This window comes from Sylvia atricapilla, chromosome W (genome assembly GCF_009819655.1).
Source record: "Sylvia atricapilla isolate bSylAtr1 chromosome W, bSylAtr1.pri, whole genome shotgun sequence".
Lineage (NCBI taxonomy): Eukaryota > Metazoa > Chordata > Aves > Passeriformes > Sylviidae > Sylvia > Sylvia atricapilla.
In genome coordinates this window covers 3341215-3629572 of record NC_089173.1, presented here as the reverse complement: position 1 = coordinate 3629572, position 288358 = coordinate 3341215, and the positions used below count along the sequence as shown (strand labels likewise).

Genomic DNA, 288358 nt, shown 5'->3' with positions numbered 1-288358 from the left:
CAGTTTTCTCATGGTCACATTTAAATTTGGAATTCATGAGGTTATCCCATTAAATATATCTTCCTTGATTCTTTTGCATTTCATTAAAGATTCTAGTGTTCCTTTAATTTCTTTTAGATCAGTCTGTATTTTCAGAGTCTTATCTATGCATACACAGCAATTGCTGTTGATAACTGTGGAAATCAAAAGCAAATCCAAAGCTGTTTGATTTTGTTCAATTACCTTTGAAAGGTTGGTAAATTCATCTTCAAGGCAATGATTGTATCATCAGACTTTGTTGATTTATGGAGATTTGGGCCTTCTCTTCTTCCAGAAGGGGTATCACTCCAGCTGGAGGAAGATTTTTAGATAATATGTTTGGTGTGGAATTCTCACCATTTGAATATATTCATGAAATTAATGGAGGACTGAGAACAGGCGAGTAATTGTTGCAATTTGTTATCAGTGTCACAACTTGTATTAGCTTTAGGGGGTGTTTCCATTCCAAGGGTCAAGCAATATTTGCTGTATGTGTGTTTAGAAAAAACAACATTTTTAGTTTTTGTTGGATGGCTGATTAGCCATGCTGCATTGTTGCAAACATTGTCTTGTAAGCATAAAAATGTAACAATACCATAATTACATTTCTAGTTAGAGTAGGTTTATTAGTTACTGTGCAGTCCAGTATGGCTTCTCTGTGTTTGGAGCTGGCTTTATTTGCTTATAGGAGTCCAGGAATCTCACTAGCTTTAGCAGCTGTGCAGGTATTGAAGTCCTTCTCACTGCTGTTTGAGTGGCTTCTTGTCTCACTTCCAGATACACACCTAGCTTTTATTTTGTGAGGATGCAGGTAAACATTCAAGGTTATTAGAGAAACCAAAACAACAGAACTTAAGCAATAATAGATATGTTTCTCAACAAAGAGTTATGGCATTGGTTCCATATCTGGCCTCTAGTTGCAAAAACAGTGCTATGCTCGCTGCTGCCAGATGGGGGCTTCATTGAGAAACCTGGTTTGTTCAGAGCTAACCAGGCTTGTACAGAAACAAGAACTGCTCAGAATGTGGGGAATACCCATCGGGAGCTGATCCTGTGTTGGTGGCCATTAGAATTAATAGTGGCCCAGGCCACTGGTCCTCGAGTGTTTGTCAGAGCCATCGGCACAACCCCTGCAGGTGGATCTCTGCATCCCCATGGGCTGCAGGGGTCAACCTGCTTCCCCATGGTCTTTGCCATGGACTGCAGAGGAATCTCGGCTCCAGAGCCTGGACCACCTCCTCCTCCTCCTTCATTGACTTTGGTGTCGCCATGTTGTTTTCCTTCACATGTTTCTCACCTCCTCCTCTTCTCTGACTAAAAGCAAAACTGTGTGACTTTGTTTGATTTCCTTCTTAAATATGTCATCACAGAGGTGTTACCAACCTCTCTAATTGGCCCATTTTTGGCCAGCAGCATGTCCATCTTCAAAGCCATCAGAGATTTGCTCTAATGGACATGGTGGAAGCTTTCAGCAGCTTTGCACAAGAGCCATCTTTGTGGCCCCATGTCAGAGTCTGTCCAAGGATGTGATATGCCTCACGACTGTCTACAATGATTGAGGACTGAGACCCCAGACTCTGAAAGGAGCCCCTGGCCTGGCTGAGGTGGAATGTTTGCCAAGTCTCGGAGGACTGGTATGCATCTCCATGAGAACAGAGTGCAAGAACAATGGAACTGGTCACAGTGGACTGAGCCAAGGCTACTTGCCCAAAATGGTCTGTCCATACCAAAGTACGGACATGTACGGTGTGCAGCTTGTTCCTGAGCACCCAACCTCAACACGGGTGGCTCCTGCTTTGGCTCTGTGCCCCTCGCTTTGGTTCCCACCTTGACCAACCTATAAAAACTCTGGAGACCCCAGATCACTTTTGCATACACCCCACTGGAGAAGATAGCATCAATAGGCATCTCAGCCTCGAGGACTTGTCCCTCTACATTGGTAGCTATAATCCCCTTCCCCTCTTTCTCTATCTTTCTTACTGTTGGAGTCCAGGACATCCCCTTGGATGATCTGGGACCCAAGGAAGGGAATTTGAGCCCTGGACAGGGGGGTGTGGAGCCGTTTAAGGGGGCTCGGAGACCTTAGCACAGAGCTCAGGAAAACACCGGGTTTGATTTTAGTCCATGGGAGAGGCTTCCAACACAGAGAAAGGAATTGCAAACCACCGAGATGTGAAAACAGTAGTTTAGCACAGTAGACAATACAAAATACAGTAGTTTTAGGGTTCATAGAATAGAGGTAAATGGGGACAAGATGGTGGAATTTGAGTGGTACCTCATGTACTTCTCCTTCTTTGTCCTCCATCTTTTGGGGTGGTGATGGCACAAAGTAGTTAGAGTGGATTGGGTCAAAGTAGAAATGATACTTTTAGTGTGAGCACTAGGCATTGGTACGAAATAGTAAATAACCAACATGTAGTTATCTGTATAAATGTAAGGGAATGTCCCATCAGTGGGCAGTCGCCTCGTGTCCCAGCTGCTGTCCGGACCTTGGCTGGGAGCAGAGAAAATTCTGAGATATCAAATAATAAACAACATGAGAAACCTGAAAATAAACCTTGAAGACTCTGCTTTTTATACCAATGTGACTCGGGGCTTTTAGAGGGCCAAGGACTTTAAACAATCTAAATCTCGGGTGAGGAAACCCTCCCTGAGACTTGCTATCCTTTATTTCTCTCCCCACTATCACATTTGTTGGCACTAAATAAAGGTGCATTTTTTGTTGAGCAAACTGAGTTGTCCCCCGCTGTTTCTTTTTCGCTCTGAGATCCCTAAAACGAACCATTCAGGTCTCCCGCATATGTTTGCAGACCCTGACATTAAATTGGCATCACGGACAGGATCTTGATAGACAGAGGACTTGCGGGCTTTATATAGTTTGTAACAGGGGAAGGACCCTCGTCTCAGCAGCACCTAGCATGCCACTTCAGTGAGCACTGTTAGAAAGTAAGGGGGGTGAGGGAAAATTCCGCAAACTGTATACATCCAGGTGAAGAGCATTCCCTGTCATCAGGATTTCCTAAAAGATCTCATTGTGCAAAAGATGGGACTGTAGTTAGTTGTTGTGTGTTTTGGGCTGCTTGGTGTAGTTGAAGAGACAACCATTTTGTAACTAAGAAGTACCTCCCAAGCAGTTTTGGTCTCCTCACCCATTCCAGGGAAGTGAAGGGAGTCACAGTTTGAGCTGTGCAGTGTGTAACTTTAAGAATACCTCCCTGAGAGTGGTTGTTGTCCTTCACCAAAATGACTGAAAAACATAAGGATGCATTTTATGCTTTGCTTGCAAACATGGTGCTAGACCTTCTCCAGCTGGAGAAGGGTGGGCACAGAATAATAACTGGTATAATTTTGAAAACACTGTAGATAAAATATATTCTTTGCAACATGATGCTAGATTTAAACTGGGCAGAAATAAAACCATTCTTTGCTCAGTTTTGGGGGCCTGTCTTTCGGCAGCCATAGAAACCCGTTTTAAACAGGTAAGTGAAGAAAAAGCAATAATAGAACTCCCTGCAAAATTTGGTAGAAGCATTGCAAAAACAACTGGAACAGAAAGAAAATCAGATTTATTTGCTGCAGATTTGCCTTGCAGAAGAGCAAAGTAAAAACTTAAAACCTGTAGATTCACCTAAAGAGATAGAAGGAAAGGAGATACACAATATTAAACAGATATACCCTCAGAAGGAATTAGTACACATGCAAAATTGTGGGGAACACTGTTGCTCCAACTTGAGACCTCTCGTTAAAACAGAATATAATTACATAAATGAAGAGGATCATGATCCTCACATAACCACCAAAGAAATTCCATACACAGCCACTGAATTAGCTAAAATAAAAAAGGAATACTCCCGCCTCCCTAGTAAATCAGAGACAGAGTATGTTTTTAGAGTTTCACTCACTGGAGGTGACCAAATTAAATTAAGTGAACAAGAAGCAAGTGGCTATTGGGGACATGGAGTTTTCTTAACAACAGGAAATACACGTGCTCCATGGTCCCTGACACAGCGTGCAGCTTACTGGGCAGGGGGACTAAACCCCCTTGAAAGGGGCGACCCTCTGGCAATTGTCAGCACCTCAGACCAACTCCTGGAAAACATACACAAAGCTGCATGTTTGCAAATGATACATGAAAGAAAATTATTCTCTGGCTATGAGTCACCAATGCAACAGCCTGTCAAACCTGCGATTATGACCTCCCTAATTCGAGGTTTGCCAGAATCACTTAAACCAACAGCAATTCTTTTTCAAAAAACAATAGCAACTATCACCTCAGTAGATAGGCTTGAAAGATTTCTTGGACATACAAGTGATCAAACTGATTCCACTGACTCCTCATCTTTTGCTACTCCTATCACACAATCTAACAGCAGTCGTAAAGTTTGGACATGGAGTGAAGTAGCAGAAGAGTTGATAAGTTACAGTAGAAAATATGGACCAGTGAAGCACTCAGAGGACAAACCCGAAAAACCCAGAGGAGTCAGGCACATTGCTTCTCCTAATGAAAAACCAGAAAAGGGAAAACAAATCTCTAACCAGCAGCAGTTGTGGTTGCTAGGGCTGAAGAGGAGAGTGCCACGAGAAGTAATGGACAAACTGCCACATGATAAATTGGCTAAAATAATTTTTAATTGGCCCTGTCCCAAACCTATTGCATTGAACCCATCTAATCCACAACTTAGCGCACCTCCTCTTCCACCAGCCTTGGGCAACCAGCCACAACATTCCCTTACACAAGTTTTAAACAATTAGATTATTGACACATGGTCCCTGACACAGTGTGCAGCTTTCTGGGCCGGAGGAGGTAATCCTTTGTAAAGGGGAGACCCTTTAGCTATAGTTGGTACCCCCGACCAACTTTTGGAAGGTGTCCACAAAGCCGCCTGCCTATGGGAATGGACTGCTTTTCAGGAGGAAGCAATGCAATTATTGATTTTTGAAGCAACTGCTCACCAAGCCCTTGGCCCTATTTATCCTACATATTCTTTTCAGGTGAAATGGGGATTTGCCTCCTCAGGATTGCTAATATACATATGGCAGCGGGGTCCTGAGGGTCGGACGAGGCCTGTTGTTTTTTATTTACATGGTTTCAAAGATGCTGAAAAGAGGTATACTACCTGGGAAAAAGGCTTGTTTGTGGTTAGCCTAGGTCTCATAGAAGTGGAGACGTTTGCACAACAGCAACCGATTGTCTTGAGAGGTCCTTTCAAAGTTATTAAGTCAGTCACTACTGGGACCCCCCCACCCGACGGGGTGGCCCAGAGGGCCTCAATAAGGAAGTGGTATGCTCAGATTGAACATTATTGTAACATCTTCTCAATAACTGAAGGAGCTGTGAAAAATCTAGCAAAACAAAAGTAGAAAACTTGGATAGCATCCAAGACAAACCTGCCTCAGTCATTACCCCTCCCTTTTCCCCCAAACAGACAGCAGATTCTTGGTTTACTGATGCTTCTGCTTTTTGCCCGACAGCTCCAAGCAGAGTTCCCTCACTATAGGGACCAAGTGATTCCAACAATCCAGCACGTTACCCTGGACAACCTGTCTTGGTGGACCTCCCTACTGTAGGGGAAGTACCACTAGTGCTAAAATCCCCTCTGAATAAATACACATGGGTACTCCTTGATGCTCTAGGGAAAGAGTATCGAATAAATACGCTTTGGATAATTTCCATCTTTCTAGTTTTCTGCCTCCTGGTGGCAGATTCTGTTGTGCTTACTTTTCACAGGAGAACTCCGAGGGACATGAAGGCCATGTAAACCGTGATAAATATTTTAAACAGGAATTTTAAACAGTATTGATTAATGAATAAATTGGTTGCCACAATTAGAGATTTTACCAAATTACAACTACTGTAGTTGTCCTTATTGGCCTTGGGAACCCAATCAGTGGCTGTTATCAAACATATTACCAAATTGGGAAAAGATACACAAAGCAATGTTTTTTTTGGCCCTTAGCTGCATCCAGGCACAGTTTTGGATGCAGACAGTTGTTGCCTCAATCATAAGGGAAGGTGAGGAAGGCATCTTTCCTACTGAAATTCAGAAAATAATTTGGGACAATGTAAATGATTTTGAAAGGGAATTCCAATCCTGGTGGAAGTTGTTGAACTTGACCTATAATCCCAATACCAACACAGTCACAGTTTTTGTGTTAACAATATGCAAAGCCTCAGTGCATTTGATATTGCATTCGGTATGAATCATGATGGAGCTATTCTCTATCCTTCTGAGCATAGAGAATGGGCCGGTTAAATCGGGGGGAAATGGCAAACTGTCAATTTAAAACATCCTAACGAAGCTCCTAAAACAGTGCTTGTGTATATAGGCAATGGATGTGCTTGTGTAAGGACTGCTTGTGATGTAGTGTTTGTAGAAAATGTAGTAGTGAATCTTAGGAATCATTCAAATTTTTGTGTTTGCAATTTTACCACAATTACAGGATGTGACTTTTTCTACACAGTTCCAGTCACGTCCTATCACTTTTTGCAATCCAATTTTACACTGATTCATCAGATAATGCCTGCCCCCATTGGAATGAATCTAACTTTGATTAAGCAATTGTTGCTTCACCAGGACTTAATGGGAATTTTGGAAAAGATCAAGAAAAATGGACAGAAAACGTTAGTAACAGTTCATCATGATGTGAAGGAAATACATTGTGCTTTATAAAGAGTAAAAAAGGATGCTGAACACAGGTGGTGGGATATCCTTTTTGTGTGGTTACCTACTGCTACAGGTATCCTAAACAAAGTGTGTCATCCAATTGTTGTTCTTTTGATTTTGGTTTTGATTGGTTTTGTTTTATCAGTTGTTTTATACATCCTAAATTGGAAAATGATGAAGCAGGTGACACACTTGACATCCATAATGAATGCACATAGTTTAGTCAATACTCCTTTTGCAAAAGACACTCCTAAAGTTACTGACATGAGACACACTACCAAAACAGTGGAAATCAGGCCTGCAAGAGCAAATTAATTTGAAATAGTTTTAATTAGTGTTTTTTTAGTTAAAATTAAGCTTTTGTTTGGAAAACTTTAAGGAATTTTGTGATTTGTTTTGATTAATTTGAAGAAAAAAGTTTTAATTAATTATTATTAATTGTTTGTTGTTTACTGTTTTTTTGATTTTGTGATTTGTTTGATTATTTTGAAAAATTGTTTTAATCAATATTGATTGATTTTGTTTTCCTTTTATTTCCTTTTTTTAATTTTTCCTTTTCCTCTCTCTCTCTCTATCTCTCACCTTCTATACTGTCTCTGTTTTCTGGGATATATGCTACCAACACTGACGAGTCCTGAAGACAACGCTGCAGACCCTTGCTGGAAGAGAACCCTTGTCATCAGTCGTGAGTCACGGAGTGGTGTCAGAGTCTGTCCGAGGATGTGATATGCCTCACGACTGTCTCCAATGATTGAGGACTGAGACCCCAAACTCTGAAAGGAGCCCCTGGCCTGGCTGAGGTGGAATGTTTGCCAAGTCTCAGAGGACTGGTATGCATCTCCATGAGAATGGAGTGCAAGAACAATGGAACTGGTCACAGTGGACTGAGCCAAGGCTACTTGCCCAAACTGGTCTGTCCATACCAGAGTACGGACATGTACGGTGTGCAGCTTGTTCCTGAGCACCCAACCTCAACACGGGTGGTTCCTGCTCTGTCTCTGTGCCCCTCACTTTGCCTCATCACAGGTGGCTCCTGCTTTGGCTCTGTGCCCCTCGCTTTGGTTCCTGCCTTGACCAACCTATAAAAACTCTGGAGACCCCTGCTCACTTTTGTGTACACCCCACTGGAGAAGATAGCATCTATAGGCATCTCGGCCTTGAGGACTCATCCCTCCACGTTAGTATCTATAACCCCCTTCCCCTTTCTCTATCTTTCTTATTATCCTTTATTTCTCTCCCCACTATCGCATTTGTTGGCACTAAATAAAGGTGCATTTTTTATTGAGTAAACTGAGTTGTCCTCCGCTGTGTCTTTGATGCTCTGCGATCCCTAAAACGAATCATCAGGTCTCCCACATATGTTTGCGGACCCTGACATCCCCCTGCTACCGAAAATCAGGCTGTGCAAAACCAATACAAAAGGGGTTTACTGCATTGTGTGGCGCAGATGCCCTGGCACATCAGACCCACAAGGAGTACAAATCTTTAGTAGGTACCAGTGCACAGTGTACCTTAATGCCGTCAAGCTATAGAAGGGGCAGAAGTAATTTGTGTTTCTGGAGTGACAAGGAGATCCCAACAGCAGACTGAATTGGAGGCTGAAATCAACCTGTCTGTCAATGAATGGCAAAGGCACTCCACTGTCACTGGTCCAGAGGCTCCATGCATCCTCGGCACAGAATCATAGAATCATTAAGATTATAAAAATAACCAAGATCATTGAGTGTAGTAAAGCATGCCGCACACCCAGCAAGTGTTTTCCATATAGGAAAAAGTTAAAGGCTCACCCCTTAAGATAAAGAACCCAGAAATTTCCATACCCTGCTGACAGAGATTGGCTCAGCACCAGCACAAGAGCATGGATTGGGCTCTGAGAGTGTAAGTCAAAGCCTCTTGGTGATCTTATTGGCTGCAAGCCAGATTATCCCTCCTAGAACATTCAGTATTTAGGAAGGAGCACTAAGGAAGTAGGAGCTTTTTGGGGTGTCTTAGCAAGGTGTCAGAGGTTTTCTCAGACACCTGTGCATGGCTTATTATTTGTTTTCTGTAACGTTCATTATTTTGATATTTTTCCTTATTAAATCTGATTTACAAAACACCTCAGAGGACCAGTCTTGCTAATTAATTATAGCCAATTCTCTGCAGAAGGCTGGTCCCTCAGAGATTGATATATTAGCACATGACTTATTACACTCTGGCCACATGCTACTCAGTATCAATTGAGACAAAATATTATCCCAGTAATGCCAAGTCTACTACTAAACCACATCTCTAAGCACTATATCTACACTTTTTTGAACACTTCCAGGGACAATGATTCCACCTGGGAATTCCCTGGGCATCCTGCTGACAGTCAAAGAACAGGGGCCAATTGCTATCACATTGGTGCACCAGTGGCATTATTGCACCAACCAAAACTCCCTTATTCTCATCCATAAACTGATTCATCAACTGGACAGACAAGGAGTGATTCACAGGACCTGCTCACACTTAAATAGCCCCATATGACCAGTGAGAAAGTCTAATGAAAAATGGAGGCTGACAGTGGACCATCGTGGCCTGAATAAAGTCATGCCACCACTAAGTGCTGCCCTACTGGACATGTTGAAACTTCAATATGAACTGAAGCCAAAGGCAGCAAAGTGGTAATGATACCTTGAGAAGGCTGACCTGAAAGAGAGACTGGACAGAGCTAGAGAATAAAGTAGGTATTTATTGAAAAGCCTTTAGGGTATACCTTGGGCAGGACAAGAGCCTGACCAGGGCTACACCCAAAGTGGACTAAGATGGTAAAAAAAATGTCTGACCAGTCACAAGGTCTTACACTTTTATAAGTTTTGGTCCATTTGCATATTGGGGTTTAATTGTCCAATTACAGCTCCAGGTTGTGAGGTTTCATCCTTCTTGTTTCTCTCCTCAGTCAACTGTTGTTTATGCTTTAGGGCCTGAAAATTGTACTCGTTGTCCTTGGTCTTCAGAAGGAAAAGGATTTTTTTTGTCTACCTGCTCTGTGAAGAGAGCTTCCTAGCACTTAATATGAGGCTTAGAACTCCACCCCTAGGCAGCACAGAATCTGAAAAGCATGAAAGCTAAAACTTAAGGCATCAGTGACACCACTGATATTGCTAATGCATTTTTCTCAATCCCTTTAGCAGCAGAGTGCATCCCACAGTTTTCAGTTGGAGGGGTGTCCCGTACACCTGGAATCAACTGCCCTTGGGTGGTCCTATTGTTGATGGGGTCATAAGTAAAATTGACTAAATACAGCCAAGATTGGAATTATTTTTCAAATTTTAGTTGCATTATCCCAAATTGCCTGTTGAATTTCAGTGGTTAAGGTGGCATCTTCACTTCACTTTCTCTTATAATTGTTGTTGCCATAGATTGCATCTGCAATTGAGGTTGGATACAACTAAGAGCTAGAGAAACATTATTTTGGGCTGCACCAAGTGCATCCAGAATCAGTTGTTTGTCCCTTTCATTAATTCTTTCTCACTGAGAGAGTATATCAGATAAGAACCATTAATTACTTATTTCTCAGTATTAATAGAGAAGTCTGTAATGGGTGTTCTAATTTGTTCAAATCACTTGTTGTGCTCAGATTATTTACAAGTACTTCAGCATGTATACTATTTAAGAGTCCTATCCCTAGTATATAGGCAACATCTCTCCTTGTTTGCTTTGGAGAAGTGAGTGATTGCCCATGTAATATGTTGACAATGGCTAAGAACCAGGCACTCACGAAAAAGCTAGTCACTTATTCTCCTCTGCTACAGTTGATCAGAGGAGGGGGAAAGAAAAACCAAAGGGCTCATGAGCTGAGATAAGGATTAAGAGAAAACATTAAAGGCAAAACAGACTCAAATTTAAACAGTATAAAGAAAAAATTATTAATACTTAAATGAGGATAATGAGAACTAAAAGAAGTCTTTAGAAGATCTTTTTTCTCCCTCCAGCCCCTCCTTCCTTCCTACTTACAGCACAGGGAGACAAAACATGGGGTCTTTAGTCAGTTTGCCACTTCTAAAAATTTTTTTTCAGTTAGCTTAGGAAAAGGAGTTTCTTTTCTGGCGTGGTTTTAATTTTCACAAGTAGAAGTCCCACCCAACCTGCTGCAACATGAGTCCTTCCCACAACTGTTTTTCGTGGGTCATTAATTCATGGGATGTAGTCTTTTAAGGATGAGCTGTTCTAGTTTTGAAGCAAGGGTCCTCTTTCTCTATCTTCTCTCTCTGTTCAAGTCTCCAGTCTGGATTACAGCTTTTTAGCATCCACTCACTCCAGTGTGAGCATCTTTTCTCACCGGCTGCAAGTGGATGTCTGCATCCCCCCATGCACTTCATGAATTACAGGGAGACTGTTGTATTATAGTCCTCACCATGGCTTGCAGAAGAATTTCAGCTCTGATGTTTGGAGCACCTCCTGTCCCTCCTTTCCCTCACTGACCTTAGTGCCACCATGTTGTTCTCCTCAAGTGTCTTAACTTTTTCCTTTTCTCTGACTCGGGAAAAAATTGTTGTAAGCAGGTTCATTTGTTCTCAAGTTCTAACAATTGAAAAGTTCTTATAGGGTTTTGCAGCATTGAAAGGTTGATCTCACCTGGGCTCCATATTGGGGAATTGCTTGCCATGTCCCTTGCTGCTGGCCGCATGGTCCCCACCAGCACCAGGCCAGTTCCCGGCGCAGTGGCACCATTCAACACCTCTCTTCATGGCAAGGCACTGAAAAGGAGAAGCTGCTGCCACTGCTTCTGCCCTTCTGCTCACAGCATGGCTGGTTACAAGTGTCTAAGCAGGCAAAGTACATTATGAGCTGTGCCAAGATGGCGGTGACTGCATGGCCCCAGGCACATAGTCTTCCCTGCAGCACCTCCTCACCCCTCGAAAGAAGCTGGACTGTGTGCATTTTTTCCTCCTTAAATATGTCATCACAGAGGCTTTACCAAGTCTTCTAATTGGGCTAGCAATATATCCATCATCAGAGCCTTCAGGGATTGGCTCTGCTGGACATAGAAGCTTCAAGCAGCTTCTATCTCAGAAGTTGCCTCTGTGGCTTTCACCACCCACCAAAAAAAAATCCCAACTGCTTTAAACTAACACATCATGCTTAGGAATAGTGAACAGGTTGGTTTGATTGTAGAGATATTAATTTGTATCAGTAGTTTTACTTGCTTAAATCCATAATGGATTGAATAGTATTCATTGCTGTTGGGAAAGATGGGACAGGAAGGGCTTGTGGATATGATTGTCTGGTAAGAAATACTGGAGATATAAAATCTGTGAGTGAAATAGAAATGAAGGCCAGCTTTGAGATGTAGGCATGGCAGGCAGGAAGATGGTGATTAACTGGAGATAGGTTGAAGGACAGAAAACAAAAGGACCCAAGAATGCAGTCCGTCTCCTCTCTGCCAAGGCATCAAGGAAAAAGTAGATAAGAAAAGTAGTCTTCAGAGTTTAGAATGTAGGATGATATGGTAATTTAGTAGTTCTCATAGGTTGCATGCAAAGTTTGTAGGTTTTGTATCTTGCGCTGGTTGGTCACTGTGAATTAGAATATTCAACATAAAAGGAGATATAATGTGTTGCAACAAGGTCCTCACTCTCTTATGCTCTTACCTCTTTCCTCTTAGCTCTTACCTTCTCCTCTTACCTCTTGCTCCTTCCCCTCTCGACGCTCTCTTTTTCCCTACTCTTTTCCCTGCACTCTATTACCTCTCTTGCCTCTTCACCCCTTCTCTTGCCCGCTCTCTCCCTCTGCTTCTTCTACCTCCCTCTTTCCTATCGCCCTGACCCCGGCACTCTTCTTACCTCCCTTACCTCATATCCCCTCTCTATCTCCCTCTCTCTTTAAGGGCTTCACTTCAGCTGAGGCTGGTGGCTGAAAGCACGCCCTCTTTACTCACGACCCTTGCAATAAAACCACGTGTTTCTAGAATATCTCAGGTCTACAGAGTTCCTTTGTCCCTGCTGTCCACAGATGCCCTTACACACTGCTGGCCTGTATTTTTGATTACAAATGATCTGATTTCAGAAATTTGTAGGGATAGGGTTTTCTTATCCTTTACAATTGGAGTGGATAGTGTACTAGGCTCAGTAATGTCTATTTTAAATTTAAATGATAGGTCCATGCTATGATGAGTCCAGAGGCAGACTACAAAAACTGTTTGTACTAAGGTAAAAATTTACCAACAGTCCAATCTTTCAGAGGTGCAAAGTTTCCTATCTTTTGCTTTTGGGCTTGATGTAATCTTGTACACAGATATCTGAGATGCTTTCTCGTGGGTAGACCTGTTGATCATCTGGCACCCTACTTTTCTTTCCCTGGCATTTCCCAAAGTCAAGGAAATTTATCATCAACTTCATCTTTATCCCAGTTCCATTAGTTTTCTAAGAATATTTCAGTTTTGTGCATGACTATGGTGAGAAACTTTCCACCTCCCTTACTAGAATGTATTCCCATAGTCCCAGTATACTTAACATGAGCTTGAGACCATGGCTACTCTAGGGTTCTTTGGCCACAGGTTAGGAGAAGTAACATTACTAGAGTTTGGAAAAGTAGCATGAACACAGCATTTCCATTTAACATCCTTCAGGGTGCTGTAAGAGAAAATAGAGACTTGTTTCAATGGGGTGAGTTCAAACAGGTTATCCCACCAAAAAGTAGGAAAAAACCATCATGCATTAATTCTGTGTTTTCCACCACTGTTATCAGTAGCTTCCCACACAAGTGGACCACAAGGTTTAGTTAGGTCTTAGGCACAGCACCAATGGATAGTTGATTGACTATCACAGACTGTCCTGGCTGTAATATCCTTGCATATTATTTTTTCACAGTAGTTGGAGCACTAAGCTCAGTTTTTACAAAGAATTTTTGGCTTACAGGGCTTTGAGTAGGTCCATATCAATTATTTAACTGATGGAGTATTTGAGGAAGTCTCATATCTCATTGTGGTTTGAGATCCTTTTCAATAAGCCATTAGCTCTTTCAATCACCCTATTTGATTGAGGGTAGTATGGGGTGTGGAATACCCAATAAATTCCCTCTTGTTTTGCCCAGTCTTTCACTTCCTTACACAAGAAATATGAACCATTATCACTTTAGATAACATCAGGAGTAGGTAGATTTGAGAATCAAAATGATAGCCCTCCCACCGTATTTTACTCCTTGTCTTTCCAACACTTAGTCATCATAAGCAAGCTGAAGACTACTTCCACTCCTGTGAGGATGTATTGATATCCTGCAGAATGGTCTGATATAATCAATTTGCCATGTAGACCATAAAGTTTTCCCTTCAGTGATATGTAGAGCTGGTGCTTTAACAGGATGATCTCATTGTAATTTCAGTCTACACAGGGAACATTTCGCAATAACAATTTGACAAGTTTTTCTGTTTATAGGTGTGCTAGTTTAGCACAGATGGTGAGGTGCAATTGGTGATTTCTTTTGAACTGACAACTAAAATAGCCAATTGCATGCAAGGATACACTTCTGGGTCATACAACTTTAAAAGTTAGAAGGAAGCTTGAGATCTTTTTCTCTTTCTTCACAGGAGGTAAGGCAGTCCTAGCTCTCTCCTTTGGAGGGGGCCGGGAGGGCCTGGCCTGCCGGGGCCCACGCCTTCAAGGGAGGCCCACCTGGCCCAGTGACTCCCAGGCCGGGAGAGGGGATGATGTGCCCCTGTCCCAGCCTGGATCAGTTTTTAGCAGCTGTAAAACACCCTGCCGCTTTCCCTATGGGACATTCAGTATTTGGCCAAGGTTCTCTTGCAGCTGGTCTAATATGACCTATTTGAGTCCAAGTGATCTCATTTGGCTGAAAAGACTGCAGCACAGAATCAGATGGCTCGTCAAGATGACCGTAAGTATGGGGTCGGGCCAGAAGTGCTGCTGGGTATAGGTGAGTTTGCTGATGTTAATAGGCAGATCACCTGTGAGCCCTTGGTACTGGAGCAGTGCCAGAAAGTTGGCATGGCAGCATTGGTACAGACAATGGAGATGTCTGCACCGAAACAGTCTTTTGCCACAATTCTTCAGGGGACTGACGAACCCTTCCTGCAGTTCACAGAGAGGCTGACAGCTTCAGTTGAGCGACAGGTAGATGATTTTAATACCAGAATAATGTTGCTCAAGCATCTGGCAAGGAGCAATTGCAATGCAGAGTGCAGGAGGATCATTGAGGCCCTTACAGGTGATCCCTCACTCTTGCAAATGGCCAAGGCCTGTCCAAAGCTGGGCACCACAGGTGCTAAGGTGGCTGCCATGGCTACCACCCTGCAGACAACCTGGAAGGGTCAGCAGGGTGGGAAGCTGAAACAGGCAAGTGCTCAGGCTGGCAAGAAGAAAGGGAAATGATTTCAAAAGGGGACCACTCCTTTGTTTCTCTGTGGACGATGTGGAAGGCCAGGTCACATGGCCTATGCTTGTAATGCCACAGTTCATGTGAATGGCCAGCCTCTATTGGGCTCAGGAAATGGGCAGTGGAGCATGAAAAGGAAGCGCTCTCGGACACGAGTGTCTTCCCAATCCCCAGAGCCGATGGCAGTCTGCTGGGTGAGCATAGTTTCCACACCCACCCACCCCTGTCACTGTCCCTGAAGGGACCTGAATTGCTCAACTTGTGTTTTTGAGTCTTCTGTTCGCAGGACAAAGAGCCAGTGGAGAGAAGGAGGCTGCTCTGAAGCTACCGGGCTGCCTCATGTTCACTGGACTGTTGCTCTGGCCAGAGACTGTCCTGAAATGACTTTTACTCTGTCTGTCTTTGGAGCAGACATTGCGAGTCTCTCCCTTGCTACTTGGCGTCTGGAATGGACCCTTCTTCAGGACGACTTTGTCGCCCTTCGTGACTTGGTTCGGGAGCTGTTGGGCCAGGATCATCTGGAACTTTCTACCAGTCCCTGGAACATCCCTGTTTCCTGCCTCGAGAAGAAGTCTGGGACATGGAGGTTGTTACGAGACCTCTGAAAAGTTACTGCCGTGGTGGAAAGCATGGGGATGGTGCGGGCTGATGTGCCGTTGCCCACCATGCTTCCTGCGGATTGATCGATCCTTATTGTGAATCTGAAAGGTTGTTTTCTTGTGATTTATTTGCATCCTACAGGTATCAGTGGTCGATGGAATGTTGAATGGTCTGATCCCTTGCACGTTTTGGACTGGGTCTTTCTGCCCCATCAGCCGCAAAAGACAGAAATTGTGTTGTTTGAGCTCATTGCTTGATTGATAATTAAATGCAGGCAACAGTTCTTGCAAATTTGCATAAATGCTTGTGTTGTTTGCATAATTGAGATCGTATATGCAGCTGCTGGCTGCTTTGTTAACATAAGTTGCGATATTTCTGTATCGGCCACTTTCTGAATACAGACAGGTTCCGCACTGCTCCCCTCTCCAGTTTCCGATAATCTGTGAGGTCCCCGGTCTGTAGGTAATACTTCCGCAAGGCTGGAGAGGTCTTTGAACACCCTGGACTGCCTGGGCTGTCCCCACCTCTGTCTGGGTAGTTATCAGCGATTTTTCAAGTGGCAGTGAACCTGTGGACACTGATGGAACCACTCCCCCTTCCTACGCACCCACCTCTTTTTTCTGTGCCAAGTTAGTGTCACTGGAGGTGTATTGTGTATAATTTATGTTGATTATGGACTCATAAACTGCTCTACATACCGGCAGAAGTTTTGCAGCTGTGGTGTTTTTGAGTGTGGCTTCATCATATAGTTTTAAACTGATGGAGTCCCATAAGGATGGACTTAAAAGCAGTTCTATATCTGCAGTTGGAAACTTTTCTTGGACCCAAGTTAACATATCTCGCAATTCATCTCTTGAGACGGGTATAGGATGCTTTTTAACCACGAATTCTAATTTTTCTCTTGCTTCTTTTTGTGTCTTGGATGTTACATTTTCCCATTTTTATATTGATTTTGGCTGTGAAGGAAGATATAAAAAAGATTCCTACCTCACTCAAAGGTCAGCTGATAACCATGGTCTCACAGTCTCGCCTCTGGCCAGCAGACATGAGCTTCAGATCTGAGCTGGTCTTGTTCCCGGGGATTCAGTTTTTCCAGCTTTTCGCTGCCACACACCGGCTTAATGCTGCTTTTTCCGCATATACTGCTGATTTCTTCCTTCAGGGACCCTGGCCTAGGAGCTTAGGCTTTTTCTTCACATGATGGGCACCATATTTTGGAATTCCTGGCTCTTTCCTGCTCCAAGGTCAGGGTGAATAAAACTCAGGAGATGGTGTTTTTGAAGTCTCACTCTGAAATTTATCCTTATCTATTACAAACTCATGTGATGTGAGCTCTCTCTAACAAGTCAAGAAAGTGAGCCAAAATGGTGTCTATTCAAGGCTATTTAAGTCCAAATTATCCAATAAACAGCTGACATCTATATTATTTATGCTTCTAATCCGATTATGATCACCCGAAACCTGCAATGTGTACTTCTTTTACCCAATTACAGAAAGCCACCCAGATTCGTGAAGAAGAAGAAAGAAGAAGGTGAAGAAGAAGGACAAAGACAATACCCAAAACCTTCCATCTTGACTCATATGTATTACTATACACTAAAACCCCAAACTCTAAATTTCTAGTACTTCAACAGTTGACTGCAGCACAGACAGAGGGAGAGAGCTCTCCTTTGCTTTTAGTTAGTTTTTTTATCTAGCGGAGGCAGAGAAGTTCCCCGAACTGTGGCTTTTTCTTTTCCTGGAACTGTTCAGCCTGCTCTGGACTAAAAAACCCAGAAAAAAACCAAGAGTTCATGCCTGTGGCCCACTGGGGCCTGGGATACGGCATTTTTCCAGCACAGGAGGGACTGATAAGAGACTGAGGAAGCCAAGCTTCACCCCATGAAAAGGACTTAGTGAATTTGCCATCTCTTCAGAACAGCGAAAGGTTTTACTGATTAATATTATTAAATTTTTATGCTTATGAATACTTTGCTTGTTAAATAGTCTTTTTCCACTTTTCTCCAAGGAAATCTTTTCCTGTACCAGTTGGGGAAGGGACTACTTAAATCTGCTTTCTAGAGGGATCCCTTTGGAAGTTTCCTCCCAAATTTGCCCTAAACCAGGACAAAGAGATTTTTTTTTGCCAGGCAGAAACACCAATTAAGTGTAATGCTTTTGGTTTGCTAGTCTGAGTTTCCTGGTCAATGCACCAATTAATGTAGTGGGTCTAGTGCTAGCCAAACACCAGTGCACTGACTAGAATTTACTAATTTTCTGCTGCAAGATAAGGATTAGGAGGAGACCAAAGCAGGCTCAAAACTTTAAAGGGTATAAAGAAAAACTTTATTAACAGAATTAAAAGAAAAATAATAAGGAATCAGAACAAACCTTTAGAACACTTCTCCTCTCCCCAGTTTTACTTTCTTTTTCCACTGCCAATGTAGAGACAAATTTGGTGTTTTCAGTCAGTTTACCACTTCTAAAATAATCTTTCTTCAATTCACTTAGGGAGAGAAGTCTCTCCTGCCATGCCATAGAGACTTTTTCACAAGAAACAGTCCTCTCGTGGTGTGAATTTTCATGAATAGCAGCCACCCGAAAATCTGCAATCATGAAGTCCTTCCCACGTTTTGGTAGTTTTCCCCACAACTACCACCACAGGTCATTTCATCTTATTGTGGCACAATTTTAAGGATGAGCTGTTCTAGTACAGAAACAAAAAGTTCTCTTCTCTTATCTCTGGGAACAGAGGTTTTCTTCTTCCATCCCTGGGGCCAGGTTTCTCATCTCTCTCTGTTCAAACTTCTCATTGGATCACAGCTACTTCAACATCTGCTTGCTTCAACACTGGTGCTTCTGCTCACAGCTGTGGCTAGAACACTAGATCCCCTCAATGCATTCCATGAGTGTCTTGGTTTGAAAGACAGGTATCTGCTAAGGAGGGGCAGGACCTCCCTTCGAATTATTATAATTTAGAAAATTAAAGGAGATTTCAGGCAAAGGTATGGAATAGGAATAACAGTTCTTTACTAGTATGTATAACCAGGCAAACAAACAAGAACTACAGAAATAATAATAACAGAACCAGGAACTTCAAGGGGCTTTGTTTCACAAAGCCCGGGGCAGTCCAATCTCTTGGGACTCCGAGAGCACCAGGCTGGAATGGTGGAAAATCCTGGGCTGGTGGATGATCAGAAGCTCTGCCAGTGGTAGCTGGAATGTCAGGGATGTCCCGGCAGGGCAGGGAGTGCAGGGCTACAGAGTAGCAAAAAGCCTCACAGCAGTGCTGAAGAAACGGTGGTGGTGGGACAGGGCCAGCCCAACAGGGCAGGAGGAGGCGAGCTCAATGTTCCGGGGCCCACGAGCAGATGGTGGTAGAGTTCTCGGGACCAGACCCGGTTGGGATAGCGAACTCCTACTGCAGCAAGCAGCAGCCTGCCCGTGTCTTCTCCGATGTGATGTCAAGAGCCAGAGAGAGGCTGCCCCCAGCCCTGTCCTTATCTCCCCCTCCTGACTTTTGGCCACCTCTTTGTTTTGGGTCAAGCACCCTTAAGCACCCAATACTTAGTCTCCTAGCAACTTATGGGGAAAAATTCTTTAGAGTAAAAAAGCAACAAACCTAATAGCCAACAATGAGATACAGGGAAAAAATAAGTCTGACGTACCAATTATCTCTTCACCGTAACCTTACAAGAGAATTTCAGCCCAAGACTAAGGTATCTCCTCACTCTCCTCCCATCTGGGATTTGACTCCTTCTTTATGACCTTGATGTCTCCATGTTGTTTTCTCTACGTGTATTCACTCTTTACTTTTTTCTCACTTGAGAGAGGATTGATGTCAGCAAGTTTCATCTGTGCACTAAAAGCATTAATATTTCATCCAGGCCTGTGGATGGTCATGTGATCTCTGCCAGGAGGGGGCCAGAGCTGTTTACAGTGGAGGATTTTTTGGCGGCCACGCCGGGGGGCCATCTCAGTAGCCAGGCTAGAATTAAGCGGTAGCATGCCATGGGCCAATGGCTTCCCCTCCTCCTGCCCAGTGGTTGCTGGCAAAACTCAGCAGCGGCAGAATTTCAGCCCAGCCCTGCCAGGCCCCCTGAGCTGCGTGGCAGAGTGGGGTCTGGCCCGGCCAGTGTCCAACTTCCTGTTCAAAGGCCGGAGGCAAGAGAGCTTTTCCCGGGCTTTGTTTGTTTTTAAATGTGATTTCACAGAGGCGTGCTCAGCTCTTTTAAGTGGTTTAACAGGTTGCCAATATTCAAACTAGCCAGCTGATTGGTTTTGTCACGTCCAAAGGAAGCTGCCAAGCTCCTTACAAGGAATCACCTCTGTACCTCATAGATTTTTTTCTTAACTATAAACTAAACTATGTTAAACCACAACACCTTGTATCTATTAAGAATTCAACTTCTTTATCATTCCTTAGCTGTATCTTAACTAGCTGGTCTGCTAGGGAAAGATCTGCCAGTCCCCATCACTCACTGTTATCTACTGCTGCAACAATAGTCTATCTACAAAGTTGGTAGGAGACTCCTGTTGTCTCTGATTAACATTAAACATCAATGCCCAATTTACTGCTTTTGTAATGACATTCTCTAATCCAAAATTGACTAACTGCCACTATATGGTTAGTGAGGCATAGTTACCTGGATCGTTCGGATGCCACAGAGGATTTTTGGTAGGGAATAACATGTCCACATTACCCTGTAGGGCTTCACTAGCAATTTGTCCCTGTACATGTGCTTTAGTTGTTTTAATCACTAATTCTTTTTCAATTTCTGTTAATTCTGTCAGCATTAAATTGACATCACCCCAATCTGGGTCGCGGTTCTTGACTATCAACTCAAATAGGTTTGCCACTTAACTGGGGTCTTCCCTGAAATTTTTAACCTCTTCTCTCCAACTATTCAAATCACTAGTGGAAAAAAGGTACTTTTACTCTCATGGCATTTTCCTTGGGACCTACTATTTGCCTCAAAGGAGCAATGACTGGTAAAATATTTTTAGTCTTGCTTCTAGTGTGAGATGTTACTGGAATCCCTGAGCTCATTCCCTCATCCAGGTTGACTGATTCATCTCTCTTCTCACTTTCTTATCTACTACCACGAGGTGATAATTGAGGGGCCTCAGGGATTCTCCTGAGGAGATAAGATTGTAATTCTAAAATATCAACCTCCCTATTTTCTTCTTCTCTCTTTCTCAGCTTATGACATCTCTGACTTATACTACATGCAGAACAACACCTCATTTTTCTTTTACCTCCATCCTTCTCTAGGGCCAAAACTAAGGGATCTTGTGGGGGTAAATTAATACCACACCTTCTCTGCAATTCAGGCTTGTTTCTCAGAGTGAAAAAAAATATCCAGGTAAATAACTTCATTCCATTTGTTTTCTCTTCTTAAAAACAGCATTAATTGCAATAGAGTATTGTAAGGTCCCATTTACAGGCCACTTTTCTTCATTTTCTAATTTATATAGTGGCCACCATTGATTACAATATTTAATTAAATCACTTTTCTTTAAATTGCCTCCATGGACCCCTCCCAAATCCTTCCAATGAGCCAAAACTCACCCCAACAGACTCTTTTTGACAATCTCCTTACTGTTGGTGCTACCCATTCCAGGTGCTATCCAAATGCCCGCACTTTACAGTGAAAATTATCACCTGTGTTCCATTCTTAACTCTTATTCTGCAGATACTGCACTTACCACAAATTGGGAATCTTAGTTTTGACCTGCACCAGTATTTGTGTTTACAATGTTGACAAGCCATTAACACGAAAGGCTCACACGGTCCACTCCCGCACAATCTGCACCATCCTGATCTGCGCAACAGACAAGGTAACAGAGTACGGTGTGGCACAAGCCAAAAACCTTTTAACAGACACACAGCTGTTATAGATGAGCAATGCGATGGTTGGCTCTCACAATTAAGGGATGAATAATACATGTATGTTAAGAGAAATTTTATAGATGTATAGTTATGTTATTTTTGTATGTTCTCCCCATAGTCCTCTTTCCCTTCCCCCTTGTATTGTTGTCACTGATTGGGGCATCTAGGGGAGGCCAGGCTTGTTACTAGGAGGAGCAGCATGGCAACACCTGACCTCCAAACAAGTTGTAAGAAAGATATCTCCACCAACAGATGGCAGAGAAGAAGTTGACTGACAAGACTTTGGGAGAAGCGAAGGGTACAAAAAGCAGAACATCCATTTTGTAGATGAGCATGTGGCTGCTGGTCACGGAGACTCCCAGAGCTGCTCTTTCTCCTTATTCAGTCTTTTGTTGTATTTTGTTAAGGTTTAATAAACCTTTTAAATTTTAAAAGTGAGCATAGTTTCTCACAAATGGGGCCTCGTTTTGGGATATACACCTCGTCTCCATGGCCCTAGGAGTTTTTGAAAGAGAAGTGTGCCCCATCGTGAGTTTGGAGGCTCAATTGATTACTCCTGGGACCATCAGTGATTGCAGGTCAAAACCCTGGGCACAGCGGAAGACTGAATAATGAGAAAGAAGAGGGGGAAGGTGAGTACCATCCTCATAATTGTTTTGGCCAGATTGTTAGTCCATAATCCGGGTATACAAACGTCAGCTCCAGACAAGTAGTACACAGGACCCATTCCTGGTCTGTTGGAGCTTCAGGATATTGCACAATTGGACACATAGGACAGGACACGGAGTAAGAGGAAAGTGGGGACCCGTGGCCAGTGGGACGCCAGACTGAGCTTTACCAGTTTTAGGGGGAACTCAAGAGCACCTGAGAATGTCAGGTTGAGAGTTACTGGGTTTAAGGGTGGGATACAGAGTAAGAGGAAAGAGGGAGAACCACAAAATGGCAGCATGCGAGTGAAAGAGGGGCAGAGAAACTGCGGGCAGGACATGGAGAAAAAAGTGAGGCAGGAGACCCATGGCTGGAGGGACACATATGGAGAAGGGGTAAGAAAAAGCCTCAGGTGGAGTCGCCTGCACCAGGAACCACAAGCAGAGGCAGATTTGTGTGAACAGCGTTCAGTAGCGCTAAGCGCAGTAAAGCTCCAGCGCTGCAGGCTTGCCTGCCCGCGGTGACTCAAAGATGCTGAGCAGTAGAGCCCAGCAGGGCTGACTCAATAGCAAGGTACCTGTTTCCATGGAGCCAGCAGCGGGAAAACCACCACTTGGGGTGAGCTGCATGTATTGGGGGTTTTCCTGGTTGCCCGGGGTAGGCACCAGTGATGGGAGGGCCATTGCTCAGAGGGAGCCACATGTATGGGGTTTTCCTGGTTGCGTGGGGTCAGCACCAGTAGTGGGAAAGCCACTTGGAGAGAACTGTGTGGGCAGGGCTTTCTGAGTGGAGACTGTAGGCAAGGAGGTGAGTGGAGTTTTCTGAGGGGAGACCACAAACAGGGAAGTGAGCAGGGTTTTCCGAGCAGGGACCATGGACAAAGGTCTTGTAAGGGTTTTCCAAGCAGGAACTGGTCTGTGTGAGTGACGGCTAGCAGGGACCCAGCATAGTAACTTCCAGCACTCGCTGGCCCAGCAGAAGCAGCAGCAGCGCTAAGAGCAGTTTGCAAGCGGCGCTGCCGAAGGTCGGAGGTGGGCCTGGTCAGAAAGAAACCAAAACTGAAACACAATCCAAGATCAACCCCAGGAGCTACTTGGCACTGCCATGGTTTTCCCATTGATGCCATCTGAACATCTTTAAGGTCCCTTCCAACCCAAACCATTCTATGAGTCTATGATTCTATGATTTCAAGAACTAACACCCCATAAGGGGGTGCACATATTCTTTACCAGGTAATTTGTAAAATGCTAAGGCTGATTTCATCACTTTGGTCTATGCTTCCTTGGTGACTTTGCTGAGTCTCAAAGAGTGGTATTCATCTCAGCTGATTGCAGTCATACAGGATTATGGATGTAATCCTATAAAACATCAATGACCTAGCTATATAAGTAGTAGTGATGCAAAAATGATTTTTGCTTTTATATTTTCTTCATATATATTTGTAAGCTCTGTAGACTATTGTTGTATAGTTATATAGTTCCTAACTAACTCTGGTACTTTTCCTACCCTGATAGGCAGAAAGGCAAAACACATTCCAAAGACTTCTATCCTATCTTGCCTCCTCTGGGAACCAAGGCTAAAACCAGCTTCTTGAGACACTTTCTCGTAAACAAAATACAGTTAGCACAGCTAGAGGCAAGAAAGGGGGGCTCCAGAAGAGGTGGAACCAAGGGGGAGAATTTTCTCATTACATGTGCTTCTAATTGGGAATTCTTGTCAATTATGCTAATTTGCTAAACCTATAAAGCTGTATTTGCCCCCGGGGGGGGGGGGGGGGGGGCATTTTTCCATATCTGCACTTGGAGGCCTCCAAATAAAGACCAGCTTTTATATTTCGTCCTATACTAATATTGTCTCAAAGTAGTGTTGCTTTATTTCTAGATCTTTAAAGCATCAGTAGGGAGGAACAGGTTTATTGAAAAGGTAACTCACCTGGTCTGTCTTATCTAAGGTCTGTGACACAGTTCCCCATTTTCCACCGGTAAAATGGGGATGGCAGCACTTTCCCACCATCCTGGGGGTGCAATGAGAGAGGGTTAAAATACTTGGATAATACAGTTCTCATGTTACAGAAGCATCTTCAACAGTCTGAAGTCATTGGGGAAAGAGGATATTTAGATATTTAGTACATCCAGAGAGAGAAATTTTTGTCCTAGTTAATTATGATATTACAAAATTTCTGAGCACAGAAAAAAAAAGACAGTGTAAAAATTCCACCCCGCCCCCCCCAGGGGAGGTGCTTGGGCATTCCCACGTATACCTGAACCCACCAAACTCTATGTTTCATGGGACCCTCACCACCGAGAAGACCAGAAGACAATGAACAGGACATAATCTGGATCCATGGGTGGTGATATCTTTCTACTTAACCTCTCTCATTCTCATTCTCTCCTCCTTTTTTTCTACTTTTCTATCTCTCTACATCACATGTACTGTTAAATAAAATCTGTACTATTGACTTCATCATATGGTTTCATTTGCACCTTAATTTGGGCAGAAGCATCTCTCTAATAATTGCAATAATTGTATCAACACACTGCAATAAAACAAATTTTGGGTTTGTTGCCCATAGGAGAAATTACTCAACACCTGATCTACTGATGCCTGACAGGATGCACCTGTTTCATAGAGTGCATTGGGTTTGCATGGCCTGGTTTTTGGCAGTGGGGCGGCCACAGAGATGGCTTCTGTGAGAAATTGCTGAAGTTTCCACAACATCCAGCAGAACCAATCCCTGGTGGTTCCAAAGATGGACATGCTGCTGGCCAAGACTGGACCAATTAGAAATGGTGGTAACACCTTTGTGATAATAGATTTAAGAAGAAATCAAAACAAGGGTTATTGCACAGTTTTAATTTCAGACAGAGAAGAGCAGAGTCAGAATATGTGAGGCGACAACTCTGCATACACCAAAGTCATTGAAGAAGAAGGGGGAGGAGGTGCTCCAGGCACCAGAGCTGAGATTCCCCTGCATCCTGTGGCGAAGACCATGGAGAAGCAGCTGTCTTGCTGCAGCCCATGGAGGTCCATGGGGTTGCAGAGATCCACCCACAGCTCATGAAGGACCCTGCACCAGAACAGGTAGATGCTTGGGAGGAGGCTGTGATCCTGTGGGAGACCCATGGAGAGAGGGGCCCTGTTCCCATGCTGGAACAGCCTATCCTTGAAGGACTGCACCCTGTGGAAGAGTTACCCATGCTGCAGAAGTTTTGGGAGGACTGTTTGCCTGTGGGATGGACTCAGATTGGAGCAGCTGGCAGAGAGCTGTTGCTCATGAGATGGACTCATGTTGGAGAAGTTCAGAGAACTGTCTCCCGTGGGAGGGACCCTACAGTGCAGCAGGCGAACTACTCCTCTCCCTGAGCAGTGGGAGAAGCCACGGACAAGGAACTGACCATAACCCTCATTCTATTTCCTTGCACGATAGGAGTAGGAGGTAGAGCTGGGAAGGAGGGGGAGGTGGGGGGGAAGGTGTTTTTAAGAGTTTAATTTACTTCTCCTTATCCTGCTCTGATTTTTTAAGCAATGAACCCACTCCATATCTTTAAGTTAAACCTGTTTTTCCCGTGATGGTATTTGATGAGCAATCTCTTCTGTTCCTTAACTCATGAAACCTTTGTTAAATTTTCTCTCCTCTGTCCAGTTTGCAGAGAGAAGTAAGTGGCATTTTGGTGGGTGCTGGCATTGAGCCAGTGTCAACCCATGATAGTCTTTTTGGTGGAGAATGTGGGAAGTCATGAGGATTTTGAGATAAGGATACTGATTGGGACAACTAATGGGAAAAACAAGTACTGAATAGTGTTAAATGTTATAGAGTAGAATGATTGTGGGGAATTTTTGTTTTAATTGTGGTGAAGGGTAGAGGGGTGGTTTTTGTGTAAATGGTCCATATTTCTTGTTCTGTGTTGTGATGATGTTGTTTTGGTCTGAGGAATTGTTTCTTCTGTTTAGTTTAGTTATTTTTGTTGTTCTAAGTAAAGATCATGTGTTGAAGGTGGATTTTAATGATAATTCTTAAATATGTGATTCACAGAGGTGAGGAGTGGAAAGCCTGAATGGGAAAAACCAATTTCTCAGGAATCCTAGAAGAGATTATGGATTGGCCAGAAGCCAGAGATTATGGAACATTGCCTGAGGAGGTGATTTGTGCCCAAGAAGCACCACCATATAACAACTTACCAGAAAACAAAAGAGGCTATGCTCTATTTACTGATGGATCCTGCCATGTGATAGGAAACCATCAGAGGTAGAAAACTGCTGTGTGGACTCCCACACAACATGTCATTGAGGCTGGTGAAGGGGAAGGCGAGTCAAGCCAATTTGCAGAAGTCAGAGCCGTCCAACTAGCCCTAGAGATTGCTGAGCAAGAAAAGTGGCACGTACTCTATACTGACTCCTAGATAGTGGCTAATGCCCTATGAGGGTGGTTGGAGTAATGGAAGAAGACCAAATGGCAATTCAGGTGTAAACCCATCTGGGCTGCTGCATTGTGGCAGGACATTGCTGCACAGATAGAAAACATGACTCTGAAAGTACATCATGTAGATGTGCACATGCCCAAAAGTCGTGCCACTGAAGAACATCACAACAATGAATGGGTAGATAAGGCCATTGTTTTGGTTTGGGAAGACAGGTATCTGCCAGAGAAAGCTGGAGCTTCCCTTGGAATGGAGAATGTAAACCACCACCACCCCCCTTTTTCCAATTATAATTTTTCAGTTAAAAGCTTTTAGGCAAAAGCTTTTGGAAATAAAAATAGCAGTTCTTTACTAGTATGTATAACAAAGCAAGCAAACAAAAAAACAACTACAAACAAAAACAGTACCAAGAACTTCGAGGACTTTGCTTCACAAAAAACCCAGGGCAGTTTGATCTCGGTGCCTTTGTAGGATCCTCAGAGCACCAAGCTGGAAACAGTGGAAAAGTCCTGGGCTGGTAGCTGGAGTGGCAGGATGTCCCGGCAGGGCAGGGGGTGCAAGGTCACGCCATAGCAAAGATGAGCAATGCCAACAAAAAACGTGATGGTGGGGCAGGGCTGGCCCAGCTCTCGCAGGGCGGCAGAGAAGCTCAGAATTCCAGGGCAAGCAGATGATGGTAGATTTCCCAGGACTGGACTCCTCCTGAGACAGTGAACTCTTCTAGCAGGAGCACCAACCCAGCCGTGCTTTCTCCCCGAACACCGAAAACCCGAGTGCCAAGCTGGGAAGATTGAAAGGTGTAACGGACTGCTGAAAACTGTGTTAAGAGCATTAGGTAATGGGGCATTCATTATTCTACAGTGTTTGCCTTCTGGAGCAACCACTACGTGTGCTGAAGCCCTGCTTCCTGGGAAGTATCTGAATAACACTCTCTGATGGGAAGTAGAGAAAACTTTTCCCTTTGCTTATGTGTGCACAAACTTTTGCGTGTTTTTATTCTTTGCTTTAGTAAACTGCCTTATCTCAACCTACTAGTTGTTTTCCATCTTATTCTCACCCCTGTCCCACTGGAAAGGGGAGTGATAGAGCAGTTTAGTGAGTACCTGGCACCCAGACAAGGTCAAACCACTACAGAGGGGAAAAAAGAGTTCTAGCACAGGAGTTAGCAGGGCTCATTGAAAGAGCTTAAGACTAGATTGGAAAGGGGAAAGGGACAAAACCAGGCTCACCAGTGATGAGACATGGGATGGTGTGCCAAAACTTGAGGAAATGAGCACTAAAGGGATCCCTCAATCTGCTTCATGAGTTGTTGGATACAATGTACAACACCTGAAATATTTCTACACTAATGCACACAGCATGAGGAACAAAAAAGAGGAGCTCAAGGCTTTGGCCCAGTCCCAGAGATTTGACATCATTGGCATAAGTGAAACCTGGTGGGATGGTCCTGTGACTGGAGTGCTCTGTTGGACAGTTCCAGACTATTCAGGAGGGATAGGGAGGGCAGAAGAGGTGGCTAGGTGGCACTGTATGTAATAGAAGGGTTAGGATGTATGGAGCTCACAGTTGGCAATTGTGGGAAGCCTGCCTGAGATATGGCTGCGTGAGAAAGGACATAGCAGCCATATTCAGCTAGTCTCTGTGTGAGAAACTAGGCGTACGTGACTGAAGCAGGGCCAACAGTGCCCTTGAAACACAGGTGCAGAGATAACAGCTGGGTTGTTGAGAATAGTTGGTATGCAGTAAAGAAAATTAACGAGATGGGAACTTGGAATCGCAAGGCTAGTAATAGAAAACAAAGCATTAGTGTTAGACCCAATCCTGAGCTTAGATTTTGCAATATGCATGAGCTAATTATTGTGTGTATAAGAAACGGCTGGTTGAACAATAAAGGCGAGACTTTGTTGACCATGACAGCATGAGACATGTCTCCCATCTTTTCCAATATCTGGTGACCCCTGGACGTGATGCGCTGCGTCCCTCCCTGCAGGAGTTGAGAAAAGATGATGGGTTCGGATTCTGCGGCAACCAGAATGGTGTAAGGGCGATAAGCGAGGAAGCCCCGACCCTGAGTGATCGTAACGACGAGCTCAGCCGATACGTGCCGCCGACAGCCTTTTGGAGAGTTGCAACAGCGCTGACGTGAGTATGGATAGGCAAGCGGCATATGAGTTATTTACCGCCTGCTTAAGGCAGAGGCGGATACAGGGTATCGACCTGGATAAAGAATTACCTTTACTTTTGAGACACGGGGAGTCTTATGGGTTTTTTACTAATCCCCACACAGTGCATGAGTTGTCGGAATGGAGAAAGTTCGGAGATAGGTTGTGGGAGTTGACCTTGGAGGATGATAAACCGGCTAAAAAGATTGGAAAGCTCTGGCGGGTGGTGCACAATGAGCTGTTATTAATGCAGGCAGAAAAAAGAGCTGCAAAAGAAGTCAAAGCCGCTCAGGAACGTAATTATGCCTATGACTCCTCGCGGCAACATCCTAATACCCCCAACCCTCCTGCCTTCACCACAGTTACTTTGCCTGCTCCACCGGCCCCTGCTGGAGCCGCGCCATCGGCACCTCCCCTAGACGAGAGCTACGAGCACTCCCCTGAGCGCACCCCTGTCCCTGCCGGTGCTTCAAGCCATCTGCCTACCCCCCGCAGTCAGGAGCCTATCCCTGGGGCGGAATCCGACCTAGCGGAGGCCCTGGCAAGGCAGCGGCGTGAGTTATGGGTATCGCTGGCCCGCCAAGGTGCGGAAAGTGGGGACAAAGGGTTGCTGGAGGTTGCCTCTCAATGCCTGGCGTGTCCGGTGGTGTTTACCCCAAACGCAGCTGGAGGTCTGACGGCAAATCTGAGCGCGCTTGACTGGAAGCTGTTAGCACAATTGCGTACTACAGTGGCACAATACGGTGTGAACAGTGAGCCGGCAAAGCAGATGCTTGAATATCTTTTTAATGCGTATTTGCTTCTGCCTGGGGATATTAGGGGTATAGCTAGATTGATCTATTCACAGCATCAGGTTATGTTGTTTGGTGCGCATTGGCAGGCAGAGGCTCAGGCATCTGTGGCGGTACAAAGAGGACCGGGTGATCCTTTGCACGGAATAACAATAGATGAGCTATTAGGTCTCGGTGCATTCCTTAGACTAGAAGCTCAGGTGTTAATGGGCCCCGATAAAGTCCGTGAGGCAATGGAGGTAGCGCGTAGGGCTATGAATAAGGTAAAAGATCCTGGGGGAACGCCTATATACATGGGCATTAAACAAAGTAGGGAAGAGTCGCTGGGTTCGTTTGTAGATAAGGTGGCCGAGGCTATAGATAAAGCGGGGGTGCAAGAGTTTATGAAAGGGGCATTACTGAAGCAGTGTATATTACAGAATGGGAACGCACAGACTCGCTCATTAATAAATACTATGAATGGAGACTGGACCGTTCCCTTGTTGCTTGAAAAGGCTGCCAGCATGCCATGTGGCTCTCAGGCATTTTTAGTGGAGGCAATTAAGCAATTAGGTTTAGGGCTCCAGGAACAGGCAAAAACATCACAGAATCAGGTCATGGCTGCCCTTGCACCTCTCCAAACTGCAGCGGCCGGTATGGCTTGTAACCGCACCGGTCAGGTCGGCTCTCGCATGAAGTGCTTCCGCTGTGGAAAGTCCGGTCACATCAGGAAGGAGTGCCAGGTTAAGGGTGTCTGGTGTATTAACTGTCAATCTAACACCCACAATACTGCTACATGCCGCCGTAAGCAGGGAAACGCGAGACACAGCGCGAGCAGCAGCCGCGCCGGGATACAAGTAGCAGCTGCAATGCCATCCAACAGCTCCGACCAGCCACAGCCGGGAGCCTCGGTCTGGACCTGGCAGCCGCAGTAGAGGTTTCGCTGATGACACCTCACCCACAGACTGTTCCTACGGGAATCTTTGGACCTATAATCATAGAAGGCAATCAAGTCGGCGGACTGATATTAGGCAGATCATCAGCTTCGATATCCGGACTATTTATCCTGCCTGGGTTGCTGGATGCTGATTACAGCGGAGAAATCATGGTCATGGTACATACCCCTTTTCCACCTTTAAAAATCGCCAAGGGTCAGAGATTGGCTCAAGTGGTGCCCCTACCACAACTCGCGAAAGCCCTCCCCCCGATTCAACCAACACCGCGGGGGAAAAGGGTTTCGGGAGCACCGGAGGACTTGTCTTGTTAACCGTGGATCTTTTGTCCCGGCCTAAAAGACAGCTGCAGCTACGATTTAAGGATAAGACTGTGGAGTTAACTGGACTGTTGGATACGGGCGCGGACTCAAGTATAATTTCTCCGGACTACTGGCCACAGAACTGGCCCTTACTAGCCTCCTCAACGACAGTCACAGGTATAGGCGGCATGACGTTAGCCAGTAAAACACCTACGCTTGTGGTAACTATGGATGGAAAAACTCTGCAAGCTATTTTTTCTGTGACAATGCTGCCACCTACCGTCCAGTGCCTAGTAGGACGGGACATCCTTTCCCAAATGGGTCTCGTCCTCACAAATGAGCACCCTTTGGGCTAATGGCCACTGCTTGGACTTTCCCAATACCACTTGTCTGGAAAACAGCTGATCCGGTGATGGTTAAGCAATGGCCGTTAAAAAGGGAAAGTCTCATACAAGCACACCAGCTGGTGCGGGAACAGTTACAGCAGGGACACCTTAAGCTGTCTACTAGTCCTTGGAATAGCCCCATTTTTGTTATCAAAAAGAAATCAGGAAAGTATCACTTGCTACATGACCTGCGTGCCATTAATGACCAAATGGAACCCATGGGGGCCTTGCAACCTGGCTTACCCAACCCTGCCCTAATACCAGAAGACTGGCCCCTTTTAATTATTGACTTAAAGGACTGTTTCTTTACTATTGCTCTACATCCAAATGATACGAAGCGTTTTGCTTTCACGCTGCCAGCCATAAACAGAGGGGAACCAGACAAAAGATTCGAGTGGACGGTCCTACCACAAGGTATGCGAAATTCACCAACCTTATGCCAGCTTTATGTAAATGCAGCATTGCAGCCTCTGCACCAGCAAATGCCAGGGACAATCATCTACCATTATATGGATGATATCTTGTTTGCGCAGCAACACGAATTTTTACCTAATCAAGTGGAGCACATCAAAGCCACGTTAGCAGAACATTTGTTAATTGTTGCCCCAGAAAAAATGCAGAAGTCTGCTCCCTGGAAGTACCTTGGGTGGATTATAACAGAAAGTAGAATTAGGCCGCAAAAACTGTTAGAGGCCATCACCCCGGCTACATTACATGAAGCACAGAAACTTTTAGGAGATCTACAGTGGCTCAAATATTGGAAAAGATGGGAGACATGTCTCATCTTGTCATGGTCAACAAAGTCTCGCTTTATTGTATAACCAGCCGTTTCTTATACACACAATAATTAGCTCATGCATATTGCAAAATCTAAGCTCAGGATTGGGTCTAACACTAATGCTTTGTTTTCTATTGCTAGCCTTGCGATTCCAAGTTCCCATCTCGTTAATTTTCTTTACTGCATACCAACTATTCTCAACAACCCAGCTGGTATCTCTGCACCTGTGTTTCAAGGGCACTGTTGGCCCTGCTTCAGTCACGTACACCTAGTTTCTCACACAGAGATTAGCTGAATCTGGCTGCTATGTCCTTTCTCACGCAGCCACATCTCAGGCAGGCTTCCCACATTTCCCCCGTTTTCTTTTTGTGCTAACAAAAGCTGTTTCCCACCACCATCAATCATGTTCATAAGCATGCGTTGCAAGCATTTTATAAAACATGGCAAAAGCAATAAGGTAGCTACAATAACAATTAGCAAGATTATTCCATGTTGCAGCAATGAAGTTATCCAAGGGCCAAAACCGAGTCCTTTCAACCAATCATCAAGTCCAAAGCCTGTGGATTTCTGTAGATGTGTGGTTAGTTCTTGCAACTTAGAAAGCTGAGCATGGATAGAGACTGAGTGATCAGACAAGTTCATGCAGCACATCCCTTCAAACTCTTCGCATCCATGTCCTTGAGCCAGCAGCAGGAAGTCGATAGCTGCTCTGTTTTGGAGGGACGCATGCCGTACTGAATCCACATCGATCAGCAGGTTCATCCGGTGATCGTATCTGCAGCTGGGCTGGGTTGAAGCAGGTCTGCAGGAAGGGGAGATGTGGTCTGAGTAGAAGACTTAGCCTCAGTTGAGGATTCTTGATGTAAGTCGGCTCCAGTTTGAGGCCGCTGCACCGGTCTCGCGCTCCGAGCCGGTATCTACTTTGGTCCTGTAGGGGTAGGATCGTCCACTCGAATTTTTTGTCTGGTTCCTTTCTGTTTATGGCTGGCAGCGTGAAAGCAAAACGCTTCGTATCATTTGGATGTAGAGCAATAGTAAAGAAACAGTCCTTTAAGTCAATAATTAAAAGGGGCCAGTCTTCTGGTATTAGGGCAGGGTTGGGTAAGCCAGGTTGCAAGGCCCCCATGGGTTCCATTTGGTCATTAATGGCACGCAGGTCATGTAGCAAGCGATACTTTCCTGATTTCTTTTTGATAACAAAAATGGGGCTATTCCAAGGACTAGTAGACAGCTTAAGGTGTCCCTGCTGTAACTGTTCCCGCACCAGCTGGTGTGCTTGTATGAGACTTTCCCTTTTTAACGGCCATTGCTTAACCATCACCGGATCAGCTGTTTTCCAGACAAGTGGTATTGGGAAAGTCCAAGCAGTGGCCATTAGCCCAAAGGGTGCTCATTTGTGAGGACGAGACCCATTTGGGAAAGGATGTCCCGTCCTACTAGGCACTGGACGGTAGGTGGCAGCATTGTCACAGAAAAAATAGCTTGCAGAGTTTTTCCATCCATAGTTACCACAAGCGTAGGTGTTTTACTGGCTAACGTCATGCCTCCTATACCTGTGACTGTCGTTGAGGAGGCTAGTAAGGGCCAGTTCTGTGGCCAGTAGTCCGGAGAAATTATACTTGAGTCCGCGCCCGTATCTAACAGTCCAGTTAACTCCACAGTCTTATCCTTAAATCGTAGCTGCAGCTGTCTTTTAGGCCGGGACAAAAGATCCACGGTTAACAAGACAAGTCTTCCGGTGCTCTCGAAACCCTTTTCCCCCCGCGGTGTTGGTTGAATCGGGGGGAGGGCTTTCGCGAGTTGTGGTAGGGGCACCACTTGAGCCAATCTCTGACCCTTGGCGATTTTTAAAGGTGGAAAAGGGGTATGTACCATGACCATGATTTCTCCGCTGTAATCAGCATCTAGCAACCCAGGCAGGATAAATAGTTCGGATATCGAAGCTGATGATCTGCCTAATATCAGTCCACGGACTTGATTGCTTTCTATGATTATAGGTCCAAAGATTCTCGTAGGAACAGTCTGTGGGTGAGGTGTCATCAGCGTAACCTCTACTGCGGTTGTCAGGTCCAGACCGAGGCTCCCGGCTGTGGCTGGTCGGAGCTGTTGGATGGCATTGCAGCTGCTACTTGTATCCCGGCGCGGCTGCTGCTCGCGCTGTGTCTCGCGTTTCCCTGCTTACGGCGGCATGTAGCAGTATTGTGGGTGTTAGATTGACAGTTAATACACCAGACACTCTTAACCTGGCACTCCTTCCTGATGTGACCGGACTTTCCACAGCGGAAGCACTTCATGCGAGAGCCGACCTGACCGGTGCGGTTACAAGCCATACCGGCCGCTGCAGTTTGGAGAGGTGCAAGGGCAGCCATGACCTGATTCTGTGATGTTTTTGCCTGTTCCTGGAGCCCTAAACCTAATTGCTTAATTGCCTCCACTAAAAATGCCTGAGAGCCAGATGGCATGCTGGCAGCCTTTTCAAGCAACAAGGGAACGGTCCAGTCTCCATTCATAGTATTTATTAATGAGCGAGTCTGTGCGTTCCCATTCTGTAATATACACTGCTTCAGTAATGCTCCTTTCATAAACTCTTGCAGCCCCGCTTTATCTATAGCTTCGGCCACCTTATCTACAAACGAACCCAGCGACTCTTCCCTACTTTGTTTAATGCCCATGTATATAGGCGTTCCCCCAGGATCTTTTACCTTATTCATAGCCCTACGCGCTACCTCCATTGCCTCACGGACTTTATCGGGGCCCATTAACACCTGAGCTTCTAGTCTAAGGAATGCGCCGAGACCTAATAGCTCATCTATTGTTATTCCGTGCAAAGGATCACCCGGTCCTCTTTGTACCGCCACAGATGCCTGAGCCTCTGCCTGCCAATGCGCACCAAACAACATAACCTGATGCTGTGAATAGATCAATCTAGCTATACCCCTAATATCCCCAGGCAGAAGCAAATACGCATTAAAAAGATATTCAAGCATCTGCTTTGCCGGCTCACTGTTCACACCGTATTGTGCCACTGTAGTACGCAATTGTGCTAACAGCTTCCAGTCAAGCGCGCTCAGATTTGCCGTCAGACCTCCAGCTGCGTTTGGGGTAAACACCACCGGACACGCCAGGCATTGAGAGGCAACCTCCAGCAACCCTTTGTCCCCACTTTCCGCACCTTGGCGGGCCAGCGATACCCATAACTCACGCCGCTGCCTTGCCAGGGCCTCCGCTAGGTCGGATTCCGCCCCAGGGATAGGCTCCTGACTGCAGGGGGTAGGCAGATGGCTTGAAGCACCGGCAGGGACAGGGGTGCGCTCAGGGGAGTGCTCGTAGCTCTCGTCTAGGGGAGGTGCCGATGGCGCGGCTCCAGCAGGGGCCGGTGGAGCAGGCAAGGTAACCGTGGTGAAGGCAGGAGGGTTGGGGGTATTAGGATGTTGCCGCGAGGAGTCATAGGCATAATTACGTTCCTGAGCGGCTTTGACTTCTTTTGCAGCTCTTTTTTCTGCCTGCATTAATAACAGCTCATTGTGCACCACCCGCCAGAGCTTTCCAATCTTTTTAGCCGGTTTATCATCCTCCAAGGTCAACTCCCACAACCTATCTCCGAACTTTCTCCATTCCGACAACTCATGCACTGTGTGGGGATTAGTAAAAAAACCCATAAGACTCCCCGTGTCTCAAAAGTGAAGGTAATTCTTTATCCAGGTCGATACCCTGTATCCGCCTCTGCCTTAAGCAGGCGGTAAATAACTCATATGCCGCTTGCCTATCCATACTCACGTCAGCGCTGTTGCAACTCTCCAAAAGGCTGTCGGCGGCACGTATCGGCTGAGCTCGTCGTTACGATCACTCAGGGTCGGGGCTTCCTCGCTTATCGCCCTTACACCATTCTGGTTGCTGCAGAATCCGAACCCATCATCTTTTCTCAACTCCTGCAGGGAGGGACGCAGCGCATCACGTCCAGGGGTCACCAGATATTGGAAAAGATGGGAGACATGTCTCATCTTGTCATGGTCAACAAAGTCTCGCTTTATTGTATAACCAGCCGTTTCTTATACACACAATAATTAGCTCATGCATATTGCAAAATCTAAGCTCAGGATTGGGTCTAACACTAATGCTTTGTTTTCTATTGCTAGCCTTGCGATTCCAAGTTCCCATCTCGTTAATTTTCTTTACTGCATACCAACTATTCTCAACAACCCAGCTGGTATCTCTGCACCTGTGTTTCAAGGGCACTGTTGGCCCTGCTTCAGTCACGTACACCTAGTTTCTCACACAGAGATTAGCTGAATCTGGCTGCTATGTCCTTTCTCACGCAGCCACATCTCAGGCAGGCTTCCCACACTCAAACCTGTTGTGGGTATCCCTAATACATTGCTCCAAACTCTCCAGCCTCTTTTAAAAGGGACGAATCCCTGCACCCCGGTATCCTTGACCTCCCGGCAGAAAGACGCTTTGCATCAGATATTACGCTGTGTGGCTGAGAGGTTTGTTTCTCGTTTGGATCCTGCCTCCCCAGTAACTCTTACGGTGTGGCACAATCGATCGGGTCACCTGCTTGGAGCCCTTACGCAACACAAAAAGAAAAAGGGGGAGGCCCGGGTAATAGAATGGATGTCTCCACCACTGCAAACAAAGAAAACAATAACAACAAAAATTGAAAATTTGGCACGACTGATACAACGAGGCAGACTGCGAATCCTGGAAGTTATGGGTTGTGAACCGGCCATTATTCACCTCCCCCTGGAAAAAGCCACCCTGGACTGGTATTTGTTGAATTCTGCTGAGCTTGCGGAGGCACTGCTGGGATCGGGGGCTCACATAGAGACAGGCCCACTCCGCCCAAAAGCGTTGCAGTGGCTGGGTGAATGGGATTGGATTACCCGACCCCTACGTGAGGACAGGCCAATTGCTGGTGCTCTTACTGCTTTCACAGACGCCGGTCGTAAATCCCGCAGTGCAGCCGTTGTTTGGCAAGAGCAGGGGGAATGGAAACAACACCTCCTAAAAGCAGAACCTGAGGACTCTTTACAGACGCTTGAACTATTGGCCGTGGTTTGGGCTGTATCACACCTAAGCGGACCCCTTAATGTCGTGTCGGACTCTCTTTATGTTGTGGGGGTGGCATCCCGGATTGAAGACTCCACGATTAAGGAAGTTGCCAACAAACGACTGTTTAGTTTATTCTTGCAGCTGAAACGAGCTCTGGGAAATAGAACAGAGCCCTATGCAATTATACACATCAGGAGCCACAAATGGGACATTGGGTTAGGGGAAGGCAACAAGAAAGCAGATGAATTGGTTTCTGCCGCTGTGATGCCAGCCTTGCCACCCTTCACGATGGCTAGGGAGGCCCATTCATTATATCATCAGAATGCGAGGGGGTTGCAAAGGCAGTTTGAGATTACCAAAGCAGAAGCCACGGATATAGTGCGTAGCTGCCCTGTTTGTAGCAATCATAATCAGGGTCTTGGTCTGGGTCAGGGGGTAAATCCTAGAGGTACAGTTAGTAATCAGATCTGGCAGACTGATGTCACGCATATAAATGCTTTTGGGAAGTTAAAATATATCCATGTCACAGTAGATACCTTTAGTCATTATGTTTGGGCCACGGCGCAAGCAGGAGAAAAGGCGCTGCATGTTATTCGGCACTTACTATCATGTTTTGCCGTAATGGGGGTGTGTCAACAACTGAAAACAGACAATGGGCCGGCGTACGTTAGTAAAAAGGTCGAGGCATTTCTGACACAATGGGGAATTAAACATGTTACAGGAATACCCCATAATCCACAAGGTCAAGCCATTGTGGAGCGAACACATGGCACCCTAAAAACATACTTGGATAAGTTTAAGGATGTGAGGGATGTTCAGCAGCGACTAGCAAAGGCCTTGTTCGTAATGAACCATTTGTGCATCTTTGGGTCAGCAACCACACCTGCTGCTATCACCCATACTCTGGAAGAAAGGGAGGACAGTGGCGTACTAAGGAACACAGGTATTTGGGTGAAATACAAGTGCCCCAGGCTAGGAGAATGGAAAGGCCCTGTTCAAGTACTATATTGGGGAAGAGGGTATCTCTGTGTTTCTACCCCTACAGGACCAGAGTGGATACCGGCTCGGAGCGCGAGACCGGCGCAGCGGCCTCAAACTGGAGCCGACTTATATCAGGAATCCTCAACTGAGACTGGGTCTGCTACTCAGAGTTATGGTGGCCATCACTTCTAAGGCCATTTCAGACCTGCTGATCGATGTGGATTCAGTGCGGCATGCGTCCCTCCAAAACAGAGCAGCTATCGACTTCCTGCTGCTGGCTCAAGGACATGGATGCGAAGAGTTTGAAGGGATGTGCTGCATGAACTTGTCTGATCACTCAGTCTCTATCCATGCTCAGCTTTCTAAGTTGCAAGAACTAACCACACATCTACAGAAATCCACAGGCTTTGGACTTGATGATTGGTTGAAAGGACTCGGTTTTGGCCCTTGGGTAACTTCATTGCTGCAACATGGAATAATCTTGCTAATTGTTATTGTAGCTACCTTATTGCTTTTGCCATGTCTTATAAAATGCTTGCAACGCATGCTTATGAACATGATTGATGGTGGTGGGAAACAGCTTTTGTTAGCACAAAAAGAAAACGGGGGAAATGTGGGAAGCCTGCCTGAGATATGGCTGCGTGAGAAAGGACATAGCAGCCATATTCAGCTAGTCTCTGTGTGAGAAACTAGGCGTACGTGACTGAAGCAGGGCCAACAGTGCCCTTGAAACACAGGTGCAGAGATAACAGCTGGGTTGTTGAGAATAGTTGGTATGCAGTAAAGAAAATTAACGAGATGGGAACTTGGAATCGCAAGGCTAGTAATAGAAAACAAAGCATTAGTGTTAGACCCAATCCTGAGCTTAGATTTTGCAATATGCATGAGCTAATTATTGTGTGTATAAAAAACGGCTGGTTGAACAATAAAGGCGAGACTTTGTTGACCATGACAGCATGAGACATGTCTCCCATCTTTTCCAATAGGCAATGGCACAGATGAGAGCCTCTGGGTAAGAATCAAGGGGCAAACAAATAATGTGGATATCATTGTGGGAGTCTACTATAGGCCTCCAAGCCAGGATGATGACGCCAATGAATTATTCTTTTAGGAACTATGAGACACATCTAAATCAACTGTCCTTGTCATTATGGAAGACTTCAATTTGCCAGAAATTAACTGGGAGCATCACATAGTTGGAACAACCCTGGCCAGAAGATTCCTAAAACACCTACATATCAACTTTATGGAACTGGGAAAGATGCCCCTCTTGATCTACTACTTGAGTCCTGGGATGACTGTATGGTCTGGTATCCCCACCGTCTGGTTTTTTTTGCCCAGAAATGGGTCCTGTAGCTCTAAGTTAGGCCCAGAGAGACAGAGAGGGTGAAGGGGGGGAGAAGCAGCACGCAGTTTGTCTGCAGAAGCTTCACTTTACTCCCCCAGAATTCTTCTCTCATGGACTGTGCTGCCTAGCAGGGACAGCAGGAGAGAGGTCTCCTTTGCTTTTAGTTAGTTTTTTCTACTTAACAGAGGCAGAGAAGTTTCCTGGACTGTGGCTTCTTTTTCTTGGAACTGTTCAGATCTGCTCCAGGCTGAAAACCCAGAAAAACACTGGGAGCTCATGGCTGTGGCCCACTGGGCCCGGGTTGCTGCATTCCAGTGCTGGAGGGACTGAGAGAGACTGAGTGAGACCAAGACATCCACAGAAAGACTCTCTCTGAACCACAGAATAACTCTGAATTTGCCATCTCTTCAGAACAACGAGAGATTCCATTGTTTAATATTATTAATTGTTTCATGTTTGTGAGTACTTTGTTTGTTATATAAACAGTTTTTTCCACTTTTCTCCAAGGAGATTATCTCCCAAACCAGTTGGAGGAGAGGCTGCTTGATTTTGCTTTCTAGAGGAGACCCCTTTGGAAATTTCCTCCATAAATTTGCCCTAAACTAAGACAGGCTGTAACAGTGTTACCTTCTCCCGGCTATGGTGTGCTGTTAAGTGAAAACCTTTGTGTGTATTTGGGGAATGCTTGGTTCCAGCATTGAAATAAAGTGTGACCCTCCCCTGAAGGTTGTCTGCCAAGAATTAGTAAGCCATAGCAATGGATATCATTGTTCAGCAAGGAAAGCAGGGCAAGGATCTGTCTGCCCCCCACTTGAATTTCTAGAAACTTTCAAAGCTAAACCCTCTGTGCCTGGTTTGGAGTGGGCAACAGAACACTGGCACAGCGTGCAAAGTCTGATAGATTGTATCACAGCTTTGCAATTAAAAGCAAAATTTAAGCCAAAGAAAGGTAAGGCCGTGGTTTGTGCAGTATTAGGGGCAGCGCTTGCTTTAGCTGTGTGAGAAAGAGTATCCCACAGCCATTGGGAGATGGCTGTAATTAGATCTCTGCAGGCATTGGTTCAGTCTCTGCAAGCCCAAGTAGCAGATTTAGAAGGACAGTTAGAAAAGAAATCAGAACAGTAGTTTGATACAAGTGATGCAAAAATGAGCTAGTCCAGGAGCCCAGAGCACTGGCTACTGCTGGGGCACAGCCGAGTGATGTCACAGGCAGAGCAGTCACTCTCACAGAACCCAGAAGGGAGCTGAGAGGCTCACAGAACCAGGCTGACAGCACGGTCTTGTCTCCACCTGCTAATGAAAACTGAGTTTTTATATGAAAACAACCAAGATCAGGACCCTGTGATTACAGCCAAAGAGGTGCCTTTTACTGCTACTGAATTAGCCAAATTAAAAAAATATTTCAGCTGTCATCCTTGAGAATCTGAAACAGAGTTTGTTTGGAGAGTTTCTTTAACTGGGGGGGACCAAATCCTTCTTAGTGAAAAGGAAGCTGAGGGTTACTAGAGTCCTGGAGTTTTCCTTACTACTGGGGAGCACCGAGCCCAGTGGTCCCTAATCAAGAGAGCAGCCTTCTGGGCTGGAAGTTTAAACCCTTTAGCAAGAGGTGACCCTCTAGCTATAGAAAGCACCACAGACAAGTTAGTAGAAAGTGTCCAGAAGGTGGCATGCATTCAGATGATGTATGAACATAAGCTAACCCCTTTAAAAGAGTCACTCATGACGTTAAAAGTAGATGCTGACCGAATGACCCTGTGTCTTGGTTTAGATAGACAGGTATCTGCCAGGGAAGATTGGAATTTCCCTTGGAATGTAAGCCCCCCTCCTCCCTTTTTTCAAATTATTATAAATTTGCAGTTAAAAGGCTGTCAGGCAAAGATTTGGGAATAGGTATAGCAGTTTTTTACTAGGGATATTAAAAATACAAATGTTGTAGTACAGAAGAATAAGCAAGCAAACAAGAAATCCTAGAAAACTCTGAAAGAGTCAGAAATACAACCTGACTCCCTGTTGGTCAGGGTGTTGGAAACAGTCCAAAAAGTAAGCCCTCCTGGAGTGGCAGATGTGGTCCTGTTGGAAGCAGAGACGGTCCTGTGGAGCCAAGGGTTCAGAGATGGGTCCCGTCTTCCTTTGGGAGTCCTGTGGGAACACTGGAATGACTGATGACACTTTTTCCCTCCTTTTATCTAGAAGAAGATGGTTTGGCTCCTCCTTCCTGGGTAGAGCATCTTACAATAGTATGATGTAATGTGTCATGTCATTGGTGAGCTTTAAGGGTCCATTAACAGAAGATATTCCCATGGGGGTAGTGGAAGAATGAATAGAGATAAGCAACATTACACCATCTGATAAGCAACACTGCTCCACCCGGTTTTTAACAGCTGGCTTCTTATCAAAGAAGGCAGTTACCCCCTCCCTAACAGATAAAGAAAAAATCTCCCCAACTGGGTTTCAGCCACCTCTTTGTTTAAGTATCTAACACTTGGTGTCCTTGGTAACTTATGGGGAAAAAATTCTTTAGAGTGAAAAAGGGACAAACCTAACCCCCAACACCCTGTTAAAAGGATGCCCTGATTCTCTAAAACCAATGGCAATACAATTACAAGGGAAAATACAGGCCTTGCCCCCACTTCAGAGAGTTGCTCGTCTCCCACAGGAGATACCACTGTCCAGGGAGGCAAGGTATGGACCTGGGGGGAGGTAGCTCAGGAATTGATTAATTTTGGATGGAAGTATGGTCCAGTAAAGCCAGTAGCAAGCAAGTCAGAGACTCATGGGGTGAGACATGCACGTCTTAGTCCAAAAACATCACTCAGGATTCCCCTGCACCCCAATCAGAATGGGCTACACTGTCTACTCACAAGACAGGCACTTTGGTCACAGGGTTGGCAGAAGGGAATCCCAAAGAGCCTAATGGGTGGTTTCCCCATGGATAAACTAGAACAGGTAGTGCTAGAATGGCCAGACAAAACATCTGAGAACAGGGGCATGGGGAAATACAGTATAAGCAGGAACACATCGCCGTTAATTGATCTAGGTGGGGGAGGTGTGCTAAACAAACCTGAGCAAGGAAACTAAAAGCTCCACTTTCCCCGAGCGAGTGGAAAAGCGGAGGCTGAATTTATGTTAAACAGCTTACTGATAACATACATGGAGATATTTTACTGATGGCAGCGGCTGGACCTAAAAAACAATTACTGACATTTTAGTGGACAGGGGCTCAGATATCAGCCCTGATTAAAAAAGATGCCACCACTTGCGGAGTTGTCCCAACTGTTATGGTTTGAAAACAAACCAGGTGAGAGGCGCAAAGTCAGAAATAAAATTTAATGAGAAGAAAAGGAATAAAATAAAATAAAAATAAAATAAATGCAACAATACAAAAAGAAAAAAAAAAAAAACAAACACTGACAGAGTCAGAATACAACCTGATCAGGGTGATGGAAGCAGTCCAGACGAGGTGATCTTCCTGAAGCAGTGATCTTGTAGAAAGGTCTGGTAGCTCCAGACCTCTGAGAATCCAGTAAGTGACAGCTGCTTCTACTGTCCCAAATCCCAGCTTATATGCAGGTGAGAATGCTTGGCTCCTCCCCATGGGCGGAGCATCTCACAATGGGATGATGAGTCATACAGGAGGTCCTTGATGGCCCATTAGAGAGAGATAACTCCCGGAGGGAGTTATCTATGAGTCATGCACTAGGCATTGATGGGCCATTAACTGAAGATGGTGATAGAATACATCCTAAACTACAACCCAGGACACCAACCAAACAACCCTTGCTTGCAATAAATGCATTAGGCATGTCACAACCAGTAGCTACTGCTGCAATTAGTCTTATATTTCCAGATGAGTAAAGCAACATAAATATGAACATGGCAATAGAGGACTTCCCTTTGGGCTTTCTGGGATTGGATGTTTTGAAGGGGAGATCTTGGCATGACAATCTCAACTGACAGTGGTCCTTTGGAACCATCAACCACCAAATAAGACTGTTGCAGACAGCCCCAAACCTTCCCCCTTCAAAACCAACAAATGTCAAACCCTACCCACTGCCCTTGAGGGCCTGGGAGGGAATTGCCCTAGTCCTAGAGTGTGAGTGACCGTGACACGGACTCAGACTGGCAGGTAATCTGAATTGTTTATTAAAAGAAATGAGCTGGTTTTATACACTTTTTCAAGGCACAGTATTTCCTTACATGGCAATTCTCACTATGTGATCTGTCCCATGTTGCCATGTCAGCAACATGTGTTGTAAATGTCCTTCTATGCTGTTAACTTGACTGTCAGCTTCTGGTAGGCTCCTCTCCTGTAAGGGTCTCCTGCATGACACCTCCTCCCTCCAGGATATGGCAGAGACAAATGTCTCTGTGCTACCATGTGCTTCTTTGTGCTACCATGTGCTTCTTTGTGCTACCATGTGCTTTTTTGTGCTGCCATGTGCTTCTGCAGGTGCGTAGCACAGCCCACAGTTCAACTTCATGCTATCTCTTCCTACAATTCTCTCTTTTTTGTTTTATACAAACAAGAATCATGAAACAAAACACTTCTAACATTAGAAGGTTTGGCTTACTGCTCGAACCAGACAAGCTCTATTCCTCACAAAAGTAGTATCTTTCTTATGAACAGGGGGATAAATGAAAACACCAGTAACTGGTAACCACACATCTTTCCCATGAATGGAGACAGTGATTAAACAGATAAAACCTTGAGAAACATCTTAAATTGTCTAAAATCTTTACCATTACCCAGAGTCTGCAATTGCTGGGGAGTCCCATTTCACAGTGAAGACTTGGAGAGCCTTTCCCAGGAAAGACTTCCAAGTTTACTTCTGTCCTGATTTAGGGCAAATTTGGGAGGAAACTTCCAAAGGGATTCTTTTAGAAAGCAGATTTAAGCGACCTCTCTCCTAACTGGTTTGGGAAAAGATTTTTTTGGAGAAAAGTGGAAAAAACCTGTTTATTTAACAAGCAAAGTATTCACAAGTGTTGGGGTGGGCGGAGCCCCAGCTGCTTTGCCCTGGAGGGAGCCGAGCTGAGGAGTTAAGAAAGAATTTCGCAACTTCACCCAGAGCCCCTAAGACAAAAGACAAACTTTCTAGCCACGGCGACCTGTCCGGAGACCCACAAGCCCCCTCGGGATCTTATGTAGATCTGTTACAACTGATTGGTTTTGTACTCTTTTCCTCCCATCCTGGTGTTCCATAAAAACCCCTGGGTTTCCTCCGGTTGGCAGAGGTACCTCATCCCTGGACCACTTTTGCTGGTACCTTTGCAATAGTTACCACCTGCGGAAATTCCATACGAGACCTCTCTCTCTCTCATCACGGCCGGCTAAAAGAGGGGCAAACTCACAAGGGCAGGAGCTGAAATCACTGAGCTGAAATCACTGAGCTGAAATCACTGCTCTGCCCTCCTGCTGAGAAGCCCCTCTGCCAGCTAAGGAGTGCCCTGACCCCCCAAGAAGCTGTTTCTAGCGAGACATCTTTTGGGGGTGGTTGTGGCTCTCTGGGTCCCAAGCGGCAGATCCCTCTACCAGCTGGAATATCTGGCGCCCGAATAGGGACATTTGCAATCTCTGCTGGCATGGCCAGCGCATCTGCTCTCCTGTTCCCTTCTGCAATGGGACCAGGAAGGTCAGTGTGCGATCTTACGTGCATGATATGGTAAGGCTGTTTTCTGTGGGAGATTAAATGAATGAGTTTAGAAATTAATTGGTATAATTTTGGATTAGGGACTTCTTTGAGGAGAGCATGTTCAGCTCTCATAGCTATGCCGGCAACATAAGCTGAATCTGTGACTAAATTAAAACGTTCCCTTTTGAATTTCTCAAAGGTTCTGACGACAGCTGCTAGTTCTGTGATTTGTGGAGATCCGTCCACTATTTGAATGTCTGACTCCCATTCTCGAGTCTTTGGGTTCTGCCAAATCATTACTGATTTGTGGGATGATCCGGAGCCATCTGTGAAGACAGTTATGGCTTCCAAGGGTGTCCGGCTCTGTACTAATTTTGGGGTCAGATGGAAGGCTACATCGCGATTGAAAAGTCTGTGTTTTGGCATGTGAATGGAAATTCTTCCTGTGTAGCTATCTAGGGCGAACTGGAGGCTCTCATTGGTCTGAAGCAAATCTTCTAGATTTCCAGCAGTTAATGGCAAGTATATGCATGTGAACTCACACCCTGCAAGTGAACGGATGCGAGTCCTGGCCTTTTTTATTAAATATGCTATATAAATATGCATATTTTATTAAATATGCTAAATATGCAATATGAGTTTAATAATTAATATATATAGTTATATGATGAAATGGTATAAAAACATGTCCATCTTGAATCCATGTCGGAGTCAGATTTGGGTCTGTACCCCGTACCCCTGATTCCCAGAGCTCTTCAATAAAAACACCTGCATATAATCATTCTGTGATTATGTGTTTCAACGCTAAGACTGGTGCTGGGATGGATGTTTAAAGGAAAGGTTCCCTCTACTCACCATGCCACTGATGCCACATGGAGCAAATGGACTGCCCTCATCACACAGCGCGCGTGTATTGGAAACCCCAATTGCCCTGGGATTTTGGAGATAATTACAAACAGGCCGGAAGGTGAAAACTTTGGTCTCACAGAATTTACTCTTTGAAATCCTCTTTTATAGACAGTTCTGAAAGAATAAAGCTTCATTGGTCAGCAAACCAACACATCACCATCATTGGACAGATAGGAACAACACCCCTCAATCATTTCTTGCAAGTAAACAACAGGGAGACAAACAAAACCTGCAAGGGTTGTTTTGCTTTCTCCAAGGACTGTTTGAATTCCTCGCCCTAGCCCCCGCCTTTCCGGGGCAGCTGGCTGCCGCTTGCCACCCGCTCGCCTTTTGCTGCACGCCCCATCCCTGCAGGAGCTGCAAAGTAAAGCCGACTCTCTTCTGAAAGAGACACATGGCCAAAGCTCTACCTCTACACTGATTTGTGGATGGTAGCCAGTGTTCTGTGGGGTTGGCTGGAAAGGTGAGACCCTAGGGCTAGGGCGAGCAGCGGGCAGCTCTCTAAGAGGTGGCTTGGCCCGTGGTGTGGGGAGGCGAGCCCTCTAACCCTTCTGCACCTCCAATCCCACACGACTTCCCAGTCCTGTGGGTACAGGAAAAATCAATCTATCTGTTCACCCTCTGGGATGTCCCACCTTCCCGGAAGTGAAATGCTTTGTATGGTAATTTACTCCACGCCCTTCTGGGCATGCTCAGTTCGTTGTGGTGGTCTCTGGTGGTCTTCCGAGGATGAAAAAACAAGTCTTCCTCCATGTGTCCCTTCACCTTTATCTCTTTCGTGTGTGCTTTGGCCCCTTTGGCACTTTTTCAAGGGAACACACCATCTGAGAGCCTGTGTTCTTTTCTTTATCTTCATTCTTAGTCCTGTTATTCCACTTTTAGGCTAGTTCTTCTTATGTCACCAAAGGCTCCCGATGCTTGTAGTGCTTAAAAATATGCAAAAGGGTAACAGGCACAGCATTCGGTATTCACAGAATTGTTGTATTTCTCTGGGGAATGGTTTTTTCCCCAGGGCCCCTGGAGCTTGCAACCCTGTAGTTTGACCCTTCCTTCCTTTCTGGACCTAATTGGCTGAGTTCCAGCCATCCCCCTTGGCAGGAGCCTTGATAAGGTCCTGCTCTTCCTCTTCTCGCTCTCTTACCTCCTGGGTCCCCTCTTACCTCCTGCGGCCCTCTCTTACCTCCTGAGGCCTTCTCTTACCTCCTGGGGCCTTCTCTTGCCTCCTACCCTCTGGGCCCTTGCCTCTTGGCCCTCCTGCCTGCGCCTCCCCGTATGGAATAAACGTCTTGGATCAACCCTGGGGGTAAGAGCCTCTTTTGGAATCTTTTGCCCTGGTCCCCTCGAAGCATTTCCCCCAAAGCCTCCCAAGAAACAGAGCTAGCCCCGGGGGGCTGCGGGGGAGTGCTTCAGTTGGCGCCCAACGTCGGTTTTTATTATATTAAAAGCCCACACAGTAGCTAGAGCCCCTTCCAGGGGTCTTAAAAGCTTTTGAGAGTCAACTACCCTACCATCTATGAGTTGCTTTTTTGTGACCCTAAGTGGTTGGGATTGAACCGGTAGCTTGCCCTACGCCTGAGGCAAGTCGGCTCAGGACTAGGGACTTCTGATGCAGCTGCACGCACAAGCCTCGGTCCACAAGACAGGTAAAATTCCCCCGTGTTGCGGCTAACCCGGGAATAGCTCCTAGCTGGGGGGAGGTTTACCATTGGATCGTGGACACTGCACGGCTGCAGGGTGCGCTAGGACCCAGCAGAGGCAGTTCGAAGTAAACGTGAGGGGTTTTCCCTGGCCGGAGCACCGCAGCGAGCGGCGCCGCCCCGGCCGGCACAGCCCACGTTTCGGGGGTTTTCACGGCACGGGTCGGGTCACAAAAGCCAGGCTACGGCGGCTGGACCCCCCCCAGTGCCCCCAGAGCCGGAGAGAAGCGGCAGCAGTGACGCTCTCTCGGCCCCGTGGCTCCCCCGTCTCGCTTGCTCGGCTCATACCGAGTGTCGGGAAAATTTCGTGTTGTGTTTTCGCGTCAGAAGGTAGATTTTGAACAGGTAGTTTTTAAAACATCAGAAACATGGGCGTACGGCTATCTGTTCACCAAAAGAGTTTATTACAACAGCTTAAAAGTATTTTAATTGATGTTAAAATCCCTAAAAAGTTGCTAATACATTTTGTCGGTTGGCTATCAGCTGAAATTCCAGAATCTGCCTTGCAAGACTTAAATTCTGTTTCATTTTGGGATAAAATTGGACATTCATTAACTTCAAAAATTGAGAATGGTGATAAAAAAGCTCCTCTATTCATTCCAATATTTTTACAAGCCCGCAAGCAGCTGTTAGAAGCGGAAAAAAGCAGACAGCCACAGACAAATTCCCCAAATGCCTTTTCCCTTTTCCCTGATTCCTCCATTCCCGAACTGGAAAAGCTCAATGAGCTTCCCCAGCAGAAACAGGACCACGTGTTGGGGGACAATGGCGGACACCATGTGCTTGCTCTTTCTCCCAACGACCCCCTCTCTCCCCAGTTCCCTGCCCCTGCTCCATATCTCTTCCCCAATTCATTCGTGCCTTGGGCTGTCCTGCCCCATCCTTCCTCCCAGTGCCTCCCCCTCCCTCCGAGCGGCGGGGACGGGGGCGGGCCCCTTGCAGCCTGCGGCCCCGGGTGGGGTGGGGGTGGGCAGCTCCCAGCCTACAGCCCCAGCGGGGGAGGAGATTTCCTTGCCGCAAGGGGAAATGGGCAGCCTCCTCCGGGACCCCGGGAGAGGGTGGGGGAGCTGCCTCGTGCCAGACCCCAGGGGGTGGGGGAGGGAATACCTCCTGCCTCCCTGGGCAATGGAAGAGCAGCAGAAATTTTAGTAACTCAGAAAGATGTTGGTGAAAGCATACCCTCTGTAGCACCTGTAGTTTATCTTGGTAAGAGAAACGGCAGCAGAACTTATCAGCCGTTATCCTATCAAGATAAAAAGGAACTTTGCAAAATACAGAGAGAATTTGGAAGATCCAGTGAAATTTTTAAAGGTATGATGAGAGCAACTTTTAATTCGAATGAAATGGTACCTACTGACATCAAAGACCTATTCAGATGCTTGTTAAGCCCCTCAGAATATGACTTATGGGAAACCAGATGGAAAAGGGCTTTGATAACAGTATTACAGGAAATTCACCAAACTCCTGGTGAAGCAAAAGACAATGATGATAATGATATCACATATGATCATTTGTGTGGTGAAGGGAATTGGCACTGTCCAGAAATGCAAACTCAAGTGTTATCCAAGCCAGTCTTAGATAAGATCTGTAATGCTGCAGAAAAAATGTTTTACCAGCTACCAACAATAGAAGTTAAAGGCAGTTATGTTAACATTAAACAGTTTCCTTCAGAGAATTTCTTGCAGTTTGTGGACCGTCTGAGAACGCAAGTGGAAAGACAAGTGCAAGATCCGGTGGTGCAGGCAGAATTGATCAAGGAGATGGCTCAGAGGAATGCTAATGAGACCTGTCGTAGAATTATTCTTAGCCTTCCCCTCGACCCATCGCCTGGTCTTGCACATATGATTGAAGCCTGTACCAGGAAAGCAGAATTGTTCAGTGCACCTGAAAGGAATCCAGGACTGGCACACCCACAGCATGCGGCAGCTGCGGTACCAGGACCAAGGAGGCAACCAATGTCACCAGACCAGCTGCAGCACATCACCTGCCTCCGTTGCAAAAAGCCAGGACACTTCACCAGAGCCTGCCCACAAAACCAGAAACAGAAGAAGTTCAACAAACAAAAAAACTGAGCTTACAGCGCGTACCCGCTGTGGATAAAAATACGCGCAAAGATATAAATATAGCGGGACCCACACTGGCAAATGCCTCTCTCTTAACAAAAAAGGGGGAGGACGGGACACAGGGTGTGGGGGTGCAGAAAATAAAAATGTCAAATGTTCAATTAACAAGGTTTGGCAGCCGCGAGGCCGATTCAGGCTCGTGACTGCCAAAGGTTTTCATTTCAGGTCTACTGATTGGACAGTCATTACAGTGGACCTGTCAAACATCCCACAGGATCTGATGGTTTACCACATGGGACTGGACAGTGAGTATTTTGTTATTGGGGACACAGCACACACACCTTTGGAGATTGAGGTAGCTCCCATGACCATTAAGGGAGAGATAACAAGCCTTATGCTGTTGGCACGCTGCATGCACCCACCATTTTACCTAGTAGAGGGGCAAATTCTTGCTCAGGCTATTCCTGTTCCAGCAAAGATCACAGCAGATGGAAAATCACCAGAAGTCTACTGGGCTGAGGTGGTGGGAGAGAATAAACCCTGTATGGCATGCAACCTAGCCTGTGGGCCAGACCGCCTCCATGTGGAAGGGGTCCTGGACACGGGCGTGGACATCACGATTATACCTAAAACCATGTGGCCATCACATTGGGAATTGCAACCCGTAGCGGGTAAACTTCAGGGCATAGGTGGAATCACATTGGCAAAAATTTCAAAAAACATCGTGCAAATTGAGGGACCTGATGGAAAATTGGCCAGCGTCCGCCCATTTGTTGCAGAATATAAGGCCCCCCTGTGGAGGAGAGACACCATGTCCCAGTGGGGAGTCCAATTGGTCATTCCTAAGACTCCTCAGGATTTTTGCAAATAGCCACTGTGGAGCGCCCTACCCAAAAGTTAACGTGGCTGGATAATACCCCAAAATGGGTAGCACAGTGGCCATTGAGTAAAGAGAAGCTCAAGGCGCTTGAGGAGCTCGTGGAAGAACAATTGGCTCAAGGACACCTAGAAGAGACAACTAGTCCTTGGAATTCCCCAGTCTTTTTAGTAAAGAAACCGGGGAAGGACAAGTGGAGGTTGCTCCATGATCTCTGGGAAATAAACAAAATTGTAGAGGACATGGGACCACTCCAACCAGGGATGCCCACTCCATCAATGCTCCCTCGAGATTGGCAATTGGCTGTCCTAGATATCAAGGACTGTTTCTTCCAAATTCCACTGCACCCAGAAGATGCCCCACAGTTTGCATTCTCGGTTCCCACCATCAATCGAGAAGCCCCAATGAAGCACTATCACTGGAGAGTTTTGCCCCAAGGCCTTAAAGTGAGTCCTTTCATATGCCAACAGTACGTAGCCTCATTGCTATCTTCAGTACTTGCCAAGAGAAAGGATGCCATCATCCTTCATTACATGGACGACATATTATTGTGCTGCCCTAATAACATAATACTCCAACACACACTTGACCTAGTGGTTAAGGTTTTAACCTCTGCTGGATTTCAATTGCAGGAAGACAAAGTTCAAAGGATGCCACCTTGGAAGTACCTGGGTCTGGAAATCAGTGCGAGGACCATTGTTCCACAGAAATTGGAAATTGAGTGCAATCCCAAAACCCTAGCAGATCTCCACTCCTTGTGTGGGTCTTTGAATTGGGTAAGACCCTGGCTAGGCCTCACGAATGAGGATTTAGCCCCTCTCTTCAATTTATTGAAGGGGGAGAGGGAGCTGGTTTCTCCCAGGGAACTGACCCCAGAGGCAAAGACGGCAATCGAAAAGGTACAGAAGGCCTTGTCAGAGAGGCAGGCTCATCGGTGTGAGCCAAATGTGCCTTTCCATTTCATTGTTCTAGGAAAGCTGCCACATTTGCATGGTTTGATTTTCCAATGGATCGAGGGGCAGAGAGATTCTCTCTTGATCATAGAGTGGGTCTTCCTCTCTCACCAAAGATCCAAGACCATCACTAAGCCACAAGAATTGATAGCTCAGCTGATTCGGAAGGCCAGGGTGAGATTGTGTGAACTGGCTGGTTGTGACTTTACATGTATTCACCTTCCAGTCAGACTTTCTAAGGAGGGAAGGAACTCTCCTGAGAGATTGACCAAAGAGATGTTTGAGCATTTGCTCCAGAGCAATGCCAGTCTCCAATTATCTCTGGACAGCTACAGAGGACAAATATCAGTCCATGCCCCATCTCACAAGTTGTTCAACGAGGAATTCCACCTCATTCCTTGTGAGATAAGGAGTCGGAGACCACTCAAGGCTCTCACAGTGTTCACAGATGCTTCTGGGGCTTCCCACAAGTCGGTGATGACTTGGAGAAATCCACAGACTCAGCATTGGGAAGCTGATGTTGAGTTTGTGGAGGGATCCCCCCAAGTGGCTGAACTGGCCGCAGTGGTAAGAGCTTTTGAGAAGTTCTCAGAACCAATTAACTTGGTAACGGACTCTGCATACGTAGTGGGGATAGTGTCCAGAGCGGAGCAGGCTGTGCTCAAAGAAATAGAGAATGAACATCTCTTCAGATTGCTTTCGAGGCTAATTCATTTAGTCTCTCATCGAGAGCATCCATTCTATGTGATGCATGTGAGGTCACACACTGATTTGCCAGGTGAAATTGCAGAAGGGAATTGTCAGGCAGACTCCCTTGCTGCACCAGTTGAAAAAGCACGTCTCCCTGATGTCTTCCAACAGGCAAAGCTGAGTCACCAACAATACCATCAAAATGTGCCAGGTCTGATCCATCAGTTCCAGCTAACACGGAGTCAGGCTCGAGCCATTGTGGCCACCTGTCCCAACTGCCAGCTCCAAGCCATGCCGTCGATGGGCATGGGGGTTAACCCCCGGGGCCTTGGCAGTTGTGAAGTGTGGCAGACAGACATCACACACATTCCTAGTTTTGGTCGCCTCAAATATGTTCATGTAAGCATTGACACATATTCAGGCGCAGTTTATGCCTCTGCCCATGCAGGAGAAAAGTCTGTGCATGCCAAGCAGCACCTAGTGCAAGCTTTTTCAGTGTTGGGAATCCCAAAAGAAATCAAAACTGATAACGGCCCAGCGTATGTGTCCAAGGAGTTCCTGGAGTTTGTCCAGCAGTGGGGAGTGCAATGTAAGACTGGCATCCCTCACTCCCCCACAGGTCAAGCTGTGGTTGAGCGTGCACACCAGACGCTCAAGCAGGTCTTGGCTAGACAGAGCAGTTCAACTGCGTGGATGTCTCCGCAGCAGAAGCTCTGCAAAGCCATGTTTACTATCAATTTTCTGAACTGTTCATTTGAAAATATGAGTCCACCCGTGGTACGTCATTTTAACAGTGGCAATCAATTCAAATTGTCTCAGCGTCCACCAGTCTTGATTAGGGATCCTGAAACTTGGGAAACCAAACGTCCCTATGAGCTCGTGACCTGGAGTCGTGGCTATGCATGTGTGGCTACTCCCTCAGGCCCTCGGTGGATTCCTCAGAAGTGGGTGAAACCTTTTGTCCCCAAAAATCCAGCTCTAGCAGAAGGGGATGACAGGCAAGTAGCCGTTGCCTCAAAGAGAAGACGCCGCCGGATGGAGGAAAAAGAATCTTCCTAGGTGTGGACTCCTTCCGGCAGAAACAGAAACTTCTACCGTGTTTTAAAATGTCTATTTTTCCCTTTTAGAGAAAACCTACCTCCCACTCAACCCTGTGATGAACCCCATCCAAGCTGTCATCTTGTTAGTGACAAGTGAAACAAGAATCTGAAGATTGGGTCAAGGAACTGTTCAAGGGTTGGGGATTCACAGGGTGGTGGATTTCTATAGTTAAAACCATTTTGTTGTTTCTTGTTATTCTTTTCCTTGTAACCATAGCGTTCGGGATCCTACGTTGTTTGATTTTCAAAGCTATCAATAGTCTCATACCTTCTACCTCAGAAGTCAACCGCATAGAGTTGACAAACCTAAAGCAGTCTGACTTTCCCACCAATTGTGAGTGGTGGGGAAATCAGCATTCCAAGTCAAAATGAACCTAATGCTTTTCTTGTAACTTTGTTAAACAAAAAAGGGGGAATTGTTGTATTTCTCTGGGGAATGGTTTTTTCCCCAGGGCCCCTGGAGCTTGCAACCCTGTAGTTTGACCCTTCCTTCCTTTCTGGACCTAATTGGCTGAGTTCCAGCCATCCCCCTTGGCAGGAGCCTTGATAAGGTCCTGCTCTTCCTCTTCTCGCTCTCTTACTTCCAGGGGTCCCCTCTTACCTCCTGGGGCCTTCTCTTACCTCCTGGGGCCTTCTCTTGCCTCCTGGGGCCCCTGCCTCCTACCCTCTGGGCCCTTGCCTCTTGGCCCTCCTGCCTGCGCCTCCCCGTATGGAATAAACGTCTTGGATCAACCCTGGGGGTAAGAGCCTCTTTTGGAATCTTTTGCCCTGGTCCCCTCGAAGCATTTCCCCCAAAGCCTCCCAAGAAACAGAGCTAGCCCCGGGGGGCTGCGGGGGAGTGCTTCACAGAATGTCTTCTAAAATGCGATCTCATATATTCTAAAGCACTATTCTAATATACCGTGCATGCTCTTAAATTTACTATAAAGGATCAGCTGGAATTTTCAAATACCTTTGCTCAAAAATCCACAAATCATCTCCCCAATTCATATTGTCCACAATTTAAAGGATTATTCTAGCATATTCATATTACAGTCTGTTACCACAACTCATAGATTTTTCAGTCTAAGACCAAGGCAACTTGTCATCTCTCCCACCGAAGAAGTCACTCTTCCTTTACTGAATTAGATGTCTCCATATTGTCTCTTTACATATCTTCAATTTGGCCTTTTTTCTCTCTCTGAGAAGGGTTAGAGTTTTAATAAGCCTCAATCTGTGTCAGGAAAGAGTTAAAATATTCTTGCCCAGGCCTGCAGATGGTTACGTGATCTCTTCTGGGCAGCAGTGTCAAGGATTTTCAAAAGCCACGAGGATCTTGGAGCAGCCTGGCTGGTGGATGCCTTTGTTTCCACCCCTTGATCTCATGGTGTGGGCCTGCTTCAAGCTTCTTCCTGGGGCCCGGGGGTGGGCAAGATCTCATTCTCCCCTGGGCCAGCAGCACCAGGAGGCAGGACCAAGGCACAGCCCAGCCACAGCCTGATGCCCTCCGCGGGGGTCCTTGGCACGCAGCCAGCACTGCTGAGCTTCAGTCAGGGGAAAAAGGGGCTCAGCCAGCCCCAGGCTTCTCCTTTGATGGCAGCGGCTCCCAGAGGCACGGCCAGGCCTGCCAGCCCAGGGGCAGCGGGGCCTGGACTGGGCCCCCTCCTGTCCACAGTGTTACCTAGTAGTCCACCAGGAAGGAAGAGGGAGGCTCGAACACAGCCTCAGCTTTGTATGGATATTGCCAAAAGTCACATTCAGTTTTCTCAGTGGTCAAACCACATGCAAATAGCTAAGAACTGGCCCCTTATAGGTCCCTACCCTTTCTAAAACAAAGTGCAAGGTCCTGGCAGGGCAATATTCTATATTCGTCTAACCAAAAAACCAAACTGTGTTAACCTATGACAAGAAGATAAATCTGGCCATAACAAATCAAATTCAGCTGACCTGGCTGCGGTGGTTTCACGTTCACCGAATTTTGTTTGCCAACTGGGAGATAGGATTTTGGGAGAAAAAGGCAAAAACAGGCCCAACTTAAAAGTAAAGCAGATAGATTTTATTAACACACACTAAGAGAAGCAAAGGGAAAGGAAAAAAAAAAAAAAACCCAAATTAATTTCTAAACCAACCCTTTCTCCCACCACAAACTGTTCATTTTCTACAAACAATGTAAAGAGGCAAAACTCAGAACTCCAGGTCAGTACCAGATATAAAACAGTCATTCATTCAGTCTTTGAGAGAGCAAAGTCTCTCCTGTTGTTTGGTAACTTTCCACAATAGAAACAGTCTGCTTGTGGCTTCCCACTCACACAAAAGCAGCCTGCCCAGGAAACTTCTGCAGTTGTGGAACCTCCCATATCATGTAGCCTTTCCCATGACTACATATAGGCCGTAGACTCACTCACATATATATTGGGGTGGCATGTTTAAAGATAATCGACTTCAAGGGCAAAAGATTCTTCAACTCAAGAAACAGACATGTCTTCTTACTTCTTTTGCTGGCACAGGGGGCTTCTTCTCATCTCCCTCTATTCCAACCTCTCATGAGATCACAAGATCACAGCTACTAATTCAATATTCACTCAGTCCATCATAGATAGCTTTGCTCAAATCTCTTGGGAAGGGTTTCCTCACCCGAGATTTAGATTGTTTAAAGTCCTTGGCCCTCTAAAAGCCCTGAGTAGCGTTGGTATAAAAAACAGTCTTCAAGGTTTGTTTTCAGGTTTCTTGTGTTGTTTATTATTTGATATCTCAAAATTTTCTCCACTCCCAGCCAAGGTCTGGGCAGCAGCTGGGACATGAGGCGACTGCTCACAATGGGATGTTCCCTTACATTTATACAGATAACTACGTGTCGGTTATTTACTATTTTGTACCAATACCTAGTGCCCACACTAAAAGTGTCATTTCTACTTTGATCCAATCCACTCTAACTACTTTGTGCCATCACCACCCCAAAAGATGGAGGACGAGGAAGAAGAAGTACATGAGGTACCACCCAAATTCCACCATCTTGTCTCCATTTACCTCTGTTCTATGAACCCTAAAACTACTGAATTTTGTATCTTCTACTGTGCTAAACTACTGTTTTCACATCCCAGTGGTTTGCAATTTCCTCTCTCTGTGTCGGAAGCCTCTCCCATGGACTAAAATCAAACCTGGTGTTTTCCTGGGCTCTGTGCCAAGGTCTCTGAGCCCCCTTAAACGGCTCCACACCCCCCTGTCCAGGGCTCAAATTCCCTTCCTCACGTCCCAGGTCATCCAAGGGGATGTCCTGGACTCCAACACAAATCCACAAATCATCTCCCCATTTCATATTTTCTACAATTTAAAGGATTATTCTAGCATATTCATATTACAGTCTGTCACCAAAACTCACAGGAGATTTCAGCCTAGAACTCAGGCAACTTGTCATCTCTCCCACTTAAGAAGTCACTCTTCATTTACTTAGATATCTTCATATTGTCTCTTTACATATCTCTAATTTGGCTATCTCTCTCACTGAGAAAAAGGTTAGGGCTTTGGAAATTTTACCTGCACCAAGAAAGAGTTAAATTTGCCGCAGTCTTCTTTTTTTCGGGCAGTGGTTGACTTCAAGGCCACGCTGGCTGGGACAATGGGGGAAGGAGGGGGGGGAAACTCACACCGATCGGAGGAGCTGAGGCAGTCAGGGATCTCAGCTGCAGCCTTCACCCCCAACCCCGGCAGCCAATGGGGGCCCGGAGACATGGCCAGACCCAGGGCTGGCTCCCCTCCCCCCCCCCCCCCCAGGGGGGAGCTGTGGGGCCTGGCCAGCCTGGGCCTCTCCTCAGAGTTCTGTTACCTTTTCCACCCAGAAATGAAAAAGGGCCAAGCTACTTGGGATTTCTGATTTAAGCCAGGGTTCTCCAGAGGCGTGGACAACACTCTTATTGGTCATCCAGAGTCCATCCTCAGCCCCATATCTGTGCTAAACTACTGCACTGGTTCATTCTAGAAAAGTGGTAGAAGTCGTCCCTGGATGAATAATGAACTCAGAGACCTCAGTCAACCCTGTTCTAGCTTAGATGCAGGCACACCACTGGCCAGAGATCTGGGCAGAGAGAGATTCCAACCAATCAGCTATCTAAACCCAGGAGATTCAAACCCCCTATACAAAGGGCAGCCATATAAAACTCATTGCTGTTTGTCTTATGATCAAGACAACTTGAGTTGTGAATCTGTCTCTGACCAACGACCCCATGTAACAGGGAGAAACCACATGGGGCAAATAGCTGGGACATGGAGGGATGGATTCCAATGCACACCACTGACAGGGAGTTCACCCACTTCACACATGACACTGCTGACAGTGGTGCACGTAAATCACCCACTTTCACTTGGCTGTTTCATTTGTATATTTATCTAAAACCCAGCTGTACAAATTTTTATAAAGGGATTATGCTCAGCAGCCTTTTGAGGATATCAGAGTAAGCCAACAGGAGCTACAACTGTCAGGTCTGTTGAGGCTATGCTCTCACACCATTAGCAAGTCAACAATCACATCACAAGCATTTCAATGAGCCTGCCCACTATGAGCTAGCCAACACATCCCACCCCTGAGGAACAAAAGGGCAGCATCCACCTTACTGGAAACAGCTTAGATTATAAGGATGTTAAATGATTTGCCCAAGACAAGACAGTGCAAGAGCTGTGTGTAACTCAAGCTGCTGTCTTGCCCTCTTCTCCACTGAAGGTGCTCTGACTTGGTATGTTTATCTGATTAGGGGGATGCTCTATTTATGATCTTACTATGAACATGGTGAGACTTTGTTAATGTGAGCAAAGAGCTCTGAGGTTCCTAGATGAAAGTCACTAAGTCCAAAGTATACTTTATTTTTCATGGACCACAGAGCTGTTATAACCATAAATTATTTTATTTATGCAGTATTGTACTTCCCTGGATGGCCATAAAAGCCCTGTAAAAGTCACTCCTTTTATTTCCATCTCAATCTATCTTAGCCTCTGAGCTCCAGCCACTGCTGGTGAATCACCATGCACAATGGGCCATGAAAGAGCAGTATGGGCAAAGGGAAGGGCTGGATGGAGATGCATCTCATTGAGCAGCAGCTTTGTCAGATTGGCATGACAAAATAACTCACTGACTTAAAAAAAAGAGTATCTCTTTCTTTGCATGAAAAACCTTTAAAGATGACAGTTAATTTTAGCAACAGTTACTGAGATAATAATATTTTGAGTTTCTCTGGTGGAAGATGCAATGGAGAAGAAAAGTTCCTGGGGTGGTAATGAATTTAGCCTTGCAGACTAGAGAAGGCATCCCCAAGTCTAAGACCAGCAAGGTTTATCATGACCATCCTTTCTGACCATCTGCAAAGAACCTGAAGAAACTTCTGCTGCAGAAGCCCTACAGCTCCCACAGTGGCTGGAGCCTTCCACTTTGGAGACCTTCACTCTTCAAGACTTCAAGCCATGAAGAACTCACTGAGCTCTTTGGTAAGTCCTGCTGCTGGCTTGCATGTCTCCATTTGAACCTTGCTTTGGCTGCAGTGTGTTTCCTGAAATGGTAGTTTCCCTTTTAATTTTCTTCTTCACTTTTAACTCTTTCAGAGAAAATCAGATGCACCATGATCATAGTTTAGCACAGGCATTAGAAAGCATGTTAAAGAGTAGTACCCACTCTCAGTGACCAATTTATCCTTCTCTCTCACTAAAGGACCCTTAACACACAGAGGTGCCACACCAGTCGCAGCATCCTACATGATCCCTCATAGCAATGGAACAGGGGTCATCATTACATGAAGTTGTCTGAGCTTTCCTGCAGATCTATTCGTCCAACAAGGATCTGCTCAGAGATGCATGTTTTTCTGTGGTCATCTACTCACATCCCTGTAACCAGCACCAGAAAGAGCTCTCCTTATGCTCCCTAGATCTCAACTCACCACTGAAAGATAGCCCATCTTTGACTAGTAAGAGGCAGTTTAGGAGTAGGGAAAGATGGAAACTTGCTCTCACAGGGCTGGGATTGGGTTATTCCCTAGATAACCAGGTCTGACTTAGGCTTTTCCTGCAGCCAAACACTTCATGGCTAATTCTGTGTGGTATCATTGATGCTTAATAGCTTAGAATCATACTGAACCTTCTTCATTGCTGTGGGCTGTGGTTTGAGTTTTCCTCATCACTTATTTTCCTGGAATGAATAGGAGCTTAATATCTCCAAGATACAGAGCACAGAGTGCTCTGTAATAGGTGTACAAGAAGACCTACACAAGAGGGATAGTTGTTGCTCCTGTGATGCCTTGAGTGGCTACCTAGAACAGAGGCTAGACAGTGTTAAAGGAATAAAGTAGATATTTCTTTAAAAAGACATCAAAGAATACACCTTGGGCAGTACAAGAGCCTGGCTGAGGCTACACCCAAGATGGACGATGGGTCACATGTTTTCACACTTTTATAAGTTTTGGTCCATTTACATATTGGGGTTAGTTGTCCAATTACAGTTTCAGGTTATGAAGTCCCATCCTTCCAGTTTGCTCTCCTCAATTTGCTGTTGCTTATACTTTTTGGGCCTGAGGCTGCAATGGTGTCCTTGGTTCTCAGGCTGCAAAAGGATTGTTTTGTCTAACTAAACCGTGAGGAGAACTTCTCTTTATGTCAAGTTCAGCGTTATATACTAATGCAGTACAAAGTCTAGAAAATACGAAAGCTAAAATTAAGGCATCACATGCTTGGGCCGGAAGACACCATCAGGGCCAGGTGTTCATGGTTTTCATAGGCAGGTTTGCAATTGCTCAGTGGGAAACAAAATCATATTTGGTCTCTTTCCCACATAGGTTTTATTTTGATATTTATTCACAGGTGGCTGGAGGAGAACATAACAAACCCACATTTCAGTGCTGCCAGTTCTGGAAGTGAGGAGTGTGGAAAAAGCAAAGAACAAGGAGACCATGGTCTCATGAAGGATTTCTAATACGAGTAATTTTCAGTTTTGGAGCTAAACATTCTGCGGTTTACATGGTGGGAAAACTTGTAGCAGAACCTGAGGAGCCCATGGGAATTCTAATGCTTATAACACTCAAGTTTAAATTATTAACATGTGCACTCTGACAAAAAAAGGCCAATAGCTCTGGAAAAGAAGGAGTGTTTGGCACTGGTCTGCTCTCTGGGCCAGACCCCTGGAGGTCATCTATGTTGTGATGTGCATATTCAGCTCTTGGAGAAGGGAAGGTGATGTGACTGTGAAGCTTAAGTGACTGTCATATGGCCAGCTAGCATATGCCAAGGGAAATCTGTCATCTACTGGAATTGCTGCAAGAAGACAGTAAAGGGAAGCAGGTTTGAAGCCCATGTGCACACTTTTTGAGCTTTACTTTCCTAATGAAGGCATTAATCCAGCCCTCAACCCGGTCCACTTGACTGAAGGAATGCAGAAACTTGGCAACTGCCTCTCTGTTGCCCCAGACCCATTTATATCAAAGTCTAATGAAAGAACAAATAAAAGCTTTCAAGATCTCATTGGCAATCTGCAGCAACCAAGAGCCTCCACCTCTTCCCACACCAATACCTGCCTTTCCCCAGCAACATCCCTCTCCTGAGCCTTCCCACCAAAGCTGTGGGGTACTGGCCTGGGATGAACACAAGGAAGAGGGGCAGGACCATAGGAGGGAAATGTTTGGTTTTAAAGATTCCCTGCTACAAGAAGGAGCTTTATTATTTTTCTCATTCCTCCTCTGCATCAGCATCAGCTGAAGAAGTTAAAGGAAGGAACCAGCTTTGCCTCTTTTACTGGTGATGGTAAATGATAGAATGATAGAATCGTAGAATGGTTTGGATTGGAAGGAACCTCAAAGGTGATCTAGTTCCAACACCTCTGCCATGGGCAGGGACACCTTACACTAGATCAGGTTGCTCAAAGCTCTATCCTGTAGCAGCGTACAGCTGGTCTGTAGCTGGACAAAATAAATCTGATCATAACAAATCCAATTCTGCTAACTTGCCTTGTTCTAGAAGTCCCTAGGTGAACAAAGACCTCAGCCAACCCCATTCAAGCCTTGGATGCAGACACATCACTGACCAGAGATCTGGGCAGTGTAGAGATTCCCAACCAATTGGCTATTCGATTCAAATTCGCTATAAAAGAAAGCTTTGGACAATAAAAGTTGCTGTTTGCTGATGACTCTCAGAGTGTACTGTGTCATGCATCTGTCTCCAACTCATGACCATCACGTATCACCATCCAACCTGACCTTGAACACTGACAGGGAGGGGGCAGCCACAGCTTCTCTGGGCAACCTGTTCCTGTGTCTCACCATCCTCACAGTCAAGAATTTCTTCTTAATATGTAATCTAAACCTGCCCTCTGTCAGTTTGAAGCCATTCCCCCTTGCCCTAACATTCCATGCCCTTGTCAGAAGTCTCTCTCCAGCTCTCTTGTAGCCCCTTTAGGTACTGGAAGGTACCGAAAGAGCCAGGAAAGGGTTTGCTGATAGCAATTCTGGGGGGCAAGTTGTGTGAATCCTTTTATTGCTGCTATTGTGGTTGTGTGTGTGCTGAGTCCAGATGTTTTGGTTGTGGGAGTGACTGAGACGTACCCTCGGTACGAAGTGAGTGCAAAGCTCTACCTGCATTTCTGTCCTCGGGTGACTGAGGTAGCCAGGGAAAAGCGAAGCGAGTGAAAAGACTGAAACACTGTGTGAAGTGTGAATGCGAGTGTGTTGTGTTTGAGCATGTTGATTGCTGTGTGTTTTAACTGTGGCTAGATGAGTGGAAAGAGCTCCTCTTCCTCAGTGGTTTGGACTTGATCCTTGGGAGGTTGTGAATCCAGCATATTACTGGATAGAAAGAGGAAATTAACGGGTTTATTTAAACGGTTTATATAAGACCTCTGCAGGAAAGCTGGTGGCCTTGGATTAGGAGCAACCTGCAGTAGAGAATCTGAATATTTCAAGAGAGAGGAATGGGATAGCTTATTTTTGTGGTAATTTTAGGGCTTTTGGCTTGCCGAGAGGATGGCATCTCACATGGGTGTTAATACAGTGTAAGGTTTGTGCAGGGCGTTGGTATTACTCTTCTGCTAGACAACAGTGTGTGCACGCAGTGTGAGCAGGAACAACGTCTTAGCCAAGGGGATTTTGAAACCAAGATTTTAAAGCTTGTGCGTGGAAAGTCACATTTAGTACTTGAAACTTGGGATGTGAAAGAAGACTGGGAGAGGACGGTAAATAGCCTGTGAAAGAAGGTTTGGGTGGAAGTAAGATAGGACCAGGAGAAGATAATAATGGAAACTGGACAAAGCAAAGAGATCTCTAAAGCTAGCCCGTTGGGCTGCATCCTAGCCCACTGGAAGGATATTGTGGTGTCCGGGGGTATAGAGAGCAAACGGTACTGCTATCACTGGTGGCTTCTGTATCGATTGGAAGGTGGAGCGAGGTGGCCACCTACTGGAACCTTAGAATACAACACCTTCTTTACAGTTAATGTTTTTAAGGCGTGAAGGACAGTGGGACGAATCGTTGTATGCAGATATCTTTTTTTCCCTTCTTAACCATCCTGAATGGCAAAGAGATTGTGGAATGGGAGCCCCTTCTGATCCCCTGGTGCCAGCCCTTGAAAAGGACCACAAAGCTAATAAAGAGAAGCTTAAGCGGTGCTGCTCAGCTTGTAGCATTGGTCAAAGGTGTACAAAACCAGATAAGGTATACCAGACAGTAACACAGGAAAAAGACCTAGCTGACTTGCTTAGGCCTCCCCCTAGGAGACAGGAAGAGGATGCAGACTCGGAAGAGACATCACTTCCAGCCCACTCCCCTTCTAGTGTCCCGATTTCTTCTCGGACTAGAAGGCAGGTATTGCTAGCACCCCTACAGGAAGCAGTGGGGCCAGAGAAAGACTGTTAGTTAAAGTACCTTTCTCTACAATTGACCTAGAAGCATGGGAAAAGGTTGCTAAAAATTACGGGAGCGACCCAATAAGCATTGGCAAATGTTTAAGATATATAATAAAACAACATAATCAAGATTGGAGTGATATGCAATTATTATTAGATGCGCTGACCAAAACGGAAAAATGATTGGTTTTAAAAACAGCAAGGGATTTGGCAGAAGACTATTATAAAACACAAAAATTAGATGTAAAAGATTATTTCCCACTTCAAAAACCAAAGTGGAACCCACATAGAACAGCAGAAAGGGAAAAGCTGGAAAGCTATCAAGAATGTATAGCAAAAGGGGTGGAAAGAGCCATTCCCAAAACTGTAAACTGGTCAGCCTTGTATACAATCAAACAGGGTCCCTCCAAGTCTCCATCCAAATTCCTGGATCATTTAAGAGACGCGATACATTGTCACACATCACTGGATCCTGGGTCTGAGGTAGGAATACAACAATTAGTCTTTTTTTTTTTTTAGGGCAATCCATAGAAGACATTAGATGTAAACTTCAGAAGTTTCGAGGGACGGATGGGACAAACCTAGAAGCCCTATTAGATGAGGCATGGAGAGTTTTTAGCAATTGAGAAGAGGAGTACAAGCAAGGAATGAGAAAACTGGTGGCAGTTGTAGGCAAAGAAGGGAGAAGTAGACAGACAAGGGCCACCCAGAAAAGGCCCACCCCGGTTGGGCAGAGATCAGTGTGCAATTTGCAAGAAATTTTGTCACTGGAAAAATCAGTGCCCAGAACAAAGGCGAAATGACCGACAGGACAGAGGGAACCAGGGAAGAGAAGAGGTGATCACACAGGTGAAAGAAGACTGAGGAGCCAATCCACTGGTTTTAAAAATGAAGCTGGGGAATAAAGGGAAAAAGGTGTATTCAGTTTTAAACAAAGATTTGTGCCTGTGGGAAAAGATTATGTTGTAGTCCAAGGGGCAAATGGCCAGTCCAAAAAGGCATATTTTTCCAAACCATTGCAGTGCAAACTTGGGAAGCAGTGGGACATTCATAAGTTTCTATATATGCTCAAATTTCGGCAGCCACTTTTGGGGAAAGATTTATTAGAACAATTACAAGCAACCATTACTTTTGAAAATAGGGAAATTACTCTGGAGGTAAATGATCAGCAGTATGTGGAAGTGTTGAGTTTAATTTTAACAACTATTGAAACTAAAGAAGAAATTGGTGAAGAACTAATTAACCAAGTTTTTCCTGGAGTGTGGGCTCCAGGAAAAATGCACCCCCTATACTAACTAAACTTAAGGAAGGGAAACAAGTTAGAATTAAACAGTACCCCTTGAAAAAGGAAGACAGGGAGGGAATTAGCCAAATACTTGAAAACATTTTGCAATTAGGATTGCTGAAAGAATGTCAATCTGGCTTTAACACTCCCATTTTGCCTGTTCAAAAACCTGATGGGTCATATCAAGTAGTACAAGATCTACGAGCTGTCAACAAGATAACTGAGGATGTCTATCTTGTAGTAGCAAATCCATATACTTTGTTAACATGCCTAACAACAGAGCTAACTTGATTTACCGTTTTAGATTTGAAAGATGCCTTCTTTTGCCTTCTTCTCCATGAATCCAGCCAGAAAACTTTTGCTTTTGAATGGTAAAACCCTAAAAGTGGGTGCAAAACTAAGCTCACATGGACAGTTCTGCCTCAGAGGTTCAAGAACTCATCCACTTTGTTTGGAGAACAACTTGCAAAGGACTTAGAATCCTGGGAAGCTCCACCAGAAGAAGGAAGGCTGTTGCAGTATGTAGACGACCTCCTCATAGATACCCGGACAAAAGAAATGTGTGTGGCATGGACGGTAAGCCTTTTAAACTTTCTGTGACTCCAAGAAAAAGGTTCAGGTAGTAAAGCAGAATGTGATCTACCTGGGTTATGAGGTCAGTGCTGGACAACTCACTCTGGGGCAAAATCGTAAAGAAGCGATATGTCAAACCCTGAAACCTCAGACCATAAAAGAACTGTGAACCTTTTTGGGAATGACTGTGTTAGCATAGGAAACACATAATCACAGAATGATTATATGAGGTGCTTTATTGAAGAGCTCTGGGAGTAGGGTAGAGACCCAAATCCAACTCTGATGAGGGCTCAAAAGTATACAGTCTTATACCCTTTCGTTATACAACTCTATGTTAATCATTAAGCCCCCCATTGTTCTATTGTATACAACCAAGCATGAATTTTGGTAAATATCTTTCCTTGTGATTCTTATGATTCTGGTTTAAGATATTAATCATATTCAGCTACCACCAATCGTTACAATTATATCATCTATCATATGATGATTAGTTACAGTTTCACCTGACCTAGTAGAGAACGGCTTTATTTCTAAGGGTTATGTTTCTAAGTACAAATCGTTCTAAAACTCTCTCCCTCCTGATTACCCAGGCAAAGTTATACATGATTTGGTTAAAACAATAGCATGAAAGCAACATCCTGGTTGCAGTGAAGCTGAGGTTCTATTCCCCAGCTTTGCAGCTGCAGAAACAATTTTTAATTTTAAGCCTATACACTATCAACTGGATGGTGTAGGTTATGTATATACAACTATGGGTTGCTTGTAAAACCTCTGTATGCACTTATTACAAATGGAGACAGAGACCTCCAGCGGACAAAGGAGGCCACATGATCCTTTCACTAGTCAAAGAAAGCTCTCATGTCAGCTCTGGCTCTAGGACTTCCAGATGTGAGTAAACCATTTTTTCTGTTTTCCCATGAGAAACAGGGGATAGCCCTGGGAATAGTAGCACAAGATCTGGGCCCATATTGAAGGGCGGTTGCTTGCTTTTCCAAGCAACTAGATGCAGCAACCAAGGGATGGCTGGGGTGCCTCAGAGCTGTCGCAGCTGCTGTGCTAAATATCCAAGAGGCATGCAAATTCACCCTGGGCCAGAAAATGACTGTGCTAGTGCCTCACACAGTGTCCGCAGTGCTGGAAGTGAAAGGAAGACACTGGCTTTTCTCACAAAGGTTCCTGAAATACCAAGCCATCATGGTAGAATGAGATGATGTAGAAATAGTTGTAACTAACATTGTCAATCCAGCTTTTCTCAGCGGAAATCAAGGGGAGCCAGTATACCATGACTGCCTAGAGACTATCGAAGCAATGTACTCCAGCTGTCTAGACCTGAAGAACACCCCTTATGATGATGTAGAAACCTGGTTCACTGACGGAAGCAGCTACTTCATCAGTAGAAAACGACATGCTGGGTATGCAGTTACCACCTCTAGAAGAGTAATTGAATCTGGACCTTTGCCAGCAGATACCTCTGCACAAAAGACCAAGGTAATTGCTTTAACCTGTGCTTTAGAAAGAGCAAAAGGAAAGAGAATAAACATCTACACAGACTCAAGATATGCTTTTGTGGTTGTACATGCACACGGAGCCATTTGGACGGAAAGAGGATTGTTGAATGCACAGGGGAAAAACATTAAACACGCACAAGAGATAATGTGACTATTGGAAGCAATCCAGATGCCTGAGAAGGTAGCAATTATGCACATCAAGGCACACCAGAAGGTGAGCTCAGAACTGGAAGAAGGAAATGCCCTGGCAGACAGAGAGGCAAAAGAAGCAGCAAAAGATGAGATAACAGTAGAGGGAGCCTTGATTCCAGACGGTCACATCTCACTTAAGGTAAGCCAGTTCATAATAAACAAGACAGAAAACTAATTGAAGACCAAGGGGGAAAATATAACCAAGAGAGATGGACTGTTACCAAAGAAGGGAAGCTGGTAATCCCCTCCCATCAACTGTGATTGCTAGTAAGGGAGGAACATCAAAAAACACACTGGGGAAATGATGCCTTGCATAACTATTTAACTGAAAAGATTACTGCCAGGAGCCTATATGCTACCATCACTCAAGTGACTCGGCAGTGTGACTTTTGCCTCCAGATGAAACCAAAAAATACCTCTAAACCAAAACTTGGTCGAATTGGGAAGGGCCATGGGCGCTACAGCAGCACCGCTCGTGTCTATTCCAGCCCTGGAAGACATTCTGCTGCACTTGGACTTTTCCCGTATCTGCAGCAGCAAGAACAGAGGCCCTGCTGCCTTGTTCCTTCTTTTCCACATCAGAGCTGTCAGCAACCTCAAGCTCTCTTTTGCAGGGAAAATACTGCACGCTTTTGGCTTCGGTGGGGGTTTCCATGGGTTTGCTTGAGGCAGAAGGCCTGTGTGTCTTCTGTGCTCTCAGCAAGCAGACAAGCTTCTGCAGCACCCCACGTGCCTTTTCCAGCCCTGGAAGACATCCTGCTGCAGCTGGAGTTTTCCCGTGTCTGCAGCAGCAAGAACCATGACTCTGCTGCCTATCTGCTTCAATTCCATGTCAGAGCTGTCAGCAACTCCCAGCTCTCTTTTGCAGAGAGAATGCTGCACGCAGAGCTTGTGGCCTCTGAGGGGGTTTCTCTCAGTTTGCTTGGGGCAGAAGCCCTGTGTGTTTTCTGTGCCCCTAGAAAGCAGAGAAGCTACTGCAGCACCAGACGTGCCCTTTCCAGCCCTGGAAAACATTCTGCTGCAGTTGGAGTTTTCCCATGCCTGAAGCAGCAAGAACCAAGGCCCTGCTGCCTAGTTGCTTCTTTTCTGTGTCAGAGCTGTCAGCAGTAACTCCAGGCTCTCTTATGCAGAGAGAACGCTGCATGCAGAGCTTGTGGCCTCTGTGGAGGTTTCTGTGGGTTTGCTTGGGGCAGAAGCCCTGTGTGTTTTCTGTGCTCCCAGGAAGCAGAAAAGTGATGGCAGCACCGCTCGTGCCTTTTCCAGCCCTGGAAGACATTCTGCTGCAGCTGGAGTTTTCCCATGTCTGCAGCAGCAAGAAGCAAGGCCCTGCTGCCTAGTTGCTTCTTTTTTTATGTCAGAGCTGTCAGCAACTCCCAGCTCTCTTTTGCAGAGAGAACGCTGTATGCAGAGTGAAACAAACCCCCGCCACCCCCTGGGGCTAGCTCAGTTACTTGGCAGGCTTTGGGTGAATATTTCAGGGACAAGACAGAAGATCCAAAAGAGGCTCTTACCCCCAGGGTTGATCCAAGACATTTATTCCAGGAGGGAAGTGAGGGCAAGAGGAAGAAAGAGGAAGAACAGACCCTTATCTAGACTCCTGCCCAGGGGGGATGGCTGGACCTCAGCCAATTGGGTCAAGAAAGGAAGGAAGGGTCAAACTACATGGTTACAGGCTCCAGGGGTCCTGGGGAAAAACCATTCCCCAGAGAAATACAACAGCAGAGCTTGTGGCCTCTGTGAGGGTTTCTCTCAGTTTGCTTGGGGCAGAAGGCCTGTGTGACGGCAGCACCACTCGTGCCTTTTCCAGCCCTGGAAGACATTCTGCTGCAGTTGGAGTTTTCCTGTGTCTGCAGCAGCAAGACCCAAGGCTCTGCTTTCTAGTGTTTTTTTTTTCATGTCAGAGCTGTCAGCAACTCAAAGTTCGCTTTTACAGAGAGAACGCTGCACGCAGAGCTTGTGGCCTCTGTGGGGGTTTCTCTTGGTTTCCTTGGAGCAGAAGCCATGTGTGTTTTCTGTGCTTCCAGCAAGCAGACAAGCTTCTGCAGCACAGCGCATGCCTTTTTTAGCTCTGGAAGACATTCTGCTGCACTTGGACTTTTCCCGTGTCTGCAGCAGCAAGAACCAAGGCCCTGCTGCCTTGTTCCTTCTTTTCCACATCAGAGCTGTCAGCAACTCCAAGCTCTCTTTTGCAGAGAGAACGCTGCACGCAGAGCTTGTGGCCTCTGTGGGGGTTTCTGTTGGTTTTCTTGGGGCAGGAGTCATGTGTGTTTCCAGTTCTTCCAGTGAGCAGAAAAGCTACTGCAGCACCAGCCTGTCGCTGCTCAGGACACAAAAGAACCACACTTACTCGACAGGTTGAAGTGAGGAAAAGAAGGGCAGTTTAGTATTGTTTGGAGTTTAAATACGATTTGGAGTTTGTTTAAGGATTGGAGGACAGGAGGGACCGCTCTCTGGCCCCAGTGGTCAGTTCAGAAGTCCATCACAGAAAGGAATGAAAACAATCTACTTTGTTTATGGCACATGCATGAGAATCTCCACTATAAATATGTAAACAATCATCAGAAGGCTGAAAATCAGGGCGACATCTCACCCTTTTTGTGTTAGGAAAAAACAAAAGGAAGAAAGAAAAATGAACAGTGTTCATTGTCTGCTTATGGAGGGACCATCGGAGTTAACACTCGCATCGTCTGCATCTGAGTCATCACTCGATGGTTCATCCGCTTGCTGCGTTTCATTTTGGTCGACCAGATTCTGCCTTTGCAGTCTCAGGTCAGGACGAACACACTTCGCAGGTACCCAGCGTTCCCCAGTATCTGTGGAGACACATGCATACCTGCGCCCCGAAGCGATAAGGTCATAGGGACCTTCCCACTGCTTGGTGAATAAATTTCGCAGCCGAAATTTCACTCGAGTCTGATGCATCTTGTCCGAAGCCTGCAACGAATGGTGATGGTTCAACATGACAGGGTTACTAGAATTCTGCGGCACCGTAAGGTGATTGATGGTATACAAAGCTTTTGCCAACTGACTGTGTGGGGTTTCACCCTGCCTTCCCTGTTTTTGTTTTTGAAGAACCCGCTTCAGAGTATCATGAGCGCATTCTACAATAGCTTGACCAGTCGGAGAATGAGGGATACCACACTTGTGTGACACACCCCACAACTGCAGAAACAGCTGCATCTTCTGCAAGGCTTAGGCAGGACCATTGTCGGTCTTCACAGCAGAAGGTGGCCTAGGATGGCAAAGGCCTGCCTCCAGTGGGCAATGACATCGCGAGTCTTTTCTCCCATATGAGCAGAAGCCCATATAGCAGAGGAGAAAGTGTCAGCAGTGACATGCACATACTTGAACCGGCCAAACTCGGCAACTTGGGTGACATCAGTCTGCCAAAGCTCCAAGGCCCTAAGTCCTCTGGGGTTTACCCCTGCCAGCAAAGGCACAGCCAGTGTGTGACAGTCATCACATGATTTGACAATGTCACGGGCCTCTGCTGGCATCAACTGAAACTGCTTTTGCAAGGTATGTGTGTTCTGATGGAAAAACCCATGCAATGCCTTGGCCCGTGTGAGTGTATCAGGCTGAGGTGCTACCTACGCTGGGTTAGCCAACTTGTCAGCCCTCGTGTTACCTTCCGCAACAAACCCTGGCAAATTGGTATGGCTTCTAACATGCAGAATGTAAAATGGATGAACCCGGGCCTGAATGGCACACCACAGGGCCTTCAGCAAATTAAACAAAGCAGCATTGCTGACTTCCTTCAAAACTAATGACCCAACCGCTGTGCTATGTCGGCCACATAAGTGGAATCTGTGACCAAACTGAAAGGTTCCTGGGAAAACTTTTCAAATGCCATGACGGCAGCCCTCAATTCAACCAATTGGGCTGACCCTTCCTCATGACCTTGCAAAACCTGCCACTCAGATCCATCCTTCCAAGTAACAATGGCCCTTCCTGTCCTTCCCAAACCGTCAGTAAAGACGGTGGGTCCTTGCACTGGATCCTGACTAGTTTTGGGCCACAAAGAAATTTCAGTGAATTTTGCCACTTGCAATAGCTTATGGCTGGGCAGATGATAAGTGACCTGCCCTGAAAAATTTTCCAGAGCACTTTGCAGAGAAATACTGTTTGCAAAGCTCCAGTCAAATTCTTCCTGTGATACTGGGAGTACAATCTTTGCGGGATCTGCACTCATCAATTGCAAGCACCGTTGCCTGCATTTAATTATCAACTGAGCAATCAGCTCAAACAATGTAGTCACCGTCTTCTGCAGCTGATGGGGCAGGAAGACCCATTCCAAGACGTGCAAGAAATTGGACCATTCATCATTCCATTGGCCAATGATACCTGCAGGATGCAAATCTGTAATGGTGATGAACACTGACATTAATGGAGGGATCAATGCGATAAACTTGGTGAGCAGAAACAGCTCGCTGAACCTCCTCCAGCACCTGACGTGTCTCAGGGGTCAATGTATGAGGCAACTTCAAATCAGAGTCTCCCTTTAACAAATCAAATAAAGGAGACAATTGTGCTGTGGTGAGTCCCAAATACAGATGCAACCAGGTGATTACACCCACCAGTTTCTGGACATCATTCAATGTTTTTCACCAAATGCACAAATTGCACCTCTTGGTGTTGAACCGTTCGTTCCAAAATCTTGACCCCCAAATATTTCCAGGGAGGTTGCTGCTGAACCTTCTCTGGAGCCACCTGCAATCCATGAGAATGCAAAGCAGCGAGTAACTGAGGCTGTATCCTCAGCAATTCATCCTGGGTGGACGCAGCCACCAATATGTCATCCATGTAATGATAAACATGGGCATCAGGAAACTGGTTGTGAACCCCAGACAAGGCTCTGGACACATACCTTTGGCATATGGCTGGGAAGTTGTGACACCCCTGGGGAAGCACCCTCCATTGATATCTCTGTGCGGACTCAGCACTCTTGATCGCTGGCACCAAGAAGGCAAATTTCAGCCTGTCATTGGGATGCAAAGGAATCTTAAAAAAACAATCCTTCAGATCCACAATGAGGACCGGCCAATCGGCAGGAAGCATGGTGGGCGATGGCATACTGACCTGCAATGCCCCCATGCCTTCTACCACGGCATTGACTTTTTGGAGGTCTTGTAACAACCTCCATTTCCCAGACTTCTTCTTGATGTAGAAAACAGGAGTTTTCCAGGGACTAGTAGAAGGCTCCAGATGACCCTGGTCCAACTGCTCCTGAAGCAAGTCACAAAGGGTGACTAATTTGTCTTGAGGGAGGGGCCACTGGTTCTCCCAGATGGGTTTGTCCACCAGCCACTGCATAGGAGGCGTAGGACACCCTGTACCCTTCATCACAGTGGCCCCCATCAAAAATCCATCCCAAGACACACCCCGCAAGCAGCCAGAACATCCCCCCCCCAGAGACTGGTAGAAACCTCATTTGTGACATGAGGCCAAAACGTGGCCATCTGTCCCTCTGCGTTCGTGATCATCACGGGCCTCTGGCTCACATAACATTGCATCATTCCTGCCAACCCCGTGACAGACATCTGCACCTGATCCAAAGGCCACTCCGGGGCCCAGGCAGCAAGGGAAACGATCGTGATGTTCGCACCAGTGTTGAGGAGCCTGCGAAGGCAGATCTCAGATGATGTTGCACCAGGGATGGACAGGGTACAGATCCTCTCAGGACGGTCTTTTGTCAGGACAGCAGTCCAGTGAACCTGAGGCAGTCCCGTAGATCCAACACCGCCCTCTCCCTGCTACCGGTTCTCTGCTTTGCGAAAAGAAGACTTAAAAGGCACAAGTTGAGCAATTCTGGTTCCTTTGGGGATAGTGACAGGAGGGGTGGGTGTAGAAACCATGGCATGAATTTGTCCAGTGAAATCTGCATCAATGAGTCCCCTATGCACAATGATACCCTGAGAGATGGTGCCAGATCTCCCCATAAGGAAAGCACTCATGCCATCACCCAAGGGACCAAAGGCATCCAAGGGAACCTTGTGCACTCCACAAGAGTCTAAGACAACTGTTGCTGCTGTACAGACATCAAGCCCTGCTGAGCCACTGGTACTGGCTGCAAGCTGGCCAGACCTCCATCGGCTCCGGAGCCTGGAGAGAGAATTGTTTCTGAGTGCGTCTCCCCCTCGTGCTCTGCTTCCCATTTCCTGAGCCTGACAAAGGCTGACCATTAACATGAACCATCACCTTACAGACATGTGCAGTATGATTCGGCCTTCCACACTGACCACACAAAAACAAGGGGAATCTCCTGCACTTTCTTTCCCTGTTTCTTGCTGGCCTGAGCATTTCCCTGCTTTTGCTGCCCACCCCACAGCCAGTTCCAGGCTGGCTGCAGGGCAGCAGCCCGGAACTGTCCACCCTGCGGCCAATTCCAGGCTGGCTGCAGGGCAGCCGCCACGGCAGCCACCTTACAACCTGTGGTGCCTACCTTTGCACAGGTCTCTGCCATCCGCGATACAGAAGGATTACCTGGCAAGGCCTCAGTAATTGTTTTGCACTTTGCATTACAGTTAGTTCTCGCAAGTTGTTTGAGCAGAAGCATCCTAGCAGTCAGATCATCCACCTGCCTCTCCACCGAGGCAGTCAGCCTCTCTGCAAATCGCAGAAAGGTTTCCTCAGGCCCCTGGACAACAGTCACAAAAGAGTCCTGTGGGGCAGCCATTTCTATGGTCTGAACCACTGCCGCCATACCCGTTTTTGTGCACTGCTCAAGCACCAGGGGGTCAAGAGCCACCTGCTTCCTAGGATCAGCAAAACTACCTGTGCCCAGCAGCTCATCCATCCCAATTACACGTCTGGGATCTTGCTGACCCAGCGCAGCATTCTGCAGCACAACCCTGTGTGCCAATTGAGCCCATTTGGACTCAAAAATGTCGTATTCAACAGGCGGAAAAAGTACAAGCCATAAGGTGGTGTCATAAGGTGGTAGCGTATCAGAGCTAAAAACTCAAAGCACCTGTATGACGTCAGCAGACCCCAACCCACGTGTACTGACCGTATTACAGAGATCCATCAGGGCTTGCCATGATAAAGGCTGATGGGTGTTACTAAGCGGACCTCGAATCACAAGGAACGCCTGGTAACCTCCCGGGAAGGTGTCCGCATCTGCCATGTTCCATCCCGTGGACCCCACAGGAACAGGAGCAGATGCCTGGCTGGAAGGCACGTCGACCCCACCTGATACCACAGTCCCTGCAGCACCAGCAGTGCTAGTAAATTCACCTCCGCCCTCCAGGGGGCGCCGTGTCGAGTGACAGTCGTTCATCTCCTAGACTTTGGCTTTCACGTCCCCCCAAAACCATGCATGGTCTCTCGGACGCACAGTCACCTGGAACGGGGGTAACGTCCACAAACTCGCCGAGGAAGATCCATCACGAGACCTTTTACCCCGGGGAGGCACCGGCCTCCTGGTGGTCGTATCCCCGCCTGCACCAAAAGTGAACATCGCAGGGCCGGCACCCGCCGCAGCCCCGCTATTCGTGGAAAGCGACAGCGGCGGGGCCGGACCATCCGCGAGATCCGGCAGGACACGCGAGCCCGGTGCGGAAGGGAGGGGGGGCGACCCGTGCCCCTCCCTCCCCAGCGCAGGGGGGGAATGGGGCGCCGGGATGGGCGCGGCTTGCGGAGCCGCGGCAGCACCCCGCCCCGCCGCCCGAGACTATACGGACAGCGGGGTGACCGGCGCAGGCGGCGCGAGCGGGGCAGAACCCGCGGAGGGGGCGGGGCGCGGCGCAGGGCTGCTCGGGCCCGGGCCAGCCCCCGCGGCACGAGCAACGTCACTCGCTGCGCCCAGCGGGACCGACACAGGGAGGGGAGGGGCCGGCACCGCCCCTTGCATGGTCCCGCCTGTGGCGCGGAAGCCCAGAGGGGGCGCCGCCCGCTCCGCGCGGGGCGGAACGGACTGCCCGCCCACAAGGATTGGGGTCGACAGCAAGTCAATCAAATCTTCCCCCTCCGGGACCCCCGCCGCTTACGCAGGCACGCTGCTCGGCGCAGCGCCAGGCGAGGTCGCCCTTGTCTCTGCCGACGTTCCAAGGGGGTATTTCGTGGCTATTCCACAGTGCGAACACGGCGTCGTCACCGCGTCCTGCTCTAACAAAGGCGCATGCGGAGCCCACGACTCCTCACCCCACCCCAGCGCCGGAAAGGCGCAGAGAGATGGAGAGCCGCCCCTGTTCCTCCGCCTCCTGGGTGCTGGAATAGGCGGGGTGGCCAGGGCCGGCGCGGTCGGCTCCTCAAAAGCCCGCGGGCCCCTGCCCAGCAGGCGGTCTGCCAAGACCAGCTGGCCGGGAGGCCCGTCTGCCCCCCCCCGTCACCCGGGGGACCGAGCTCGCCGCCAGGGACGGAAACATCCTCAAGCACGGCGTTCTGGGGGGAAAAGGAAAACTCCACCCTCCATTCGGACCCTGAACCCGCGTCGGCTTCCAAGAGGAGTTCCTCCTCCTCAGCCTCAGCGTTCGAGCCGGAGAACTCTTCAAGAGAGCCGCAGGCACTCACCGGGGCCTCCGAGCTCTCGTAACTCCTTAAAACAGTATCACACTGTCTCCAGAGCACCGTCAGCTCCGCTACGTCTGCATCGTAATTCGCAGACAAGGCCCAAATCAAATAATCACGAAAGCGGCTCCAGACATCTCCCGAGACAGCCGCCTCGGAACCAGGAAAGAAGCCTTTTGCCTTCCCATAACAATATAAACGCCGAAAATCTTCCCTAGAAACAGAAACTTGTTTCCGCTCCAGCATACCTTGCCAGAGGTCCAAGACGAAAGCCTCAATCCCGGAGATAGGGAATACCATTTCCGCAAAGGCTACCTATACACAGCCCGTTACCTTAAAACAGTCTCACTGACTCCACACAATGCAATTCTCACGAGCGGTCACCAGATGTCGCTGTTCGCAACACGAAAGAGCCACACTCACCCGACAGGTTGAAGTGAGGAAAAGAAGGGCAGTTTATTAGGGTTTCAGGTTTAAACGCGATTTGGAGTTTGATCGAGGATTGGAGAAAAGGAGAGACACCTCTCTGACCCCAGTGGTCAGTTCAGAAGTCCATCACAGAAAAGAACGAAAACAAACTACTTTGTTTATGGTACATGCATGAGAATCTCCACTATAAATATGTAAACAATCATCAGAAGGCTGAAAATAAGGGTGACACCGGTTGTGCCTTTTATAGCCCTGGAAGACATTGTGCTGCACTTGGAATTTTCCCAGAAACTTTCTTACTTGTGAACTAGATGAGCCGAATTGGGTTTCTTATTCATGGCCAAAATTATCAGTCCAGCTACAGACTGGCTGTTCTGTGGCAGAAAACAACTGCAACTGGGTCACATAGTCCCCTCCACTAGCACATGGAATACACCTATTGTGGTTATTCCTAAAAAATCAGAAAAGTGGAAGCTTTTACAGGATCTCAGGGCAGTCAATGCAGTCATGTAATCTATGAGGTCCATATAAACAGGAATACATAACCCCACAATGAGTCCCGAACATTGGGAATTGGCAATAATTTATTTAAAAGACTGATTTTTCATAATTCCTTTACATCCTGACCATGCACCAAATTTTGCCTTTACCGTCTGTCAATCATGAAACCCCCATGGAATGATACTGCTGGATTGTCTTTCCACAGGGTATGGAAAACAGTCCAACTATTTGTCAATTTGTCATTAATTCAGCAATATAACCAATATGGCAAAAATATTCTACTGTCTTGCTGTATCATTATATGGAGGATATTTTAATTGTCTCTGAAAGCACAAAACTATTGTGTGATTGCCTTGCAGCTTTAAAAATAACATTCACCAGCAGAGGTCTGTGCATAGCCACAGACAAAATTCAAACAAAACCTCCTTTGAAATACTTGGGCTTTAGATTGCTCGAAACAACAGTCACTCTACAGCCAGTAACTTTGAACACTAACATATGCACGTTGAATGACTTGCAAAAGTTACTGGGCACAACTAATTGGATTAGCCCTTTGTTGGGAATTACACCAGAAGAATTATCTCCTTTATTTCATTTATTAAAAAGGGACCCAGACCTCTCTTCCCCCTAGGCAATTGACAAAAGCTGCCCAAAAGGCTTTAGACACTAAGTGATAAAATCAATAAGTCCTTTGCCACACATTGAAAGCCAGATTTGCCTTTGTGGCTGTTCCTGATTTTGCAATCTTTCCAACTCTATGCTCTTATTGGCCAATGTGATGTGCAATAACATTGTCTCTGGTTATTAGAATAGATTTTCTTCCCACACCTTTTCAAAAACTATAACCACTCAACTCAAAATGCTTATTTGACAGCTGTCAATGGGACAACTCTGATGTCAGAGCCTGACAGGATATGATCCAGCAATGATACATCTCCGTATTACTGCAGCAGAATTAGAGAATCTATTCAGGGATTCACTGTCATTTCAAATTGCTCTTGAGGATTATAATGGACTGTTTATTCACTCGATGCTTTGATATACATTGTTGCAGTCCTTCAAAGAACTTCCTTTCCAACCAAGATGTTTACAGTCAAAGACACCTATTCCTGATGCAAAAACTGTTTTCACTGATGGATCAGGGAAAACACACAAAGCTGTGACCCTGTAGAAAAATGATACAGGACAATGGGAACACTTGATAACTTTCCAACCTGGATCTACCCAGCTAGTAGAACTGGCAGCCGTGGTAGAAGCATTTAGTCTCTTTTCACAGGAAACTATTAACATTGTTTGTGATCCTCTTTGTTACAGGAATCATCAAGAGAACTGAGCACTCATTCCTGAAGGAAGTCTCTAACAAAGATATTTTTGTGTTATTAACCACTTTGTATAACCTTTTACTTCACAGGTCTCATGAATATTACATCCTGCACCTTAGGTCACACACCACTCTGCCTGGACCCATAGTGGAAGGAAATGCGAGAGCAGATGGTCTCGCCATGACAGTCCCTATACCACAGAAGTTAGGGCAGGCAAAACTTTCTCATGATTTCTATCATCCAAATACCTGAGCACTGGCAAAACAGCTTGGCTTAACCTTGCCACAAGATCAAGATATAGTGAATATTTTTTCACAATGCCAGCAAACCTTTACCTTACTACAAACATTAGGTACAAACCCTCGAGGGTTAAAACCTAATGATATTTGGCAAACAGATGTTACCCACATATTGAGTTTTGGGATTTTTAAATTTGTGCATGTTTCCATTGATATCTTTTCAGGTTGCATAGTAGCAACAGCTCACAAACGTGAGAAATCAAGAAATGCCACCCAACATTGGCTGTGTGCCTTTGCTACTATGGGCATTCCACAACAGATAAAAACAGATAAGAAACCGGTATGTACATCTTGAAAAATACAAGAATTTTTTCACACTTAGGGGATCAGATGTATAGGTATATCCTATTCTCCAACAGGCCAAGCCATAGTGGAGAGGGCACATTACACCTTGAAAAACATGCTACAGAAACAAAAAAGGGGGAATCACATGGGCATGCTCCCTCAGGAGCAGCTTGACAAAGTAACCTATGTTTTAAATTTTTTGAATCTTTCCACTAGGGATGACCTCATGGCACATCAAAGCATCTGGGTCAGACAACTGATGGAGAAGGAGTTCACCCAGAAGTTACATACAAGGATGTACACAGTGGTCAGTGGAAAGGTCCAGTTCAACTGTTAGCTTGGGGGAGAGGGGTTTGGATGTGTTTCTTTGCCCACAGGACCATATTGGCTTCTAGCAAGATACATCAAACCCAGCCAAAGACAACGAGTCTTGTCTTTCTTCTGCTATACTGCCATCAAATGGTGGACGGAAGAAGCTTCTGGGCACATATTCTCCACCCACCGCTGTTTCAGCCTCTGACCTGGTGGGATCCAGAGTCTCCCCTCAGCAACAATGGAATGGAATGGATAGGAGGAACTTGTCTTCCTCGCCTAGATCAGGATGTTGTAAATACATATGTTACCAATGCTTCTTTTGTTACTGATTTACTGCCTATTTGCTTAATGTGGAATCAAATGAGTACCTTTTCACCTTTACCTTGTGCCAATTTTTCTATGCAATTGCAATTGATATATGAATCCTCAGGAACTGTAGAGAATTTGACTGCTATTACATTGCTGACCATTCTGTCCATCTGCAACAATCCTGTGGATGCCACTCCGCCTCATTATCCTAAATGTCATTTAATGTCCATTTCCAATTTACAACGTTTGGAATGGACATCATGTTTAGGACATCAACCATGACAACAATTCTTACAGTATGGGAGAAAAATTGACTGGGGACCACATGGTATCCTTAGAGAAAAAGGGACAAATAAAACCATCCTTCCATTCCAAAAGGCAAACCGCAGCATTGTTTGGCATGATAGTGGAATGGCCAGATCATTGATTCAGTATTATCTAGGTAGTAATCAATCACGTGTTCATAAGCATCTGTGGAAAATGCTGTTACCTGCCTTTGGTAATACGGTATACCAGGTGAGCAAGAATGCTACCCTCGTAAATTGGATAGTGCTAAAGAAACAATCATTAATGACTTGTACTTTACACCCATATGTTTTTGCTTTAGCTGATGATTTTTCAACTGATTATAGGAATGGCTTGTATTTTTTGTCTGCTAATTCTTTTGTTTTCAAATCATGTGTAACCAATGAAGATATAACTTTTCTGTTCTTCTTCCATTTAAGAGAAGATTGGAAATTTGGGTACCTGTAAATCTGGCTCAGACTTGGGAAGGACAAGTTGATCTCTCACAATTGGCTTGACTATTCCAGGAGGAAATCCAAAAGAGTAAGAAATGAGTTCTCAGTTTTCTGGGTTGGTCAATCTTTGCCATCATTTCTGCTGTAATAGTTTTAACCACATCCTCTGCAATTGTTGCAGCTTTTACTAATTCCATTCAAACTGCCCACACTGTGGGACAAGCTCTAACCAATATTATCAAAGAGTTACGAACACAAGAGCAAGTTGACAAGGAAATAATGACCAGATTAGATGCCTTGCAAAGTGCTCTTTTGTGGATTGGCGAAAGAGTTGAGGCTCAAAACCCCTGCATATCCTTACATTGCGATTGGAAACACATATAACTCTCTATGTGTCACTCCTCTTCCGTGGAATGAAATGGAACAAAATTGGGAAACAATCAAAAACCACCTCCAAGGAGCTTTTGATAAAACCCTAAGACAGAATATCCAGTCACTTCACACTCAATTAAAAGATCAACTCAGAGATTTTCAAACTCTGGAGGAACAAAAGGTGCTGACAGACTAAAAAAATGATCTTACTTGGCTAAATCAAAAAAAATTGTTTTCAGGAATGAATTTATAAGTTTGAGTTTTTATTGGCTGATTGGCAGTGATATTTTTTAAATTTTCTGTCTTGTCCTTTTCAACATAATCAGAGCCATTAAAGGCACACAAAAACAAACTGTGGTTGCACTGGCTTTGTCCATGACCCCAAAAAATAGAGACGGGGGAAATATTTGGGTAGCAGGTGGTGGTGTAAAGAAAGAGTTAAAAAAGACCAGCATTGGCAGCAGCAACAGTGCCTCTCTGGACAGTGTATACCTGAGACAGAGCTGGACAAATGAGTTTCTACTTCAACATAGAACAGTACACTCTTCACGCTATATTGGCCATGGCTTTGGACAGAACAATAGAAGATGTCAGGAGGACAGATTTATTATAGAACTGTGATTAAGCCTGTAAGCTGTAACCAAAATAAAAGCTCTTATCTTAGGAGTAGAGATATATATACTGAGTGCTTCCGAGTAAATCTCATTCACCTGCATTTCTGTTGGTGTCTCTCATTCCTTCATGTATCACATTGAGGTGCATCAGCATCCATCCCTGCTGTATTCCCTGTCACCACAGAATTCAATCAGATGCAGCCACTGACTTTCTACAGCTCATGGTAGGTCAAGTCCCTTACAAACAGGGAGACACTAGAAGCAGCCTTGCTGTATTGCAGCTTGTTATGGCAATGACAGTGTTGTCTCATGCTTTACCACAGGGTCTGATGTGTTTCCATTTTTAACATACATCTGTCTAGTCTTAAAGCTATAAAACTCATGTCACAAACTCACTGTAAAAAGAAAGGAGGGGATTTGTTATCACAATGTTTGTCTTTTGGAGCAATCAATATGCTTACTGAAGCCCTACTTCCTGGGAAGTGGCTGGACATTGCCTGCTGATAGGAAGTAGAGAATAAATCTTTTATTTTCCATTGCTTCCCTGCACAGCCTTTGCTTTTCTTTATTAAACTGCCTTTATCTCAACCCAGGCTCTATCTGAGGAAAACACAAACAGGGAAACAGAGGATGATGTCCTGCAGGCTTCATGCTAGCCTAGACTGGTCATGTCTGAGGGAGGTGGAGGTAGGGGCCACAGCAGTAAGTGATGGTCAAAATCTGTTCACTGATTGAGGGGCACAGGTAATGCTCATAGAGCAGAAGCACTGCATGCCCAGAGATACCCTCTAGAAAGCCAAGGTTTGCTGTTGTTGTAGTTTGACCCTGGCTGGATGCCAGGTGCCCACCAAAGCCACTTTATCACTCCCCTACTCAGCTGGACAGGGAGAAAAAATATAATAAAAGGCTACTGCAGGGGCACAACCTGCTTCACCACAGTCTTTACCACAGGTTGCAGGGGGATCTCTGCTCCTGCACCTGGAACACCTCCTCCCCTTCCATCTTCACTGATGCTGGTGTCTGCATAGTTGTTTCTCTCCTGTATTCTCACTCTTCTCTGCCTGCAATTACTTCTGCCCAATAACTGTTTCCCCTTCTTAAGTATGTTATCACAGAGGTGTTACTACCATCCCTGATTGGCCCAGCCTTGGCCAGCAGCACACCTGTCTTGGAGTCAGCTGGCATTGGCTCTGTCGGACATGGGAGAAGCTTCTAGCAGCTTCTCGCAGAAGCCACCCCTGTAGCCTGCTGATGCCTATTGATTTTTGCCTTTTTTCTTTTATATATTCTCTGTAGTCTTTACACATATATTTGGAGCTCTGTAGCTTATTATTGCATTTGTAGCTAGTTTTCCCAGTAGTTTTCCATGCCCTTTCCCTAGGCAGAAAGACAAAACATATTCCAAAGCCCCTATCCTATCTTGTTTGTCCCTGGCTACCAAGGTTGAAAAGAGCTTTTCGAGACACATTTTCTTAAACAAAGTACAGCTAGTACCAAAGGAGGGGGAGGGGGGGGTGTCCAGAAAAGGGTTGAATCAGAAGGGGCAGAAGGGGGAATTACCTCATCACCTCTGCTTCTAATTGAGAATTCTTGTCAAATATGCTAATTTGCTAAACTTAAAAAACTGTATTCACCCTGTGAGGGTGGGCTTTTGTGGACATTTTTCCATAACTGCTCCTGGAGGCCTCCAATAGAGAACCACCTTTCTATTACCTCGTATACTAATATTATCTTGAAAGTGTGCATTGCTTAATTTCTAATTTGAAAAAGGTATCACTTCTTGTTACCAAAACCTTGCCATGCAAGCCCAATACAGTTGTAACTCTATGATCGAGCTGGATCTATGGGGTATCACTATGGCTATTATTCAAGAGATCTGTGGGCACCTCTTTTAATCCCATCCTAGGAACCAGGAAAAGATCCAATTTCCTCCCAAGCATAAAATACTAGAAATCAGTATTAATCAGCCTCTAGGTGTGGGGTGCCACAAATTCAATCCCCCATTTTAGGTAGACTCAAGAGGGTAATATTCCCATGCAATCGGAAATACTACACAAGCAAATCGAATTTATTAATTAACAACACTAGTGGAAATAAATTTTTTCCTATTCAGCAGCTGTGTTGAAGAAAGAAACTTTCATTTGGCCTCTGGAAGCAGCAAGACAAATCACAGAATCATAGAATTATTATGGTTTAAAAGAAAGACCTCTAAAATCAAGTCTCACCATTAACCGAGCACTGCCAAGTCCACCACTAAACCATGTCTTTAAGCACCACATCTACATGTTTTTGTACATTTCCAGGGACAGTGGCTTCACCATTTCCCTGGGCAGCTTATTCCAATGCTTTAAAACTCTTTCTGTGAAGAAACCTTTCCTAATATCCAATCTAAACCTCCCCTGGTGCAACTTGAGGCCATTTCCTCTTGTCCTAAAACTCACTACAGCCTCCTTTCACATAGTTGTAAAGAGCAAGAAGGTCTCCCCTTAGCCTCCTTTTCTCCATGAAAATCAACCTGCCTTTCCTAAACCCATGCTGACTGGGCCTAATCCCCTGGTTGTCCTGTATGTGCTGTGTGATGGCACTCAAGATGATCTGTTTCATGACATTCTCTGGCATCAAGGTCACACTGACAGGCCTGTAGTTCCCTGAATCTTCCTTCTGGCACTTGTCACATTTCCTCATCTCCAGTCAACTGTGGCCTCCCTGGTTATCCAGGTCTGCTGATAAATGAAAGTGGCTTGATGAGTGCTTCTGCCAGTGCCTTCAGTACCACTGAGTGAACCCCATCTGGTTCCATAGACTTGTGTGCATCCAAGTGGTACAGCAGATTGCTTACCATTTCCCCTTTGGTTATGTGGGTTTCATTCTGCTCCGTCTCTGTCTTCCAGCTCAGGGGGCTAGGTACCCCGAGAACAACTGACATTATTAAAGACTGAGGTAACAAACACATTAAGTACCTCAGCCTTTTCCTCATTGTTGAAAAAATTTTTGACACTAAGCTCTCATCTCCATTAGATAGGTTTATTGGCACAGATCAGTCCTGAAATCTGGTAGCTCAAGCTAAGTGCCTCAAAAGAGGGACTCAGAACAAAGAAACCTCTGAGCATTTATACCCTTACAGTCTATGCACCTGTTCTTTACACATTCTTTATGCACCTAGCTAACGCCTCTAAGTCCAATGGTGATTTTTAGTTGGGAGTCTTCTAACACCTTATTGAATTCTTTCTCTGTTTCCTCTCCGTCCATGCAAGCAGGCCATTAACAGCTCTTGTCTTGTCACATTACAGCTTCTGGTGATGACCTTAACCTCTGTCTTCTGGTTTGTACTTCTTGTGTATTAGCTCAGTTGGCAGAGCATGGGAAACTAAAGTCTTTGATTTTGAGTAAGCACTATTTAGAAACAATTAAAACATCAGTGTGTTATCAACATTATTCTCATACTAAATACAAACCACAGCACTGTACAGCTACTAGGAAAATTACTTAGAAAATTAACTCTACTCCAGCTGAAAGCCTATCTAAGTGAAAGTTCACAGCTTGGGGCCCAAAGCTTCAGCAAATCCAACTACTCATGCTAATCAAGTAAAGGTAAGCAAACAGCATACTAAATCACACACTATTATAACTTAATGTGACTTATTTAAAATTTACCTATTAAGTCAAACAACTAATATGTCTCAACATTCATCCTTTGTCACTATGTTTCCTCACACATACAATAAATCATGGAGATTCTCCTTAGCCCTCCATTTGTTGTGAATGTATTTATATAAACTTTTTTTATTGTCTTTTACAGCAGTAGATAATTAAGTTCTAGCTGGGCTTTGACCTTTCTAATTTTTTCCTTGCATAACCTGACATCCTTGTAAGTCCTCCTGAGTTGACTTTCCCTTCTTCCAAAGGTCATAACCTCTCTTTTTCTTGTGTTCCAACCAAAGCTTTCTGTCCAGCCAGGCTGGTCTTCTTCACCATCAGCTTGTATTTCAGCACTTGGAGACTCCTGCACCTTTAAGATTTCCTTCTTGAGAACTGTCCAGCATCCCTGGACTCCTTTGCCCTTCAGGACAGCCTCCCAAGGGACTCTGTCAACCAGGCCCCCAAACAAGCCAAAGTCTGCCCTTTGGAAGTCCAAAGTAGCAGTTCCACTAACCATCCTCTAATTCTTTGAGAATTTAATACTTTATCATTTTACAATTGCTGTGCCCAAGACAGCCTCCGACAACCATATCATCCACAAGTCCTTCTCTGTTTACAAACAGCAGGTCCAGGGATGCACCTTTCCTAGTTGGCTCATTCCCTAGCTGTGTCAGGAATCTCCTAGGCTGTTTTATTTCTGTTGCATTGTATTTCCAGAAGTCACCTGGTAAGTTGAAGTCTCCCAGGAGAACAAGGGCCAGTGATGATGAGACTACCCCCAGCTGTTTACAGAATATTTCATCTGCTTCTTCATCCTGCTTGGGTGGATGTAGTGATCGAAAGAAACAGACCATGCAGTGCAAGCAAAGCAAAGTCAGTTTTATTACACTGATTACCAGTATTTATAGTTCTCTAACTTCTGCACAAAATTTTCCACTTCAGACTCCTTTGCCCCTGTTCCCTTAATTATACAATCTTTTCAGTTATCAAGTCCCTGTTACATCTTGTGTCAGCAATGTCCTTGTTAACATCCTCTCTCATCAGAGTGGTCAGACATGTTGTCTTCACTTCTTGTTCTTGCCTTGAGCTTATCTCTCCCACAGCTTCCACTGTACTCGGGCTAGGAGGTCTGCAGTGCTACCCAACTCAGCTTCTGTAGCTGTCTGATCTTCCACATCTCCCCCTTTCTGCTTTTTTAGCCTTTCCCCTGGTTCTTACCCATAAACACTTGACATCACCATCAGTAAGCTCTAGACAATCAAAACACTCCTTAACATACAGGGCTACCTCACAGACTCTCCTTCCTTCCTTGTCCCCTCTGAAGAGTTTATAGCCATCCATTGCTGTACTCCAGTTATGCGAGTCATCCCAACATATCTCCATGATTGTAACTTTATCATAGTTTTCCAGCAGCACAACAGCTTCCAGCTTTTCCTGTTTGTTGTCAATTGCTGCATGCATTGGTGCATTGCTATGTGGATCTCCATCCCCTACTTCCACTGAACTGGCAGACAGAAGGACCTCACTAGAACACTGTCCCTCAAACATTGGTCTGCTGCCCCCAGTCTTGTCTTTAGAAAGTCTGGTTTTATTCCTTTCCCTTTTCAAATCTAGTTTAAAGCTCTTTCAATGACCCCTGCTAACTCCTGTGCAAAGATACTTTTCTCCTTTTGAGACAGGTGTACCCAGCAGACTCAGTGTTGTGCAGACTGATCATGATGAAAAAAACCAAAGTTATAGCAGTGACACCAGGCTCAGAGCCAGCTATTGATCTGCTGGCCCTTCCTGTTTCTTCCCTCATCATTTCTTGCAACTGGAAGGATAGAGAACACTTCTTGTGCTCCTGATCCCTTAACCAGTAGTCCCAAGGCCTTGATGCCTTAAGTTTTAGCTTTCATATTTTTCAGATTCTGTGCTGTAGCTCTGAGCTTCATATTAAGTGTCAGTAAGCTCTCTTCACAGGTAGTTAGACACAACAATCCTTCTTCCAGCTTAAGACCAAGGACAACTGTTACAAGCCCCAGGCCCAAAAGTATAAACAATGAAGAACTGAGAGGAGCAAACAAGAAGGATGAGACTTAATAATCTAAAGCTATAACTGGAAAATTAACCCCAATATGCAAATAGACCAAAACTTATAAAAGTGTGAGACCTCGTGACCGGTCATGCATTTTGTGACCATTTTGGGTCCATCTTGGGTGTAGCCCTGGCCAGGCTCTTGTTCTGTCCAAGGCATATCCTTTTAAGGCCTTATAATAAATACCTTCTTTATTCTTTTAGCTCTGTCTAGTCTCTGTTCCAGCCTGAGGTCTCTCTTGGTTGCCCTTAGACTTCTTGTTGCAACTTCATTGCTGCTGTAGTGGTTTGAAAGCAAAACAAGTGAGAGACTCCAAGTCAGAAATACAATTTAATAGGAAGAAAAGAAAAAAAGTAAAATAAAATAAATGCAATAATACAAAAGACCACTGACAGAATACAACCTGAGCAGGGTGATGGAAGCAGTCCGGATGAGGTGGTCTTCCTGAAGCAGTGATCCTGTAGAACGATCTGGTAGCTCTGGTCCTCTGGGAATCCAGTGGGTAAGGGCTCCTTGTACTGTCCCAAATCCCAGATTATATCCAGGTGAGAATGCTTGGCTCCTTCCCCTGGGTGGAGCATCTCACATGGGGATGATGAGTCATGGAAGAGGGCCTTGATGGCCCATTAAAGAGAGATAGCTCCCAGAGGGAGTTACCTATGAGTCATGCAGCAAGGCATTTGATGGGCCATTAACAGAAGATAGCCCAGAGGGAGGGGGCCTGGGAAAACACTGCCCCACCTGGATTCAACAGTTCATGAAGATGGTGGTAGAATACTTTGTGCACATCCTACACTACAACCCAGGACTGCTGCCTACCTGAAAAGCCAATAATGGAAAATAATATAAAGGCTGGACTGTAGCAGCATGGCAGGATGATGAAATGCCGCTACCTTTTTGAAGCATCTCCTTCAGAAGCCACTTGGGTAGGCCACAGGAACAATCATTTGAAGTCCATGCACACACACATGCCACAGGTAGCTCAGCGAAGGAAAGACAGGAAGGGCTTTCTGTATGAAGAATTCCAGCGAAGGTTTATTATGCCCACCATGCCGAAGGCATCAGGGACAAAAGACCCAGATTAAAGGAGTGCTCAGGGTTAAGTATGGGGTTAGGAACAAATGGTTTGAGGGCAAGGGGCAGTAAAAGGGCAGGGCAAAGGGCAATGACCTATAGGGGACATGGGGGCCGACCACCAGGGATACCACAACCAATGGGGAAACAGGGAAAGGAGAAACCATGAGAACTAGGGACTTATATGAACAGTAGAGGTGGGCAAAGTCCATGGACCAACGGGGAAAGCGAAACTGAGGTAGATTAACATAGTGTTGCAGAACACCATGGGGGAAGTCTGTTTGCTCACCCTAAGCTCTGAGGCTTTCTCGAAGCCTATGACAGATTCTTCCAAGGCATTGGCCTAGAAGTTTCCCTGACAGGGTCAGGGGCGTCCACACTGCACCAGGGTAGGAAGCTTTCTCTTCACATAGAATCATAGGATGGTTTGGGTTGGAAGGGACCTTAAAGATCCCCTAGCGCAAATCCCCCAGGATTGGGACACCTTCCACTAGACCAGGTTTCTCAAAGCCCCATCCAGCCTACCCTTGAACACTTCCAGGGATGTGCTGATGTTTAGAGAGGACATAGCCTTCTTCTGGCTGGATACCATTGCTCCCAGATCAATCCAGCAGAACTAGAGCATCCTTGCTGACAGACATGCTCCCTAGGGGCTTCTTTCATACAGGGGGCAGGGTGGGAGATTTGGGCTATGCTTGTTCCTGTCTGTGCCCAGATCCTGTCAGCTGCTATCTCAGCCTCCTTGTGGCTCTCTCAGCTTCCCCAGGTTTCCCTGATTGAGGAAATTCCCCTGTGCACTGCATTAGAGCACTCTGCTGTGAATCATGCTGGCACAGGAGCTGCTTGCCTCAGAGATGTTACATTTGGGTCTCACTTTTGGAGACAGGCACAACACTGAACACACCGAAGATCATGGGACAACAGCTAAGTTTTCTTGATGGTTGCCCTCTTTTATAGGGGGTTCAAAAGTCCCGTGCTTGAACACCTGATTGGTTGGGGTTTCAGCACTGCCCAGCTCACTGGCCAATGATATATCTGCATTCAGAATTAAATGGGATTGGCTGGGGTCCCATGTTTGAGTTCAAATCCAACCTATCATTATCATACCTAAGGACTTGTTTACTTCTATGCTTTAACAAGCTAAGCTAGTCGAGTTAAAATTAGTTATAGCCAAATTTATCTGTGCAGTTTCAGACCAGCTGCAGCTGTCACACAACAATGTGGTTTTATATGGTGTCATCTCTGACACAGCCCCTTGAATGTGCACTGTGTGAATCGACATACAGTTAACCAAGGCAACCACCAAACCACACCTGAAATGCAAAAAGTAGATTTATTTCATTACCTTGCTAACAATTCCTGACGGCAGACACATGGGGACACAGGCTCAGTTCATCCTGGTGAAGGGCAGGCAGGGGGAGGGTGGCCTGTTGCCTGCCCCGGTATATCAAAGGGCTTTGCCCATGCAGAGATTGTTGCAAGGCTGTGCTTTTATGATCTCTCTGTCTCTCCCAGCAGGAGGCTCAAAGCATGTCTGTGAGAGTGTGTTGTCTCTCCACATGAATTCTACTTCTCAAAACAGGCAAAGGCATAATAAATTGAGTTTTCCCTTACTGACATTCTTGGCATTCCCAGCTGCAAGGTCAATTTGAGGGAAAATATCCCCTTCTCTTCCAGTTTTAACCCTTTCCCCCCAACATGTACTTACTGAAAATTAGGTGTTTTCTCATGCTGCTGAAGGAATATAGAAATGAGAACAAAAAGAAGCCACATCATAATAAACCATGGTAATGTTTTTCATCACAAGAGATAAAACTAATTTTTAGAATTTATTTTTCAGTTTCTAAATAAAGATTAGTTCTTATCTAGCATTTAAATAGTCATTGAACTTTTGAGAAAAAGCCCATATGGTAGGTAATCATGACTGAAGGAAAGGGAAAACTTACAAGTACTTACATATACAAAGACAAGAAATGTCAATACTGCTTTACTTCTTTAGTATTTTATTGTGGAACTGAGTTTTGTGTTTTTTTGTTTTTTTGGTTTTTTACATCAAATATGCTCAATGGAAGATGGGACATTGCACACAAATATCATAAAAGCATTGCATATTACTTTCACTGGAAACTAGTTTTCTACATTAGATATGACTGGATAGAAGTGATGCAGAATTATAAGACATAGTACTATACACAGTTGCAGACTGACACAAACACTATTCAGAACAAAAGAGGAGGTGTGTGAGGTGCTTCTCAGCCAGCAACAAGACTGTTTCTTTCCATGGTTTGGAAGATGATGGCTGCATGCAAATGCATGAAAGCATATTTCAGATTTCCTCTTTAACAGCTGTGATTTCAGCCCAGTCCTGAAGAGGTAGCTCTGCCATCTGGACCTGCAGAGAAGCTGGTTTTTTTCTTTTTTAAATTTTTTTTTGTAAAGTCACAACAGACTTTTTTCTTTTTTTTTTTTTTTTTTTTTTTTTATTTGAAACAAAATTACTATTTCTCTCAAAACATAGCAAGAATTGCTTGCAACAGATGAACAAAGAGAAGCATAGGACAGAAATATCCTATATGCACAGTAAGTGTTCTTTGGAGATGACTTTTTTTGTGGTAGGATGGATTGAAAATTCAAATAACAAATTGATTAAATCTTAGTAAATGAGTACCAGAACTCTCCTAAAATGCACAAACTATTGTAGACAATTAAAAAAACCCATTCATATACACAGTTAGCTCCATTCACTACAGTATGCAAGATAATAAAATAAAATAAAAAAATTAATTTCATGAAAGATGGCATGAAAAGTAGAGGTCGATGAAGTCAAGCCCACCACAGGACTTTGAAAAGACATGAAAGACAGGCCCTAAGTTCAGGAGTGGGGTGTGACCTCTAAAATAATTCTTCATTGAATTATATTAAGCAGTATAGTAATAGCATGAAGATCAGGATAGGGAATGCTGTTATGGGTAATACCATCATTTAAATGGTGTTACCTACTGAATCTTTATAATTAATCAATAAGAAACTGTGGTCCTAGAAATCTATGCTGATCAACAGTACTCATCATTAATGTACAAGCAACATTTTTCTGACTGTTTCTTAACTGATTGTGTAGTGATTAGTACAGTTAAATTAGTTCCACAGGCAGGAAAGACAAAGGCAAGAGGAGCTAATGGAGGAGTTCATTCCTGTATTACAACCAGGCATGATTAACATTTAAAAGGAAATGGATGGAATAGGCATTACAATACCTCAGAATAGTCAGACTTGGTTTTAAATATTCTTGTAAAACAAAAGATAAATAAATATTTTAAGAACAGCTGTAACTGCTGAATTATTCTTTTTAAAGTAAAATAAATGCTTGAGCCATCACAAACTTACTTGGAGAGATTTAAGGCTTGATTTTTATTTCATTTACAGTAGGACCTAATGACTGTAACTTCCCTGATTTTAGTGAAATTGCTCGATTCACAAGAATAAGTGGCATAAGTGAGATTAGACTCAGGACCATTGCTGTACTTATATTTTCTACCAAAGCAGAGGTATAAACCATATCAGATATTATCAGAAAATCAGTTCCCACTCACTTAAAAAGTTTGAAATCTGACCTATATAAGAATGTAGACAAAGCAGAATTGTAGAAATTGTACAATTATTCTTCCAAACATTTTGCCTATAACTTTGAAGTCTATGTATTACAAAAGCCATTGTAAGTGAATGGTTAGGAGCCCAGCAAACATGCTTGTTTTCGCAATACATTTCCATCTGCCTTTTCTGCCATAGTCATTCTGAGTGAAGATCCTAACAACTTAAAAGGATAGCAATAAATAAAATAGCATTGCTAGAGATACCTAAAATGAAGATGCCATTAAAAATAAGTCAAAAATCTCGACAATGGACAAACAGTAATTCACAGCATTAAATAGGCCTCAGGAGCCCACATATAAAGGGCCCTAAAACAATACTAAAAAACCCCTCATAAAAATTAGGAGTGCAAACATATACCTATTTAACAAAAATATCTTAACAATGTAAAATTGAAACAAATTATAAGTAAAGAAAATAAAATGAGGTCATAGTTCACTACATTGCAAAGCTTAATACCAGCCATAATGGTGAATCATACAGACCAGCACATATTTTTCATTTTGGAGGTCTTTACACCTTCTATAAATTCAGATTTGCAAACTTTCTATCATGTAACAAGACTTTTTAATTGGGATAAAACTTCTGAGACTAAAAAGTCCAAACTGTCTTAAATGACTTAACTGTTCTACATGCTGTTCTGCTGCAAGCAGTCTAAAGAAGGAAGGGGAGGGGGGAAAGGAAGAGACAGAAGGAGGAAAGGGACTTATTTTAGCTTATCATTTATTCTATCTTTTTTCAAGATCTTGGGGGGATGGAGCATGTAGATTACGCTCTTGTAAATATTAGGCAATTGACATTTCAAATCCCATTTTCTGTCATCATCAATAGGTTAATTTGTTCACCGGGGACCCCCTTCTCCCCTGCTTCCAAAAAGGCAGTTGACTATTTTCAACAAATCTTACTTCAATATCCATTCTCACTAGAACTTTAAATAGCATTAATTTATCTTATAAGACTACTAAAAAAAATTGCCTTGGCCTGAAAAATTTTCTTTGAATTTTCTTTGAAATGAAAACTTTTGCTAAAAATCTAGTAAAAGTTCATGCAGCACAAAAAAAAAAAAAAAAAAAAAAAAAGTTTTCTGTCCATTTGTACCCATATATGCTCTTAAATTAAAACAATAAGATAAGGTAAGACAGAGGAAGGTTGATTACTGTACAGACTCGTAGATAACCTTCTTCATGAACCTAAATATTTTATCAAGTTTTGCAACTTTGATAGTGGAGACCACTTCAATCTTGCTTCCAAAGTATAAAAGAACCTTTCAAAACAAGTGCTCATCTTGCCTTCTTGAGCTGTCCCGGTGCATCAATGAATTTTTCACAGAACTAACATACGTACTCATAGCACAAAGCTGTTTGACCAGTCAGATAGGTTTCTAGTATACACTTCATGCACACTCACACTTCTTTACTGGTGCAACTATGATCCTACACAGATGTTTTATAAATTTGCTGTCTCAACATTAAAAAATAAGTGCATCAAGTTTCTTTGTACATTCAAGTCACTTTCTAAGGCAAATTGTCTACTGTATGTACTCCCAACTACTTTGGTATTTTGTTTTAGTTAATTGACAGTGGCCATGGGTGTTTAAGCCTGTGTACTGGTCAGTTCTGACTGGATTGAGTGAATTTTTACTGGGAGCATGCCTTAGATCAACGGTTTTGCATGTTGAAGTAAAGGTTTTAGAATTCACGAGGTTCAGACTACATGCATATTTGGCCTATGATTGTTATGGGATGTCAGTATGCAGGGTTCAAATTAAAGTGGAAAACTGCTAAGGAGCATTTAGGTTATACGACACTTCCTGCTTCTTATTTTGCAGCTAACTTAATTCTGTAAAGTAAGGACCTCCTTTGAAATAGCTCAAATTGATACAAATTTCAAACCTCCTTTTCATGTGAGTGCATAAACTGCAGTAAGCAATACAGCTACCCTTTTCTCTCTTTTTCTCTCCTTGTAATTCTTTAGAGGGCAAATGACTCTACCTGACATAAGTCACTTGGAGTTGCTAGTACATGGTTTTCAAGCATTCAGTGAAGATGAAACTGGATCTGTATTTTCACAGTAATTTTGACCCTATTATGGGAATGCTGTTATTTTCCTTAGCAATCAGCAAAGACTAAAATATTTTTGTGACTTACATCACTGTGATAGGGTATAGCATTTTGCAGGTATACAGTTCAGCAGTTGAAATAGATGGGTTGAATTTTTAGAAAAGATATTTTCAAACTGAAGAATTTCTGAACAAAAAGTAAATCTTGCAGTGCATGGTCTGGTTCTTACAGTTCAATCTTACAGGCGGGAAAAGATTCATCTTGCATAACAACAGTGCTGCTGCTTGCCAAAACCATGATGTTGAGGTCCTGCTGTTTCTCATGGGTGTCTTGGTACCATTCTCTCACCACTTCCGAGTCATGGGTTGGGATTAAGGTCACCTGCAACACAAAAGAGGGGAACTCCTGAGGAATGGACAACAGAAGCAACTGATAAGAAAAATGTCTTTTTAAGAAGTCCTACCCAACAATTATGATTCCTTTTGGAAAGAGTGGATGGGATAAAAGAAAATAAATAAATATGTAGATAACATAAAATGACTGAGAAAAGGCAGTTTATCAAAATAAAACCTTGGTTCCCTAAGGTACTGAGGTACAACTTTCCAGAGAAGCAACAATTTGTAGTCTGCACCGATAGCTTTTCAGATTATGGCCAAATATTTTGTTTACTTATCATGTTGGAAAGGCACATGAAGTTTCCCTGTGTACACATTGATGGTATAAAACATTGAACATTCACTTTTCTTTCCTACTTAAAACCTGCAAGGTTTCCAAACTTGGATCACATATGGTATAGCAACAAGATCAAGTAGGCAAATGACCCAGTAAACCAGTTCCCAACTGTTTTATTCCCCAGAGACAGGTCAGAAGAGTCAGAAAGGGAGAAGTATTTGAGCATGGTGCATCTCTGTCCCTCGCTTGGGTGTCCTCTCACATCACTGGTGAAACAAGGTGTCCAAGCTGGGAACTCCTGTCTCCAGCAGCTGCTGCCCACTCCAGAAGCACTCTGGCTTCCTGTAGTTGCTTTCCAGAGAAGATTATATTTCCAGGTAGAAATACTAGTGAAGACCCTACCTGCATATTACTGTCCCACTGGGCCTTGCCCTCCAGCAGGGAGTCCAGAACAGCCCTGCTTGGCTCCTCAGCTGCAGAATCATTCCCGCTCACCACATAGTAGGATGACCGCACCCTCTTGAAAAACTCAACATCAACATTCTTTTTATTGCTGTGGTTGGGAATGTACACCAGATCCAAATACATCACAGGTCCTGGAGGCACCACTGTAGATTCTGATGAATTACTATTCCCAGCTCCTTTGGAAATTAAACAACAAAAGAACATATCACAGGCTAGTTAAAACATGCATTTGTTAATTACCACTGTAACTGCTGAGATTATATTCTTAAAATTGCTTGTCTTAGTAAAACATTACATAGCTACTGTTATAAATTCCTATTATAAATTTGTCTTTTTGCAAGATGTGTACTATATGATTAATAACTTTTTGGTAAGGATAAAGTTTTTATTTCTGCTGTTAGTAAAGAAAATTAGGCATAGTGGTAGTAGTGATATAGTATGCTTAAACTGTCTGTTTGGCTGGGATAACATCCAGTGAACATGTAAAGACCTTGCTATTGATACACCAACTATCAGCATCTACCATCTGAAGAAAGCATGGACCAAGGCCCAATCTGGAGGTGATAATGAAGACACAGCCAAGAAACACGCATGCTCTAAAAAGGCGGACCCAAGGAGGGGCCATGCAAAACAGTCCCTGGAATATGGAAACTAGTTTATGGAAAAATATGAATATTCAACAGATTAATACAATAGAAAGAGTATTTAAAGAAAGTCTCTGAAATAGCAGGGTGTGGACTTGGCTAAATGCCAAGTCACCCGGCCAGATGTACTTTGCTTTTTTATCTCCTAATTGTCTTATTTTCTATTAAATCTATTTCTTAAAAAATACATAAAAAGTGAACCTCATTTTCTACAGCTACAATTTGTGGTGAAGAGGGAAAAAGCCACAGAAGTGATTCTCTGTGAGGAGCTGCTAGCTGCTTCCTCTGTGCCTGGCAAAACCAATCACTGGCTAGCTCTGACAATTAGTACACTGCTAAGTCAATTAGAAAAAAACCTGATAACACCTCTATGATAACATATTTAAGAATGAAAAAGCTCTCTTTCTCCCTGCTCTCAAAAGAGGGGTGGGGGTGGCAGGCTGGGGCCCCTTCCCAGAGGGGGCCGGTAAACATTGTCCCAGCACGGCCTCTGGGCCATGCTACTGGGGCCCATGCTGGCACTGAAAGCAACCACACAGCCGAAGCAGCCACAGTTGTCTCAGCATGGCTCGCAATGGACTTTATTTACTTAGCCACTTTTAACCAGCCATGCTGCGGACAGAAAGACAAAAGCAGCAGCAGCAGCTTTTCTTTTTTTCTATGCCCTGCATGAAGAAAAGGTGCAGAGTGGAGCCAGCAGCCAGTGTGGCTTGTGCAGTGACAGCAGAGACCACGTGACCAATAGAGAGAGAAGTATGGCAAGCGATTCCTCAATTGCAAAGCCTAGACAAGATTAACCTTTCAGCACTGCAAAGCTCTGTAAAAACTGTTTCAATTGATAGAACTTGGGAACAAATGAACCTATGAACACCGATTGTCTCCCAAGTCAGAGAAAAAGTGAAGACACGTGGGAAGAACAATATGGCGACACTAAGGTCGGTGCAAAAGAGAGAGGGGGAGGAGGAAGGTCTCCAAGCATCGGAGCTGAGATTCTTCTGCAGGCCGTGGTGAGGATTATAATACAACAGTTTCTCTGTAATTCATTGTGATAAATATAATGTATAAATTAGTGTATAAAATATTGTATCAAAAGTTTGGACTATTAAAAGACTACTCGAGGGCGCCTCCAAGATTCCAAAGCCTATTGTGCAGCTGTGAAACCACAAAATCTTCAACTGAAACAACAGGGCCAAACTGGAGATGGCCCATTCATCAAGGATAGGCTTCCACTTCATGACTGCTCAAGACCTAATATCAGTCTTGGTGGTAGAGGATCCGGAGGATGATTAAATCAGCACTCCAAAGAAAAAATCCGGGAAGACTCCTGAATCGTCTTTTCATACCTATGGGAAGCCCTTTCAAAACCTTACTTGGAAATAAAGAAATACAAGAATATTTCGACTTTCAATAGACTTAGCCTCGGGACAAATAGACTGTATAAAAACCGTATGCCAAGACCCAGCATCTGAGGTTGAGTTTGGATGGTACCTTTGCTGCTGTCACTCTGCCCACCCAGCATTCAATCAGTGTTGTCTGATTTTATTGTGACCTTTCAATTTGATTTTAGAAAAATTGCTAAATAAATTCTTTTATTTTGAATTGGCTTCTAATAATTTATAACATTCATGAAGTGCAAGGGGGGGATGCAGCATTCACCTGAAGCCCAAGAGAAAAAGGCAATCATGCATGAGCATGTGGATACTGAAAAGCTGTGATCGGGTGAGAGGCTTGAACAGAGAGAAAGGAAACCCTTGCTTTCAGAAATAGAAGAAGAAGATTCTTGCTTTTATACTAGAACAACTCATCCTTTAAGACTGCACCCCATAATCTAAATGGCCCACAAAAAGCAGTCATGGGAAAGACTAGAAGCCATGGGAGGGACTTCACGTTGCAAGCAGGTTCTGGGCTGACTGTTAGCCGTGAAAATTAAAGCCACATTGGAAAACGTCACAGAGAACTGTTTCCCATAGGAAAGACCCCATGGCATAACAAAAGAGACTCCTATCCTTAAGTAAACTGATGAAAAATTTTTAGAAGTGACAAACTAACTAAAAATCCCATGATTTGTCTCCCTGTGCTGTCAGTGAGAAAGAAGAGCTGGGGGGAGGAAAAACGTGTTCTAACAGTTTATTTTTAGTTCTCATTATCGTCTTTTAATTCTGTTAAAAATTTTATTTATATCTTTTAAAGTTTTGAGCCTGTTTTGCCTTTAAAGTGTTTTTCTCCTAATCCTTATCTTACCCCATGCATTTTCTTTCCCCCTCCTCTGCTTTACTGTAGCAGAAGAAAATGAATAAATAATTTTCGTGGGTGCACTGGTGTTTAGCCAGTGTTAACCCATCACATTCGGTAAACTAAATTATCTGAACAATACACTCTATTTAGGATTATGTATTGAAAATACAGGCAAGTCCAATACAGTTGTCTAGAGGGACTTGCCATTCATCACAGGGCAATATGTCAAATAAACTATTGGGTACATTAAAAAAACTTTCATCATATTTTATCATAAAAAAATCTGTGATACATCTTTCTGGATTGTATATGCTAACATTGTATAATTTATTAGACATTACACTTAAATGTCATTATCAAATATACCCTTGTCTTCAGTACTAGAATATACCTTAGAAATATGCCTCAAGGAAGAAAAATCTAATATAAAACTGAAGTGCTGGAGAAATGTACAGCATGAGGAACTGCACTGCTGCTTTGAAAAAACATCTAATAGCAGCAAATAATTGTGTAAGAAAGGAATAGTGGACCACTTAAAATTATGAAGCTACAGAGAGCTGAATGCTGGTTTGCTTGTATTGAATTCTGCACTTGCTCCATGTAAAAAGTTTTCAGTAAAACATCAGTCCTGAAAACAGCAAAATCCAAGTATCCCCAAAATATTCTCTAACAAGATGTGTCAGAAACAGAATATTAGCACAATGTCTTCTTTGGTAATCTAATTCATATTTTATTACTACTTGGAATACACAACAGTCATTCAAAATGACATTAGTTTTCTGGATGTTTAGTCATCACTGATGGCATAAAACTTTAACTGTGTACTGGTTCTGGCTGAGTTGGAGTATATTTTCCCACAGCAGCCCTCACAGTGCTGTGCTTTGCATTTGTAGCTGGAAAGCTGTTGAGAACACACCAGTGTTTTGGCTACTGCTGAGCAGTGCTGGCACAATGTCATCGCTGTCTAACATTCCGTCCCCCCCATCAAGGGGCTGGAAGTGGGCAAGATCCTGGGAGGGGACACAACTAAGACAGCTGACCCAAATGACCAAAGGGATATTACATACCATCTGACAACAGCTCAGATAAAAAAGCTAAGGGAGAGAGGATGAAGGGAGGGGCATTGGTTATTCTACATTTGCCTTCCAGAGCAACTGCTGCATGAGCTGAAGCCCTGCTTCCCAGAAAGTGACTGAACATTGCTTGCTGATGGGAAGTAGAAAATAAACTCTTTTTTTCTTTGCTTTTGCGTGTGCAAACTTTCACTTTCACTTTAGTAAACTGCCGTATCTCAACCTACTAGTTATTTTCCATCTGATTTTCTTTCCCCTGTCCAGCTGGGAAGGGGAGTGGTAGAACTACTTGATGGGTACCTGGTGTCCAGCCAAGGTCAACCAACCACAACTGGATTATGTGATGTACATGCTCAGCTCACTGAAAGTGCTCTTACTACTGTATAATTTTTTTTTAAAATACTATTTTAAAAATTAATCAAGCAAAGTAATAAAACCATCCAACGTCTGATTGTACCTATGCCTCTCAAAATATTGAATTGCATTACTTTATGTTAAGAGCATTACGCCCATATGATTCTTACTAAAAATAATTTACTTCACTACTGATTTAACTTCACCTACAGAAGCGGTACTTTTAATTCTAATAGTTGGCTAACAATTCAGACAGTATTAAGTTCTTTATATTTGATGTACCCTCTCTAATTCTTTGCATTTGAGCAAACTGACACATCAAATTTATCAGATGGCAAAACTTAATTCAGTGAATTTCATTCATTTGAATGTAGCTATAAACCACCAGATTTATATTTAAAACATGAACTTTCTTTAGGGGTTTGCTACAAACCACATTGTCAGCTGATGTAAAGGCAACCTAACTTCACTGCAACAACAAAGAAAATCTTAATATTAGGGAACCCCTGTCTTTACCTGTGGTTGCAGTCTTTGCTGACTTGTATGTTGTTGTATTTGCTGCATTCTTGGTGTCCTTATCTTTCTCTTCCACTTGAGACTTTACTTCTGGATTAGAGATATTTTTGGTTGCTTTCTCCACAGATTCCTTTTTTTGAGAAACTGTTTTGTAATTTTTGTCCAAAGAGTCCTTTACAGCTGGTTTCAGTGAAGCCACTTGTTTTGATTTACCATCACTTTTTTTTAAAGGAGAAGACAACTTGGTCTTAGTACCTAGGTTTTTTGTCTTTGTCTTTTCTTTGAGGTCCTTCTTCAAAGGTTTACCCAAATTCTGATCAGTGGGCAAAATCTCTGGATCAACCATGGAGACATCAGGGTGCCTAGGGGAAGGGCTGTGATCCTGCATTGGAGCAGGTGGTGGGTCAATTTGTTTGTATGTAATTGTCTTGTCTGTCGGAATGGTTTCTGACTCATCTTCTGAATCAATGTTAGCGTCTGCAGTGATGGAAGGGCATTCCTCAGTCTCAGGGGGAACATCTGAATCAGTCTGAGATGGGACAGACTCACTCATGGATGTGGGAGGGGTTTCATCACACTGTGGCCCTTGCTGCTTTCCTCCAGAAGCTGGCTGAGCTCTCATAGATTGAGTTAATGGTTTCTTTTGATATTGAGACTGTTCTTCACTTGCAAACCACTCAAGGGGATTTGGGTTGATAAATGACGGTGAAAGTTCAGTTTTAGGATGTTTATATTCATAGGAGGACACAAGGCATAAGTCAACATATTGACAGGATTCTGCTAAAGATTTTTCTGGAGTAAAAGGTGCACTTGCTTCATAGGAATAGGTAGTAGCTTTAGATGACCTGGTGGTTTTCCCAGTTGTCTCAAATGAGAAATCTGTGGCTTCAGGTAAGTTGGTGGCTTTCCCTGTTGTCTCATAGGAGTAATCCATTGCATCAGGTGATCTGGTAGCTTTCCCAATTAACTTATAGGAATAATCTGTGACTCCTGGTGACCCCATGGTTTTCTCTGTCATCTCATGGGAATAATATGTGGACTGAGGTGATCTAGATGTTGAAACTGCCTCATAGGAGTAGCTAATATCCTCTGGTGACCTAACAATTTTCTCTGGGGCCTTGTAAGAATAACTAGGTTCTTCTGGTGACATGCTGCTTTTCTCTAAATCTTCTTTTTCTGGGCTGATTAAAGGTTCTGGACTGTGCTTTGATAGGGATTTTTGGTAACCAAATGCTTTGACAGAGGACACTTGCAAAGATAATGAAGATGTCTGAGTAGCTGACACGGCTTCTGTGATTGCAGGAGGTGAATCTGGAAAACTAGGAGAGTACAGAGAAGATTCCCTTGGAGTTAATGGAGAAAGGTCAGACTTTGGTGAAAGCTTTTCTCCTAGGCTCTGCATATTTTCTGAAGTAAAAGAATGTAGTGACATATGTCTGGGTGGAACAGCACCTGAAAAGGTTTCTTCTGGCAGTGATGAAGTTAACTGGGAATGTGTATGAGCTGATGAAGTCAAGGATGAAGCTTCAGTTTGAGAAACTGAAATAATTTCTGAAATATCCTTCTCCTGAGAGCAAGATGACTGCTCCACAGGGGAAGTCTTCCATGCAAAAATAGGCTCCTGTATATCTGAAGGGCTATAATCTACTTCTTTCAGTCCATTTTCAGATATATGGTATATACTAGTGCCTACAGTAGGATAGTCTGGAGATTGCCTACTGTCCACTGTTAAAGACTGCTCGGGGGACTCATGACCAAATTCTACTGACATAGTTGACTGCTCAGGAGATCTGTGATTGTGCACTGGGGTTCTTGATTTTGTAGTTTTAGGTGAGAAATCTGATGGAGAAATTGACATGGGTCTTGGGCATTCTTCTTTAGATGGAGACATGTCTGTTTCCTGAAACATTGTTGGTGTTTGTACAACTGACACTGAAAGGGAATCATCAACTTCAGTAGAGTGAGGGGATCCAACCTCAGCATGCAAAGGAGATACATCATCAGTAGTTGGTTCTGGAAATGAACTAGTAGCAACAGATGCTGTAGAGACAGAAGCTACTCCTTCTATATGGGAATAGGTATCTTCTGCTACAACTTCATCAACTGGAGTTGCAGATGTGTCAGAAACAGTGCCTTCTGAAATTGACATTTTGGTGTCTTCTTTTAAGGAACCAAATTGTCCAATATCTATTTGAGTTGGTGAGAGATCACCTACTAACTTCCGCTCATCCAAGACCAGTGCAGACTGAGAGCTGCTGGGTTCTGTATCCTCCATTTTCCTTTCTAGGCTGAAATCTTCTTTAATTACCATAAACTCTATATGTTTTTCACCTTGTTTTTCTTCAAAAAGGCTCACAGAGCTGGCTTCAGAAGCTGGGTTCATCTGAAGAGGTGATTTTTTTTCCCTAAGTTTCCCCTCTGAAGGATTTCCATAATCTCTGGTGGAAGACTTTACATCAGCACTCAAAAATGTATAAGTGGTCTCTGAACCTATCAGTGGTGGACTCTGTAGAGGCAAGAGAACCTTTTCAATAGGAGATTCTGAATCCGGCACAGGTTCATCCATAGGGCTAATTCTGGGTTTGGCAGACTCATCTTTGTCTTCACTGAGTTCAAAGATAACAGGAATCTCTGTTGACTTTTCACTGGTTTCAGAGGGAAGCTGACTGGATTTTTCATCAGTGGGGGATTGATAATAAGGAGTGTAGCCAGCACTACCAGCAGCAGACTGTGAGGGAGATGCTACTTCTAATGTTTTATTTTCAGGGCTTGCATGGTGCTCTTTGGCAATTTCTTGATGTACATCAGACAATGTAGCAATGGGGATAGGCTCAACCAAGACTTTGATCTCACTGGGCGTAAGTGAAAAGTTTACACTGCGTTCAGTCAGTGGTGCTTTGGCAACAGGTGATAGAGGGGACAAACTCTTAGCTGGGCTCTTGGCTGGACTATGTTTTCCACCATCTTCTGGATAGGGTCCTTTGATTTCTAATTTGTCAATGTCTTGGATTTCGCTTCCTTTTTGACAATATACATCTTGGAATGCAGATTTACAGAATTTGTCTTCCTCTAATGAAGGGGGTGGTGAGATGGTAGAGGCTGAGGCATTATAGTCTTTACCTTCTGTGGCCTCTGTTTTGGATCCCTCTGATAATCCATTAAAAGCATCTGGAAGTGGAGAAAGTTTAAGTCTAGCAAATTCTTGAGAGTACAATGATGTCTCATACTTGGTAATGTACATATACTCTTGAGAAGGTGACCCACTTTCCTCATTGTTTGTTTCATCACTCATGACATCATGGGATGCAGACATTTCATCCATTGGAGTTGGTTCACTGGATATTTTGATGGTAGACTGTGTATAACCTGAAGTAGCAGTGAATTCCTCAGGTGGATTTTCTCTGTCTTCTTCATCAGAAACAGTGGCTTCACCTTCTGAGCCACCAGGTAATGTTTCATCATGGATAGAAGAAGCCAGTTCAACTGCTGGAGACTGAGGCTCTGAGTGTTTTGTTGGTGTAAGTATAAATAGGCCATATTTATCTTCAACTTCACCAGCTTCTGCAGCTTTGTCTACTACAGCCATCACATAATCTTCTTCAGTTTCTATATTTTCAGTCTTCTCTTCATCTCTAATCTCTTTTGCTTTGTCTTCCTTGTCTTCTTCAGCCTCTTCAGTTTCTGTCTTTTCTACTGCTTCTTCCCTGTCTTCCTCAGCCTGTTCATCTGATGCCTCATCATCTGCCTTTTCAATATATTTTTTGGCTTTAATATCAGCCATTATTTCTTCTGAACCCTCTTGCACTTTTCTTGATTTTTTCATATATGGTTTTGTAGTGACCAGTTGTGTCTTTACCTCCTCATCTTCACCTTGCTCTTCAGCTTCCTCTGTCTCTGCCTTTTCCTCATAATTTCCTTCTTCATATGATTCTTCCAAGACAGTTCCTTCATCTTCAAACTTTTCATGGTCATCAACCCTGTGCTTTTCTGTAGGTTCCAAATCTTCAGGTGTCTGTTCACACTCACCCTCCACCTCTGTGGTAGTTATGCCTTCATCAGAGGACTCAGCAGGTCCTTCATGATCTAATTTTTCTTTCTGGACTTCAAAGGTCTCTTTTTGTTCTGTGCCAGTAAGTCTCAGTTCATCTTCTATGAGTGCAAGTTGAAGTTTCGTTTCTTTTATTGTTTCATTTTCTTCAGCTTTTAATTCCTCAAAATCCTTTGTTAAATCTTCTGGGGAAGACATAAGGGATCTCTCAACTTGAAGTTCTTTTCCACTAGCTGCAATTTCTGCAGCTGCTACAGTTGTGGTAGTGGCTTGAACTGCTGCAAGCGCAGCTTGAGTTCCACTGACTTTAATCTCCTTCTTGACAGTCTTAATTTTTACTTTTTCCTTTGGCTTTTCAGCAGATATAGCTTCTTTTTTAGTAGGTTGCTCCTTCTTTTGTGGTTTAGGCTTTGCTGCTGGCTTTTTTACTTCAGTTGAAGCACCAGATGTCTTTGTTTCTTTAGGAACCTTCCTGATGTCTTTTTTTATCCCCTTTTCTTCCTTCTTAATTTCCTTCTCTTCTTTTTTATCTTTTTTTTTAACTTCTTGCTTAATATCTTCTTTTTTGTGTTTTTCTTCTTTTTTGATGGATGTTTTCTCCTCTTTTTTAGAAACCTCTTTCTTTGGTTTTTCTTTTTCCTCTTTCTTTTTTTCAGGTTTTGCTTTGACTTCTTTTTTCACTATCTTGTCCTTTGCCACTTTTGCTTTTACATCTGTAGCTTGTTTTTCAGGAGTTTCAGATTTTTGCTCTTCTTTACTTTGAACATCTTTTTCTGCCACTATAGGTTTGGTCTCCCCTTTTGCTGGTTTCTCTTTTTTAACTGGAACTTTTTCTTTGCTTTCCAATTTCTGAAGATTTTCCAGTGCTGGACTAAGTTTTGCAGGCTCCAGTGTTTCTTCTTTAGATTCCTTTCTGACAGGCTTGCTTAGTGTCTTTGCAGTAGGCTTCAGACTCTCCTTGCTGTCTGTTTGCTGTTTCAACTTTGCTTGTTTCACAGCTGGACTAGCAATGTTTCCAGTTAGGTCTTTTTGTGTAACCACTGGTTGTTTAAGAAAGTCTAAGTGTTTGAGTTTTTCTAGTCCTTCTAGAATATTATATTGTGTGCTTTTTCCAGGAAACAGAACTCTGATTATTTTTTCTACAGGATTAGCTGGATGCCACACAATGAGGGATGAGACAGAGGTGAGACAGGGTAATGGAATGTCTAGTTCTTGTCCATTTGGTAGCAGGAATTCAGCTTTATCTTTGCTAGTACCACTCCACTGCTGCATAAAATATTGCATCTCTTTGCTATTTTTGACAGGATTAAGTACATACATCTCAAGTTTGCCAACTCCCATTTTCTGAAATAAAATGATAGGGTCAGTGGTATTTCCTATGTTTCTGAAAAGAGGTTCTGGTTTCATGGACAATTTATTTAAATATTGGAGAGTAAACCAAGCTTCTTCTACACTCCTATTTACTCTAAAGTTAGGATCCAGGTTCTTCAGGTTCTCAGGTATATTAAGAAATACAACACCTAAATCAGGTGAGATCAGATTTTTCATCCAATCACTGTTGGTAGTAGACCCTTGGGACTGTTCCTCTTCTAATTCAGCTATCTTTCGCTGAAGCATGCTATTGATTCCTGGTAGGTTATCATCTCCAATGTGAGTGAGTAGAATGGAATCTACCCTGTCCAAGTGCCGGACAAGTTTCCAAAAGCAAGATTTTCTTTCAGATCCTCCATTGATAAGCATGTTGAATCCATTCACTGCAAACAATGCAGAGTCTCCTCTTCCACCTGGGAAAATATAACAGCAGGGTTTGGAGAGTTTCAAGAAGCCTCCTGAAGTTGGAGGTTCCAAAAAATCAAAGGGTGATGGCACTTCTACTGATTCTGATAGATACTCAGTGAATTCAGAGAGTCCTTCCATTTTGGGCAATATGGAAGCTGAGTTGAGCTTAATGTTAATAAAGTCTTGAAGATTGTGCCTGTCAAGGTTGGAATTTTTCCATTCTCCTTCCTCAGGGCAGAAAAGAGTTAAGCTGGCTTTGTTGGCAGGGTGTGTGGTGCTCAATAATTCACCAATCTAAGGTTGTAAAACAAAACCACAAGATGCATGTAAATTCATTTTTTAATTGCAATTAATATCAGAACATAATAGTTCCTGATCAGATAAAACCTTTTTAATTCTCTTCTGTGCTGTTGAGTACCCATCCCAGAAGCTAAAGGAGCCAGTTATCACAATTAGTTTTCTACTGTATTTTTTAAAATACAGAGGATCAGCTTATGAGGAAAGGTCCCTTCCTTGCTATCTAAAGGGGAAAAGTACCCTAAGGTTCTCTCCTCCCTCCTCTACCCTTTTTAGGAGGACAGAACAAGTTTTAATTTAGAGGGGATGAGGACTATGAAGGTAATGTTGCCAGAGCTGCCACTATCTCTGCCACTGGCCCACGAGTCTCTCTGCTGCCCCTGTCAATTCAGAAAAGCCAGACAAATATCCAAGGGAAAGAGCACATTTTCTTAACAGGCAGAAAGAATAACTGCAGCCCAGAGGAGGCTAGCATCCCCCTGGAGCAGCTGCCTTCTTCGCCCCATCCTTACACAGCATACATTTCACACTACCACAGTTCTTTCTGCAGACTGGCTCCTGACTCCCAGACTGCAGGACAGTTTTCCATAAAACTAAGAAATTATTTATTCCATCAAAATTGCAAAAAGTTGCAAGTTTTGTATTTGTGAGACTGTGAGGCAAATATATTTATATATGTTCTATTGTTCTGGTTTTGGCTGGGTGTGGTGGTTTAGCATGAATGTGAAAGGGTTTTTTCCTAAGGAAGTTCTAGCATGGATTGACAGCTTGGCTGATGAATAAGAGTATGTCTACGGCCTCTGGAAATCAGTCTTAAATCAAAAGACGCAGGTGACTCGGCCCTTTCCTTTTCTGGCTGTCAAGGAGCTAACATCACCTCCTAAGTCAGAAGTTTGGGCTGGGACCCCCGAGGCCAGGCCCGGCCAGGGCTCGGGGGAGGGCACTGCCTGTGGAAGAGTGGCCAGGTTGGCAGTGTCCTCTCTGTCCCCCAGCTCCTGCGATGAGGAGAGGAGGAGGATTGCAGATCAGCAGTGCTGGCCCTGCGCCAGGGGCCACGGCTGCTGTGCCCTTGGCTTTGCTGCCGGAACCTCTGGTCCGAGGGAGGAAAAACTTTTGAGAACTTTTCTCCGGAGGTACAGGGAGCTGATCCAAGTTTGAATTGCTTTAAATCTGACCAGGGGTAGAGGAGGGTTCGTCCATCAGGGTTCCTGAGCATGCTCCTTCTCCCCCTTCCTCCCCCCACCATCACCTTCAGCCTTGAAGTTCCGTGAGTCTGCTGGAGAGGAGAAAAAGAGATTCTGGGCAAAGACATTAACCCTTTTCCCTCCTCCATGGAAGACAGAGGGATTTGAAATGTAGAGAGACAGCATTGAGACAAAGTCAGAGAAAGAACTGAGACAGACTATTGGAAGATGGGATGGAGGAAGTGGACATTTCTGACCGGACTTCTCTGGATGTGAATTATGGGGAAATGGACTGTTTATGTAATATCTTAATGCTGCTTGGGGGAATGCAAGTTCTAGCCAAAGGGTTGTGTGTATTGATATACATGAGATTTAATTGAGAATTTTGAATAGAATATGTCCCTGTCTCCTGGGAAAGAATAAGGAGGTCCCTATTTCTTTTGGGATGGAGGCGATTTTAGCAATAGAAGAAGAGAATCCTTGTTTTTGTACTAGAAAAGCATTCTTAAAACGATACCCCAAACACACGGAGGCCCATAAGCAGCTTGGGAAACTGTTCTATGGGTGGGACTGCACAGAATCTGCAAAATTCCAGGCAGTTGCAGATTTGTGACATCGAGAGCCACCAGACCTTTTTTTGTGGCGTGTTGTCCATAACTCTAGAGAGGCTTCTCTCCCAAGGTGATGTAGGATCGTGTTTAAATGGTGGCAACTGACTGAAAATCATAGTTTTCTCTCTGTGTTGAGTGGGAAAGTGAACAGATTGGGGGGAGGAAGTGTTTGAATGTCTCATTTTTTTCTCTCTCTTTTTCTTTAGTGTATGCTAATAAAATCGATCTTTTTTTTTTTACTTTTAAGTTGTGCCTGTTTCGCCTTTTATCCCAAAATCCTATCTCCCAGTTGGTAAACGGAATTTGGTGAACGTGAAACCACAATATAAATGGTGCATTGGCTGGGAAACTCAAATTGAAACCACAACACTGGGATTGATTTAATTTTCTTCATGGTAGCTATTATAGGGCTGTGTTTTGGGTTTGGGCTAAAAAATGTTGATAACACAGGGATGTTTTAGCTGTTGCTGAGCATGGCTTATATAGAAACTAGGCCTTTTCTGCTTCTCACATCACACCATCAATGAGTAGTCTGTGGGTGCACAACAAGTTGGGAGGAGACAGCTGAGGCAGCTGACTCCACCTGACCAAAGGGACATTCCATACCATATGTCATGCTCAGCATATAAAGCTAGGGGAGGAAAGAGGAATGGGAGGATGTCTGGAGTGATGGTGTTTCTCTTTCCAAATAACCATTACTCATGATAGATTCCTGCTTTCTTGGAAATGGCTGAACATCTGCCTGCCCACGGGAAGCAGTGAACTAATTCTTTATTTTGCTTTGCTTGCATGTGTGGCTTTTGTTTTCCTATTAAACTGTCTTTATCTCAACCCAAGAGTTCTCTCATTTTCCCCCCTGTGATTGTCTTGCCAGTCCTTGAGCAAGCCACTATGTGGGGATTAGTTGCCAGCTGGGGTTAAGCTATTGCATATATATATATATATATAAATACATATATCATATTATGCAACATATATTTATAATGCTTTATATATATAGTCTTATAAATGAAAAAATATAAATTCAGTGCCAAAGAAAGAGCCAGAAAAAATTGTTAAGGTTAAAAACAATCTTTTCATTATTTTTATTTTCAATTCATGGATCACGGAAGTGAAAATCTAGAATAACTCCATTATTTTGACAGTGAAAACATGTGTCCTAGTTTTGGCCAGGACAGGGCTAATTTTTTTACAGAAGTCAGGAGGAAGGCATGGCCAGACCCTAATGTTATTCAATACCACCTCTTGTCATTGCTAGGGATGGGGGAAAGGACTCTCTCTGGCTTCAGAGGAGGAGGGTAACCTTAATCCGGTCAGGAGAAAAATGTGGTCAGGAAAAGCCAGTCAGTATTTGTTGAAGTTTTCCATGTTAATAGTTTCTTTGTCTTACGGCTTTTATTATTAATATTCTTGCTCTTAGTTTTCTTCTCTCATTGCTGTTTCCAGTAAATTGTTCTTTTCTCAGCCCATGATCTTTGCCTTTTGTGCTTTCAATGGGGGTAGAGGGGGAGCGAGCAGTATCTGGTTTGGGAGAGTCTTGGTGGGGGCACTAAATTGGGGAGTACCATTCCTAATCCACAACTTGCTAGTACTAACACAATTTACTGAAATAAAGGCACAGAAAACAAAACAGTTCTATGCCATAGTATGAAGAACTATTGCTCTATTCCAGTCTGAACTAAAATCCAATATTTGGTGTTTCCACAGTAGCACACAAACAGGAAAATAGGTCAAATATAGGCCATTTCTGTTCTATTTGCACTTAACAGAGACCACCAAATTATATAAACTTTATAGAATTAATTCAGACAAAATTCAATGCAAAATATACCCACTTGGTATCATGCAAAATATTGCAACCTTCTTTGCAGACACTCAATTGCTAGTTCAAGCTATAGGAGTAGTTTTCATAAAGATAATATAGATTAGATTGCAGCTGAATAATTTGAAAGTCTTGGACTACAAACTGAATCAGCAGAAGAAATGGATTTATAAAAAAAAAATGCTTGATTGCAGCAGACCTCTGTGGTCCTCTGTGTGTCTTGCTTCCTTTCTTTGTGTTACATAATTTATTTTTAACACTTACCAGTAATAAAATGCTACAAAACAATGGCTGTAAATGAAAGAAAAATTATCTTACTAATAACCAAATAAAGCAGAAAATGCGTATTTTCTATCTTTGTTGTATTGAAATCATTTGATATGAGTATAAATAAATCTCACTCCTATGTCAGACATGGCTTTGTCTGTAAAAAAGCAAAGCAAAAAACCCAAAGCAAAATTTGTCTCAACCAGCACTCCCAGATCCCTTTCTGCAGGTCTGCTTTCCAGCCACTCATCTCACAGTCTATACTCATGTCTGGCATTACTCCATCCCAGGTGCAGAATCCAGCATTTGGATTTGTTAAATTTTATTGCCCAATGCTCTGATCTATGTAGATCCCTCTGCAAGGCCTTTTGTCCCTCAAGAGTCAACAGCACCTCCCAGTTTGGTATCATCAGCATATTTGCTGATGGTGCATTTAACTCCTGCCTCAAGATCACTGATAAATATATTGAACAGATCTGGCCCTAGAATTGAGCCCTAAGGAACACCATTAGTGACTGGTTACCAGCCAGATATAGCCCCATCCACTACAACATTCTTCATCCAGCCCACCATAAGCCCACTCATCCCATAGCTAGGCAACTTTTCCAGAAGGATGCTGTGAGGGACAGTATCAAAAGCCTTACTAAAATCCAGAAAAACTACATCCATCGCCTTCTCTTCATCCACTAGGTAGGTAACCTGATTGTAGAAGGTCTACAACCTCTCTGGTCAACCTGTTTCAGTGTTTCACCACCCTCACTGTAAAAAAAAAATATTTCTTATATCTAGTCTAAATCAATCCTCTTTTAGTTTAAAAATATTACACCTTGTCCTATTTAAACAGGCCCTGCTAAAAAATCTGTCCCTATGGATACAAGGTCACACTGGAGTGTCGAGCTGTTAATGGGTATAGGGTCTTAAAATGCCAAGAGCATTTTCTGGTTATTACAAAGGTGTTTATTATATAAATGCATCAATCTCAAAAGCAAGAGTTCTAAGCATGCGGTCTTACTAAAAGTGACAATACTTAAAGTCCCAGTGGGGCGTAGAAGCAGGTTAACAGAGTTCCAGCCTCGGAGACAAAACCAAATTAACAGGGAATTCAAGCCATGGGGGGAAGGCAGATTGACAAGGAGTTCCAGCCACAAGGAAAAGGCAGATTCCTAGCCCAGAGTCCCGTTTCAAGCAGAGTTCTCTGCAGCAGTGGCTGCAGCAGCAAAGGCTTCTGCCATAACAGTGGCAGCAGCAGCACCCCTCAAGTGACAGCAGCAGCACCCCCCAAGTGGCGATACTTTACAAAGTCTTGGCAATGGCTTCGTGGCCACAGCTCCCTGGCAGAGCCCCATTCTCTTGTTGTAAGTGGCAGGATGATGGATCGATCATCGAAGAATCGTTGAATTGATACCATTGCCCCCAAAACAGGGGATTTTTATCCATAAACTATAAATGCATATTCATATTCCTATCTATAGGTTAGCCAATCAACTAAGAACACAATTCTAAAACATTCTCTCCACACCAATCTAAACCTAATTTTGAAAGTACGTAAAACTGTGAAAGACTATGAAAAACTACAAAGATTGGTATCAGACCTTACACAAAAACTTACGCATGTAGCATATCTATTAACATAAAAAGCTCTATCATATAGTATGCCTATTAACGTAAAAGCTTCTATCTTATTCACATAAAAATTGTGCCTACTCTATCTAGTACTGTGACTGATGTTCTAAACGGTTTTTGTTATGTCTAAAGCTATGCTATCAGGCCTTAGGGCTCTGGGCTCTTGTGCTTGCTGACTGATTCTTAAGGCACTTAGAGTCTGCTTAATACTTAAGTCTAAACTTCTCCTTCATACTTACATGGCTTGTTATATTTAGTTTCTCTAAAGGCTTCAATTCAATCCCTGTATCCTTCTCTCCCCTTGGGGAACCCAGAGGGCCTTGCACTCCAACACTGGAGCTCATGCAAACTTTTATTTTTCAGTGCTGAACTTTCAAAATTCAATCCACTAAAATGCTTGTATTTAATTTTGGGAACTAAATACCTAGGGACAGGGACACAGCCATATAGATTATTTAAATATGTACTTTACAGAGCAGCCAAATTAAGTGTGACAGCTTGTTTACTACGAGTTCCTGCCTGTCCTAGGGTGACTTTATGATGCTTGTGTCCCCAATTGTCTTTTCTGTTTATGTTGGATATTGTGTTCTGTACCTTTAGGACTGGTTCTGAGAGTGAAGGGGGGAAAGAAGAAGCACCAAGTGTGTTTTCAGAAACTGCACTCCCCCCTACACATTCCGGCTGCTGGACGGTGTTTGTCTGAAGCATGGACAGACAGTGGGACAGAGATCTGTGCTTTTAGTTTTAGCTAGCTGAGGGAGAGAAGCTCCCTGGACTGTTTGTTTTTTTTTTTTTGGGAGGAGGGGGGGGGACGGACTGTTTAAACCTGCCCTGGACTGAAAAACCCAGAAGAGCATTGGGAACTCACACCTGCAGCTAACTGGGGCCCAGGATGGCATTTTCCAGCCCCAGAGGAATTGATAAGAGACTGAGCAAGCCGAGCTGTACCTGTAAGGATTTTCTGAATTTGCCATTTCACCTCAGAGCAACAAGAGATTTTATTGTCTCATATTATTCATTTTTTGTGCTTGTGGGCACTTTGTTTTTTAAATAAATAGTTTTCCCCACTTTTATCTGAGATTTTTTCCCTGACCAGTTGGGGCAGGGGCCATTTGGGTTTGCTTCCTAGAGGGACCCTATTCTGAGGTTTCCTCCCAAATTTGCCCTAAACCAGGACACTGCCCTACAGGGACTTTCAGACACAGTACATTAAGCAAGACAGCAAAATGACAAGCCATGAAAGAAATAGCATTGAATATTGGTATGTTTCATTCTTATATTTTTGTTCTGTAAATCCCAAAAGATTTACAGATTTCACTATCAAAATGTTAAACACTACAGTAAAGAAGCCAAAGAGGTAGGTGATGCAAAAAACTACAGCCATTCCAACAGATAGTCTGTCTTATTTCATGTTACTTATTACTTAACTGCCATCAGGCAAGAACCTGCTGTCAAATTGAACTGCTTTGTATGTGCACCTTAGATAAACAAGCTGTATATTTTAAACGCAGCACTGTCTCCTTCCATTGTCAAAATGTTCCTTGGTTTTATCTTTCTTCAAACTACAATTTAATTCCCCAATTGAAAATGCACTTCCTTTGTAAAACAATTTACATCAAAACTGAAGTAAATTAAACGTCTTTAAAGAAAGCCTATAATAAAGAGTAAAAAGCATCAGCATTAGTTAGCTAATGCTAATTCTAACAAGAGGGCCATTTTTAGTCTCTTAAAAACCTGTGCTATCACATGACAATATATGGAAAACACTTTTCTGAACACACCTCTTGATCTGTGAAGATCTCAATGAAATTATTGAAGGAAAAGGTCCCTGATTGAAGAATGAGTTCTCCTGTGTTTTCAAAGCACTGTCCAGTTAGTACAAGGAGCTTGCATCTTGCAGCATCTGTGATCATTAAGCGCACCTAAAGAGAAGGAGAGAAACACATCAATAATGGGAGTTATCATGTATTTTTACACTCCTCTGAGAACATAAGTTTTCCCTCATCTAATTTAAAGCATATTTTGCACCAAAGCCTCCATAGAACTGTCAAAACATTTTCAACTTATGGAGTGTTTTTATTTTCTGGAGCTTGATGATGGCACAAATAGAGTTGTGTGTTTATGAGTAAGAATCAGGAGAAAGGCAAACAAGGCAGATATCCTGGTGGGAGTCTGTTACAGACCACCCAACTGGGATGAAGACCCAGATTAAATATTCTATAAGCACCTGGGAGAAGTCGCACAACTGCTAGCCCTTGTTCTCCTGGGGGACTTCAATTTACCAGATATCTGCTAGAAATACAATATAGCAGAGAGAAAACAGTCTAAGAGATTCCTGGAGTGTGCAAAAAAAACTTGCTGATACAACTAGTGAGGGAGCTGAGCTAGCTAGGGAAGGCACTTCCCTGGACTTGCTGTTTGTGAACAAAGAAAGACTGGTGGGTGATGTGATGGCTGGAGGCTGTCTTGGGCATAGTGATCATGAAATTATTGAGTTTTCAATTCTCAGAGAAGTAAGGAGAGGTGTCAGTGGAACTGCCACCTGGGACTTCTAGAGGGAAGACTTTGGCCTGTTAAGGAGACTGGTTGAGAGAGTTCCTTGGGAGGCAGTCCTGAAGAGCAAAGGAGTCCAAGAAGACTGGAAGTCTCTCTCACAATTTTGCAACCATTATTATTATTATATTATATTTTATTTGTTTCAATTATTAAACTCTTTTTATCTGAATCCATGATTATTTTTCTTTTCCTGATTCTCCTCCCCAATCCACCAGGATGGGAGGGGAGCATGCGAGCAGCTGCATGGTACTTAGTGGTCAGTTGAGGTAAAACCATGCCAAGTGAAAAAGAGAAAGGAAATAAAAGTAATGACACAAGGGAAAATAGAGTAAGAAGCAGAAGAAAACAAAATTTGAATGAAAAAGTATATATAACTCTTGTTGAATTTTAATAGCACTATATCAGGACACCCTTGGGCAACCGTATCCCACATGCTAATGTCAGAATGTTTTTGGAAGGCAAATTTTCTTTTCTCAGTGTACAGCATTACTTGTCATTCTGTTACAAAAATGTCACTAAAAAGTAACAGCCTTAAATCACACATAAAAGTTGCCTATTTAGACTGTCATTCTTATCATTTGCCTACAAAATTAAAGGATGTTTCTGTTTCACCATAATTATAATCAAGCACTCAGATACAGTCACATGTACTGTTTACATCTCATAATACCACTAACTATGGACACTATAACCTTTTTAAGTGTACCAGCCCAAGACCTTTTTCAAAACAGTAAGAAATTATGTAGATGCCTGATGGCTCAAAGGAACTTGCAATGGAGAAATAAACAACTGCATTTTGAAATAACTGTTAAATATTTCAAACTAGAGCTTTGTTATTTTATTTTACCCTCACTATAGCTAGTAATAATTACTATTTCCCTCCAGAGGGAGATTTACTTGCATGCTAAGAAAAATCCATATATTCAGTATACTTCTGTATACTTCTGTACTGTTCAGTAAACTTTTTTCAGATGTGATGGGTTGACCTTTGGTGGCTACCATGACCTCACCAAGCCTCTTTATCACATATTGTATGTAGTGTCCTATGATTTCATGCTGTTGTAAAAAGGCAGTCTCCAGCTTTCCTGTAGGTTCCCTTTAGATACCAAAAGGCTGCTATAAGGAGCCTTCTCTTCATGCTGAACAGTCCCAATTATCTCAGTCCATCTTCATTGGTGAGGTGCTCCAGCGCTCTCATCTTCATGGTCCTCTTCTGGACTCTCTCCAACAGGCTGATGCCCTTACTGTGCTGAGGACCCCAGAGTTATGCTAGTACTCTAGGTTAGGTGGGGTCTCTCAAGAGCAGAGCAGAGGGGGAGAATCACCTCCCTGAATCTCCTGGTAATGCTTCTTTTGATGCAGCCCAGGATATAGTTGGCTTTCTCAGCTGCAAGCACACATTCTCAGGTCACATGAAGCTTCTTGTCAATCAACAACCCCAAGTCCACATCAGCCCAGCCTATATTGTGCTTGGGATTGCCCTGACCCAGATCCAGGACCTTGTTCTTGGCCTTGTTGAAATTCATAAGGTTTGCACATACCCACCTCTCAGGCCTGTCAGGGTCCCTCTGGGTGGCATCCCATCCTACTGGCATTTCTGGATGGCCCTTCTCTGGACTCACTACAGCAGGTCTACATCCTTTTTATGTCAGGAGCTCCAGATTTAGATGCGGTACTCCAGGTGGGGTCTCACGAGAGTGGAGCAGAGGGACAGAATCACCTCCTTTGACCTTCTGGTCATGCTTCTTTTCATGTAGCCCAGAACGTGGTTGGCTTTCTGGGCTGCAAGTGCACATTGCCAGCTCATGTCCAGCCTCTCATCCACTAGCACCCCTAAATCCTTCTTGTCAGGGCTGGTCTCAATCCATTCATCCCTTAGCTTGTATTGATACCAGGGGTTGCCCCTACCCAGGTACAGCACCTTGCACTTGGTCTTATTAAATCTCATGAGATACCCATGGTCCCACTTCTCAAGTCTGCCCAGGTCCCTCTGGGTGGCATCCTGTCCTTCAGGTTTGGCAACTGCGCCACTCAGCTTGGAGTCATCTGCAAACTTGCTGAGAGGGCACTTAATACCACTGTCTATGTCACTGATGAAGATGTTAAATAGCACTGATCCCAACACAGATCCCTGAGGAACACCACTTGTCACCAATGTCCATCGGGACATTAGCTGTTGACCACTACCCTCTGGATGTGACCATTCAACCAACTCCTCATCCACTGAACAGTCCACCCATCAAATCCATATATCCAATTCAGAGAGAAGAATGTTGTGAGTGACTGCATGAAAAGCCTTACAGAAGTCCAGATGGATGGCAGCCGTAGCCCTTCTGTTGTCCACTGATGCAGTCACTCCATTATAGAAGGTCACAATATTGGTTGGGCAGGACTTGCTCTTGGTGAAGCTGTGCTAGTTGTCTCAAATCCCCTTCCTGTCCTCCATGTGTCTTAGCATAGCTTCTAGGAGGATCCATTCTATAATCTTTCCAGGCACAAAGAAGAAGTTTGTAGTTCCTGGGGTCCTCCATTCTACTCTTTTTAAGATGGGAGCAATTTTTCCTTTTTTCATGTTCACCTGATTGCCATGACTTTTCAAATATCATGGAGCATGGCCTGGTAGTGAATGCAGTGAAATGTCTCAAAACACTGTCAAAGAAGGAAGTTCCCATAAGATAGGCCACCAAAACAGGCACAGCTGGCAAACAGGAAGGTGTTAATTTCAGGCCTAAATAGAGGAGAAGGTTTGGAATTAGGACACTAGACAAAATTGTGCTGTAGAAACTTGTGATAAGCATAGATGTCAAGAAAAGGAAGATGCCAGGCCTGGTGAGTCAGATATGGGTAACCTATTAGGACAAAAATTCCTACCATGGCAAACTGTGAGAAAGGAAGTCCTTGTACACATGCCAGCCCAAGTTGTGGGAAGACCATCTGTGCTCTGTAGATACCTGGGACTTGGACTGTATAAGTGGTACCTCCAGAAGAAAATCAGTGGACCCCTACCACTGAGAAGATCAGAAGAGGAAAGGCCAGCAGGATGCTGCAGGGACCCACATAGTGATGGCTATCTCTCTACTTAATCTGTCTCTTTTTCTTTTTCTGTCCCCACCTCCCTCATTTACTGTTAAATAAAATCCATATTATTGACTTTGGCATATGGTCGCATTTGCACTTTAATTTGCCTGGAGACATCTTTTAATAATTGGATCCTAATAACATGGTACTTAGTTGCTGCTGGGGTCAAACCATTAAAGTTTCTTCCTGTTTGTGTTTGATATCACTTCATGTTGGTAAATACATAGAATTTTTGACAAAGTGCTGCAAGCAGAGTGTGTTGGTCTTGTACGGCCTGGTTCTTGGTATTGGGGGGGCGGCCACAGAGGTGGCTTCTGTAAGAAGCTACTAGAAGCTTCCACCATGTTTGGCAGACACAATCCCTGATGGCTCTGAGGATAGACTTGCTGCTGGCCAAGGCTGGGCCTATAGAGATGGTGGTAATGCCTCTGTGATAACATATTTAAGAAGAAAGAAAAAAAAAAAAAAAAAAGTTGCGCAGTTTTAATTCCAGCCAGAGAACAGCAGAGTGAGAACATGTGAGAAGAACAACTATGTAGACACCGATGTCAGTGAAGATGGAAGGAGAGGAGGTGCTCCAGGCACCAGAGCTGGGATTCCTCTGCAGGCTGTGGTGAAGACCATGGTGAAGCAGAATGTCCTCCTGTAGCCCATGGAGGTCCATGGGGGATGCAGAGATCCACTCGCAACCCATGGAGGTGCCCATACTGGAGTAAGTGGATGCCTGGAGGAGGCTGTAATCCTGTGGGAGACCCATGGAGAGAGGGGTCCTGCTCTCAGGCTGGAATAGCCTATCCTTGAAGGACTGCACCCTGTGGAAGTGACCCACGCTACAGCAGTATTGGGACAACTGTTGCTCGTTAGATGGAGCCACGTTGGAGAAGTTCTGGAGAAGTTCATAGAGAACCATCTCCCGTGGTAGGGACCCCAAGGTGCAGAAGTGGAACAACTCATCTCCCTAAGCAGCAGGAGAAACTACATGTGATAAATGACCAAAACCTCCACTCCCTGTCTCCCTGCACTGTTGGTGGGAAGGAGGGAGAGGTTGGGGGGGGGGGGGGGAGAAAGGTGTTTTTAAGGGTTTATTTTACTTATCATCATCCTGCTCGGATTTCGTTAGTAATAAATTCACTTTGTATCTCTCAGTTGAGCCTGTTTTGCCCTTCGAGTGTTTTCTCCCGGTTCCTTATCTCAACTCATGAAGCCTTCTTTAAATTTTGTCTCCTCTGCCAGCTGTATAAGAGGAGGGTGAGTGAGTGGATTCTGTGGCTGCCTGTCATCTGGCAACTGTCAAACCACCACACAGAGTCATTTCATTTCCCAAAAGAAATTGTACTATGTCAGTGCTTCTCAGCACTAGCTAGCAATGTAATTATCACTAATTTTTACAACCTTCAATATCGCTAGCTAAATTTGTCAATTTTTTCTTTGAACAATATCCTCAGTTCTTTGGCTCTACTCTAGCAAGTTCATGAGGAATTGACAGAAATCTTCTGGGCAACTCTTCAGAGTCCATTGATCATGTCATACAGTTTTTGAAGGACAGATCACATAGATCAACCTAGCATCACCATCTGTGGTGATTTAGCATGAATGTGAAAGGGTTTTTTTTCCTAAGGAAGTTCTAGCATGGATTGACAGCTTGGTTGAGGAATAAGTGTTATGTACACCTCTGGAGATGCAGTCTTAAATCAAAAATCCCAGGTGATCCAGTCTTTTCCTTTTTCCTTTTTCGGCTGACAAGGAGCTAACAGCACCTCCTAAGTCAGAAGTTTGGGCTAGGCCTCCCGGGGCTAGGCGTCCCGGGGCCAGGCCCAGCCAGGCCTCGGGGGAAGGTGCGCCTGTGGGAGAGTGGCCAGGGCTGGCAGTGTCCTCTCTGTCTCCCAGCTCCTCCGATGGGGAGAGGAGGAGGACTGCAAATCAACAGTGCTGGCCCTGTGCCAGGGGCCATGGCTGCTGGGCTCTTGGCTTGGCTGCTGGAGCCGCTGGTCTGAGGGAGGAGACACGTCTCAGAACTTTTCTCCGGAGCTACAGGGAGCTGATCCAAGTTTGAGTTGCTTTAAATCTGACCAGGGGTAGAGGAGGGTTCGTCCATCAGGGTTCCTGAGCATGCTCCTTCTCCCCCTTCCTCCCCCCACCATCACCTTCAGCCTTGAAGTTCCGTGAGTCTGCTGGAGAGGAGAAAAAGAGATTCTGGGCAAAGACATTAACCCTTTTCCCTCCTCCATGGAAGACAGAGGGATTTGAAATGTAGAGAGACAGCACTGAGACAAAGTCAGTGAAAGAACTGAGAAAGACTATTGGAAGATGGGATGGAGGAAGTGGACATTTCTGACCGGACTTCTCTGGATGTGAATTATGGGGAAATGGACTGTTTATGTAATATCTTAATGCTGCTTGGGGGAATGCAAGTTCTAGCCAAAGGGTTGTGTGTATTGATATACATGAGATTTAATTGAGAATTTTGAATAGAATATGCCCCTGTCTCCTGGGAAAGAATAAGGAGGTCCCTATTTCTTTTGGGATGGAGGCGATTTTAGCAATAGAATAAGAGAATCCTTGTTTTTGTACTAGAAAAGCATTCTTAAAATGATACCCCAAACACACGGAGGCCCATAAGCAGCTTGGGAAACTGTTCTATGGGTGGGACTGCACAGAATCTGCAAAATTCCAGGCAGTTGCAGATTTGTGACATCGAGAGTCACCAGACCTTTTCTTGTGGCGTGTTCTCCATAACCCTAGAGAGGCTTCTCTCCCAAGGTGATGTAGGATCGTGTTTAAATGGTGGCAACTGATTGAAAATCATAGTTTTCTCTCTGTGTTAAGTGGGAAAGTGAACAGTTTGAGGTAGGGAGTAGGAGGAGGAAGGTGTTTGAATGTCTCCTTTTTTCCCTCTGTTTTTCTTTAGCGTATTTTAATAAAATCTATCTGTTTTTACTTTTAAGTTGTGCCTGATTCGCCTATCCTATCTCCCAGTTGGTAAACCAAATTTGGCGAATGTGAAACCACAACACTATCACATAGGTGGTCATTCTTCTCAAGAACCTAAATTTATCTCAAAGAACCAGATTTCTTTTCAGGCATTTTTCTTATGCACAAAAGGCAGCCAGAGCTACCAAACAATGGAAGAACAGAAGAAAACCAGCTGTAGTTTCACACAGCTGTCTTCACTTCATCAAGAAAAGAATTTGGTGTGTTATGAGGAAATGAGTGCTGGCTAAGTGGTGTGTTTCTGTCCCGTCTTTGAAGCTTTATCAGAAGTCCAGGAAAACAAGAAAAACTCAAGGGGCTTTTTTTATGGTTTTGATGGCATTTTCTTCTAACATGTCCTTTTGTCTGCAGTTAGGAACTTCTCTCAACCTGTCCACTTAATGGAGCTTTTTATGACACGTCTGTAGCTGATGGTGGAGACAGGAATGCAACATACACATGCTGAAGTTTATGCAGCAACAGCCAATGTTTACTGATGGGCAGCCCCTTATATAGGGACTTCAAATTTCCCGCTCATACACATGTGATTGGTTGAGGTCTTAGTACCGCCCAGCTCACTTGACCAATTATATATGTGCATCCATGATTCATAGGGATTGGCTGGGGTCCCTTTGAGCTTGAATTAAACCAATCACTTTCATACCTGGGTGTTGCCTCAAGTTTGCCTGCTTTTCACTGTTTGCATTTTGTTCTCACGCAGCTTCAAGTAAACTATGTATGTTTTTAGAAAATTATCTTTGTTTACATTCTTCTCCTTTGGGAGGAGAAAGATGATTGATGGTGATGTTCACCAACGAGGTCAAAGAGGTGGCTACCTGTGTAGCCAATCTTGGCCTATCTATAAATTTGTATATATATGAAGTCAGAAAAATAAAGTAGAAGCTTTCCTGCTTGACCTCCTGCTGGCCTGCCTCATCCTTTCATACTCCTAACAGCAGTCGCACGTGTGACCCTCCGTCCCACCTGACTTGTTTACCTCTAACTTCTAACCAACTAGGCTGGTCAAGTTGGTATCTGTTAAGGCAAATTATCTGTGCAGCTATAAACCAGCTATAGTTGTCACACACATCCAGTGAAATATTTCTGACTGACTTACCTCAGTACTAACTGCTTCATCTGAGGGATTGATTAGGACTACAGTTTCTAAGACATCACTTCTGTGGTGAAGAATCTTCTGACCTGCAAGCACAGAGAAGAAAAAGAAGACATTAAATTCAACCACTGTGGTTTAAACCAGTGCTTTCCCAGAAGCTACTTATATGTTCCACGGTGGGACAGCCCTCAGGTTACCCAGGACAGTGCACACTGGCCACAGCAACTACTGTGCTGGCTTATGTCTTCAGGAATACCCAAGGCATGTGGTCTTACGGGCCAGAAACACCACTCTAGAAAACTCATAGAATCATAGAATGGTTTAGGTTGGAAGGGACCTTAAAGATTATCTCATTCCAACCCCCTGACAATGACAGGGGCACCTTCCACTAGACCAGTTGGCACAGGGCCCCATCCAACCTGGCCTTGAACAATTCCAAGAATGAGGCATCCAAAACTTCTCTGGGCAACCTGTTCCAGTGCCTCACCACCCTCACAATGAAAGTCTTCCTAATATCTAATCTAATCCTACTCTCTTTCCATTTGAAACCATTCCCACTTTGTCCTATCACTACTGATACCATGATGATTTTTTGACTTTTCTTTTTATATACTTTTTATGTATTCTCAGTATTCTTGGCATACATACTTTGTCAGATATGCTAATTTCCAAGGTCTATAAAATTGTATATGTAGTATACCAGGTGTGTGCATTTCGGTGTATTCCATCTTGACAAATTGTTGCACCATAAGGATCCTTATTAAATACCAGGGTAAAACCCCTTTTATCCCTAAACCATGTCTGGCTCATAATTCTAGGACCAGAGAAAAAGGCATCACTACATGCCCTTGCTAAAAGTCCTTCTCCAGCCCTCTTGTAGGCTCCCTTCAGGTACTGAAAGGCCACATGAAGGTTTCCCCAGAGCCTTCTCCAGACTTAACAGTCCCAATTCTATCAGCCTTTCCTCAAAGGAGACGTGGTCTGTCCTAATCATCTTTGTGGCCCTCCACTGGACTTGCTCCAATAGGTCAGTGTCCTTACTGTGCTGAGGACCTCAGAGCTGGATGCAGTACTCCAGATGGGGTGTCTCAAGCAGAGTAGAGGGGCAAAATCACCTCCCTTAACCTGCTGATCACACTTCTTTTGATGCAGCCCAGAACATAGTTGGCTTTCTGGGCTGCAAGTGCACACTGATGGGTCATGTCAAGCTCTCACCCGCCAACATCCCCAGAAGTCCATCTCCTCAGAGCTGCTCTCAATCCATTCTCCACCCAGGCTGTATTTGTGCTTGGAATTGCCCTGACCAAGGTGCAGGACGTTGCTCTTGGCCTTATTGAATTTCATGAGGTTTGCAGAGGCCCACATCTCAAGCCTGTCAAGGTCCCTCTGGAAGGCACCCCTTCCCTCAAGTGTGTTCACTGCACCACAGAGATTGGTGTCATCAGCAAACTTGCTGAAGATGCATTCCCTTCCACTGTCCATGTTACTGACAAAGATGTTAAAAAGCATCAGTTCCCATACCACCCCCTGAGGAATGCCACTCATCACTGGTCTGCACTTGGACATCAAACTGTTGACCACAACTCCTTGAGAGCGACCATCCTATCAATTCTTTATCCACTGCAAGAGTGGCTCATCTGTCAAATCCATGTCTCTCCAGTTTTGGCCCATCTGTCAAATCTATGTCTCTCCATATTAGAGACAAGGATGTCATGAATGACAGTGCCAAATGCTTTGCACAATTTCAGAGGTGAATGTAGTGGTCTTGACCATGTAAATGTACCTACTTAGAGCTTCATGTGTGACTGTCTCCCTTTTCCACTCCTTGGCATCAAACACTGATTATATTACAGGGTGGGGTGCTGGTAGTTTATTTCTATAAAAGGAACTCAGGCTTACTACTCAGGCTGATACTCAGATGCTCAGCTGGAATGAAGGAAAGTCTCCCTCAGAAAGACTTTTATCAAGCAGAAATGAAGTATCAGTGTGGGAGTAGAAAGCAGCAACAGCCTTTTACAAACTGGCAAGAGAGCGAGACTTATTAAACTACAGATGAAGTGGGAGAATCTGAGACATGCACAGAAGATCTGGGGTTGCTTTAAAGTAACTCTATCGAGTTTTTGCAGATTATCTCTACATACTGGTCAAAATATTTTTGTGACACGTCAAAAGAAGAAAGGAAGACGTTTCCAGGTTGCACAGAAGCGGTTGACTAGCTAGATTGTATACATCTCTAGTTTCTGTAAAGTAGGTTAAAATCCTATCTAAAGACTTCTGGAAAAAATATTTATCTGTTTGTAAGTATTTCCTCATCTGTGATTTTATTAAGTAAAGCTTCAAATTAAAACCAGATATAAATAGACTCAGCTGCTGCTTGATTCAGAATCAGTCCAATACAAAGAAGAAGTAAATATCACATGACATTTGCTTAAAAGGTGATTTCCATGTGCATCATCCTAGTTCCCACAGCTATGAAGTCCCATTGCTCACCTACGCAGCCAAATATTGATGACATTTATTGTAGAATCATTGAGATCAGGATGGTGTCTGTAACATTTTCTAGAGAAGTGACTGAAAAGGTTCCTAACTTACACATTCTATCTTTTCAGACTGATTAAGCATCATAATCATGGGGCCCACTTTTTATGGTGATTGTGTTGCAGCCAATTTTGTGCAAAACCAAAATGTAAATGAATAGCAAGGGAAAGAAAGCAAGTCCTACTTCAAGTCTTGTTTAACCAAGGATCACTACTGACACTTCTTACTGGCTATGCTGGTGCAACAGCAGCCCATGGGGATGTATGCTGTAGGCAACAAGCTACTCAAGAGAGGGCTTCCCATCAGTCCTTCCTGCCATCCCAGATGGACACCAGTGCTAACTTGCTCCCAATTAATGCCATTCCCACACAAATTAAATTCAGAATAATCTATTTGCAGAGGAAGCAGATGATGTGGTATGATGTGATGATTCTGGCAGAAAGGCCAAAGGGACAATATCTTCTCTCTGAAGACTGAAGACTGAAGGGGAAATTAAAGCAACCTGCATGGTTTTCTAATGGAAGACTAGCATTTGCTCTAATAACACAGCTGAGCTCTGGGGATGAATTTTCCACATAAACACGCAGTTTACACATTTCAGAAATCCTATCTGCTTCTGAGATCTCAATCCTTATTTGCCAATGGTCCAGTCTAGGTGACTTGTCTAGGTCTCTCTCTACCAGACTGCTCTTCTTCCTCTAGGCTGTATCTCAAGATGTGAGAGGAAAGAATACATGTCCCTTTAAGGCAGATTCAATCATAATTGTCTAATGTGAGGTGCTTTTTTGGTGGTGTTTGTTTTAGATCAGACTATTGTCTGAGGTAACCTGCTGAGGCAAATGAGAGCTCACATAAACAGCAGAGGGCTTCGTACATTTTTGAGTTCAATTCTTGTGTTTCAACATGATGCCATATTGAAGCCATAAAAATAAATCACAGAATCACAGATGCCTACAAATCACTGGTTGTTACAATCCCACTCAGGCCACAAAAGGATAGCATGCGTGACTTCAGTTCAGTTTTTATTACGTTGTAAACTTTTGACTGTTCTGATATGTGTTGTCATTGATGTGTCAATACTGGGCTCTGACAGCGTGTCTTACCTGACTGAGATCAACAATGCTCTGTTAAAGCTGGAAAAAAAGAAGTAAAATAACAATAGTTGATACAGACAGTAGAACAAACAGTATTTTACTCACTTGATAAGGATAGTAGAATAAAACAACATTTTACTCTTGTCAAGGACAGTAGAACAGAACAGCCTTGGAGAAATAAAGGATGTAACTTAGGCAAACAGAAGTCATGCAAAACGCAAGCAGGATGCCAGCTCAGCTCTGCAAGGCTGACAAAGTAGAAGTTATGCAAAACAATGATATCGCAGTTACTCAAAAGCAGGGGCAAGGAACAGCTACCTAAAAAGGACACTGGACTTGAAGACAGACATCAAAGAACAATATAAGGACTTCCAATAAGGGGTGCAACTATGTAAAATAAAGTCAAGTAAGCAGGGATAGCTAATGAATATGTTATCAGTGTGTATTATAAAAACTGTTCACCTGACACTCAGGGCACTCAATTAGAGGAAGGATCCTCCTGTAGCAGAGGCTCTAAATAATAGGAGGCCAGACAGAGAGCAAACGACACGTTGAACCAATGTGGCTATCATGGCGTTCTCCATTTATTCTCTCTGAGACAGCGGGTTATATAGATTCTTAGTATAGTTTACAATGACAGGCCATACAAAGAATGCAAACAAGCACTATTTATCTTATTCTTAAGGTAGCTGAACTGTTCATGCCACAACATTATATCTAGAAACCCACTATTCCCTGGGTATGCCTTAACATGATTTCTTGCTGCAACACAGCACAGGCCTGCAGGCCTGCACTGAGGCCCAGGCTGGATAGCTCACCCTCGATCCAAATACAAATCATGTCCTCACTCTCCAAGAAACTCTGCAACATCCTCCCAGTGACCAGCATGCTGTTATAAAGAATGCCTGCTTTCTAATACTCAAAACTGTGTTAGAAAGTTTCTATCTGGCTGATTTTGATATCACAGTATTATGGGACTTCATTTAATCAACCACAGTCAATAGCTGTGCCATATGGAAACAAAACACAAGGGTTGTGTTAGCATGTAGTAGTGGTCCAAGGCAAGATGAGTGGGTATGGGAACATATTGCCTAAGTGTCCTGTGATATATGAGCCATACACTGTGATGTTCCCTTTGTTGTTAGAGAAGCCTTTGTCCTGATGTACTTCTGGCTACTCAGCATTTCACTATTTTAGACTCAGAGAAATCATCAAAAGGCTTTGTTGAGTGTTAGGGATGTCCCATTGGTACTGTTTTAAAATCTTTTATAGGAGGATCAGTATGGTATGTCTTAGGACTAAACTTCTTTAACATTATCAATGGTAGTGATTAGCTTGTCCTGTTAGGTGAGAATTTGGTATTAAGTAACTGTGAGGGGTTTTTTCTCCACTTAAAAAACCCCCACCATTTTGTCCTGTAATAGCTAGAGGAGGTAACAATAATGGTGTTTTCACAGCCCTTTGTAATTTTTTAACAAAGAAAAAGAAGACCAATTAAGTCATACTGACCCAAAGCATGCTTCAAATTTCATTTACAGATCTTTAGGTATAGGATGCCCATTCATAAATGGAACGATGAAATCCCTTAGGATAATGTCACCATATCCTTTGAACAACATCTGAAAACAATGCTGTTCCCTAGTTATGTGTCAAAGTTCTGTCAAGTAAAATGAAATATTACAGTGCAGCTAACATCTGAACCAAATGAGCACATCTAGAAGATGCCTGTGCATGGAGAGTTACAGAGCCATTTTAATGTAGACATTTGAATCTGCAGGATGTAACCCAGCATGAATTTAAGAACTCATTTTCCTCTGAATATTTAAAGTCAAAGTATATATTTTCTGGAACCACCAAAGTATTCTAAAAGTTATGGTCTTTTTTTTAATAAGATAGCACTGACATAAAATAATTTTCACAGGTGTGGTGGTTTAGAATGGATTGTGATTGACAGGTTGGCTGACAAATGGGAGTGTTTCTACGCCTCTGGAAACATAGCCTTAAATCCGAACTTTTCAGGTGACTCAGCCTCTTTCCTTTTCCGGTCATCGAGAAGGTAACATCACCTTGTGGATGGGGTCGGGCTGGTCCCCCCGGGCCCTGCCTGTGGGACAGTGGTTGAGGCTGGCTGTGTCCCCTCAGTCCCCTCCCAGCTCCTCCGATGGGGAGAGGAGGAGGAGGACTGCAGATCAGCAGTAAGGCCCTGCACCAGGACCACAGTGGCCGTGCTCTGGGCCTTGGTTGCCAGAGCCGCTGGTCCGAAGGAGGAGAGACTTTTAAGAACTTTTCTCCAGAGCCCCAAGAAGCTGATCCGAGTTTGAGTCGCTTGGAGTCTGACCGGGGTGGAGGAGATTTCGCCAATCAATGTTCCTGAGCCTGCGCTTTCCCTTCCTCTCGCCTGACCATTATCTGTGGCCTTGAGTCTGCTGAAGAAGAAAAACTCTAAACAAAGACTTTAACCCTTTTCCCCCCTCCGTGGAAGACATTTGAAATGTAGAAATGTAGAGCATTAAGAAAAAGTCAGTGAAAGAACTGAGAAAGACTATTTTGAAGATGGGATAGAGGAAGTGGACATTTCTGACCAGACTTCTCTAGATGTGAATTATGGAGAAATAGACTGTTTTTGTAATATCCTAATGTTGCTTGGGGGAATGCAAGTTCTAGCCAAAGGGTTATGTGTATTGATATACATGAGATTTAATTGAGAATTTTGAATAGAATATGTCCCTGTCTCCTGGGAAAGAATAAGGAGGTCCCTATTTCTTTTGGGATGGAGGCAATTTTAGCAATAGAAGAAGAGAATCCTTGTTTTTGTACTAGAAAAGCATTCTTAAAACGATACCCCAAACACACGGAGGCCCATAAGCAGCTTGGGAAACTGTTCTATGGGTGGTATGGAGGACGGTGGTCTAAGTACAAGTATGGGGAGGCCTGGCAGATTGATTACATCACACTGCCTCAAACTCGCCAAGGCAAGCGTCATGTGCTGACCATGGTAGAAGCCACCACAGGATGGTTGGAAACCTATCCTGTGTCTCATGCTACAGCCCGCAACACCATCCTGGGCCTTGAAAAGCAGGTCCTTTGGAGGCACGGCACTCCCGAGAGAATTGAGTCAGACAATGGGACTCATTTCAAGAATAATCTTATTAAAACCTGGGCTAGGGAACATGGCATTGAATGGGCATATCATATCCCCTACCATGCACCAGCCGCGGGTAAAGTGGAGAGGTATAATGGGCTTTTAAAAACCACCCTGAAAGCATTGGGTGGGGGGTCCTTAAAAAACTGGGAGCAGCATTTAGCAAAAGCCACCTGGTTAGTTAACACTCAAGGTTCCACCAACCGAGCGGGTCCTGCTCAGTCCCAGCACCTTAATGTAGTAGATGGAGATAAAGCCCCAGTGGCCCATGTTAGAGGTTTGTTGGGAAAGACAGTATGGATCAACCCTGACTCGAGTACGGGCAAACCCATCCGTGGAGTTGTCTCTGCTCGAGGACCGGGTTGTACATGGTGGATAATGCAGAAAGATGGAACAATGCGATGTGTACCTCAGGGAGATCTGAATATGGGGTAAGATTGATATGTGCTGAATGTTACTACCATTGGCTGCACGTTAGATCAGTTAGACATGAAACAGAAGGAAATGTATAAGTGTCGAAGGTCTGAGCAAGTAAGACGGACAGAAATGTGTAAGTGTTAAAGGTCTGAGTAAGTGAGATGAAAGTTTTAATTGGATGGATATATGGGATAAGGGGTGGAATGTTCTGGGTTGAGCTGCCTCCTATCCCATATATCCATCCCATATCTTGGATATGTTGTTATGTCTCGCAGCTGAATCCCGCCCTCTTGGGCGGGAGCCTGCAGTTCCTTCCTTCTTTTTTTCCTTCTTGGCTGTTTCGGCTCTTGCTTTAGCTAGCTCGGCTGCTTTTGCCTTCTTCGCTTTGCTTTGCTTTGCTTTGCTGCCCCTGCCGCCGTTTTTCTTTCCCCCCGCTGCTTCTGTTTGGTTTTTTTCCCTCCTTCCTTCCCCCCCTCCCCCCAAGGTTTGAACCGGCTCCAGACCTGACCTGACCTGAGAAGTTGGAGAAGTCCCGGGCCAGAGGGAGACGCGTCAGCAGCCTCCTCATCATCACAGTAACCCGTCTTTTCCCACTATTCGGTGTTGGGGAGTGTATTTTTGTCAACAAACCGGTTTTTCCACTTTCCTACGAGGTATTTTCCTTCCTGAAACCAGGGCTTGGAGGGGGGGGAAGGAGTGGTGGAGGTTTGGTTTAGGGGACTCCTTCTGGAGGTTCTTCCCTAATTTACTCCAAAACAGGACAATATACATGGGTTTTAATTAAGAATTTGGATTAGAATATGTCCCCGGCTCCTGGGAAAGAATAAGGATGTTTCTATTTCTTTTGAGAGAGAAGTGAATTTAGAAATAGAAGAGAATCCCTGTTTTGTACTAGAAAAGCATTTTTAAAATAATACCCCAAACATGTGGAAGCCCATGAACAGCGTGGAAAACTGTTATATGGGTGAGACTGCACAGAATCTGCAAAAATTCCGGGCGATGGCAGATCTCTGAAAGCCACTTGATTTTTTTTTTTCTTGTGGCGTGTTCCCCATAACCCTAGAGAGGCTCCTCTCCCAAGGTGATGTAGAATCGTGTTTAAATAGTGGCAACTGACTGAAAATCATAGTTTTCTCTCTGTAGTGTGTGAAAAAGTAAACAATTGGGACGGGTGGGGGGGAAAGTGTTTGAATATCTCAGCAGGTCTCATTTTTTTTTCTTTCCTCTTTTTTTTTTTTTTTTCTTTAGTGTGTATTAATAAAATCTATCTGTTCATACTTTTAAGTTGTGCCTGTTTTGCCTTTTTCTCTCAAAAATCCTATCTCCCAGCTGATAAATGAAATTTGACAAGTGTCAAACCACGACAACAGGTTCTATGACTTCCATTAACCTGTGGCACCATTTAGAAGGAAACTTTCAGATATTATTTATCTTCCTGGGATCTACAAATCTTTGCAACTACTTAAAATTGAACCAGTATTTATAGCTCTCTTTTTGAATACAGACAAATAGCTCATTCTAATATATAGAAAGAAAAGCAATAATTCACATATTAAATATACTTGCAGATGCTTTTGATCCTGACATAATGCTCCCTGAAACAACTGAAGTGTCATGTGAACCAGTTATTTATGATTCTATAGACCTGAGAAGTTATAAAGTGTTGAGATGAAATTATTTCCTAACACCAGCTCTGTGTTTTGGTAAACAAAATGTGACAAACTCAAGTATACTTTAGCACTGTGGCATTATAGGCATAGGATTTCAGTGCCAAAAATTTCCAGTAGTGGCTGTTTAATAGACAGACAAAAATTTCCCGACCTCATCTAGAGAAACCTCTCCCAAAACCATATTTTTGATACGATGTAATACCCAGCATATTCTAAAACCATTCAAGTGAATGACCTACTGTTGGAGTCCAGGGCATCCCTCTGGGTGCCCTGGAAGGTCACAGACCTCGCCAGAGAGGTCTGGGACCTGAGCAAGAGGGTTTGAGATCTGTACAGGAGGGGTGTAGACCCTGGCACAGAGCCCAGGAAGACACAGTCTTTGACTTCAGCCCATGGAAACAACTTCCAGCATTGAGAGAGAAATTACAAGTCACAAAGGTGTGACAGACAGTAGTGTAGTTTATCACTGGGTGGAAAATTTTGTAGTTTTGGGGTTCTTAGAATGGAGGTGAATGGGTGTTGCCTCAAGTTTGCCTGCTTTTCACTGTTTGCATTTTGTTCTCACACAGCTTCAAGTAAACTATGTATGTTTTTAGAAATTATCAGTTTTTAGAAATTATCAATTTGTTTACATTCTTCTCCTCTGGGAGGAGAAAGATGATTGATGGTGATGTTCACCAACGAGGTTGAAGAGGTGGCTACCTGTGTAGCCAATCTTGGCCTGTTTGTAAAACTGTATATATATGGAGTCAGAAAAATAGAGAGCTTTCCTGCTTGACCTCCTGCTGCCTGCTTTGTTCTTTCGTGTACCTAACAGCAGTCGCAAATGGGGAACAAGATGGAGGATTTAGCGTGGTGCCCTGGCTTCTTCTTCTTCTTCCTTGGCCTCCATCTCCTGCTGTGACGGTGGCACAAAGTAGTTCAAGGAGATTAGGTCAGAGTAGAGGTGACCCTATTAGTATAGGTGATAAGTATTGGCACCTAACTGTAAATAATAGACATGTAATTATCTGTATAAGAGGGCAGGGACCTCCCATCAAGGGGAAAGTTGTCCTGTATCAGAGCAGCTGAACAGACCTTGGCTGGGCACAGAGAGAACTGTAAGATAAGAAATAATAAATAACACAAGAAATCTTGAAAAGCAAGACCTTGAAGACTCCATCTCATTCTTGCGTCTGGCTCAGGCCTCTCAGAGGCCAAAAGACTCTCAACCATCTGAATCTCGGGTGAGCAGAAAAAACCTGAGAACCTACCACTTAATTCTTTGGGTCACCACAGTCTAAAAAATCAAACACTTGAGAACTGTTCTTTAATATTTAGCCTGCATTTCCTTTAGTTAAATGTTCCTATTTCTACCTCTTTGTCCTTTACAATAGCATAGCTCCACATGCTTTGCTAATTACACTGCTTCAGTACTTGTATACTGGCAATGTAAAGTACCTTTGCCATAGATAATTAAGGACAATAGATTAAATAAAAATTAAAAATTCTGAAACAAGAAAAAATTGCATTGATAAGAAAAGGATGATGCTATAATTTTTGAATTGATTTACCATGGCCTCCTAATTTCTTCAGACAATTAGACAGTCAAAATGGATAAAAGTTCCCAGGCTAGAACTGATGCCAAGATGATTTTTTGCCTTTTCTTTTGTATACCTTTTATGTAACTTTTATGTATCTTCAGTATTCTTAGCATGCATACTTGTAATTCCTTAAGTCTGATAACTTAGCATAGCCCTAGTATTTTGTTAGGCCAGGAGACCAAACTTCCTATAGGCCTTGTAGTAAGAGGCTGGAAAACCCTACACTGTCTTGGCAAACCAAGGCCATCTTTAGAACATATCCTGTAAACTAGGGATTTGGCCCATCCATGGGGGAATTCCTAAAATGGGGGAATATCATGCCATTCATCCAGGCCTCCCATTAGGGCATCCTTGTTAGATATACTATTTTGTAAGGTCTATAAATTGTATACATGATCTATCTTGTGGGTGCATTGCAGCACATTCCACCTTGGCGAAGTGGTGCACCAATAAGGATCCTTATTAAAATACTGAGGTAAAAACCCCTTATCCCTTAACCATGTCTGGCTCTCAATTTTTTAAGACCAGGAAAAGGCATCAGAACTCAAGTAACAGAATAAATCAGCATGTAAGCTTTCCTCCAAATTAGGTAACAATAAAATCAGGCAGCTATCTAAACAATACAAAATTAATATTAATAAGCAAAAACCTGGCCTGCATGTGAAAAGATACAGAATTTTCTACTTCACAGGAAGCAGGACAGTGCATAGTGTGAGGTTAAATGGAACACAACCACCTCAATTTGTACTGCAACATTTGAATTTGTTTGCAGTTGGAGAATCACAAGATAGTTGAGGTTGGCAGGGTGGGTTAGACCAGATGACTCAGGACCATATCCAGTTGTATTTTAAATATCTTTGAGGATGGATACTCCACAACCTCTCTGGGAACCCTTTTTTAGTGCTTGGCCACCCTCACAGTAAAAAAATGTTTCTTTAGGTCCAAGTTGCATATCCCATACTTCAGTTTGTTCCTTCTCATCCTGTCAGTGAGCCCATTGAGAAGAGTCTGCCTCTGACTTCTTTACTCTCACCAATCAGGTATTTATGCACTGTAATAGGGGAATACTCCAGTATAGGAATCATGGTTACGTATGGTAGCCTTCCATGGTATCTCATATCAGATGGAGTTGCCTGAACAATGGTGTGAATAGTGTTCTAGTTCAATTTTCAGTTTTTTTCCTCTTCCTTCCATAGCATCCAGATTTTGTATATCTCTTATCAAGGGTATTGAATCAAGTAACACACACTCTCTCTCTCTCTATTACAGTTCTGTCTGCTTTACCTTGGCCGAAGTCAGGATGAAAGACACGGGAGACATAAAGTTGCATTCAGTCTTGGTTATTTATTATACCTTATCTATTTACAGTCTCATGAAGCGTGAGCTCCAACTTACAAGTTAGAGAAATGAAACGAAATGGAGCTAATGGAACGGTATGGGACCAGGTGAATGCAAAAAGCGGCTATAACGCAAATCTTGCAACTTTAACTGCATACTACCACAGTTACGCAAACAGCGCAAATATTGCTGCAAATAGCGCAAAGTTCCCAAGCCCCACAGCCTGTGGTGAACAGATTGTCTCTGCAGTGCAGGGCGGTAGGACCCATGCTGCTCGAACAAAGCAAAGTCTCCTCACCCTGCTGCTCCTCCGTCTCCCCATTGTATCTTAACTTTAATGAAAAGGTATTGCCCTGAGCCTCCAATAAACTCTGATAAGCATGAATTGCATGTTTTACAAGGATGTAAGCTTAACTCTCAGTTGTATGGACGACACATAAATGCCACTGTCAACTTCTTCACTGTGGTTGTTGATTATGTTTTGTTGGGGATGGGGGGGGCGGGGGGGGGCGGTCATGTTTTGACAATCATGTTCCAAACATACCTATCCCAGAATCTCAAAGCCCTCCAACTCCAAGCCTTCAGGTTCAGTAAAGATGCTGTTGTTTTTCTGACTGGTGCCAAAGCTGTTAGAACTTGTATGAGTTCTCAGTAGCTAGCAGGAGAGCATAAGCACCAGAGCTCAGTAGCCAGGTAAATAAGTCTGTTCCACTGACCTTACTGTTCTTTTTTTGTGTCTCAGCCCTTTGCCACTTTGAAGACTGTGGCCATTTCAGGGAAGCTGACATGGGTTTTCCATTCTGCCACACCCAGAGAAGCAAAGATATCCAGCAAAGGCCCCCCAATGCAAGCAACTGCACATGTACCTGTCACTGCATACTTCCAGAGCATTACCAGTGGGATGGAGGACAGCAGGCAGAAGACTGGCTTTACCTGTGGTTGCCCTCCACAGATTACTCAATCCAGTCTCGACTTCCACCTAAACTTCTGGGAAAATGCCTAGTCTCCTAAAAGGTGCTTTCAGGCAGGGCTTGCTTAGCTCCAAGTCTGGGCATGAAGAGACTTTTGTTGTGGGCATATCTGCAGCAACAGCATATATAGGCAAGCAGCCTCAGACCTGTCCCATCCCCATCTTGGCAAGCATACAAAACTCTTCCCCTTGTCAGGGGCACTGGTGCAGAGCTCACCCTGATCTGCTCTGAACACAACATGCATGCTGAATATGCATTTCTTAAACTGAGACAATCCTTTAAGTTGCTAGGAAACAATGCAGACATGGTAAGAACATGAGTGGTTAGGTTTTAGTGGAGTGTTGAAATAAAAGAAAAATGGATTTTTGTCTCTGTTTTGTAATGTGTGATGTCCCAGAGCTGCTGTCAGGTTCCCACTGCCAAACTATACCGAGTTCTGGAATTCACCCAGTGTTGGAAATGATGAAAGTTTACAGGAAAGTTTTACAGATATGAATGCTTAGCAGAAGGCTCTCTGAATGTAAAACCTTTAAGTGAAATAGAAATGAAAGCAAGTTTTGATACAGAAGAATAAAGGATGTCTGAAGCTAGCGTTGCTGAGCAAGTTGTTACTGGACAACTAGGAAGGCAGAGGTTATGTTGAGTTGGAAAGAGGTTTTATGGCTAGAGCAAAGGATATGCTGACCACAAACAAAGAAGATGTTTTTAGCAAGCAGAAAGAAGTCTCAAGAAAAGCAAAAGATACTATAGGCAAACAAAGACATATTTTTACCAAGTAGAAAAAAGGTCTAAGAATTTTCCACTGCAAGAAAACAGACAAACAACTTTAAGCTTAAAATGTAACATACTAACTCGATGTGATTGGATAGTACTAACCATAATATGGTAATGATAGTAGTTGTGATAGGCTATAGGTAAATGTAAAGGTATTGTGTATAATGCTGATTGGTTTTTAAGATGCTCAGTAAAGAAAACTATATAATGCATTGTAATCAGAACTAAAGTGGCTTCAGGTTTCGCCTATAAGCTGATGCTGACAGCTTTAGGTGTGGCTCTGTTACCCATGACCCATGACTGCTGTGACTTCAATTTATGAAATAAACAGCACCTTTAAAGAGCCACCTGGAGCCCCATATCTCTCATGCAAGCTCTTACAACCCAGTCCCCTTTTGCCTTCTGAAACACTGTGCAGGCACCTAGGATCCATTAAGAAGAACTGTGAGTTGCATGAGCAGTAAAGGTATGAAGAAAAGGATAGAAATGCTTTTTAAATACTGAAAAGTCAATAATGAAATGCATTAAAGAAGCTTCAAAATGTCCATTCCTGACAGGCCTTTGTTTTTATTTTGGGGAGGGCTCGAAATGTTCTTGGCCTTCCTAAGGAAAGTTGGAGTCCTGCAGAAAAAATTTCTAATCTCAGGCAGTTTATGGTTTTCCATCATTGTTTTCCTGATACTGCTGCAGTAGATTGCAAAGCATTTCACAGATGCCAAGTCCCTGTAATTTAACCATTTTGCCTGACAGTCTGCAAGCAAATGGGTTAATTTTCAATAAAGGTCATAAGTTAAGACAAGCAAAAGAGCTATAAAATAAAAACATATGCTATCTGAAACACTGTGAAAGAAACAATATAGAGCAAATATTGGTAATGCAATGCAAACATTGGATTCAAGTCCAGTAACAAAGCTAAAAAAGCAGCATTTCAGTTAGCACAGGTCTGGAAATGGGCTTTCAGGCCACTCTGTGCAGAGCCAACCTGCTTTTCTTATTCAGCTTTCCCAGGAGTAGCCCACAGATGACAGCTGAAAGACCCTGGTGGACATCATGGTTAACAGCCCAAATTTTGATTGGGGATGCTCACTTGCAAAGTTATTTAATGTTTGTCCTAGAAATTCTTTGCTGCTTATTAGGAGTTGGGCACTATGATGTGAGTATTTGGACTCAGTTGCAAAAGTTCAGTGTAGAATTATTAACTGTCCTTGGTTTGTAGAAAAATATAGGTACATTTTAAGTTTTATCTCTCAAAATGAATGGTATTCATGTCTGCTGTGTTTCACTTGGGATTAGTGACACTTTGTGCTTTCTGAAATCACTTCAGTCCCTGGGTGCTTAAGCAAATGCCCAGTTTCAGTACTATCACTTTTTGTTCATATTTTGGATGAAAACAGAGCCTCCCCCTTGGAAAGGAAATTCAAATTGGAACTTCTTGGCAGTGGTAGTTTGTGACCAAGAAATGATCTGGCAGGAATGGAAGGCAACTGAGTTATTGCTGTCTTTAAAAATCAAAAAGTTGCAAAAACAATTACAGGAAGAAAAGTAAAAAGCACAAAAGTTGTGAGAACAGGTCAAAATTATGCTTTTACAGGTTACTCATTCCCCTAAGATCCTATAGATTAGGAAACTAGTGGTGTCCCCTGAAGATGGGGATGCAGATATCTGGGGTTATTCTGATGACAGGAAACCAGAACTGGCACTCAACCTGGCATTCTATGCATGCTGAACTGAACTTTGCTTGAAATAGAGTGGCGGGAACCTCCCCAAAAGACTACCAGAGACCCCCAAAGAGGCCTGTGGTACACTGAGGTACAGTGACATGTAATACATAAGGTTGCGCAAGCTAAACAATTATGCACTAGTAGGTGGTGACTATTTATTAGATAGGCAGGTTTATGTAGATTTCAATGCATTAATTTTCTCCATGCTTGTTTGAATTCTGGAAAACTTCCACATTACACCCTGTGCAGAATAAACATGTCTCCTTTCTAAACTTAACTCTTGTCCATGTTAAGAGTTCCAAAAATTCAGTAACAATGGGAAACCTTGAATTGGAAGTGAAGAGATCCTCAGTTTGGAGAAGCAAAGACTGGCAATCATTGCTATATAAAGCCAGGAAAACACCTTTCAGGATGGGATGGGCTAAAGTTCATGCAAAGGATAATCAACCAGCTACATAGTGAAATCAAAAGGCAGATGAGCTAACTAAAATTAGGAAAATCATCTTAAGTCCTGAGTGGTATTGATTGGGAGAATGGTTACATCAAAATCTAGGCCACACACATAAAGAAGCACTTTAATTTTCTCCACAGAGTAAAGAAATAGAAACAAAATATAGAAATATAAAAAGAAATATAAACAGAAAGAACAGGTGAAACTATTCTTACTGAATGTCTCCAGCGTAGATTGAAATTAAGTGCAGATATCCCTGCTAAAGCACCATCTCTACGTACCAACAAAGGGGAAAAATCATGGTCTACATGGCAAATTGATTATTAAATCCTCTGTGGGATATCAATACATCCTCCAATGAGTGGAAGTAGTGGCTTGTTCATGGTGACTAAGTGTCAGAAAGAAAAACAGTGAAACATAATGCAAGGGCTATAATTTTTGTTCACAAATTAATTACTCCTGATGTTATCTGTAGAGGAATGGCTAGCTGAGAGAGGTCACGTAGACACGCTGCAGCTGGATAGCAGCAAGATGCTAGTCAGCCCTTGGTATCTATATAGGCAAGGGCACCGTGTCCTTGAGTGCAGCTGCTAAACAATATCAAGATGTGCAACAGGATGGGTAAGCAGAAGTTTGGAGGATAACTAACCACAGGAATGCAGAGGTAAGGAGAGTTAACACTTTATCATGTAACCAATGGTGAGCTCACTTTAGCACTATGCATGAGCTTCATTAAGGACGCTATAAATTGTATAAACTCATCTAAATAAACTGAGTCTTGCTGATCAGTCATATCGATTGCTGCATTTCTCCCGCCGATCACGACAAATGGTGACCTCGACGAGATAAAAATGAATGGACCACCGCCGGTCGGCGGATGGGGACGGGTCCTTTAGCAGCAAGGATGGAGAAAAGCATCAAGGTGCCGTGCCCCGGACGACCTCAGCGGAGGGTCGGGCCGTTACGTGCTGCCGAAAACCTTGCAAGGCTGCAACAGCGCTGACGAAAAGGATGGAAACGCAAGCAGCACATAATTTATTCTCTTGCTTTTTAGAAAAGCGTCAGATTAAGGACATAGATCTCTGTAAGGAGCTCCCAGGGCTGCTAACCTACAGAGATACACAGGGGTTCTTTCTTAATCCCCATACAATCCAGGAGCTAACTGAGTGGTGCAGGTTCGGTGATAAGTTACGGGAAGCCCAGCGCATCCAGCCACCGCGCGCCGACACAAGGACAGCAGGGAGTTTGGAGGCTGGAGGCAGGACCGCCTGGTTTGAAAAGGGGAGCCACAGCGGTTTGCATTGAGTGGAGAGGACGGCTGCGGTAAGCTGAACTTGTGAAACAAAGAAACAGAAGGGAAAAGATATGGAGAGAAAGTTTCAGGCAGCTACATGGCTCCTCTCAAATATTCTCTCTAAGAGAGGTGAAACAAATAAGGACAATGACTAGCCCTATGGGCTAACAAAACAAAAGAGGAAAAGTAGCCAAACCATTGCTCATGTTTAGTGAGACAGAGTGGAGAAAATAGAAGAAATACTGTGGGACTATATAATTTGGAGGTGGAAAAAACAGAAAAACGGCTCGAGAGTTCGGTGTGACACGTGGAAAGACTCTAAAACTCAGAGACAAAGTGAGTTTTAGAGTAGGTATGTAATTTATTCAGCGCTGGGGCGATGCGGGATAGCTCCCAAAGGCATCCGCGCCCCTCACTCACTTCCATTCTTTTTTAACCTCTAGAATGTTACATATGCATCAAATTTCGCAATACACCTATGCATATTCATTCCTTGGCTCCTCCTCTCTCCGCTTCGTATGTTAATTGTCTTATCAGTTCTTTGCGCTTGCACAGGTGTCTCTGGTGGTCGTCCTGGGGGTCTCAGAGATGAAGAAGGATAGTCTTCCTCGGAGATGAACTTCTGACCTTGCTGTCTTGCGCATGCCCACTGATCCTCTGGTCATAGTTCAAGCTCTGAAGCCAGGCTTATCTGGTCTTGGGGGCTCAAGGCGCCTCCCTGTCTCAGTGTCCTTGGTAATCCTGCATTCTTGTCTTTTGTTCTGCCCCTTATCAGGCACCCCTGCATTCCTCCCCTGCTGTTCCTGTACGCAGCCCTTTCTCGTAGAGCAGCAATACACACCATCTGAATGCCTATCCTTTAATTAGTATTCTTCTAATTTTTTATGATTAATATCCTCTAGTTTCTAACCCCATATTTCAGGTGTGGTGTGGGAAAAAAGTTTAATTACCTTGCGGACTTTCCCGGCCGAAAACAAAGGCTGCCAAGACTGCCTGACTACTGAGATCGCCATTCAGGCTTTTAACGAGATGAGGAATGACGCAGAGAAATGCAAAAGTCCTCCAAAACTGCAAACTTTTTCAGTGTTTGTAACCTTTGTCCCGAGAAAGGCACAATAGCCCCTGCCTGCTGCTCTGCTGTATTGAATAGACCGTGTGGCTTCAGGAGCGAAAGTTCTCTCGCCAGCTCCAGAAAGAGACTGAGCATGATCAGGAAGTGGCACAGCCGCCAGACCCTAAAGGCGTGGTGAAAGACGAGAGGTCAGGCAGAGCTGAGAGTGACAAGGGGGGCTGGCAGCGGGGACGACACAGGAGGCGGAGTGCGAGGTGGAGACCAGAGCGAGGGGACGGCAAAAGAGGCAGCGCGGCCCCCTCCCCTCTCCTGACAACAGGGAAGTGGCAAAGCACGGGAGGGGGGAGGCGGCGGTGAGAGAGGCGGCGGCGCGACCACCTCGATCACAGCACAGCACGGCGGCAGCGGACGGTGTCCCTCCCCCACCACGATCAGCGGAGAATGGAAGAATTCCAGCTTTCCAGTTTCAGTCTCCAGAGCAAACAGCAGTCCCAGAGAGAAAGACAAAAACACATGTGCCCCACAAGAGTTCTAAGCCCCCAGTCCTCATGCAGGAGAGGGAGAAATGTGAAAATCACTGAATGCCTGCAAAGCAGGTGCCATGATCACAAGCAAAGTACACAAAAGAAAATGCAATAATAATTTATTTTTATTGAAATAAAAGTGAATTTTTAATTGTAATAATTTGATGTACTTGGTTCCAAGTTAGATTGTGTTTTAGTATTTTATTGGTATTAAAAAATGATTTTTATGTGGTTTTTTTGAAGTTTAAAGCTTGTTAAGTATAAGTTACATTTAAAACTTATGAATTTTAAGTAATAATATTTACTTTAAGTTTAGGCTTTGATAAGTATAAATTAAACTTAAAATTAAAGTTTTTAAAGTTTAAGTAATAAATTTATAGTTATTTGTAAAGTTTTTGTGTTTAAAGATAAGAAGTAAGTTAAAATAAGTACGTTAAGTTTAAGATAATTATTTAAAAGACATAACTTGTTAATTAATTGAGTATTTTGTTGTTGCTATTGTTAAAAGCTTTGTTTTAAAAATGTTTTAAGAGATATCACTCTAAAATAAAGCCAAGGTCCTGGCCACACTTTAACTAAAGAAGATGTTTTCATCAGCAAATCCAGATGTTTTCTGCACAACAAAAACTAAATACAAGTCACTTTGACTTGACAATTTGACCTTATATATATAACAGCTGAACAGACTTTTGAGGTAAACCTGGAGAGCCTTACTCGAGGAGGCTACCTAAGCCCTCCCTGAAAAGGAGTTTTTCAGCTGTTGCAGAATCTGGGACAATGAAATAATATTTTGGTAATTGACAGTCACCCAACTTTATATGTGTTATTATAACAATTCCTTTAATAGATAACCCAATCGGAATCCATTCACCGGAAGCTGCAGGACCTACAACAACATGTACAGCTTTTAAAATAAAATGATGGGGTTTTTTTAATAAAATTTGGTCAATGGGAAATAACCAGTTGGCTGAAGAGAATATTACAGATGGGGTTGGTCATTTAGCTTATAATCTGCCTTATATTGCTTGTGCTGCCTTGCTTGATGTCATGTTTGCAAAATATGTTTATGAAAATTGCCAGCCAATCATTTTACCATGCCATGCTTGCCCAACAGAAAAACAGGGGACATGTAGAGGAATGGCTAGCTGAGAGAGGTCACGTAGACACGCTGCAGCTGGATAGCAGCAAGATGCTAGTCAGCCCTTGGTATCTATATAGGCAAGGGCACCGTGTCCTTGAGTGCAGCTGCTAAACAATATCAAGATGTGTAACAGGATGGGTAAGCAGAAGTTTGGAGGATAATTAACCACAGGAATGCAGAGGTAAGGAGAGTTAACACTTTATCATGTAACCAAGGGTGAGCTCACTTTAGCACTATGCATGAGCTTCATTAAGGACACTATAAATTGTATAAACTCATCTAAATAAACTGAGTCTTGCTGATCAGTCATATCGATTGCTGCATTTCTCCCGCCGACCGCGACAGTTATCCAAAGTGATAATGGCTCACATTCTTTGTGTAAGGATGTGAAAGACTGGGCAAAACAAAAGGAAAATAAATGGGAATGCCATACCCCATACTACCCTCAATCAAATGGGATGGTAGAAAGCTCTAAACCAGGACACGGCTTATTGAAAAGGAATCTCAAACCACACAAAGGTCAATGAGATATGAGACTTCTCAGAGTGCTCCATCAACTAAATAATCAATACAAGCCTATTGGAAGCCCTGTAAGCAGAGTATTTTTTGTAAACAATGAGCGTAGTCCTCCACTTACTGGGAAAAGATAATATACAATGACATTACAGATAGGACAGCCTGAGATGTTCAATCTATTATGCATCAGTACTGTGCCTATGACTTTAACTAAACCTTGTGGCCCGGTTGCCAGGGAAGCTACAGATCACACTGATGAAAAACACAAAATTAGTGCATGATGGATTTTTCCTTTTTTTAATGGGTTAATTTGTTTGGACTCATGAGACCCCACCTGGAGTACTGCATCCAGCTCTGGGGTCCTCAGTGAAACATGGAGTTAGAAACTAGAGGATATTAATCACAGAAATTAGAAGGTATTGAATAAGAATAGGCATTTAGATTATGTGTATTGCTTAATATTTGCTGTGTCTTTTACGGTATTAGTTGCTTGAGAAGGAAAAGGACAGGACTATGTGCAAGAACAGCAAGAAGGAATGCAAGGATGCCTGATAAGGGGAAGGATGCTTACCAAGAATAGGACACAAGTATGCAAAACTGCCAAGAATGCTGAATAAACAAGGGTCCTGGGGCCCCTGGAACCAGATGAAACTGGCCTCGTGGCTTGGACCATGGCCAAAGGATCAGTAAGCATGTGCAAGGGAGTGGAGTGAGAAGGTCAGCTCTGAGGAAGACCACTTTACTTCACCCTTTGGGACCCCTGAGACCCCCGAGATGACCACCAGAGACAACTGCACAGGAGCAGAACTGATAAAGACTGATAAAACAATTAGCATTTGAAGCAGGGAGGGGTGGAGTCAGGGAATGAATATGTATAGGTGTATTGCAAAACTTGATGCATATGTAACATTCTAGAGGATAAAACAAGATGTGAGTGGGCAAGTGGGTGCGCATGCCTTTGGAGGAAATATCCCCCATGCACCCGGCTGATGAATAAACTACATACTTACTTTAAAATTCATTTTGTCTTTGAGTTCTAAAGTCTTCCGCATATCATCAGCAAAGGAAAGTTGTTCCTTGAGTTGGAGTTGTTATCAAACAAGTTATATTTCTTTAAGAAGGCTATGCAGCAGTGGAGGAAGATATTGGAAAATTCTTTTAACTTTAGACAAGTGTGTGTTCCCTATATTCATGGTTAATGCTTAGTTTTGTACCATCCAGTGCTTAGTACAAATGCCAGAGACTATTGCAGCCTTGTGTTAACTCCCTATCTCTACAATTAAAAAGTCTTGTGCCTGTTAATGCTTCCTTGTTTACTTCTATTAGTGATTAATATGTAGTAGCTGATATCTTACTTGTGAGAATGGGATTGCGTGTCAGAGAAAAGAATGATAATAGAAGTACATTATGATCTGACCACATATTTGAGATAGTCTCAAGGAGAAAAGATTCATCAGATCTGAAATCATATCCAAATAAGTCCACACAAATAATTAGCATATATGCATGTATTCAGGAAATGTGATGAATATGTATTAGTTTCAGGAATATAACCTGGTCTGTTAGGTTACTCGGCATATATGCTTTGAGGACCAATCCCTACGCCTCCAGCACTGCTAATTAATGATGCCTTTCTAACCTAGCCAGTTGGTTGGAGAGTTTATTTCATGGTTTTCAGTAAGAGTAAGTTCAGAGGAGGGCCATGAATATGATTAGAGGGATGGAACACTTCTCCTATTAGGAAAGGCTGAAAGAATTTGGTTTGTTCAGCCTCCAGAACAGAAGACTCAGAGGAGATCTTATTGCAGCCTTTCAGTATCTGAAGGGGGTTGTTGGGGGTCAGGATTTTTCCTTTTCTTTCTTTCCCTCGTGGAATTTTGTCCCATATGTTACTAGGAAACGATAACTACCAATACTTAAGAAAACAAAGATGTAGCTGAGTGTCACAACATTCTGTTGAAATGGCCCTGGCTGAGGGTGGGTTGCAAGTGATAACACAGGAGAAAAGGTGGGAGGGGCTACCCTGGAAGTTTTGGAGCTGGGTTTTTGGTCAGTCTGGTTTCCAGGTTCTGAGGACAAAGGAGCTGTTTGCCTTCTTCCCTGTCGCCTGGCTGCTCGGAGCTCAGAACCAGTGCATGTGGTTGTTGGAGGTTAGGTTTGTTCCTTTTTACTCTAAAGAATTTTTTCCCCATAAGTTACCAAGGAAACTAAGTGTCAGATACTTAAGACTATTTAAAAAAAAAAAACAAAGGAGTGGTCAAAGCTCGGGAGGAGAGATTACGCAAGTTTTGGGGGCAAATAAAGAACAGAGCTTGAGGCAGCTTGTCATTCTGTTTTTTCGGCATTCGGAGAGAGAAAACGTCTGGGTTGCTGCTCGCTGCTAAAAGAGTTCACTCTCTCTCTGGAGGGGTCCAGTCCTGGGAAATCTACCATCATCTTCTTGCCCTGGAATTCTGAGCTTCTCTGATGCTTTGCGGGAGCTGGGCCAGCCCTGCCCTGCTGTCGCAGTTTCGTAGGCACTGCTCCTCTTGCTACAGTGTGACTCCACACCCCCCTGCCCTGCCAGGACACCCTGCCCCTGCCTGCCGGGACACCCCGCCACTCCAGCTACCAGCCCGGGACTTTTCCACTGTTTCCCACTTGGTGCTCTGAGGATCCTACAAAGGCACCAAGACCAAACTGCCCTGGGTTTTTGTGAAGCAAAGCCCTCGAGGTTCTTGATACTGTTTTTGTTATTAATGCTGTAGTTGTTGTTTTTGTTTACTTTGTTATACATACTAGTAAAGAACTACTATTTCTATTTCCAAAATCTTATGCCTAAAGAATTTTAACTGCAAATTTATAATTGGAAAAAAAAGGGGGAGGATGGTGGTTTACATTCTCTATCCCAAGAGAAACTCCAGCTTTCCCTGGCAGATACCTGTCTTCCCAAACCAAGACAGTGGTGCCGAAATATTGGGATCAGTTCCCTCCGCCCGCAGCGTGTTGCCATGGCCACTTCTGTGTGTTGGACTGAGAGATCCTAGTCTGCTGTGGTTTTCCTGCACTGCAAATCTGCTTAATTTTTTTTTTGTTTCCCAGCTGTTTGGGGCAGGGTCCAGAGCAGATGTGTGGGGTGCCCACATACGGGCCACCTCTGCATGGTAGCTCAGCAACCGTGACCAGCTGACAGCCATGTCTTCCCGTCTCAGCCAAGCTGCCATTAACCATGTGGTCCCTGAGCTCAAACTGTAGCACTCCCTGCAGCTGCAAGGGAATCATCGCACCTGCCCTTCCCACTGGGAGCCTGCCAGCACCCGTGCCAGCTGTGACCCTAACTATACCAAAGGGGAAATTATATAAAGAGCAAGAAAGAGACTCTTTATTGGGTTTTCTGTTTGTTTGTCATTGCTGCCATATTTGTAATTTGTTTACCTTGTTATACACATACATACTAATAAAGACCTGTTATTCCTTTTCCCATATCTTTGCCTGAAAATCCGTCTTAGGTTGCAATGTAAGATGCAACCAAAAGTATGTATTCTATTACCAGCTGTTAATACCAGGTGGGGCAGTGTTCTTTATCTCTTCCATGACCCATCCTCCCTCCGGGGGATATCTTCTGTTAATTGGCCATTGAGTCTCACTGCATGACTGGTAAAATTACATCATCCCACTGTGAGATGTTCCACCGAGGGGGAGGAACCAAGCATTCCTACCTAGATATAACCTAAGATTTGAAACACCATAGTCAGCCTTTTCCCCCTGGATTCCCAGAGGAAGACCAGACCCTTCTGCACCACCACTGGACCTTCAGAGGAAAACTACTCCCTTCTACAGGATCACTGCTTCAACAGAATCACATTTATCACTCCAAGAAGACTGCAGCCACCATTTAATTGGACTGCTACCAACACCCTGACTGACAGGGTGTCAGGTTGTATTCTGACTCTGACAGTGTTTTGTACTATCGCATTTATTTTAATTTTCCTATTAAATTGTATTTCTGACTTGGGATCTCCCACTGGTTTGCTTTCAAACTAGTACAACCCCTAATTTCAAAGTTGCAATAATTCAGAGGGAAGGGGGGCATATTCTCAATTCCAAGACACCTTCCTTGTCAGATACCTGTCTTTGAAACTAAGATCTTAGCAACCAACATGGGACTCGAGGGCATCAAGAAGAAAGGGTGAAAAAGGAATAACAGTTCCTAGGTAAATTAATTTTATGTGTGCTGAATATAGAAACCTTGTTGGGCAGCACCATGTGGTCTAGCTTACCCTGGTTCAAGTGGCACATGGTTGTGGCTATATTTTTCCCATTTGCAACTCATTATCTAAACATAGGTCCTATGACTAAGGCTACTGTGACTGTTATCCAGTTTTCACTAGGGGTCAATAAGGTGATGAATTCATGGATTTTTAACTTCCTCTGGAAAGTGGGCACATGGATACATGACTATCACACACTACGTGTATGTTTATGGGGTTACGTTAATATTGGTATTTATTGTGAGAAAGTAACACTGGGGGAAGGTTTTTCCCAACCCTTCACCCATTTCTTTGGGCCTACCCCACCAGCTTTTGAAGGGTTCAGATCTTCTCTAAATGCTAACAATATTGTACAGTGGCTGGCACTACTGATAGGTTGTGGGAATACACAAGTCTGAGAGTAAGACAGACTTAATTAGCATAACTAGTCTGGTGACTAGGATGCCGTGGCAAGGACAAACAGAAATGTGAGCTTATGAGAAGATGGGATTAAAACCTGCTTAAGGGAAAAGATTCAATCAACCCCCTACGATAAAGATGTTGTAAAATGCATGAGTTGCTTGTATGATCTTCTAACCTAATTATTGTAGTAGAAATTATTAACCTCACTGAAATGGTATATAAGACTTGGAAAACCTGAGTAAAATCGAATTCTGATCATGAATCAGTCTTCCCGTCTCTCCATCAATTGCCGATAATAGGTCTATTCTATTTAGCATACAGAGGTAAAGTGAGATTGCTGTGGGTAATGACTCTAACATCTACCCCAAAGACTAGGGATGCTGCCCCTGACCCGGACACTGCCCAACAGCCTTACCCTGCCCCACAGCCTGACCCTGCCCAAGTCTGACCCTGCCTAAAAGCCCACCTTGGAAATGAACCACCCAGTAATGGATGTAATGGAGGAGAAGATATGTGAGGTGCTGAAGGAACGCACTTCCCCAGCTGGTGAGAAACGCTTTCCCTGCCTCAAAAAGGGAGAGTCTGATGGTGCAGAAGTGGAACCCACAGATGTTACAACCTTCCAGGTCCCAGCTGAACCACAAGAGCAGTCACAGCCAGTAGCAGTTGCCCTTGTGCAATGGAGGTAGTATAAAACCAAATCAGTGCACCCAGTTAATGATGATGGGGAATCAGGGCCCTCATGACCAGCAGGGGAGCCAGAGCCTGAAATCATCACTGAGTCCCTGTCGTACAACAGTCTCTGTAATATGTGAAAAGACATTGTACGATGGGGGCACAAGGCTTACTTGACCTAGTTACTTTGGATTTGGGCCCTTACGGGTACAGGTGTTCAACTGGATAGTGGCGAGGCAAGGTATTTGGGATCCTTAACCCAGGACATGGATGTGGATCAGGTATTTGTGAGGGAGCCAGGGCCCCTTTCTCTCTGAGACCAGCTTTTAATGAGTGTAAGAGAAAGTCTTGTTCACAGAGACAGAATGCAGGAGTACCATCACAGAATGCACTGGAAGACCCTTGAGGAATGGATCCAACAGCTGAGAGAAGTGGCAGTATTAGAGGTGTTCTTTGGAAGGGATGGACAGCATGATAATGGCGCTGACAAGGTTAGATGCACAGGGCAAATGTTGTGGAACCTGACAAATCTAGGGCTATCCAAATACACCACCATCATTGCAATGATTCATACAGGGACAACTGAGGAACACTGGGTTCTGGTGCCAACAGGTTCAGGTATTATGAGAGTATGGTCAACGGTCCAATGCAAGCCCATGTCTCTGCTGTGGTTAAGGACCTCAAAGAGGAGTTTAAAGAGGAGATTAGGGAAGTGAGGGAGGAAGTGAGGAAGAACAGTGTGGCAGCAGCACGAGTCACAAGCCCCAAAGTCAGAGCATGACATCTCCCAGCTAGGGAGAGGGGGAACAACCCACTAACTCACCTATGGTTCTTCCTGTGCGACCATGGGGAAGACATGAGAAGGTGGGATGGGAAACTCACTTCTGTCCTGGCAGCATGGGTGTGTCAACTCAAGGAGGAAAACACTAACTGAGGGAGTTCTACTAAAGTGGAGGTAGCCTCAGCCTCCCATGACCAAGCTGCCAGGTATAACAGAAGAGAAGATGATATGTCTGATCCTCTTGAAGGAACCTCTAAAATGTATGCCCAGGGAGGGAGGATCCTGCCTCTAGCCAGGTAGAGGCACGGGAAAATCAGATCTTTTGGACTGTGTGGATCCTATGGCCTGGTACATCAAAGCCACAGAAATAAGAAGCGTTGATTGATACTGGTGGCAGTGTACCCCAATGCCATAGGGACATGTGGAGGCAGAATCCATTGCTGTTGCTGGGGTGACAGAGGAAGACAGCAGTTGACCCTGTTGGAAGCCAGGGTGATCCTGACTGGGAAGGAGTGGGGCAGAAAAATTCCACTGTGACTGGCCCAGAGGCCCCGTGTATTCTGGGCATAGACTTCCTCCAGAACGGCTATTACAAAGACCTAAAAGGACTCTGGTGGGCTTTTGGAATAGCTGCTGTGGAGGCAGAGGGAATTAGGGAATTGAACATCTTGCCTGCACTATCAGAAAATCCTTCCAGTTAGCCTCCTGAAGGTGGAAGAGCAATATGTCCCAACTGCCAGCTTGATGGTGCACTCCCGGCAGTATCAGATGAATCAAGATGCTGTGATCCACATCCACAAGACGATATGTGAACTTGAGAGCCCAGGGGTGATCAGCAAGGCCCCTTCCACTTCAGCAGTCCCATTTGGCTTATATGCAAGTCTGACAGATAATGGAAAGTGACTGTGAGCTACTGTGGCTTGAATAAAGTGACTCCATCGCTGAGCACTGCTGTGCCAGACATGCTGGAGCTCCAGTACGAGCTGGAGTCCAAGGCAGAGAAGTGGTACACCAATATTGACATTGTTAATACAATTTTTTCCATCCCTCTGGCAGCAGAGTGCAGGCTTTAGATTGCGTTCACCTGGAGGGGTGTGCAGTACACTTGAAACCAACTGCCCCAGAGGTGGAAGCACAGTCCCACTGTCTGCCATGGACTGATCCAGATTGCACTGGAAAAAGGTGAGGCTCCAGAACATCTGCAGTACAATGATGACATAATTATGTGGGAAAACACGGCAATGGAAGTATTTGAGAAAGGAGAGAAAATCATCCAGATTCTCCTGGAAGCTGGCTTTGCCATCAAAAAGAGCAAAGTCATGGGACCTGTTCAAGAGATCCAATTCCTGGGAGTGAAGTGGCAAGATGGATGGCATCAGAGTCCCATCAATATAATCAATAAGATCACCTCAGTGTCTTCACTGACCAACAAAAATGAAACACAAGCTTTCCTAGGCACCATAGGTTTTTGGAAAATGCACATCACCAAGTACAGCCAGATTGTGAGCCCTCTCTACCTGGTTACTCTTAAAAAGAATAATTTCCACTGAGGCCCTGAACAACAACAAGCCTTTTCCCACATCAAGCAGGAAATCGCTCATGAGGTAGCCCTTGATCCAGTCAAGATGGGACCTGAGGTGAAGAACATGCTCAACTCTGCAACCGGGAGCAATGGTCTGTCCTGGAGCCTTCAGCAGAAGGTGCCTGGGGAGACTCAAGGCCAGCCACTAGGATTCTGGAGACAAAGTTACAGAGGGTCTGAAGCCAACTATACCTAAACAGAGAAGGAAATCTTGGCCACCTATGAAGGAGTTCAAGCTGCCTCAGAGATGATCGGCATGGAAACACGACTCCTTCTGGCTGTGGTGGTGCATTCCCTCTTAACTCCTTTCCAGGCTGCAGTGTGATCTAAGAAAATGCTTGTTAGGCCTCATCCTTGAAAATGCCACCTGGGCTCAGCTCTTTCTGAGCTTATCAAAAAACACTGTCCACTCTAAGGAACTCCTAACGAGCTTCAGTTTTTCTCATGACCAGCCTTGGAAAACATTTCTCTGGCCTGAATTGTTGTGGTGCATTTTGGGTTTTGCCAAACTTCTGCATGCTTTTGTTCTTTGCTTTAAAATGGTTTGTCCTATGTACCCGATGTTAAACTCCTTTTGGTCCTTCCCAAGTTATGAGTCCTGTCCATCACTCTGCAACCCTGCCCTGAAGCCTGGAAGATTCTAGTGGGAATGCTGTGTGATTTAGCAGGGTCTTATTTCTTCCATCCCCTTTTTATGTATAGAATTGTTTTGCTAATTGTCTTTTGTCCTGGGTCACTCCCCCCTCCTTTGGGATTGTTTCCAGACCTGTACCCTTCCCCTGTCCCCATCCTGGTACTTAAGGGGAGAGCAGAGTAGGAAACTTGCTTTTGGTGGGTTCCCGCTCTGGTGAATAAACCTGAGTTGAACCCCACAAGAGTCTGGTCTTCATTCCTTGCCATCGCCACGCTTCTGCCCAAGGCAAAGACCCACTGGATCAGAAAAGGTATCTCAATATACTGAACTGTACCTTTTAATGGGAGCTCAGTGCGAGAGCTAGCTGGAAAACGGGACGTGAGTTCCCTGAAGGCAGCACCGAACCCCTGCACTGAATGGCATAACATTCGTATTCTCACACTTTAAAAAAAAGTGCCAACCCAAACTGCAGCCAGGATGAAACATGGCTATGACTAAAGTGCACTCTCTTGTGACCCTATAAATAGCAGTCCAAAATGGGGCCCGTTGAGCTCTCCTGGACTGCAGTGGGCCTGTGACCAGCAATCTCCCTCTGAGTGGGATGCCTCTCAGAGCCAGCAAACCCTCAGGTTTGCTATACCTGGAGGATCGCCAAACCATGATGTGTCCTGGGCTGATACTCTCACTTCTCAAGGCCCAATCCTTCACCCGTCAGGAGATGCAAAAGCATCTGAAGTGAGTATTTTCACTGACCTCTGAGGGAGATTTTTTCCACAGGTACCTTATCTGGCACTATGTCTGCGTGCATACCCTTTGCACATATGCTATAGGAAATCTGGAAGTTGGTTTAAGTTATAGTTATAATTCAGGATAAATGCTGTTTGTTGGAACCCTGGAGACTGAAAATTTCAGGCTTTCTGGGCTGGGGGGTGCTGACCCTCGGGCAGGCACCACATTTGACTTGAGGCCTTGGAACAGGCTTCCAAGATTGTGTAATAGCACAGGGGTTGTGAGTGTGTAGTTAGAGTGGTGTTGTGTGATCTCACATAGTAAAAACTTAGGTTTGGTGTGGTGGTGTGTGTAGTCAGGGACCCTAAAATAGTGGGAAGCCTGGAATCAGAGCAACGTAGGTCAGGCCAGTATGGTTAGCATAACGTTCTTCGTTTATTCTATCTCAAATGGTGGGTTATATACACTCCAGTCCTGTTTACAATTACAGGTCATAAAAAGAATGCAAACAAACATTGTTTAGCTTATTCTTAAGGTGGCTAAAATGTTCACACTACAAAACTATACTTATCAACACCTAGAAACCCACTATCCCATGTGCACACCTTAACATAATTTCTAGCTGCGCCACAGGCCTCAACTTAGGGGCCCAGGCTGTGGTTGCTCAACCCTCAATCCAAATATAAATCATGTCCTTGCTCTCTAAGAAATTCTGCAACAGGTGTGTTTTTAGGTTTACCAGTTTTCTGTATGCAGGTGTTCTTTGTTTTATACTGTTTTTATATAAGTTATAATGGTTTGTCCCATGTACACCCTGTAAGAGACAGTCTGAAGATCCCTTATCCGCCTGATGACCATCGTCAAGGACTGAGACTGAAAGCCCTAAAAGGACTCTAAAACCCCATGACAGGAGTGCTGGCCTGGCTGAGGTGGGACAGTTGCCAACTGTTGCCTGCAGGTGTGTTTGATGGAAAAACCTAGCACGCATTTCCATCGGAACATTAGAACCTGAGCCGAAACAATGGGCAAGTCACGGTGAATTGACTGCACTTGATGACGGCTGTACTGTTCTGAGTTAACACTGTACCTGCTGATGGCTGTACCTGTTCCGAGTTCCTGAAACGAACACACCGTAATGGTTTCCCCACCTTTTGGCCAACTGCCTGTTGCTTTGGAAAGGACTATAAGGACCCCTAAGTTAACCAAAGACTTTGTGATCACCCCATGGAAGAAGATGGATCTATTGGCTGGACCATGAAGATTTCGTCTCTCTGTTGGTAGCTATACCCACCCTCTCTTTCTCTTTTCTCGCTATCCTTTATTTCCCTTCAAATCCTTCTATCGCATTTGATGTTGGCACTAATAAAAGTGCATTTGTTTTGATAAATACTGAAATCCCCTCTGTGTTGTTTTTTGCACTCTGAGATCAGTTAACTAACCATCACAATTCCCGCTTGCATTAGCGGATAGTGACGCGTCCATGCTGACCCCTTCTTGATTTACCCCAAGTGATTGTCAGGTGTCAATCACAATTATGGGTCCTGTCCATCATTTCACAGCCTTGCCCTGATGTCTAGAAGGTTCTAGTGAGAAGGTTGAGTGATTGGCAGGGTCCCCGGTTCTCCCCTCCCTTGATTTATTGATTTGTTCTATTGACTGTCATTTATGATCAGGGTTACTCCCTTCACCTTTAGGATTGGTTCCATGCTGTCTCTTTCCCATTTCTCCACTCCCATACTTAAGCTGCTGTACAGAAAGGAAACTCGGCTTTGGCGGGCTGACTTTCTGGGTGGGAAGAGGTCTTGTGTGGACTTAATAAAACCCAGCTAAAGTTCCCCACAAGAGTCCCTCCTTTATTTCTCTCCACTGTTCACGCTTCTGCAAAGGCAAAAACCCACAAGATTGGGGACGTATTCTAGAATATGGAACCATACCTTCATGGCAGCATGCCAGAGCTAGCCAGGGAGTGTGGGCAAAAGTCCCAAGAAATACATCGGACCGCAGCAGTTTGGGGTTTTGGTATATAGTAATGTGTGTGGCCCAAGATGGAGGATTCAGGGTGTTGTCTGAGTTCTTCTTCACCTTCTTCCGCCTTCTTCACAGGTTTGGATGGCTTTCTCTAACTGAGTGAAGCATGTCTGCATTGCGAACTTTGAATGGTCACTATGGGTCAGAAGCATAAATAATATGTCACTTTGGTGTTGGGTAATTATCTCTTAAATAGCCTTGGTAAAAGTTAGAAGCTCTCCATTTTGCCTCGTTTCTCTAGCTGGCATGTTGGAGCTTATGCTGTAAATACTGTAAATAGATAAGATATAATAAACAACCAAGACCGAACTTGACTCTACGTTTCCTTTGTCTTTCATCCTGACCTCAGCTGAGATAAAGCAGGCAGAACTGTAACAGCTGTTAAGTGTTATTTCTCTCTTAGATTGCTAAGGTTAAGATATAAATTAAGGTATAAGATAAAGTATTAAGTGTTGTTAAGCTTTAAGCCACATTCCTTTTCATCCTTGTTTACACTGTCTTTACACAGAGGCACACATACACCTAGGTAGTTTCAATTCATTTCTGCTTTAATTACCTGAATTTTGTTTGGTTTTGTTGTTGCTGTCTTTCCCTGTTGTGTCTTAGTTGCCCTTCGTAAGTAGAGTGAATCTTGCCGATGAATCTGTTGTGCTTTGTAGTTTAATATTAAATCAGAATTTTGCTCATAGCATTGCTGGTGATTTTTTGAGTGATCTCAAGCACACCCGTTCTGGATATTGGCACCCTGACTACCAGTGCTGCTGTGGATGTTTAAAGGAAAGGTTCCCTCTACTCATCACACCACCAGTGCCACATGGAGTAAATGGATTGCCCTCATCACACAGCGCACCCATACTGGAAAATTGAATTGCCCTGGGATCTTGGAAGCAATTACAAATTGGCCTGAAGGTGAGAACTTTGGTGTGACAGATGAAGAGGAGCAGGAACAGGTTACACATGCTGAGGAAGCCCACTCTAAAACACACTGCCAGTAAAAACATGCTACACTCTTCTCACTGACCTTTTCTGTTGCATTGTGTCCTGGTTTGGAATAAATTAGGGGAGAACCTCTAAAAGGAGTCCCCTAAAAACGAACCTCCACCACCCCTTCCCCCCCCAGCCCCGGGTTTGGGAAGGAAAATGCCTTGGAGGAAAAGTGGAAAAAACCGGTTTATTGACAAATGAAAAAAACACTCCCCAACACCGAGGAAAAGGGCATGTTACTGTGAGGGGGAGGGTGTAGAGCTTCTTTCGCGGGCCCCGGAGATTCTCCGACTTCTCAGGTCAGGTCAGGTCCGGAGCCGGTCCAAAATCTTCGGGGGGGGGGGGGAGGGGGGAAGGGAAAAGAAAGGGAAGGAGAGGAAAAAAACAAACAGAAGGAGCGAAAACCAGCAGGCAGGAGCAGGCAACAGACAGGCAGAGAGAGAGAAGCAGTGGCCAAGCAGCAGCAGCAAGCAAGCAGCCGAGCCCGAGAGTGAGCAGTAAAGTGGCAGGCCCCGCCAAAGAGGGAGGGGGTGTTCTGGGTTGACTATGATGCCTCTGTATCACCAATCGTCTGTTCTGTGTGTTCTGTACCTTTAAGAGTGGTTCTGAGGGTGAGCAGGGAAGAAGATGTGCGCAGTTTCTTTTTGAAAAGTGTTCACTCCTCCACATTCCTTTTTTTTTTTTTTTTTTTCTTCCTCAGGACAGTGTGTTTGTCAGATACTTCAGAGAAGTTTTTTTTTCTTTTTTAGTTAGTTTAGCTAGCTGAGGCAAAGAAGCTTCCTGGACTGTTTTTCTCTCTTTTTCTTGAGACTGTTCAAGTCTGCTCTAAACTGAAAACTCAGAAAAGTCTCTGGGATCCGGCATCCGTGGCCCACCGGGGCCTGGACCTTGGCATTTTCCAACACCAAAAAGATTAAAACTAACTTCTGGTGAAAACCTCCTCAGTTTGCCATCCCTCTTCAAAACAGCGAGAGGTTTTGTTGTTTAATTTTCCCATCCCTCATACCCGTATACCCGTGGGCACTTTGTTTGTTAAATAAATAGTTTTTTCCACTTTTCCCTGAAGAATTTTTTTTTTTTTTCCTGGACCTGCTGGGGGTGGGTCCGTTTAGGTTTGCTCCCCAGAGGAACCCCATTCAGAATTTTCCACCCAAATTTGACCTGAACTTGGACGGGGGGGAGCTGTTAGACATAACAATGTAGTCGAAGATATGGGATAGGAGACAGCATCAACCCAGAACAATCCACCCCTTATCCCATATCGTGGACACACAATAAAAAACTTCCATCTCACTTAGACCTTTGACACTCAGACATTTCCTTCTGTTTCATGTCGGACTGATCTAACACACAGACAATGGAAGTAACATTCAGCACATATCAATCTTACCCCATATTCAGATCTCCCTGAGGTACACATTGTATTGTTCCATCTTTCTGCATTATCCACCATGTACAACCCGGTCCTTGAGCAGACACAATTCCATGGATCCGTTTGCCTGTACTCGAGGCAGGGTTGATCTATACTGTCTTTCCCAACAAACCTCTAACATGGGCCACTGGGGCTTTATCTCCATCTACTATATTAAGGAGATGGGACTGAGCAGGACCCGCTCGGTTGGTGGAACCTTGAGTGTTAACTAACCAGGTGGCCTCTGCTAAATGCTGCTCCCAGATTTTTAAGGACCCTCCACCCAATGCCTTCAGGGTGGATTTTAACAGCCCATTGTACCTCTCCACTTTACCTGCAGCTTGTGCATGGTAGGGGATATGATATACCCATTCAACACCATGCTCCCTAGCCCAGGTTTTAATAAGATTATTTTTAAAATGAGTCCCATTGTCTGACTCAATTCTCTCGGGAGTGCCGTGCCTCCAAAGGACCTGCTTTTCAAGGCCCAGGATGGTGTTGCGGGCTGTAGCATGAGACACAGGATAGGTTTCCAACCATCCTGTGGTGGCGTCTACCATGGTCAGCACATGACGCTTGCCTTGGCGGGTTTAAGGCAGTGTGATGTAATCAGTCTGCCAGGGCTCCCCATACTTGTACTTAGACCACCGCCCTCCATACCAGAGAGGCTTCATCTGCTTGGCTTGCTTAATGGCAACGCATGTCTCACAGTCACTGATAACTTGAGAAATGCTCTCCATGGTTAAATCCACCCCTCGGTCTCGTGCCCACATATAGGTGGCATCTCTACCTTGGTGACCTGAGGCATCATGGGCCCATCGTGCTAGAAATAACTCTCCCTTGTGCTCCCAGTCAAGATCTATCTTCAACTCTCCAATCTTTGCAGCCTGATCTACCTGCTGATTGTTTTGCTGCTCCTCATTAGCTCTACTCTTGGGGACATGGGCATCTACATGGCGAATCTTCACAGGTAGGGTTTCTAACCGGGCAGCGATATCTTTCCACTCTTCAGCAGCCCAAATTGGTTTACCTCTACGCTGTGTGGTTAGATAGGGACAGGCGGCGCGGAAGATTTCGGGCTGTAACGGTGAGGGAAAGAGCAAAGTCCCATCCCCCTCTCGAGATGAGCTACCCCTGAAAGGAATGTAGACCCCCTACTAACATGTGCCAGTACTTTTCCACTCCAACTACTAACCCGGAAAGTAGGGCTATATCCTGTTTGACGTAGTAGTAGATCCGAGGGTATATAACCTGAAAACTTTACTTAATAAACGTCTTTTGTAACCGTCTGCCATATTGGTACAATGCGTCTGTTACAAGACCCGACCCACTCATGAAAGCAAAGTGGAAGTCGTGCTGTATGTCTGGATACCAGAGCCTCCACTGTGGCAGAAACAGCGGACTGCTACAAGTGGTGCCGAAACCCGGGAACGATTACCTCGGAGGACGGGAGCCACGCTTTGGAAAAGGCACAGCGGGTAGGAGTCGGCCGGTCCGAACTTCTGCGGAGGAGAAGGAAAAGGGGGACGCCCCAGGACCCCGCGGACAACATGGAATCCGTGACGTTGGTCATGAGTAGAATAGCAACCCACTCGGGAATTGCGTGGGACAAAAAAGATTTATTTCTTGCTATTGCAAGATTATCGGATTTAGGTGTTATAAAACGCCCAATAGACATATTAAATTCAGAGGGGTGGGAGAAATATACAGTTGCCCTGGCGGAAGATACAAAAGCCACCGGCAGCGGAAAAGTTTTAAAAGCATGGGGAAAAGTTGAAAAAGTGTTGCGAAAAGCAATGGAAGAACAGGAGGCTTGGAACGCTGCAAAAACGTGTTTATTCACGGCTAAGCAGCCGGGGAGAGGGGACCGAGGGGGCGCAGGACCCTCCGGAGAAGCCCTAGAAGAGACGGGGGGGGGGGGGGGGGGCGCAGTGCGGCAGAAACCCCAGGGGAAAAGCGGGAATCAGACGCGTTATCCCCCTCCACAAATGCATGCATAAAAGCCGCGGAGCACGCGGAAAAACCCCGGGTCCCCCCGCGAGAGCCCCCAGATCCGAACACCCCCGAAAAAACCGCGGCTTCCCCGACCGCTTTGCCTTGCCGCGTCCAGGGTCCGAGCGGCGACATTGCGCTAGGACTGGCGGCGGCGCCGTCCGCGCGGAGCGGCGGCGGTCCGGCGCGGTCCGAAACGGCAGTCTCTCCTGGCGCTGAGATGCGGCGCGGGCGGGCGGAGGAGCGTACGCGGTTCGTCTGGGAAGAACTCGCGCGGCAAGCGCGAGACGCCGAGAGATTGGCTACCGCGGAGGGAATACACCCCCCGCCATATGGCCAATATGGTGCCGACGGTCCGGCGCGGGGGCGGGGCGACCAATCGCTGCTACCCCCCCCCGCCATGTGGCCAAGATGGCGCCGGCCACGTGGAGCGCGCGCGGGGGAGGGCGCCACGTGGCGATGCGAACCCGGAAGTGCAAAACCCCGCGACCGAGCATGCGTGGGGGGTCGGAGGAAATCCGGAACCACCGACCTACATGGCGCATGCGCGGGAGAGCGGGGGGGGGGGCGAACACGCGGACAAGGACCTTTACCAATGTCATCTACCAAGCGCGGGGGCGAGCAAAACGGGGGAACGTGGGACTACCCCCGCGAAAGGCGCCGGCGTCACCCCCGGTCGGAAGGGGGGGGCCGGGCGCGGGAGGCGGAATGGAGTCAAAGTAGAGGGGACATCCGAGCCCACCCGCGAAAGGCGGAACGGGGGCGGAGTCCGGGGAAAAAGCGTGGCAAACCGGAAGCTTACCACCAGTTCACTTCCGATACGGAAGGGAGTTACAGCTCCACGGCGAGCTCTACAGAGAGCTCCGAGTCCGATTCGGAAACGGAGATAACAGATTTTATAAAGTTTTCAGCGAAACCGAGCAAAGCTTTTAACAATGTAAAGGAACAAACTCAGTGCAAACTAACCGATTTAAGTTTGTTACCAGAGGAACGAGACACACCACCAAGCCGTCAGAAAGCACCAGAGAAACCCGCGCGGGCGAGATCCAAGCACCAACGATATGCCTGTGTGATTTTGTTGCTGGGGTTTGTCGCCAGAGGACAAGCCAGCCCAGATTTCTACCCACACCAGCCATTCAGGTGGGTCATGAGACATCTTACCAGTGGTAAGGTGCTCAGAGACATCACCACACCAAACAGTCCATCCTTCGTGCTTCGTATTATCGATTTGTTTCCAGGACAACCAAAGGTAGACCCTCATTCTCCATTTTCATCACACACATACCTATCCTATTGGTGCCCAGCTTCAAACGCAGGAAAAAGCTATTGTAATAACCCCGGCTGGGGATATTGCGGACATTGGGGATGTGAGACCATTGTAACAGACGCCAGGCCGTCAGGGCCTGGGTGGGACCCACAAGAACCTGACAAATTCCTGCAGTTCACCTGGGCACCTGCAGGTTGTAAAACACCTCTCTCTGTACACGGGAATTCCTATCGATATAGCTATAAAATCCCAAAAATCCAAAAATGCATATACTATAACATGACAGTTTTGCAACCCACTCATCCTAGCTGGACGGTGGGCAAAACCTGGACAGTGGTCCTTCAAGGGTCAAAAAAGTGGGTGAACGTGCAAATTACCAAGTCTCAACCCTCAGAACCCAGAGCTGTGGGGCCCAACAAGATAATTAAAAGCACACAGACAAAGAGAAATATGACCTACCCTAGGGCTGCACCTACAGGTGTCAGCAGAACCCCAACTAGTGATGCAAAAGCCTTTCAGATGGACAAATTAGCTAGGTCAGATCCCGATCCAATCTTTCGTATGTTAGAAGCTACCTTCCTATCCCTGAATGAATCTAACCCTAACCTAACTAATTCCTGTTGGCTTTGTTATGATGTCCAACCACCTTTTTATGAAGGAGTTGCTTTAAACACCCCATTCAGTTACTCCGCCGCTGATGCACCCCAGCAGTGCCGATGGGACACACCTCGCAGAGGCATCACCCTAAGCCAGGTCTCAGGCCGAGGCAAATGCTTTGGTAATGCAACCCTGGCTGAGCGAAAAGGGAATGTCTGCACTAGAGTTGTAAAGCCTAACAGAAAGAATAACAAGTGGGTGATCCCTGCTACGTCGGCAATGTGGGTTTGTCAGAGGTCTGGAGTAAGTCCGTGTGTATTTCTTCCCAAGTTTGATGATTCTAACGATTTCTGTGTCCAAGTTCTGATTGTTCCTAGAGTCCTGTACCACTCAGAGGAAGAAATGTACAGCCTTCTCGAAGAATCCAACAGGCTCCACAAAAGAGAGATATTGACAGGTGTTACCATCGCAATGCTACTCGCCTTAGGAGCAGCCGGCACAGCGACAGGTGTCTCAGCCCTGGCAACACAACACCAGGGTCTGTCTCAGCTACAAATAACTATAGATGAGGACCTGCAGAGGATCGAGAAGTCCATTTCCTACTTGGAGAAGTCAGTCTCTTTGCTTTCAGAAGTGGTTCTACAGAACCGGCGTGGACTGGATCTCCTGTTCATGCAGCAGGGAGGTCTGTGTGCAGCCTTGAAAGAGGAATGCTGCTTCTATGCAGACCACACCGGAGTCGTCAGGGACTCCATGGCCGAACTCCGAAACAGACTGGCTCAGAGACAGAAAGATAGGGAAGCTCAGCAAGGCTGGTTCGAATCCTGGTTTAACCAATCCCCATGGTTAACCACTTTAATTTCCACCTTGGTAGGCCCATTGGCAATGCTACTTCTAGCTGTTACCTTCGGACCATGCCTGCTGAACAAGATAGTTTCATTTGTCAAAGCTCGCCTAGATCAGACTAACATTCTGTTCATAGGCCAACATGAGATGCTGTGAATTTAAAATTGCCAGTCACAAGATTCCAAACTTGCCTGGCAGAAATTTACTCAGGTTTCCAAACTCCTTTTTCCCTTATTAAGTCCTAACCTTCTACCTCATTTAGTGCCTATATCTATATATATATATATACGTATAACTACCTCGTTCTTTTGTGAGAGGGGGGGGGGGGAGATGTGGTTAGATAGGGACAGGCGGCGCGGAAGATTTCGGGCTGTAACGGTGAGGGAAAGAGCAAAGTCCCATCCCCCTCTCGAGATGAGCTACCCCTGAAAGGAATGTAGACCCCCTACTAACATGTGCCAGTACTTTTCCACTCCAACTACTAACCCGGAAAGTAGGGCTATATCCTGTTTGACGTAGTAGTAGATCCGAGGGTATATAACCTGAAAACTTTACTTAATAAACGTCTTTTGTAACCGTCTGCCATATTGGTACAATGCGTCTGTTACAAGACCCGACCCACTCATGAAAGCAAAGTGGAAGTCGTGCTGTATGTCTGGATACCAGAGCCTCCACTGTGGCAGAAACAGCGGACTGCTACAACGCTGCCAGTTTGCCTCTTTCCATTTCTTCAGCCATCCCCACAGAGCATTGGCTACCATCCAAGAATCAGTGTATAGATAGAGCCTTGGCCACTTCTCTCTCTTTGCAATATCTACGGCCAGTTGAATGGCTTTGAGTTCAGCAAATTGACTGGATCCACCCTCTCCTTCAGTGACCCCTACGACCTGTCGTGTGGGGCTCCATACAGCTGCTTTCCACCTCTGACTCATCCCTATGACACAGCAGGAACCGTCGATTAACAAAGTGTAACATATTTCCTCTGCTGGCAGCTGGTCGTATGGCGGAGCTTCCTCAACCTGGGTCACTGGTTCTTGTTCTTCATCTGCAACACTGAAACTTTCACCTTCGGGCCAGTTTGTAATCACTTCCAAAATTCCAGGGTGATTCAGTTTCCCAACTTGAGCGCATTGTACAATGAGGGCAATCCACTTGCTCCAGGTAGCACTGGTGGCGTGGTGGGTGGAGGGAACCTTTCCTCTAAACATCCACCCTAGCACTGGTAGTCGGGGTACCAGGAGGAGTTGTGCTTCCATACCTATAACCTCTGAGGCGGCCCGAACCCCTTCATAGGCTGCTAGAATTTCCTTTTCTGTTGGAGTATAGCTGGCTTCCGACCCTCGGTAACTTCGACTCCAAAATCCCAGTGGTCGGCCTCGAGTCACCGCAGGCACCTTCTACCAAAGGCTCCAGGACAGACCATGGGTCCCGGCTGCAGAGTAGAGCACATTCTTCACGTCTGGTCCCGTCCTGACTGGGCCAAGGGCTACCGTGTGAGCAATCTCCTGTTTAATCTGAGTAAAAGCATGTTGCTGCTCAGGGCCCCACTGGAAAGTGTTTTTCTTGCGAGTTACCAGGTGGAGAGGGCTTACAATCTGACTATATTCTGGAATATGCATTCTCCAAAAGCCTATGGCGCTTAGGAAAGCTTGTGTCCCTTTCTCGTTGGTTGGTGGAGACATTGTTGTGATCTTGTTGATGACATCAGTGGGAATCTGACGCCATCCATCTTCCCACTTAATTCCCAGGAACTGGATTTCTCTAGCAGGTCCATTAACTTTGCTCTTCTTGATAGCAAAACCAGCTTTCAGGAGAATCTGGATGATCTTCTCTCCTTTTTCAAACACTTCAACTGCAGTGTTCCCCCACACAATGATGTCATTGATGTACTGCAGATGTTCTGGAGCCTCACTCTTTTTCAATACGGTTTGAATCAGTCCATGGCAAATGGTAGGACTGTGCTTCTACCCCTGTGGCATTCGGTTTTAGGTGTATTACACACCCCTCTAGGTGAAAGCAAACTGAGGCTTGCATTCTGCAACCAGAGGAATGGAGAAAAATGCATTAGCAACGTCAATAGTGGCATACCACCTTGTTGCTTTGGACTCCAGCTCGTACTGGAGTTCCAGCATGTCCGGCACAGCAGCCCTCAGGGGTGGAGTCACTTCATTCAAGTCACAGCAGTCCACAGTCCATCTCCATTCTCTGTCTGACTTGCGCACAGGCCAGATGGGGCTGTTGAAGGGTGAGTGAGTTTTGCAGACCACCCCTTGGCTCTCCAGCTCATGGATCATCTTGTGGATGGGGATCACTGCATTTCGAGTTGTTCTGTACTGTTGGCGATGCACTGTGGGAGTTGCAATTGGCACTTGTTGGTCTTTCACCTTCAGAAGTCCTACAGCATATGGGTTATCTGATAGTCCAGACAAGGTGTTCAATTGCTTAACATTCTCTGTCTCTACAGCCGCTATTCCAAATGCCCATATCAATCCCTTTGGGTCTTTGAAATACTCATTTCGGAGGAAGTCTGCCCAAAATACGTGGTGCCTCTGGGCCAGTCACAATAGGGTTCCTCTTCCACTCATTTCCAGTCAGACTAACATCAGCTTCCACCAAAGTAAAATCCTGTGATCCCCCTGTCACACCAGCAATAGAAACAGATTCTTCTCCCACGTGTCGTGATGGGAACAGTGTGCACTGTGAGCCAGTGTCTATCAAGGCCTCATATTGTTGTGGTTCTAATGTGCCAGGCCAACGAATCTACATAATCCAAAAAACATGATTTTCCCTAAGCTCTACCAGGAAAGAGGCAGGGCCCCTCTAAGCAAGATTATCCTTCTTTCCTTGGGTATGTGTCTTTGAGGTTCCTTCAAGGGGATCGGACATGTCATCATCATCAGTATACTTAATGTCCTGGCTGCAAACAACTGGAGCTGCTCTCTTTTTAGTGAGACTTCCTCTTTGAATCCTACCTTCCTTCAAATTACGTACCCGTTGCACCAGAGCAGCAGTGGGTTTTCCATCCCATCTTCTCACGTCTTCTCCAGATTCACGCAGGAAGAACCACAACTCAGCTCGCGGGGTGTGCCTTCTCTCCCCAACAGAGGTACGCCCGCGTTGAAGACCAGGGCCTTTAATTTGAATGGCCGAAATTTGGAGGAAGTCTTCCTTAATCTCTTCCCTGAGTTTCTTATGATTCTCGTCTAATTTGTCTTCTAATTTCTGCAGTCGTGTTTCCATGGCTGCAATTCTGGCATGAGTAGGACCATGTACAGCATCGGCATACGCTCGAAGCTTTTTCGCCATATCAAGCACAGTCTCATGTGTCTCCTCCCGCTTCATTATTGCTAGAGCAGAAGCGTATTCAGATGGCCCAAGTCGTACAAGTTTTCGCCACATCACGGGTGTACATGGTACCAAGTCTGGGTTCTTAGTGTTTAGGTCATCTGAGAAGATAATCTCTGCCACTGCCATTTTTCTCAAGCGATGAATCCCTTGTTCTATGGTCTTCCACTGGGTCTGCTGCATGTAGAGATCGTCTGCACACAGGTATCTTTGTGCCACACTTCACAGGACTCGTTCCCAGAGACTGCTAGGGGTAACCTCCCTCATCATTCGTTGGTGTTCTGGGTTGAGCTGCCTCCTATCCCATATATCCATCCCATATCTTGGATATGTTGTTATGTCTTGCAGCTGAACCCCGCCCTCTTGGGCGGGAGCCTGCAGTTCTCTCTCTCTTTTTTGCTTGCTTGGCTGTTTCAGCTCTTGCTTCAGCTAGCTCGGCTGCTTTTGTGTTCTTTGCTTCCCTTGGCTTCGCTCTGCTCTCCGGCTGCCCCTGCCGCCGTTTTTCTTCCCCCCCCCACCCCGCTGCTTCTGTTTGGTTTTTTTCCCTCCTTCCTTCCCCCCTCCCCCCCCCCCCCCCCCCCCCCCCCCCCCAAGGTTTGAACCGGCTCCGGACCTGACCTGACCTGAGAAGTTGGAGAAGTCCCGGGGCTTGCAAGAGATGCGTCAGAACCCTCCTCATCACAGTAACCCGTCTTTTCCCACTATTCAGTGTTGGGGAGTGTATTTTTGTCAATAAACCGGTTTTTCCACTTTCCTCCGAGGTATTTTCCTTCCTGAACCCAGGGCTGGGGGGGAAGGGGTGGTGGAGGTTTGTTTTTAGGGGACTCCGTTTAGAGGTACTCCCCTAATTTATTCATAACCAGGATATTTCTTGGTGCATTGGCTGGGAAAGGGCCAGAAAAAGTGGAAAAACCTTAACAATAATAATGGTGGTTCTAATTGTTTTGTGGGTGTATTGGGATGGTTTTTTCTGGACTCATAATGTCATTCGGGGTGAAAGCCTGCCAATATTTCTGGTCCCCAGGGTTTTTCGAGGTCTTAATACCTCTGTGGTACCTAGGGTTATTTCCTTATCCAGAAATAGCTCTGATATTGCTCCTAATATGTAGTTCTTGTAGCCATGGGGCACTAACCAGAATATTCATTGGGCTGGGCTTGTTTGTGATGTTTTATAGAAGGGCTGTTAAGATGCTTGAATCTATTCCAGGAGTGTATGGTTCGTTGTTGTGGTTGTGCATTCAGTTTGTTAGGGGAGAAGCAGGGGAAGAGTTTTTTCAGCCTCTGTTTTCCCTCTTCTCCTTTGAATTTTTTACATCTCTATTAGAGAATGTTCAGTTTCCCCTGAGTGTTAAAGAGACCATCTTTCTGACATTTAATTTAGTAAGTCTTTTCTATACTGTCTGCAGTTTATATAAAATGAAAGCTGAGATTTCCAAAGGGGCTAATGAGACTTCTGATTTAGGGGCAAAGCCAACTAAGAGAAATCTTGACTTGAGTGGGAAATGGGAAGATATGGGCCAAATTTTAAAGGAATTTTCTGATCCTATAGTCTGGGACTTCCCATCTGAACAAATTCAGAACCCAGCTGAGGTGGCAAAGTATTTGAAAGAGAAGTGCTGTGGTAATACTAAGGAGAAAAGGATTGGTGCAGTGAGCTGGGCCCTGGCATATGTTTACCGTACTCTGCTAGATACTGAAGGACAGCAGATAAAAGAAAGGGAACAGGGAGATAAGCTAGTTACCACCCCAGTCACTCAGGCTGCAGCTAATATCCTGGGCTCCGAGCCAACAGCTAAACCAGACAGGGAGTCTAAGACACTGCCAGTCGCAGGGGCAAAGAGAGCACGAAAGACTGATCGACCAGTAGAGGATGATGATGATGAAGGTGAAGGGCCCTCAAGGCCTCCCGAGGACACCCAATCAGAAGCTGGACAAACTGACGTAAAATCAGAAGCCGAACTAACTGACACCCAATTGGGAGCCAGATCAACTGGCCTAAGATCAAATGTCCAACCAGCTGGCACAAGATCAGGACCCACTATTGATGCTTTTTCCCTGAAGGACCTCCGAGGTTTGAGAAAGGATTACACCCGACGACCAGATGAGTCTATAATTAGTTGGTTAGTCCGTCTCTGGGATGCTGCAGGCGAAGCTACAATTCTGGATGGCACTGAAGCAAGGCATTTGGGCTCCCTGTCACATGATCCAGTTATTGACCAAGGAATGATGAGGGTAGCTACCCCTTGCAGTCTCTGGGAACGAGTCCTGGGAAGTGTGGCACAAAGATACCTGTGCGCAGACGATCTCTACATGCAGCAGACCCAGTGGAAGACCATAGAACAAGGGATTCAACGCTTGAGAGAAATGGCAGTGGCAGAGATTATCTTCTCAGATGACCTAAACACTAAGAACCCAGATTTGGTACCATGTACACCCGTGATGTGGCGAAAACTTGTACGACTCGGACCATCTGAATACGCTTCTGCTCTAGCAATAATGAAGCGGGAGGAGACACACGAAATCGTGCTCGATATGGCAAGGAAGCTTCGAGCATATGCTGATGCAGTACATGGCCCAACTCACGCCAGGATTGCAGGTGTGGAAACACGACTGCAGAAATTGGAAGATAAATTAGAGGAAAATCACAAAAAACTCAGGGAAGAGATTAGGGAGGACTTCCTCCAAATTTCGGCCATTCAAATTAGAGACCCTGGTGTTCAACGCGGGCGTACCTCTGTTGGGGAGAGAAGGCGCACTCCGAGAACCGAGTTGTGGGTCTTCTTGTGTGAAGCTGGGGAGGACATGAGGAGGTGGGACGGAAAACCCACTGCTGCTCTGGCGCAACGGGTGCGTAAATTGAAAGAAGGTAGGATTCAAAGAGGAAGTCCTACTAAACAGAGAGCAGCACCAGTTGTCTGCAGCCGGGACAATGATGATATGTCTGATCCCCTGGAGGGAACCTCTAGGACATATGTCCAAAGAAAGAAAGATAATCAGGCTTAGAGGGGCCCTGCCTCTAGCCAGGTAGAGGTTGGGGAGAATCGTGTGTTTTGGACTGTGTGGATTCGATGGCCTGGCACATCGGCGCCACAGAGACATGAGGCTTTGGTGGACACTGGATCGCAATGTACTTTGGTGCCATCGGAACATGTGGGGGCAGAACCAATTTCCATTGCCAGGGTGACAGGGGGAGTACAAGAGTTGACTTTGTTGGAGGCTGAGGTGAGCCTGACTGGAAAGGACTGGCAGAGACACCTGATTGTGACCGTCCAGAGGCCCCGTGTATTCTGGGCATACACTTCCTTCGGAATGGGTATTTCAAAGACCCAAAGGGATTCAGATGGGCATTTGGAATAGCATCTGTAGAAACAGAGGGTGTTAAGCAACTAAACACCCTGTCTGGACTATCGGATGACCCATCTGCTGTGGGATTGTTGAAGGTGGAAGATCAGCAGGTGCCAGTCGCCACTTCTATAGTGCATCGGCGGCAGTATAGAACAGTTTGAGATGCAGTGATTCCCATCCACAAAATGATTCGTGAGTTGGAGAGCCAAGGGGTGGTCTGTAAAACCCACTCACCCTTTAACAGCCCCATCTGGCCTGTGCGCAAGTCGGATGGAGAATGGAGGTTGACTGTGGACTACAGGGCATTGAATGAAGTGACTCCACCGCTGAGTGCTGCCGTGCCGGACATGCTGGAACTCCAGTATGAGCTGGAGTCCAAGGCAGCAAGGTGGTATGCCACTATTGACATCGCCAATGCCTTTTTCTCCATTCCTCTGGTTGCAGAATGCAGGCCTCAGTTTGCTTTCACCTGGAGGGGTGTGCAGTATACTTGGAATCGGCTGCCACTGGGGTGGAAGCACAGTCCTACCATTTGTCATGGATTGATCCAAACTGTATTGGAAGAGGGTGAGGCTCCAGAATATCTGCAGTACATCGATGACATCATTGTGTGGGGGAACACTGCAGCTGAAGTGTTTGAAAAAGGAGAGAAGATTTTCCAGATTCTCCTGGAAGCTGGTTTTGCCATCAAGAAGAGCAAAGTTAAAGGACCTGCTAGAGAAATTCAGTTCCTGGGAATTAAGTGGGAAGATGGACGGCGTCAGATTCCCACTGATGTCATCAATAAGATCACAGCGATGTCTCCACCAACTAACAAGAAGGAGACACAAGCTTTCCTAGGTGTCATAGGTTTTTGGAGGATGCATATTCCAGAATATAGTCAGATTGTAAGCCCTCTCCACCTGGTAACTCGCAAGAAAAACACTTTCCAGTGGGGCCCTGAGCAGCAACATGCTTTTACTCAGATTAAACAGGAGATTGCTCACGCGGTAGCCCTTGGCCCAGTCAGGACGGGACCGGACGTGAAGAACGTGCTCTATTCTGCAGCTGGGAGCCACGGTCTGTCCTGGAGCCTTTGGCAGAAGGTGCCTGGGGAGACTCGAGGCCGACCACTGGGATTTTGGAGTCGAAGTTACCGAGGGTCGGAAGCCAGCTATACTCCAACAGAAAAGGAAATTCTAGCAGCCTATGAAGGGGTTCGGGCCGCCTCAGAGGTTATAGGTATGGAAGCACAACTCCTCCTGGTACCCCGACTACCAGTGCTAGGGTGGATGTTTAGAGGAAAGGTTCCCTCCACCCACCACGCCACCAGTGCTACCTGGAGCAAGTGGATTGCCCTCATTGTACAACGCGCTCAAGTTGGGAAATTAAATCGCCCCGGAATTTTGGAAGTAATTAAAAACTGGCCCTAGATATTGCAAAGAGAGAGAAGTGGCCAAGGCTCTATCTATACACTGATTCTTGGATGGTAGCCAATGCTCTGTGGGGATGGCTGAAGAAATGGAAAGAGGCGAACTGGCAGCGTAGAGGTAAACCAATTTGGTCTGCTGAAGAGTGGAAGGATATCGCTGCCCGGTTAGAAACCCTACCTGTGAAGATTCGCCATGTAGATGCCCATGTCCCCAAGAGTAGAGCTAATGAGGAGCAGCAAAATAATCAGCGGGTAGATCAAGCTACAAAGATAGGGGAGTTGAAGGTAGATCTTGACTGGGAGCAGCATTTAGCAAAAGCCACCTGGTTAGTTAACACTCGAGGTTCCACCAACCGAGCGGGTCCTGCTCAGTCCCAGCACCTTAATGTAGTAGATGGAGATAAAGTCCCAGTGGCCCATGTTAGAGGTTTGTTGGGAAAGACAGTATGGATCAACCCTGACTCGAGTACGGGCAAACCCATCCGTGGAGTTGTCTCTGCTCGAGGACCGGGTTGTACATGGTGGATAATGCAGAAAGATGGAACAATGCGATGTGTACCTCAGGGAGATCTGAATATGGGGTAAGATTGATATGTGCTGAATGTTACTACCATTGTCTGCGTGTTAGATCAGTTAGACATGAAACAGAAGGAAATGTGTAAGTGTCGAAGGTCTGAGCAAGTAAGACGGACGGAAATGTGTAAGTGCTAAAGGTCTGAGTAAGTGAGATGAAAGTTTTAATTGGATGGATATATGGGATAAGGGGTGGAATGTTCTGGGTTGAGCTGCCTCCTATCCCATATATCCATCCCATATCTTGGATATGTTGTTATGTCTCGCAGCTGAACTCCGCCCTCTTGGGCGGGAGCCTGCAGTTCTCTCTCTCTTTTTTGCTTGCTTGGCTGTTTCAGCTCTTGCTTCAGCTAGCTCGGCTGCTTTTGTGTTCTTTGCTTCACTTTGCTTCGCTCTGCTCTCCGGCTGCCCCTGCCGCCGTTTCCCCCCCCTGCTGCTTCTGTTTGTTTTTTTTTTCCCTCCTTCCTTCTTTCCTCCCTCCCCCTCCGCCGAAGGTTTGAACCGGCTCCGGACCTGACCTGACCTGAGAAGTTGGAGAAGTCCTGGGGCTTGCAACAGACGCGTCAGAACCCTCCTCATCACAGTAACCCGTCTTTTCCCACTATTCGGTGTTGGGGAGTGTATTTTTGTCAATAAACCGATTTTTCCACTTTTCCGCCGAGGTATTTTCCTTCCCAAACCCAGGGCTGGGGGGAGGAAGGGGTGGTGGAGGTTTGGCTTAGGGGACTCCTTCTGGAGGTTCTTCCCTAATTTACTCCAAACCAGGACACTTGGTCAATAACTGGATCATGTGACAGGGAGCCCAAATGCCTTGCTTCAGTGCCATCCAGAACTGTGGCCTCACCTGCAGCATCCCAAAGACGGACTAACCAACTAATTAAAGACTCATCTGGTCGTTGAGTGTAATCCTTTCTTAGGCTTTGGAGGTCCTTCAGGGAAAAGGACTCAATAGTGGCTCCTGATCTTGTGCCAGCTGGTTGGGCATTTGATCTTGGTGCCAGTTGGTCCTGCTTCCAATTACGTGTCAGTTGGTTCGACTTCTGATTTTGTGTCAGTTTGTCCGGTTTCTGATTGGGTGTCCTCGGGAGGCCTCGAGGGTCCTTCACTTGCATCATCCTCCACAGGTCAATCAGTCTTTTGTGCTCTCTTTGCCCCTGCGACTGCCAATGTCTTAGACTCCCTGTCTGGTTTAGCTGTTGGCCTGGAGCCCGGGATATTAGCTGCAGCCTGAGTGACTGGGATGGTAACTAGTTTATCTCTCTGTTCCCTTTCTTCTATCTACTGCCCTTCAGTATCTAGCAGAGTACGATAAACATATGCCAGGGCCCAGCTCACTGCACCAATCCTTTTCTCCTTAGTATTACCACAGCACTTCTCTTTCAAATACTTTGCCACCTCAGCTGGGTTCTGAATTTGTTCAGATGGGAAGTCCCAGACTATAGGATCAGAAAATTCCTTTAAAATTTGGCCCATATCTTCCCATTTCCCACTCAAGTCAAGATTTCTCTTAGTTGGCTTTGCCCCTAAATCAGAAGTCTCATTAGCCCCTTTGGAAATCTCAGCTTTCATTTTATATAAACAGCAGACAGTAAAGAGAAAACTTACTAAATTAAATGTCAGAAAGATGGTCTCTTTAACACTCAGGGGAAACTGAACATTCTCTAATAGAGATGTAAAAAATTCAAAGGAGAAGAGGGAAAACAGAGGCTGAAAAAACTCTTCCCCTGCTTCTCCCCTAACAAACTGAATGCACAACCACAACAACGAACCATACACTCCTGGAATAGATTCAAGCATCTTAACAGCCCTTCTATAAAACATCACAAACAAGCCCAGCCCAATGAATATTCTGGTTAGTGCCCCATGGCTACAAGAACTACATATTAGGAGCAATATCAGAGCTATTTCTGGATAAGGAAATAACCCTAGGTACCACAGAGGTATTAAGACCTCGAAAAACCCTGGGGACCAGAAATATTGGCAGGCTTTCACCCCGAATGACATTATGAGTCCAGAAAAAACCATCCCAATACACCCACAAAACAATTAGAACCACCATTATTATTGTTAAGGTTTTTCCACTTTTTCTGGCCCTTTCCCAGCCAATGCACCAAGAAATATCCTGGTTATGAATAAATTAGGGGAGTACCTCTAAACGGAGTCCCCTAAAAACAAACCTCCACCACCCCTTCCCCCCCAGCCCTGGGTTCAGGAAGGAAAATGCCTTGGAGGAAAAGTGGAAAAACCGGTTTATTGACAAATGAAAAAACCCACTCTCCAACATAAAGGAAAAGGGAAAAACAATTAGTGTGAGGGGGAGGGTGCCGAGCTTCTTTCGCGGGCCCCAGAGATTCTCAGATTTCTCAGGTCAGGTCAGGTCCGGAGCCGGTCCAAAATCTTCGGGGTGGGGGGGGGGGGGGGGGGGGGAAGGGAAAAGAATGGGAAGGAAAGAAAGAAAACAAACAGAAGCGGCGAAAACCAGCAGGCAGGTGCAGGCAACAGGCAGGCAGAGAGAGAAGCAGTGGTCAAGCAGCAGCAGCAGCAAGCAAGCAGATGAGCCCGAGAGCAAGCAGCAAAGCGGCGAGCAGCAAAGCGGCAGGCCCTGCCAAAGAGGGAGGGGGGCAGTTTTTAGACATAACAGTGTAGTCCAAGATATGGGATAGGAGACAGCGTCAACCCAGAACACATTGTAAGGATGAACAGAAAATGGAAGGCAGCTGTATGGACCCCCACACGACAAGTTGCAGAAGCTACTGAAGGAGAAGCAAGATCAAGCCAACTTGCTGAACTGAAAGTTATCCAGTTGGCGTTGGACATTGCTGAGAGAAGTGGCCAAAGCTCTGCCTTTACAATGATTCGTGGATGGTAGCCAATGGTCTGAAGGGTGGCTGGAAAAGTGGAAAAAGGCCAATCGGTAGCATAGGGGAAAGCCAATCTGGACTGCTGAAAAATGGCAAGATATTGTCACTCAGGTACAGAAGCTACCTGTGAAAGTCCATCATGTGGATGCCCATGTCCCCAAGAGTCGAGCTAATGAGGAGCACCGCAACAACGAACAGGTAGATTAGGCTGCAAAAACAGAGGTGTCAGATAGATTTGGATTGGCAATACAAGGGAGAGTTGTTCCGAGCTCAATGAGTCCATGATGCCTCAGGCTATCAGGGCAGAGATGCCACCTGTAAGTGGGCACACGACCGAGGGGTGGATTTAACCATGGACAGTATTTCCAAGGTTATCCATTATTGTGAGATGTGCACTGCAATCAGGCAGGTCAAGCAGGTGATGCCCCTGTGCTATGCTGGGCAGTGGTCCAAATATAAGTACTGGGAGACCTGGCAGATTGATTACATCACACTGCCTCAAACCTGCCAAGGTAAGTGCTATGTGCTCACATGATAGTGATGCTGAAGCAACCACTGGATGGCTGGACATGTACCCTATGACTCATGCTACTGTCCATTTGTCATTTCAAGAACAGCCTTATAAACACTTGGGCCTGAGAACATGGTATTGAGTGGGTGCATCACTTTCCTTACCACCACCTACCAAGAAAGTTGAGCCAGCAGTGGACTCTTAACACAACACTGAAGGCAATGGGAGGGTAGGGCCTTCCAAGCAGTGGGATCTGCATTTAGGAAAGGCTACATAGTTAGTTAACACCAGAGGTTCCATCAACCAAGCTGGCCCTGCCCAATCCAAACCCCTGTGTACAACCAACGGAGATATGGTTCTGGTGGTGCATATGAGAGGCATGTTAGGAAAGACTAGATTTTTTCTGCCTTGAGCAAAGACAAATGCATCCATGGGCTGTTTCTGAACTCTGCCATTTCTTTCAATGATCTGAGTCATTCACAATCCACATGTGGTGGATAAAGCTCAAATCCCATAAGCCTTGTCTAGCACTATTTGGCAGCACTATAAATTCATTGAGAGCATGGCTAGCAAAGGATGTAAATCTGGACTGGCACAGATGAAATTACACTTTTCAAAGAGGTAAGTGAGGCTTTATAACCCTACTCCAAAAAGTGATCTCCTGTAATTATAAGAAGAAAAAAAAAAAAAAAGTTTTTAGGAAGCAGAGTGTCTTGGGTTACAATGGAAGATGTAACCCAAAGTATGTATTCTCTTATGATCTACATAAGCTATTAATATAGATAGGCAGTGTTCTTTATCTTCTCCTTGACTCAGCCTTGATAACACCCTCTGGGGAAACAGCTGCCACCCTGAGGGGGCCATCTCTGCTAATGGGCCATCAAGGTTTCCCAGCATGACTCAGAATAGCATCATCCCATTTTGAAATTCCCTGCCCAAGGGGGAGGAACTGAACATTCCTACCTGTATATAATCTGAGGCTTGGAACACTGGGAGGGCACTACCACTGGATTCCCAGAGGACAGGAGCTAAATAACTACCACTGGACCTCCAGAGAAAGACTAGATCTTTCTACAGGATCACTGCTTCGACAAAACCACATCTATTACTCCAAAAGGCCTGTAGTCACCATTAAATAGGACTGCTACCACCATCCTGACCAACAGGGTCTCAGGTCGTATTCTGACTCTGTCCATCTAAACCAGTGTCTCTGTACTATTGCCTTTATTTTAATTTTCCTATTAAATTGCAGTTCTGACTTGGAATATCCCACTGGTTTGCTTTCAAAGTAGTACAGAGGGCAATTTCATGTGTGGACAGAGAGGGAAGAATGATGGCTGTGTACCAAAGGGCCATGCAATGTCTGTAGTCATGAGAACTGTCTTGTTCAATAGCATAGCTGTAGTCAGAATAGCTTTGGGAAGCCAACATCCATCACAAGTGTCTGACATGGGCTTTCACTAACAATTCATTTACCTCAAGGCACCACCATCCTCAGGAATCACCCTTCCAACCTTGAAATGAAAGGTTTCACAGAAAGCTAGAAGGCTGCAGCACCCACCAACTAGGAAATCTCCATATCCATCTTTATGTCTTTTTTCCCAATTGTTTTGCTCTTAAAGCCTTTTTATATAAATTGCAGTCTTTTCCTTTATTTTCAAGACAATAGGTAGCACTTTTTAATGCATCATATAAACAAAATTTAGGATCTTCTTCCAAAATATTCACAGTTTAGATTGGTTTCCTGAAATGCATATTTTAATCTTGTTCAATATTTGCACATATTGGTTTTGTAGATTAGAATTCTATAGACACTGATCTCTGAACAACTACTTTCACAACAAATATTATCTTTAGAACACATCTGATAGGCATGAAAGAACTTAAATCCCATAAAATAGAAATAATTTAACAATTTTTAGGGTTGTGCAGAAACAAAGCCCTGAATCTTTAGAAGCCAGAGTGCTTTAGCTACACAGCCCTTTTGGTTCTGCTAGGCACACCACTATGTTGTGTGTTAGAAAATAGTGAATGCTTGAAAAACTATGCATAATGGATTCTTTTTTTATGGAAGGACTCCCTAAGTCACCTTTACTTTCCATGTGTCCTGGTTTAAAAGACAGGTGTTTGCCAAGGAAGGTGGGAACCTTCCTGGAATGGAAGAGATTACCCCCTCCCTCCAAATTATTATAGATTTGAAATTACAGGGCTTTCTGGCAAAGATATGGAAAAAAGAATAACAGTTCTTTACTAGAATATATATACACATAGCCAAACAACAACAGAAACAACAAAAAAACCCAGAAAACCCGATAACAGGCTTTTCCCTGCACATCAAGCAGTTTTTCCCTTTGGCATAGTTACAACCTCAACTGTCAAGGGATGCTGATGGCTCGTGTTGTGGCAGAAAGGCTGCAGTGACTCACTCATGGTTCCAGAGAGCGCTGTTGGCTCAATCAGCTTCAGAGGGCTGACGAAGAAAGATCTGAGCCTCCTCAAGGGGTAATGGTGGCCCCTGGGAGAGAGAGAAGGTGAAGGGAGATGGTATTTTGGTTTTCCTCAGGCTCTCACATGTCCCGTGCCATGTCCTAGCAATGGCAGCAGAAGCCAAGGCTCCAGTAAGCAGCTAGGAGGTGCTCCCTCCAGAGAGAGGGAGGAGATGGGGGCCCAGTTTTCCCCTGAGGCACTCATGCAGATGGTGAGGGTCTCTCCCAGTGAGGGTCGGGTGCTGAAAAGTCCCAGTCCAATGGCTGCTCTTGTGAGCAGTCACTTACTAATGGTAAGAAGAAGTAGTAAGGAATGTTGTCCTAGGGTGACTTTATGATGCTTGTATCCCCAATTGTCTGTTCTTTTTGTGCTATATATTGAGTTCTGTTCCTTTAAGACTCGTTCTGAGACTGAAGCAGGGAAAGAAGCAGCGCCCAGTTTGTTTTGAGAAAACAGCGTTCACTCCTTTGCATTCCTTCTCCGGTGCATTTGGCTGAGGCACGGACAGCAGTGGGACAGAAATCTTTCTTGCTTTTAGTTAGTCTAGCTAGCTGAGACAGAAAAGCTTTCTGAACTGGATTTTTTTTCCTTTTTCTTGGGACTGTTTAAACCTGCTCTGGACTGAAAGACCCATAAGAGTACCGAGAGCTTGCACCTGGGCCCACAGGGGCCTGGACCTCCAGAGGGACTGATAAGAGACTGAGAAAGCCGAGCTATACTCACGGCAAGGACTTTCTCAATTTGCCATCTCACACCAGAAGGAGACGTTTTATTGTTTCATATTATTCATTCTTTATGCTTGTGGGCACTTTGTTGAATAAATAGTTTTTTCTACTTTTATCTGAGGAGTTTTTTTCCCGGACCAGTTGGGCAGAGGGGACATTTGGGTTTGCTTCCCAGAGGCACCCTATACGGGGGGTTTTCTCCCAAATTTACCCTAAACCAGGACAAGGCCAGAGTGGGATTTAGCTTGTTTGAATCACTATTTTTAGGTAGACAACACTGAAATGCTTTGTCAGACTATATGCTACTGTATTCCTATATTCCCAACAGACAGTCATACCACAGACTGAGGCAGGAGAAAAGCTGATATATACTAAACTTGACAAGTGAGTCAGAGTCTACTTTCTTAGGTGTCAGGTCTTTTACTTCATGCTGTGCTTTAAATTCATCAAGGGAGAGTGTTCTGGGTTGATGGTGTCTCCTATCCCATATCTTGGACTACATTGTTATGTTTAACAGCTGCGACCCCCCCACCCCCCCTTTTTGGTGGGGACTACCGCTTTGCTGCTCTCTCTCTCGGCTGCTTCGAGCACTGCTGGCTGCTGCTGCTTGGCTGCTGTTTCTCTCTCTCTCTCTCTCTGCATTTCTGCTGCCGCTTCTGCCTGCTGAGTTTCACCGCTTCTGTTTGGTTTTTTTTCTCTTTTTTTAACTCCCTTTTCTTTTCCGTTGACCCCCTCCCCCCTTTCCGAAGATTTTGGACCGGCTCCGGACCTGACCTGACCTGAGAAATCTGAGAATCTCTGGGGCCTGGGAGATTAAGGAAGACTTCCTCCAAATTTCGGCCATTCAAATTAAAGGCCCTGGTCTTCAACGCGGGCGTACCTCTGTTGGGGAGAGAAGGCACACCCCGCGAGCTGAGTTGTGGTTCTTCCTGCGTGAATCTGGAGAAGACGTGAGGAGATGGGATGGAAAACCCACTGCTGCTCTGGTGCAACGGGTACGTAATTTGAAGGAAGGTAGGATTCAAAGAGGAAGTCTCACTAAACAGAGAGCAGCTCCAGTTGTTTGCAGCCAGGACATTAAGTATACTGATGATGATGACATGTCCAATCCCCTTGAAGGAACCTCAAAGACATATACCCAAGGAAAGAAGGATAATCATGCTTAGAGGGGCCCTGCCTCTAGCCAGGTAGAGGTTAGGGAAAATCATGTTTTTTGGACTGTGTGGGTTCATTGGCCTGGCACATTGAAGCCACAAGACTATAAGGTTTTGGTTGACACTGGCTCACAGTGTACATTGATCCCATCAAGATATGTAGGGGCAGAATCGGTTTCTATTGCTGGTGTGACTGGGGGATCACAGGACTATACGTTGGTGGAGACAGATGTGAGCCTGACTAGGAATGAGCGGAAGAAGTACCCTATTCTGACTGGCCCAGAGGCCCCATGCATCTCGGGCATAGATTACCTCCAGAGTGGGTATTTTAAAGACCTGAAAGGGTCAGGTGGGCCTTCGGAATAGCAACTGTCATGGCAGAAAGCATTCGGCAATTGAACACCTTGCCTGCACTGTCCAAGTAGGACTTTTGAAGGGAGAAGAACAAATGGTACCAGTTGCTACTTCAGTAGTGCCTCATCGACAATATAGAACAACTCGAGATGCCGTGATCCCCATCCACAAGATGATTCAAGAGCTGGAGAGCAAAGGGGTGGTCAGCAAAACCCACTCACCCTTCAACAGCCCCATCTGGCCTGTGCGAAAATCTGACGGAGAATGGAGGCTGACTGTGGATTATCGTGCCTTGAATGAAGTGACGCCACCTCTGAGCACGGCCATACCAGACATGCTGGAACTGCAGTACGAGCTGGAGTCCAAGGCAGCAAAGTGGTACGCCACTATTGACATCACCAACGCATTTTTCTCTATTCCTCTGGCAGTAGAATGCCGGCCTCAGTTTGCCTTTACATGGAGGGGAGTGCAGTACACCTGGAACAGACTGGCCCAGGGGTGGAAGCACAGTCCTACCATATGTCATGGACTCATTCAAGCCACACTAGAAAAGGATAAGGCTCCAGAACATTTACAATATATTGATGATATTGTGTGGGGAAACACAGAAGTGGAAGTGTTCGAGAAAGGAGAGAAAATCATCCAAATTCTCCTGGAAGCCGGCTTTGCGGTTAAGAAAAGTAAAGTTAAGGGACCTGCTCGGGAGATCCAGTTCCTGGGAATTAAGTGGGAAGATGGATGGCGTCAGATTCCTAAGGCTGTCATCAATAAAATCACAGCTATGTCCCCCCCAACTGATAAAAGGGAAACACAAGCTTTCTTAAGTGCCATAGGTTTCTGGAGGATGCACATTCCTGAGTACAGTGAGATTGTGAGCCCCCTTTATCTGGTTACCCGCAAGAAAAATGATTTATTGGGGCCCTGAGCAGCAACAAGCTTTCACCCAGATCAAACAGAGATTGCTCATGCTGTAGCCCGCGGCCCAGTCAGGAGGGGACCAGATGTGAAGAATGTGCTCTACTCTGCAGCCGGGAGCCATGGTCTGTCCTGGAGCCTTTGGCAGAAGGTGCCTGGTGAGACCTGAGGCTGACCACTGGGATTCTGGAGTCAGAGCTACAGGGGGTCTGAAGATAATTACACCCCAACGGAGAAGGAAATCTTGGCTGCCTACGAGGGAATCCAAGCTGCTTCAGAGGTGATTTGTACAGAAGCACAACTCCTCCTGGCACCCCGACTACCGGTGCTAGGTTGGATGTTTAGAAGAAAGGTTTCCTCCACCCACCATGCCACCAGTGCTACCTGGAGCAAGTGGATTGCCCTCATTACACAACGCGCTCAAGTTGGGAAACTGAATCACCCTGGAATTTTGGAAGTGATTACAAACTGGCCCGAAGGTGAAAGTTTCAGTGTTACAGATGAAGAACAAGAACCAGTGACCCGGGTTGAGGAAGCTCCGCCATACGACCAGCTGCCAGCAGAGGAAGCATTTTACGCTTTATTAATCGACGGTTCCTCCTGCGTCATAGGGATGAGTCGGAGATGGAAAGCAGCTGTATGGAGCCCCACACGACAGGTCGTAGGGGTCACTGAAGGAGAGGGTGGATCCAGTCAATTTGCTGAACTCAAAGCCAATCAACTGGCCCTAGATATTGCAAAGAGAGAGAAGTGGCCAAGGCTCTATCTGTATACTGATTCTTGGATGGTAGCCAATGCTCTGTGGGGATGGCTGAAGAAATGGAAAGAGGCGAACTGGCAGCGTAGAGGAGAACAAATTTGGGCTGCTGAAGAGTGGAAAGATATTGCTGCCCGATTGGAAAAACCTACCTGTGAAGATTCGCCATGTAGATGCCCATGTCCCCAAGAGTAGAGCTAATGAAGAGCAGCAAAACAATCAGCAGGTAGATCAAGCTGCAAAGATCGGGGAGTTGAAGATAGATCTTGACTGGGAGCACAAGGGAGAGTTATTTCTAGCACAATGGGCCCATGATGCCTCAGGTCACCAAGGTAGAGATGCCACCTATAATTTGGCACGAGACCAAGGGGTGGATTTAACCATGGACAGCATTTCTCAAGTTATCAGTGACTGTGAGACATGCGTTGCCATTAAGCAAGCCAAGCGGATGAAGCCTCTCTGGTATGGAGGGCGGTGGTCTAAGTACAAGTATGGGGAGCCCTGGCAGACTGATTACATCACACTGCCTCAAACCCGCCAAGGCAAGCGTCATGTGCTGACCATGGTAGAAGCCACCACAGGATGGTTGGAAACCTACCCTGTGTCTCATGCTACAGCCCACAACACCATCCTGGGCCGTGAAAAGCAGGTCCTTTGGAGGCACGGCACTCCCGAGAGAATTGAGTCAGACAATGGGACTCATTTTAAAAATAATCTTATTAAAACCTGGGCTAGGGAACATAGTATTGAATGGGTATATCATATCCCCTACCATGCACCAGCTGCAGGTAAAGTGGAGAGGTACAATGGGTTGTTAAAATCCACCCTGAAAGCATTGGGTGGGGGGCCCTTAAAAAACTGGGAGCAGCATTTAGCAAAGGCCACCTGGTTAGTTAACACCCGGGGTTCCACTAACCGAGCAGGTCTTGCTCAGTCCCATCTCCTTATTATAGTAGATGGAGATAAAGCCCCAGTGGCCCATGTTAGAGGTTTGTTGGGAAAGGCAGTATGGATCAACCCTGCCTCGAGTACAGGCAAACCCATCCGTGGAATTGTGTCTGCTCAAGGACCGGGTTGTACATGTTGGATAATGCAGAAAGATGGAACAATACAATGTGTACCTCAGGGAGATCTGAATATGGGGTAAGATTGATATGTGCTGAATGTTACTACCATTGGCTGTGCGTTAGATAAGTCAGACATGAAACAGAAGGAAATGTATAAGTGTCAAAGGTCTGAGCAAGTAAGACGGACGGAAATGCATAAGTGTCGAAGGTCTGAGTAAGTGAGATGAAAGTTTTTATTGTGTGTCCACGATATGGGATAAGGGGTGGAATGTTCTGGGTTGACAGTGCCTCCTATCCCATATCTTGGACTACATTGTTATGTTTAACAGCTGCCCCCCTCCCTCTTGCGGGGGGGCTATCGCTTTGCTGGTCTCTCTCGGCTGCTACGCTCGCTGCTGGCTGCTGCTGCTTGGCCGCTGTTTCTCTCTCTCTCTCTCTGCATTTCTGCTGCCGCTCCTGCCTGCTGGCTTTTGCCGCTTCTGTTTGGTTTTTTTTCTTTTTTTTCTCCTCCCTTTTCTTTTCCCTTTATCCCCTCCCACCTTCCCGAAGATTTTGGACCGGCTCTGGACCTGACCTGACCTGAGAAGTCGGAGAATCTCTGGGGCCCACAAAAGAAGCTCTGCACCCTCCTCATCACAGTAACCTGAGCATTGTGGTTTTTTTTTTTTTTTTTTTACCTTTTTCCTCGGTGTTGGGGAGGTTTTTTTTCATTTGTCAATAAACTGGTTTTTTCCACTTTTCCTCCAAGGCATTTTCCTTCCCAAACCCAGGGCTGGGGGAAGGGGGTGGTGGAGGTTTGTTTTTAGGGGACTCCTTTTAGGGGTTCTCCCCTAATTTATTCCTAACCAGGACAGAGAGAAGGCACTACTATATGTCTTGGTGTGGATATATTGCAACATCAAAACAGGGAAAGCTCATGTCTGTTAGAGGCATTCTGACAACACAGAACACATGATCTGTAAGGCTGATTTAACAAGTATTTCGTCAGATGGATATGCAGCATGCATTCATTTATGCACAAATATAGCCATATATATAATGCTCTTGCTTTTTTCCCCCACTGCATAATTATTATAGAATCATAGAACGGCTTGGGTTGGAAGGGACCTCATCCAGCCAAACTCCACTACAATGAGCAGACACCTTCCAGTAGAAGAGGTGTTCCAGCCCTCTGATCCTCGTTGTGGCCCTCCTCTAGACTCACTCCAACAGATGCACATCCTTCTTAGGTTGGAGGTCCCAGAGCTGGATCCCAGGTGGGATCTCACGAGAGAGGAGTAGAGGGGAAGAATCACCTCCCTCGACCTGCTGGTCATGCTTCTTTTGATGCAACCCTGTGTTTTGGTTTGGAATAAATTAGGTAAGAACTTTCAAAAGGAGTTTTTTAAACTAAAACCTCCACCACCCCTTCCCCTCCAGCCCTGGGTTCAGGAAGGAAAATATCTTGGAGGAAAAGTGGAAAAACCGGATTATTGACAAAAAAACATTCCCCAACACCGAATAGTGGGAAAACGGGTTAGTGTGATGAGGAGGGTGCGACGCGTCTGTTGTAAGCCCCGGGACTTCTTTAACTTCTCAGGTAAGGTCAGGTCCGGAGCCGGTTTAAACCTTGAGGGGGGGGGGGGGGGAAGGGGAAAGAAGGAAGGAGGGAAAAAAACTAAACAGAAGCAGTGGGGGGGGGAAAAATGGCGGCAGGGGCAGCCGGAGAGCAAAGCAAAGCGAAGCGAAGCCAAGGCAAAGGCAGCTAAGCTAGCAGAAGCAAGAGCCGAAACAGGAAAGAAAGAAAGAAAGAAAGAAAAAAAAACCCTGCAGGCACCGCCCAAGAGGGAGGGGGCAGCTGCGAGACATAACAATGTATCCAAGATATGGGATGGATATATGGGATAGGAGGCAGGTTAACCCAGAACATTCCACCACTTATCCCATATATCCATCCAATTAAAACTTTCATCTCACTTACTCAGACCTTTAACACTTACACATTTTCGTCTGTCTTACTTGCTCAGACCTTAAACACTTATAAGTTTTTTTTCTGTTTTATGTTTAACTGATCTAACGTGCAGATCATGGTAGTAACATTCAGCACATATCAATTTTACCCCATATTCACATCTTTTTTGAGGTACACATCGTATTGTTTTATCTTTTTGCATTATCTACTATGTACAACTCGGTCCTTGAGCAGAGACAACTCCACGGATGGGTTTGCTTGTACTCGAGTTAGGGTTGATCTATACTGCCTTTCCCAACAAACCTCTAACATGGGCCACTGGGGCTTTATCTACTATATTAAGGTGCTGGGACCGAGCAGGACCCGCTTGGTTGGTGGAACTTCGAGTGTTAACTAACCAGGTGTCTTTTGCTAAATGCTGCTCCCAGTTTTTTAAGGACCCTCCACCCAATGCTTTCAGGGTGGTTTTTAAAAGCCCATTGTACCTTTCTACTTTATTCGTGGCTGGTGCATGGTAGGGGATATGATATACCCATTCAATACTATGTTCCCTAGCCTAGGTTTTAATAAGATAATTTTTGAAATGAGTCTTATTGTCTGACTCAATTCTCTAGGGACTGCCGTGCTTTTAAAGGACCTGCTTTTTAAGGCTCAAGATGGTGTTGTGGGCTGTAGCATGAGACACAGGGTAGGTTTCCAACCATCCTGTGGTGGCTTCTACCATGGTCAGCACATGACGCTTGCCTTGGCGGGTTTGAGGCAGTGTGATGTAATCAGTCTGCCAGGGCTCCCCATACTTGTACTTAGACTACCACCCTTTATACCAGAGAGGCTTCATCCGCTTGGCTTGCTTAATGGCAGCGCATGTCTCACAGTCACTGATAACTTGAGAAATGCTGTCCATGGTTAAATTCACCTCTCGGTCTCGTGCCCACTTATAGGTGGCATCTCTACTTTGGTGACCGGAGGCATCATGGGCCCATTGTGCTAGAAATAACTCTCCCTTGTGCTCCCAGTCAAGATCTATCTTCAACTCCCTTATATTTGTAGTTTGATTTACTCGCTGATTATTTTGCTGCTCTTCATTAGCTCTACTCTTGGGGACATGGGCATCTACATGGCGAATCTTCACAGGTAGGTTTTCTAACCGGGCAGCAATATCTTTTTACTCTTCAGCAGCCCAAATTGGTTTTCTCTATGCTGCCAGTTCGCCTTTTTCCATTTTTTTAGCTATCTTCACAGAGCATTGGCTACCATCCAAGAATCAGTATACAGATAGAGCCTTGGCCACTTCTCTCTCTTTGCAATATCTAGGGCCAGTTGAATGGTTTTAAGTTCAGCAAATTGACTGGATCCACTTTCTTCTTCAACGACCCCTACGACATGTCGTGTGGGGTTCCATACAGCTGCCTTCCACCTCCAACCTATCGACGGCAGGAACCGTCGGTGAACAAAGCGTAACATATTTCCTCTGCTGGCAGCTGGTCCTATGGCGGAGCTTCCTCAACCCGGGTCACTGGTTCTTGTTCTTCATCTGTAACACTGAAACTTTCACCTTCGAGCCAGTTTGTAATTACTTCCAAGATTCTAGGGCGATTCAATTTTCCAACTCGAGCGTGTTGTACAATGATGGCAATCAAATTGCTCCAGGTAGCACTGGTGGCATGGTGGGTGGAGGGAACCTTTCATCTAAACATTCACCCTAGCACTGGTAGTCGGGGTGCTAGGAGGAGTTGTGCTTCTATACATATAACCTGTGAGGCAGCCCGAACCCCTTCATAGGCTGCTAGAATTTCCTTTTCTGTTGGAGTATAGCTGGCTTCTGACCCTCGGTAACTTCGACTCCAAAATCCCAGTGGTCGGCCTCGAGTCTCCCCAGGCACCTTCTGCCAAAGGCTCCAGGACAGACCGTGGGTCCCGGCTGCAGAATAGAGCACGTTCTTCACGTCCGGTCTCATCCTGACTGGGCCAAGGGCCACTGCATGAGCAATCTCCTGTTTGATTTGAGTAAAAGCATGTTGCTGCTCAGGGCCCCACTGCAAAGTGTTTTTCTTGCGAGTTACCGGGTGGACAGGGCTTACAATCTGGCTATACTCTGGAATATGCATCCTCCAAAAATGTATGACACTTAGGAAAGCTTGTGTCTCTTTCTCGTTGGTTGGTGGAGACATCGCTGTGATCTTATTGATGACATCAGTGGAAATCTGACGCCGTCTATTTTCTCACTTAATTCCCAGGAACTGAATTTCTCTAGCAGGTCCCTTGACTTTGCTCTTCTTGATGGCAAAACCAGCTTTCAGGAGAATCTGGATAATCTTTTTTTCTTTTTCAAACACTTCAGCTGCAGTGCTTCCTTACACAATGATGTCATCGATGTACTGCAGATGTTCTGGAGCCTCACCTTCTTCCAATACAGTTTGAATCAATCCATGACAAATGGTAGGACTGTGCTTCCACCCCTGGGGCAGTCGATTCCAAGTGTATTGCACACACCTCCAGGTGAAAGCAAACTGAGGCTTGCATTCTGCAACCAGAGGAATGGAGAAAAAGGCATTGGCTATGTCAATACTGGCATACCACCTTGCTGCCTTGGACTCTAGTTCATACTGGAGTTCTAGCATGTCCGGCACAGCAGCACTCAGCGGTGGAGTCACTTCATTCAATGCCCTGTAGTCCACAGTCAACCTCCATTCTTTATCTGACTTGCTCACAGGCCAGATGGGGCTGATAAAGGGTGAGTGGGTTTTACAGACCACCCCTTGGCTCTCCAACTCATGAATCATTTTGTGGATGGGAATCACTGCATCTCAAACTGTTTTATGCTGCTGCCGATGCACTATAGAAGTGGTGACTGGTACCTGCTGATCTTCCACTTTCAACAATCTCACAACAGATGGGTCATCTGATAGTCTAGACAGGGTGTTCAGTTGCTTAACACTCTCTGTTTCTACAGATGCTATTCCAAATGCCCATCTGAATCCCTATGGGTTTTTGAAATACCTATTCCGAAGAAAATCTATGCCCAGAATACACGGGCCCTCTGGGCTGGTCACAATCTGGTGTCTCTGCCAGTTCTTTCTAGTCAGGCTCACCTCAGCCTCCAACAAAGTCAACTCTTGTACTCCCCCTGTCACCCCGGCAATGGAAATTGGTTCTGCTTTCACATGTTCTGATGGCACCAAAGTACATTGTTATCCAGTGTCAACCAAAGCCTCATGTCTCTGTGGCGCCGATGTGCCAGGCCATCTAATTTACACAGTTCAAAACACACAATTCTCCCCAACTTCTACCTGGCTAGAGGCAGGGCCCTTTAAGCCTGATTATCTTTCTTTCCTTGGGCGTATGTCCTAGAGGTTCCCTCCAGGGGATCAGACATATCATTATCGTCTCGGCTGCAGACAACTGGTGCTGCTTTCTGTTTAGTAGGACTTCCTTTTTTAATCCTACCTTGTTTCAATTTACACACCCATTGTGCCGGAGCAGCAGTGGGTTTTCTGTCTCACCTCCTCATGTCCTCCCCAGCTTCACGCAAGAAGACCCACAACTCGGTTCGCGGAGTGCGCCTTCTCTCCCCAACAGAGGTATGCCCGCGTTGAACACCAGGGCCTTTAATTTGAATGTCCAAAATTTGGAGGAAATCCTCCCTAATCTCTTCTTTGAGTTTTTTGTGATTTTCTTCTAATTTATCTTCCAATTTCTGCAGTCGTGTTTTCACAGCTGCAATCCTGGCGTGAGTTGGGCCATGTACTGCATTAGCATATGCTCGAAGCTTCCTTGCCATATCGAGCACGATTTCATAGGTCTCCTCCCGCTTCATTATTGCTAGAGCAGAAGCATATTCAGATGGTCCAAGTCGTACAAGTTTTCGCCACATCACGGGTGTACATGGTATCACGTCTGGGTTCTTAGTGTTTAGGTCATCTGAGAAGATGATTTCTGCCACTGCCATTTTCTCAGGCATTGAATCCCTTGTTCTATGGTCTTCCACTGGGTCTGCTGCATGTAGAGATCGTCTGCACACAGGTAACTTTGTGCCACACTTCCCAGGACTCGTTCCCAGAGACTACAAGGGGTAACCTCCCTCATCATTCCTTGGTCAATAACTGGATCATGTGACAGGGAGCCCAAATGCCTTGCTTCAGTGCCATCCAGAATTGTAGCTTCGCCTGCAGCATCCCAAAGACGGACTAACCAACTAATTAAAGACTCATCTGGTCGTTGAGTGTAATCCTTTCTCAAACCTCGGAGGTCCTTCAGGGAAAAATAATCAATAGTGGGTCCTGATCTTGTGCCAGCTGGTTGGGCATTTGATCTTAGGCCAGTTGGTCCGGCTCCAATCGGGTGTCAGTTGGTTCAGCTTCTGACTTTGTCAGTTTGTCCAGCTTCTGATTGGGTGTCCTCGGGAGGCCTTGAGGGCCCTTCACTTTCATCAGCATTATCTTCTACTGGCCGATCAGTCTTTCGTGCTCTCTTTGCCCCTGCGACTGCCAATGTCTTAGACTCCCTGTCTGGTTTAGCTGTTGGCCTGGAGCCCGGGATATTAGCTGCAGCCTGTGTAACTGGGATGGTAACTAGTTTATCTCCCTGTTCCCTTTCTTTTATCTGCTGTCCTTCAGTGTCTAGCAGAGTACGATAAACATATGCCAGGGCCCAGCTCACTGCAAGAATCCTTTTCTCCTTAGTATTACCACAGCACTTCTCTTTCAAATACTTTGCCACCTCAGCTGGGTTCTGAATTTGTTCAGATGGGAAGTCCCAGACTATAGGATCAGAAAATTCCTTTAAAATTTGGCCTATATCTTCTCATTTCTCACTCTACTCAAGATTTCTCTTTGTGGGCTTTACCCCTAAATCAGGAGTCTTATTAGCTCTTTTAGAAATTTTAGTTTTCATTTTATATAAACTGCAGACAGTATAGAGAAAACTTACTAGATTAAATGCCAGAAAGATGGTTTCTTTAACATTCAGGGGAAACTGAACATTTTCTAATAGAGACATAAACAATTCAAAGGAAAAGAGGGAAGACAGAGGCTGAAAAAACTCTTCCCCTGCTTCTCCCCTAACAAACTGAATGCACCACCATAACAACGAACTATACACTCCTGGAACAGATTTAAGCATCTTAACAGCCCTCTTATAAAGCATCACAAGCAAGCCCAGCCCAATGAATATTCTGGTTAGTGCCTCACGGCCCCAAAAACTATGTATTAGTAGCAATACCAGAGCTTTTTCTAAGTAAGGAAATAACCCTAGGTACCACAGAGGTATTAAAACTTAAAAAACCCCTGGAGACTAGAAATATTGGCAGGCTTTCACCCCGAATGACATTATGAATCCAGAAAAAAACATCCCAATACACCCACAAAACAATTAGAACCACCAATATTATTATTAAGGTTTTTTCCACTTTCTCTGGCCTGTTTCCCGGCCAATGCACCAAGAAATGTCCTGGTTTGGAATAAATTAGGCAAGAACCTTCAAAAGGAGTCCCTTAAACCAAAACCTCCACCACCCCTTCCCCCCCAGCCCTGGGTTCGGGGAGGAAAATACCTTGGAGGAAAAGTGGAAAAACCGGTTTATTGACAAAAAAAATTCCCCAACACCGAATAATGGGAAAATGGATTACTGTGATGAGGAGGGTGTGACGCGTCTGTTGCAAGCCCCGGGACTACTCTAACTTCTCAGGTCAGGTCAGGTCCAGAGCCGGTTCAAACCTTGAGGGGGGGGGGGCAGGGGGAAAGAAGGAAGGAGGGAAAAAAACTAAACAGAAGCAGCGGGGGGGGGGGGGGGGGGGGGGGTGGGGGGCGGGGAACGGCGGCAGGGGCAGCCGGAGAGCAAAGCAAAGCGAAGCGAAGCCAAGGCAAAGGCAGCCAAGCTAGCAGAAGCAAGAGCTGAAAACAGGAAAGAAAGAAAGAAAAAAAATAAACTGCAGGCACCGCCCAAGAGGGAGGGGGCAGCTGCGAGACATAACAATGTATCCAAGATATGGGATGGATATATGGGATAGGAGGCAGGTCAACCCAGAACACCCTGGATACATTTGGCCTTTAGGCCTGCAAGCACACAAACAGTATGGCCAGCAGGGCTAGGGAACTGACTGTACCTCTTTACTTGGCACAGAGTAGTGTCCAGTTCCAAGCCCCTAACTTCAGCAAAGACGTTGAGGTGCTGGAGTGTGTGCAGAGAAGGGCAACTAAGCTGGTGGGTCTAGAGGGTAAGACCTATGAGAAGTGGCTGAGGGAACTGGGGTTGTTTAGCCTGGAGAAGAGAAGGCTCAGGGGAGACCTTATTGGTCTCTATAACTACCTGAAAGGAGGTTGTGGCAAGGTGGAGATCAGCCTCTTCTCACAGGCAACTAGTGATAGAAGAAGAGGATAGCCTCAAGCTGTGCCAGGGGACGTTCAGATTTGACATCAGAAAGATGTTTTCACTGAAAGGGTAGTTAAGCATTGGACCAGGCTGCCCAGGGAGGTGGTGAAGTCACCATCCCTGGAAGTGTTCAAGAAATGACTGGACATGGCACTTAGTGCTATGATATAGTTGGCATGGTAGTGTTCAGTCAAAGGTTGGACTCGATCTTGGAGGTCTTTCCCAGCCTTAATGATTCTATGATTTATGGGTCATGTCAAGCTTCTCATCCACTGGTACCCCCCCCAAGTCTTTCTCCTCAGGGCTGCTCTCAATCCATTCTCTCTCCAGATTAAATTTGTGCTTGGGATTGCCCTGACCCAGGTGCAAGACCTTGCACTTCTTGTTGAACCTCATGAGGTTCCCATGGACCCAATCCTCAAGCTTTTCCAGATCCCTCTGGATGGCATCCCATCCTTCACGCATGTCAATTGCACCACAATAGCTTGGTGTCATCAACATAATGTTAAGTATTTTCATAAATGATCACTATCTGTGGTCTTCAAACTGAGAGCTCTCGCTCTGGCTGAGCTACATTTTGCTTCTATGATAGATCTTAAGTTTGCTGAGCTCATTTCACATTGAGGGATTTTCACTTTAAAGTTAACAGATCTGAGTTGTCTGAAATTTAAACTCCAAGCAAGATCAGAGCAAAACAGAAACATATGTATCACATTAAGTACCATGACCTAAAAACAGTACAGAAGTATTCATACTGATTTTAATATGTACTCATTTACTGCACAGGAATGAATATAGGCATTGACAATGCCATCTACTGGCAAAAGAAGCACAAATTAGCCTAATTCCATGGCAGGCTATTTCCATAAAAAGGGAAAGGGTAAGAAAATTGTGGGTTGATGTGGATTGTTAGTTTGTTGGATTTTGTTGTTTGCTTTTTTTCTAAGTTACTCATCTCACTCTTTCTTTTTAAAATAAGCAGTTCTAACTCCATTATATGATGTTGAATTTTATGTGGAAACTTTGCTGGGAATGAGTTCTGAAAATTATAATTTTTTTTGCAAATTAATTTTGTACCAGAAAAGGTTAATGGTTGAAAATAGTAGCAATTTAAAAGACAGCAGAGATAATGAGAAAATATTAATAGACCTGCAAGACTGAGATTCCTTTTACTTTCCTATGATGTCTCTTATTTCACAGAACCTTGAAAAATAACTCTTTAAACTTCTTTAAATATTTGGCGAGGATATTCAGTATCTAAGCCTTTCACACTGTCCTGGTTACAGGAGTAGGATGCCAGTTTAGCACTATGTGAATGTAACCAAACTGTATTCTTACACCTGTCTACATAATTTCTGATAAACTGTTAATGATGAATCATTTGCAGTAGCTGCCCAGTGCACACCCAACACCTCAGGCTACAAACTGAGTGTTAAATGAGATAAGGAAAAAGAGGCAAACCCTTGGAGGCAGGGTAGTGTTTCTATTTCTTCACACAAATGACTCAGCTGTGATAACTCCCCTCCAGGGAAGCACCAGCACAGTCACACCCAGCCTGAGGGGTCATGTCTGCTAATGGGCCATAATGGACTTAATGGCACAAGCAGAATAGGCAGCTGCAACGACTTAGACCATCAAAAGTCCCAAAATAACCCATTACTTACAGTACTACATCATTCCATTGTGAAATTGTGCCATCAGCTATAGCAACCCTGATTCCAAACTTTACACAGCCAATTCATGATTTTGTCACAAATAGTCACCTTGGTGGAGAATATATGTCCTATTAACTCTGTTTGCAAAGTAATAACTCTTGTCTTAGCACTATGGCAAGGAAGAAAGGCAGACATTTTATATATTTTTTTGCAATTACTAATGAGATTTTTTACTGTGTCTAGTCTGTGCTTAGTCAACAAACAGGTTACTTAGACTATCTAATGAAAACAAATTGGTCATATATTGAGCCAATATTCTCTGAGAGCATCCTATCTTTGCAAGTAAAATATATGAAGTAATATTTGTTGGAGAGTACATTACTAATATTTGGTGGGAGAATATTACAGGGAGTAATATTTGGTGAGTTTCAGAAAGAACTTTGGTCTAAATCTAAAGCAATCACTAAAAGAGAGACAGCAATTTATTCAAAGAGAGGACAAAAAATTAAAAAAAGATGGAAGTATCAGAAGTAGCCTCCAATGTATTTAATAGCCGAGGGAAGCCAGGAGTAGTAGTAGACTACAAAGCATGACTTGTCAGCAAAGATATCCCTGATCACAGCTTTTTCTAAACTCATTAAAGTTAAAATTCCTTGTTTGATAGTTGCAGCATGGTTTCATGAAGGGAAGAAAGCCTGGAAGTGCCAGTACTGACAAGGTTATCATTCACATTATACTACTAAATCATGTTGGCTTACTGGGATATATAGGAAGACTGCAGGAGGAACAGCAACAGGGAAAGGAAGAAGTGTCATCTAGGATGAACACAAGCTTCTCTAAGTCTTGAAAACAGCTGCTAATATCAGAATTCAGCATTTCCCACACTTTAGGAAAGTAGAAGGAAAGAGAATACAACTTCTAAAATAAGCTGAAGAAATAACAAATCAGGAAAATGGGAAAAATAGTTTCAGATGTTGTATTTGTTTTGGTTTAGGACAAATTTGGGAGAAAATCTCTGAATGGGATCCTTCTGGAAAGCAAACACAAATGGCTCTTTTCCTAACTGGTCCGGGAAAGAATTTCTATGGAGAAAAGTGAAAACATCTATTCATTTAATAAAGAAAGTGCTTACAAGCACAAAAAATGAACAATATGAAACAACAGAACTTTTTGCTGTTTTGAAGAGAGATGGTAAAACTGGGAAAGTCTTTGCTGTGGATGTAGTTTAGTTCTCTTGGGTTTTTTTTAGTCCCTCCAGTGCTGGAAAATGCTGAGGTCCAGACTCCAGTGGGCCGCAGGTGTGAGATCTGGGTGTCTCTCCGGGCTTTTTAGTTTAGGACAGGTTTAAAAAGTTTTAAGAAAAAGGGAAAAAAAAATCTAGGGAACTTTTCTGCTTTAGCTAGTTATAAACTAACTAAAAGCAAAGGAGATCTCTATCTTGTCTGTTTGTGCTGCAGATGACATGGTCCAGGAGCAGAATGTGGAGGAGTGAGTGCAGTTTCTGAAACAAACTTGATGCTTCTCTTTTTTTCTTCTTCGTTTTCAGAAGCAGTCACCAGTACAGAACACAATATTTAACATAAACAGAACAGACGACTGGGGATATAAGGATTATCAAGTTACCCTAGGACATTCTACCTTTTATTCCCATATTGTCAACTTACTACTAAAACAAATATATTTTCTAACTTTACACACACATACATTATATATACATATATATACATTATACAGCTATATATAGACAATGGTAGTGACATTTAGTAAATAATGATATTTACACATAATTTTTACCTAATAATTAGATTTTTCTGAGGTACACATGTTGTTTTCTCTTTCTGTAGTATCTACTATGTGTAACTTGGTTCTTGAGCAAAGACAACCCCACGGACAGGTTTGTCTGTATTCAAGGGAGAATTGTTTTAAACTTTTTCTTAATACACTTTTCATAGGCATTACCGGGACTTTATTTCTGTTTACTGTATGTAGGGGGTCAGACTGGGCAGGGCTTGCTTGGCTGGTGGAACCTCGAGTGTTAACTAACTAGGTGGCTTTTGTTAAATGCTGCTCTTAATTTTTGAAAGATCTCTCACAGTGTTTTTAAGGTGGTTTTTCAGAGTCTGTTGTACTTTTTTACTTTGCCTGCAGCTGGTGCATGATAGGGGATATGGTACACTTACTTAATGCCATGTTCCCTAGCCTAGGTGTTAATAAGGTTGTTCTTGAAATGAGTTCTATTGTCTGACTTAATTTTTTTAGAAGTACTATGCTTCTAAAGAACTTGCTTTTTAAGGCTTAGAATGGTGTTATGGGCCATAGCATGATGTACAGGGTAGGTCTCTAGTTATCTTGTGGTGGTTTCTACCACTGTGAGCACGTAGCACTTACTTTGGCGTGTCTGGGGCAGTGTAATATAATCAATCTGCCAGGTCTCCCCATACTTATATCTGGACTACTGCTTATTATACTATAGGGGTTTTACTTGCTTGGTCTGCTTGATTGCAGCATACATCTTACAGTTATGGATAACTTGAGAAATACTGTCTATGGTTAGATCTACTTTTCGTTCTCATGCCCACTTATAGGTGGCATCTTTACTTTGATGACCTGAGGTATTATGAGCTTATTGAGTTAGGAACAACTCTTTTTTGTGTTTCTAATTTAAGTTTACCTTTGACACCTTTATCTTTGCAGCCTGATCTACTTGCTTGTTGTTTTGGTGCTCTTTATTAGTTCTATTCTTGGGGATATGGGTAGTTACATGGTGGACTTTTCCAGGTAGTTTCTCTACCCTGGTAGTGATGTCTTTTTACTTTTTAGTAGCCTAAATTGGTTTTTTTTATGCTGCTAATTATCCTGTTTTTACTTCTTTAGTTATCTCTACAGAGCATTGGTTACTACTTATGAATTAGTATAGAGATAGAGCTTTGGCTACTTTTTTCTTTTAGCACTGCCTAAGGCCAATTGAATTGCTTTGAGTTTAGTGAGTTGGCTTGACCCACTTTTTCTTTTAGTAGCTTGAACAATCTGTCATGTGGGGCTCCACAAGGCTGCTTTTTACTTTTATTTTATTCTTACAATGCAATAAGAACTATCTGTAAAAAGAGTGTAATGTGGGTTTTTTTGCTGGTAGTTGGATAGTGAAACTGGCTTTTAGGAGAATCTGGATGACTTTTTTTCTTTTTTCCAAACACTGCTGTTGCAGTGTTCTTTTACACAGTGATGTCATTGATGCACTGTGTAGATGTTCTGGAGCCTCATCCTTTTTTAGTGCAGTCTAAATTAGTCCATGGGAGATGGTAGGACTGTGCTTCCACCCCTGGGGCAATCAGTTCTAGGTGTACTTCACATCCATCTACGTGAAGGCAAACTGAGGTCTGCATTTTGCTGCCAAAGGAGTGGAGAAAAATGCATTGGTAATTGATACAGTTTAACACGTGGCCAGAGTGTTATGAGCCCCAGGTAAATGTATCAAACTTCTGGGGGTTCAGCCCTTGCAGATTGGCTTAAAATAATTAGTGAGACTGCATGATTGAGTGTGTCTTGAAAAAGCAAAAAGGTTTTAATAATGAAAGAAAATAATACAAAAACAAAGAGAAAAGCCGAGCACAGTATAGGGACAGGTCCCATACACCTGCTACAACACCCCGAAAATGCATGGAGCACTTTTGATCTCTCCTTTATCTACTTAATGATCGAGGATGGTTCTATTGGCAAACTGTCAATAGAAATAGGTACAAACTTTGATGGACAGTGACGAGGTCCAACAGGTGCTACTCTCTTGGCACTGAGCCAAATACTGTCAGGACAGCAACGACATTTCTGGATACTTTATAAGAAATGCAAGGAATGAGTCTTAAACCTTTCTCTATATGGAAACACCTGCTGGGGGTGTGGGGTACATGCCAACAGGTAATGTTAATAGTGGTGTATTACTTTGCTGCTTTGGACCCCAGCTCATACTGGAGCTTTAATATGTCTGGCACAGCAGCGCTCAATGGTGGAGTCACTTTATTCAAGGCATGATAGTTAACAATTAATCTTTATTCTTCTTTAGATTTGCATATAGGTCAAATGCGGCTGTTGAAGGGTGAGTGTGCTTTGCTGACTACCCCTTGGCTCTCTAGTTCATGGATTATCTTGTGGATGGGAATCATAGCATATCAAGTTGTTCTGTACTGTCAGTGGTGCACTGTTGAAATGGCAACTGGTACTCGTCACTCTTCCACTTTCAGGAGTCCTACTGCAAATGGGTTTTCTGATCGTCTAGGCAAGGTGTTCAATTGTTAAACACCCTTTGTCTCTGTTGTGGTTTGAAAACAAACCAAGTAAGAGGCTCTAAGTCAGAAATAAAATTTAATGAGAAGAAAAGGAAAATAAAATAGAATAAAATAAAATAAATACAAAAAGAAAAACCACTGACAGAGTCAGAATACAACCTGATCAGGGTGATGGAAACAGTCCAGACGAGGTGGTCTTCCTGAAACAGAAATCTTGTAGAAAGGTCTGGTAGCTCCGGTCCTCTGGGAATCCAGTGGGTGAGGGCTGCTTCTACTGTCCCAAATCCCAGCTTATATCCAGGTGAGAATGCTTGGCTCTTCCCCATGGGCGGAGCATCTCACAATGGGATGATGAGTCATGGAAGAGGGCCTTGATGGCCCATTAACGAGTCATGCAAAAGGCATTGATGGGCCATTAACTGAAGATGGTGATAGAATACATCCTAAACTACAACCCAGGACAATCCACCCCTTATTCTATTACCATCTACAACATGCCTAAATCAATACATTCTTACAGATGAATGCATATATACATACAGAATGAAACCTTACACATTGCTCTCACTTAAAATTAAGTCTCCCTGTGGTACACAACGGGTTTCTCCATCTTTCTGCATTACCCACCAAGTGTAGCCAGGTCCTTGAGCAAAGACAATCCCATGGACGGGTCTGCCTTTGCCTGAAGTGGGATTAATCCAAACACTCTTTCCTAAAATGCCCTTCATGTGTACCACAGGTACTTTGTCTCCATCCACTGTGTGTAAGGGTTCAGACTGGGCAGGACCACCTCGATTGATAGATTCTCGGGTGTTAACCATTTATGTGGCTTTGGCTAAGTTTAGTTCCCAATTCTTGAAGGTTCCCCCACCAAGTGTCTTCAGGGCAGTCTTTAATAGTCCGTTGCACCGTTCAACTTTCCCGGCAGCTGGTGCATGATAAGGAATGTGGTATATCCATTCAATACCATGTTCTCTAGCCCAGGTGTTTATAAGGTTGTTCTTGAAATGGGTCCCATTGTCCGACTCAATTCTTTCAGGGGTGCCGTGTCTCCACAGGATTTGTTTTTCAAGGCCCAGGATGGTGTTCCGGGCAGTGGCATGAGGCACAGGGTGGGTTTCCAGCCATCCAGTGGTGACTTCCACCATGGTCAGCACGTACCGCTTTCCTTGGCGTGTTTGGGGAAGGGTGATATAGTCAATTTGCCAGGCTTCCCCGTACCTGTACTTCAGCCATCGTCCACCATACCACAGAGGCTTCATTCGCTTGGCCTGTTTGATTGCAGCGCAGGTCTCACAGTTGTGGATGACCTGTGAGATGCTGTCCATAGTGAGGTCCACCCCTCGGTCACGGGCCCATCGATATGTTGCATCTCTTCCCTGATGACCAGAGGCATCATGGGCCCAACGAGCTAGGAATAATTCTCCCTTGTGCTGCCAATCTAGATCCACTTGTGATACTTTCACCTTGGCAGCTTTGTCTACCTGCTCATTGTTGCGATGCTCCTCATTAGCCCGGCTTTTGGGTATATGCGCATCCACATGTCGAACCTTCACGGTCAGCCTCTCTACTCGGGCGGCGACGTCTTGCCAAATGTCAGCGGCCCAGATGGGGTTTTTTCTGGTTGCCAGTTGGACTTTTTTTAGCGATTCAGCTATCTTCACAGAGCATTAGCTACCATCCATGAGTCAGTGTAGAGATAGAGCCTCAGCCACTTTTCTCGTTCAGCAATTTCTAAAGCCAGCTGGACAGCTTTAAGCTCTGCAACTTGATTCGATCCACCTTGTCCCTCGGTAGCTTGTGCAACTTTTTGTGTGGGGCTCCATGCTGCAGCTTTCCATTTCCGGTTAGCTCCTACAATTCGGCAGGAGCCGTCAGTGAACAGAGCATATCGTCTTTCAGTCTCCGGTAGCTCATTATATGGTGGGGCTTCCTCAGCACGTGTTACTTGCTTTTCTCCTTCTTCTTCTTCAGATGATAATCCAGAAGTTTCACCTTCCGGCCAGTTCGTTATAACTTCCAGAATCCCAGGGCGATTTGGGTTTCCAATGCGGGCGCGCTGTGTAATGAGGGCAATCCATTTGCTCCATGTGGTATCAGTGGCATGATGTGTGGAAGGAACCTTTCCCTTAAACATCCACCCCAGCACTGGTAGTCGAGGTGCCAAAAGCAGCTGTGTTTCAGTGCCAATCACTTCTGAGGCGGCTTGAACTCCTTCATAGGCAGCCAAGATCTCCTTCTCTGTGGGAGTGTAGTTGGCCTCGGAGCCTCTGTAACTTCGGCTCCAGAATCCCAATGGTCAGCCTCGAGTCTCCCCAGGCACCTTCTGCCAAAGGCTCCAAGACAAACCATTGTTTCCAGCTGCGGAGTAAAGCACATTCCTCACATCTGGTCCCGTCCTGACTGGGCCCAGGGCTACTGCATGAGCAATCTCTTGCTTGATCTGAACAAAAGCTTGTTGCTGTTCAGGCCCCCAGTGGAAATCGTTCTTCTTGCGGGTCACCAAGTAGAGAGGGCTCACGATCTGACTGTACTCAGGAATGTGCATCCTCCAAAAGCCTATGGCACCTAGGAAAGCTTGTGTTTCCTTTTTGTTGGTAGGTGCAGACATGGCTGTGATCTTGTTGATTATCTCTGTGGGGATTTGGCGACGACCATCTTGCCATTTGATCCCCAAGAACTGGATTTCTTGAGCTGGTCCCTTAACCTTGCTTCTTTTAATGGCAAAACCAGCTTTCAGCAGAATTTGGATAATTTCCTCTCCTTTCTTGAAGACCTCCTCTGGTGTATTCCCCCATATGATGATGTCATCAATGTACTGCAGATGCTCTGGAGCCTCACTCTTTTCAAGTGCAGCCTGAATCAGTCCATGGCAGATGGTGGGGCTGTGTTTCCACCCCTGGGGCAGTCGGTTCCAGGTGTACTGCATGTCCCTCCAGGTGAAGGAAAACTGAGGTCTGCACTCCGCTGCCAAAGGAATGGAGAAGAAGGCGTTGGCGATATCAATGGTTGCATACCACTTTGCTGCTTTGGACTCCAGCTCGTACTGAAGCTCTAACATGTCTGGCACAGCAGCGCTCAGTGGTGGCGTGACTTCATTCAGACCACGGTAATCCACCGTCAGTCTCCATTCTCCACTGGACTTACGCACCAGCCAAATCGGGCTGTTGAAAGGTGAACGGGCCTTACTGACCACCCCTTGGCTTTCCAGTTTACGGATCATCTCATGTATGGGAATCACAGAGTCTCTGTCTGTGCGGTATTGCCGACGGTGTACTGTTGCTGTGGCAATTGGTACTTGTTGTTCTTCAACTTTCAGCAGTCCCACAGCAGAGGGGTCATCTGAGAGACCAGGCAAAGTATTCAACTGTCTGATGTCTTCTTTCAGTACTGCGGCTATCCCAAAAGCCCAACGATATCCTTTTGGATCTTTGAAATATGCATTCCTGAGATAGTCTATGCCGAGGATGCATGGGGCCTCTGGGCCAGTTGCGATAGAGTGTTTCTGCCACTCGTTCCCAGTTAAACTCACTTCGGCCTCTAATACAGTCCGTTCCTGGGACCCTCCTGTTACTCCTGTAATAGAAATGGATTCTGTTCCTACATACCTTGATGGCATCATGGTACATTGGGCCCCAGTATCAACCAATGCCGTATATTTTTGTGGGTCAGATGTGCCAGGCCATCGGATCCACACAGTCCAGTAGATCCGATTGTCCATTTCCTCTTCCTGGCTAGAGGCAGGGCCCCCCTATTCCTGGTCATCGCATACGTTGTTCTCTTCCTGTAAATGAGTTGCTGAGGTCCCTTCAAGAGGATCAGTCATATCATCATTCCTGTACCGGCTGGAGTTCTGTGCACGAGAGACCAGAGCAACACTGATTCTAGATGAGCTTTTTGTGGTAGGTATTTCTCTTTTCAGTTCACGTACCCGGGCTGCTAAGGAGGAGGTGGGTTTTCCATCCCACTTCTTCATATCTTCTCCATGCTCCTGAAGAAAAGACCAAAGGTTACCTCGGGGTGTGTATCCTCTCTCCCTGGCTGGGGGACGCCTGCTCCTAATCGCAGAGACTCCCGTCGGCTCTGGTGAGATATCGTAAATTTCTTCCTTAAGTTCTTTTTTCAGTTTCTGATGGCTTTATTCAATTAAGCTCCTGACTTGCTCAGCCAGTCTTGTTTCCACAGATGAGACATGGGCACGAACTGGGGCGGTGACAGTGTCCTCGTAAATCCTTAGTTTATTAGCCAGGACACCCACCTTGTCCTCACCTTCTCTCCATTGCAGTGTTGCCAGGTAATGTGAGTACATCTCTGGTCCAAGCCGTGCAAATCTCAACCACATCCGTGATGTGCACTGGACATCATCTGGGCTCTTAGGAAATCTCTCATCTTCTGCAAAAATGATCTCCAGCACAGCCAATTCCCTTAGGCATCAGATACCTTGATCTATTGTGTTCCATTTTCCTTGGTGCACTAGGAGGTCTTCTTTACAAAGGTATCTGTCTTTCACACTTGTTAGCAGTCGCTGCCAGAGACTGAGAGTTTCTTGGGTTTTTCCAATTCCCTGGTCAATGACTACATCCCGGGACAGTGATACCAGTTGCCTGGCCTCAGTTCCATCCAGAATGGTGTCATTGGCTGCAGCATCCCAGATGCGGAGCAGCCAGGTGAGGATGGACTCGTTGGTCTGACGGGTGAATTCCCTTCGCAGGTCCCGCAGCTCACCCAGAGATAGAGAGCGGGTGATGATCTCTGTCTCTGTCTCTTCAGCTGAGTGCGAAGGTCCTGCTCCATCCTCGTCAGTCGCTATGCGGACTGATTTGCTCCTTGATTTCTTCTTCTGAGTGGTGGCAACTGCTACTGATTCAGGCTGTTCCAGTTCAGTGCCGGTTTGTGTGGAGATGCTGACAGTACTTTTGGTTCCTTTTTCCTCTGTGACAGTCTGTGTAGTTGTCGATGCTATTGCTTTGCTTCTTTTTACCTCTTCTACTTCTTTAAGAACATGCTCCAACACACCATGTAGTGTTTTGATTCTAAGCATGGTGCTTAGAAAACAAAGAAAACAGGGAATACAAAGCAGGACTAACAAGAACATCAAGCTGTCCTTGGCATCCAGAGGGTACTCAATATTTTCAAAAACTGCTGCATCATTCCTGAAAAGCTGGAAAAAATCATTCTTTACTCCTCCCCACAGGGGCTGGGTGAGATTGTTGAGGCTCCAGACGTAGCATCCTAGACTAGAACAAGAATACAAAACTGGGTATATATTCTGAATAATGTTCATTGCCTCAGATTTTATCAAGTAATGGACATAATAGAGCAGTAAAGCAATTTTAGTACCATATCCTGGTCTACGCAGGAGTATTAAGGCCGGCAGATAGTGCCCCACGTTCGGAAAAATATAGAGAGATAGGTATAAGACACATGTAAACATGTTGGGCATCATAACAGACAGGTGTCTTCTTCAATAAAATTGTAATTTCTGACTTTTCTTATTGCCTCTGCCGCACGTTGAGCGCCAAAAATATGTTGTGGTTTGAAAACAAACCAAGTAAGAGGCTCTAAGTCAGAAATAAAATTTAATGAGAAGAAAAGGAAAATAAAATAGAATAAAATAAAATAAAATAAATACAAAAAGAAAAACCACTGACAGAGTCAGAATACAACCTGATCAGGGTGATGGAAACAGTCCAGACGAGGTGGTCTTCCTGAAACAGAAATCTTGTAGAAAGGTCTGGTAGCTCCGGTCCTCTGGGAATCCAGTGGGTGAGGGCTGCTTCTACTGTCCCAAATCCCAGCTTATATCCAGGTGAGAATGCTTGGCTCTTCCCCATGGGCGGAGCATCTCACAATGGGATGATGAGTCATGGAAGAGGGCCTTGATGGCCCATTAACGAGTCATGCAAAAGGCATTGATGGGCCATTAACTGAAGATGGTGATAGAATACATCCTAAACTACAACCCAGGACAGTCTCTACAGCCGCTATCCCGAATGCCTACCCAAGTATTTTTGGGTTTTTGAAATACCCATTCCAGAGGAAGTCTGTGCCTAAAATGCATGGGGACTCTGGGACAGTCACAATAGGGTGTTTTTCCTATATGTTTTTAGTCAGGTTCATATTAGCTTCTACTAAAGTAAAATCTTGTGATCCCCGTCATGCCAGCAATAGAAACAGATTCTGCCCCTACATGTCTTGATGGGATTAATGTGCACTGTGCACTAGTGTTGACTAAGGTCTTGTATTTTTGTGGTTCTGATGTGCCAGGCCAATGAATCCACACATTCCAAAAAACATGGTTTTCCCTAGCCTCTACCTGACTAGAGGCAGGGCCCCTCTAAGCCTGGTTATCCTTATTTTTCTGGATAATTGGAGCTGCTTCTTTTTTTGTGGAACTTCCTCTCTGGGTTTTGCTTTCTAAAAATTCACATACTTGTGCTAGAGTAGTAGTAGATTTTCTATCTTATTTCATGTTTCCCCCAGAATTACATAGGAGGGACTACAGCTCAGCTTGTGGGATGCCCCTTCTTTCCCTATTTGGGGGACGTCTACATTTGGTGCTAGAACCTCTGATTTGTACTGCAGAGACTTGGAGAAACCTTTCTTTAATCTCCTCTCTGAGTTTCTTGTGATTTTACTCTATCTTATCTTTTAATTTCTCCATACATATTTCCAGAGCTGTGATTCTTGTATGTGTTGGACTATGCACGGCATATGCATATGCTCGGAGCTTCTTCGTTATATCAAGCACAGTCTCCTCCTTGTCATCCTGCTTCATTATTGCTAAAGCAAAAGTGTATTCTGGTGGCTCAAGTCGTACAAGTTTTTGCTACATCGCAGATGTACATGGTACCAAGTTTGGGTTCCTAGTGTTTAGGTTATCTGAGAAGACAATCTCTGCCACTGCCATTTTTCTCAAGTGTTGAATCCCCTTGTTCTATGGTCTTCCACTGGGTTTGCTGCATATAGAAATTACCTGCACACAGATATCTTTGTGCTGCATTTCCCAGGATCCATTCCCAGAGACTGTGAGGGTTAGCCCCCCTCATCATTCTTTGGTTGATAACTGGATCATGTGATAGGGATCTCAAATGCTTTGCTTAAGTGCTGTCCAGCATTGTAGCCTCGCTCGCAGCATTCCAAAGACAGACTAACCAATTAATTATAGATTCATTAGGTTGTCGAGTGTAATCCTTTCTTAGGCCATAAGGGCCCTCAGGGAAAAGGACTTAATAGTGACTTCTGATTTTGTGTCCCTTGCTTTGACTTCTGATTTTGTGTCGAGAAGCGTTGAGGGTTTTCTCTTGGATTATCATCTACTGGTCGATCGGTTTTGTGTGTGCGCTTCTTTCCTGCAGCGACTGCCATCATCTTAGGCTATTTGTTTTAGCTGCTGGCTTAAGTTCACTATTAGGCTTAGCTACTGGCTTAGGCTTATTATCTGGTTTAGCTACTAGCTTAGGCTCACTGTCTGGTTTAGCTACTGGCTTAGCTACCACCTGAGTAGCTGGGGTGTTGGCTGCAGCCTGAGTGACTGGGGTAGCTGCTGATTTATCTTCTTGCCCCCTTGCCTCTATCTGCTGCCTTACAGTATTTAGCAGCATGCAATAAGCATATGCCAAGGCCCAGCTTATTGTAATGAGCTTTTTCTCTTTAGAGTCATCATGGTAGTTCTTTTTCAAGTATTTCCCCACCTCAGCTGGATTCTGAATTTGTTCACGTGGGAAGTCCCGGGCTATGGGGTCAGAATTTTTTTTCTGAGTTTGGCCTATATCCTCTTATTCTTTATACCACTCAGGATTCTCCATGCCTTGTTGCGGTGTGAAATTTAGGTTATCAGATTTGTGTAATATGGTTTAGTCTACCCTATTCCCTGTTCAAGCCCCTTGGTCTTTCCCTGGTGGTGGATTTTGTCAATCACCCTGTAATCCTGCCCAGAAGCCTGGAAAATTCTGGTGGGGTTGCACTGTGATTTGACAAGGTCTCCATTACCCCTCCCTGTTTTATGTATAAGATGTCCTGCTAATTGTCTTATTGTTCTGGTCACTCCCATCCTACCTGGCATTGGTTCTAGATTGCCCCCTGCCCTTTTCCACATCCCCTGTACTTAAGCTGAAACCCAAAGCCCAGGAGCCACTTTTCACATGGCTCTCTGGGAGCAATAAATCTTAGCTCCAACCCACATGAGAGTCCTCCTTTCTTCCACGTGGTTGCCACACTTCTGCTTGAGGTTCGGACCCACTGAACCTAAAAGGAACAAAAGCTGTACCCCTTTATGCAACCCGGTGAGTGAGCAAGCCAGTTGCAGCTCCAGACACCTGCATAATGCCTGGGTCTATTTCTGGGTCGGGGGTCTCATCAGCTCCTCTGGAAATCTCAGCCCTCATTCTAGAAAAGTTGCAGACTATACAGAGGAAGCTTACCAGATGAAATACCAGGAAGGTGGTCTCTTTAACATTCTGGGAAAACTGAACATTCTTCAAAAATGATGTAACAGATTCAAAAGAGAAGAAGGAAAGGAAAGGCTGAAAAGCTTCATCCCCTACTCCTCCTCTAACAAACTGGGTGCAATTACTAATAAATCCCCAAAACATGCTACTAGAACTAGGATGCAGGGTAGGATGAAGAAACTATAAATTAAACATAACTGGTACACACAGCTGGTACCTGTATAAATTTCCTCTAAATCATAATCACTGAGCCCAGTACAATAGCTATTCTAATCCGTGCCCTTCTACTGCAAAAGCTACATGTTAGGGATAATACTGGAGCTATTTCTAGATAAAAAAAATAAACTTAGGGACTAGAAAGGTATTAAAACCTCGAAAAAGCCTAGGGAATAGAAACATAGGAAGGCCTCCACCCCAAGAGACATTATGAATTCAAGCAGCAACATGGCTACTGACTGCTTTATCCCAACACAAAGTACAACCAAAATGCAATCAGTACAAGTTTTTTCCACTTTATCAAGCCATGCGCTGGGCACTAGTAAATGTATTTGTCCTGGTTTAGGGCAAATTTGGGAGAAAACCTCAGAATGGGGTCCTTCTGGAAAGCAAACCCAAACGGCCCCTCCCCCAACTGGTCCAGGAAAGAATTTTCTTGGAGAAAAGTGGAAGAAACTATTTATTTAACAAACAAAGTGCCCACAAGCACAAAAAAATTGAACAATATGAAACAACAAAACCTCTCACCGCTCTGAAAAAAGATGGAAAAATTGAGGAAGTCCTTGCCGTGGGTTTAGCTCAGGTCTCCTAGTCCCTCTGGCACTGGAAAATGCCGAGGTCCAGACCCCGGTGGACTGCAGGCGTGAGATCCGGGTGTCTCTCTGAGTTTTTCAGTCCAGGACAGGTTTAAACAGTCCCGTCCCGTCCCCCCCCCCCCCCCCCCCCGCCCCCCAAAAAAAAAAAGGGAATAAAACCAATCCAGGGAACTTCTCTGCCTCAGCTACCTAAAAACTAACTAAAAGCAAAGGAGATCTCTGTCCCGTTGTCTGTCTGTGCTTCAGACAACACAGTGCAGTTTCTGAAAACAAACTTGGCGCTTTGCTTTTTTCCCCCTTTGCTCTCAGAACCAGTCTTAAAGGTACAGAACACAATATCCAACACAAAGACAACAGACAATTGGGGATACAAGCATCATAAAGTCACCCTAGGACAGATGTTAGTGTCACAGAATACTCTATGTTGTATGCTTTGTTCTTGCAAAAACTGCCCCTGAAAGAGACACCAAAGCTGTCTCTGAAACATGGCAGTAGAGCCCTGCCAACACAGTGCTGTGGCAAAGTTAAATACTGATGTGATGAGGAATGTAAGATAATCCCTCCTGATGGTCTTCTGAGACACCCCATCACTCATGTGGTCATTCTGCTCCCAAGGACTGAAGTCTGAAGCTGCACTGTCCTGGGCAAATGTACCAGCCTATCTGGTGTTTGTAGGATAGATCTATATAGGGGTGCCTTGCACCATTTCTTTCTTTCTTTTCTTTCTTTTCTTTCTTTTCTTTCTGATAACAGAAAAAAAGCTTTTAGAGTGACCCCTTCTTTTAAAGTAATCCGTGCTTTTGTTTTGTGACTACAAGTCAAGACAAGAAGGGAGAAAGTGTTACCATACCAGGCCTAAACATTGCCCTGGGCTGAACACACCACACAAACTACCATGTCTCTCGAAAACAGCAGATACTGTGCTAAAATTTCACTTGACACTCAGAGTACTCAGGAAGGCCTGAAAAGTACAGGAGGGATCAGGTAATTTCATAGATACCCAGCTGTGTCCAACATCATCAGGGAAAAAGAATCAAGTTCAGAATGGTATGAAAGTCAGAACAACTCTGCAAATCTATAGCATGCTGTGCAAAACTGAAAAAAGCGGAGACCTGTAAAACAAAGTAAATCTCTATGTTTCTTCCATATTCTCTGAAAGAAAATGACCCTTGGTCTAGAATTTTCTTTTAATTTTAATTAATTTAGTTAAAGATGGATCACATAGGCCATGAAACAATCCGGAGTTCAAATCTACATTCTTTTTTGGTAAGTACAGCTCTAATGCATGATTGTATTATACTGTTCAATGCAATGGAGAGTAAGTCTATACCATTTAGGGAAACTGAAATGCTTTGCATGTCCTTTTTCCCTGTGATTGTTGTCCTTGTGCCTGGCCTTGGAGGCTGCTTAGAGCAGGCTCTGACCTTGTGTTTTGCTCTCTTCTCTATGCTGATGGGCTGGTTTTAGCTGGGGTAAGGTGAATTTTCTTCCCAGTGGCTGGTATGGGGCTCTGTTTTGGATTTGTGCTAAACACAGGGTTGATAATATAGAGTTGTTTTTATTGTTGCTCAGCAGGGCCTGCACAGAACCAAGGCTTTATCTGCTTTTCATACTGCAATGCTGGCAAGGAGGCTGGGAGTGCAGGGGAAGTTGGGAGATGTGCTGATTTGGCATGGCCTGGATTTTTGGTAGTGGTGGGGGGAGAGGCGGCACAGGGGTAGCTTCTGTGAGAAGCTGCTGGAAGCTCCCACTGTCTGCCAGAGCCAATCTCTGATGACTCTGAAGATGGACAAGCTACTGGCCCAATTAGAGTGATGACATATTTAAGAAAAAAATCAAAACAGTGCATGCACAGTTTTTTCCAGGGGTGGTGAAGTGCCATGGCCACCACTATCTCGGCACAGCCCACAGCAAGCCTTGCTTGCCTGGCTGCCCCTAGACAGCCATGCTGCAGGTAGAAGGGGAGAGACAGCTTCTCCTCCTGGTGCCTTGCATTAAGAAAGGTGTTAATAGCGTCAGTGTTGCAGCAGCAAAAGCATGGTGAGCAATTCCCTGATGTGGAACCTAGATGAAATTGACCTCTCAGTGCTGTAGAATCCTATAGGAATCTTTGAATTGGTGGAACTTGTTGGCAATGGTACCTGCAAGCAACAATTTTTCTTCTAGTCAGAGAAGAAGAGAAAGCGAAGACATGTGAGGGATAACAACATGGTGGCACCAAGGTCAGTGGAAAAAAAGAGAGGGGGAGGAAGTGCTCCAAGTGTTGGAGCCAAGATTCCTCTGCAAGCCATAGTGAAGACTATGATGAAACAAACTGTCCCCCTGTAATGCATGAAGTCCATGGGGGATGCAGAAATCCACTCACAGCCTGTAGGAAAAGTGCTCACACTGGAGCAAGTGGATGACAGAGAAAGCTATGATCCAGTGGGAGACCCAAACAAAGAGAGAGGGTCCCTGGTTCCAGAGATAGAGAGCCCTTGCTTCCAAACTAGAGCAGCCTATCCTTAAAAGACTGCACCCCATGGACGAGTGACCCATGCCACAGCAGTTTTGAGAAGACTGCTTGCCTGTGGGAGGGACCTCATGGCATAGCAAAGACTCCTCTCCCTGAGTGAACAGAAAAAGATCTCAAGTGATGAACTGACCAAAACCCCCACACCCTGTCTCTCTGTACTGTCAGTGGGGAGAAGGGAGGGGCTGGGGAGAAAAAGGTGTTTTAATAGCTTATTTTAATTCTCATTATCCTCCTCTGACTCTGTTAATAATAATTTTACTTTATACCTTTTAATTTGAACCCATTTTGCCCTTAGAGTATTTTCTCCCTATAGTGGTTTTATGTTTGCTGAATTTAGTGTTTGCTTTTTTTTTTACTTTTGGGAGATAGGATTTTGGAGAAAAGGGCAAAACAGGCTTCAACTTAAAAGTAAACAGATAGATTTTATTAATACACAGTAAGAAGAAGAAAATAAGAAAAGACAAAAAACAAATGAAAATTTTAAACCAACCCTTTCTCTTACTACAAATTGTTTATTTTAAACAATGTAAAGAGACAAAACTCAGAACTCCAGGTCAGTACCACTTATAAGAAAGTTTTTTATTCAGTCTTTGAGAGAGAGAAGTTTTTTCTGTTGTTTGGTAACTTCACCGATTGGCGGAAGGGGGGGGGGGGGGGGGGGGGGAAAATCTCAGCTGCAGTTTCCACCCCCATCCCCAGCAGCCAATGGGGGGCCTGGAGGCACAGCCAGACCAAGGCCGGCTCCTTCACACAGGGGGGAAGCAGTGGGGCCTGGCCAGCCTGGGCCACCCCTCAGAGCCTGGGTTACCTTCTCTGGCTGGAAGTAAAAAAGGGCTTGGCTTGGGCACGCTCAGTTTTATGAGTATTACCAAAAGTCGCCTTCAATTCTCTTAGTGGTCAAACCACCTATCAATAAAAAGAACTGCCCCTTGATAAGTCCTTGTCTTTTCAAAAATAAAGTACTAGGTCCTGGCAGGGCAATATTCCATTAACCAAAAAAACAAACTGTATTAACCTATGACACTCCCAATCCTTATCTCAACTTATGAGCCCTTCATTAATTATTTTTCCTTCTCCTCTGCCCAACTGTAGCGGGAGAGGGTAAGCGAATGACTTTTGTGGGTGCCTGGCATTTGCCAGTGTCAAACCACGACAGGAGATGCAGCTGGGACATCTGACCCCAACTGACCAAAAGGATGTTCCAGACCATATGACATCATGATCAGTATATAAAGTGGGGAGAAGAAGGGAGGACAGATGCTTTGAGTGATGGCAGTTGTCTTCCCAAGTCACCATTATGTGTGATGAGGCCCTGCTCTCCTGGAGCTGACTGAACACCTGCCTGCCCATGGGAAGCAGTGAATGAATTCCTTGTTTTGTTTTGCTTGCATACGCAGCTTTTGCTTTGCCTATTAAACTGTCTTTATCTCAACCCATGAGTTTTCAAGCTTCTATTCTTCCAGTTCTCTCCTGGATTTCAGTGGTGGGGGAGCAAGCAAGTTCCTGTGTGGCACTTGGTGGCTGGCTGGGGTTAAACCATGATAGAGACTTAGAAAACCTTATTTGTGACTCAAGACATGGGAGCTGAAGGCGGGATCGGTCTTTTCACCAGAAGAGCTACAGAACTGACATAAAATTGGAAGAGCATTCCACAGTTCTGATAGACAGAATCTCACACACAGCTATGAAGGAGATGGGAACATAGGGACACAGAAGAGTCACTCATCTCATTGTTATAGAAAAGCCCTCAAGTACCAAAGTACATAAAGTTGCAACATCAAAGTAATATTGAAATTTAAACATTCATTTCTGAATACATTGTTTAGTTATTATTTTTATATGATTTTAACTTGATTTTGTTATATAGCAGTAACTGGTTTTGAATCATAAACAGACTAATTCTGACCAGTAGAACATCCAAGAACCAGAAAAATAATGCTCTTACATTTATGGGTCTATGCTGCACACATGGATCCCACATAGACAGCATGCAAATCCAAGTCAACAGGAGCACTGGCTTTTCTTAACTCTAGGAACAGATTGCAACCAGTAACTACACGTCAAAAGTACCTATCATATCTTTTTGGTGGGACCATCTAGGGGTTTGATGCAAAAGCATGGGTCTGTTACAGAACCATCCAGCTTTCTATTTGTGACTATTACTGACTAAAGTGCATATTACTGACTAAAGTACACATTGTCCTGTTTTTAGCTAGGGTAGAGTTAATTTCTTCTCAGTAGCCATTATAGTGCTGTGTTTTGGATTCGGAATGAGAATGGCGTTGATAGCACATTGATGTTTTGGTTTCTGCTAAGTCATGTTGTCCTAGTTTAAAAGACAGGTGTCTGCCAAGGAAGGAAGGAACCTCCCTTGGAATGGAAAATATGAGTCCCTCCCTTCCCTTCAAATTATTATAACTTTGAAATTAAGGGACTTTCAGGCAAAGATATGGGAAAAGGAATAACATTTGTTTACTAGTAAATATGTGTATAACATGGCAAAAAAACAACAACGATGGCAGTAACAGCAAACAAAAACAGAGACCCAACAACAACCTTCTCTAAGCTGTCAAGCACTTTCCCCTTTGGTGTAGTTAGTGACAGCCGGCAGGAGTGCTTTTGGCTCTTGGCCAGGCAGGGCCGGTGCAATGATTTCCCCGCGACTGCAGGGGGTGCTGTGGCTCAAGCTCAGCTATCTCTCTCCACGCAGTAATGGCAGGTGCACCGGCAGGAGAGAGAGAGAAGGGGTTTTCCTTAGCAAACTCACAGGAAGCAATCGGTCTCATTGCCAGTTGGGAAACTGAATGGACTGCAGCAGGAAACCTCGGAAGCAGCAAGCTGGACAGCAGAGGTGGGCACACCCGGGGGTGACAAAATGTAGCAGAAAGTCTGGAGCCCTGCCTGAAGCTGGGGGTTTCCGGGTGTTGGGTTACACTATAGCAAGAAGCCCTGAAGCAGTGGTAAGAACAGCGGGGCTGGGTGGGAAATCACTTTCATGGATAGCTCACCGGTGATGGCTGGTCCCAGGGTCCAGCTGTGCAGACGGTGCAGCCCTGGCGGGGGGGGGGGGGGGGGGGGGGGGGGGGGGGGGGGGGCGGCGGGCTCCCAGCACAGCACACACTGGCTCTGGGCTCCCGAGCAAGCAAAGGAGCAGAGAAGCAAGCCAGAGTAAGCTCCAGTAACAATGCCAAAGGAAAAGAAAAAAGCGGACAAAACCCACAAGACAACAATATCTCTAGTCAGAGACACCATGCCACATGGCCATAGAGACAATCGCTCTGCCAGAAGGAAGCAGCTGCCCCTCACCCCCAACTCGCAGGAAATCCCAGGCTGGATCTCACCTATCATGATACTCCCAGAGCCGGGGGAGCAGGGAGGGGAGGCAGTGACCACCCCAGACACAAAACAAAAATGGATATGAGATTAAAAAAACCATCCCCAAGATACATGCTTATCCTAAGTCAAGGACTTTTTTTTTCCCTTGTCTCATGCTCTTCCAGTCAGGAGGTTTGCAGAAGAAACTGGGAGGGAGCATAGCTGGGACAAGTGATCCGAACTGACCAAAGAGGTATTCCACACCATAGGACGTCATGCCCAGTATATAAACTGGGGGGAGTTACCCAGAAGGGTGGCCAATCTGGGTTCAGGAAAGGAGGGCTGGCATTGGTCAGTGGGTGGTGAGCAATTGCATTGTGCATCACTTGTTTTGTTTTTTTTTCTTTTTATTATCATTATTATTTTCCATTATTATTGTATTTTACTTTATTTTCAATTATTAAACTGTTCTTATCCCAACCTACAAGTTTTACTTCAATTCTTCTCCCCATTCCACTGGGGTAGAGGGGAAGAGAGGAGGGGTTGAGCAAGCAGGTGCATGGTGTTTTGTCTCCAGCTGAGCTTAAAACCAGACAATCCTCTTGGCACCAAATGTGAGGCCTGAAGGGTTGAGATAAGGACAAATCCACCCAGAGTGTGTTAAAAACCTACTCATGAGGACTATGAGGTACTAAGGGATACTCCCAGCAGTCCATAGACAGGAGCTCCTGGATCTGCAGCCAGCACTAATGTATGTCTTGCAATGCTTTCTGTATTTGTCTCTTCAAGGTAGATGATGGCTGGAGCTCCCCAGGATACTGTGAGACTGACTGCAGCAGTTACAGTGGCACCTCTCATGCTGTATTTGGTAACAAGGATAAACATGTACTCTCCATAACAAGCCTCCTTTTCTCCAGGCTAAACAACCCCAGTTCCCTCAGCCATTCCTCACAAGACTTGTGCTCCAGACTCTCCCACCAGCATTACTGCCCTTCATTGGACAGGCTCCAGCACCTTAATGTCTTTCTTGTTGTAAGGGACCAATTAATTTTAGAGTAAGAATGCCTCAATATTGTTGGGGTTTTATTTTGGACTGTTGGTTATAAATCTGTTCTTTTTAACATTAGTGGAAAGTACTAGAAAAGCTGCATGTGTCTTGGCAGTACAAACACATGACAGCACGTGCGCAATAACGGCTCTGTCTCTGGAGCAAATTTCTCCTGACAGCCTATCAGGGTAAAGAGAGCTTCTATCACTAGGGAGACTCTCCAGGTGACCTTCCTCGGATAATAGGACCACAGAAGGGATTACACAGTATATAAGCGACTGCCTCCAAACCTTGAACTGAGCCTTGCTCCTGGCTCCAGTCCTTGCTCTCTCTTGCCTGCAGGCACTGCTGTCTCAATCGCACACCATCCCTACTGCAGCTTGTTGTCCTGCCTCCTTCCCTGCTGCTGATGCATCTCCTGCCTGTCGTGTCGCTTAACGAGCGTCCCACTGTCTGTTGCATGCAGTTCAGGCTGTTAGAATCGCACTGTGAGTGCTGTGCCAAGTGCATGCACGTCACCTGCCAACTGAACATCGACAGTGTGCCACAAATGCCATAGCAATGCTCTAGTGGTATCACTGTCTTTCACTCTCTTCTCTGACTTTTCTATACCCCTGTTAGGGCCATTTATTTTCTTTTATCAATAAATGGTTCAATGGTGTAATATTGACTTCATTTGCATCTAATTTCACCCTAGGAATCTTTATAATTCCCCTGGTCTCACTCTGGGATGAGAAACTTGTAGTGAGGGGTTGTAAGAACTTAAAGAACACAGTTGCCTGTCTCAAATATTGTCAAGGCCACAGAAGGAACTTGCCATAAAATAAGCCACTTCAATGGAAACTTGAGATAAGCACAGAAGGGAGGAATTTGTGACAGGAAGGTACTAATTCCAAGCCTGGCAGAGGCAAGATCTGGTTAGCACATCCTGGTTAATGCAGCCAGATAAAAATTCCCACTGTGGTGAACTGTGTGAAAGGAAGCAACTGCTTATACGCATATCACTGGTCAAATAAAGATCACCCCAAGCATCTTTATTTGCATACAGCATCTGTGGCCACCAACAACCACCAAAGCCCCCTGAAATCTTGGAGGCAGCATACACAGGACACACCCATCCTCGCTTAGCATGCAAATTCACATGTAAATTAGGAATATGCCTCTGTGGATACACAAAACATGGACTGGATAAAGGTGGTACCACCATAAGAATGACCTGGGGACCTCCACCACTGAGAAGCCCAGGGGGAAGAAGGACCAGCAGGACACCACTGGATCCATGGGTGGTGACTATCTCCTGCTTAATCTCTTTCTCTCTCCTCTTTTCTATTTCTTTCCATCTCTCTACCTCACATTTATTGTTAAATAAACTCCATATTTTTGACTTTGGCATAAGGTCTCATTTGCACCTTAATTAAAACAGATTTTAATCTATACAAGGACTTGAATACTAACCAATGACAGAGTCATGTATCCCAAGTGGAAGCTGATGGACAAAACGGCAGGTGTGGAAGTCTTGCAGAAGGGCCCTCAGTGGCTTCATTCATACACAGAATTCTTTTACTCCATCTTTTGTGAAGCAGAATATTCAGCTTTATGCAGCTGAAAGCTTTTTTAAATTAAGGCTGGTAGCAACAGCTACAATTTTAACAGATGTCTTTCCAACACTCTCAACTTGCTCTCACTACCAGATACACAATTCCTTTTCCAGCATGTATACGTTACAACTCGTTGTTTGAATTTTTTGTCCTTGTGAAGTTGACATAAGATGGAAAGTATCATCAGTATATGACAGAGAAAACAGAGGCAATCACTGGAGTGCCTATTTTAAGTCATGTTGCCTGTTGTCTTGGCAACCAGTTAATAAACTCTGTAACTCATTTTTCATCAGTACCTGACAACACCTCTGCAAAATTTGGTATTATTAAGGAGTCTGCTAAGAGCTGCATGTGCTAAGAGCACAAAGTGTCAGAAAATATCTGCTGGCATTTTCATTCTCAATCCTATTTTTCAGGGAAGCATAAATCATCCATAAATTGCCCAGAAGCAGAATATATGATACACAAATACCACTGTGACAATCCATTTCCTTGATAAAAGCACAAAAAGAGCGGATCTGGTCATGGTCCTTGCAATGTCAATATGTACATTGTTTTTCATTATACCTGGCAAAGGATTAGACCTCTAATTCCTCAAGTGAAAACACACAAATGCTTTGACAGGCATTCTCTAGCCTGTATCTTCTTAGACAGTGTGTTGCATATGTTCTCAAGCTGCTTTGAGGAGCATACAAGCATGTACTGAATTGGCCCTGCAATTACCATAATAAACATAATAATCAAAAAAAGTTTCATCCATTAGTCAGACCTCACTATACTAAGAGCTGTCCAGACATACTAAATGACTCTGAAGAGTAAACTGTCCCTATGTTTGAGTTCCACAAAGAGTTCAATCTCAAAAGACTGAAAAAAAGGCTGTTTAATTAAAATTAAATCCCACAAACTATCCTATCATTTTGGATGAATACTTTCCTTGGACAAGAGGTCATCTAGTTTTTCAAATTCCAGAGAATTTCTGTATTCAAGAGAATACATGTTTACAATCTTCTTTATTACAAATGTTGCCAGTTTCCCTGATTAAACACTCAAAATTCAACATTTGTTGAAGAGAAATCAAAAATTCTAAAATTTTATTGACAAATGGCAAGGAAAAAACCCCTGCTTCCTATCAAACATAGGAGAAGACATAAAGGAGCCTCATAAAGATTCTACATCAGACAACCACAAAGAGAATAGAGAAACTAAAATATTGTCCTCTGATCTGTGCAGTGGAATTCTGAAGGTGTCAATGGGCTTCTCCACAAAATCTGAGAAATTAAATTGGTCAAGAGGGCAAGATTTATTCCTGGATGTTCCCTCTTTCCCAGTTTCAGGCATCCTTAAAGCTCTTTCAACACAGATTTTGGCAGCTTATTGTTTAAAGACTGAACAGTGCTTAGAAAGAATGTTTTACTCTCTATAGATATGGAAAAATCTGCTATAATCTATGCTATGAAGAATTAGTAACACAAGACATTTGGTACATTATTCAGGACCATCAGGTTAATGATGTCATGCTAGCAAGACATCAAGACCTCTTTGTCAACAGTGTATAGCAACTGACCATAGGAATGTGATGCAGTAGTATGATACATTTCATATCCCTTTTCACTTGTCTTGATTATGGCTGGGATAGAGTTAATTTTTTCCTTAGTTGCTGCTATAATGCTGTGTTTAGGATTTGGTATGAGAATAATGTTAACACATTAATGTTTTGGTTGTTGCTAAGTATTGCTTACCTGAAGTCAAGGAATTTTCAGTGTCTCACACTCTGCCAGTGAAAAGGTACACAAAAAAGCTGGGAGGGAGCATAGCCAGGACAGCTGACCCAAACTGGCCAAAGAAATATTTCACATCATAGAATGTCATGCTCAGTATATAAATTATGGGAGTTAACCAGAATGGGAGCCAATAGCAGTTCAGGGATGGGTTTGGCATCAGTCAGTGTCTTGATTTGGGAAGACAGGTATCTGCCAGGGAAAGCTGGAGCTTCCAAGGAATGGAGAATGTAAACCACCACCACTACCCCCTTTTTTCCAATTATACTTTTTCAGTTAAAAGCTTTTAGGCAAAATATTTTGGAAATAAAAATAGCAGTTCTTTACTAGTATGTATAACAAAGAAAAAAAAAGAAAAAAACCAAAAACCCCTACAGCATTTATAACAAAAAACAGTACCAAGAAATTCGAGGACTTTGCTTCACAAAAACCCAGGGCAGTTTGGTCTCGGTGCCTTTGTAGGATCCTCAGAGCACCAAGCTGGAAACAGTGGAAAAGTCCCAGGCTGGTGGCTGGGATGGCAGGAACTCCCGGCAGGCAGGGGCAGGGTGTCCCAGCAGGGCAAGGGAGTGCAAGGTCACGCAGTAGCAAGGCGGGCAGTGCCAAAGAAAACCTCGACAGCGGGACAGGGCTGGCCCAGCTCTCACAGGGCGGCAGAGAAGCTCAGAATTCCAGGGCGAGCAGATGATGGTAGATTTCCCAGGACTGGACTCCTCCAGAGGCAGTGAACTCTTCTAGCAGGAGCACCAACCCAGCTGTGCTTTCTCCCCGAACGCCGAAAACCAGACAGCCAAGCTGCCCCAAGCTCTGCCCTTTACCTGCCCCAAAACTCCTTAGAGTAAAAAGGAACAAAACTTAACCCCCAACAGTCAGCAGGTGGTGATCAATTGTATTGTGCATCACTTGTTTTTCTTGGGTTTTATCTGTCTCCTCCTTTTTATTGCCATTATTATTATTATACTTTGTTTATTTAACTGTTCTTATGTCAACCTACAAGTCATACTTTTTTATTCCTGATTCTCCTCACCATCCCATCAGGATGGGGGATAAGTTAGAGCGTGGCTGTGTAGTACTTAGTAGTTCCTTGGGGTTAAACCATGACATCATCATACTTAAAAGGTGTTCCTGAAGTCGGAATTTATAACATTCATCAATACTAGGTTGTACTAGTCATTGCGCACATGGCCACAATAATTACACCAATAAAAGCAACCTATACTTCTTGGAGAAAGTTATATATTTTAATACAAAAACCAAGATTAATCTCTCATACACTTGCTAACTGTTATAAATGCCTATTATAAAGTTGGCTTTACGCAAGATGTGTACTATATGATTAATAACGTTGTGGTAAGGATAAAGTTTTTATTTCTGCTGTTAGTAAAGAAAATTAGGCATAGTGGTAGTAGTGATATAGTATGCTTAAACTGTCTGTTTGGCTGGGATAACATCCAGTGAACATGTAAAGAAGACTCTGCTATTGATACACCAACTACCAACATCTACCATCTGAAGAAAGCATGGACCAAGGCCCAATCTGGAGGTGATAATGAAGACACAGCCAAGAAACACGCATGCTCTAAAAAGGCGGACCCAAGGAGGGGCCATGCAAAACAGTCCCTGGAATATGGAAACTAGTTTATGGAAAAATATGAATATTCAACAGATTGATACAACAGAAAGGGTATTTAAAGAAAGTCTCTGAAATAGCAATTTGTGGACTTGGCTAAATGCCAAGTCACCCTGCCAGCCATACTTTGCTTTTTTATCTCCTAATTTTCTTATCTTTTATTAAACCTATTTCTTAAAATTCACAAAAAAAGTGAATCTCGTTTTTCACACTAACCATTTGCATTAAAGTAATGAGATGCTAGAAAACTAACCAAATACTTGATTTCCATGCACTGGTATAAAATGATATTTTACACTTCACAAAATTGTTGGGTTTTTAAATTTATTTTATGAATCCTCTGAAGGAAGGACAGTCTTGAAGAAAACACAGCAGAAGAGATGTGGCCTTTAAAATTCTAGTTTCTTCATACAAGCCAAAAAAAGTTCCTGAGTCAAGTTAGACCCTCTACCCCTCAGCTTTTTCATACCAAGAAAAAGAGTCTAAGCCCTTTAGGGACAAACATGGGGTCTGAGCCATGCTCGTACAACAGCCATGATGCCATTTCTGGCTCTATCAAACTGTAGAGCTAACCTTTCAGGTTATTTACTGTATGTGCTCTACCTACCACAGTGAGGAACAGCTTCAGTCTCCAGAACTACTAGATTGGTGCTACACAAACAAACTGCTCAGTCAAAAAGTGAGTTTCACTTAACTTTAAAAGTGGCATAAAACTAACATCTACTGCCAAAATAATCATGGTGAGATACATGAAGCTAAACTAAAAGGCTGATTATTTAAATATTTCAGACATTTCCTGTTGTCAGAAAGTTAAAACGAACTATATTTTTCAGGCTTTATTTAAAAACAAGAAAAAGCATTAATTGTAGAGAACCACAAATGAAAGAGGACCATCCAATACCTGAGTGTATTTGTTAAATCTGCTCATTAAATAAACATACAAAACTTTGACCAACATTTTCAAAAACTCACCTTGAATTTCAGGAGAGAATCGAGCTGAATGGCAAGACACAAAAAGTTTTAGTTCTTGATCCAAGTTGCATTCAATTAAGCTTGTATCCCATGATCGGATTCCTAAAATTTAAAATGCAAAACATGTCTACCTTGATATATGAGTACTGTTTTAATTGATTATTTCTCCATTTACACAAATGACATTTGCATATTTCTAAATTTCAAAACCAACCTCTAAAGTTGGGGTCCCTTTTTGAGAGGTCGGGCCGAGCTACGACATCCACACCGAGACCGTGTTTCATGCCGCACTGGCGTTTATTGTTTGTCTCTTCATATTTATTCTCTTGCGACTTTATTGACATTACAAGGCACTTAAAAAATGTACACATTTGCTGCCTTAAGGAGGCTTCCGTATTAACACTATGAAACTACATATGAACACCCGTTAGAACCTGGAACACCTTAAGGGAGAGAGGTGAATTTTTTGCTGCACCACAACCTGAATTTTTGCTGCGCCACAAAGGCCCACCGGTTCTGCAGGCCAAGGGCCCAGTCTGGAATTGCTCACCTTATTCCAAATATTTCTGCAACAAACCTCTACTCCTTTTAAGCCATGAAGCTATCCTTTGCAAAGTGCTGAGCATGCACAAAAAGCACTCTGGATGGGGATCAGTCACAAGCAAGAGGAAATCTGCCTTTCCAAAAGGTAACAATCATTCAAGGTTCCTGATTTATGACTCCTGGTTCCAACATTCTAATAGCCACATTATGAGATGTTCTGGAATCTACTTTAAAATAGCAATACACTGTTTCATAAAACTGAAAAGACTGAATCACTCAGGGGATATGTTAGTCCTATTGCAAGACAATTGTATGAGAAAAATAAAGATAACACATAGCATGTTGCAAACTAATATTTAAATACAAAATATTAAATTGCTGACTTCTTCATTCAAAAGCTTTGAAGCATTCCATATTTAAATTAAAATTTAAGTGATCTGTTATAATTGTAATATCAAAATCCTAGTTTTAAGACTTTAAAATGCTATGCTTGATCTTTTTTATTTAAAAAAATAAATCTCATCTCTATTCACTACCACTATTCCCCCAGATACTTAGGAAGTGAGACACTTGGCACATATATGATCATAAAATAGGGGTAGATATTGTTATGGGTTAACACAGTTTAGTTTTTCATTAAAGAAGAATACTGCCTTGTCAGGACTTAATGATTTCTTATAGAAGGCACAAGCACCTATCAGAGCCTACTTTTAGATACTAGCATATTATTTGACCACTGAGGACGCTGAATGCGACTTTTGGGAATACTCATATAGAATCTTGATTTTGTCCAAGATGGTTCTTTTTCCTTCCAGCTTGCTAGTAGGTAACACCGAGTAGGGGCCGCTCTGTGGAGCTACCCCCTGCTGGGGGGGGATATGGCCTTAGCCTGGTCGGGCCTCATCAGCTGCCAGTGGGAGAGGGGGAGGCTGCAGCTTAACATCAGCTAATTTTAAAGCCTACCCCAAGCTAGCTGAGCCAGGGGAGATGTCCACTGGGTCCCCTTGATAACAACTACAGGCCCAGTTGGGCTAAGCCCACCCTGATTGTCACCAAAGAGTGGGCAGGAGGTATTTTATAGTATTTATAATTTCTGACTGCCCAGCTGCTCCGAGCTCTGATCTCTAAGTGCAAGTTCTCCCCCCGCTCAGTGTGGCCTTAAAATGTGACACTGTAAGCCACATCCGAGAGAGAGCACCTAGACAAAAAAAAAAATTAACTCTTTTTTAGCACAAAATTAAACTTCCAGTGCTCTAACCTTCCCTAAGAGAGAAAAAAAGGACAAATGGATTGAACTATAAGAAAACACAGCATGAAGTCAGTGAAAAGAGAGTGAAAGTCCTAAGTGGGACAAAGGAAGAAGAGTGGCCTCATTTAGCTGGACTTTTCTAGTGAAACCATAGAAAATGGACTATTTCCTATAACATATAAGTGCTGTTTAGGGGAGATGCATAGCCCTAGTTAAAAGTTGTAGACTAATGTCGCCCTGATCTTTTCAGCCTTCTGATATTTACATTTTTGTACTGGAGTTTCTCCTGGACTTTTAGGTAAACAAAAAGTGATGTTTTGAAAACTGTGCATTTCTCTTTGGAGGAGGGACAATTGATGGGCTTCTAGGTTGACCAGTGGGGTCGAAGAAGTGTCAACCTCGTTGCCCAATCCCTGCTCAAACTCCAAAAACTATATAAATTGAAACTGAGAAATAAACGTCCCTCTTTCTGCTCTGACAACCTGACAGTGTGAGTGTGGTTCTTTCGTGTCCATCTAGCGACAGACTAATATAATTGAAATTTAATAGAGAATTTTGAATAGAGGAGGAAAAAGTGATATGAAGCACTTTGCTCCTAAGGAAAAAGAAGATCTCTAGTTTTAGAGATGAATATAATTTTGGAAATGGAAGAAAAGAATCCTTGTTTTATACTAGAAGAGGCATCCTGTTGGGGAAGATGAATCAGGGAAACCTTATAAATATGATTGCTTAGCAAAAGATTCTGAAAATATGAAACCTATAATTGGGATAGAAATGAAAGCTTACTTTGAGTTGTAGGATACTGAGTCTTAGTTACTATATAACCTGAAAACAATGGTCTAGCTAGCTGAAGGAGAATCCCTTTTGATTGAACAATACCTTTCTGCTGGCTAAGGGATCCAAAGGTCAATGTAGCAAAACAGAAGTCTAAAGAGTAGTTTTTAGAGTTTAAAATATAACACAGTATGGTAATATAGTAGTTCTTATAGGCTGTATGCAGATTCTATAGGATTTTGTGTCTTGTGTTAGTTGGTCACTGTAAACTAGAATATTCATCACAAAAGGAGATGTAATGTATTGTAACAAAGACTTCTCGCTCTTATTTCTTACCTCTTAGCTCTTCCTCCTCTCCTTCCCGCTACTCTTACCTCTCCTGCTCTTACCTCTTAGCTCTTAACTCTTACCTCTCTTCTTAACTCTTAACTCTTACCCTTCCTCTTCCCCCTACTATTGCTCTCTCTTGCTCTCTTCTCCCTGCCACCTTGCTCTCTCGCTCCCTTCTCTCAGCTCTCACCCTGCTGTTCTTTCTCCCTCTCTCTTTGGGACTTCCCTTCAGCCAAGGCTGGTGACTGAAGGCAAGGCCCTTTTACCCACAACACTTGCAATAAAACCACATGTTCTAGAATATACAGGTCAGCAGAATTTCTTGTCCCAGCTGTCCGCGGATTCGCCTACAGCATCCTTAAACAATACCGCTAATAAGCTCATATGAAGCTGTAAGAAAGGCTGCTAATAACTAGGCATTCACAGTTTACAGAGATTTCTTTCAGGTGGCTGCAGATATGTGACATGGGAGTCACCAGAAAACTGCTTTTGTTTTAGCAATGTCTCCATAAGACTCTTAAAAATCTCTTCTCCCAAAGAACTGATAAAAATTATTTTTAAAATAGTGAAACTGACTAAAAATCACAAGTTTTGTCTCTTTTATGTGGTTTATAGAAAAGTGAACATTTGTGAGGGGAAGAAGAGTGTTTTAAAAGTTTCATTTTTATACCTTTTTTCTCTTTTTAGTGTGTGTTAATAAATCTATTTGTTTACCTTTAAGTTAGGCTTGTTTTGCCTTCTCCTAATCCTATCTCACACCAGAAAAACCACTCAAACCACTACACTAGATTTAACCAACAGAGACAGGTGAACATGAAACCACTACATGATTTGGTTTTTCTGAAATGTATTTTTAAGGATTGAAATTTGACCAGAAAAAAAATAAAAATCACTGTAGCCAAAATGCAAATTTATAGTTTCCTACCATAACATTATGATGACCTAATTAAAAAAAAACCCAAAAAACACCAAAACCAAAATCTATAACAAACTAACAGAACATGTTTTAAGATTTTTCTTTTAAAAAATTAAGTCTCTCAGACTTCAGGAGAGCAGACTTTAGTCTCTTCAGGGATCTGCTTGGTAGAGTACCATGGGATAAGGCCCTGGAGGGAAAAGGGGCCCAAGAAAGCTGGTTGATATTCAAGGATCACCTCTTATGAGCTCAGAAGCAAAACATTCCAGAGAAGAGGAAGCCATGTAAAAATTACAGGAGCCCTGTATGGATGAACAAAGACCTCCTGGAAAAACTTAAACACAAAAACAAAGACAACAGAGGGTGAAAGCAGGGAGAAGTAGCTGGGGAGGAATACAGAGAGATTGAGCAGACAGGGATCAGGTTGGGAAAGCTAAAACCCTGAGAGAATTAAACCTGGCCAGGTATGTCAAGGGCAACAAGGAAAGCTTCTATAGGTACACTGATGATAAAAAGAAAGACTAGGGAAAGGGTGGACCCTCTCCGTAAGGAAACAGGAGACCTGGTAACCCAACATATGGAGAAGGCTGAAGTACTGAATGATGGTTTTGCCTCAATCTTCACTGGCAAGTGCTTCAACCACACTGCCTAAGTCACAGAAGGCAAAGGCAGGAACTGGGAGAATGAAGAACCAACTGCTGTAGGAGATGATCAAGTTCAGGACCATCTAAGGAACCATAGGTCCATGGAACATGATGGTGAGATGCATCCATGGGTCCTGAGGGAACTCACGGATGAAGTTGCTAAGCTACGACCCATCATATTTGAGAAGTCCAGTGAAGTTCCCACTGACTGAATAAAGGGGAAACATAACCCTCAATTTTAAGAAGGGAAATAAGGAAGACCTGAGGAACTACAGGCCAGTCAGTCTCTTCTCATTGCCCAGCCGGATCATGGAGAAGATCCTCCTGGAAACTATGCTAAGACACATGGAAAATAAGATGACTGGTGACAGACAAAATGGCTTCACTAAGGGCAAATAGTGCCTGACAAATTTAGTGGCCTTCTATGATGGGGTTAGAGTGTTGATGGATAAGGGAAGAACAACTGACTTTACCTGGACTTGTGCAAAGCATTTGACACTGTCTGATGCAACATCCTTGTCTCTAAACTGCCCAGACATGGATTTGACAGATAGACCACTCAGTGAATAAAGAATTGGCAGAATGATTGCACTCAGAGTTGTGGTCAATGGCTCAATCTCCAGTGGAGACCAGTGACAAGTGGCATTCCCCAGGAGTTGGTATTGGGACTGGAGCTGTTTAACATCTTTGCCAGTGACATGGACAGTAGGATGGAATGCACCCTCAGCAAGTTTGTCAATGACATGAAGCTCTGTGGTACAGTTGACATGATGGAGGGATGGGATGCCATCCAGAGGGACCTTAACAGGGTTGAGATGTGGGCCTGTGCAAAGTTCATGAAATTCAAGAAGGCAAAGTGCAAGGTCCTGCATGTGGGTCAGGGCAATTACAAGCAGAAATACAGGCTGGGCAGATAATGGTTTGAGAGCAATCCTGAGGAGAAAGACTTGGGGGTGTTAGTTAATCAGACATTCAGGACTTAGCAGGGCTGATTGATAGAGCTTTAAACTAGATTGGAAGGGGGGAAAGGGACAAAATCAGGCCTGCCAGTAATAAGCAATGGGACATGCCAAAATTGGAGGGACTGAGTACTAGTGAGATCCTTCATTCTGTTCCATGAGTTGTTGGCTACACTGAACTGCCCTTGAAATGTTTCTATACCACCATGAACAGCATGAGGAACAAGCAAGAGGAGCTTGAAGCCTTGGCCCAGTCCAAGAGATATGACACCATTGGCATAAGTGAAATCTGGTGGGATGGGTCTTGTGACTGGTGTGCCATGATGAATGGTTACAGGATCTTCAGGAGGGATAGGCATGGCAGGCAAGGGGGGGGAGGGGGCATCGTATGTAATGGAGAGGATGGAATGTAGGGACGTTGAGAGGAATGGGTTAAAAGCAGAAGACTGGTGAGGCAGATTGTAAATAGATCAAGTGACCTTGCAGCTGGGAATTTTGCTAGATAAGTCTGTGTGAAAAGCAGGCCACTGATCCTCTAGCATTGACCGAGTTTAATGGTGCCTGTGTCTCTACTTGAGTGCTTCTGCCTGGGTTTTGCTTTGGGGATCACCCAGTTAGTGAGATAACAGAAATAAATCAATTATTTGTGTTCTAGCCATGAGTTTGTGGTTGTTCTGGCTGCCTGCCGGTGTCAACTCCCACAACAGAGCTTGCAGTTGGTGATGGCACGTGGTTGAGAGCCTCCGGGTAAGGATTAAGGGACAAACAAATATAGTGAATGTCATCATGGGAGTCTACTATAGGCCATCCAGCCAGGAACACAAACCCAGTGAATTAGTCTAGTCATTAGTGGGGTTTTGCAGGGCTCTATCTTAGGCCAGTGCTCTTAATTGCCTTCATAAATACTAAGTTTGCCAATGACATTGAATTGGGAGGAGCTGCTGACTCCCTCGAAGGCAGAGAGGCCCTGCAGAGGAACCGTAAGAAAATAAAGGGCTGGCCAGTCCCCAACATTTAAAAATGATGAGTGCCGAATTCTGCACCTGGGATGGGACAACCTTGGATGTACCCTCTACTCTGCACTGGTGTGGCCTTACCTTGAATATTCTGTGCAGATCTGGTGACCGCAATATGAGAAAGATATTAAACTATTAGAGAGCACCCAAACCAGGGCAACAAAAATGGTGAAGGGCCTTGAGGGGAAGCCGTATGAGGAGTGGCTCAGGTAACTTGGTCTGTTCAGCCTGGAGGAGACTGAGGGGAGACCTCATTGAAGTCTACAACTTCCTCGTGAGGGGAAGAGAAGGGCCAGACACTGATCTCTTCTGTGTGGTGACCAGTGACAGGACCTGAGGGAATAGCCTGAAGTTGTGTTAGGGGAGTTTTAGGTTGGATATTAGAAAAAGGTTCTTCACCCAGAGGGTGGTTGAGAACTGGAACAGGCACCCCAGGGCAATGGTCACAGCACCAAGCGCGACAGAGTTTGGACAACACTCTTGGGCACATGGTGTGACTCTTGGGGATGGTGCTGTGTAGGGCTGGGAGTTAGACTTGATGATCCTTGAAGGTCACTTCCAATTCAGCTTATTCTGTGATTCTTGTCATCCATGTGCTTAGAGATGGCCTCCAAAATGAGATGCTCCAACAACTTTCCAGGGATCGATATGAGGCTGACTGGCTGGAAGTTCCATGGATATTCTTTCTTGCCCTTTTTGAAGACTGTGGTGACATTTGCTTTCTTCCAATCCTCAGGCACTTCTCCTGATCATTATGACCTTTCAAAGATGATTGTGAATATCCTAGCTATGGCATCCACCAGCTCTCTCAGCACTTGTAGATGCATCCTGTCAGGGCCCATGGAGTTGTGGATGACAAGCTTGCATGAGTGTTCTCTAATCTAATCCCCCTTGACACAAGAGTCTTTCTTCCAAGATTCACAGAATCACAGAATGGTTTGGGTTGAAAGGGACCTTAAAGATCATCTAGTTCCAAGCCCTCAGCAATGGGCAGGGACATCTTCCACTAGACCAGGTTGATCAGAGCTCCATCCAGCCTGGCCTCCAGGGATGTGGCATCCACAACTTCTTTGGGCAACCTGTTCCAGTGCCTCACCACCTTCACAGTAAAGAATTTCTTCCTAATATCTAATCTAAATGTACCTTCTTTCAGTTTGAAGCCATTCTCCCTTGTCCTGTCACTCCATGCTCTTGCAAATAGTCTCTCTTCATCTTTCTTGAATACTCCTCTCAGGTACTGTAAGGCCACAATTAGGTCACCCTGAAGCCTCTTCTTTTCCAGGCTTGTCCTGGGTTGTAGTATAGGACGTATTCTATTACCATCTTCATGAACTGATGAATCCAATTGTTGGAGCAGTGCTCTTCCCAGGCCCCCCTCCCTCTGGGGTGCCTTCTGTTAATGGCTCATCAAATGCCTTGCTGCATGACTCATAGATAACTCCCTCTGGGAGCTATCTCTAATAGGCCATCAAGGACCTCCTGTATGACTCATCATCCCATTGTGAGATGCTCCGCCCAGGGGGAGGAGCCAAGCATTCTCACCAAGATATAAGCTTGGATTTGGAACAGTACAGGCAGCTTTTACCCACTGGATTCCCAGAGGACCAGAGCTATCAATTTTTTGGCACCAACATCCAACCTCATTTGGTTTTAATCACGTTTTTTGTGTATATTTCAAACCTTTCTGAGTCCAATCTGTTTTATTCACAGAGGCTTAGTTTCCTTTGGTCTTCTGTCTTAAATCAGTTCATAACATGGGTTTGCGTGTCAAGGTTTTGGTAGTGAGGGAGCTATGGGGTGGCTTTTCCAAGAAACTGCCAAAGCCTTTCCTATGTCCAGTGAAGCCAACACCAGCTGGCTCCAAGATGAACCAAGTCTGAGCCAATCAGTGACAGTAATAACACCTCTGTGATAGCATATATAAGAAAGGGGGGAAAAGTTATTGTGCAGAAGCAAATTGCAGCTGGAAAGGAGTAAAAATTGTTGGGATTTCTTAGAGAGTGAAGACATGATTTATATTTGGATTGATTGAGGGTGAGCAATTCCAGATTCGGCCCTTTGGCCTGCAGAGCTTGTGGGCCCCTGAGCCCACAGGGCCTGCAGGCCACAGTGATGAAGTTAGAAATTCACAGTTGTGGCACAGTAGAAAATTCACAGTTTCTATTAAGGTGTTTTGGGAAGTAATGGGTTTCTAAATGTAGAATTGTAGTTATAACACTTTAGCCACCTTAAGACTTAGATAAATAAGGATTGTTTGCATTCTTTGTATAGCCTGTAACTGTAAACTATGTGGTAAACCTATATAACTCGCCGCGGGCAGAGAATAAACGGAATTCGACATGGAAGCCGCATCAGTTGAGACGTGTCGTTTGTCCTGTCTGACCTCCTAATAGTTGGGACCCATTGCTACAGAAAATATATGAGAGAAACAATTATGCAGACAACAAGGTTAGTAGTGAAGGAGGTGCTCTAGCCACCAGAGCAAAGATTCCCCTGCAGCTTGTGGTGTAGACCATGGTGAAGCAGCTGTCTCCCTGCAGCCCATGGAGGTTAAGAGTGGAGCAGGTATCCACATGCAGCCCTTGGATGACCCCATGCCAGAGCAGGTGGATGTGCCCTGAAGGAGGCTGCGACCCCATAGGAAGACAGTGCTGGAGCAGGCTCCTGGTAGAACCTCTGCACCTATGGAGAGAAATGCCCACGCTGGAGCAGGAGAAGGAGTCCTCCCCCAGAGGAGAGAGTGGCAGAAACAAACATTCTCCATTCCCTTGTGCCACCAGGGAGAAGGAGGTAGAAAATCGGGCATAAAGTTAAAGCCCAGGAAAAAGGGAGGGGTGGGGGGAAGATGTTTTTTTAAGAATTGGGTTTACTTCTCATTATTGTACTCTGATTTGATTTATAATAAATTCAATTCATTTCCCCAAGTCAGGTCTGTTTTGCCTGTGACAGTAACTGGTGAGTGATCTCTCCCTTTTGTCATTAATCCTAATTTGCAGTAGGGATAAGATTCTGATTAGACAGATTGATGAGCCAGGTAATTTGAAAAATGTCCAAAAAGAAAAAGCCTAGATATACCATGCACACAACAGTCCTAAAAGATGAAATTTGGATTTGAATAGAATATCCCAAATCTGCACCTGTATGATTCACCATTCTGGATGCAGAGAATCTGGACATACATTATAATGTAGTATAATGTATTATATACCAAATCAGGTTTGGGTAGAACAGAGGCAATTCTGGAACTAAAATTCAAGATCAATCCAATGATACATATCATTAAAAGCATGGAAGTAACTACTGGAAGTATGACTGAACTGGAGCTATTTCTGCATGCTTAGGAGTGCAATGCCACTAGACACAGGACTTATCAGACAGCAGACAGGGCACGCCCAGTGGCATCTGCCAAATGAGTGGAAAAATCTTGAAGTTTTGTCTTTGCTCCCTCCTTCTTTTTTGGTAGACGATGGGTTGGAGGATTGCCCCCTTAGCAAAGTGACATCTTAAGTATAATTACTGGAAATGCAGCTCACCCTACCATTCCCTCTTCATGATATATTGAGAAATGACTCTGCATTCCACCAAGTTGCAGGGCATCACACCACTGATGTGTTATCAGCAGATGTTATCTTTGACACATGCTGCAGTTCAGTGCATGAATACACACTTTTCAGTGATGGTACTTAGGAGATGTACCAGACAAGACAATGAGGCAGAGTTATCAAGAACCCTAAGGCTATGTTCAGAATAAAGGTTGAAAAAGCCATTTTTTTCCAGACTACAGCATATTTTTCCATAAGAAAGAGATTGGACAAGACCATATTTGCCTCACACAGAGCTTCAGACTCCTAGTATACTCATCCAGAACAATGCACCTCAAAATTTGATCAAGTTTTTTTTCCTGGCAGGCAAAATTCCAATCAGATTGTCTGACACCAGGAACAGTAAGGTGACTTCTAACCCAAAAGGCAAAAGCATTCCTTCTGAAGATCTACAACTGCAAGTGGCAAGAGCTAGACAGAGGCAACAGAGGCAAGAGGCAATGGAGCTATGTAGCAGTAAGTGTACAACAGAAGAGATTAACAGAAGTGTCATGAAGAAACTGAAGAGCATTTTTTCAGAGAAGAATGACATCAAATGTTTTGAGGGCATAAGTATTAAAATGTATAGAGCAAGTGGATAAAAATGTAAATAAATGCAGCCTATTTACTTCTGGCACAACCAAAACTTAAGATAGCATTAGCCAAGTGCAATGCTGAAGAGGCTCTGAATGACAAAGCATCTGACTCAGTAGCTGTCCCTAGGAGACAATGGTAGCAATAAAGATACACAGGTCACAGTGAAGCTGGTTAGCAGTGATGAGAGAGCTTTTTACCACAAACAGTTATGAAAAAAGAATAAAGAGAAATTGCCAACTAAAGCAACAATAGTTGAGAAAACAATAGAGACAAATGAAGTCCTAGCTGGACTGCTGAACCATATCTATAAGACAAGGCTGCTACCAATTCCCCTTTCCAAGGTGTCTGTCTCCTAACAATGTCAGGTTTCTGATATTTCTGTTTTCACCAGCCCAGAAAAAAAATATGTTACAAAATCATGTATCAATTGAATTTAACAGACTATGGAGTCCAGCAATAATTGTCTTTGTGCTTCATGCCACTATTATGGCAACAGGGCTTTGTTCCCCTCTCCATGTACACTGCGATTTATTGTATCAGAAATCACATTGAGAAGTTATAATATTGTCATTTCACTAGCGATACCTTCCTGTATTGCTGTCTTAAGGACAAATAAACAGTGAGTCATAGCATCCTGTAGTTGGACAATAATGAGGCTGATCACTCAGGTATTAGCCTGATTACCCATATCTTTTTCGTTTTTGAAATATCTGTGCATATAGAGCCTAGGTCCTGAAAAATTCTCCCGACAAGAGAAAAGTCTCGTAGCCGAAAGTAAGACACAATAAGCACAGCCGCATTCCTGCTCAGGGATCTTTGCCACTGAGAAGGAAAATCCCCTGAATCCCGCTGATTTCGTTTCGCGATGGGGAACAAGGGTTTGCTGAGGAACCGAGGGAAACGCCAAACGGCCGCCCCGCAGCCCCACCGCCCCAGTCCCAGCTCCGGTTTTTTTGGAGGCGCGGATGCCTTTTGTCAGCTCCGGGCTACCATAGGGACCGCAGTGCGGACTGCGCCACGCCCGCCCGCCACTGTCTCCGGGCAGGTCTCGGCGGCGCTAGGTCATTGCCGCAGCCCCTCCACCCCAACAGTGGTGAGGAGGAGGTTCGCTCCCTTTGCCCGCTAGACGCTCCTGGGGATGGACAGTGGTGGGCGGTACACGTCGAGCCGACTGCGGATCTTTGCGCGGACGGCAGCAGGGAGCCGCCGCCGCCTCCAGACGCCGCAGGGGGCCCGGTCCCCAGTCGCTGACCGCCGCGGGCGGCTTCCCGGCGCTCGCAACCGATGGAGGGACTCCGAGTCCGGTAGGACGGGAGGGGCGTGCGCGCAGACGGGATGAAGAGTCCCTCGTGCAATAAAAAGAGGAAACTAGAGACCTAGACTTCGCATCTTATGTCTGTGCCGTGCGTGTGTCTCCCCGATCATAAGCAAGGAGCGGCCAGGCCCCCCACCCCGCCAGCCGAACCCGGTCAGCGCCCCGGCTGGCCCCGCGCGGAAGGGGAAGAAAACAGGGAGCGACTGCCTGCCCTCCGAGGGGAAGGCGTCTGCGGGGTGGGGGCTTCGGCGCTGCCTGCGTCGGCCCCGCTCCCCGCCGTCTCACCTCGCTCGATGTTGGCGATAGCCCGCCGCAGATGCTCTTCGGTTACCAGCTCGCCAATAACCACCAGCAGGTAAAATTTGCTGTCCAGGAAGCGGTGCGAAAGACAGGGCGAGAGGGAGGTGGGGTTGGGGATACTACAGGAGGCTTCTGAATCCATTTCCACCATCACCACGGTGGCCATCGCGGGCGCCTCACTCCTCCGCCCCTCGACTCCGGGATGCTGGGGGGAGAAAGGCCGCTCCGCGGCTGTTCCGCAGGAGGCAGGGAGTGAAGGTGGACGGGGAGGCGGCGGCGCTTTTATATGGAGACGGTGCAGGGCAGGGACCTGGCGAGGAGGAGGAGGAGAAGGAAAAGGGGCGGGGGGGGGGGGGCGGGAAGAGGGAACTGGAGCATCCCTGCACCGCCACTTCTCCAGCATGCACAGCTGATGTCATCTGCGGCAAATGCTCCCCGCGGTGGCCCCCGGAAGCAGGACAAACGCAGGGGGGAGAACCATTTCCTGAGGGGCCGCCGCAAGGGTGGCCTTGAGGTGCACCCCGACCTTTAACGTGACCCCTCCGCCTGTGCTCCCCTGGCTGGCGCAGGTCCGTCGTCCCTCACATATACAACCTTCTCCATTGCCCTCCTGCTGTCTTACCCTGTCTTACCAGACCCTCACTGCAACTCCCCGAGGCTCTCCCAGTATCTCAGCCTTGAAGCATCATAGCCATGCCATGAGGCTCCAGCTGCAACCCTGATGCTGGATGAAGAAAGCAACTCCACTATGCAAGGCCAAGAGTCCAGTCTCCTGCATCTTTCTGTGGCAGTGCAGCAAAATTTTAGCCATATTTCCCTCCCTCCCTACTGGCAATCTAAATATTCTTGTTACCTTTTTTGTTTGGTTTTAAAGCAATTCACTTAATAAGATACTAAAAACATAGGTTTTCTGCACATTTAGATATAGATATATATGACTTATGCCAGAAAAGCACTGTTTCTGGACAAAATGCTTATACCCATACTCTGAAGCATCCAGAAGTTAAAGGGCTTTGCGGAACTAATTTTGACTGGGATCAAGCAATTCCAGGGAGAACTGGTATCAGAAAACATCTACAATTACCAAAACAAAAGCTTGAGTCCTCTTGATTACCATGTAAAAGTTAGACATCTGGTCCCCAGTACTCAGAGACTCATTGAAGAGATAAATTCAGTCACCTCCTAAAATTTTTTTATCCTCCTCTGTTGTGGTTTGAAAACAAACCAAGTGAGAGGTTCTAAGTCAGAAATAAATTTTAATGAGAAGAAAAGGAAGATAAAATAGAATAAAATAAAATAATATAAAATAAATACAAAAAGAAAAAAAAAAACACTGACAGAGTCAGACTACAACCTGATCAGGGTGATGGAAACAGTCCAGACGAGGTGGTCTTCTTGAAGCAGAAATCTCGTAGAAAGGTCTGGTAGCTCCTGTCCTCTGGGAATCCAGTGGGTGAAGGCTGCCTCTACTGTCCCAAATTCCAGCTTATATCCAGGTGAGAATGCTTGGCTCCTCTCCATGGGCGGAGCTTCTCACAATGGGATGATGAGTCATGGAAGAGGGCCTTGATGGGCTTTGATGGGCCTTGATGGGCCTTGATAACTCCCCCAGGGAGTTATCTCTGAGTCATGCACAAGGCATTGATGGGCCATTAACTGAAGATGGTGATAGAATACATCCTGAACTCCAACCCAGGACAATCCACCCCTTATTCTATTACCATCTACAACATGCCTAAATCAATACATTCTTACAGAGGAATGTATATATACATACAGAATGAAACCTTACACACTGCTCTTACTTAAAATAAGGTTTCCCTGTGGTACACAATGGGTTTTTTCATCTTTTTGCATTACCCGCCAAGTGTAACCAGGTTTTTGAGCAAAGACAATCCCATGGACGGGTCTGCCTTTGCCTGAAGTGGGATTAATCCAAACACTCTTTTCTAAAATGCCCTTCATGTGTACCACAGGTACTTTGTTTCCATTCACTGTGTGTAAGGGTTCAGACTGGGTAGGACCACCTTGATTGATAGATTCTCGGGTGTTAACCATTTATGTGGCTTTGGTTAAGTTTAGTTTTCAGTTCTTGAAGGTTTCTCTACTAAGTGCCCTCAGGGCAGTCTTTAATAGTCTGTTGCACCGTTTAACTGTCTCGGCAGCTGGTGCATGATAAGGAATGTGGTATATCTATTTAATACTATGTTTTCTAGCCTAGGTGTTTATAAGGTTGTTTTTGAAATGGGTTCTATTGTCCGACTCAATTCTTTCAGGGGTGCCGTGTCTCCACAGGATTTGTTTTTCAAGGCCCAGGATGGTGTTCCGGGCAGTGGCATGAGGCACAGGGTGGATTTCCAGCCATCTAGTGGTGACTTCTACCATGGTCAGCACGTATCGCTTTCCGTGGCGTGTTTGGGGAAGGGTGATATAGTTAATTTGCTAGGCTTCCCCGTACCTGTACTTTAGCCATTGTTCACTATACTACAGAGGCTTTATTCGCTTGGCTTGTTTGATTGCAGTGCAGGTCTCACAGTTGTGGATGACCTGTGAGATGCTGTCCATAGTGAGGTCTACTCCTCAGTCATGGGTTCATCGATATGTTGTATCTTTTTTCTGATGACCAGAGGCATCATGGGTTCAATGAACTAGGAATAATTCTCCCTTGTGCTGCCAATCTAGATTTACTTGTGATACTTTCACCTTGGCAGCTTTGTTTACCTGTTTGTTGTTGCGATGCTTCTTATTAGCCCAGCTTTTGGGTATATGCGCATTTATGTGTTGAATTTTCATGGTCAGCCTCTCTACTCGGGCGGCGATGTTTTGCCAAATGTCAGTGGCCCAGATGGGTTTTTTTCTGGTTGCCAGTTGGACTTTTTTTAGCGATTCAGCTATCTTCACAGAGCATTAGCTACCATCCATGAGTCAGTGTAGAGATAGAGCCTCGGCTACTTTTCTTGTTCAGCAATTTCTGAAGCCAGCTGGACAGCTTTAAGCTCTGTAACTTGATTCGATCTACCTTGCCCCTCGGTAGCTTCTGCAACTTGTCGTGTGGGGCTCCATGCTGCAGCTTTCTATTTCTGGTTAGCTTTTACAATTTGGCAGGAGCCATCAGTGAATACAGTGTATTGTTTTTCAGTCTCCAGTAGCTTATTATATGGTGGGGCTTCCTCAGCACGTGTTACTTGCTTTTTTTCTTCTTTTTCTTCAGATGATAATCTAAAAGTCTCACCTTCTGGCCAGTTCGTTATAACTTCCAGAATCCCAGGGTGATTTGGGTTTCCAATGCGGGCGCGTTGTGTAATGAGGGCAATCTATTTCCTCCATGGGGTATTGAGATATTAATTTTAAAGAATTAAGGACTTTAGTTAAAGAATTAGATGTGGACTTGCTGACGTAGACTTTCCTTTACATTTTGAAGAATAGAAGACTTTAGCACATAGACTCCCCTTTTACTAACTAGACATTGCTGAGGTAAACTTCCTTTTTTTAACATAAGCCGGATTTAAGGAACCGATAAATCAGGAGACCTGTCAACTTAATCAATAGACTCCAAGAACACAATGTGATCATAAATCAGATAGTCTTGAGAAAACAGGATCCAGGTGTCACCAACACTAAAAGGTTAAAAAGGCAAAGCGAGGAAGACGCATCTTACTTCATCATTTTGAGATCCCACTCCATAAAAAAGGACCACCGACCTATTTCAAAGAACAAACTACGCATGCTTAATTGCTTTTTGGCTAATTACCATACGAAGCGGGGAATGGGATGGACCAGAGTCATGAATATGCATTTGTGTTTTGGGTATTCAACACTTTTGTACATAAAAAGACCCTGTGATCATCTGTAAATTGCGTGTATGTATTTGGGAGCTATCCCTCACGCTGCCCGGCGTCGTAATAAACATACACTTTCTAACTTCAAACTGTTAGAGAGTCTTTGTCCGTCATAGTTGGATATTGGTATTAGATCAATATCCATATTTTTTTAACAAATCATTTTGGCGACCGCGGCAGGACACTGCTCTCTCTGGCCGAGGGGGCCATCGGGGTCTGGGACCCCTCAGGGCGCCCGCCCAGAATTTCCTGGGAAGAGGGGCTCCCACGGCCCCCTGACACCCCCGGGGAAAGACCAGAGCCTGCTGGAACTACGGACAAAAGGTATGTTTAAAATATTGGGAACAGGTACCTTGGAATAGAGGCGGCTTATAAGTCATAAGAGACGTCTTATGCGAAGCAGAAGCCTGACTGGGTTTTGGAAACTCCGCGGAGTCTTGTAAATGGTTGGTTGTGTTCCAGGTAGAGCTGGTAACTTGTAGCTCCCTCCCGTAGAGGGGAGGGCAGCAGCGGCCCCAGGGCTGCAGGTTTTGTTGGTTTGGGGAACAGTGATGGCTCCGATCTCGGCTTGTAGTTTAAAGGTGCGCCTTGGTGATCCATAATCTGAAAGGCCGGCCCGAGTTTTGGGGCACGGAAGGTGCTGTCTTGGGTCGTGGTCCCGCGCCGAAGGTGTGTGTGTGGTGGTCCTGTGGTTTGGTGATTGTGTGCGTTTTGGTGAGGAAAAGAATCATTTGTGTACCGTATGTGTTGTGGTTTGTAAAAGCTTGTGTAGTACGCGTTTTGGTTTGTGTGACTTTGCTGCGTGTTACTAACCTTTGTGAGTGTTTTTGGAAGTTTTGCAAGTTTATGTCATGATTGAAGTGTATCTGTAATTTGAATCAGTGTGTTGTTTAGTAGAAAAACATCTGTGGGTGAACAAATTGTTTAAAAGAAAAGGAAAAAAAAAGGAAAAAAAAGGAAAAACAAACAAACAAACAAACAAACAAAAAACAAGCAAGTTTAAGGGGTTTTCCTTTTCAAAGTGAATGCCCGACACAGCCGCGGTGATTTGGGATGATTTGTTTCCCCGGTAACCGCAGAGGAATCTAGGCTTGCGCAACCTCAAGCCACGTCCCTTAGCTCTATGTAAGACGCGGAGAGGTTTTGGCGAGTGGATGTTTTAGTTAAAAAGAAATATTCTTATCTGTTTGTGAGGTTTGCAGTTGCCAGTGTGTGGTAGTATCTTAAAGTGCTGGTGGCTTAATCCTCAACCACAGAGGAGCAGAAAAGCAGTGTAAGATCAAGGTCCCCCCCACTTTCCTGCGGAAGGGTCTGTGCTACGTCCCGGCTGAAATCTGTGGGAATTTTGGCGAGACCTTGTTGAATTTTTTTGGTTCAATGTGTTTAGGGGCGCAAGGGACCCCGGCTGTTTCTTTTGTGAGCCTAAAACTGTTGGTGTTTGAAGCCAGGTCCCTGCAGAAAAGGGAAACCCGGTCTAGCAGCTTTTGATTGTGTGCAGAGGACGGAAAGCCCAGTGCCAGCCGAGGTGGCCGGGATTTTAGTAGAATTGTTGGATTCCTGCGAGAACTCGGTTGATACTCTGCAAAGTTCACATTTGTTAATTTTAATTATTTTAGTAGTAATATACCCAAGGCAAGGCATAACAGAAGACCCGGTTTAATAAGTGATTAATAACCAGCAATTTGGGGTCAAGTGCCTGGCTGATTGTGTAGTGGGTTTTTTTAAGAGGAATTTTTTTTCTCTGTTCTTTTTTTCTTTTTTTCCTTTTTGTGTGTCAAAAGGCATTGGGAAAAATAGGATCCTGAATATGGGAGCAAATGAAAGCAAAGAGATTGCCAGAGGAAGCCCTTTGGGGTGCATTTTAACACACTGGAAAGAGCTGGTGGGTTGTGATGGTACAGAAACCAGGAGGGAGCTGGTTAAGTTATGTACACAGTGGTGGCCACTCTATAAACTTGATGAGGGAGTGAAGTGGCCAGCAAATGGTACACTGGACTATGAGACACTATTACAGTTAATGCTTTTCCTCCGGCGGGAACAAAGGTGGTCAGAAGTGACATATGCAGATATGTTTTTCAGCCTTCGAGATCACCCTGAGTGGCAAAGGCATTGTGGAATGAAGCCTCTATCTGATCCTTTAGTACTGGCCCTTGAAAAGGACAATAAAGCTACTAAAGGGAAGCCCAAACGTTGCTGCAGCACCTGCTCTATAAATCAGAGGTGCACACATCCTGACAAGGTATATCAAGTAGAGGCTTTAGAACAGGTGACAGAAGACATACTTAAACCACCTCCAAAAAGACAGGAAAGGGGGAGGGTGGGGGGAAATGCAGACTTCATCTTCCCTTGGAAGGACAGCAACTAAGGCAGGGATTTCTCCACCCACTCCTGAACCATACCCACCACTGCCTAGCAGTGACAGTGAGTGGGATGAACCTGAACTTCCCCTGTCAGCCCCCAAACTTCCCCCACAAGGGCCTATAGCATCCAGGGCCCGAAAACAAACCACAGGGGTCATACAAGCATACATACAAGCAGATAAGCAATGACCTCTGATGGAGAAACAAAACTGATTAAAGTTCCCTTTTCCTCAATTGATTTAGAGATCTGGGAAAAGAGTGCTAAGGGTTATCGAAGTGATCCAATAGGGGTTGCTAAGAAAATGAAGTTTATTATTAAGCAGCATTTACCTGATTGGGCAGACCTCCAATTGCTGCTTGATGCCTTAACAGAAACTGAAAAGCAATTAGTTTTGAAAGTGGCTAAAGACCCAGGCTGGGATCCTAATAATGATGAGGGGTTGGGACAATTAAAAACATACCAAAAATTGATAGTAGAAGGGCTAAAAAGAGCAATCTTCAAAACCATAATTTGGTCAGCACTATATGCTGTCAAACAAGGCCCCTCCCAAACACCTTGTGGATTTCTAGATGACCTGCAAGATGCGATGCGCCGACACACCACCCTGGATCCTGGATCTAATGAAGGGACACAACAATTACAGTCTACAAGAGACATCAGGTGGAAACTCCAGAAGATCCAGGGTCCAGACAGCCGAATCTAGAAGGTTTACTGGATGAGGCCTGAAGAGTTTAATTCTTAATAGACAGCAGGGCAACATTTTCAGTGCTAAATAAGGTCCTAATACCTGTAACCAATGACTATGTTATGGTAAAAGAAGCGACTGGCCAATCTGAAAGAGGTTACTTTTGTGAATCACTGGAGAATAAATTGGGAAATAATAAAAAATTCTTCAATTTTTATATATGCCTAAAGCTCCATCTGCACTTTTGGGCACAAAACTGCTAGAGCAGGTGGAGGTAAAAAAAAAAAAAAAAAAAAAAAAAAAGTATCAAGTGTTTCCTGGAGTGTGGGCTTCTGACATACCAGGCAGGGCAAAGAATGCACTACCAGTACAAATCAAACTTAAAGAAGGAGAACAGCCAGTAAGAGTTAAACAATAACCCCCAAAAGAAAGAAGATAGAGAAGGGATTAGTCCAATTATTGAGAACTTTCTGATTTTAACACTCCTCTCCTGCCAGTGAAGAAGCCCCACTGCTCATACAGGCTAGTACAGGACTTAAGGGCTGTTAACAAGATAACTTTAAACTTGTATCCAGTAGTTGCTAATCCTTATACCTTGTTAAATTGTTTAACTCCCGAACTAACCTGGTTTACCGTTTTAGATTTGAAGGATGCTTTCTTTTGCCTCCCTCTCCATGAAGCCAGCCAGAAAATCTCTGCATTTGAGTGGGAGAACCCCAAAACAGGACGGAAGAACCAGCTCACATGGTGTGTGCTTCCCCAGGGGTACAAGAATTCACCCACTATATTTGGGGAGCAGCTTGCAAAGGACTTAGAGTCTTGGGTACCTCCACCAGGAGAAGGACAGTTGCTCCAGTACCTCCTAATAGCCACCCAGACCCAGGAAACATGCGTGGACTGGACGGTAAGCCTCCTAAACTTTTTGGGCCTGCAGGGGTATCGAGTATCTCAAAAGAAAGCCCAAATAGTGACCTGGGCTATGAAGTGAGTGCTGGACAAAGAACCCTAGGGCAAGATCGCAAAGAGGCAATATGCCAGACCCCAAAGCCTCAGACAGTGAAGGAACTGAGAACCTTTTAGGTATGACAGGATAATTATGGATTATTTGTTAAACCTCTGTATGCCTTGATCACGGAAGGAAGCAGAGATCTTCAATGGACAAAACCAGCTAAAGAAGGCCCTCATGTCAGCACCAGCCTTGGGACTTCCAGATGTGAGTAGGCCATTCTTTTTGTTTTCTCATGAGAAGCAAGGGATTGCTTTAGGGATACTAGCACAAAATCTGGGTCCATATCGAAGGGTAGTTGCCTACGCCTCTAAACAGCTGGATACGGCAGCTAAGGGGTGGCCAGGGTGTCTCAGAGCCGTCGCAGCAGTGGCAGTGAACATCCAAGAGGCACGCAAGTTCACCCTGGCTCAGAAGATGTGCTAGTGTCTCACACAGTGTCTACAGTCCTGGAAACGAAAGGGGGGCACTGGCTCTCCCCACAGAGATTCCTGAAGTACCAAGCTATACTGGTGGAACAAGATGATGTTGAGATTGTGGTAACTAACATTGTGAACCCAGCTTCCTTCCTCAGCGGCAGTATGGGAGAACCAGTGATCCATGATTGCCTGGAGACCATTGAAGCCACCTACTCCAGTCGCCTGGATCTGAAAGATACCCCGCTTGAAAATGACTGATGGGAGCAGCTATGTCATCAGTGGAAAGAGACATGCTGGGTATGCAGTTGCCACAAGCAGAAAGGTAATAGAGTCCAAACCATTACCAACAAATACCTCTGCACAGAAGGCTGAGATAATTGCCTTAATTCGAGCTCTGGAGCTGGCAAAAGGAAAAAGAATTAACATCTATACGGACTCAAGGTATGCATTTGGAGTAGTTCATGCACATGGAGCCATTTGGAAAAAGAGAGGACTGTTAAACTCACAAGGAAAGAACATTAAACACGCACAAGAAATATTGAGACTGTTAGATGCAGTGCAACTGCCTGAAGAGGTAGCCATCGTGCACATCAAGGCACACCAGAAAGTGAGCTCGGAGTTGGAAGAGGGGAACATGCTGGCGGATAGAGAGGCAAAAGAAGCAGCAAAAAGTAAGATAACTGATGATTTCTATTGAAGGTAAGCCAATATACAACAAAAAGGATAAGAGACTTATTAAGGCAGAAAAGGCAAGTTATAACCAGGAGGGATGGGCTGTGACAAAAGAAGGAAAACTTGTAGTACCCTCCTATTTGTTGTGGTCATTAGTACAGAGGGAACATAAGAAAACACACTGGGGACAAGTAACTCGTCAGTGTAGTCTTTGCCTCCGAACTAATCCCAAAAACACCCCAAAGCCTAAAGTGGGACAAATTGGGAAAGGCTGTGGACCTGGGCAACAATGGCAAATTGACTTTACAGAGCTGCCCAGGAGGGGAGGATATCGTTACCTATTGGTGTTAACTGATACTTTTTCAGGATGGCCAGAAGCCTTTCCTGCTAAAAGAGCTAAGGCCCGAGAGGTAACCAAAGCACTGTTGCAAGAAATAATACCTCGTTTTGGAGTTCCAGCCACCATATCCTCATATAGAGGACCACACTGTATTTCACCCCATATCACCCTCAATCTAGTGGCCAAGTGGAAAAATGAACCACTTGAACAAATAGTGAGACTGGGGCAAGAAGCAAATTTGCCCTGGCCCCAGGCTCTCCCATTGGCATTATTGCGAATTCGGACAAAACCAAGGGCAAAAGAGAAACTGAGCCCTTTTGAAATATTATATGGAAGGCCATATGCAGTTCAAGAAGGAACAACACCCATGCAAGTAGGGGCACTAAATAGACAACTCAGAGAAATTGAGAAACATGTGTCTGGAGCTCAAAACAGGGAATTAGATGGGCCAGTACATGATATACAACCTGGGGATTATGTATATATTAAGTCTTTTGCAGAAAAGACCTTGGAACCACAGTGGGAAGGACCATTCCAGGTGCTTCTTACTACCTTCACTGCAATCAAGGTCAAGGAACAGAAGGCCTGGATCCATCACTCCCGAGTGAAGAAAGCCCCAGAAGGAATCTAGAAAATCACACCAGGCGATAATGAACTGAAGCTGAAGTTCACTCGGAATCACGAATAGATGTATTGACAGTATGGACATTATGTGGAAAGTTGTAATTATTGCAGTAATTCCCTTAACCATAATGAGAGTCAATGCAGTACCACGCAGGTACAATGTGACTGAGATAAATAGGTGTCAAGGAGAGCTTATGATGCTTACTCTCGTAAGGCTCTAAATAAGATGCTAAAAGTCACGAATGCAAGCTTGTGGGAAGGAAGAAATGTTTGGGGATGTAAATATGCATTCGTACAGGATGGGTTCCACAAGGCTTACCACCCACCCATGAGATCCATCCGCATTAGTCCTGAATGTTGTGACAAATGCTTGAGTAAATGTCCACAGTTTAGGCTCAAAATCGAGGGGTGTGCAATAACCACACATGATGCCTCAGTGGACCTGATACATCCAATAGTCCCCTTAGGATTAAACCATGAGGGAACTGTATTGTACCCTTCTGAGCACAGGATGTGGGCACGAGAAATTGAAGGAAAATGGCAAACTGTTAATCTAGAGCCCTGCACTGCGAGGAAGGTGTCAAAGACACTTGCTTAGATACAGATCAAAATATTTGTCACTTTGAAACGCATCCAGGCGAACAGAAAACTTCACTGGTGTATACAGGACAAGGTTGTGTCTGTCTAAGGACAGCGTGCCTCATCTTAAGAATAGCCAGCCAAATTGTAAAGGAGACCAAATTCAATTTGTGTGTTTGCAATTTTGTCAGAATTAAGGGATGTGATTTTTCCTATCGAGCACCTGTAGTATCACAACAATATATAAAGACTAACCTAACCACTGTAGAGAAGATACTGCCTGTGCCCATAGGGATGAATTTGACTCTAGTTGCTCAATTGATGAAACACCCTGAACTGAGAGAAATCTTAAAGGAAATTAGAGAAGGGGGCAAAAAGACATTAATTACAATTCACCATGATACAGAGACCATCAAAGGAGTTTTTAAAAGGTTTGAAGAACATTTGTCTCATCATTGGTGGGATGTTCTTTTTGGATGGTCTCCAACAGCAACTGGTATACTAAACACCTTAGTCCACCCCATAGTTGTGTTGCTTATTTTAGTTAGTATAAGTTTAATTTTATCTGTTGCAATACTTGTTTGGAATTGGAGGATGCTACGACAAGTAGCAGCCTTAACCTCACTATCAAAAGCATATGGCTTAGTCTTGAGAGACACCAGCTGTGCGGCTTGGATAGATGAAGAAGACTCTCTATATTGAGTAAAAGAATTTACTCACTTTAAAGAAGAAGTGGGGAATGAGATATTAATTTTAAAGAATTAAGGACTTTAGTTAAAGAATTAGACGTGGACTTGCTGACGTAGACTTCCCTTTACATTTTGAAGAATAAAAGACTTTAGCACGTAGACTCCCCTTTTACTAACTAGACATTGCTGAGGTAAACTTCCTTTTTTTAACATAAGCCGGATTTAAGGAACCGATAAATCAGGAGACCTGTCAACTTAATCAATAGACTCCAAGAACACAATGTGATCATAAATCAGATAGTCTTGAGAAAACAGGATCCAGGTGTCACCAACACTAAAAGGTTAAAAAGGCAAAGCGAGGAAGACGCATCTTACTTCATCATTTTGAGACCCCACCCCCTAAAAAGGACCACCGACCCATTTCAAAGAACAAACTACGCATGCTTAATTGCTTTTTGGCTAATTACCATACGAAGCGGGGAATGGGATGGACCAGAGTCATGAATATGCATTTGTGTTTTGGGTATTCAACACTTTTGTACATAAAAAGACCCTGTGATCATCTGTAAATTGCGCGTGTGTATTTGGGAGCTATCCCTCACGCTGCCCGGCGTCGTAATAAACATACACTTTCTAACTTCAAACTGTTAGAGAGTCTTTGTCCGTCATAGTTGGATATTGGTATTAGATCAATATCCATATTTTTTTAACAAATCAGTATCGGTGGCATGATGTGTGGAAGGAACCTTTTTCTTAAATATTCACCCTAGCACTGGTAGTCAGGGTGTCAAAAGCAGCTGTGTTTCAGTGATAATTACTTCTGAGGCGGCTTGAACTCTTTCATAGGCGGCCAAGATCTCTTTCTTTGCGGGAGTGTAGTTGGCTTTGGAGCCTCTGTAACTTCGGCTCCAGAATGCCAATGGTCGGCCTCAAGTCTCCCCAGGCACTTTCTGCCAAAGGCTCTAAGACAATCCATTGTTTCCAGCTGTGGAGTAAAGCACATTCCTCACATCTGGTCCCGTCCTGACTGGGCCCAGGGCTACTGCATGAGCAGTCTCTTGCTTGATCTGAACAAAAGCTTGTTGCTGTTCAGGCCCTCAGTGGAAATTGTTCTTCTTGCGGGTCACCAAGTAGCGAGGGCTCACGATCTGATTGTACTCAGGAAAGTGCATTCTTAAAAGCCTATGGCATCTAGGAAAGCTTGAGTTTCCTTTTTGTTGGTGGGTGCGGACATGGCAGTGATCTTGTTGATTATCTCTGTGGGGATTTGGCGACGACCATCTTGCCATTTGCTTACCAGGAACTGGATTTCTTGAGCTGGTCCCTTAACCTTGCTTCTTTTAATGGCAAAACCAGCTTTTAGCAGAATTTGGATAATTTCCTCTCCTTTCTTGAAGACCTTCTCTGGTGTGTTCCCCCATATGATGATGTCATCAATGTACTGCAGATGCTCTGGAGCCTCACCCTTTTCCAGTGCAGATTGGATCAGTCCATGGCACATGGTGGGGCTGTGTTTCCACCCCTGGGGCAGTCAGTTCCAGGTGTACTGCACGCCCCTCCAGGTGAAGGCAAACTGAGGTCTGCACTCCGCTGCCAAAGGAATGGAGAAGAAGGCATTGGCGATATCAACGGTTGTATACTACTTTGCTGCTTTGGACTCCAGCTCGTACTGAAGCTTTAACATGTCTGGCACAGCAGCGCTCAGTGGTGGCGTGACTTCATTCAGACCACGGTAATCCACCGTCAGTCTCCATTCTCTACTGGACTTACGCACCGGCCAAATCGGGTTGCTGAAAGGTGAATGGGCTTTACTGACCACCCCTTGGCTTTTCAGTTTACGGATTATCTCATGTATGGGAATCACAGAGTCTCTGTCTGTGCGGTATTGCCGACGGTGTACTGTTGCTGTGGCAATTGGTACTTGTTGTTCTTTAACTTTCAGCAGTCCCACAGCAGAGGGGTCATCTGAGAGACCAGGCAAAGTATTCAACTGTTTGATGTTTTCTTTTATCACTGTGGCTATCCCAAAAGCCCAACGATATCCTTTTGGATCTTTGAAATATCCATTCCTGAGATAGTCTATGCCAAGGATGCATGGGGCCTTTGGGTCTGTTCGATAGGGTGTTTTTGCCACTCATTCCCAGTTAAACTCATTTCAGCTTCTAATACAGTCAGTTCCTGGGACCCTCTTGTTACTCCAGTAATAGAAATGGGTACTGTTTCTACATATTTTGATGGCATCATGGTACATTGGGCCCCAGTGTCAACCAATGCTGTATATTTTTGTGGGTCAGATGTGCCAGGCCATCGGATCCACACAGTCCAGTAGATCCGATTGTCCATTTCCTCTTCCTGGCTAGAGGCAGGGCCCCCCTATTCCTGGTCATCGCATACGTTGTTCTCTTCCTGTAAATGTGTTGCTGAGGTCCCTTCAAGAGGATCAGTCATATCATCATTCCTGTACCGGCTGGAGTTCTGTGCACGAGAGACCAGAGCAACACTGATTCTAGATGAGCTTTTTGTGGTAGGTATTTCTCTTTTCAGTTTATGTACCCGGGTTGCTAAGGAGGAGGTGGGTTTTCTATCCCACTTCTTCATATCTTCTTCATGCTCCCGAAGAAAAGACTAAAGGTTACCTCGGGGTGTGTATCCTCTCTCCCTGGCTGGGGGACGCCTGCTCCTAATCGCAGAGACTCTCGGTGGCTCTGGTGAGATATCGTAAATTTCTTCCTTAAGTTCTTTTTTCAGTTTCTGATGGCTTTATTCAATTAAGCTCCTGACTTGCTCAGCCAGTCTTGTTTTCACAGATGAGATATGGGTACGAACTGGGGAGGTGACAGTGTCCTCGTAAATCCTTAGTTTATTAGCCAGGACACCCACCTTGTCCTCACCTTCTCTCCATTGCAGTGTTGCCAGGTAACGTGAGTACATCTCTGGTCCAAGCCGTGCAAATCTCAACCACATCCGTGATGTGCACTGGACATCATCTGGGCTCTTAGGAAATCTCTCATCTTCTGCAAAAATGATCTCCAGCACAGCCAATTCCCTTAGGCATCAGATACCTTGATCTATTGTGTTCCATTTTCCTTGGTGCACTAGGAGGTCTTCTTTACAAAGGTATCTGTCTTTCACACTTGTTAGCAGTCGCTGCCAGAGGCTGAGAGTTTCTTGGGGTTTTCCTATTCCCTGGTCAATGACTACATCCCGGGACAGTGATACCAGTTGCCTGGCCTCAGTTTCATCCAGAATGGTGTCATTGGCTGCAGCGTCCCAGATGCGGAGCAGCCAGGTGAGGATGGACTCGTTGGTCTGGAGGGTGAATTCCCTTCGCAGGTCACGCAGTTCACCCAGAGATAGAGAGCGAGTGGTGATCTTGTTAGCGAGGAAAACACATAACCACCGGAATGATTATGAGGTGCTTTATTGAAGAGCTCTGGGAGCCGGGGTACAAACCCAAATCCAGCTCCAACGAGGGTCCAAGAAGGGCCCCGTATTATACCATTTCGTTACATAACTCTATGTTAATCATTAAGCCTACATTGTTCTATTGTATACATCCAAGCATGAATTTTGTAAATATCTTCTTTTACGATTCTAGTTTGAAATAATAATCATGTTCAGCTACCAAAAATCATTACAATTCGATCATCTATCTTATGATGATTGGTACAGTTTCACCCGACCTAGTTTCCAAATACAAGCCGTCCCAATCTTCTCCTTCTCCCCCCATCCCGGTTACCCAAGCAGAGTTATACTTGATTTGGTTAAAACAATGAAAGCAACACCTGGTTGCAGTGAAGCGGAGACTCTATTCCCGGCTTCTCTGGTAACCGAAATTATTAACCCTATCCTAACATTCCCCCCTTTGAAAGTATTTCACTTTAAATCTACTAAGTGTAAATGCTTTCATTCAGTACAGTCCATTCATCTTCTATACTGGATGTTCAGCTTCGAATCCATGGTTGATGTGGGCTTCATTAGTGCAGGGCGGAGGTGCTGAAGGTGCAGTCTTGTCTCGTGTCAGCGCCTTCATTATTGTTCTGTTCCAGGATGTTCTTCTTTGTATTTCTCCTTTTAGGATCCTATAAACTAACCAAATCACTAGAAACATAATCAGTAAAATTATTAAATTCTCAAGAATAGATTTTACCCATGAATTAATATTCAATCCTAGTCCTTTAAAGACTTTGTCTAACCAAGTAGTAGCTAAATCCTTTTGTTCCTCTTGGACCTCATGCTCTATTTGTCCTAACTGGCTAATATCATGTTCTATATTTGTTGTTACATTTGGGATGTGGATGCAGCAATGGTCAATTCGTCCTTTTAAATATCCACACACTCCATGTTCTTTCAGGAGTAACATATCTAAGGCCAATCGATTTTGTAAAGTCATTTTGGTAGTAGCTTGTAACTGCATATTTAGTTCACTAAATCCTTCTTGTGCAACTCTTGCTAATCTGTTTACCTGACCCGTGATCTTATACAGCATTTCCCTATTTTGATAATTTGCAACACGACCAAACAAAGATTCCAGGGCCCACCCGAATTTTACTCCACTAGAGGGTTCTTGCCAGGTGTCATCTTGATTTTGATTATTCGAGACACCTCGTTTTGTTCCTATCTGCAGGAGCTCACGGCTCCCATTAAATGGGGACCTTTTTCAGATTGGGCATAAGGTGGGAAGGCCCAGAGTGATTTCCTTTACCTCTCCGTCTACTGGCAAGTGTGTTGTCCTAGCACCATCACTTGTTGCCCACACAAATTGCCCAGGACTTCGGATTGTACTCTTACTACATCCTACTATGATCCTGGGTGCGATTTTGCCCTGTTTGTGTTTGATTCCTCTGCAAGCACAACCAACTTGCAAGGCTACAGCTAAAGGTGACCATTGTTTTACCTCCAGGTTGTCAGAGGTGCAGTCATAAATCTTATCACATGTCTACCAATTTACTTTTGCTGTTTCTTTTCTGCTAGTAGTACTAGTGTTTACTATTGCTGGATCTGTTTCATTTTCAGGGCTTTTCCATTTAATGCACCAAGGAGTGCTTGCCATATATTGAAATTTCTGAAATATACCCACAGACCATGCACTATCTCAGGGTTCTGATCCTTTCCATTCATTTTCTTCACACTTCCACACTAATGGGTTTCCTGTCACATTTTCTGTTACCTGTTTACATTTAACTGTTTTGTTCTCTTTTATATTAGGTAGTTTTGATGTTATGATTCCTCAACTTACTGGATCCCCTGCTGCCTTCGGTATTGGCAGGCAGGCTGTTATTCTAGTGGTGTTTTGCATTTTGGCAAAGTCTTTGATCAATCCAATCATCACATTTTCAGCTTGAAGCGTATTAGGAGCTTCTATTACCTGTGTTCCTGTTTGTACCTCTCTCTTCACTTTAGAATGAAGAGCAATTGGTAGACCTTCGTGCATTCCATATCCCAAAGTAATTCCTAATGGTAACATTAAAATACATAAAGTTAACATTAACCCCCAAACGAGCATAGTTACTGACACTGTTGAAAACAGTTACAGACGTCTTATCTTCAGCTTTGTTGGTCCTACAGCTTGCGCAGCCCACGACACAGCTCCACGAGGGACTTTCTTCACTCGGGTGTAGCATATCCAGGGTTCCACTTCAGCCCCTCTGACAGCTGTAAAGGTGGTTAGTAGTACTTGATGAGGACCAGTCCACTTTTCTTCAATGGCTCTCCATCCCAGGTCTTGAGGTACACCTTGTCTCTCGGTTTGATGTCGTGGACTGGATTTTCAAGACTCAGTGGTCTATTCTACAGGAGAGCTCTCTGGAGCTGTGCTAAAGTTTTATTAAGAGACAGAACATAATTATACACATCTTGTTTCCCTGTAACATGTACATTTGGATTAGGGTTTGGAGATTCATATGGCTTCTCATACTATATCTCATAGGAACTGACTGACATTCCACTCCTAGGTTTTATCCGAATCCCCAGCAATGCTATTGGTAATGCTTGTGGCCATTGCAATTTGGCTTCCTGGCATATCTTACTAAGCTGCCTCTTCAATGTCTGGTTCATCCTTTCTACTTGTCCACTTGACTGGGGTCTCCATGGGGTGTGGAGGTCTCAAGAGATTTTCAATAATCTACTCATCTCCTGTACCACCCTGGCTATAAAATATGGGCCTCTATCTGATGATATCCCTATAGGCACCCCCAAACCTGGGAATAATCTCTTGTAGTAACCACTTAACTGTTTCCTTTGTTTGATTGGTACAACAGGGAAGGGCTTCTGGCCATCCAGAAAATGTGTCAACCCCTACTATCAAATACTTATATCCTTGAGTTCTGGGTAATTCTGCAAAATCTACCTGTCAGTAATCTCTTGGTTTTGTCCCCGCCCAAATTCTTCCTAGCTGTGCTTGTCGTCTGGCCACTGGATTGTTCTTTAAGCAAATCTCACATTTTGACATTACTGATTTTGCCATTGTTTGCATCTGTACCGACATTATATCTCGTTTCAGTGATTTTACCAATGCCTCTGCACCCCAATGACACTCATTATGTCTTATTTGTAAAATTTCTCTCATTACCAAGGGGGGTACCACTATTTGCCCTTGTGTGGTTACATACCACCCTTCTGCATTCTTCTGTGCCTTCAGCAGATGTGCCAGTCTGTCATCTTCTTTTGTGTACTTTGGCTTGGGAGTTAAATTGAATTGAGAGACATTAAGTTTTGACGGAATCAAGGCCATTGTTTTCTGCACTTCCCATGCCACCTGACGGGCTGTCCAATCTGCTCTTCGATTCCCTTCACAAATTTTAGAACTGCCCGACTGATGTGCCTTGCAGTGCATGATTGCTACTTGTTTGGGTTTTTGTACTACATTTATCAGTTGTAGGACTGCATCTTGATGTTTAATATGTGTTCTTTGGGAGGACAGTAGTCCTCTCTCCTTCCATAATGCTTTGTGTACATGCACTACTCCAAAGGCATATTTTGAGTCAGTCCATATGTTGACTGCTTTCCCCTCACTCAGTTCTAATGCTCTGGTTAATGCAATCAGCTCTGCTCTCTGGGCAGATGTATTAGGTGGTAATGCTTTTGCTTCCACTACTGTGTTAATTGTGGTTACCGCACATCCAGCGTATCTCATTCCATTTTCCACAAAGCTGCTTCCATCCGTGAAGAGTTCCCATTCTGGTTGCTCCAGAGGAGTATCTTTCAGGTCTGCTCTTGCTGAATAGGTATATTCGATCACCTCTACGCAGTCATGTTCCAGTGGACCTTCCTCAGCTGTAGTACCTAGAAACAAGGCTGGATTCAAAAGGTTAGTTGTTTTTAGTGTCACATCATCCTGCTCGGTCAGGGTTACCTGGAATTTCATTATCCGACTCGGAGAGAGCCAGTGGCCTCCTTTCTGCTCCAGGACCGTGGTTACCATGTGTGGCACGAAGACATCAATATGTCTTCCCATCGTGGGCTTCTTGGCTTTTTGTATCAGTAGCACAGTAGCTGCCACTGCCCGCAGACATGAGGGCCACCCAGCACTTACGTTGTCAAGTTGTTTGGAAAAGTAACCCACCGGCCTTTTTCAACTTCCCAGTCGTTGGGTCAGGACTCCCAGTGCCAGGTGCTGCCTCTCATGTACATACAGCTGAAAGTCTTTGGACAGATCAGGTAACCCTAATGCAGGAGCAGTTGTTAATGCTTCCTTTAATTTCCGGAAAGCCTCCCTTTGTGGTTTGCTCCAGACGAACAGCTGAGTCTCCTGAGCCTCATATGAGGGTTTTGCAATCAGTCCATAGTCCACGATCTACAGGTGACACCACCTGGTCATTCCAAGGAAAATTCGCAGCTCATGAAGATTTCGTGGCTCTGGAATATCACAAATAGCTTGAACATGATTAATACCCAGCCCTTCTTTCCCCTTGTGAGATTTTACATCCCAGGTAGATAACAGTCTGTTGGGCAATCTGGGCTTTTGCTTTGGACACCTTATATCCTCCCATTCCCAAGGAATTTAAAATCTCAGTTGTTACCTTTATGCAGGTTGTCTCTTCTTCAGTAGCAATCAGAATATCATCTACATATTGGAGCAATAGGTACTGGTCTCTTGGTACCTGGCCTTCTTTAGTCCAGATTTCCAGCTCCTTTGCCAGCTGACTCCTGAATAGGGTTGGGAAGTTTTTAAAACCCGTCGGTAATCGGGTCCAGGTGAGTTGGGTCTTCCTTCCACTTCCAGGATGTTCCCACTCAAAGGCAAATAGGTTCCTACTATCTTGGTCAAGGGGTATGCAGAAAAAGGCATCTTTTAGATCAATTACAGTAAACCATTTATATATCTCCTTTACAGACGCTAACAATGTATAAGGATTGGCCACGACTGGATAAATATCTTTAGTTATCTCATTTATGCCCCTCAAATCCTGTACAAGTCTATACTCACCATTGGGCTTCTTTACTGGGAAGATTGGAGTACTGTATTCTGATTCACATTCTTCTAGGATTTGATATTTCAAGAATTTATCAATAGTTTTTGCTATTCCCTGCCTTGCTTCTGGTTTTATAGGGTATTGTTTAATTCGGACAGCATTTGTTCCTTCTTTTAATTCCACGTGTACTGGCTGTGCTAACTTAGATTTTCCAGGTACATCTGTTTCCCAGACAGAGGGAATCACTGCATCTTCTACCTCCTTAGGAATATTAGGAATTGGCCTTTCTTTTATCATTAAAATTTTTCCTGTTTTAGACTCAGGTATTCTCATTATTAACTCACCATTTTCAAAAGTGATCACCGCCTCAAGTGCTGCTAATAAATCTCGTCCTAAAAGTGGAGTTGGGCACTCAGGCAAATACAAAAATTCATGTGTTAGAACTTTATTCCCAAAGCTCAAATCCAGGGGTTGCAGGAATGGCCGTATTTCTTCCCTCCCTGTGGCTCCAATAATTGCAGTTGACTTATTCCCAATTTGTCCTTCCATATAATTCAATACCGAATGCGTGGCTCCTGTGTCAACAAGAAAAGTCACTGCTTTCCCTTCTAGGCGTAAAGTCACCATGGGTTCCTTTGATCCTGGCTTTGGTTCACACAAAACCATGATTCCAGCACTATCTAACTGAGGCTGGTCATTCTGGCCTATCCGGTTTGGGCACTCTCGTTTCCAGTGTCCTGTCATTAGACAGTAGGAACATTGATTGATAGCCAGACCAGCCCGCCCCCTGCCAAAACCACCTCTATTGCCTCCCCGACCAGTCCTACCACGTCCCCGCCCCTGTCCTTGTAAGACTGCCAACAAACTCTGCCCTTGTTTCTTAGCGACCTCCTTCTCACGATTGTTATAAACTTTCCAAGCCACCTCCAGCATTTTATCTAAATTTCTTAACTCTTTCAGCTTCTCCATATGTTATAGTACGTAACACCACCACTGCCGAACCTGCAGGGCTTTCGCCCTGTCTGACGGATGGCGCCTAGGCAATACCAGGAATTCCTTAGCCCAACCACGCGCAGCTTTCGCTGCGTCTGACAGGCAGGCACCAGACCAGAATAAAGCACCTTACCTCTTCTCCAGGGGACGTTGTGAGCAGCAGGGGGTCCCGCCTCGATGGGCTCCCCGAGAATCCCTCGGTGCCGGCTGGAGCGTGATCGGGACGGGAGGTCCTCAGCAGCACTCACAGGGTCCCGCCTGGGTCGCCAAAATGTTAGCGAGGAAAACACATAACCACCGGAATGATTATGAGGTGCTTTATTGAAGAGCTCTGGGAGCCGGGGTACAAACCCAAATCCAGCTCCAACGAGGGTCCAAGAAGGGCCCCGTATTATACCATTTCGTTACATAACTCTATGTTAATCATTAAGCCTACATTGTTCTATTGTATACATCCAAGCATGAATTTTGTAAATATCTTCTTTTACGATTCTAGTTTGAAATAATAATCATGTTCAGCTACCAAAAATCATTACAATTCGATCATCTATCTTATGATGATTGGTACAGTTTCACCCGACCTAGTTTCCAAATACAAGCCGTCCCAATCTTCTCCTTCTCCCCCCATCCCGGTTACCCAAGCAGAGTTATACTTGATTTGGTTAAAACAATGAAAGCAACACCTGGTTGCAGTGAAGCGGAGACTCTATTCCCGGCTTCTCTGGTAACCGAAATTATTAACCCTATCCTAACAATCTCTGTCTCTGTCTCTTCAGCTGGGTGCGAAGGTCCTGCTCCATCCTCGTCAGTCGCTATGCGGACTGATTTGCTCCTTGATTTCTTCTTCTGAGTGTTTGCAACTGCTACTGGTTTAGGCTGTTCCGGTTCAGTGACGGTTTGTGTGGAGATGCTGACAGCACTTTTGGTTCCTTTCTCCTCTGTCACAGTCTGCATAGATGTGGACACCGTTGCCTCACTTTTGGCTTCTTTCTCTTCTGTGACAGTCTGTGTGGTCGTTGATGCTATTGCTTTGCTTTTTTTATTTCTTCTACTTCTTTAAGAACATGCTCCAACACACCGTGCAGTGTTTTGATTTTAAGCATGGTGCGGGCCGTACAGAGAAAAACAAGCAGGACTAACAAGAACGTCATGCTGTCTTTGGCATCCAGAGGGTACTCAATATTTCCAAAAACTGCTGTGTCATTCCTGAAAAGCTGGAAAATATCATTCTTTACTTCTCCCCAAAGGGGCTGCGTGAGATTGTGGAGGCTCTAGACGTAGCATCCTAGACTAGAACAAGAATACAAAACTGGGTATATATTCTGAATAATGTTCATTGCCTCAGATTTTATCAAGCAATGGACATAATAGAACAGTAAAGCAATTTTAGTATCATATCCTGGTCTACGCAGGAGTATTAAGGCCGGCAGATAGTACCCCACATTTGGAAAAATATAGAGAGATAGATATAAGACATATGTAAGCATGTTGAGCATCATAACAGACAGGTGTCTTCTTCAATAAAATTGTAATTTTCAACTTTTCCTATTGCCTCTGCCCCACATTGGGCGCCAAAAATATGTTGTGGTTTGAAAACAAACCAAGTGAGAGGTTCTAAGTCAGAAATGAATTTTAATGAGAAGAAAAGGAAGATAGAATAGAATAAAATAAAATAAAATAAAATAAATACAAAAAGAAAAAAACCACTGACAGAGCCAGAATACAACCTGATCAGGGTGATGGAAACAGTCTAGACGAGGTGGTCTTCTTGAAGCAGAAATCTCGTAGAAAGGTCTGGTAGCTCCTGTCCTCTGGGAATCCAGTGGGCGAAGGCTGCCTCTACTGTCCCAAATTCCAGCTTATATCCAGGTGAGAATGCTTGGCTCCTCCCCATGGGCGGAGCTTCTCACAATGGCATGATGAGTCATGGAAGAGGGCCTTGATGGCCCATTAAAGAGAGATGAGCATGCACAAGGCATTGATGGGCCATTAAGTGAACATGGAGATAGAATACATCCTAAACTACAACCCAGGACACTAGCTTATCTCCCTGTTCCCTTTCTTCTATCTGCTGCCCTTCAGTATCTAGCAGAGTACGATAAACTTATGCCAGGGCCCAGCTGACTGCAATAATCCTTTTCTCCTTAGTATTACCACAGCACTTCTCTTTCAAATACTTCGCCACCTCAGCTGGGTTCTGAATTTGTTCAGATGGGAAGTCCCAGACTATAGGATCAGAAAATTCCTTTAAAATTTGGCCCATATCTTCCCATTTCCCACTCCACTCAAGATTCCTCTTTGTGGGCTTAACCCCTAAATCAGGAGTCTCATTAGCCCCTTTGGAAATCTCAGCTTTCATTTTATATAAACAGCAGACAGTAAAGAGAAAACTTACTAGATTAAATGCCAGAAAGATGGTCTCTTTTACACTCAGGGGAAACTGAACATTTTCTAATAGAGATGTAAACAATTCAAAGGAGAAGAGGGAAGACAGAGGCTGGAAAAACTCTTCCCCTGCTGCTCCCCTAACAAACTGAATGCACCACCATTACAACAAACTTTACACTCCTGGAATAGATTCAAGCATCTTAACAGCCCTCCTATAAAGCATCACAAGCAAGCCCAGCCCAATGAATATTCTAGTTAGTGCCCCACGGCCCAAGAAACTACGTATTAGGAGCAATACCAGAGCTTTTTCTAGATAAGGGAATAACCCTAGGTACCACAGAGGTATTAAGACCTCGAAAAACCCTGGGGACCAAAAATATTGGCAGGCTTTCACCCCGAATGACATTATGAGTCCAGAAAAAAACATCCCAATACACCCACAAAACAATTAGAACCACCAGTATTATTATTAAGGTTTTTTCCACTTTCTCTGGCCCTTTCCCAGCCAATTCACCAAGAAATATCCTGGTTAGGAATAAATTAGGGGAGAACCTCTAAAAGGAGTCCCCTAAAAACGAACCTCCACCACCCCTTCCCCCCCCAGCCCTGGGTTTGGGAAGGAAAATGCCTTGGAGGAAAAGTGGAAAAAAACGGTTTATTGACAAATGAAAAAAACACTCCCCAACACCAAAAAAGTGGGAAAGGAACCGTATTACTGTCAGGAAGGGTACTCAGCTTCTCTTGCAGACCCAGGACTTCTCCAGCTTCTCAGGTCAGGTCAGGTCTGGAGCTGGTTCAAACCTTGGGGGGAGGGGGGGGGGGGGGGCGGGGGGAAGGAAGGTAAAAAACCAAACAGAATCAGCGAGAGCCTGCGGCAGGGGCAGGCAGCAAGCAGAGAGAGAGAGAGAGAGAAAGAGAGAGAAAGACAAACAGCAGGAAAAAAAACAGCAGGCCAAGCAAAAGCAGCCAAGCCAAGCAGCAGAGAGCGAGCAAGAGAGACAGCAAGCTAGCAACAAAAAAAAAAACAGCAGGCCCTGCCAGAGAGGGAGGGGCAGCTGCCAGACACAACATTGTATCCAGGATATGGGATATATGAGATATGAGACAGGACAACTCAGAACACTTCAGCAAATATTTCACAGATTAGACCACCATCTTCTACCTCATCTTAGTCCTCTAGCAAGTATGATGAGGAAACAATGCCACCTATAGGACCTGAGCCAGAAAGGTTTTTACAGAAATGCTGGAGGCAAGCTTTGGAGGAGGGTGATATTGCATTTTTTCAAGCAATGCCTATTTTATATTGTATTCAAAAATAATTGTCATATGACATGGTAAAGGAACTTAGGAAATCGGTGAAAGAAAATGGTTTACATTCCTTCTTTACTATAAATTTATTGGATGCAATTCTGGAAGCACATACTATGTTACTGGTGGATTGCAAATCTCTTTAAAACAATATTGATGGGAAAGCAATAGTCTATCTGGTGGACAGAATTTTTAGATTTGGCTCAAACTCAGGTGGTGCATAATGGTAATCAACAACCACCAATTAATGTAACTGCATCACAGCTCTATGGCATAGAAATGTATGCTACTGTTCGGGCACAATTAAGGGTCCCACTACAAGGATGGGACCAATTTACTGTTTTTGCCACGCGTGTGCTACGAAAAGTACCTGATACAAAAAATTAGAGCCTGGATTTGCTGCTGTTAGGCAAGGGCCTCAGGAACCATATATTTCCTTTATTGACTGATTATAATCAGCTGTTAGGTGGAAATTGATATGCAGGAAGCAGCTGATGCTGTCTTAAAATCTTTTGCTTATGAAAATGCTAACAATGACTGCAAAAAGCCCTGGACCCGATACATAACCATGCTGATGTTGAACTTTCTGATTATATCAAGGCATGCACTAATATTGGCTCAGAACAATTTAAAGCAGAACTAATTCCTACTGCGATAGCCCAACAACTGCAAGTGGCCAGAGCAGCTATTAAGTGCTTTGAATGCAGGGAACAAGACCATATTAGGAAGCAGTGTCCAAAGAGAAAAAAAGATTTTAAAAAGTCCAACAAACCTTGTCCTCACTGCCTAAAAGGGTTTCATTGGAGCAGTCAATGCTGGTCTAAATATGACAAAGATGGCAACCTTCTTCCAAAGCAGGGAAATTCAAAAAGAAGCACACTGTCCAGTGTCCCCCAATCCAACTGGACCACACTCAATCAGACCCCAATACAAGCTCAGACTTTGCAAGGGGCACCTCTGGAAATGCCAGCCTGGACCTGGCCATCAGTGCTACCACAATCCTGAATGATACTTCAGTTCACCTGCTACCTACCTCTGTGTGTGGACCATTGCCATTTCAAACACATGCTCTACTTCTGGAACACTCCTTTACCACTTGAACAGGACTATTTATATTACCAGGAATCACTAATGCTGACTACAAAGGGGAAATTAAATTAATGGCTTGGACACCTTATCTTCCTGTACAGTGGCACAGAGAAGCCGATTGGCACAATTAATACTGCTGCCAGCAATTCCCTGTTCAGCACCAATCTTACAACAACAATGAAATGCCAGAGGATTTGGGAGCACAGGCACCCCACAAATATTTTGGTAAAAAATCATGGGTGTACAACAACCATTACTCACTTGTCAAATAGAATCTAAGTATTTTACAGGTTTAGTATACACTGACACAGATGTTTCCATCATATTCCAAAAGGAGTGGCCCCCCAAGTGGCTTCTAGCACTTTCAATTGCAATTGTAGCAGGCATCGATGGACAGCAAATTCCCTCACAGTCTACAAAAGAACTGAAGATCATCGGACTGGAAGGCAAGATTGCCACCTTGTTGTCCTATGTACTGCTGATCCCTGGCACTTTGTTGGGGCAAGTAAGCCAGTTTGGATAAATCAGTGGCCCTTGAAAAGCAAGAAGCTTCATCAAGCTCGAGTCCTTGTACAACAACAATTACGTTTGGGTCACATAGTCTCTTCCATCAGCCCATGGAATACACCTACTGTGGTTATTCCTAAAAAATTGGAAAAGTGGAAGCTTTTACAGGATCTCAGGGCAGTCAGTGCAGTCATGTCATCATTGGGGGCATTACAACCAGGAATACCTAACCCCACAATGATCCCAGAACACTGGAAATTAGCAATAATTGATGTAAAAGACTGCCTTTTCACAATTCCTTTACATCTTGACAATACATCTAAATTTGCCTTTTCTTTACCATTTGTCAATCATTAAACCCTCATGGGATGATACCACTGGGTTGTGCTACCTCTAGGTATGAAAAACAGTCCTACTATCTGTCAATTCGTCATTCACTCAGCGATACAACCAGTACAGCAAAAATAGCCATCTGTTTTCATGTATCACTACATGGACGATATTTTAATTGCTTATTTTAATTGCTTCTGACACCTTTTCATTGCCTTGCTGTTTTAAAGGTAAGGCTTGCCAGCAGAGGCTTGTGTGTAGCCACAGAAAAATCCAAACAGAACCTCCTTGGAAATACTTGGGGTTTAAATTACTAGAAACAACAGTTACTCCACAACTAGTAACCTTAAAAACTGACATATACACATTCAATGATTTGCAAAAGCTATTAGGCACTATTAATTGGATTCACCCTTTATTGGGAATCACCACAGAAGAATTGTCCCTGCTATTCCAATTTTTTGAAAGTGGGCCCCAGACCTCTTTTCCCCTAGGCTAGCATAGATCCAAGAGATGGGACTGATTGCTCAGATGCAAAAAGTTGGTTTATGGATCACAAAGCTCCAGCATATACCTTTTCATCTGTTACTAAAAATAGCTGCTCGCTTAAGCAATAATAACTATAGCAACCATATCTTATGTTTCTTAATAACATTGCTTAACTATAGGCAGGCACAGACCCATACAGGCATGTACAGACTTACATAAGCTAAGCATACCCAGCATATCATTATCTTGTACTTCCCTCTTCAGAGTACAGCCTGCTACAGGCACACTGCCTGCCAAGACTTATGGCCTACCAATGCTAACATGTTCACTTCTGTGATGAGCTGAGCAGTGCTCTCAGTCCTGCTCTCTAGCTGCATCTCTACATAGGCAGCTGACAAAAGCTGCCAAAAAGGCTTTAGAGACTGTAAGTGATAAAATCAGTAAGTCCTTTGCCACACTTTGAAACGCAGATTTGCCTTTGCGGCTGTTTTTGACTTTGCAGTCTTTTCAAACCTATGCTCTTATTGGTCAATGTGATGCACAGGAACATCATCTCTGGCTATTAGAATGGATTTTTTTCTGCCACACACTTTCACAAAAACTATAACCACATGATTTGAGATGCTTATTCAACTGCTGTCGATGGGATGACTCCAATGTCAGAGTCTAAAAGGATATGATGATTGTGATTCTCTTTATGTTGCAGGAATCGTTGAGAGAACTGAGCACTCATTCCTGAAGGATGTCTCTAACAAAGATCTTTTTGTGTTATTAACCACTTTGTATAGCCTTTTACTTCACAAGTCTCATGAATATTACATCCTGCACCTTAGGTCACACACCACTCTGCCTGGACCTACATTGGAAAGAAATGTGAGAGCAGATGGTCTCATAATGACAGTCACTATACCACAGAAGTTAGGGCAAGCAAAACTTTCTCATGATTTCTATCATCAAAATGCCTGAGCAATGTAGCCAAACAATTCAGTTTAAATTTGCCACAATCATGAGATGTAGTGAATACTTACACTGTCAACAGACTCTTTGCCACAAACGTTTGGTACAAACCCCTGAGGGTTGAAACCTAATGACATTTGGCTGACAGATGTTACCCACATATCAAGTTTTGGGATTTTTAAATATGTGCATGTTTCCATTGATGCCTTTTCAGGTTGCATAGTAGCAAAAGATCACAAAGATGAGAAATTGAGAGATGCCACCCAGCATTGGCTAAGTGCTTTTGCTACAATGGGAGTCCCTCAACAGATAAAAACAGATAACGCACCTGCATATACATCTCATAAAAAAGAAGAATTCTTCCACACTTGGGGTATCAAACGTTACAGGTATTTCCCATTTTCCAACAGGCCAAGCCATAGTGGAAAGGGCACATTATACATTGAAAAATGTGCTGCAGAATCAAAAATGGGGGAATACAGTGCATATGCTCCCTCGAGAGCAGCCTAACAAAGCAACCTATTTTTAAAATTTTTCCACTGGAGATGACCTAACAGCACATCAGTGACGCTTAGGTCAGATCATTTATGGAGGAGGAATCTACTGGTCACACATCCTTCAGCCACCAATTTTTCGCCCTCTGACCTTTTGGGATCCACACCCTCCCCTCAGCAACAATGGAACAGAATGGTGTCTTGTTTTAGGGTAAATTTTTGGAGGAAACCTCTGAATAGGGGCTCTTTAGAAATCAAGTTTAGGCGACCCCTTCTTCAACTGGTTTGGGAAATTATTTCTCAGAAAATAGTGGAAAAAAAACTTTTTATTTAACAAGTAAAGTGTTCACAAGCATAATAAATGAATAATATTAAACAATAACACCTCTCGTTGTTCTGAAGAGAGATGGCAAAATTGAGAAAGTCTTTGCCATGGGTTGTAGCTCAGCTTGCCTAGTCTCTTATCAGTACCTCCGGCACTGAAAAATGCCTCTCCAAACTTCCACTCCCAATGAACAATCACCCCCTAAATCTTAACCCCCTTGCTTCACAGGTAGGAATGTTTGGTTCCTCCCCCTAGGCAGGGCATCTCACAATGGGATGAATGTTTTGGTTTTGCACAGCCTGGTTTTTGGTAGTGGGGGGGCCATGGAGATGGCTTCTGTGAGAAGCTGCTAGAAGCTTCCACCATGTCTGGCAGAGCAAATCCCTGGTGGCTCTGAAGATGGACATGCTGCTGGCCAAAGCTGGGCCAATTAGAGAGGTTGGTAACATCTCTGTGATAACAGATTTAAGAAGAAAACCAAAACAAAGGCACGCAGCTTTTTTTCCGCTAGTCAGAGAAGAGGAAATGGTGAGAACATGTGAGGGAAACAACTATGTAGACACCAAGTTAAGTGGAGAAGGAGGGGGAGGAGGTGCTTCAGCGGCAAGAGCCGAGATCCTTCTGCAGGCTGTGGTGAAGACCATGGTGAAGCAGGTTGTCCCCCTGCAGCACATGGGATTCATGGGGGATGCAGTGATCCACCCACAGCCCATGGGGGGAGTGCCTATGCTGGAGTGGGTGGATGCCTGGAGGACACTGTGGTCCAGTGGAAGACCTCGTGGAGAGAGGAGGCTGCTGCTTCCAGGCTGGAGGAGCCTGACCTTGGAGGACTGCACCCCATGGAAGAGTGACCTCTGCTGCAGCAGTTTTGGGAGGAATGTTTGCCCGTGGGAGGGACTCACATTGCAGAAGTTTTGGGAGAACTGCTGCTCATGAGATTGGAGACCCGCTGGAGAAGTTCACAGAGAACTGTCTTACGTGGAAGGGACCTCACAGTGCATTGGGGAAGAACTCCTCTCCCTGAGCGGGAGAACAAAGATCTCGGGTGATGAACTAACAAAAACACACACGTCCTGTCTCTGTGCACTGTCAGTGGAAAGGAAGGAGGGGTTGGGGAAAGAAAAGGTATTTTTAAGGGATTCTTTTACTTCTCATTATCCTCGTCTGATTTTTTTAGTAATAAATTCACTTTGTACCTCTAAGCTGAGACTGTTTTGCCCTTGAAGTGTTTTTCTTCCAGTCCTTATCTCAACTCATGAACCCTTCTTTAATTTTTTTTTCTCTCCTCTGCCCAGCTGTGGCACAGGAGGGTGAACAAGCAGCTTTCCTGGGAGCCTGACGTTGCCAGTGTCAAACCATGACAGATGATGTAATTTTATGAGTCATGCTGTGAGACCTTGATGGCCCATTAGTGGAGATAGCCCTTTAGAGGGGGTTATCTGGGCTGAGTCATGGAGAAGATAAAGAACACTGCCCCACCTATTTTAACATCTTATGAAGATGGTAATAGAATACATATTTTGGTTACATCTTACATTGCAACCTAAGACAGACAGTGTCCCTTACAAGCTAAGTGGAGAGGACCATTCTAAGTCCTGACTACCCTCACTGCAGCCAGATGTGCTGGCAGAGAACCCTGAATTCACTGCTCCAGAGTTAAGAACACCTCTGCTCCTGAAACAATGGGAAAAGAGATACGGATACAAATCAGGCTGATGAGATTTAAAAGTTGTTCTTTTTGTACCTGTTATCTTCACAGTTGGTAACCATGGCTCAGATTTGGTCCCAAAATTTGCATGTGACTGTCCCAAAATATATCCAAAGATCTTGTCCTGGTTTGGAATAAATTAGGGAAGAACCTCCAAAAGGAGTCCCCGAAAACAAAACCTCCACCACCGCTTCCCCCCCCCCCCCCCCAGCCCTGGGTTTGGGAAGGAAAATACCTTGGAGGAAAAGTGGAAAAACCAGTTTATTGACAAAAAAGCACTCCCCAACACCGAATAGTTGGAAAAGAAGGGTTACTGTGATGAGGAGGGTGGGACGCGTCTGTTGCAAGCCCAGGACTTCTCCGACTTCTCAGGTCAGGTCAGGTCTGGAGCCGGTTCAAACCTTGGGGGGGGGGGGGGGAAAGAAGGAGGGGAAAAAAAAAACCAAACGGAAGCAACGGGAAAAAAAAACGGCGGCAGGGGCAGCCGGAGAGCAAAGCAAAGCAAAGGCAAAGGCAGCCAAGCTAGCAAAGAATGGCCGAAACAGGAAAGAAAGAAAGAAAAAGCTGCAGGCACCTGCCCAAGAGGGAGGGGGCAGCTGCCAGACATAACAATGTATCCAAGATATGGGATGGATATATGGGATAGGAGGCAGGTCAACCCAGAACATTCCACCCCTTATCCCATATATCCATCCAATTAAAACTTTCATCTCACTTACTCAGACCTTTAACACACATTTCCGTCCATCTTACTTGCTCAGACCTTTGACGCTTACACATTTCCTTCTGTTTCATGTCCGACTTATCTAACGCGCAGACAATGGTAGTAACATTCAGCACATATCAATCTTACCCCACATTCAGATCTCCCTGAGGTACACATCGCATTGTTCCATCTTTCTGCATTATCCACCATATACAACCCAGTCCTTGAGCAGAGACAACTCCACGGATGGGTTTGCCTGTACTTGAGTCAGGGTTGATCCATACTGTCTTTCCAACAAGCCTCTAACATGGGCCACTGGGACTTTATCTCCATCTACTACATTAAGGTGCTGGGACTGAGCAGGACCCGCTTGGTTGGTGGAACCTCGAGTGTTAACTAACCAGGTGGCTTTTGCTAAATGCTGCTCCCAGTTTTTTAAGGACCCTCCACTCAATGCTTTCAGGGTGGTTTTTAACAACCCATTGTACCTCTCCACTTTACCCACAGCTGGTGCATGGTAGGGGATATGATATACCCATTCAATACCATGTTCTCTAGCCCAGGTTTTAATAAGATTATTTTTGAAATGAGTCCCATTGTCTGACTCAATTCTCTCAGGAGTGCCGTGCCTCCAAAGGACCTGCTTTTTAAGGCCCAGGATGGTGTTGCGGGCTGTAGCATGAGACACAGGATAGGTTTCCAACCATCCTGTGGTGGCTTCTACCATGGTCAGCATATGACGCTTGCCTTGGCGGGTTTGAGGCAGTGTGATGTAATCAGTCTGCCAGGGCTCCCCATACTTGTACTTAGACCACCGCCCTCCATACCAGAGAGGCTTCATCCGCTTGGCTTGCTTAATGGCAGCGCACGTCTCACAGCCACTGATAACTTGAGAGATGCTGTCAATGGTTAAATCCACCCCTTGGTCTCGTGCCAAATTATAGGTGGCATCTCTACTTTGGTGACCTGAGGCATCATGGGCCCATCGTGCTAGAAATAACTCTCCCTTGTGCTCCCAGTCAAGATCTATCTTCAACTCCCCTATCTTTGCAGCTTGATCTACCCGCTGAATATTTTGCTGCTCCTCATTAGCTCTACTCTTTTGGACATGGGCATCTACATGGAAAATCTTCACAGGTAGGTTTTCTAACCGAGCAGTGATATCTTTCCACTCTTCAGCAGCCCAAATTGGTTTTCCTCTACGCTGCCAGTTTGCCTCTTTCCATTTCTTCAGCCATCCCCACAGAGCATTGGCTACCATCCAAGAATCAGTGTATAGATAGAGCCTTGGCCACTTCTCTCTCTTTGCAATATCTAGGGCCAGTTGAATGGCTTTGAGTTCAGCAAATTGACTGGATCCACCCTCTCCTTCAACGACCCCTACGACCTGTTGTGTGGGGCTCCATACAGCTGCCTTCCACCTCCGACCCATCCCTATGACATGGCAGGAACCATCGGTGAATAAAGCGTAACATATTTCCTCTGCTGGCAACTGGTCGTATGGCGGAGCTTCCTCAACCCGGGTCACTGGTTCTTGTTCTTCATCTGCAACACTGAAACTTTCACCTTCGGGCCAGTTTGTAATTACTTCCAAAATTCCAGGGCGATTCAGTTTCCCAACTTGAGCGCGTTGTATAATGAGGACAATCCACTTGCTCCAGGTAGCACTGGTGGCATGGTGGGTGGAGGGAACCTTTCCTCTAAACATCCACCCTAGCACCGGTAGTCGGGCTACCAGGAGGAGTTGTGCTTCCATACCTATAACCTCTGAGGTGGCCCAAACCCCTTCATAGGCTGCTAGAATTTTCTTTTCTGTTGGAGTATAGCTGGCTTCTGACCCTCGGTAACTTCGACTCCAAAATCCCAGTGGTCGGCCTCGAGTCTCTGCAGGCGCCTTCTGCCAAAGGCTCCAGGACAGACCATGGCTCCCGGCTGCAGAATAGAGCACATTCTTCACGTCCGGTCCCATCCTGACTGGGCCAAGGGCTACCACGTGAGCAATCTCCTGTTTAATCTGAGTAAAAGCGTGTTGCTGCTCAGGGCCCCACTGCAAAGTGTTTTTCTTGTGAGTTACCAGGTGAAGAGTGTTCACAATCTGTCTATACTCTGGAATATGCATCCTCCAAAAACCTATGATACCTAGGAAAGCTTGTGTTTCCTTCTTGTTGGTTGGTGGAGACATCACTGTGATCTTATTGATGACATCAGTGGGAATCTGACTCCGTCCATCTTCCCACTTAATTCCCAAGAACTGAATTTCTCTAGCAGGTCCCTTGACTTTGCTCTTCTTGATGGCAAAGCCAGCTTCCAGGAGAATCTGGATAATCTTCTCTCCTTTTTCAAACACTTCAACTGCAGTGTTCCCCCACACAATGATGTCATCGTTGTACTGCAGATGTTCTGGAGCCTCACCCTGTTCCAATACAGTTTGAATCAATCCATGACAAATGCTAGGACTGTGCTTCCACCCCTGGGGCAGTCAGTTCCAAGTGTACTGCACACCCCTCCAGGTGAAAGCAAACTGAGGCAAAGCAAAGCAAAGGCAAAGGCAGCCAAGCTAGCAAAGAATGGCCGAAACAGGAAAGAAAGAAAGAAAAAACTGCAGGCACCCACCCAAGAGGGAGGGGGCAGCTGCCAGACATAACAATGTATCCAAGATATGGGATGGATATATGGGATAGGAGGCAGGTCAACCCAGAACAGCTCTTTATGAGAACAACTTGTCAGGGAGGTACTGTATATGTGAAAATGATGTCTGGTAAGTTTTGCCCCTAGAAAAAGGTTGGGCCTGTGCCCTTGGGACTCCAATTCCAAACATAACAATATTTGATCATACTGAGGATCCAAGTGTGTCGTTGTTGGCGGGAGAAATGCCGCAATTGATATGACTGATCAGCAAGACTCAGTTTATTTAGAAGAGTTTACACAATTTATAGCACACCTAATAAGCTCATGCATAGTTCTAAAGCAAGCTTATTATTGGGTATATGAAAAAAGCGTTAACTCCTCTCCACCTCTGCATTCCTGTGGTTCCTGTTACACTTTTTGATATTGTCCAGAAGCTACTCTCAAGGACGCAGTGCCCCTGCCTATATAGATAAGTGCTGACCACGCATCCTGATGCTTATGCAGCTGCAGCATGTTTACGTGACCTCTCGCAGCTAGCCATTTCCCTACACAAGTGGAAGGATGAGGTGGATGAAAGGATCCATTAGTCCCCTCATTAAGTGTCCCACACTTCCATAGTGTAATCAGAGCTCTCATTCCCTCTTTGGAAGTAATTTTACTGGATAGAGCAATTGTTAACATCTCAGCCATGTTTGAACATACTGAAAAGCAAACTTCACATGCAATTTTTGCCTTATAAGAAGTCCATAATTTGTCTGGTATAGTTTTACGAAACTGAATGGCTCTGAATTTCCCACTAGCTGCAAAATCATTAACAGTAGTTGTTTTTCTTATGTAGATCAGAGAGAAAGAATTAATAAGGATTTGGTTGAAATTTGAAAACAAACTCAAACTTTATATCAGGTAGCTTCCAAAAGACTCATTGAACTTTGACTGTGAGACAGAGGTTTGGAATTCCTAGTTCATCTTTATAGTAAGCTTAAACGCATACACTGTATTTTAGCATGTATTTTAAATAGTGCTTAGAAAAATACATTTTAGAAGCTACTTAGTGAATAGCGAGCACTGTGCCTGTTACTCTTTACATATTTTAAGGCAGTACCAGCATATGGAGCCCCTCAGTGATAAGAAGAAGGACTAACCTAAACACAACAGGATAACAAGGCTAGGAATGCAGATAAAGAGAAAAACACAAACTCTTAGCCAGCAGAAACTGACTTCTTGCCTTGAAAAAGTGCCAAAAAGTGTAGCAGAGTTTCTGAGAAATGGAGGACATGACTTGTATTTGGAGTGAGGTATGAGCAACTGCAGACTGGGCCTGTTAGCCTGCAGAACCGGTGGGCCTTTGTGGCGCAGCAAAAATTCAGGTTGTGGTGCAGCAAAAAATTCACCTCTCTCCCTTAAGGTGTTCCAGGTTCTAACGGGTGTTCATATGTAGTTTTATAGTGTTAATACGGAAGCCTCCTTAAGGCAGCAAATGTGTACATTTTTTAAGTGCCTCGTAATGTCAATAAAGTCGCAAGAGAATAAAAATTAAGGGACAAACAATAAACGCCAGTGCTGCATGAAACACAGTCTCAGTGTGAGTGTTGTAGCTCAGCCCAACGTCTAAAAAGGGTCCCCAGCTTTAAAAAAGGGCCAAAGCACACGCGAGAGATAAAGGTGAAGAGTTCGCTATGGAAGACTCCATTTCCTTCATCTTCTTGAGGCCCTCAGAGACCACCATGATGAACGGATGTGGTGGTGCATTTTGTTTAAGTTCACCTTTATATTCATTTTGTAAAGCTATATGCAGTGGTTTGTTCTATGTAACCCCCCCCCCCCCAAGTTCTTCCCCTTATGGTTTCCCCCCAGTTACAGTTATCTGTCAGTCATTTGTTATATAATCCCCTGGTCCTGTCAGTCACTCGGGGGCCTCTCCCTGCATCCAGAATGTTCCAAGAAGAGTGTTGAGTGACTGGACAGGATCCAGGCTTCCCCCTCCCATTATTTTCTGTATGGTTATTGCACCTGTCTATTGTATGTGGAGCCACACCCTTACTGTACCCCATTGGTGATCTGACTGAACCCTCCCCTGTGTTACACCCCCCCCTGAAAAGTTGTTGCAAAGTCCTACTCAGGTGTCTCTCTGAGGTTGGTACCCCAAGGTTAGGACTCCATGTCAGAGCCCAATAAACCGCTGTTGGATTTACCCCCTCGAGAGTCCTGCCTTTTCTCTCCTGCCTTCACTGCGTTCCTACTTTTGGTCAGCCAAGAACCACCAGTGTCGTCGTGGTACCAGGGCTGGCTGAGCTGAACGACACAGGCAGCCGCTACAGAGCGGCGCCCAAAGCGTGGGGCAGCCAGAGAGCACGTGTTTCTGACAGCGTGGCAGCGTGATGGCCAACGCAGTTTGGCCCAGAGACTCTAGGACCCTGCGGAGCGGCTCCAGGGGTCGGTGGAATACCCGGGACCTGAAAGAGCCATCTATACACTATGTACCTCCAGGCGCGGCAGCATTTTTACGGTGCGTTCCTGGTGGATGAGGAAGACAGCTCCATATGCGCCCAAGGAGCCTTTCTCAGCGGGAGAAATCCAGCACAGCTGCTTCATTTCCTTGCACCGGATTTGGTGAGTGCGACTCAGTCTGCAGTCAGCAACTCTTGAGAAGGCTTTTCTGTGGAAGCCTCGAGGCTGAGAGCCTTTTGAGAGACCGCGTGGTGCCCGGGATGAGGAGGCACGGCGCCTGCCGCTCCCAGCACACGTGTGCGTTCTCCGGGAGGAGGGAGGGGGGAAGACGTCATTCCCTTCTACTGTCTCCGGGAAGTTTCTCCGGTCGCGATTTTTTTCGTTGCTTTCATTTTCTGTGCTTTTTGGTTTGGAGTTCGGTAGCTCGGTAATTTTTGAGTCTCTCTACCAGTCCTTTTTGATTCTGTTCTAGTCTGACACCTCGGGGGCGGGGGCTTTATGGCCCAACCCGATTTTAAGTGTGTTTGTGTGCGTTTGATCTTTTCTGTTTGAATTTCTGTTGCTGCAGTTTGTGCTGTGAGTCAGTCAAACTTGAACATCGAGCCAGAATGGGTGCACGGCTCTCGACTGAGAAAAAAAGAGTCTATCATAAGGTTGTTGCAGTTTTAACAGTTGGAGATGTTAATTTTTCAAAAGGAGAGCTGAAAAGATTTATTAGGCTGCTTTTCCTCTGTTATAAATGCCTATTATAAAGTTGGCTTTTCACAAGGTGTGTGCTATATGATTAATAACGTTGTGGTAAGGATATAAGTTTTCATTTCTGCTGTTAGTAAAGAAAATTAGGCATAGTGGTAGTAGTGATATAGTATGCTTAAACTGTCTGTTTGGCTGGGATAACATCCAGTGAACGTGTAAAGAAGACTCTGCTATTTATACACCAACTACCAACATCTACCATCTGAAGAAAGCATGGACCAAGGCCCAATCTGGAGGTGATAATGAAGACGCAGCCAAGAAACACGCATGCTCTAAAAAGGCGGACCCAAGGAGGGGCCATGCAAAACAGTCCCTGGAATACGGAAACTAGTTTATGGAAAAATATGAATATTCAACAGACTGATACAACAGAAAGGGTATTTAAAGAAAGCCTATGAAATAGCAATTTGTGGACTTGGCTAAATGCCAAGTTGTTATAGGCAAAATAGCCGAATTGTTTTATATAAAGAAATTTATTAAAGTCAATTTGGTTACAAAGAACTAAAAAAGCCCACCACCAAAAAATAAAATTACTTATTGAAGATGCCGAGCCGCGGGACTCGGCGCCTGGTGAAACAAGGTTGGACTAACGGTCTATCTGGAAAAACAGTCTTCCTCTTGTTCACAAGAAATTGCTGCTGGAGCTTAGATTTTTATACAGTTTTTGTGCCCTCAGGCTAGACTCAGGATGTAAATCTCTTCAGCCTGTCCGATATAGTGTTATCTTTTGCATTGCATAGTTATTCCCGGATTTACTGAAGTCCTTTTGTCTTCCCCTCCGGCCCGGCGATGATGTCCAGGTGGCAGGTGTTTGGTCAGACAGTGGTGATCACTCCTTGTCTCGTTCCAAAAAAATGTTACTTCGCCCTGCGCCTTCAAGTGCAAATGAAGTCTCCCCCCTGGATCTGAACTTTGCTCTGTGCCTTCAAATGCAAATGAAGTCTCTCCCTGAGTTTTAGGTTTTTCAGTCTGAATTTTACAAAAGGGGTGCTTTGCATATTTAACTTTCAGCACTTTATCTAAAATATTATTACAGGCATGAATTAATTCTTAGCCTCCCTCATAACAAAGTCACCCGGCCAGCTGTACTTTGCTTTTCTTCCTTATCTCCTAATTGTCTTATCTTTTTATTAAAACCTATTTCTTAAAATCTACCAAAAAAGTGAATCTCGTTTTTCACACCGTTCTCCGAGCTCTCCTGGTTTCGGTTGTCCTTCGGGTTCCCCTTCCCTCTTTCCCAGCCCCAGACCCTCTCGTCCCCATGCAGGGATTCTGAAGGGAGCAGCGGGGACGCAAGCACCTGCCAGCCATTGCTCCCTGAGGATGCCAAAGCCCCCCCGCCCGAGCAGTCTTGGCCGGACTGCTCGGGACTTTTTCTGCAGTAGGCCTGGCCAGGCTGCTCAGGACTCTTCCCTCCCCCACTCCTTTCCCAGTTCCAAACCCCGAGTTCGCTTTAGTCTGGCTGGGGGGGGAGCTGCAACAAAACAGCCCCTCCAGCAGCAGTTTAGATAATGGTGGCTGCCAAATGGCTCGGTTGTCTTCTTTGTCTGAATTTCCCGCCTTTTCGCCCTCTCCTTCCCCAAATCCTTTTCGTTCACAGACCAACCCCTCATTTCCCAAACCCCTCCTTCTGCTCCTTCCCTTTCCCAAGACACCTGGTCTCCGCCCCTTTCCCAAACCCCTCCCTCACGCTCCACCCCAAGACACGCCCTCCCCCCATTTGACATCATCTGGTTCACAGACCAATCCCCCAGGCTGCTCCAAGCCCTGCCTCTCTTTTGGTTCCCACTCTCCCCCCCCCCCCTCCCCCGGTTCCCACGGTTGGGACTTGGGAAGGGGAGGAGCTGGAAACCAAAAGCCCAGTCCCTAGCCAGATCCCATCCCTTGCCCCTGTCACTTACAGGAGAGCAAGGGGTGGGAACACAACCAGCATTACCTGGCAATCTCTGTCCTAGCATGTGGTTAAGGATTTGGTGAAGGCCCTGAGGGAGAATGGAAGAGATAGTCCGTACTCCCAAGGATGCTTGAATGCCCAGCTTGTGAGGATAGTGGCTGTCCCTTTTGATTTAAAGCATCTCTTCTGCTGTCTCAACAACAAAACAGGGTATAAACTCTGGGAGGTAGGGTGGAGAGATCTTTTAAAAGACGCTCTCCCAAGCTTGTTAAAGGATCCTAACACTGCTAGGGACATGAATGGGGATGAAATTACCCTCGACCACCTAATGGGTAGGGGGGAATGGGTGGCAGCTTCAGATCAGGCTGCAGACATCCCCAAAAAAGTCCTTGAACTTGTCACCTCACTGGCTGAGAAAGCCTATGTGGAGATGCGGCCTCTTGGTCCTCTCCCTTCCTATTTAGAAATTTTCCAGGGCCCAACAGAACCCTTTGTGGACTTCATCGAAAAACTGACTGCAGCTGTGGAGCAGCAGGTTGCCAGAGAGCATGCCCGGGAGAAAGTGCTGGAACAGATGGCCTTCACACACGCAAATGAGAAATGCAAGGCAGCCATCATGATGTTGCCCAGAAAGCCTCTCCCAACATTGCAGGACATGTTCCAAGTGGTGGAGAGCGCAGTTCTTTTAATGGGTCCTTCACCATCATACAGAGGGAGGAAGACAGGCAATTGAAAAGCCGCTGCCGCTGAAGTATCGAACACCGCTCCTGCTCCGCGCGCTCCAGGCCAAATGAGGTGGTCCTTTCGAGGATCTGCTGACAGGCCTTGCGCGCTTTGTGGCGAAAAAGGGCACTGGTGCCAGCAATGTCCTTTGAAGCCAGAATTTGACAAGTTCAGGAACAAAGGGGGAGGTGGGGAAAAAGAGTGTGAGAATGAAAGACCTCATAGAGGTAACCAGCAAAAAAACAAAGGGGCGAGCACGGGACCACCCAGCATGATGACAACAATCGAGTGGCCCGAGTCAGAGGGGGGGAAGGAGGGGAAGGGAAAGAGAGTCAACAAAAATCTAACCTGACTTTCTCAACATAGACTGAGACACCGGATCCTCTCCAGGATTCGCCACCAGACATGACACAACATTTAATTTGCCACCACCATCCACAACTTTGACGACAACCTCACGGTACGAGCCATTCCTGTTGAGCCTTGTTGAACCGCTCCATTTAAAGGATCGGAACTGGCACACTGCAGTGGTGTCAAAGGAACCAGGTACGTGGCATCGCATCGAGGGAAAATTTGTCATCGTTGGGGACTGTAAACATACCCCAAAAGAAATTGAGATCGCTCCTGGGCTGCTGACTTCGGACCCAGAGCAATTTGTTCTATGGCTGCACTGTCTACACCCACCGATGTTCCTCCCTAAAGGGCAAATCATTGCTCACGTTATTCCTGCCAACACTGAAAGCATCCCACAAGTAAACGCAGTCAGGACAATTGAGGAGGACAAACCAAAAGAGACCTGTAAACTCACAGTGACTGGAGAGACCCAAGTCATCGAGGGTCTCCTAGACACGGGCACTGGTGTGACTATTGTCCCAGAGAAACTGTGGCCATCACAATTGGCTTTGCAACGCGTGGCCAATCACGTCAAAGGTGTAGGGGGTTTACAATTGGCACATCAGTCCATGAGTGTGGTGCCAATTGAGGGGCCAAAAGGACAACTGAAAACCTTGCGTCCTTTCGTTTTAGATTATGAGGCAACCCCTGTGGGGAAGAGACCTGATGGCCCAGTGGAGGGTCATGATTGACATATCAGACCCTCCCAAAAATTTTTGGGTGGTGGCCACTGAGCAGCTCCCCATCCAAAAACTGAATTGGAAACCTAATGACCCAGTGTGGGTGGAACAGTGGCTGCTATCAAATAAGAAATTAAAGGCACTCAATGAGCTCGTGGAGGAGCAGCTGAAAAAGGGCAACATCGAGGAGACCACTTCATCGTGGAACTCCCCAGTGTTTGTCATTCAAAAGTCTGATAAAACCAGATGGCGTCTCCTCCACAACCTCCGGAAAATTAATGAAGTAATCAAAGATATGGGGTCTCTCCAAACAGGAGTGCCTTCCCCAACCATGCTCCTCCAAAATTGGAATTTGGCCATAATAGATATCAAAGATTGTTTTTTCCAAATTCTCCTCCACCCTGCTGATGCCAGTCGCTTTGCATTCTTGGTTCCCACCATCAACCGAGAAACCCCTAGGAAGAGGTATCACTGGAAGGTCCTTCCCCAGGGCATGAAAAACAGCCCTGTGATCTGCCAGTGGTATGTCTCTTCCTTGCTGTCGCCTGTCCGTGCAGCTGCACACGAAGCCATCATCCATCATTATATGGATGATGTACTAGTGTGTGCCCCGAATGATGACCTGTTGACACACGCGCTTGACCTGACAGTGACTGCACTAGTTACTGCAGGGTTCGAGCTGCAGGAGTCAAAGATTCAGAAGATGCCGCCCTGGAAGTACTTGGGGCTTGAGATTGTCAAGCGGACCATTGTGCCGCAAAAATTGGCAATCAAAACCAAAATTGAGACTCTCACAGATGTCCACCAGCTGTGTAGGGCTTTGAATTGGGTGAGGCCTTGGCTGGGTTTAACCACCAAAGACTTAGCTCCCCTTTTCAATTTATTGAAAGGGAGAGAGGGGCTGAGTTCCCCTAGGTTACTCACCCCAGAGGCAAGGAAAGCCCTGGAAAGGGTCCAAGCAGTGATGTCCTCCAGGCAGGCCAGCAGATGTAACTCTGACCTGCCGTTCTGTTTCATCATTTTAGGACAGTTGCCACACCTCCACGTTTTGATTTTCCAGTGGCATGAGGGAATTGCCAACACTCCCAGGAAAGACCGAGGCAGAGAAGATTCTCTTGCTCATAGAGTGGGTCTTTGTCAGCCACCAGCGGTCCAAGAGAATGACTTGGCCACAAGAGCTGATGGCAGATCTGATCCGGAAGGCCAGAGTCCGGATTAGAGAACTGGCCGTCTGTGACTTTGAATGTTTTCATGTGCCAATTAGGCTAAAATCCGGCCAAATTACAAAAGCAATGCTGGAACACCTGCTTCAATAAAATGAAGCTCTGCAGTTCGCACTGGACAATTACTCAGGTCAAATTTCTATTCATCGGCCTGCCCACAAAATTTTTAATCAGGACGCTCAATTCAAATTTGCTTTAGAGAGCATTCAGAGCAAAAGGCCTCTTGATGCCTTGACCATTTTCACAGATGCGTCCGGAAGATCCCGTAAGTCAGTGATGACTTGGAAGGATCCTCAAATTCAGCAGTGGGAATCAGATGTTGCTGAGGTGGGAGGATCACCTCAGGTTCCTGAGTTGACTGCAGTCGTCCAGGCTTTAGAGAGGTTCTCTGAACCCTTTAATTTAGTAACTGATTCGGCCTATGTTGCTGGAGTAGTGTCCAGAGGAGAAGGATCCGTTCTGCAGGAGGTGTCCAACATTGCATTGTTTGAACTGCTCTTGAAATTGGTAAAGCTGATTTCCCACCGAGAGCAACCATTTTATGTGATGCACACAAAGTCACACACGGACCTGCCGGGGTTCATCGCAGAGGGAAACAGAAGAGCAGACGCTCTCGCTGCCCCTGCTGAGATGGCTTCGCTGCTGAATATTTTCGAGCAAGCTAAGATCAGCCATCAGCTCTTCCACCAGAACGCGCCAGGACTAATCAAAAGACTCATTTATAGACTTGTTTTTGCCTCCACCACACCCCCTGAAGTTAACCATGCCGTGGTCCCTTCTATGCCCATTGAGATAATGAACTGGAGTGAAGGAGACGATGAGGAAAACCCGGAGGACTTTGGCAACAATGAGGATCTGGAGGACTTTCTTCTAGAGGAGGAAGGACGGTGGCCTGTTCCTTTCGAGGACTGGTCCACAAATCAGCCAGGGTTTGGGGATCTATACCCCTAATCAGAGTATTTGGCCCCCCAAACACAGTTCACGTTTTTAACTAATAAAAAAGGGGGAGATGTGGTGGTGCATTTTGTTTAAAAGTTCACCTTTATATTAATTTTGTAATGCTATATGCAATGGTTTGTTATGGTTTCCCCCCAGTTACAGTTATCTGTCAGTCATTTGTTATATAACCCCTTGGTCCTGTCAGTCACTCGGGGGCCTCTCCCTGCATCCAGAATGTTCCAAGAAGAGCGTCGAGTGACTGGACAGGATCCAGGCTTCCCCCTCCCATTATTTTCTGTATGGTTATTGCACCTGTCTATTGTATGTGGAGCCACACCCTTACTGTACCCCATTGGTGATCTGACTGAACCCTCCCCTGTGTTACACCCCCCCCTTAAAAGTTGTTGCAAAGTCCTACTCAGATGTCTGTCTGAGGTTGGTACCCCGAGGTTAGGACTCCGACTCTGTTGGGTCTACCCCCTCGAAGAGTCCTTCCTTTTCTTCTCCCTGCCATCGTCACACAAGAGCTCCTGGCAAGCCAAACCCGTCGTATTGCGGTGGTGTCAGGGCTGGCCGACAGTGGCAATACAGGCACCGCCTCGAACTGAGCATGCCCAGAAGGGTGTGGAGTTAATTACAATATGAGGGGAGGACGGGTGGAGCCAGGGAATGAATATGTATGAAGCGGTTTGTGCAATGCCATGCATATGTAAGACCTCAGGGAATAATAACGGGGGCAAGCTCTCTGGTGTTCATGCATGTCTTTGGTGAAGCTATTCCTCACGCATCTCAATGTCAATTAAATACATACTGCTCTGACACGTGTTATTAGTTGTGGAGTTCTTTCTGCTCCGTTTCAACTGTATCCTCCATACACTCACTTCATGGTTACTGAACTGGGTCTGGATGAAAGCAACTGTTTATACTATTTATATCTGTAGTTAGTCTTTGCACAATATCTGGCTGTATGATGTGATGCTGTGGTTAAATGTAAAGAGACTAGACAAGGTAGTCTTGTTAGTCTCTAAAAGGGGGGAAATGATGCCAGAATGAGATTTGCTTTTATATTTCCTTCATATATATTTGTAGCTCTGTAGGTTATTGCTTTATAGTTATATAGTTCCTAGCTGGCCCCAGTACTTTTTCCTACCCTGATAGGCAAAAAGACAAAACACATTCCAGAGGCTCCAAACCCCAGGGGTCCATGGACTCTATCCTATCTTGGTTCCTCCTGGGAGCCAAGGTTGAAAACAGTTCTTCAAGACACATTTTTATAAACAAAGTTTCGTTCCTATCTAAGGGGGGTGGGGGGGCATTCAGAAAGGGTTGAACCAGGAGGGGAATTACCTTATCACTTATGTCTCTAATTGGGGATTCTTGTCAATTATGCTAATTTGCTGAACTTATAAAACTGTATTCACCCCATGCAAGGGTGGGCATTTTTCCATATCTGCCCCTTGTGGGCCTTTAAAAAAGACTAGCCTTTATGTTACCTCCTATACTAACGCTGGCTCAAAAGTGTATTGTTTCATTTCTAGGTCTTCAAGGCACCCTAGTAGTGAGTTATCTCGTGCCAGGGAGGTGGTGTAGCAATGAGAAATTAAGACATGGACCCTCTTGGTTCTTGTTCTGAAGATAATTGTTTATTACAAAAAAAGCCCAGGCCATTTTATGCTGTATTCAGATGCTAACTTCTTATCTATTTACATTCTTTTGAAAAGACAACAAATAGGCATTGGCTGCTTGCCACTGCAGGTGTTGGTGTTCACGCATTCTTTTACCCAATCAGCCTTTGATCACACAGTGTTCACGCATACCCTTGACCAATCGGAACCCAAACCACTAGGTGACCATACACTAGTTATACAACTTGTTTTCTGGTTATATAACTTGGTTTTTAGGTTATGTAACATGTTCTTTGTTATCCTGTTATCTGCACCTTTCCCAGAGTGCTTTCTGGTGAGCAGAAGTGACAGAAATAAACAGAAGTGAACAAAGGCTTATAAGGCCTTTTATTTTTCTTATCTGCTACAAGGTGGAATCCCCAGCTGACAATAAACATCTCACCTTGAGAAAAAGATGTAGGAAGATAAGCTGCTGGAATTTCTGACTGACAGACACTTCACTTTACAAACTATAAAACCTACATAAACTTCCACAAAAAGCATAAGCTTTCTGCACACTAACTTGTAGGGCTGCTCCCCAAAGTTTGGACACAAACTCCGTGGTTACTCTTCCAAAAGTTGTGTGAAAGGGCTCTATGTACATTCCATCATCAATTCATTAGTAAGTTACATTAAGTCCTAATCTATACTATTTCTTTGCTAGCTGTAATATAGGTGCCTTTTATTGCGTACTGTATTTGTATCTACTAGTAGTACTTTGTTTTAACCTGTAAAGCAAGTAGTCCTCTTAAAGTCTTCTGTCTGTTAATCTTGTGTCCATTCAATAAATAATTATCTTTATAATAGACCTAATTGGCCATTCTTAAGAACTTTTGAGCGAGAACAATCGGGGCTGTAGGCCGCCTCAAACAGAGCTACTGACAGAAATCTGAGTCTAAGGCAGGACTCGTCTAAAGCTCTCACTCCATTCATAGCAACTAGACAGAATCTTTTGTCTTTCCCCCAGTCTAAGACTTGGATATAGGTCACTGAAGGGCCTGACTTATCGACACTATTGAGATTCAGTGACCACATTTGCAGAAGAGCAGTGTAGGTAAACTACTGACACTCTGGGCTGTGGACACGTCCATTGGTACCTTGAGGGAGATGTTCTCTTTTCCCTTCATACCACGGTTTGCTATTTTCAGAAAAAAGACATAGTTCTGTGAAGAATCTTGATGGTGTATATCCTTGATTTCAGTTAGGATCAAGTCTACTTGCTTCAATTTGTTGCTCATTAGGATCTCAAATAGAAGTTCCTCAAACACTTCTGAGAAATTCAGGCCACATCTCAGCACAGGACTTTTTTTTTTCCTCTTGTTATAAATGCCTATTATAAAGTTGGCTTTTCGCAAGATGTGTGCTATACAATTAATAACTTTGTGGCAAGAATATAAGTTTTTATTTCTGCTGTTAGTAAAGAAAATTAGGCATAGTGGTAGTAGCGATATAGTATGCTTAAACTGTCTGTTTGGCTGGGATAACATCCAATGAACATATAAAGAAGACCCTGCTATTGATACACCAGCTATCAGCATCTCCCATCTGAAGAAAGCATGGACCAAGGCCCAATCTGGAGGTGATAATGAAGACGCAGCCAAAAAACACGCATGCTCTAAAAAGGCGGACCCAAGGAGGGGCCATGCAAAACAGTCCCTGGAATACGGAAACTAGTTTATGGAAAAATATGAATATTCAACAGACTGATACAACAGAAAGGGTATTTAAAGAAAGCCTATGAAATAGCAATTTGTGGACTTGGCTAAATGCCAAGTCACCTGGCCAGCCGTACTTTGCTTTTCTTCCTTATCTCCTAATTGTCTTATCTTTTTATTAAAACCTATTTCTTAAAATCTACCAAAATGTGAATCTCGTTTTTCACACTCTCATGTACCTGAGCATATGTCCCAGTTTGGGACAGATTTGGAAGGAAACTTCCCAAAGGATGTTCCCTCTAAAGGGCAGAATCCAGCAGCCCCTCCATCAACTGGTTCAGGAAAAAATTTCCTTGGAGAAAAGTGGAAAAAACTTTTTATTTAACAAGCAAAGTACTCACAAGCATAAAAAAAATGAATAATATTAAACAATAAAACTTGTCACTGGTCTTAAGAGATGATAAATTCAGAAAGCCCTTTCATGGGCGCGTCTTGGCTCGCTCAGTCTCTCTCAGTCCCTCCGGCGCTGGAACCCAGCTTCCAGGCTGCAGATCAGCTTACGGATGGGGGGGGGGGGGGGGGGGCGGGAGCTGGGCGGGGCCGCCGGGCGATGGTCCTGACGTTCTGGACTGGAGAGAAGCTGAACAGTTCCAGAAAAAAAGACAGTCCTGGGAAAACTATTCTTGCCATAGCAAACGAGGAAAACCAGGGGGAAAAAAGCAAAGAAAAACTCCCTGTCTCCCTCTCTGCAAAACCCAAGAACTCAGAGAGCACTGAGAGCCTTATCTCTCTCTAGAGAGCTAAGCAGCACAGATTTGGTAGAGGAATTCTGAGGGAGTAAAGTGAAGCTTCTACAGATAAACTGCGTGCTGCTTTCCGTCCCCGCCCTCTCTGTCTCTCTGGGCCTAGCTTAAAGCTACAGGACCCATTTCTGGGCAAAAAAACAGACGATGGGGATACCAACATCATAAAGTCACCCCAGGACAGCATAATAACTAGGGCTCTTTTTAGTCACTCCATCTATTAGCATTTCTGTTAATTCTTGCAGTTTAGACTGGGGGGGTTTTACTTCTAATATCAGAACTTAATATTAACAAGAAAGAAATATTTTGTTCTAAAAACAATTTTGTGTCATCCTGATTCCTATTTTATCACAGTGGGCACAGTGCGAGCTTTGCATAGTCCTCTCATTTCTAAGACATTTAAGAAATGTTAGATTCTATTATATAGATATTTTTAAGACACTTCCGTAAGGACAAGGTTGTATCTGCAACTATGAATAATACAGTCATATACAACCACAATTTATTAAAATGATAGCAGTTTGCATTATACATCAAACAGGTTACTAAATATCTAAAGTACGAAATCCAGATTACTAAAATCATGCTTCTGCTATGCAAAAGCCTCTCTGAGTTACCAGTGTCATGATTTTTGTTGACAGTTTATTTCCTTTCCCTTTTCTCCTAAGTTTCCCAGATATCTCTTCTGCACCCAGCGGGGGGGGGGGGGGGGGGGTTATACCCCATTCTCTTTACTCCTAAGAGACAGCCATGAATCATTGTTGGACATCTAATTAGCCTTTTGAGAAAGCAGTGGTTGAACATTTCCATTTCGGTTCAGTATCCCAAGATGATCACCCTCTTATTATAACTTCCCTCCCAAATCACAAAGTAGCTCTCAAAAGATTCCCCATCTCTCATCTCCCAATCCAACACTTTAAATGTTACTGAATTTGCATTTGCAAGTCCTTTGTTCTGGTGCAGAGGTGCAAATTTACCTATTCAGTCATTCACTTCACATTTTGATCTCGAAGGCAATAGAATGAATTTGCCTTAATAAAATGCAGAGCAGCTGACCTTCGATTTCCCATTGTAAAAAACAGGTGCAGAATACTTGTTGGCATAAATTTTGTTTAAGATATTTGGGCTGTACTGATTTGTGGGAATACACAAGTCTGAGAGTAAGACAAACTTAATTAGCATAACTAGTCTGGTGACTAGGATGCCTTGGCAAGGACAAACAGAACTTTGAGCTTATGAGAAGATGGGATTAAAACCTGCTTAAGGGAAAAGATTCCATCAACCCCCTGCGATAAAGATGTAAAATGCATGAGTTGCTTGTATGATCTTTTATCCTAATTATTGTAGTAGAAATTATTAACCTTACTGAAATGGTATATAAGACTTGGAAAACCTGAGTAAAATCGAATTCTGATCATGAATCAGTCTTCCCGTCTCTCCATCAATTGCCAATACTGATTTAATCCCACTGAGGGTTTATCTCAAAGGCTTTACTCTTTCACCTATTTTTAACTTTTTTCTGTTTTCACTTCTAGGGCAACAGGCTTTGGCATTTTCAATGCACTATGCAAAGCAGCAATTGTACTTGGAAACTTAATATTTAGTTCCCTTGTTGGTATTACCAAAGCAATCCCTATTATCCTTGCTTCTACTGTTTTAGTATGTGGAGGTCTGGTAGGACTTCAGCTTTCTAACACAAGAACTGAGGTGTTGGTGTAACTGGAAAAAGCCATTTCCTATTTACTGCCTCCTTCATATAAATGTCAACTCTTCCGACTGATGGTGCAATGGCTTCAGATTCTTAACACTTATTAGAGTGCTCGGATGTCATAAATCAAACTCAACAGAAACTTTGGAGTGGCAGAGATTTAGAAACCTCTGTATGAGAGTTTTAAATTTCACTTTCGTTTGCTTTTGCATACTTTGCTATTTAAAACCACTTGCCTTCAAACTGCAAAGCTGCCTTTTAAAATATTTTCATTGACATGTCCGGGAAGGTAAAAAACATACTGATAATTAGATCTTTAAAACACAAGCAGTCATATTCTTTAAAAATACATGCTAAATTTGGTCATGGCATTGTAAGCTTCTGTAACAGCACAGGCATGGAACTTAGCTAGCAGTACTGGTGCAGAGAATGTTAATCTTTCATGTAGCAATGCATGCAGCATAATGAAGAAACTATAGACTTCATCAGGACTGAGAATACTGATCATGTGGTGGCAATGCCTCTTTCTTGGGAAACTTTTTTAGGTTGGTTGTAAGTATAAATAAAAGAAGAATCAGTCCAGATAATTATATAAAAAGGAAGATGTCTTCAGAAAAGTTTGTTTGGTATTTACCCTTCTAATACATATTTCTTTGTCCTAGAATGGTTATAAAAATATGTGGCTGTAGAATGCCAACTACTAAATTTAGGTCACAATTTCAATATAGAGTATAATGTAATTGAAACATCTAAAATATTTTTAATGACAGCAAAACAAAGAGAAGAAATAATAAAATATATCTTCATTATTTTCACAGTTTATACACTCCTTCATATGCCCAACTGATTTTAAATAGGTCTAGAGAGATAGTACCATTTAACACTTTCACACCTCTCTCTGGAAGGTCATTAGAAAAAAGGCCATGCCAAGGCTGTAGAGAGTGGTAATGTATTTATTAGACCAAATGTAAGGATGAAGAGTAAATGGTAGTGAAGATATACCTTCTAAGCCATATGCTGTAGACTGTTCTGGGTTAGGGTAAGGAGTTTCTCATTGTTAACATTAAAAAATAAATATAAATACATCTATAAAATTAGCAGAAAAAAGGGGAAGATCCTGTGATGACAGAAACTGGCATTGCTTTCAATGAAGCTAAGACAACTCATATCAGCTGATGAACTATATGCAGTGTCATGTTTCAAAGAAAAAAATTGGTATAAAAGATAAGGGAAAACTTATCAGTATTTTTTTTTAATTATGTCTGACGACATTTAAGAGGAGGTTGAATAATTGTCAAAGAAATTAAGCTTTCAGATAAGGTCATCATGTAGTAAGATTTTTTTCCCCCATAAATTTCTTTCTTGCTCGTAAATGTGAACTTCTTAACTCTGAGTAGTAATATTTATCACTGCATTTTGTGTCAGCCATTATCTTAGGTGTACTGTAAGCCAGTAAAAACCAGTCCACATAAGATGACCATTCATTATATTTAAAATTCTCTATTGAATTTACTGAATCTAGAAGTTACATTTTCCAGTTATTAGTAAATTCCTTTCTATTCATTGTAGCACAAAAATGTTAGTCCAAGACATATTTTTCTGTTATTAACAAATGAGGAAAATGGCTACATTAAAAAAGCATGAGTACAGAAAACTAGTGGGGTTTTTTTGATGTTAAAAATTTGAATATGATATAGTAAGAAACAAAGTTTAGGAAGTGCGTTTACTTTACAATATAAAAAATCAAAACATTTGAGATAAAATATTTTATATTTAAATTTTATTTAAACATGTCTAAAATTTCTAAACTATTCAAACCAAAAGAAAAAAAGGAGGAAGAATTATTTTTCATCAACATATCATATCATAGACTCGCATAATAGAAAAGCTTGGGTTGGAAGGGACCTTGAAGATCATCAAGTTTCAATCCCCTTGCCATGGGAAGGGAGGCCACCCACTACACCAGTTGTCTCAGGGACCCGTCTGACCTGTCCTTGAACACTTCCAGGGATGGGGCATTGTGGTGGTTTAGCATGAATGTGCAAAGTTTTTTTTTTCCTAAGGAAGTTCTAGCATGGATTGTGATTGACAGCTTGGAGTGTTTCTATGTCTCTGGAAACACAGTCTTAAATCACAAGTTCCCAAGTGACTGGTCCTTTTTCCTTTTCTGGACAGCAGAAAGGTAACATCTAGTGAGTCGGGGTTCGGGCTGGGCCCCCCGGGGCTAAGCCTGCTGGGCCCCGGGGGAGGGAGGCCCTGCCTGTGGGACAGTGGTTGAGGCTGGCTGTGTCCCCTCAGTCCCCTCCCGGCTCCTCCGATGGGGAGAGGAGGAGGAGGACTGCAGACCAGCAGTCTGGCCCTGTGCTAGGACCACGGTGGCCGTGCTCTGGGCCTTGGTTGCCTGAGCCGCTGGTCCAAAGGAGGAGAGACTATTTAAGAACTTTTCTCCAGAGCTCCAGGGACCTGATCCAAGTTTGAGTTGCTTAGATCTGACCAGAGTGGAGAAGGTTTCGTCCATCAGCGTTCCTGAGCATGCGCTCTCTCTCTCTCTCTCCCCCTTCCTCCCCCCACCATCACCTGTGGCCTTGAAGTTCCGAGAGTGCGCTGGAGAGAAAAAAACTCTGGGCAAAGACTTTAATGCTTTTCCCTCCTCCATGGAAGACAGAGTGATTTAAAATGTAGAGAGACAGCATTGAAACAAAGTCAGTGAAAGAACTGAGAAAGATTATTGGAAGATGGGATGGAGGAAGTGGACATTTCTGACCAGACTTCTCCAGATGTGGAGTATGGGGAAATGGACTGTTTTTGTAATATCCTAATGCTGCTTGGGGGAATGCAAATTCTAGCCAAAGGGTTGTGTGTACTGATATACATGGGTTTTAATTGAGAATTTTAAATGGAATATGTCCCTGGCTCCTGGGAAAGAACAAGGAGGTCTTTATTTCTTTTGAGATAGAGGCAATTTTAGAGATGGAAGAGAATCCCTGTTTTGTACTAGAAAAGCATTCTTAAAACAATACCCCAAACATGCGCAAGCCCATAAACAGCTTGGAAAACTGTTATATGGGTAAGACTGCACAGAATCTGCAAAAATTCCAGGCGGTTGCAGATCTGTGGCCTTGAAAGCCACCAGACCTTTTTCTTGTGGCTTGTTCTCCATAACCCTAGAGAGGCTCCTCTCCCAAAGTGATGTAGGATCGTTTTTAAATGGTGGTGACTTACTGAAAATCATAGTTTTCTCTCTGTGGTGAGTAGGAAAGTGAAGAGTTGGGGGGGGAGGGGAAGGGGAGAAGGTGTTTGAATGTCTCAGAATGTCTCTTTTTTTCTCTCTCTTTTTGTCTTTAGTGTATATTAATAAAAACTGTTTTTACCTTTAAGTTGTGCCTGTTTTGCCTTTTTCTCCCAAAGTCCTATCTCCCAGTTGATAAATGAAATTTGGCGAATGTGAAACCATGACATAAATGGTGCGTTGGCCGGGAAACCAAATTGAAACCACAACAGGCATCCACAAATTCTCTGAGCAACCTGTTCCAGTGCCTTACTACCCTCAGGTGGATCCTATCCCACCCTCAGGTGGATCCTATCCAGCCTCATAGATTTGTGAGTGTTTAGGTGGCACATCAGGTCACTAACTGCTTCCTCCTGGATTATGGGGAGTGGTGATGGTGGTGTTATTCTGCTTCCTGTCCCTGTCTTCCAGCTCAGGGGGCTGGGTACCCTGAGAACAACTTTTCTTTCTCCTAGACAAGCAAAAAAAGACATTTTGTGAGCTATTTTCTGCTTCCAGTTTCTCCTACTAAACTTATACTCAAATTACCAACTGGTCTGAGCTAACTAGGAATATAATTTTTCAAACTGTCTTTAGTGTACAAAAACATGGGTGTGTTAGTCTGCGTATGCTGTCAAGAAAATCATAACCATTTCTGACACTCTCTGTAACAGTGTGTCCTTTTCGGAGTGAAGTTACAGCCTTTCTAAATCCCAGTCAGCCTCTCCGTAGAGAAACTGCTTGAGAAGTATCCAGGCAGCAATCAAGCTCACACAACACACACGTTACCAGGCTGGCTCAGCAAGGAGGCAGAAGGCTCCCAGCCCCAGATAAATTTCCAGCAAGTGTTTATTTCAATGTGCCAAAGGTGAATCTGAGGCCAGAAAGAGAGCGACCATGTGGTTTTCCTGGATTATATAGGGTCTCATTTTCATGGGTGGTACTGAGGGCAGGGCAGAGGGCAAGTGACCATAGGGAAGAGAGGAATTGGACAGCAGGCCCCATAAACACTGGGGAAACAGGGAAAGGGGATACCGTGGGAGGAGTGATGGGCTTGTGAAACCCCAATAGAAGATTGCACAATGTTTGCAAGGAGCCATGGGAGAGAAGCCTTTTTTACACCTGGGGTATCTTTAATCCTCACTTTTCCTGGGCAGGGCAATTGGAAATTGCTTTAATGGCATGAAGGACTCCACAACTCTCCATTTCTTAATGCAATTCGTATATATGTGTCTTGGTTTAGATAGGCAGGTATCTGCCAGGGATGATTGGAATGTAAGCCCCAACCCCTCCTTTCCTATCGGCGATTGATGGAGAGATAGGAAGACTGATTCATGATCAGAATTCGATTTTACTCAGGTTTTCCAAGTCTTATATACCATTTCAGTAAGGTTAATAATTTCTACTACACTAATTAGGTTAAAAGATCATACAAGCAACTTATGCATTTTACAACATCTTTATCGTAGGGGGTTGATGGAATCTTTTCCCTTAAGCAGGTTTAATCCCATCTTCTCATAAGCTCAAAGTTCTGTTTGTCCTTGCCAAGGCATCCTAGTCACCAGACTAGTTATGCTAATTAAGTCTGTCTTACTCTCAGACTTGTGTATTCCCACATAAAAATAACATGGGCCTGTTACAGGATGAGGATGGTCACCTCAGAAACAGGGATAGAGACAAGTCAGAGATGTTTAATGCATTCTTTTCCTCTGTCTTCAACATGGATGAAAGATCAAGGGGATCTCAGTGCCCTGAGCTGGAGGACCATGACTGTGAGAATGATCAACTCCTAGTCAACCTGGAAATTGTGTGGGATCTGCTGCTCCAGCTGGATCCCTACAAATCTATGAGGCCTGATAGGACGCATCTAAGAATCCTGAAGGAACTGGCTGATGTAATTGCAAAATTTCTCTCAATGATTTTTGAGCAGTCTTGGAAATCCAGAGAGGTCTCAGCTGACTGGAAGTTGGTGAAGATTGTCCTGATTTATAAGAAAGGCAAGACAGAGTACCTTGGAAACTACAGGCCTGTTAGTCTCACTTCAGTGCCTATTTAAATTATGGAGAAGATTATTCTGGGAGGTATTGAAAAGCACCTGAAGGACAACACAGCCAGCACGGCTTCATGAGAGGAAAGTTCTGCTTATCAAACCTGATTTCCTTTTATGACAATGCAATGCACCTAGTTGATCGAGGGAAGCCAGTTGATGTCATCTTTTTGAATTTCAGTAAAGCTTTTGATACTGTCTCTCCCAGGATGCTTCTGGACAAAATGTCCAGCCCCCAGCTGGATAAATGCATCATGCAGTGGTTGAGCAACTGGCTCATGGGTGGGGTGCAAAGGGTTTCAGTAAACAGGGTGACATCAGACTAGCAGCCTGTCACTAGTGGGGTTCTGCAGGGCTCTATCCTAGGCCCTGTGCTCTTCAACATCTTCATTAAAGACCTGGACACTGTCACGATCTACTAATGCAAGCGGGGGTCATGATGGTTCGTTAACTGATCTCAGAGTGCAAAAACAACACAGAGGGTGTTAAGACAGGGTTAAGAATTTCTGTGGCTGAAAAGCTGGGGAATAGAACCTCAGCTTCACTGCAACCAGGATGTTGCTTTCATGCTATTGTTTTAACCAAATCAAGTATAACTTTGCCTGGGTAATCAGGGGGGAGGATTAGGACGATTTGTACTTAGGCCTATGTATCTTAGAAATAAAGCTATTCTTTACTAGGTTAGGTGAAACTGTACCTAATCATCATATGATAGATTATAATTGTAACGATTGTTGGTAGCTGAATGTGGTTATTACCTTAAACCAGAATTGTGAGAATCATAAGGGAAGATATTTACCAAAATTCATGCTTGGGTGTATACAATAGAACAATGGGAGGGCTTAATGATTAACATAGAATTGTATAACAAAGGAGTATAATACTGGGCCCCTCTTCGGCCTTTGTTGGAGTTGGATTTAAATCTGTACCCCGACTCCCAGAGCTCTCAATAAAGCACCTCATAATCATCCGTGATTATGTGTTTTCCTCGCTAACAAGGGGATTTCAGTATTAATCAAAACAAATGCACATTTATTGAGTGCCAACAGCAAATGTTATAGAAGGATTTGAAAGGAAATAAAGGACAGAGAGAAAAGAGAAAGAGAGGGTGGGTAATAGCTACCAACAGAGAGATGAAATCCTCGTGGTCCGGCCAATAGATCCGTCTTCTTCTGTGGGGTGATCACAAAGTCTTTTGTTAACTCAGGGTCCTTATAGTCCTTTCCAAAGCGACAGACAGTTGGCCAAAAGGTCATACCATAACAAGGAGATTGTTATGGTGTGTTCATTTTGAGAGAACAAGAACAGGTACAGTCATCAGCAAGTGCAGTCAATTCACCATGACTTGCCCATTGTTTCTGCTCAGGTTCTGATGTTCCAATGGGAATGCGTGCTAGCTTTTTCCATCAAACACACGTACGGGTAACACTTGGCAAATGTCCCACTTCATCCAGGCCAGAACTCCTGTATTGGGGTTTTAGAGTCCTTTTAGGGGTTTCAGTCTCTGTCCTTGACAATGGTCATGAGGCAGATGAGGGATCTTCAGACCGTCTCTTACAGACACAGGACTGGAAATAATTCTAAGCAAGTTTGCAGATGATACAAAACTGTCAGGAGCTGTCAACTCCCTCAAAGTCAAGGAGGCTCTGCAGAAAGACCTCAAGCGCTTAGAGATGGGCAATCACCAACCATATGAAATTAAACAAGGGAAAGTATTCCAGCTGGTGGATGGGGTCTGCCGCTTGGGACCCAGAGAGCCACAGCCACCCCACAGGATGTCTCGCTAGAAGCAGCTCCTTGGGGGGTCAGGGTGCTCCTCAGCTGGCAGAGGGGCTTCTCAGCAGCGGGCAGAGCAGTGATTTTTCAGCTCAGTGATTTCAGCTTTCAGTGATTTCAGCTCAGTGCTCTCAGCTCATGCCCTTGTGAGTTAGCTCCTCTTTTAGCTGCCCGTGGTGAGAGAGAGAGAGGTCTCGTATGGAATTTCTGCAGGTGGTACTTTATTGTAATGGTACCAGCGAAAGGGATCCAGGGAAGAGGAACCTCTGCCGACCAGAGGAAACCCAGGGGTTTTTATGGGACACCAGGGTGGGAGGAAAAGGGTACAGAACCAATGTGGTTGGATAGGGACAGGCGGCTCGGAAGACATTCGGTTGTAACGGGAAGGAAAGAATGCTCCAACCCCCCTAAGATAAGCTATCACCATAGGAATGTAAGCCCCTACTAACATGTGCCAGTACTTTTCCATTCTCCCTTCTAACCCAGGAAATGTAGCAATACCCCTCTGACGTAGTGAAGACCCCAGAGTATATAAACTGCATTTTTGAGATAATAAAGGCCTTTTGTAACCGTCTGCCACATTGGTGAATGCGTTTGTTACTAGGCCCGGCGGTACCGGTAGAATGTACACGCCGTGCTGTCGGTTCTGAACCAAGCCTCCACAGTTGCTGAAAAGAAACAGCAACAAGTGGTGCCGAAAGCCCGGGAAAGAAAGGAGACCTTGGCGGACGGGATTGTCGCTTGGAAAGGAGACAGCGGCAGTAGCGGCCGGCCCGATTTACTGCGAAGAAGGAAGACAGAGGGGGACGCCCCAAGGGACCCGCGAACGGCATGGAAGCCTTTGCAAAGGTCGTAAGTCTAATGTCGGTCCACTGGAAAGTACAGTGTGACCAAAGGGACCTATTTCTTGCTATTGCAAGGCTTTCGGATTTAGGTGCGATAAAGCGCCCCGTAGATATACTAAATTCAGAGGGTTGGGAGAGATATACCGCTGCCCTGGCTGAAGATACAAAAGCCACCGGCAGCGGAAAAGTTTTAAAAGCATGGGGAAAAGTTGAGAAAGCGTTGCGGAAAGCAATAGAAGAACAAGAAACTTGGAACGCTGCAAAAACGTGTTTATTTGCCGTTACGCAGCAGGGGGGAGGGGACCGCGGGACCGCGGAACCCGCCGGGGACATGCAGGAAGCGGACGCGTTACCCCCTTCCCCGAGCGCATGCCTGAACCCCCCGGAGATGACAGGAGACCCCCAGACCCTCCCGCGGGAACCCCCGGATCCGAAACCCCCCGAAAAAACCGTGGTTTTCCCGATCGTTCCTCCCCGCCGCGTCCAGGGTCCGAATGCATGCGGCAGCGGCACCTCACCGGGTTCAGCGGCGCTCCCGCCAAGCCCGCCGGGCGGCGACCCCCCGGCAGAGCCCGAAACCGCGGTTTCTCCGACCGCCGAGCTGCGGCGCGGGCAGGCAGAGGAACGCGCGCGGTTTTTCTGGGGAGAACTCGCGCAGGAAGCGCGGGACGCCGAGAAGGCAGCCAGCGCCGCCGCGCAAGCAGCAGCCCCGCCGCCACCACCGCCGCCATATGGCCAAGATTGCGCCGACGGTCCAGAGCGGGGGCGGGGCGGCCGACCGCATGGCACGCAAAACCCGGAAGCACGAAACCCCACGACCACGCATGCGCAGCAGACCAGTAGAAGTCCGGACCTGCCGGTCTACACAGCGCACGCGCGGGAGAGCGAGGGGGGGCGGACACGCGATCGGAAGCCGCTCCCAATGTCACCTTATAAGGAGGAAACCCCTCCTCCCGAGGGACGGGGCGAGCCCAGGGGGTGGGAATGGGACTGCCCCCAAGAGGCGCACCGGCGCCACCTCTGGGAGGAGGGGAGGGGCCGGGCGCGGGAGGCGGAACGGGGCCGAACCCGAAGGGAAAACCGAACCCACCCGCGGAAGGCAGAACGGGGGCGGAGCCCGACAAAAAGGCATAGCGAACCGGAAGTCTACCACCAGTTCGCTTCCGACACGGAAGGGAGCCACAGCTCCGCGGCTAGTTATACAGAGAGCTCCGAGTCCGATTCGGAAACGGAGATAACAGAATTTATGAGGTTTACAGCGAAACCGAGCAAAGCTTTTAACAGTGTAAGGGAACAAACTCAGTACAAACTAACCGATTGGGGAAAAATAAAAGTAGCTTGTGCCGAATGGGAACCCGCTGCCGCGATACATGCATTCCCTGTAAGAGTTACCGGTGCGCGGCAGAACTTAAGGCGCACCTACACCCCGCTGAGCACAAAAGAGGTTCAAGCAGTGGTGAAAGCGGTTCAGGAAAGGGGGATTAATTCAGCCCTTGTGTCCACACTGATAGATGGCCTTTTTAGCAATGATGATATGCTGCCTTTTGATATCTCACAGGTAACCCGTATGTTTTTTGACGGGGCAGGGTTGATTGTATTTCAGCAGGAGTGGTCAGATCATTGCACAGCTGCCCTAACTCAAGCCTCAGGGCAGGGACAGCTCCTCCACGGCTCCACCCTGTCCAGACTGCCAGGCAAGCATGATGATGTGGTTACACCGCAGGACCAGGCAGCGCACCTCACAGCAGAGGAGGTGAAAGCAACAACCAGAGCAGCTAGAGAGGCCATAAGAGCGGCTTCTCGGGTAGTGGACAAATCAACACCATGGTCCACTATTAAGGAGGGGGAAAGTGAAGGCTTCACACATTTTGTAGATCGTTTGCAAGCTGCAATTGACTCATCTACCCTGCCTGCAGCTGCAAGAGGACCTGTGGTGACTGATTGTCTGAAACAACAGTGTAACACTGTCACCAAAGATATCCTGCGCTCCCTGCCAGCAGGAGCCAGCTTAGCTGACATGATCAAACATGTGGTAAAGGAAGAACACCTAATACCTATGCAGGCAGCGGTTCATACCATAACCAATGCCATAGCATCCCTGGGTCGGCATATTGTAGGCACTGGGGCTGCAGAACCATAGTAACAGATGCCAGGCCGTCAGGGCCTGGGTGGGACCCACAAGAGCCCGACAAGTTCCTACAGTTCACCTGGGCACCCGCAGGTTGCAAGACACCTCTCTTTGTACATGGAAACTCCTATCGAAACAGCTATAAAATCCCTAGATTTCGAAAATGCATATACTATAACATGACAGTCTTGCAGCCCAATCATCCTAGTTGGACAGTGGGTAAAGCATGGACAGTGGTCCTTCAAGGGTCGAAAAAGTGAGTGAATGTGCGAATTACCAGGCTTCAACCATCAGCATCCCGAGCGGTTGGACCTAACAAGATAATTAAAAGCACGCAGACAAAGAGAAACATGACCTACCCCAAAGCTGTACCCACAAGCATCACCAAAATCCCAACTAGCGATGCAGAAGCCTTTCAGATAGACCGTTTAGCCAGGTCAGACCCAGACCAAATCCTTCGTATGTTAGAAGCTACCTTCCTATCCCTGAACGAATCTAACCCTAACCTAACCAATTCCTGTTGGCTTTGTTATGATGTCCAACCCCCTTTCTATGAAGGAGTTGCTTTAAACACCCCATTCAGTTACTCCACAGCTGATGCACCTCATCAGTGCAGATGGGACACACCCCGCAGAGGTATTACCCTGAGTCAAGTCACAGGTCGAGGCAAATGCTTTGGTAATGCAACCTTAGCTGAGCGAAAAGGGAATGTCTGCACCTGAGTTGTAAAGCCTAGCAGAAAAAAACAATAAGTGGGTAATTCCAGCTACGTCTGCAATGTGGGTTTGTCAGAGATCTGGAGTAAGTCTGTGTGTATTTCTTCCCAAGTTTGATGATTCTAACGACTTCTGTGTCCAAGTTCTGATTGTTCCTAGGGTCCTGTACCACTCAGACGAAGAAGTGTACAGCCTTTTCGAAGAATCGAACAGACTCCACAAAAGAGAGATACTGACAAGTGTGACTATCGCAATGCTGCTCGGCCTAGGAGCAGCCGGAACAGCCACAGGTGTTTCGGCCCTAGCAACACAACATCAAGGTCTGTCTCAGCTACAAATGACCATAGACGAGGACTTGCAGAGGATTGAGAAGTCCATTTCCTACTTGGAGAAGTCAGTCTCTTCGCTTTCAGAAGTGGTCCTGCAGAACAGTCGAGGACTGGACCTCCTGTTCATGCAGCAAGGAGGCCTGTGTGCCGCCTTGAAAGAGGAATGCTGCTTCTATGCGGACCACACCGGAGTTGTCAGAGACTCCATGGCCGAACTCCGAAACAGACTGGCTCAGAGACAGAAAGATAGGGAAGCTCAGCAAGGCTGGTTCGAATCCTGGTTTAACCAATCCCCATGGTTAACCACTTTAATATCCACTTTGGTAGGCCCATTGGCAATGCTACTTTTAGCTGTTACCTTCGGACCATGCCTGCTGAACAAGATAGTCTCATTTGTCAAAGCTCGCCTAGATCAGACTAACGTTCTGTTCATAGGCCAACATGAAATGCTGTGAATTTATCAGGGAACATTGCCAGTCACAAGATTTTCCAAACTTGCCTGGCAAAAAACTTACTCAGGTTTCCAAACTCCTTCTTCCCTTGTTAAATCCTAACCTTCTACCTCATTTAGTGCCTATATCTATATATATATATATATAACTACCTCGTTCTTTTGTAAAAGAGGGGGGGAGATGTGGTTGGATAGGGACAGGCGGCTCGGAAGACATTCAGTTGTAACGGGAAGGAAAGAACGCTCCAACCCCCCTAAGATAAGCTATCACCATAGGAATGTAAGCCCCTACTAACATGTGCCAGTACTTTTCCATTCTCCCTTCTAACCCAGGAAATGTAGCAATACCCCTCTGACGTAGTGAAGACCCCAGAGTATATAAACTGCATTTTTGAGATAATAAAGGCCTTTTGTAACCGTCTGCCACATTGGTGAATGCGTTTGTTACTAGGCCCGGCGGTACCGGTAGAATGTACACGCCGTGCTGTCGGTTCTGAACCAAGCCTCCACAGTTGCTGAAAAGAAACAGCAACAAACCAATCAATTGTAACAGATCTACATAAAATCCCGAGGGGGCTTGTGGGTCTCTCTCTCTCTCTCTCTGCCCCTGCTTCCAGGCTGGAGCAGCCTGTCCTTAGAGGACTGCATCCATGGAAAGAGAGACTCGTATCAGAGGAATTTTGGGAGGACTCTTTGCCCATGAGGGGGAATTCACATTGCAGCTGGTTCTGTAAGACTGCTACTCCTGAGAGTGGACTCACACTGGAGAAGGTCACAGAGAACTGTCTCCTGGGGGAGTGTTGGGGTTAGATTTGTTTCTTTTTTACTTACAGAATTTTTTCCCATAAGTTGCTAGGAAACTAACTACTGGCTACTTATGGGTACTTAAACAAAACAAAGAAGTGGCCAAAGGAGAGGAGTGTAACACCTGGCTACACTTCTTTTGTCTCTGGGAGTTTCTCTTGGAGTGGGAAGATATTGTGAGTTTTGGGGGCAGGTAGAGGACAGGGCTGGGGGCAGCTGCGCTCTCTCACTCTCATCATTGGAAGGAGCAGGGTCAAGCTGTTGCTTACTGTGGGGAGAATTCAGTGTCATCAGTAGAGTCCAGTCCTAGGGATCTACCACCATCTGCTTGTGTGTCTAGGAATCCTGAGCTTGCCTCCTCCTGCCCTGTTGGAGCTGGGCCGCCGCTGTCCCACCCCCGCCGCTTCTTTGGCACTGCTCTGGGTCCTTTGGTACGCTGTAGCCCCGCACACCCTGCCCTGCCAGAACTTCCTGCAGTTCCAGCTACCACCGCGGAACTTCTGATATATCTTATCCACCAGCCTTGGATTTCTGCTCATTTTCGTGCCATTCCAGCTTGGTGCTCCTCAGAGTCCTGCAGGGGCACCGGGATCAGACTGCCCCAGGGTTTTGTGAAGCAAAGCCTCTCCTCTGCACCTTCCCATCTCAGCCAAGAAGGCTGTCACAAGGTTCCTGGCTCTGTTTTGTTGCTAATGCAATAGTTATTGTTGTTTGTTTGCCTTGTTATATATACTAGTACTGGTATTCCTACCCCTCATATCCTTGCCTGAGAGCTCCCTTAATTTCAAAATTATAATCATTCAGCAGGAGGATGTTTACATTCTCCATTCCAAGGGGGGCTTTTGCCTTCCCTAGCAGACACTTGTCCTTCAACCTAAGACAGGGAGGTACCCTATGGTCTCA

The 288358-nt window shown here is 44.6% G+C and overlaps 2 protein-coding genes and 1 pseudogene across 2 annotated transcripts; 2 read left to right on the top strand and 1 right to left on the bottom strand.

Annotated features, from left to right (window-relative positions):
* Positions 1-3302: 3302 nt before the first annotated feature.
* LOC136373393 (uncharacterized) lies at positions 3303-4770 on the top strand (the record flags this gene model as incomplete). Its single annotated transcript, XM_066338301.1, is given in 2 exon segments — positions 3303-3524; positions 3526-4770. Coding segments are annotated over 2 exon segments (1467 nt in total), but the record flags the coding sequence as incomplete, so codon positions are not given.
* A 35834-nt stretch (positions 4771-40604) lies between these two features.
* Positions 40605-42363, top strand: LOC136373392 (uncharacterized; annotated as a pseudogene).
* A 50338-nt stretch (positions 42364-92701) lies between these two features.
* Positions 92702-226887, bottom strand: LOC136373321 (microtubule-associated protein 1B-like). The gene is made up of 7 exons (XM_066338215.1): positions 226641-226887; positions 214432-214533; positions 120133-120215; positions 112193-112333; positions 98781-104901; positions 93896-94134; positions 92702-93202 (listed from the first exon to the last, which is right to left on the bottom strand). Exons 1-7 carry the CDS (start codon positions 226819-226821, stop codon positions 93047-93049), a joined length of 7023 nt encoding a protein of 2340 aa, XP_066194312.1. The 5' UTR covers positions 226822-226887; the 3' UTR covers positions 92702-93046.
* Positions 226888-288358: the final 61471 nt, after the last annotated feature.

What these genes read in the sequence shown, in the direction of transcription:
- LOC136373321 (XM_066338215.1), bottom strand. Translation starts at nt 226,821, where the DNA reads ATGGCCACCGTGGTGATGGTGGAAATGGATTCAGAAGCCTCCTGTAGT. An exon ending in ATTCTCTCCTGAAATTCAAG is followed by an intron (nt 120,216 to 214,431) that starts GTGAGTTTTTGA and finishes CTGTGCTTGCAG; the next exon opens with GTCAGAAGATTCTTCACCAC. An exon ending in ATGAAGCAGTTAGTACTGAG is followed by an intron (nt 112,334 to 120,132) that starts GTAAGTCAGTCA and finishes CCTTCTCTTTAG; the next exon opens with GTGCGCTTAATGATCACAGA.